Genomic DNA, 288,358 nt, shown 5'->3' with positions numbered 1-288,358 from the left:
AGCAGGGTTACGTTTTTGCACGTCGTGCACAATAACCCTAAAGGCACCAGGGTGGCGGTGCCACCGGCTTTATATATATATATATATATATATATATATATATATATATATATATATATATATATAAATAAATAAATATAGCTGCGAGCAGCGATGAAGGGCCAAAGCCGGTGGTACCGTCACCCCGGTGCCTTTAGGTAACTAAAGGCACCGGGGTTGCGGTGCCACCGGCTTGGGCCCGTAATCGCTGCTCGCAGCTATATTTTATTATTCTTCTTATTATTTTTTTACTACCTTTTGGACACTTTTGGAGGCCTTAACATGCTCAAAAACTCCTGAAACTTTGCACACATGTCAGAACCCGCGGCCATCAGGGCCGGGCTGAAGATGGTACCCGGGCGTGGCAGGGGGGCTCGACAGCGCCCCCTGGAACGGGGTCCGAAAACATGGTCCATAAATCAAACACGCTTGCATGTAATAATATGAAACTCGGTACACATGTAGATCTCCTCGTTTCATATATACTTCACACTCTTACTTTTTACCCCAGCCCAACAGGAAGTCGGCTATTTAGGGTTGTTGGTAAAACACACGCAATGGAATGTGAAATACTCCTCCTAGAGAATTCAAACAAACGGCACGAAACTCGGTCAGCATGAAGTCAAGACATTGAGGATGAAAGTTTGCGAGGGGATTTTTGATATCTCGAACGGTTTGGCCGTGGCGAGGAAACAAAATTATGGCGAGAAACGTGAAACAGGAAGTGTGTCATAACTACTGCATACATTAACTGATCTTGATGAAACTTCAACAGTGTGTTCGTTGTAAGAGGCCGATCACATGGATGTGACTATTGTGAGTCAAAATTATAGCGCCACCAACTGGCAGCAGGAAGTGTGTCACTTCCTAAATGCTTTGAAATCACCCTCTTATTTTTACCCGATTTGCTTCAAACTTTATGTGTATAATGTAAACACACGCCAGATGTAGACCTGTGAAAGGATTATTGATATCTTAGATACTGTTGCCGTGGCAACACATCAAACTTTAATATTCTTGTTTGATGCTTTTGAGACTCTTAGCATGCTTGAAATTGCATGAAACTCGACAGACACAGGTATGCATATGGTTCAGATCAAGCCGGACAACTTTCTAATTAACTGTCATTAGCTCAGACCAAGAGGAAGTCAGATATTTTGGTTTGAATGTGGATGTTTCTGAGAATTTTCTCTCCCTCTCCCTCTGACAGAGAGAATGCACCCTGCCATTCGTGTGTGTCTGTGTGGGGAGGGGGGGAGGGGCTCTTTTAGTTTAAACACAAAATTATACATAGGGCCATACTGCCCTCTTGTGTCCAAAATTATATTTATATATACATTATACATATATTTGGTATGTGACTGAGGACCGAGAGCTTTTAAATACGGGACATTGATAATGGCCACGTGCAGAGCGCTCGAGGGAATTCCTATGGAAGTTCTGCTCGCTCATCGCCGTGGACGCGCACCGTTATGAATGCCCGTGCAGCCGTTAGTTTCATTTTAAAATTAGCGCCTTTTCTGGGGCCGATTGCTTGAATTGTGAGTTCAATAGCCTATTATTCTTCATGGAAACCACAACAACAAAAGAGTATAAAAGTTTGGTGTGAACGCAGCATAATGAACAAGCTGCGATCTCAAGATTGCAATGCTGGAGTGTGTGTGTGTGTGTGTGCGTGTGAGAGAGAGGCGCGGGCGAACTGTGTGTGTGTGTGTGTGTCTGTGTGGGGAGGGGCTCTTCGATTGATAGTTATTATACAAAATTATACATAGGGCCATACTGCCCTCTTGTGTCCAAAATGATATTTATACATATATTTGGCAAGCATGTGACTGAGGACCGAGAGCTTTTAAATACGGACGTCCACACGGACATTGATAAGGGTTGCGCTTGCAGAGCGCTTGAGGGAATTCCTATGGAAGTAGGAATGAACTAAAAAACGTTCGCTCTGTTCTGCTCGCTCGTCGCCATGGACGCGCACCATTATGAATGCCAGTGCAGCCGCATACTTTTTAGTGTCACTTTAAAATTAGTGCAATAACGGGGCCGATTGCTTGAATTGTGAGTTCAATAGTCTATTATTTTTCACGGAAAACACAACAACAAAAGAGTACAATGATAGATTCGCTTAAATAGGGGCTTTTACATAAAATAGCCTATTCCGTCATCATCTTTTCAGTCAGCTCTTCACTCTCGTGATTAATGAAATTTGACTCCTGTTGCTGATATTTGCTGCAACTTTCGTTCCGCTCACAATTTAGTAAGCAAACACGCTTCAAATGTGTTTTTATTTTATTTTTGTGTATATATATATATATATATATATATATATATATATATAAACCCATTTTATTCCTTTTTTTCAATTTAAGAATTATTTTTAAGTTTAAAAACAGCCAGAATGGTTGTTTAGTCAAAAATAATAATAATCCAAATCATATATAGTGCTATACTGCCCTCTTGTGTTCAAAATCAGGTAGGCCTATTGAATTTATATATATTTATATATTAGGGATGTTACTATGGGAATATTTTCCCACCGGTTAATCAACGTGTGATTGTGTAAACCAATTGTGTAAACCTCCCGCTGGGGGGGGGGGTTTAAAAACACTAACTTGAAAGCGAAAGTATAATATGGACGTCCGCACGGACATTGAAATGGTGGCGCTCGAATGAATTCCTATGGAAGTAGAAATTAACTAAACGTTCGCTCTGTTCTGCTCGCTCGTCGCCATGGACGCGCACCATTATGAATCCCAGTGCAGCCGCATACTTTTTAGTGTCACTAAAATTAGTGCAATTTCGGGGGCCGATTGCTTGAATTGTGAGTTCAATAGTCTATTATTTTTCACGGAAAACACAACAATAAAAGAGTACAATGACAGATTCGCTTAAATAGGCGTTTTTACATAAAATAGCCTATTCCTTCATCATCTTTTCAGTCAGCTCTTCACTCTCGTGATTAATGAAATTTGACTCCTGTTGCTGATATTTGCTGCAACTTTCGTTCAGCTCACAATTTAGTAAGCAAACACGTTTCAAATGTGTTTTTATTTTATTTTTGTGTATGTGTGTGTGTATATGTATGTATATATATAAATATAGCTTATGTTTCAAATGTGAGTTAATTAACAATCGTTGGAAAGAATGATACTTTTAAACACAACACTAAACCGTCATTAGGTGTCGCCAGGCGACCGTCTTAATGAGCGAGTCATTGATTCATTCGTTTGAACGACTGAGTCATTCATGAATGAGATAGATGTTTATGGATTGATTGGTCATTGAATCTTTGAGTCAACCGATTCGTTCAAAATGCTGAATCATTCAGTAATGAGAACGCGTTGCTGTGAGATGCTCGATGGTTCTGCTGTGATCTTTGTTTAACTATTTTCGCTGCTGAAACAGAAAAAAAGTCAATATTGCATCTAAAATGTAAGTGATTTGACTTGTGTGTGTGTGTGTGTGTGATTGTGTGTGTGATTGTGTCTGTTACAGTGATAAGAGTTTAACCCTTGTTAAACTTTAGGCCTTGTCTTTTTGGATATATATCTTTTTATATTAAAAAATAGTCATACAACCCATATATTTTAAATGTATTGTTTGCTTTAAATTACATTAAGATTGTATGTTTGGTAATTGAACCTGAATGAATTTTAAATGAATGTGCTATATTTCAGATCATATATTTGTTTTCCTTAAAATTTGAACTAACACTAACTTTATTCTCATCTGGATGATAGATTATTTATTTCTGTATAAAATAAAAACACATTTGATTTTTCTTTTTTAATCAATGTAGAATGTGTAACTGAAAAAATAAACAGATTAGGGCTCTGTTTGATGACAAGAAATGAAAACCAATGCGATATGATGAATGTCTAAAAGATGGCTCCCACAGACTGTTTTTAAATAGGATTGTTTGATATTTTTTGCTTTTAAACTGTGTGTGTGTGTGTGTGTGTGTGTGTGTGTGTGTGTGTAAGAGATTTTGGTTGGGTGACAGTTGTAGTTTACAGTTTGACAAGAGTTTATAGTTTGACAAAAGCACAATGTTGTGTTTTATTGCGAGTGTACACAAATATAAGTAAACACTTTGCAGTTTGAATAATGTCCTGTATGAACAAAAGGACGGAGTATGTCTTTATGTCTACATTGTTCAATTACGCCACACACACACACACACACACACACAAACACTATTTTTCTAATCAGATCAGGCAAGTAATATTCTGTCTTGTCTCTTAAAAAAACAATATATATATATTTATGTATATATATATATATATGTGTGTGTGTGTGTGTGTGTGTGTGTATATATATAAATATAGCTGCGAGCAGCGATGAAAGGGCCAAAGCCGGCGGCACCGCCACCCCGGTTATAGCGCCACCAACTGGCAGCAGGAAGTCTGTCACTTTCAAAAAGCTTTGAAATCACCTGATTGCTTCAAACTTCACTACTATGATGTAAACACACGGCAGATGTAGACCTGGATGTAGACCTGACCTTTCAGAAGGTTGCTCTCGCATACTTTGCAAAAGTGTGCATTGAGGGCACATGTCAACCACAGAGCACTGATACAAGCTCTACAGCACACTTCTTTTCGACAGTCAAAGCAGGGTTACGTTTTTGCACGTCGTGCACAATAACCCTAAAGGCACCAGGGTGGCGGTGCCACCGGCTTTATATATATATATATATATATATATATAAATAAATATAGCTGCGAGCAGCGATGAAGGGCCAAAGCCGGTGGTACCGCCACCCCGGTGCCTTTAGGTAACTAAAGGCACCGGGGTTGCGGTGCCACCGGCTTGGGCCCGTAATCGCTGCTCGCAGCTATATTTTATTATTCTTCTTATTATTTTTTTACTACCTTTTGGACACTTTTGGAGGCCTTAACATGCTCAAAAACTCCTGAAACTTTGCACACATGTCAGAACCCGCGGCCATCAGGGCCGGGCTGAAGATGGTACCCGGGCGTGGCAGGGGGGCTCGACAGCGCCCCCTGGAACGGGGTCCGAAAACATGGTCCATAAATCAAACACGCTTGCATGTAATAATATGAAACTCGGTACACATGTAGATCTCCTCGTTTCATATATACTTCACACTCTTACTTTTTACCCCAGCCCAACAGGAAGTCGGCTATTTAGGGTTGTTGGTAAAACACACGCAATGGAATGTGAAATACTCCTCCTAGAGAATTCAAACAAACGGCACGAAACTCGGTCAGCATGAAGTCAAGACACTGAGGATGAAAGTTTGCGAGGGGATTTTTGATATCTCGAACGGTTTGGCCGTGGCGAGGAAACAAAATTATGGCGAGAAACGTGAAACAGGAAGTGTGTCATAACTACTGCATACATTAACTGATCTTGATGAAACTTCAACAGTGTGTTCGTTGTAAGAGCCCGATCACATGGATGTGACTATTGTGAGTCAAAGTTATAGCGCCACCAACTGGCAGCAGGAAGTGTGTCACTTCCTAAATGCTTTGAAATCACCCTCTTATTTTTACCCGATTTGCTTCAAACTTTATGTGTATAATGTAAACACACGGCAGATGTAGACCTGTGAAAGGATTATTGATATCTTAGATACTGTTGCCGTGGCAACACATCAAACTTTAATATTCTTGTTTGATGCTTTTGAGACACTTAGCATGCTTGAAATTGCATGAAACTCGACAGACACAGGTATGCATATGGTTCAGATCAAGCCGGACAACTTTCTAATTAACTGTCATTAGCTCAGACCAAGAGGAAGTTAGATATTTTGGTTTGAATGTGGATGTTTCTGAGAATTTTCTCTCCCTCTCCCTCTGACAGAGAGAATGCACCCTGCCATTCGTGTGTGTCTGTGTCTGTGTCTGTGTGGGGAGGGGGGGAGGGGCTCTTTTAGTTTAAACACAAAATTATACATAGGGCCATACTGCCCTCTTGTGTCCAAAATTATATTTATATATACATTATACATATATTTGGTATGTGACTGAGGACCGAGAGCTTTTAAATACGGGACATTGATAATGGCCACGTGCAGAGCGCTCGAGGGAATTCCTATGGAATGAACTAAAAAACGTTCGCTCAGCTCTGCTCGCTCGTCGCCATGGACGCGCACCATTATGAATGCCAGTGCAGCCGCATACTTTTTAGTGTCACTTTAAAATTAGTGCAATAACGGGGCCGATTGCTTGAATTGTGAGTTCAATAGTCTATTATTTTTCACGGAAAACACAACAACAAAAGAGTACAATGATAGATTCGCTTAAATAGGGGCTTTTACATAAAATAGCCTATTCCGTCATCATCTTTTCAGTCAGCTCTTCACTCTCGTGATTAATGAAATTTGACTCCTGTTGCTGATATTTGCTGCAACTTTCGTTCCGCTCACAATTTAGTAAGCAAACACGCTTCAAATGTGTTTTTATTTTATTTTTGTGTATATATATGTGTGTGTATATATATGTGTGTATATATATATATATATATATATATATAGCTTATGTTTCAAATATGAGTTAATTAACAATCGTTGGAAAGAATGATACTTTTAATATCACTAAACCGTCATTAGGTGTCGCCAGGCGACCGTCTTAATGAGCGAGTCATTGATTCATTCGTTCAAACGATTCGTTCGAACGGCTGAGTCATTCATGAATGAGACAGATTATGGATTGGTCGTTGAATCTTTGAGTCAACCGATTCGTTCAAAATGCTGAATCATTCAGTAATGAGAACGCGTTGCTGTGAGATGCTCGATGGTTCTGCTGTGATCTTTGTTTAACTATTTTCGCTGCTGAAACAGAAAAAAAAGTCAATATTGCATCTAAAATGTAAGTGATTTGACGTGTGTGTGTGTGTGTGTGTGTGTGTGTGTGTGTGTGTGTGTGTGATTGTGTCTGTTACAGTGATTGTTTAACCCTTGTTAAAGTTTAGGCCTTGTCTTTTTGGATATATATCTTTTTATATAAAAAAAAATAGCATACAACCCATATATTTTAAATGTATTGTTTGCTTTAAATTACATTGAGATTTGTATGTTTGGTAATTGAACCTGAATGAATTTTAAATGAATGTGCTATATTTCAGATCATATATTTGTTTTCCTTAAAATTTGAACTAACACTAACTTTATTCTCATCTGAATGATAGATTATTTATTTATGTATAAAATAAAAACACATTTGATTTTTCTTTTTTAATCAATGTAGAATGTGTAACTGAAAAAATAAACAGATTAGGGCTCTGATCGAGGACAATAAATGAAAACCAATGCAATATGATGAATGTCCAAAAGATTTTTTTTGCTTTTAAACTATGTGTGTGTGTGTGTGTGTGTGTGTGTGTGTGTGTGTGTGTGTGTGTGTGTGTGTGTGTGTGTGTGTGTGTGTGTGTGTGTGTGTGTGTGTGTGTGTGTGTAAGAGATTTCGGTTGGGTGACAGTTGTAGTTTACAGTTTGACAAAAGCACAATGTTGTGTTTTATTGTGATTGTACACAAATATAAGTAAACACTTTGCAGTTTGAATAATGTCCTGTATGAACAAAAGGACGGGGTATGTTTTTATGTCTACATTGTTCAATCACGCCTCACACACACACACACACACCAACTATTTTTCTAATCAGATCAGGCAAGTAATATTCTGTCTTGGCACACTTCATATAACTTTCAAACTTGTGTACTTATTTCATGTGTGCATTAAGTCCATGAGACCGTAGGGTGTCTCATTTTTCATTTTAGGTTTCAGAAGGTTGCTCACGCATACTTTGTGGTTGATATGTGCCCTCAATGTACACTTTTGCAGAGCCCACACCAATGCAAGCTCTACAGTACACATCTTCTCAAAGGTCAAAGCGGAGTTACGATATTGCCCGTCATGCACAGTAACCCTAAGGGCCAAAGCCGGCGGCACCGCCACTCCGGTGCCTTTAGGTAACTAAAGGCACCGGGGTTGCGGTGCCACCGGCTTGGGCCCGTAATCGCTGCTCGCAGCTATATTTTATATTGGTTTTATTATTACCATATGTTACTTGTATTTATATTGTTTAAAGATTTAAGTTAATATTGTGTCCAGTTTGGCCCTGTAAATAAAAGGGTATTATTTTTTGATAAAGTGTGTGCGGTTTCGTTTTCTTAAGTACCGTTTCAAGAACCGTTTAAGCACCGGAACCGTTTAAAAAATACCGAGTAGGTACTGGTATTGGATAAAACCCAACCGATACCCAACCCTAGTGCTCGCACAACTGCTCCCGAGACTGAGCTAGTATCAGCTAGTATTCATTAAGAGTTTTGGAGTATGCGAAGAATGCCTATTTTATCGTGATGTGGAATTACGCTTCACCCGTTGGACTACTGCTTTTATGATGTGGAATTACGTTTCACCTGTTTGATTACTGCTTTTATCGCTGACTGTTCTTCGCTGGAATCGCCTCTTCTGCTGTCCCTCCCAGGATTTGCACCACTCTGAGGTCTCGGCTGGTGTGGACTTCTCCAACACTGCTCACCAACTGTCGAACCTTAAGGGTAACTGTTATCTGGAGAATGACACACACGCTCTCTGCAATCATGTTGGAATACTGAGACCGACGCGCTATATACATCGCTCTTCAATGCGCAGTTTTTCCTTCTCATCATCCACTGTTACATCCACTGTTACTTATCCCACATTTCTGCGCAAATCTCAAACGCTGTTGTGTAGGCCTAGGGGGATTAATTTCAACAACTTGTCGGTTATTAAGCGCGAGGTGGCTCCTCTGGTTTCATCTGCTCCTCGTTTGTTGAATTCGGCGCTTTTCAACGCACGATCTGTCAATAACAAGGCTGTGATATTACCTGACATTATTACACAAAGGAAATTGGATCTTGTGTGTCTAACGGAAACCTGGCACAAAGAGTCCGATTGTTTTCTTTTTAATGAACTTACTCCTGCTAGAAATGGTTTATTTAATCTCCTGCGTTCCTCTGGCAGAGGTGGGGGTATTATTGTGCTATATGGTCACCAACTCAACATGAGTCCTGTGGATATTCCACAGTTTAACTTATTTGAATGTCTTGTTTTGTGTGTATCTGCCCCCACCTCCACTGCCATAGCTACAGTCTACAGGCCTCCTAAGAAAAATAAATACTTTTTATCTGAATTTGCAGATATGTTGTCCTTGCTATGCCTCAAATTTGAGAGAACTTTAATTTTGGGGGACTTTAACATCCATATGGACATAAAAGATTCAACAACAACAAAAGAGTTTTTATCTTTATTGGAGTGCTTCGATTTGAACCAGCTCGTGGACTGTCCTACACATAATAAAGGCCATACTCTTGACTTGTTGATTTTAAACGGCTCATTTGTGTCCCAGTGTACATCTCTGACTTAGGGCTGTCTGATTATGTGTCTATTCTTTGTAATATGGAACTGCCTGACATAAACACTACCTCTTCTATCGCAAACTATCGCAAATGGAGATCGATTGAACCCTCTGATTTCTCTGATTTTATTGGTTCTTCCTTGAGCATTTTTTCTCCATCTGATGCATTGGAGGATAAAGTTCTCATGTTAAATTCTGTTCTCTCGTCTGGCCTGGACTTATTTGCACCTTTGAAATCACGGCTGGTTTCCTTCAGTCGTTCTTCTCCCTGGTATAATGAGAATCTGCGTGCTATGAAGGCGTTGTGTCGTACAATGGAGCGTAGGATGGAGCGTATGCGTAGCATACAATGGAGACAATGTATGCGTAGCATACAATGGAGCGTATGTCAGGCTTGACTGTCTTTCACCTGGCCTGGAAGGAACAATTACTTGAATATAGGACCCAAATTGCATCAGCAAGGTCTGCTTATTTTGCACAGATAATTGACAACAATCAGAATAACCCAAGACAATTGTTTAATTCTATTAACAAACTACTCAAATGTAACAGGTATTCAACTGTTCCAGCTTCAACTCACCTCTGTAATAAGTTTCTTGATTTTTTCAGCTCCAAGATTGATAACATTTGTAAATGTATTATCTCTCCTCTTCCTTCATCTCTTCCTCCCTCAATCACTTCTGAATTTTCCGGTATCCTTCTCTCAAATTTTTCCACATTGGACTCTCATTCTCTTTGTAATGAGGTTTTGAAAATGAAAGCTGCCACTTCCATAGTTGATCCTGTACCAACTTGTCTGTTCCAATCATGTTTTGCCATTTTATGTCCTGCTGTACTGAGTATTATAAATGATTCTCTATGCACTGGTGTGGTGCCGGCAACATTTAAAATTGCTGGTTTAACCCAACCCTGTGTACCAAAAAAAAAAAGACACAAACGTTGACAACCTAAATAATTTCTGTCCCATTTCTAATCTTCCTTTTCTCGCAAAAATTTTAGAGCGAATTGTTGCTACTCAATTGCACTCCCATCTAGCTGCAAACAATCTTTATGAGCCCCTTCAATCGGGATTCCGTAAATTCCACAGCACTGAAAGTATAAAGTAAGTAAATTTTATTTATAAAGCACATTTAAACATAGCAGAGCTATCCAAATTGCTGAACATAGTAATGAATAAAAAATAAATAAATAACACAAAAACATAAAACAAACAAAACAAACAATTAAAACATGATATTCAGTATCAAAACGCCAGGGAAAAGAGATATGTTTTCAATTTTGATTTAAAAATGTAAATGGAAGGTGCAAGGCGGATGTCCAGAGGCAATTGATTTCATAGGCGGGGGGCGGCAACTGAAAAAGCTCTATCTCCCTTAGTTTTTAAACGAGAGCGGGGGATGGATAATAGAGCCTTGTCTGCAGATCTTAATCTGGAAGGAGGCAAAGGAGTAAGAAGATCTGTTAGGTAAACTGGAGCTTGATCGTTAAGAGCTTTAAAAACAAACAACAAGATTTTAAACTGAATTCTAAAATGAATCGGGAGCCAATGAAGGGACACCAAAATAGGGGTGACGTGATCAAATTTCTTTGTCCCGGTCAGCAGCCTTGCAGCTGCATTTTGTACCAACTGGATGCGACCAAGTGATGACTGAGGGAGACCCAGATACAAGGAATTACAATAGTCTAAGCGTGAGGTAATAAAAGCATGAATAACCTTCTCCAAGTCTTGTGCTGACAGAAACGATTTAATGTTTGAAATAATCCGCAATTGATAAAAACTATTCCTAACAACAGAATTAATTTGTTTAGTTAAGGCCAATTCTGAGTCCATGATAACGCCAAGGTTCCTAACCTGGGAGGAAACAGAGGGAAAATGATTGCTTAGCTCCCCTATAGTACTACCCCTCAATTTCGGGGAACCAAAAACAATTATTTTCGTTTTGTCCTTGGAGAAAGTTGAGCGTTAACCATTTCTTAAGGTCACTCATGACTTGTTAATCGCTTCTGATTCTGGCTGTCTTTCTATTTTGATTCTTCTTGATCTTAGTGCCGCTTTCGACACTGTTGATCATAATATTTTACTTACTCGGTTAGAATCTGTCATTGGTATTTCTGATACTGCACTAAGCTGGTTTAATTTGTTTTTCTGATAGAAAGCAGTTTGTCGCTATGGGTGGTTGCAGGTCTGATATTGGTGTAGTGTAATTTGGTGTTCCTCAAGGTTCAATCTTGGGCCCTATACTTTTTAACATTTACGTTTATCCTCTTGGTGAACTTTTAAGATCACTTGGTCTCAGTTTTCACTTTTATGCAGATGACACCCTGGTTTATATACATTCAAAACCTGATGTTAATGTGGCCGTGTCCTATCTTTCTCTATGTATTTCCAACCCGATCTCACGACCAATTTGTCCGAATTTGACGAGTGATTAAAAGATGGCTAATTCGTAACAATTCGTACGACCTCACTCGTACGAATTAGTACGATTTTTGCTAAAACGTACATATTTGACGAGTTGCCCAATTCGTATGAATTCGTACGAATGACCTACCCCTGACCCCGCCCCTAAACCTACCCATCACGTGGGTTTAGACAAATCGTACAAATTCGTACGAATGAGGTCGTACGAATTGTTACGAATTAGCCATCTTTTAATCACTCTTCAAATTCGGACGAATTGGTCGTGAGATAGCGTTGGTATTTCTGAGATAAAAAAAATGGATGTCTAGAAATTTTCTATGTCTAAACAGTGACAAGTACGGGATTTAGAAGCCAGTCTTCATATCGGCTCTATTGCGCAGTTCGCCAGTAGGACTGCAATCTCTGTGTGCATGACAGGGGCCCGTTCGCTTAGTGAAGTGAACACCCCTGTACCTGGGCGGGTGCCGGAGGAACTGAATCGCAGAGCCGAGTCTGATGGTACGGAGGACTGGGAAGCGCTTTCCAGGCTTCCGCAAACTGAGCCAGGGGGACCACAGACGTACCCAGGGCAGCGAGGTGGAAGACAGGGACCCGGCTCGGAAGGCCCGGAGGCGGCCCGAAGCAGGGTCTGAGTGTGTGGTGCAACACTTTCCTGTCTCTACAGGTCGGCAGGGGGTGCGTAAGAAAGCGTAATCGGGTCCTTGAACCACACCTGGCTGCCGGCTGGTGATACAAGAGGGGGCTGAGAGTGGAAAGGATTCACAGGGTCGCACAACGCCAGTCTGGCACTCTTGGGACCCAGGAACAGAGGAATTTTCTCTTTCTTGTGGGTGCCGCTGGATTCCGGGGAGTGGTGCGCTCACCATCTCCCAAAGACCTCGTTCCTCCATCCCTGGGTGGCTAAGACGGGGTGGGTGGCCTGCCTGCGGCCGGCTCCACGCTGAGGCCTGGGTGAAGGCTTCTGCTGTGGCCTAGCGGGAGCTGGACACCCTCTGCGACGAGCAGGCGGAGGATCTGCCAACGGCAGACTGGCGGAGGCAGCAGCGGGCTTGCCATGGCATGCATGGAGGAAGCAGCTTGCACACAGGCTCTGTAAGCCTTGCCCGTGAAAATGGACGAGAACTTACAGGCCTTTGAGGGGAGACGTAGATCACCCTTCCAAGAGGTAGCGGTTGCTGGACACAACTGCATTGCGACGGACCACTCCACTGGAGGGATAGCCACGTAGCCCTTAGCCGTTCCTCCATCAAGGGTAGTCAGGGGGGAGGAGGTACTCAGCCGGTTTTCGGGTAGAAAAAGGTGCTGTCCACGACCTTGTAACCTCCTCTTGCACTTTGGGAAAGAAGGGTACTGGGGCGGCACGCTGAGGACCAGCACGGCCCGCCCCGAGATACCAAACATCCAACCGAGACGGTTCGGGACACGGTGGAGGGTTCCACGCGAGCCTGACCGTCTCGGCAGCCCGTTTCAGCATAGCTGACATTTGGGGACTCCACCTTCACGGATGAAGGCGAGTCTTGATCTCAACGCTGAGATAGTCATGTTCCCGCAGTGAGAACATGAACCATCCACAAAAGCTGCTTCAGCGTGCTGAATGCCCAAGCACGTGATGCAGCGATTGTGATCGTCAGTTGGGGACAGGGAACGACCGCATCCAGAAACGCACAGGTGGAATGGCATCTTGAAAAAGACGCAGACACACCCGTGTTGCTCTTTCAGGAAATATACTCTCACCAGTGCCAGAGAACACAGGGGAATGACCGTGGCGACACTGACAGGAGATGGTGCAGCCTGTAACAGTGAAGCACTCACTTCTTTGCCCTCTAACCAACTGTCAGAACAAACACACACAAAGAATACTGTTAAAACAGCAGTTGAGAGCTCAGAAGCTCGCGATCACCGCTGTACTCGCGCTGTAGAAACCACCAGCACCAGGAGAGACTTCCAGAAGAAACACAGACACACTCGCTCATTGAGTTTAAATCAACACTCTTCAGAGACATTGACATGAAGACCGATCGGCTCCGAAGCGAAAGACAAATGGTGCGTCCGCTTCCGTATTTATACCTGCGCTGCGGGGCGGAGCGCGAGACACGACCACAAAACAGCCTTGAAGTGTCAGTAGAGACTGTGTCAACTAGACTATCCCATGCGAAGGCCTCATCGACACGACAAAAAATTTTTTTAACGACAAAGTTTTTTTCCTCTGTGCAGATGAAAACGTTATCAAAATGATTCCTGTTCACACGGATCCGCAGAAACGACTAAAAGCGCTGTATTATGCATGCCGGAAAATTACAGTAATTGGCAATGTTACTTTGTAAAGAAAGAATACTTGCCCTCGCACATACGCATGCCTATAGTGCGCACTTAATAGTTTTCACAGATTCACGTTTTTCAAGTTTACACAGAGATGATAACGGTATCGCTTTCAAAAACTTGCACTTGAAACCTACTTCAAAGTTTGTGGTCTCAGGCCACCAAAATGCCAGAACGCATTAAAAGTTTTCTGTTTTCAGTTGAAAACAGTGTCATGTAAGTGGCCCCTAACTCAAATAACTAACTATCTTCAAAAAGCCTCCCATGCAGATATCTCAAGGGCATTGTCAGGCCTTTCTCTCTAGACTGTAAGAAGCAGTATGCTCAGCCCTCCGCCCTTTAGAGCTGAGTATAGTAGCTAGTATATCCATCTAGGATAAAAGAATTCAAGTCATAAGGTCGAATGTCGTTGGCCACTTACTGAGGCCTCCATTCCCTTGGGTTTAGTAGAGAACATAAAACCTGTCTTTTAAAATATACAAGATAATAGGCCTCGACCCTGATACATTTCTCAGGGTCATGCTGATAGAACTCCCCTTTATAGGGTCATTATTTATTGTACATTGCTACTCGTATGTTTTTACCCTTCACCACCCAGGCTCAGGTAGAGACAGATTAGTTACTCTCTCCTATTTGGGATGGTTGAGTATGCTCCCTTAGAATAAAAGCACTGCGCAGGCTCCCATGGAGCCTCCCTTCTCCACAAGTTGAGGCAAATAATGTCAGAGAATGTTTATGAAACAGCCAGGTTGTTGGCAAGACTAGGTCAGTAAATTAGTCCAAGACAGCCTCCCTGCTGGCATGTGGGGTTGACTTCATGTCCCCCTCAGAAAGTGACTGGACTGGACTCCTTTTTTGGACCCCCTGGCCATATTCCCTTAAAGGAACCCATTCCATGGAAGTTGTTAGTTCCAAGCCTTTGAGCGGCCTCTGACAGCCTGTATGTGACCCAAATGGGGGAGTGTTTGGCATTTCAATGAAACTGAAATTTTTTACGTTTTTGTCACAGCCATAATTTTCATGCACTACATGGTGGCGTGGGTATATCATTCCCCAAAAGCGCCATCGACGCAGTGCAAGTTCCCTTTCTAAAGGAAACGTCTCAGGTTACAACTGAGAACAGGGAACGAGACACTGCGTCTTTTGCCATGCTTTGGGGATACCTGCTAAACAGTCCCTTCAGACGATAAGTGGATGACATGTTCTCTAGGTGCCCCTTATACCCTTCTGGGTAGCACTAGTAGTGACGTCATAGGCTGTCGGCAGTCCAAACGATTGCTGTGTTTGGATAAGCGTTTCAGACACTGGTTCATGTGGAGGCGTTCCCCAAAAGCATCATCGACACAGTGTCTCGTTCCCTGTTCTCAGGGAACATAGGTTACAGGGGGCAACCAGTCTTGAGCTACAGGGTAATATGGTTGCTGGCATAGATTTTTGATAGATTATAGATTTTATTTAAGAGATAGAATTTGTTTTGGGGTTAAAAAAAGGCCTTTGCTTTTTCACAAAAAATAACAGGATAAGAGTTTGGAACAACATGAGGGTGAGTAAATAATGATAGAATTTGTTTTTGGTAACTATTCCTTTAATTTTCCATATTTGAGACTCTAATGATACAAGAAAGGAAATGAAAACAGAGGCTGACTTGTTCCACATGCACAATTTTTTTTAAACAACCATGGAGAGGGCTGTCATGCACCTAATTTTCTATTCTTTGAAAGCATTTATTTAAAGGGATCGTGTCATACTTTTTTTTAAATCCCACCAAGATCCACATACACTGAACAAAATTATAAACACAACACTTTTGTTTTTCTAAGATCTAAGACTTTTTCTTTGTACACAAAAGGCCTATTTCTCTCAAATGTTGTTCACAAATCTGTCTAAATCTGTGTTAGTGAGCACTTCTCCTTTGCATAATCCATCCACCTCACAGGTGTGGCATATCAAGATGCTGATTAGACAGCATGATTATTGCACAGGTGTGCCTTAGGCTGGCCACAATAAAAGGCCACTCTAAAATGTGCAGTTTTATCACACAGCACAATGCCACAGATGTCGCAAGTTTTGAGGGAGTTTTGGCATGCTGACTGCAGGAATGTCCACCAGAGCCGTTGGCCGTGAATTGAATGTTAATTTCTCTACCATAAGCCGTCTCCAAAGGTGTTTCAGAGAATTTGGCAGTACATCTGACCGGCCTCACAACCGCAGACCACGTGTAACCACACCAGCCCAGGACCTCCACATCCAGCATCTTCACCTCCAAGATCGTCTGAGACCAGCCTCCCGGACAGCTAAACAATTTCTGCACAAACTGACAGAAATCGTCTCAGGGAAGCTCATCTGCATGCTCGTCGTCCTCATCAGGGTCTCGACCTGACTGCAGTTCGTCGTCGTAACCAACTTGAGTGGGCAAATGCTCACATTCGATGGCGTCCGGTAGCCTGGCTAACGTCAGACCCAAGTCTCATTGAGACTTGGGTCTGGGAACCACATGTTCATTTTCTCGTATTTGAGGCGTGGTTTACGAATGCCCAGAGCCGTTTATTGGGTGCTAAGAATGTCTATCAAATGGCTCATAGCGAATCGTTTCAATTATACCAGATGACGTATGCAGAGCGACAGAAATTAGACGAGGAAGAAGACGATGGCCGATGGGTCAGAGATATATGTGTACACGATGGCGTGTATCTAACGGCCGTTTCACACAGCATGCGTGAGCGGCGCGTATTTTTTTCGGCGTGCATGTTAATCAATGAGTGCATTCACACCGGGAGCAGGAGCAGCGCGTGAGCAGCGGTGAAGCGGGGGTTTCGGCGTCGAATCTGTTTTTGCTGCACTTCTCCACGCTCAACTAAAGTGAAAGCACACTTTTGATGGACAAAAATAAATATGATTTCACACAAAAAGTGCCCAAAATGCACAGAATAAGCATGTCTAGTGAGTTTTAACAAGAACTTGAGTAGGCAAATAAAAGAAAATAAAGACTCTAAAATATTTATAGAAGATTTAGGCTACCCGGTAAAAACTAGTTTTTAATTATTCAGTTTGGGTGAAAGTTGTGTATTATATATATATAAAAAACTAAATTAAACTAGCCAGAAAATATTATATATAAACGTTCTTTTAGTTTATGTAACACACAGACAGCTACAGGCTAGCACAACCCAAACCAAACCAGAGTGTGTGGTTTATTTGTGTGTTATGTTTTTTCTCCGCGGAGTTGCAGTCTTGTAAACATATCGAAAGTATCACTGAAACTAATAGATTGGAGCCATTTTCTGGGTTGTTTTGTGGTTTAACATTCAAAGGGATAGTTCACTTTGAAATTAATTTTTGGTATGTTTTAGCTTACCTCAAGGGCATCCAAGATGTAGGTGTCTTTGTTTCCACAGTATTTTCAATTTTGATATTTTTAGGTCAAACCGTTCTTGTCTGTCAGTCATATAATGCAGGTCTATGGTAACTTCCTCAAAGAGCATACACAGAGAAGTCCAAATTAAACATGATTTAATGACTCATAAATGTAAGTACACATTGATGGCCTAAGACATGAAACGAGCGGTTTGTGTGAGAAAACGAACAGTATTTATATTGTTTTTACCTCTTGTAAACACAGCCACGACCAGGGCTGCGTTCAGCGCCGACAAAACGTTGCAGAACGTTTTTAAACAGAAACGGTGATGCGTTGACCACACTGTTCTGATGACGCAAGAGTTGCAACTACGGCAGCTGAGAAGGCTTTTTGTGTTCTTTGTGAAGAATTTTCGGAGCCTGATGAAGTCGGTATAAATATGTTTAATACTACAAAATATGCCCGATGTTACAGTTACTGCACTTGCCGCCCAGAACACAAGAGAACATCCCAATCGAGTGAAGGGATTTGTGGAAACTGAAATGGAAGCACATCTTAAAGACTAAAACACATCTATTTAGCCTCACATACTGACTTTATTTGTTGTTCATACTGGTTTATTTAGGAAAAGCACTTTACATGCATTGTTTATTTCTATACCAAATGTCACACACTTGCAATGAAGCTAAAAATATAAACAACTACATCATTATGTTGATATCCTATATTTTTACAATAATACTTACGACAAACGTGTCTTATCCTCAGTTGTTGCGTATCCAACACATTTGTAAATTACTTCCATTGTGCGAGTTCTCTTTAATACCGCATGCTTTATATACATGTTGCTGCTGATTGGACTGCAGTTCTGACACGCCCACCAAACAAGAGAAAACGCATCTCAAACCCCGTTGCACACCGGTGCACGCCGTTTCCAGGAAACATGACGTTCAACCCGGAAACCGTAGCAAAACGTTGCGCACCGTTGTGATCTTGAACGTGCCCCAAGTGATCTGAGGTCGCGGGCGCTTCGGTCTTTTCCGGAAAGCGCCGGAAGTGATCTCTCGCGCGTATACGTCACTCATTATTTACACAGAACAGAGATTGTAGGTAAGACGGCTTATTAAAAGGGTACTAATTTGCGCTTATCCGGGATGTTTAAACCGCCGTAAAAGAAAACAATAAAAATAAAAAAATAAAAATTGTATGAGTGACGTACACGCGCGAGAGATCACTTCCGGTGCTTTCCGGCGCTTGCCGGAAAAGACCGAAGCGCCCATGCCCTTTGAACACTTGGACGTGGCTGTGTTTACAAGAGGTAAAAACGATATAATACTTTTCGTTTTCTCACACAAACCGCTCGTTTCGTGTCTTAGGCAATCAATGTGTACTTAAATTTACGAGTCATTAAATCATCCTCTGGGGTACTTCGGGACAAAAATGTCCCGAAGCGTTTTTTTAAAAAAAATGTTAAAAATTGTAGCTTCATCGGAATGGTCCGAAACTTGGTGACTTTTTTGGTACTTGGTATATGAACACCCCAAAAAATTGGGGACAGGATTTGAAAAGTCTAAGTGGTCATAAAAAAAATAGTCACACTCAGGACCTTCGGGTCAAAAATGACCCCCATAGGAAATGAATGGGAAATTGGCAAAAATTTGAAAATACAGAGTTTTTTTGTGCATACAATCTACAAAACAGCCAGGATGCAGAAAAAAAGCATACAACAGTGAAGGGGTGAATCTCTTAAAACAATGGGTGACAAAATGTTTTCCATTTGTTCTCTTTATAATGCAATGTTCAGGTTTGACTGTATTATAAAGTAAAACTGCCACTTCAAATTACCATTTAAACCAACCAAATTTTTTTAAAAAAAAATTTAATTTAAAAAAATGACTTAAATAGTCTTTGAGAATCTGTTATTATATATTCAAATCAACAACCTGAAAAAAATTAAACAATATGTGAAAAAATCATTAGAGTGTTTCTACCATAGGTTTCTACAGAGAGCTGTAAATCCACTAGTGGTAAAAATGTGCTATTGCGTGATAAAAATGCTCAGTGTGTCCACCAGATGGCTCCGATCTCATTTCAAAAATTGCTTTCATGAGGCCTAGACTTGACTCTAAAATGAAATACAGCTTTAATAAAAATAAAAAAATGTAATTATATATATATATATAAATTTTCTATTATATTCAATGGGAAAAAATGGGTCTTAATTATTGCATAAATATTAATTATAAATCATAAAATTATCTCAAAACACCAAAAAAGAAAAGAAAAAATATTATTGAACAAAAATATATTTCATTGATTTTACTCAAATGAAATGTATCTTAATGCCGCCCTCCGGGTCATTTTTGACCCGAAGGTCCTGAGTGTGAGTCTAAAATGAAGTACCCCAGAGGGTTAATTTGGACTTCTCTGTGCATGCTCTTTGAGGAAGTTACCATAGACCTGCATTATATGACTGACAGACAAGAACGGTTTGACCTAAAAATATCAAAATTGAAAATACTGTGGACACAAAGACACCTACATCTTGGATGCCCTTGAGGTAAGCTAAAACATATCAAAAATTAATTTCAAAGTGAACTATCCCTTTAACTTATGCGAATGTTGTACACCTCACCATTACAAACTTTCAAGACTATCAATGTTATAAAATGACCAACTTCTAAAAACAAATGAATAGTTGTCTTTGTAAAGAATTGCTCGCTTATAAGCGATATATATTATGTAGCTTTGGAGCCGCTGCTGTGACACTGTACAAACGCTTCCAGTGTGAATACTCTCGCGCGTCTGCAGCTGCAGTGATGATGTTACGCTGACGCGCTGCTCAAGTGCCGTTCATGCTTGCGGTGTGAAACCTATGTGTGAAACGGCCGTAAGGCTGCATCGAAAGGTAACTTCGCGTCTGCTGCCATGTTGGATCCATAGGTATAAACAAACTGCTTCGGTGTGTCGCATAGACGTCGTCATCGTCTTGCTGCTCCCTCCCCGTTCTGTGATTGGTTCCCTAAATGAGGCGAAAATTTGGTCCATGGTATCCAGACTACCTAGCAGGTGAATAAAATCGCGCTGCGCCAAGGTAGTATGGGGAAACCCAGGCTAGGCGTCCGGCACTTTGGAGAGGTGTTCTCTTCACAGATGAATCCCGGTTTTCACTGTACAGGGCAGATGGCAGACAGCATGTATGGCGTTGTGTGGGTGAGCGGTTTGCTGATGTCAACGTTGTGAATCGAGTGGCCCATGGTGGCGGTGGGGTTATGGAATGGGCAGGTGTATGTTATGGACAACTAAGACAGGTGCATTTTAATGATGGCATTTTGAATGCACAGATTCAATTCAATTCAATACTTTATTGCCATACAACTCGGTGCAAGTTGTTAGGGATTTGCTTCAGTGTGCTCGTTCAACAAAAAACATAAATCAACTGTACACAAACAATATCCCAGAGATACCATGACGAGATCCTGAGGCCCATTGTTGTGCCATTCATCCATGACCATCACCTCATGTTGGTCTGAACACAATTCCTGGAAGCTGAAAACATCCCAGTTCATGGCCAGCATACTTACCGGACATGTCACCCATTGAGCTTGTTTGGGATGCTCTAGATCGGCGTATACGACAGCGCGTTCTAGTTCCTGCCAATATCCAGCAACTTCGCACAGCCATTGAAGAGGAGTGGACCAACATTCCACAGGCCACAATCAACAACCTGATCAACTCAATGTCAATGTTTGAAACAATCTCTATTTTATGCAGTGCTATATAAATAAACATGATTGTTAACTTTAAAAAAAAAAGGATTTTATTTTATTTCTGTACCTTTTTTGTATTAACAAGACATAGCTGCTTATACAAAGTAAGAGACCAATGACATATATATACACACAAATACAAATATTAAAGTACAAATAAAGGGTAGGAAAAAACTACTATATCAATACATCTATATATTTTGCTGTGTAAAATCATACCACTATACAAAAATTGCTTTTAAAACAAAGCAAATATGGCTGTGATAACTTCTTTCCAGTCTTGCAGTCTCTCATGTTTACTTTATTTGTTCATAGGGACAGTGCACATTAATAAACACAAAGCATCTTATATTAATACACACACACACAAAAGAGAAAAAAATAAATCAAATTCACATAAAAAAATAAATAAAATAAAAAACAAGTACATGATTCCAAGAGGAAATCAGTCTAAACATATATTGTGCTACATAAGAGGTAAGAAAAATAGCGACAGGAGAAAGCAAATAACTAAGAGCAATTATTACAAGGAAGCTAAAATCAGAATATTAAGATAATGTTGATAGTGCTGAGTAGTAGCCTAAGTAACCATTTTTTTTTATGAAACTTAAAGGGATACTCCACCAGTTTTTATTATTAAACTATGTTATTCCCTTAACTAAGACGAGTTGATACATACCTCTCTCGTCTCAGTGCGTGCACTATATCGCTCTGTATTGCCGCAAAACTATGTTAGCACTTAGCTTAGCCCATGCATTAAATATGGGCCAAGCAGAGAAGCGACCAAACACTTCCACGTTTTCCCTATGTAAACACAGTTACTCGAGTAGTGTAACTTGACCTGGGCTGGTGACACAAAATAAACCGTTGCGCTTTTCTAAGCGTTTAAAATTGATGACTATATTGTATGGCGGAATACCATAACAATTGCTTTTGAGCACTTCGACTTGGCGCAATAATATCTTCACTCGTGAAAAGTCCTCTTACCGGCTCCCGCTTCCTCTCCCCCTCCCTCTGACATTTCCGTCAATACAACGTGACATGCGCCGGTAGTAGTAGTTCGAGCGGAGTTGACGAAGTAACAGGTTGTTGGAAGCTAGTTTGTGTACAATAATGGTTAAAGCGTGCATCGTAAAGGGTTGTGAAAATAAGGAGAATGTACATAGTGCTGTCATTTTTCACCGAATTCCAACACACCACATACAGCGGAGAGCTTGGTTAGCTGCTTTGAACAAGAATCCCAAAACACCATTGATGACTCTGAAGAAGTGGCGTGTTTGCTCCGAACATTTCACAAAGAAGGACTATACCTGCACAGGAACACGCCTAAAGGATGAGGCTACACCAACAATATTCAGATCACTTACAGAAAGCCCGTGGTCTTTCGCCAGCTCCGGTCTGTTCTGGATCATATCTTTCTTGCCTCTCACGGTCCACAAGAGCTAATTCCTCCTCCGTGTACTCGGGTTCAAACAGATATGGCTCTGGGTCTTCTAAAAGAAGTCATAATCATCTACAAAGTCGGCCATTGCAAATGATCTGCAGTTTGCTAATAGCACAGGTAGTAAAAGTCACGTTGGTAGTATTGACGGAAATGTCAGCAGCTGGATGCTATTGGAGGGAGGGGGAGAGGAAGCGGGAGCCGGTAATCTTTTCACGAGTGAAGATATTATTGCGCCAAGTCGAAGTGCTCAAAAGCACTTGTTATGGTATTCCGCCATACAATATAGTCATCAATTTTAAACGCTTAGAAAAGCGCAACGGTTTATTTTGTGTCACCAGCCCAGGTCAAGTTACACTACTCGAGTAACTGTGTTTACATAGGGAAAACGTGGAAGTGTTTGGTCGCTTCTCTGCTTGGCCCATATTTAATGCATGGGCTAAGCTAAGTGCTAACATAGTTTTGCGGCAATACAGAGGGATATAGTGCACGCACTGAGACGAGAGAGGTATGTATCAACTCGTCTTAGTTAAGGGAATAACATAGTTTAATAAGAAAAACTGGTGGAGTATCCCTTTAAAAGAACCCTATGTATCCAGTCTTCTAATTATCGATGGGATGGAGTTCCATTCCCTTGTGGCTTTGAATGAAAACACAGACTGGCTAAATTTACTTTTTCTGAGAGGAATAATGCAGTTCCCTCTTTCTCCACCCCTTGTGGACAGATCTGCAGTTGTTCTAACGTTAACATACAGTTTTAACGGGGAAGACAAGCTATGTATAGTCTTAAACATAAGACAAACATCTACATATTTGATCAGGTTATCCCAACTTAGCAAATTGTATTTTTTTTGTATCGAGCAATGATGAAAATTAACTGATTTTTTATCAAGAATTTTTAGTGATTGTTTCACTAGTTCGCCTGCCCGTTCAGCCTTAAAGGTTAGTAAACTAACTTGGCTTGCTGGCCTTGGAGGAGGCTCGAATGTTTAGGCTCCTCCCGAACCTACGTTTTGAACTTCATTTATACAGAGACTCAATGGTTTTAGAGTAGTTTTACTCTCTTGAGACCAGGTTGTTAGACAATAAGTGATATGAGAGATAATCATGGAATGTACATACAACACAGCGGCCTCTGTTGACATATAATCTCATAAATCTCAAATTTGACAGACTAAATTTGACCCGGTTACAGACATTTTTAACTTGAGCCTTAAAATAAAGTCTGGAATCAATCACAACTCCAAGGTACTTCAGATATTCAGACACGCTTGTAGCCTTTCCACTGATACAACCACATCTGGTACTAGACTTGAACTATTTGTTTTGGTTAAAAAAAAACATGCACACTGTTTTAGAAATATTTAACTGTAAACAGCATTGTTCTAGCCCAGCTGTGACATCTGAACTCGGACATACTGTGTGCGTCCGGCCAAATATGATTTTATCCACCTCAAAGTCTCTGGAGAAAAATTAAAACCTAATAATTTAGACATAAGAATTCTGTGGTTTACAGTGTCAAAAGCCTTCGTGAGGTCAAGAAACAGTGCCTCAACAACCCCACCTTTGTCTAAGAGAGACTTAACTTTTTCGGTGAAATAACAATTTGCCATCTCAGTTGAACAGTTTGCTCTGAAGCCAAATTGCATTGGATGCATAGCAAATTAACTAGTATTTAGATAGTCTGCCATAATTTGCACGGCCAACAATTTCTCAGCAACCTTTGAGACTATAGGTAAAATACTAATAGGTGCCTCCACTTTTAGATTAATTTTGGTGATAGGATTAACTAGTGATAGACTATATGTCAGGGTTCACAGAGGAAACAGACTGGATGGTAAGTTATTGTCGTTTATTTGTGCAGAGGAATACTCAGACGGAGATAACAGGTGAGGATCAAATGATATGGAGACAGAACAGGCTTAGCTGAAATGGTAATGTCCTTTTCTCTCTTGCAGGTGGTATAGAAGCAGTCACACTGGAGATGGATGAGACGGAAGGATCGGGAATCTGGTAAGTAGCAGGTGAGTGGAAGGAGAGTCTGTGAGTCATGTAACGACGAGACCAGACAAGTGACTGCAGTGAAGGTGAGTGCTTTATAGTGCATGTGGGTGATTAGACACAGGTGACGGTGATCAGTAATCAGGTGATTGTGAACGGGGAGTGTCCGACTGGGTGATTGGGAATGAGTGGGCGGTGATGGCGATCGTGACGTGGATGGAATCCTGACACTATAATAGTGACTCAATGAGCTATTTAAGCATTGCTACAAGTACATCCATACCAAATATATCCTTTTGCTCTGGATGGTTTAAGATGTAATTGTTCTTAAAATGTCTAATTCAGTGACTGCCTTTAAAGTAAAGGCTTGTTCCACTGTATTAACTAGACAAACCTCTGTGTACTCAGGTGAAAAAAACATTGTGCAGTTGTGACTACAGAATCAATACAATAACGATTAGGTGCTTCAGCCACTTCAGCTGGATTATTAGTCAGCTTCCCATTTCCTATCAATTCAAGTGATTTCCTATCTTTTTTTTAATCTCCTTTTAATTTATTCAACTGGTTCCATATTATTTTGGAATTAACTCTTACCTGTTTAATTATCCCTATGCCTTAGCTTTTCTGAATGTCTTTAACCACCTTGTTCCGCCGAGTTCAGACTGCACGATTTTAGCCCCGATTTTGGCTCGCCGACAGGTTTTGAGAAATCGCCGACAAATGCCCGAAATCACAGGCAAATCGGTGCTCGTTCACGCGAGTGACAATCACGCAGTGTGAATGAGCAAAGACACGATCTGAGAAAATCGCCGACGAGTCGCCGATGCCCGTGAGATATTTGGCATGCTAAATATCTGGACCTGTCGGCGATTCACAATCCTGCTGTGTGAATGTGTTCTGACTGAAAACTACATCGGCGATGACCGACAGCCAATGAGAGAGCAAGATACAGGACAGCAGGCTGTTCGGGGAGGAGTTATAGACCAGAATATCAGTATTTTAATAGATAGGCTTATATTTACAATTATATCAAACAGAAACAAAGCACAAACATTTGCATGACCAGCAGCAACAGCAGGACATTTGCAAAATTATTTATTTACCCCCAACTCTCTTTGCAAAACACAGTCCTTGCTCCCCTCCTGCATAAACTGTTTATAATTTTTTTCTTTCATTTTCGCTACAAATCAGTGCACAGACAATTTGTAGGCTATCATTTTTAATAACAAATTCAGTGTCGCGCGAGAACTCCGGTCTCACGCACGCGTGATCTTCCGTTATTTCCTATCACTTCTCGCGTTTGTTTGGTTGTGAAACGTAGTTTGCGGACCAGGCAGAAGTTGTCGGCGATTCTTTCTTTTGTAAAGTCATGCAGTGTGAAACCTCCTGTCGCCGATCCATCGTGCAGTGTGAACAGAGCAGCAACTGAATGTTACCCCAGATAGTCATGCAGTGTGAAAACAACAGTGACCCGATTATTTTGAAAATCGTGCAGTCTGAACTCGGCATAACATAACAAAATGTTGGCTATCATGACTTAACTTTGATGTATTAGTTTTTAAAGCAAGATCCTGTTCTTTCATCAGTTTTAAAATATCTGAATTTATCCAGGGGACAGTATGTTTTTTATTTTGATGACTAAATTTGCAACTAAAATCTTTAATAGTGTGCTCTAATATTTTGGAGAATTTGAAGTCTTCCTCCTGATCTTTTCCTATCAATACATCGCCCCATTTAATATGATGAACCGCACTTCTGAAGTCATCTAGTTTGTTTTGGGATGCCATATTTCATTAATCAATCACACTGTTTTATTAATTGTTTCAAATTTTCATAAAAATTAATATTTGAAGAGGGAGGACTATAAATTACAATTAATACAAAGGACATTTGTGGTGATAGAATAAGATTCAGACCAATACATTCCAAATCCATACAATTTGACCAAGCGATTTCATTAGACTGGATACCAGTTTTCACATAGATCATAACTCCACCCCTCTTAGAACCAACTCTATCTTTCTTATACAGTTTAAAAGCAGGTACTTCTAATGCTGCTGACGGGGAGTTTACATGAAGCCATGTCTCAGATAAACAAAGAATATCTAAATTAGAGTCCAGTAAAAAAATATGAATTTGATCACTTTTTGATATAAAACTCTATGTTCAAATGACCACCTAAGAGACCCTTTGGCTTAACTTTAGGGTACCAAATTGTTCTGGATTGATTTCCTGTCCGAAAGATCCCCCATGTTGACTGGCTCTGAACTCTCTGGTGTGGCGGCTTGAGTTCCCTGTCGAGTTGAGGTTGGATTTCGGGCTTCGGGTCATGTCACGAGCTCAAGCCCTCCACCAAGGACAGCAAGTATGTTATTTCCTATCCAATACAAAGATTATATGAACATGTCAACTCATAAATGTTTTTACAGCGGAATTGAATTATTGTTTGCATCACTGATTCTGTTATTTTCCTGTTTATTGTCATGAAGCTGCTTTGAAACAATCTGTATTGTATAAAGCGCTATATAAATAAAGTTGACTAGACGACAAGAACATTAAAATTAATTTCGTTCACTACACAAATTAGAAAATCTCACTACGAAAAATAACAGAATTGAAGATATGGTAATAATCCTACTCTGTCTGTTACACTTCCTCACACCTGAAATCACTGATCGAGTGAATCTCCTGAACTTCTCCAATCTACAAGAAGATCATTTCTAATCCATTTATGTTGTAACATCTGCTCTAACGTCAGCCGTTTAGTTGGATCCTTTGTTAGGCACTGGCTAATCAGATCACTGCATTCTGTACAAATTTTAATAAGTAGAGAGGTGGTTAGTCATGACAATGTGACTTAGCATCTAAACATAATGTAAGGAAAAATGTTCTTTATCTTTACTTTAAAGGTGAAGTATGTAGTTTCTGCGACAAAAAGAGAGCATATTTTCACGCAACTCTTACTGGTTCAAAAAAATCTTACATACAGTACTTCACCTTTAACTGTTTCTGTACAGAGCCTTTGCTTTATGTGTGTGTTTATCAAAGATATCAATATTATTCTCTCACCTTTGGATAAATTGGAGTTCTCAAATGTAACTTTGGCTTGTGTAATTTTCATTCTATTGCCAAAAGGAGAACATGCGTTCACCATCTCATATAACAACACTCCTAGAGTCCAGACATTTGTAGGGATGGCGTGGAATCTCGGTCCCGTGTAGACTTCAGGTGGGCAGTAATCCAGTAATCCTGTAAGCAGGACATTTGCGCATTGTTGAGCTTATTTAAAGTGTCAAATAATCAGTAAGTCACTACATTCAGGTTTCCACACTCCCAAAATGCTCACCACGGTATATTCTGCTCTCGTAGCCGTCACTACTAAGTAGCTGACCGCAGCCAAAGTCTATCAGCTTGAGCTCTAACGTGTTTTTCTTCAACAGGAAGTTGTCCGCATGAACGTCATTATGAAAAACGCCACGCTCGATGCAGTGTTTTACCGCCAGCACAGCCTGTCTCATGATGACCCGTGCCGTTGGTTCATCCAGTTTAGGGTTACGAATGATGAAGTCCAGCAAGCTCTCGCAAGGTTCGGGGTACTCCATAACGAGAGTGAATTTTCGAGGGTGTTCAAACCACTCGTACAGCTGAATGACGTAGGGGCTTCTGGGTTCTTGCCTCATCAGCAGCAGCAGCGCCACTTCTGTAACCAGAGGTTCGGGATGCCCAGGCTAGAGAAAAGTAGCAGACAGAAGGTTAGCTGGGTACAAATCTGAAGAAAATATCATTGCTAAATGTACTTTTCTTTTATCTCTGTAGATTCAGAGCCTTTGTAGCTCAAAGTTATTTGGTGCTTCTAGGCTTATTTATCTATAACATGTACAGCTAATGCTTCCAACAGGTGTATTAACTACAGTTATCAGCACTTAAACAACTAAATACACATTCAGGTTTTGGCCAACTTACAATATCAAGATAATGATTGTTGTCAATCTTGCTCATCTGCTTGATAGCAACCTGCAAAAAAACAAACAACATTAAAAATAACAGTATTCAGACACCTGACCTTGCACTAGGAATTAAACCATCTGTAAATTGTTTTTAAATATGTTTTGATGCATGCAAGAGCAAAATGTTTGTGCAGTTCGGTAATATTTACCTTTTTGCCATCAAATTTCCGTGTTCCCTCGTACACCCTGCCAAATCCTCCGGATCCAATCATCTCTCCTATGTTGAAGAGAGACTCAAAGGACTCTGAAAAACAAACAGAAATATTATGATAAATATATGAGCTTGCTAGATCCTTTGAATAAATAATATATGGTTACACTTTATTTTAAGGTGATGTACTTGCATTGTACTTCCTCAAATAAGTAATATTAATTAACTACATGTACTTACTAGCCTATAGCATTACTGTTAGGGTTAGAGTTTGGTTTAGGGTTAGTTTTGTAATTATGCATCATTTACAGTTATTACTATAGTAAGTAGATGTAGTAAAGTGTAACTACGTCACCTTTAAATGAAGTGTTTCCGGTAGCACTTTATTTTACAGTCCTGTTTCCCATGTACATACGATGTACATTATATTACAGTAATTACAATAACTAGGTACTAACCCTGAACCTTCACCTAAACCTAACCTTAACCCCTGTAGTTACCTTATACTGTATTATATTAATATGGGGAAAATAATATTCATATTCTCGGAAAACAAGCCTTAAGATATTTTTAGTGGAAAACAAGACGATAATACTGTTTAAAATAATGTTCAAGAAATAATGACTGTGGATTTACCATTATTTGTCTTGACGGCTGAGTGATCTGGATCAGGCTCTGGGTCCAGATCTGCTGGAGGGACGAAAGGCTCCACAACATCCACAGCACTACAGTGACAACAGCAGCCGAAATGATGTTTCAGAGCCTTCCACACGCTCATGAGGAAACTACAAATTCCTTTCCTCTTCCTACATTTTTCTGAAATGAAGAAAAACAGTTGAAAAGACATCTATTAGAAACATCTCTGACCTCAAATTAAACAATGACAAAATGACACTTACATTTTACTGTTCGATTCTTATCTTTAATGTTACAAATCAAAATAATGCAAATATATTATACGACGGCCCTGTTTCTGCTTAATGCCTGCATAAATGTCCCAAAGTCTTATTTCACAATATTAAGTATTAACATCCAGTTTTTTTCAATGTTTCAAAAATGTTTTTTCTTGGTTATACAAATGTTAAGGGAACATTCTGTTTTATAATTTTGCAAACATTTTGGGAACTTGTGAATGCTCTGAAAAATATGTTAGACGAACGTCCAACTAAAATATTTTGGATAAAATTTCAGCTAAATATTGCTGAGCAACGGCAAATATGACCAGACCTTAACCTGTTAAAAACTTGAAGCAGTCTTACGCACAAAATAGCAAAATCTCTGTCAGTACACTTTACACCCCCCAGCCTTATTTCAAACTCACCTGTTGAGCTCTTGTTCGCAGGAGAAGCCTCCAAGGCACCCTGAGCTGTTAGGTCAGTCGAGGTCACTGTTGGCTCCACAGGAACTTGACCTGGCAGAGAAGGGCACATCATCTCTTGGAGGCTGTCCTGTTCATGTGGGCTGTCCGATCCATCGCCACTCCTCCACTCAACGATGTACGTCCCTCTGCTGCTAAGGCTCGACTCTCCACATGACCGCCATCATCTGGGCTCTGCTGGCTCCTGCTCTGCCACTTCCTCTTCCTGTGAGCCTGACCTGTGAACACAGAAACAGAAAACTCAGAAGACAGAGGAGCTAAATCATCAGAACTGAGACTCCAAACCTCCAGACCAGCCGTCTGAGTGGAAGCAGCTCTCCTGGATCTGGAGCGGCCTGAGGCTGGAATATTTCAGACATCACATAGTTATGTTTTAATAATGATCAATGTCAGTGATCAATTACAAATTATTACTATAGTTACTCAAATTGAAAGGTTTATTATTTCACATGCAAAGAATCAAATACATGTGATAACTTAGCTAGCTGGGGAAATTGGCGGATCAAATGGGTTACATCGTAGGCTACAAGTTTCTGCACATTAATTTAGTCTAGGTTAGCTGCTAGTCTAACCATAACCCTAACCCATAAGACTGCCTTATGTTACCATAACATAGCTACCATAAACAAATGAATAACTAGAGCACTCACCTTCTCTTTCACCCATGTGAGCCATCAACGTCCTCCTCCAACCTGCAATAGAAACAATACAAAATACGATAAAAAATAATAATAATACAACCCTTATCAGAAATACTCCCAAAATTAATAAAATAAAATAAAAATAATAAAAAATACAACATTAAATACAAAATTAAATAAAACCACAAACTCCTTCTAAAATCAAATAATAACAATTAGATAAAAGTGTCCTCAGAAATAATATATGAGTATGAAAAAAAGAAAGGATATATCCTCCGATCTACTAATCTAGGATAAAAGTTTTCTCTCAGGAATCATCCGAATAGCTTTCAAAATTGCAAGATCTGCACAGAAAATACTCGGCAAAAGTCTCTGAAATCGCCTCGTCTCAACCAACAGATCGCAATCGGTTTGCGTGATAAATATATTTGAAGTCAGAATTCAAAAAACGCGTGAAGCGTCGCTATAGCAACTAAAATTCGAATAATCAATTAATCTACGTATACTTGCAAAACACCCCGATGTACATGCGAAAATATCACAAAACAAATAAAAGTATCAGGACATAAATACAAAAGATGAAGTATTTGCATGCTGATGTTGACTGACTTTTAAAAGCCAGACGCGCTCTTCTGAAAGGCTGTTGTGTGTGTGTGAGAGAGTCGTAACGTTATTTAAATATAAGCCTAGAGATTGTGCTTTCCGCATCCCGTGTGCGACGTGTGCGACTGCCTTATTATGTCGAAGTGGTATTAATAGTATGGAAGCTTGTTTTCCCCACGAAATAAAATAAAAATAAAATAAAATAAAAACAGGTTACCTGCCTGTCAATCATTTCAGGGCAGTCAAATTAATATACGAAACAGGAAGCAGAGAGCGGAATAGGTGTTATGAAATTCTTATCTGTCAATTTATGTAAACATAGCCAAATGTCCTAAAGGGAACAAGAATACAAAAAAAGAGCAAGACATCGGTAAAGCTTTTTCCTCGCTGAAGGGAGCTATCAGCGCTTGAAAACTGATGCTCGCTTTGCTTGTATAGCGTTGTCACAAAGATGTCAAATTCGGTGGCTAAATCTGGCAAAAGTTCTAAAACAGTGCTTACCTTTGCCTGTGATTCTCACTGGCCACGTAGCCTACAAACTGCAGTTGAAGGGATAGTTCGCCCTAAAATGAACATCAAGTCATCATTTACCTGGTGTTGTTTTAATGCTGTAGACCTCAAAAAGAAAAAAACAAGGCATGCTTGTCCATATAATGGCAGTGAATCAACCAGCATCAAGCTGTGGTGGCTGTACCAATCAGACACAATTATCCATTATATTTAATAAATAGTCCAACAAACCCACCCAAGGTTCCACTCCAAGAGCATTGTTTCCCCTGGACAATAAATCTGCTCCCCTGTTTAGTTTACCCGGAAGATGAGTTGCCCTGATGGATGAAAGCCGTGTGTCGCACCACACAATCAGCTATTGTCACAGTCTTCGTCTGCACCTGTCTGTCTTAGTCATCTTCACTACACTTCCCAGAATCCTCCTTCTTCTTCTTCTTCTTCTTCTGATTAATGGCAGATCATATCTTTACGATATATACCGCCACCTACTGGACTACTACACAGGAGTGTGTAAAAAGGACGTTGGCAAATGATACATCAAATCATAATAAAAAAAAAAAAAAAAAATAAAAAAAAAAAAAAAAAACCCCACTAAATTCTTCTACTTAAACCAGTATCATTAAGATATATAATTAAATATTTGCTTCTTTGTCCCTGCATTCCTTGTTCCTGTAAAATATTATGAATATCATTTTCTGCATCAGCGTCTTTCCATTTCTGTCTGAATTTGTCAAATTTCTTACATTTAAATAAAACATGGGTGACATCCTCCAATACTTTACATTCAGAGCATATGCCATTACTTTTACCTATTAAGGATAAAGTGGAATTAAGGCCTGTGTGACCCAACCTCAATCTGGTTATCATACCTTCTTCATGCCTATTTAGACCCAATGAGGTGATTCTTTTCCCTCCAACACAGTTCTGGTTCCTATGATAATGCCTGGCATTCTTCTCTAACTCCCATTCATCTTGCCACTTTAGTGTAATCTGTGATTTAATTAAAGCTTTAGCATCTCCTTTACCCAATGGAATGTGAATTTGTACTTGGTCTAATTCCAGAGCTTTTTTAGCTAACTTATCAGCAATTTCATTGCCATCAATTCCATAATGTCCTGGAATCCAACAGAACTGTACCACTAACCCAAGGCTTATAATATTTAAAAGAATATGCTTTACTTCTAATACTAAATCTTCACGTATTGCATTATCTGTTATAAAACTTTGTAATACTGCCATAGAGTCAGTACATATAACAGATCTCAGAGGTTTAGTCTCTTCAACCCACCTAAGGGCAGTAATTATTGCAGTCATCTCTATTGAATATACTGATAAATGGTCACTCACTCTATACCCATATCTTTTTCCAAATTCTGGAATGTAAATTCCAATACCACAATGACCCTTGGATTCTTTAGAGCCATCTGTAAATATTTCCAAATATCCATAATATGAAGTTTTTAAATAACTTAAGCAGGCTTCAGTAAAACTTTGCTTAGTGTGATGCTCACCTTTTCCCGCTAATAACTTAATATTTACCTCTGGTACAGGAAGCAGCCATGTAGGAACACAACTTAACGCTAATGCTGGGCCATACTTCAACTCTTTTAATCCATAATGGTTTACTAAATTGCCAATATTCCAACCAAACCCACTGGACTTTTTACAATATTCCCAACAATCACTAAGTACTGACAGAGCTGGGTTGTTGAAACTTCCTTTTAACCTTACCCAATAAGTTAGTGATAATTTCTCATACCTTAAATTAATAGGGGTTTCCTTAGATTCAACTAACAAAGCACTTGTATGAGTTGTTTTAAAAGCACCAAGGGCAATCCTCAAAGCCTTAAATTGCATTCTTTCAATTTTCTTGAGGGATGTCTTACAAGCTGAGCTATACATTATACAGCCATAATCAATATTTGATCTTATCAATGCTTTATATATGTTCATCAGAGACAGCCTGTCAGCTCCCCAATTATGCCCAGTGACCATTCTCATAAGGTTAATTACCTTTTTACACTTTGTTTCAACATATTTTATGTGAAATTTCCATGTAAGTTTGGCATCCAACCATATTCCTAGGTACTTATATTTTTCACTTCTTTCAAGTTGCTGATTATAAAGCATAATTTTATAAGTTTCAGGGACTTTTTTCCTAGTAAAATAAACAACCTGTGACTTTGAGATAGAAAATTTAAAACCCCAATCAACTCCCCACTGTTCAAGTACATGAATGTCCTTTTGAATCTTATCATTAACGTATGAAATGTTACGTCCTCTTCTCCAAATGACAGCATCATCTGCATATAATAGACCTTCGTTACTATCTCCCAGTTTTTCATATATGTCATTAATCATTATATTGATAGACCCCTTCAATGTTTGTAAACATTGGAATCCTAGGTTGGGTGCGCGCGCAGCATGGGGTCAGAAAAATGGCGCGGCTAATAGACCGGCATATTGTGTCGAGTTATGCACTGTCTTTACCACCACAGGAACGGGAACAGTACCATAACAAACTTGTTTTAGTTAATGGCGATTGTCTGCCTGATCCCGAGCTCATAACAGAATGGGTAGACAACGTCAGCAAGTGGCCAGATATTCACTGGCCCGCAATATACAGCTATCTGGTGGACAAGCCGAGTGTTTACACACGCGAAAAACTCAAAGCCTACAAATCGCTAGACGCGTATAATTACGTAGTCTGTGGGCATGTTCAGCCGGTTTTATATAGCGATATAGGCGATGACTTTTGTGTGTTAAAAGCGGAGGTTTTACCGAGCCAGCGCCAAGGGAAAAAGACCTCTATGTACAAAGCCTGGGTCGTGATCAACAAGCGGGAAGGCTACATCCATACTGCAAATTGCACCTGCATGGCAGGGTAACGTTAAGTATTTATCATATTGGAGACGAAGGCACTGTAGACTGATTGACTTGATGGTTATATTTCCCTAGAAAACTGTCACGACTAGGCTACTAATCACTTACCCTGCATCCGTCACCTTTCCTCTAGGGTCATTCTTGCTAAACTAAACGTATGTCTGTCATTTCACCAATTATCGCGGAGATGCGTGGAAATCGCGTCAGTGCGTTATGTCAAGAAAAAAAAAAAAAAAACTCGGATATGTCATTAGGACACAACACACGGTTAGAACAAGCATGAGTAGTGTATAGTAGCCTGTGTTAAAAAAAATTCATAGTAGGCATGTTAGTATTTAGTCTGTAGCTATGTCTTATCTGCAGTATGTCTAGTATGTCACCTGCAGACCCATTTGCTGAGAGCAAGTGTTCATTTCAAGACCCACTCATAACATGAAGGATAATGGTTTGACATGAAAATTATATTTAATTTAATTTAATTTCAGGCTTGGGTCATGCTGCAGTCATGCAGCTGCAATTTTATTTAAAATCGAAATCTGTGTTAGGATGGGATGGACAGAGAAACCAGCAGTCACTTCTGGAGAGTGCAAGTGGAAAGACTTAAGCAGGAAAGAAGTCGAACCAGCCCCATTAAAGAAAATCAGCTTCCACAAGCCAAAGAGGACAGGCAGGCTAGACAGGCAGCTTCCAGAAACGGTCAGGAGTAGGTCTAGTGCCATCGCCAGAGCCACAGGCATGTAATAGATGAGAGCATAAAGTTCATTTTGTTTATTTTCGTTACTCCTCCCAAGTTTTTTGACATTGTAATGTCACATTAGGATCAAGTTTGTTCTACAGCCATTTTACACTGTAATGGATAAATTAATGCCATGCTGTATAGTGTTATGGTAGTTCTATGTGACTATGTGTAAGGGATATAGTAGAGCGATTGTTAAAGCGAATACAACCCCGACAGGCTGATCAGGAGGGACGCGAAGCAGAGAGGTCTTGAATCAGCCCTAAGGGTTTGTATTCGCTAACAACCGCCTCACTACATTATCCCGCTTATTACATGGCTACCTACCAAATAAATCAAATAAATCAATAATTTTACACAAAATATTGCTTTAAAAAGTAGTTTATTATTTTTTATTATTTCATGGCAACGGTGTGTTATACTTAGCAGCGGTCTGTTATCAAGAAATAACAGACCGCATTCTACATTACAATTCAACCAAGCCATGTAATAAGTGATATAATTGTCTAGTTCTCCTTCCACAGTGTTGACAGATGATGACATCAAAGAGTTGCAGATTATAGCCCCTGATGCTGCAGTACTGACAAGTCTAGAAAATAGTGATACAGACACTGCATCCGATACTGATACAGAGGAACACTCAAACTTACCTGAGCCCTTGACTGCTTTATTTGATGGAACACTCAGGGAACTCTCACCACAAGAATTGCAGGTTAAAAGTGAGGACACATTTCACAGACTGAAGAATAAACTACAACCTCATCAGTGTGAAAGGCTGGAATTTGTCACACGACAACAGTCAAGCTCAAAAGATTGGCAAACCTACAGGGCTGGTCGAATTACAAGTACTAGGTTTTATCGTGTGGCTACAGCTGACAATATCAGCAACACCTACCTGAGTGAGATAATGCAGTACAACCACACACAGCTAAATGTCCCATCTGTTCTCTGGGGTAAGTCCATGGAAGAAACGGCAAGACAAGCCTACACGTCCCTTATGGTCGAAAACCATCAAGACTTTAGTGTAAGTTCCTGTGGTCTAGTGGTGCGACCTTCAGAGCCACACCTCGGATCATCACCAGATGGCATGGTAAGATGTACCTGTTGTGGCAAAGGTTTGGTAGAAATTAAGTGTCCTTACAAATACCGTGATGGTCTTCAGGGAAGCACAGAGGACAGGCAGTTTTGCCTGGACAAGTCTTTCAATTTGAAGAATTCACACCCATACTACTATCAAACCCAACTACATATGTTTGTAAGTGACGTAAGCTACTGTGATTTTGTGGTGTGGACGAGAAACGAGGTTATAGTGGAACGCATCCTCAAAAACACAGAGTTTCTGCAGGAGAATTTGTCAAAGGCTCAACATGCCTTCATTTCAACTGTGTTGCCTGAGATCCTAACAAGAAGACATGACCCTTCCTTGCGGGAACAATCAGTCTGCAAAATCTGTGAAAGGCCGGATTTTGGGAAAATGATCAACTGTGCCAGATGTAATTGCCACTTCCATTACAGCTGTGCACAGATCAAAAGGAAGTCAGCAACTTGGTCATGTAAAGAATGTCAAGACAACTGACTGTTTTCTTTGTCAATGCCAGAAGCCAAGTGTTGACTAGTGAACTACCATTTCACTTATGTGTTGTGTATATTGTTGTCTGTATACAGATGCACTTGTTATTGTTTGTTTGTATGCAGATGCACATCAATTTAAGACATTTACAATTCCATTTCATTATCCAGTACCTTAAATAAAACAAGTGACAGCAAATTATTATATGTATATGATTTTCTTTATTGGAACATGTCCAGAAACAATGTTACATATTTTGACAAAATATAAAAAACTATAAATTAGTTTATGACTCTTTTAGAATCGCCTCTGAGCGCTTCAGAGAGGCTGTCTATGGGCATACACAAACATGTCCTTAAAACAACCCTTAACGTTCGTTTTCAAAACTGCTTTGATGTTCCAAAACAAGTAGCGTAGCGAAATACAGTTTGTCAAGTTTTATTTGTTTTATTTGGTATTTTGTAAAATCGCATGATTTCTGTTGCTAAATACCGGAATTATCCTTTAATCATTAAATATTTAAAAATTAATTACTTATTTGGGAACCACACTTTTACAGAGGTTTGTTAGAGCACCGCACACGGTCACTACATCGTCGAGCATATCAACCTGAGACACAGGAATAACAGTTTGTAAAATTTTGAAGTTTTTCCACCGACCAATGACTCGTTCAACATGAATCCTAACCCGAGACAGTTGTCTGGATGTGTCTACTTCTAGTGCTGACAGTTGCTTTTTACCTTTAGTAAAATGAGGGATACGAAGAGTGGCACCGCAAGCTGCAAGCTCATCCCGTATTAAAAATCCCCTATCAGCTAAAACCTCATCCATAGGCTCCAACAGTTCCAGGAAACCTGACTCCTTGGTGATCTGTTTATCAGAAACCCGCCCACCCCACCCTGGAGACAAAAACGAAATTGCCCCAGCAGGTGTGATGGCAATCAAATATTTTAATGTATTATTGTGTTTGTAATTAGACCAGGTCTGGGCCCTTGCAGTCAAATTACTAGGTCGAGCTATAAAAATTTCTGTACAGTCTATTATGCAGCGGCATTTTTTAAAGTGTCGTTTAAATGGTTTGGGCATATTTTTAAGTATAGCTTCCTTATTTGGCCATTTAATTAATGGCTTAAGAACAACAGACATTACAGAGATCCAACTCCGATAAATATTTGATACAGTGCTTGTTGTTACATGAAATCTATATGCCAGGTCAGTGTTACTGAGGCCCATCCTTAATTTCATCAAGACCATCAATAATTGGTCCTCTAGAGGAAGGGCTTGGTGACTTATCTCAATACTGCAATCTAACTTTTTTAGGAGCCATTCAAAGATTACAGAGGTCAGTCCAGTGAAAAACAGTAATTGCCCAATGCTACTCTTAACATTGCTGTATGAAAATTTGGAATTCTGTAACTCATGTCTTAGTTCTTCATTCTCACTGCGTAATTTAAAACAGTCCTGCTGCAGGTTGATGTAGTCTTCCTGCAGTTGATGATGTCTAAAGCAAAGATCATCATGTTCCTTTCTCGACACTGGGCGGTCCCCTTCAGTTTCCTCCTCATCTTGAACAGAAAACAAAAAGGCATACAGAAGTTCAGTGAAAAATTATGACAATTTTGGAGGGTGTAGCTTGTGCTATCACAGGGCTGGTGCATTAGACTGCATTAGTTTATGCTTTACGTTTAAGAGATTATTCATACCACTGCAATGATCAATGGTACAGTCTTGTTCCATTTCAGCCATGGAAGAAGCCGGCTGCATGTCAGGGCGTTCATCTCTCTTCCTTTTCCTTTGATACCTAAAGGAAAACAAAAGGAACAATTAGTGCTGTGTGAAACCATTTAAAGACCCGCCCTCGCTCGTCCTGTCAATCATAGTCCGCGCGGATCTGCGCGGTCATTGTTGATATGCTGGAGCACTATCTATGAGCAGAATGGCGTCTAAGCGATTGTGGTGTTCTGTTCTACTAAAGTGAGTGTAACGTTTTATTAATCTTTATATTAATATTTATATTAATCTTTGCAAATCGCTAGCGGCACGCTTCACGATGAATGCGTCGGTTTACACTCAGGGTACATTACAGCATGTTTTCTATGTACAACGTTCTCAATATAATTCATATAATATAATTCATAATATAATTCATAATCCCACGTTTATAATGAACAACGCGTGGTTATTGTGTTATTGTGTTACAAACGGTGTATGCGCAGAACAGAGAGGCGGAGTGAGCAAAGCTCATTATCATTTAAAGTCATATGCACTGAAACGGCGTGCTGAAAACAGAGCTGTTTTTGACCAGGTAAAATAAGTGTTTTCTTACAATACTAATGAGAATTTTTAATTAAAGTATATTACAAAGTTTTAATTTAGACCCTAAAGAATCATATTAGCTTGTACAAAAATGGCATTATATGACCCCTTTAATCATTGAGTTAAACTAGGCCTGCACAATATTGCTGTGATATTGAAATGTTATCAAAGAATTCACATGAAATTAATGAATTTACATGAACAAGGAATTAGAATGCTGTAATTGTAATATTTTTAATCAGATATTATAGAAATACTTGTTTTTTATTCGTACCTTTCCATTTTTGTCTTAGGTGTCTGGCTTTGTTTTGTGTACACAAACAAGGAGGGCACAAAGTCAGGACTACTGGAGTCAAGTGAAGCCTCTCCTACAAAAAAGAATTACACACATTGATTACAACGTTAGCTATCTACTGTTGAAAGCGCTAATGTACAGCTAGTATGCTGGGTCTGTAGGGGTTAATTGTGACACAGGTCACAATTAATGCCAGATATCAAATTTCACCTAATTATTAAATCAGCCTACAGTTTACATAAAACATTTGTTTACTTACCATGGCTAGAGTTAAGACGTGGTAAGTAAAATGTTGTTGTCACAATGTTGGCGCTAGCCTGCGGCTAACTAGCTAGCTAACGTTACCAGCAGCTGGCTAGCGGAATATGACATTTAAAAAACTATTATCCTGCATAGCTTAATGTTATAGGCTAGGGTACAGAAAATTGTTCATGCAATCTTTCGAGTTTAATCTAATAGAAAGGGATGATTTTACCTGATATGAAGTGAGCGCTACAAACACGAGCCTCTTTGATCATCGCGTTGTCCCAGTCTGCCCGTTTAATGGCTTGCAGCCACAGATGTCGTCTATTTTTTTGAAAAGGATGAGATCCTCCAGGAATCCTGAAAAATTTGACTCCACAACTCGTGCGATTTGCACAGTCCACGACGCAACAAGTAGGCATGTTGGCGAGAAATTCTCTGGTTATTGTGGTTAAAACAGTCTATGGTTACAACGGTTACAACTCGATGGAATGAACTTTCTGACCCCGACATGCGCACTGCGCACAGCGAATTTTTCTGTGACGTCAACCGTGAAGGGGTCTATAGGACTGATAACACTCCCCTGAGGAATTCCATTTTCAACAATAAACTCATCAGACACTGCATCTCCCACTTTGACCCTAATTGAACGTTTAGAAAGAAAATCAAGTATATAATTATACATTTTCCCATTAATTCCCAATTTTCCTAATTTAATCAACAAACCTTCTCTCCACATAGTATCATAGGCTTTCTCAATATCCAGAAAAACTGCCGCCATTACTTCTTTCATTATTAAAGTCTTTTCAATTTCATTGCATACTTTAACCAGAGCATCAGTTGTTGACTTACCCCTCCTAAATCCAGTTTGATACCCTTTAATTGGATTTATGTATTCTAGAAAATAATTTAAACGTCCAACTATAATTTTTTCCATTAATTTTCCAAAATGTGAAGTGAGTGCAATAGGCCTATAGTTTCCTGGATCACTTGAATCTTTACCTGGTTTAGGAAATGGAAGAATTCTTGCCACTTTCCACATGCTTGGTAATTTACCTTCATTCCATACTTTGTTAAACAACTTAAGAACTTTCTCCAATATATTATCAGGTAGTTTTCTAAACATAGCATAACACAGGTTGTCCGTCCCTGGTGCAGAGTATGCAGAATTACTCAATGCCCTTTTAAGTTCTGACATATTAATTTCAGCATCCATAATAGACATATTTGACTCTTTGGTATTTAAGATATTCCTATTTGTTTCCAATACCTCTTCTTTCCTTTTCATATACCGCTCCTCCAGGTGGCTACCCTTGTGTATGTCTGCAAAAGCTCTAGCAAGCATATTGGCTTTTTCCAAATCTGAGATTGCATGGGTCCCATCTTTAATTAAAACAGCAACCTGAGGAGGCTTAAATTTGCCTATCATCTTCTTAATCATCATCCATACTTTATTTAACGTGGTCTCTCTTCCTATTGTTGAGCAAAACTGTCTCTATGAATCTCTCTTAGCCTCTTTAATAACCTTCCTGGCTAATGCCTTCTTCCTTTGGTAGTTAATAAGATTGTCCATTGTTAATGTTCTACGCAAGTTCTTAAACGCTCTATTCCTGTCCTTGATAGCCTCTGAACACTTATCATTCCACCATGGAACATTGATTTGCTTCTTTTGATTTTGACTAACAGGAACGCTTTGGCTGGCAGCAACCAATATAAAAGAACTGACAATACTATTCATTTCATCAACTGTCTGATCATTATTAATTAATATACTTTCCCCATTCCCACAGCTTTCTACAAATTTCTCCCAATCTGCTTTTTTAAAATTCCATCTTTGGGGCACATAACTCTGTTCAATCATAAATTCAATATCAACTGCACATGTAATTGGGAAGTGATCACTACCCATGCTTGTGCTTTGATCTATTTCCCATTCACATCTACTGGCAATTTTCCTATCAACTATAGTTAAATCTATACAAGAAGTTTCATTTTTATAAACATTAATTCTAGTACCATAACCATTATTTAAACACACTAACATTCTATCATTCATCATTTCTTCCACTGCCTCACCATTCAAATTTGTCTGTTTACTGCCCCATAAACTGTTGTGAGCATTGAAGTCCCCACACCAAATCTCTCTGTGACTTCTCTTAACAATACTTTTCAATAACTCACTATTTAATGCTTTACATGGATTATAATAGTTAATGATAGTAAAATTACCACTACCTTTGTTAAATATTTCAGTTACCACACATTCGTGGGCCTTGGAATTAATAGACCTATACGGTATTCCTAATTTAATAAATGTCATACACCCTCCTCCTCTGCCTTTTTCTCTATCACATCTAATACCATTATATCCTTTCAATACAAAATCAAGGTGTGGTTTTAACCATGTTTCTTGAATGCATATGACCTCAGGTTTTTCTTTCAAATTGTGTATATATCTCTTAAATTCTTGACCATTTGTTATTAGACTTCTGGCATTCCATTGAAGAATGAAAAATACCATAAGGCTTTTAATCACTATTTTGACCCTCATATTTACAATTCAGTATCTCTTGAATTTTACTAGCTTGTGAGCTAAATCCTAAAAAGTCATTTGCAATATCCACAATTGATTTTACCGTATTACTTCCCTGATGAGGTTCAGTTGCTTTACTGATCACTGCGCAAATGAAGGCAAGGAAGTCATTTTTCTTGACCAACATTATTTCTTCTGACATTTTCTTTTTGAATTCACAGTATTCTGACTGTTGAGAGTTACATTTAGGCCTACTGACCTGTTGGACTCTCTCATTATGATGGCTCCTGTGGTTTACTCTGCTTATTGGGTTGCTAGCATTTGTTTCCCGAGCTTGCCCAGAATCCTCCTCGTCTCCACACCTGTATTCACTCCCTCACTTACCAGCCTGTCCCTCGTTATCATCATCAGTGTCACCTGTTTTCACCTTGTTATGTCTGATTCATGCTTGTATTTAGGTTGCTTCTGTTCAGTCTGTCCTTGTCGGTCGTTGAACATGTTACGTGTTTATGTTACGTGTTAATGTGAGAGTTACCTTTTGCCTGTCAACCTGCCTGTACCTGTTTGTTGTTTTGGGAGATCTTAGTAATGTTGTAATGGTTGCTGTGTCTGTTTTTCCAGTCTGAGTTTCTTTTGTTTGTTTGTTTAATAAATGTGCTTGCAATTGGATTCACTCTAGGTTCATTCTTCCCGCAACGTTACAGAAGAACTCACCCTTAAAAAACTGAAGATGACCGAGCAGGAGAGAGGACTTCCATTTGCGGGGACCCGGTTGGCCATATTTCGCGGGACCCGTGGAGGCCGCAGTAGAGGAGGTGGTCGTGTGGAAGCCCGACACCACTCTACATTCTGGCCTCTTTTCAATCCTGGGTTGATTATGTTCAGTCCAGGGCTCCATCCGCCACCGTGCCCGTCTAGCCCAGAGCCCTCGCCGCTGGTCCGACCCAGCCCAGATCTTCATGTCACGCCTGCAGAGCCAGTCTTCGAGCCAGAGCCCGCTGATCCTGCGCCAGAGCCCGCTGATCCTGCGCCAGAGCCCGCTGATCCTGCGCCAGAGCCCGCTGATCCTGCGCCAGAGCCCGCTGATCCTGCGCCAGAGCCCGCTGATCCTGCGCCAGAGCCCGCTGATCCTGCGCCAGAGCCCGCTGATCCTGCGCCAGAGCCCGCTGATCCTGCGCCAGAGCCCGCTGATCCTGCGCCAGAGCCCGCTGATCCTGCGCCAGAGCCCGCTGATCCTGCGCCAGAGCCCGCTGATCCTGCGCCAGAGCCCGCTGATCCTGCGCCAGAGCCCGCTGATCCTGCGCCAGAGCCCGCTGATCCTGCGCCAGAGCCCGCTGATCCTGCGCCAGAGCCCGCTGATCCTGCGCCAGAGCCCGCTGATCCTGCGCCAGAGCCCGCTGATCCTGCGCCAGAGCCCGCTGATCCTGCGCCAGAGCCCGCTGATCCTGCGCCAGAGCCCGCTGATCCTGCGCCAGAGCCCGCTGATCCTGCGCCAGAGCCCGCTGATCCTGCGCCAGAGCCCGCTGATCCTGCGCCAGAGCCCGCTGATCCTGCGCCAGAGCCCGCTGATCCTGCGCCAGAGCCCGCTGATCCTGCGCCAGAGCCCGCTGATCCTGCGCCAGAGCCCGCTGATCCTGCGCCAGAGCCCGCTGATCCTGCGCCAGAGCCCGCTGATCCTGCGCCAGAGCCCGCTGATCCTGCGCCAGAGCCCGCTGATCCTGCGCCAGAGCCCGCTGATCCTGCGCCAGAGCCCGCTGATCCTGCGCCAGAGCCCGCTGATCCTGCGCCAGAGCCCTCTTCACAGCTGGTCCTGCCCAGCTCAAAGCCTTCACTGCTGGTCCTGCCCAGCTCAAAGCCTTCACTGCTGGTCCTGCCCAGCTCAAAGCCTTCTTCACCACTGGTCCCATCCAGCACAGAGCCCGTCGCCTGCCCGCCAGAGCCTGAGACCGTCCAGCCAGAGCTTCACATCCTCCACGGTCCTGCGCCAGAGACCGTCCAGCCAGAGACCGTCCAGCCAGAGACCGTCCAGCCAGAGACCGTCCAGCCAGAGACCGTCCAGCCAGAGACCGTCCAGCCAGAGACCGTCCAGCCAGAGACCGTCCAGCCAGCTCTGGAGGACGCAGTGCTCCTTGTGGGATCCATGGCTGTTTTGTGTGTGTGGGCAGCACACACATGCATTACAGCCCATGAACCCAGCCCTGAGCTTCCTTCGCCGCTGGTTCCGTCCAGCCCTGAGCTTCCTTCGCCGCTGGTCCCGTCCAGCCCTGAGCTTCCTTCGCCGCTGGTCCCGTCCAGCCCTGAGCTTCCTTCGCCGCTGGTTCCGTCCAGCCCTGAGCTTCCTTCGCCGCTGGTTCCGTCCAGCCCTGAGCTTCCTTCGCCGCTGGTCCCGTCCAGCCCTGAGCTTCCTTCGCCGCTGGTCCCGTCCAGCCCTGAGCTTCCTTCGCCGCTGGTCCCGTCCAGCCCTGAGCTTCCTTCGCCGCTGGTCCCGTCCAGCCCAGAGACCCCTTCGCCGCTGGTTCCGTCCAGCCCAGAGACCCCTTCACCGCTGGTTCCGTCCAGCCCAGAGACCCCTTCACCGCTGGTTCCGTCCAGCCCAGAGACCCCTTCACCGCTGGTTCCGTCCAGCCCAGAGACCCCTTCACCGCTGGTTCCGTCCAGCCCAGAGACCCCTTCACCGCTGGTTCCGTCCAGCCCAGAGACTAGTAATGACTCTGTCACTCTCCCCATTAAATTTTTGGGGGGGGGCCATAGGGCTCCGCCATGGCCGCCCGAAGGGCCTCCATCGCCATGGCCACCCGAAGGGTCCGCACCGCCATGGCCACCCGAAGGGTCCGCACCGCCATGGCCGCCCGAAGGGCCTCCATCGCCATGGCCGCCCGAAGGGTCCGCACCGCCATGGCCGCCCGAAGGGTCCGCACCGCCATGGCCGCCCGAAGGGTCCGCACCGCCATGGCCGCCCGAAGGGTCCGCACCGCCATGGCCGCCCGAAGGGTCCGCACCGCCATGGCCGCCCGAAGGGTCCGCACCGCCATGGCCGCCCGAAGGGTCCGCACCGCCATGGCCGCCCGAAGGGTCCGCACCGCCATGGCCGCCCGAAGGGTCCGCACCGCCATGGCCGCCCGAAGGATCCGCACCGCCATGGCCGCCCGAAGGGTCTCCACCGCCCTGGCCACGCCCATGTCCTGCTCCGCCCTGGCCACGTCCTGCTCCGCCCTGGCCGCCTGCACGTCCTGCCCCGCCCTGGCCGCCTGCACTTCCTGATCCGCCCTGGAGGCTTCCCGTCCCAGTTTGGCCACGCCCTGGCCAGCCTTCAGGGCGCCCGCCCCCCCACCCCATTGATGTTCTACGGCGCGAGGTCGCGCCTTGTTGAAGGGGGGCGTTCTGTCACAGTCTTCGTCTGCACCTGTCTGTCTTAGTCATCTTCACTACACTTCCCAGAATCCTCCTCGTCTCCACACCTGTATTCACTCCCTCACTTACCAGCCTGTCCCTCGTTATCATCATCAGTGTCACCTGTTTTCACCTTGTTATGTCTGATTCATGCTTGTATTTAGGTTGCTTCTGTTCAGTCTGTCCTTGTCGGTCGTGAACATGTTACGTGTTTATGTTACGTGTTAATGTGAGAGTTACCTTTTGCCTGTCAACCTGCCTGTACCTGTTTGTTGTTTTGGGAGATCTTAGTAATGTTGTAATGGTTGCTGTGTCCGTTTTTCCAGTCTGAGTTTCTTTTGTTTGTTTGTTTAATAAATGTGCTTGCAATTGGATTCACTCTAGGTTCATTCTTCCCGCAACGTTACAGCTATTTTGTTCACTGATGCAATTGAAGGGAGCATGTACCTCCCTGCCGGTTGATGTAAGCATGCACTGTAGAATTGTCTGTTTTCACTAAAACATGCTGTCAACTATATTTTGCTGCAGCATTTTAAACATGTCTGCAATGACACTTCAGAGCTCGCGTCTATGGAAATACTAGTGAATAAAAACAAGTGTTTCTCATACAAAGCTACTCCAGAAGTCTTGGAATATACAGCATGTGTCATGAACATATGGACTACTTATGTGACACGTATGCCTTTTTGGAGCTTTACAGACATGGTGACTATATGAAAAGATATTGTATGGAAAAGAGCTGCGTAACGATTCTTCAAAATTGCCCTCCCAAAATTGTGTTCCACTGTAAAAATAGTGGTATATGACTTTGGAGTAAATAATGATGATATAATTTATTTTTGGGTAACTGTTCCAATAAGCTTATAGATGGACCTAAATCTTAACAATAGCTTCTTTAACCTAAATAACCAGTGGGGGTGTTATGCACCAAAAGGTGACGCTCCTTCTCTTCAGTTTACCCGACTCATTTCCTATAGGGTTCAGGTCTGGGACTGGCATGGCCAATGCAGATGCTTGGTTTTGTGCTCAGTGACCGATTTTTGTTTTGATTTTGATGTTGTTTTTGGATCACTGTTCTGTTGGAAGATCCAAAGATACCAAAAGGATAAACTATGCAGATTTATTTTTTAAAGCCATCTTTGATCATATTTACCAAGGGGGCAAATAATTCTGACCAGCACTGTACATATATATGGGGCGATTAGGAGGTCATAATGGACAGAGGTCAATAGGCTAATTTTAGGGGTTACACATCCCTACTCTTTTTCAGCAGGACATCCTGGGATTTTTAATGACCACAGAGAGTCAGGATCCAAACGTCTCATCCGAAGGACTGTGCTTTTTACAGTTTAGTGTCCCCATCACTATACTGGGCGAGTGGGTGTTAAGACCCACACAGACCACAGGGTGAGCACCCCCTACTGGCCTCACTAACACCTCCTCCAGCAGCAATCTATAGTTTTTCCCAGGAGGTGTCCCATCCAGGTACTGGCCAGGCTCAACCCTGCTTAGCTTCAGGGGGCAACCAGTCTTGGGCTACAGGGTGATTTGGTTGCTGGCAATACAGATTTTTGATAGATGATAGGCTTTATTTAAGTGATAGAATTTGTTTTTGGGTAACTGGGGTCACTTGGGGTCAATTTTCAAGATTTGAGACCTGAATCTTTCTATAATACAAGAAAGGAAATAAAAACAGAGGCTGACTCTTTCCACATGAAAACATTTTTTTTTCAACAACCAACAGGGGTCATGAACCTAATTTTTCTATTCTTTGAAAGCATTTATTGTGTCACACTTTTTATAATCCAACTAAGATCGATTTATAATGTTTGTCAAGATTTTTATTGAGCTGAATGATGGCATCACTGATTTCCGCAGAGCTGCTGCTTTACAGCTGAATGGAACTTTACTACTGAACTGAATCAACTATGAACTGACTCCAGCCGAATAACGGCACTACTGTCAGAACTGAATCTTAGAGAATTGAATTGTGTTTGCATTATTGATGCTTATCTTCCAGTTTATTACCGTAAAGCTACTTTGAAACAATCTGTATTGTATGAAGCGCTATAAAAATAAAGATGATTATATTAACTTGTAAAAATAAAATTTGCTTTTATTTTATTTCTGTACCTTTTTTTATTAACAAGACATAGCTGCTTTACAAAGTAAGAGACCAATGACATATATTACATGTATAAACACACGAAAAAAACTATTTTGATAAACAAAATATATTGATGTACAGATATAGAAATGTAAAATCATACTACTATACACATGCTTTTAAAACAAAGCAATGAGCAATTATTACAAAGAAGCTAATCAGAATAACTTAGTAAAATTTTTTTTTTTTTGTATCAAGCAATGATGAAAATTAACAGATTTTTTATCAAGAATTTTTAGTGATTGTTTATATACAGAGACTCCAATGGTTGCAGAGTAAGTTTACTCTCTTGTGACCAGGTTGTTATAGACATTAAGTGATATGAGAGATAATCAATGTCACCAGAAAGTAGTAAATCATTCACTAACTTTACAAGTGCACTTTCAGTACTATGAAGTGGGGGTGAAAACCAGATTGAAACGGATCACAGAGATTATTTTCAACTAGAAAAGACAGCTGGGAGGCAAGTAGGCTACTTTCCAGTAGGCTAATTAAGCAAAGAAGGGTAGCCTACATTTGAAATAGGACGATAATTAGATAGAACTGAGAGATCAAGGTTGGGTTTCTTGAGAACAGGGGTAACTTTTAAGTGCCAGAGGCAATGAAGCAGAGATGCTGAAGTGAGAAATAGGAGATGACAGAATGGCAAAGTTTCAGGAGAAGTAGGAGCAGGGTCAAGTCGAATCAGTGCAAGAGTCTATATATATATATATATATATATATATATATATATATATATATAGATATATATATATATATATAGATACAGTATATAGGCTATATATATATATATATATATATATATATATAGTATAATTTATAGGCTATATATAATTCATGTTTTGTTTTAGAGTTTAATATATTCTGTATTAATTTATATAGGCCTAGTAATAAGTGCATGGGGTGCATAAAAATTGTAAACAATAAGATTAATTAAATTTCGCTTAATTAAAGTTTACATTTCACTTGTTTGCAATGGATTTTTTTTTTTAAACAATCTACTGTCCCCTGCTGGTCTCCTGTCCTTGTTAAATAGTGAACATGACGTGATTGCGCATAACTAACATAAGTTTAAGAACATACAAATACAAAACAACTGAAACACGGTCTTTAACCAAGGTAACATAAAGTTCAACTTTACGTTAGCCAGAAATATGTTCACAAGGCAGGCAACGCTGGTTGACCACATTAATCCTTAAATATTCGCAGATTTTTTTTCTTTTAAAAACAACATTGCTGTAACTACATACACATACTACATTCACATGTCGGTGTATTATATAGATTTTATAAATCAATGCATTTATTGACTACAAATTACCAAAAATCACGGTTATGTCTCTCTAACTGTATCTATTTTGAATATCCGCCGAAGCACTTCCTGGAACTACTAGCTGAAGTCTACGCGAATCACGTGACGATCGGTCAAGCATTTTGAACTTCCGTTGTGGCAAATCTCTCTCTCTCAGGCTCTGCTGGGTACAAGGGATACAAGGTGGTACTAAAAAACTACCAGGTGCTAGGTACTGTACACAGAGTAACCCCTTCAAAAAGTGAGCCGCAACATGCCGTGGAAAAGCGCCTGTCGTTGAGATGATGAAATAGTTTTGTCGTCGAAAGAACGCTTGCCCGCTAAGCTCGCTTGTGCTGATGCAAGAAGACATGCTATTGCAATAACCGTGCGAACGATATTTCACAGGACGAACATCGTTGATATTTAATCCAATCATCATGTCAGAAGACGAGGTACTGTGGTGGTCTATTTATATTTGGGTAATATTCACAGTTGAGTGGAAATAAACAATGTTGTGGGGTACTTTGGTGGTACTTCTTATATTTTGGTAATATTCACAGTTGAGGGGAAATATTCAATGTTGTGACTTTGGAATAGATTTAAGTGCAGTTATATAGTGTTGACTATAACGTGCTATAGGCTGTATTTTTTATTATTTTTTATTATTGTATCATTATTATTTCTAGTTGTATAAAATGCAAAAACTAATAAAGAACACTCAACATCGCTTGAGTAGTAAAAACGGGTGAGTATTATTTATTTCAGCACAGTGAGGCATGCTTTAGCAAATGATTCTGGTGCCTTATGTGTTCTCAGATTTTATTCGACCCCACTACATCAAAGAAGAAAAAGAAGAAGAAGAAGCCCTTCATGCTCGACGAAGATGGAGATGGCCTTGGAGAGGAAGCCCAACAGGTTGAACAGAGAGAAGTTGAGCCTGAAGCAGGAGAGGAGCGAGAAATGGACCCTGAAGATGATGACGTCAAGATAAATGGTGAGAGAGATGATGCAAGTTTGATAATTAGTTGTCATTTTATTCTCATAAACCATTAAGTGTTTTGCTTTTTGGCAATGGATTTAGTCATGTTTCTCAACAAATGTTTTTAAACCAGAACCCTGAAAAGTTCATTGCATGTGTGAAGGAGTTTGTCTATAATGTGCCATTTGAGATTGGACCTTTATGACACTGTTCTACAACTATCTTTACAGAGCCTTCGGATGATTTAGATGATCTGAACTTCTCAAATAAGAAAAAGAAGAAAAAGAAACCAAAGAAGGTGTTTGAAAATGACATTGAAGAAGGCATGAAGGTTAGCAGTTGTTTATAAGGACGTCAGGGAATTGTTTACTGATTCATTCTGTTGCAATACACATGAAATGAGTTTACTCTGACCAGTAGCTTACATAGCTGGATAATTAAATGGGACCCTCTTTCAACTGCCTATAAGTACTATGTACTAACACTTAAATGATTTGTCCATTCACATCATAAAAAAAAAATGTATGTGTCCTTGTAATCTTTAATCAAAAACATTTTTTTTGCTTTCTCTTGGATATGCAATGGGGAAGAAAAGACAATTGTGACTTCAATAACAGAGTGTGCTGCATATCTAATTTTATTATTTTTCAAAATCGGACCCACTTCATATTAAGCTTCTTTAACTACTGTGTACTAACGTTTAAAATTAATAATTTGATAGAATGCTCTTATTAGGGATTTTCACACCTGAAATGGTTAACCATGGGTCATTCTAAACCCTGGGTAAATGGAATCCTGGGTTATCATTTCTCATAATTTGCCTAGGGTTAACAGTTAATCTTTATAATAAGTAAGGAATAATTGACGACGGGCCGTTGAATTATTAGAAAGATAAAGCACACCCAAGGTGGTAATGTGGCCACAACGCGAACTCGCGAAGAAGTTAAGTGCAGTGTGAAAAGCCCTATTGTGTGCTTTTTTAACTAGTTTATTGAAACAAGCTGTCCAAAAGAACCAGTTTGTGGAAAAAGAATTGGACTTATCACCAATGTGTTATCCATTAAGTATATTTTATTGTATTTGATAGTTCTTCTAACGGCTGTTGACTCTTTTCATTTTATTGGTGACCAGGAGCTGAGGATTGAGGGAGACCAGCAGGAAATAATTGAGGAAGATGATCCGGACTTGATCCTTCCAGGTAAAAAAATAAAAGAAAGCAAAGAAAGTAGAATTTGTTGAGGAGAGAGACACAGTGGGAAAAGATGGTATGAACACACTTCATTTAATTAGAATGTGCTGCATAATTAATATAATAAAAAAAAATTGAATAATAAAAGTTAGAAGTTACAGAAAAATACTGTGTATAACAGTTGGCATGGACTGAAATCTACAAGGACATTTTACTCTAAATTCACATCAACCTCAAAACTGGCTTTAAAGGGGTCATATAATGGTACATGCACATTTTCAAGTTGACTGTACTAAAATGTGTGTTGGCAGTGCCTGTGAAAATGAAAATGGCATTATATGACCCCTTTAACAGATTTTTAACAACATCTCAGCTCAGTTACATTTAACTTTAACTTTTTAGCATGAGTCAACTTATTTTCTACATATGTTTTGTTACATATGTCAGCAAAAAAAAATCAGATCCAGTTTGTGTTACTTAGATTTATAATGTCAGGTTTAAGTTTCTTAAGTTTGAAGTACAGTGCAACTCACTCTTTATAGGAATTAGTCAAGCTACTCTTTCTAGGCTACAAGTGCTACAAAATGCAGCTGCTAGGCTCCTGACTGGTGTCAAGAAACATGAACATATAATACCTAATAATTCCATTACACTGGTTGTCGGTCTGCTACAGAATTGATTTTAAAGGTCTTTTAATGGTCTACAAATCTCTAAATGGCATGGCAACATCTTATCTTACTGATCTCTTGTCGGAACATTGCTCGGGGAGGTCTCTGAGATCCTCAAACCAAGGGCAAAAGGTTCCAAGGACAAAATTAATAGAGGTGACTGGGCATTTGTAGTAGCAGCGCCACAACTGTGGACCAGTCTGCATGTTACTATTAGAAACGCTACAACAGTAGATCATTTTAAATCAAAACTTAAATCTTATTTGTTTTCCATAGATTTTAATCAATGATGTACAGTGACTATTTTGTCTGGTTATATTTTGTTGTGTGTCAATCTCTATTGAGTTCTATATAATGCTATGTACAGCACATTGGTCAGCAATTGTTGTTTTAAATTATACTGTATAAATTAAGTGACATTGACATTAATATCAGGAAAAAGATAATTTGTTTTTTTTTCCCTCTTAAGGGTTTTAATGCACCACATGATGTACTGTTTCAAATGATGAATCTTCTAATCTCTTTTAAATATTTGAATGTCTGAATTCTTCACTTATATTTTACTACAGTCATCGAGGATGATAAAAGCACAGAAGGCATCACATTCAGTTCACAATCAGGCCCAGCATGGGCAGGTTCGAAGAGAGATTACACTTATGATGAGGTATGAAGTTGAATCATATGATGAGTACTTTCTTCTTCTATATCATACATCACTCTGCCCAGTTTTTGTGACATAGTTTTCCTTTAATTTATTACATTATTTACTTGTCTGCGTCTTTACAGTTGTTGAGCCGGGTGTTTAACATCATGAGGGAGAAAAACCCTGATATGGTTGCAGGAGAGAAGAGGAAGTTTGTAATGAAGCCGCCTCAGGTGGTCCGAGTTGGGACAAAGAAAACATCTTTTGTAAACTTCACTGACATCTGCAAACTGTGAGTGCAAACACTTAGCATGTCTGCTGAGTCTGGGTTCTAGAGAAAACTAGGAATGCTTATGGTCTTGTAAAACAACAACAACAACCTTTGACTGAATGTATTTTCTAGGAAATAGTACAATGGATGATATACTGTATGGGTCAGTCACACATTACGCTATTTTGTGCTACCTTTTAATGTATTCAAAAATACATTACAAATACAGCTGTACAAAAAAAAATCATACTAACTAACAATGACTTGAATACAAACGTGTTTTATTTTATTTCTTGAAGCATGTTTTAATTTCTGAAGATTCAATTTAAAGGGACTTGTCAGGGTGAGACAACTGTCCTAATATCATAATAAAATAAATCCGCATTAAAAGGATGAAATTAATAATTGAAAAATATTTGTCTGCCAAATTAAGATCAAGTGCACTAAAATGCAAAAAAACAAACAAACTTAAAGTATAAGAAAAGAAAAACATACTTGTAAAACCCTCATGACTGTAAGGTCAATTTTAAAATTTTCAAGACAAGGAAAAAACTGATTGTTAAATGACAATTGATGTTTCTATATTAATAAATAACTGAAATATATTACATATACATTAAAATGTAAAAATAATTCACTTAATCCGTATAATTCACAAAAATACTTTTTATATTGAAAAATATATTTAAAGTATTCTTGAAAAAGTTGTGTACACACATGTTTTCAGAGTGAGGATAAGGGAAAAGTTTGTGAGTTCATGGAACCAACATGGTGCAAACAGTACCTTTTCTTTAATTTGGATCTTTTTTAACATTGACCAATATGTAAATAAAATATAATCAAACCAGTGATTCCAGTGATAGGTTATTGGCCAAAATTTGTCTATTAAACCATTGCATGTTTACTTTTTCATATTCAGGTTGCATCGACAGCCCAAACATCTTTTGGCATTCCTGTTAGCCGAGTTAGGAACATGGTGAGTTTTGAACTGCATTTCCATAATTGTCGGATGAGAAAAAGTGATTTTTCCTGTAACTAAAGAGATGTCTTCTTATATCTAGTGGCTCCATAGATGGAAATAACCAGCTTGTAATCAAAGGACGCTTTCAACAGAAACAAATAGAGAATGTCTTGAGAAGATATATAAGTAAGTCAAATATTTTGAATGTATGAATACAATGGAGTAGTTTTTGTTTTGTTTTGTTATGAAAAATAGCAGCCTACACATAGAAACTATAGCTACAACATGTCACAGTTGTAAATTAAATCTTAAAAACTATTCCCTTAACAGATTATCTATTAATATTTCTATAAACAAGTTAGTCAAAATATACCACAATAAATACAATAGAACGTGATAAATTCTAGTAACGGTGGTCATGACTAGTTCAAAAAGCTTTCTAATTGATTTTGGTGCAAGATGGTTTTCTCTTTTAATCAGCCTTTTTAGTTTATGTGGCTGTTTTAGATGTACTTGCTTGTTTTGGTTATTGGTTTATACCCCATACTAGAGTCCTGCGCAGGACTGTTTTCTTCATCCCGCTCCCGTCCGCCGAATTTCTGACCATTACCGCCCGCTCCCGCGACGTATGTGTTACACTCCCGCCCGCTCCCGCAATATGCATGTCCACTCCCGCCCGCTCCCGCAAAACTCTGAGAATTTATTCCCGCGCAATAATAGAGATGCATTGACTTTGTGTCTTCTCCCGTCCCGCAGGAAAAAACACGTATTTGTATTGCTGTTATTAAAGAGATTAATGGGGTTGTTTGTTTTGTTTCCCTGGCCTGCATGTATTCGGACGCACTGATCAGGAAGATGAATAGTAGTCCAAATGTCAGACTTGCCTTGCTTAGGTTTTGTGCTGTAAATACCTCGTTTGAGGTTCTTTTCCACATCATTGACATCTCCATCATGTCGCTAGGCTATCTCCCGATCCCACAGTTGTTTTTTTTTAACCGCCCATTCCCGCCCGCAGCAAAGTTAAAACCGCCCGCTCCGGCGAGATTTGCGTTGGGTCCCACGGGACCTGGCGGGACTCAATCCCAATGCAGCCCTCTACCCCATACCCCAATGACCAAAAACCCCACCCAAAAAAAAACTACGCCACTGTATGAATATGTAGCTGGTGTTCCAATACTACATGCTAATATACAGGGGTTGAGCAATGAAACTGAAACACCTGGTTTTAGACCACAATAATTTATTAGTAAAATAAATTAGAATTATTTATTATTAGTGTAGGGCCTCCTTTTGCATTCAATAGAGCATCAATTAGTTTTGGGAATGATTGATACAAGACCTGCACAGTGGCCGGAGGGATTTTGAGCCATTTTTCTTCCAGAACAGTGGCCACTAGGTCACTATGTGATGCTGGTGGAGGAAAACGTTTACTAACTTGCTCCTCCTAATTACCCTAAAGTGGGGTCTTTTCACGCAAAATTTACGCTGCAGCGCATCTGATATAGATATGCCATTTCACATGGCTGTGAGCGTGATATTGCACATATATTTCAAGTATTTGACGCAGCTTTTTTTTTTAAACCTTTTTTTAGAAATTGAAAGATAATAAAGATATTGTTTGATAAGTGAGATCTCTAATTGTACTCCTTGGAAACCAAAAAAGTAGTGCTTGAAGTCCTGGAATTTCCTTTTACAGTATTCTTTACGAACCCTGTACTTTGATGTGTGTATTGGTGCATTATGCTGATACATGGCATCCCCTTCAGGATACATTTGATCCATTAGGTGCACATGGTCCTCCAGAATGGTTCAGTAGTCCTTGTCAGTGATGCATCAAGCACAGTAGGGAATAGGGGTGGCACGGTTCACAAAACCCACGATTCGGTTTGTATCACGGTTTTAGGGTCACGGTTTTCGGTTCTGTACGGTTCTTTTTTTTTTTTTTTTTTTATCTTTAACACTCCAGAAATGTACTTCAGCATATGATATATAGCTTAATTATCCACAATTTAGGATATACAGTATTAAAAAAAATGTTATATCATGCACAAACTGAATTTGACTTGACTTTAAGCACATTATTGGGACCATCTCCGAGGAAAGCTAGGTGATATTTTGATACAGCAAGAGAGAAGATATTTATGACATGCTTTTCGTTTATTTGGCAAAAAAAGGAGAATGTGTATCACTTTCTCTACAGGAACTTATGTGCATTTTTAGCACACAAAGATTGAAATTAACTTGCATTTATCAAACTGCCAACTGCCAAGAGAGGAACTCTTAAAACTCTGTCTTTTAAATAAGTCAAAATACATGAAACATAATTTACTATAATTAGGCTATAGCAATAGCAAAGGCCATAATCATAAAGTGAAACATAAGTTCAACCTCAACACAAAAACAGTATCAACAATGCTTTTATTCCCTGAGAGTGAGGATAAATTTTTTTCAATCCAAAATGTTCCCACACACCGGACTTATACGACGCTGGCGCATCCTCGTTAGCCTTCCTTATCTCTCCCACTTGCCATTTCTACGCGTGACGTGACCTGACACTCCATACTCCACCTTTACTGGCTTGTTCAACTTGAAGAGCGATCGGTTTATGACATCAAAGTACCGCGAGAGTGATTGAAAAGCATACGGAGCCGTCGCTCTCGCGGTACTTTGATGTTATTCACCGATCGCTCTGTGCAGCGCCGGTTCAAGTCGAACAAGCCTCATATGTATGTCCACACACGTCTTATTTTGTGCGAAAAGGAAACACACGTCTGAGGTCACATACGGGCACGAGGCTACATTGCGCATGCATCGAACCGTGAGACGCACACACGCATCGAACCGTGAGACGCACACACGCATCGAACCGTGAGACGCACACACGCATCGAACCGTGAGACGCACACACGCTCCGAACCGAGACAAGCGAACCGAACGGTTCGGGTGTTTTTTCATGTACCGTGCCACCCCTGGTAGGGAATGCAGCTCAAACCACCACTTATCCACCTCCCTGCTTCACTCTTGGCACATAACAGTTTGGGTGTTAAGCACTGATCTATATAGACAACTGGTTTGCTCATGATGTCATAAAAAGTGACGCCACCGCGCCGCCATATTGATATTCCCTAGTAAGCTCATGCCTTCTATTGTGTTAAAAGGAAATTATATGATTTTACTGAGAATACATTGACTAACGAGACACCGGTTTAATATCTGAAGTATCTTTATATCAACGCAAACGTCCTAAGCATTTAAATGGTTATTTGTTTAAAGTCTGGAAGTTCCCCTACTTATTAAAAGGTTTCGTTCATATTCATTACAGTAGTGAACATCAGTTCGGCGGGCGGACGAGACACTTCAGCATGTATTACAAATGTCAAAGTGCGCATTCTGAAATCGGAATAAAGATGTATGCCTTGTAATCTGAAATCGCCTTGTACTGTTGCGTTTATGTATTTAAATTGTGTAATTAATAGTTTTTTTCAATTAATAGTTTATTCAATAACAAACAGCCTACATAACACTTTACTCATATGGAAACTAATTCTAGTAAAAACGCCATAGATTGTGCTGTCTTTAAGAGTCTGAAATAGATGTTGCTCATTCAGGAAATAAAATACATCAACTTATTCAGACAAATAACGCGGACTGCTTTATTTCCGAGATGGTGCATGGTCATTATACAGATCAGTGGTGTTAAGCCTCTTTGGGGCTTCTCCACACCGTAACTCCCTCGGATGTGGGAAAGACAGTGAAGGACATGTTTCACATTGTCCACAGCCCAAGATTTGCACTGTTGGCACCAATGAAACCGACATTTGGCAAAGACATGAGTGACCAAAGGTTTGGCTATAGCCGTCCGAGCATGAAAATTGAATCTGTGGCGATCCCGATGAACAGTTTTGGTGGAAACAGGAGATTCGAGGTGCGCATTTAATTCTGCATGGTGGTATATCAACATTATCCTGGATACCATGGCTCTTGATACACCACAAAGGCTTGCTGTCCTGGTCACAGATCAGCCAGCGAGACACGCACCAACAATTTGTTCTCTTTTGAACTCTAATGTCTCCCATTATGTTGTGTGGATTGCAATATTTTATTTACAGCAGTGCAATTGCTCTGCTAATTCAACCTTTTACTCTTTGTCTTACTAGTGGAATGTAAAATCTAAAAAAAGATTGACCACCTATATATGCACATATATAGACATGAACTTCTTATACTATATTGATCAGTATTTCATAGGGATGCAAATTATCGATTAATTCATTAATCATTAGTTGATCAACCTTATCGATCGATTAACGATTAACTGATAAGCGGCTATTTTCCTGAGAATGTAAATTTCTCACGGTATCAATTTAACATAAAAAGCAAAATATTGCTTATATACTGAATAAAAATCCTGCGCGCTCCCTGTTGTACTGTCGGCAGTATTGTATTGTATGTGCCGTGCGACTCGAACACCCCTTTTACTGTCTATACGAACACCCCATGTATGCGGGTAATTTCTGTTTGATGCTAATTTTTATCTTATTTTGTTTATTAAGTAAACGATGTGGACGGTGGAACGTGTGACCGACAGTTAGATTAGTTTCCCGGGAAAAATAACAAACCGGGAGGGGTCCGGGAGATAGGGCTAAAAAACGGGAGAAACCCGGGAAAAACGGGAGTGTTGACAGGTATGAGCTAAGTTATTGTTAGAATACAGCTGGATTTTCGAGGTTAGCAGCTGTATAGTTGGTAGTCAGTATCGATGCACTCCACTCCGTTTTGACCGCCTCATGTTTGGTTTCTTTTTTGCCGCCTCAAGTTTGTGTCGGCTCTCTCGCGTGAAAATCTCGTGTCACGTTCGCAATGTTCAATTAGCCGACAATTAATTTAATTTAATCGAGAAAATTTTTGTCGTCAATTAATCTATAATCGATTAACCGTTTGCATCCCTTTCAGTTTTATTGTTCAAACCCTGTATGTACTGTGCCATTACCTCTCATCAAACACCCCTACATACAATTTAATTTGACAATGTTCAGATAAACCGAATATCACTTCTTAAACATTTTAAAAGCAGTTAATGTATGCTGTAATCATTAGCACTTTATCGATTTAACTGTCCATGCAAGTGAAACATCTTTCTGTCATTTGCTAGTGAGTAACATCTTTCCCTATGATTTATGCTTTGGAATCTTGGTTAAATAAAGTATAATTGTGCAGCCATAGTTTCATGTAAATTTCAATGTGACCTCCTTTTCAAATGTAGTATTTTGTCGTATGATAGTGTTTAGATCATTCCACTACTCTTTTGGTTTAGATGTGAAGAACTCTGCATTGTTTTCTGCTAATACGTTTAGTTTTCCTAATAGATTTTTGACAGCATTTTCTCTTTTCTCTTTTTCACAGAGGAATATGTGACTTGTCATACCTGCCGCTCACCGGATACAATTCTGCAGAAGGATACACGTCTCTACTTCCTGCAGTGTGAAACCTGTCACTCACGTTGCTCTGTAGCCAGCATCAAGACTGGATTCCAGGCTGTCACTGGCAAAAGAGCCCAGCTTCGAGCCAAAGCCAACTAATACAAGCACCCTATTCTGGCCTCTTCCGGAAATGTTATGATGTTTTTTTTAACCGCATTCAGCATATCTGAAAACCAGAGCCTATTTCTGTATAGTGAATTTTTCCTCTCAGAGCAGTATTTTTTCAAAGAAAAATACAAGAATATTATTGAATGGAAACCAGAAATAGGCGCATATCCTTTCTCGCTTTTGAAAAATGAGCCATAGCCTTTTATATCGAACTTTGTTTTATCAAAGGAAACCTGATTCTCCAAATTTCAACTTGTGTTTTTATGGGACAGTCATTTCACAAGAATGCAGGAATGTTCAGACTGGATTCAAGCAAGTGTTTTGTGATCCAGGCATCCAGCAAAAGTGTGACTTCGAAAAGAAAAACACAGTTCCTAATTAATTACACAGACAAATACATATTATGCTGTTTTCTTTAGTAGAACACTGGACAGCAAATGTTTGGGCATGTTTCGCAGTGCTTAGATGGAAATAAAGGCTTTTTGTTTGCATATTTTACTCTTCTTCTTTTTTTTAACATGAAAATCGAAGAAGAAAAAATTCACTTGTTTCTTGCTTAACATTGATGCATTCATCAATTATTATATGTGCAACACCACATTATAGAATTGCTGCAGCCAGTTTCTCTGTCCAAACAAGGCATTCCCTCTTTAAATCTGGATCTAAATCAGCTAGTATCGCCATCTGCAGAGATGGTCAGAATGGGCCACAACCGAGATTCAACTCTGGCTGATAGAAAATAAAAAAGAGTTGCCTGTTTGTAGTTCATGTGTTTCATATTAAAAGATTTAAAATAGAATTAAAGTTTTTATTGAAGTCAAGAACAGTGATTGTGGGTAAAATCTGATATGCTGGGGAGAAACCCAATCTTGCTTTCAAAGAAGATTACGTTTTTTTCCTCGCATACTACATTTATGTTACAGAAGCACACTTAGACAAGGAGGATGAAAGTAAACAGGAGGTTTATTAGACAACAATGACCAGTGATAAAGCAAACAGGTAAGTTAGTAGTTCAATGGATAATCTGGAGAGCGGGAATCAGGCGGTGAATGGAATGTCTTTTCTTACAGGACTGTAGGATGGTGGATGGTTGAATGGATGATGGGCTGGATGCACTCACCTCGCTGAACAACAGGAAAAGCAGATGGTAACGGAGACACGGAGGACTGAGAAGACACTGTAGAGGGATCACAGGAGAAATACTGAAGGAAACGCTGGAGACAGTTCGCTGGAATAGCTTGACAATCGCTGGAGGATACAAGGTAGGTGTCCACTTCGTTCAGGAACGAGACCGGACAATGAGCTGGGGCGAGGTGTGTGCTTTTATTGCTGAGGGGATGAGGTGCAGGTGTGTGTGATTAGTATTCAGGAGAGGGAGTGCGTTGTGATTGGCTGGTGTAGGAGCCTGGCAGATCTGCTGGTGTAGGAGCCCTTGCAGGTAGGGTACCTTTTGATCAGGTTGGTAGGAGGGAGCTACCGATTGACGAAGGTCGGCTGTCATCCTGCACTGCTTGCTGCAGCTGGTGGTGTGCTGCGTCCCAGACCCTCTCACTCTTTCGAAACCAGTAGTCGACAGACTCCCGAACAAGGAAACAATGGTGGCTGATTACCGAGTACACAGTGGAAGGGAGTGAGTCCAGTAGTGGGCTGGCGGAGAGAATTCTGCGCATACTCTGCCCAGCCTAGGAACTGGTTCCAAGAATTTTGGTGGCCATGGCAGAAGGTTTGTAGGAAACAGCCAATCTCCTGGATCTTTCTCTCTGTCTGCCCGTTCGAATGGGGGTGGTATCCGGAGGACAGGCTTACGGTCACACCTAGGAGGGAAAAGAAGGCTTTCCATACCTTGGAGATGAACTGGGGTCCACGGTCAGAAACGATGTCTTCTGGGATTCCGTAATATCTGAAGATATGATTGAAGAGGAGTTTTGCTGTTTCCATCTCTGTGGGAAGTCCTTTGAGGGGGAGAAGATGACAAGATTTGGAGAGTCGGTCAATGATTACCAATATGCATGTCACCATCTGAAGGCGGGAGGTCCGTCATGAGACCAATGAGAAGGGTGGAATTTCCAAGCGGGAAAATCTTTGGATCTTAGTTTCAAGCATGCTCATTTGCATGTGCAGCTGGATTGGTTGCTGATGAAAAAACGATGAAAGATTCTTGTAATACTAATATGTTGCGCAGCTATCGACATATCATATACATGATCATTTCGATCTTCAAAGTACCAATTTATAGAGACCAAACATGGTATAGGTGAGGTTACATTGACTGATTAGTTCGATCATAAAATACACAGTATATAAAAAAAAAAAGAATTAAAAGACACTACACAAGACAGTAAATCATTCACACAATGTTCTGGGATGCATGTTCATTTATAGATCAGTTCGTCTATAAATTAATGCAGGGAAGTCTGTTTTAAGGTCTGTTTTTGTCTTTCCTATGGCTCTGTCTTGTCCACATGACCACATTTTTAACAGCAATAAAACCATCTTATCTGATGGTAGTCATGGTTCTTGCCCTAGTTGGGGAGATGGGACCATAGATCCCAGAGTGAGTTTTAAAGTTTATTTGTTAAATATAATAAATAATTGTATCTGATTTGTCTCAGTCATTAAGCGAGAGGGTACTATTGAGGGTACTATATTGGCCCCTGGCGAGAGGGTACTATATTGGCCCCTGGGTAGCCAGTGCCCGGAGATAAGTGGACTGGAGGTGTGTGTTGTGCTCTGGTGACATACTGACGTCCAGGTGGGTAGCCCGGCAGAGCGGCGGTGGAGGCATTGGAGGAGGTGGCTGTGTTAGATGACCATTGAATGGGACTCACGATCAGTTTCTTTGGCAGGATGGGCTCAGATTCTTTGCTGACTTCTTCAGGAGTATGCAGGCAGGAAAGAGCATCAGCTTTTAAATCGAGTAAAAAATAAAGCCCAATGTGCTTGGCGGGGGTTAAGTCTCTTAACTTTCAAATATTCTAGGTTTTTGTGATCGGTTAGTACAGTGAAAGGATGTTGTGCACCCTCCAGCCAATGCCTCCACTCTTTTAGGGCTAGCTCGATGGCAAGGAGTTCCCGGTTGCTGGCGTCATAGTTCATCTCTGCCGGGCTGAGTTTTTTGGGAAAGAAGGTGCATGGATGGAGTTTGGCTGGGGTCCCCTGCTGCTGAGACAACACCGCACCTACCCCGGTAGTGGATGCATCCACCTACACGATGAATGGTTTCTCTGGATCTGGGTGGATGAGGAGCGGTCATTGGTGAATGTCTCTTTGAGTAGGTAAAGGCTTTGTGGCAGATGGTGACCAGGACAGAGACTTGGGCTTGTTTTTCAACAGACTGGTGAGAGGGCTAGTGATGGAGCTATAACTATGTCTGTAGAAGTTGGCGAAGCCGAGGAAACGTTGGAGTTCCTTGATGGTAGTTGGTGTGGGTCAGTTCTTGATGGCCTCCACCTTCTGGATACCCTGGTCACTGATGTTGTAACCAAGGAACTGCACTGAGGGTTGATGGAAGGAGCAGTTCTCTGCTTTGAGGAATAGGTGGAACTCAGGTTCCACCTATGGCTATAGGAACACCATAGGTGGAAAAACTGAATTTTTTTCAGAAAATTATAAATGGTGAAAAAACAGTAAACAAAATCAGATGTATAGATTATTGTAGGGCTTGACTTAAGGATTCAGAGGAAAATGGGATTGATTCCAGTCAAACCATCCCACCAAGTTTGGAGTCTCTATGAATTATGGTCTCAGACGTCCAAACACTTTTAGGGCAGAAAAAGAATATTTGGCAAAACAGTAAAAAACAATAGGGTTCCAGCACCATTATAATTGCATCTCTAAAACAATACAGGCCAATACATAAACCATTAAATTCTTTATTGAGACAGGTTACTTATACATACATATTCTCTTATACTTGTCTCTAAAGTGCTCCAAAAAATAAATAATCCATCAAAACATTCCACAAAGATTGTAATAGAGAGTGTTGGAAAAATACCAGTACCAAACTAGAGAGATTAAATGACTTTGAGCAGTGTCTCTTTTGACTGCACGTTATGTATTGGAGATGAATTAATTTCAGTTTATTAGTAAAGAATGCAGGAGAGGCTATGTAACTGGAATGGAAAAGATCCAAAGTCTTTGAAAGATCAAAATTGTAACAACTTTAGAAGATCTAAAGCAAAATCTCAAAGAGATTTCTGGTGTATGAAGAGTCCAGGTCGTGTATTAGATTAAGATAAAAGTAATATAAAAATGCCCTGGAGCTTTGCATAGCCTTGTCTGCATAACACTGTATCAGTGATAATATAGCAAAATATAAATGATTTCATATTAACTTTCATAGGAATCATTATTCATGTCTCTGCAATTAATTACATATCCAGAATTTCTCCAACTGATCTAGTTAGTCTGGCAAAATGTAAAGTGCTGTAACGCAGAGTCTTTTTCTAGCACACATTTATACAGTATATTTGTCTTACGAAGTGTTCAAACAAGCCTGAATTAACTTGACAAAAATCTTTGGGTGACAATTTTTCCTTACAAATACAAGTGTATATTACAATTTAAACATAATACAAATTACATGCTGCTTTCCCCTGAGTGGCCATCTAATAGTGGTGCAGGGCTGACATATTTTTTAGGACAACCTGGAAGTTAGCATCATCTTCAAAAACCCAATATGATTTGTCCATTGAATTATTGCAGAAAATAAGGTCTGTGACAAACAAAAGCTTATGATTCTTACACGTTGTGTTCATCATGATAATATTCACGAATGAACACAACTGAATGAATTTTGAAGCGTAAATACAACCGGCAGAAGTCAAAAGCAAAACGTAGGCAGCAGAACTACACCACGGTCGCATGACTTCAACATCACCATAAGCTTCTGACAACTTTGGTCTTTGGTTAAAAACATTTTCCCTGAAAGTTCGAGTTATAATAGTTTGTAAGAGCCGATTATAAACGCAATAAGGCTGTGGAAGTGGACTAGTGAGTAGATGAGTTTACCTCTTCGGCTGATGACGTTTAATGTCCCTGACAACCTCTGTAGTCCCATTTAGCCACTTGTTAGCAACCGCCTTTTACAAGACAAGTAAAAGCTTAAAAGAGAAATCACAAGATGATATTACTGATATATTTTATATCGTAGAATAAAAGGGGTTTTAGATCTTGAGTTTGTGTTCACCACAGACCTTAATTCAAGCATTTAACCAAAACAATTGACTTTAACCAGTGCTACAATGCTAACTCGTTTCCAGGTTTTGGCCTACAAAAATACACCATCCCAGCAATACTCTATAGAGGATAAAGAGGATTCAGGAGTATCCCCTGTCTCTGGAGGGTATTGTAAACTATGATGATCCTCTCTTATTCACAGTCTATAATATTACAGTATCCACTGCAAAACAGTGGTTTTACTGATACTGTCCATAACCACGTCTCTCTTGGCCTTCTTTCTGAGGAAGCTGACTCGGGTCCTCCACAAAGGGACTCGCTGTAGATGAAGAGAAGATGCAGATAGTGAACACCTCTGATGCAGCTTCAACAAAACTAAGTGCAGAACAAAACTAAAGGTATAAAAATCTCATAATCTATTACAAATTATTTATGTAATATCACAGGGTTTTAAAGTATGTAGCACCGCACCTGACACGCAGGTAAAAAAAACAAGATATCGTGGCCATGAATTCAGAACTCTCGTTTTAGGTCAATTCCCCCATTTTAATTGAGTTAAATTGTTACATTGCCATGAATTAGTACAATCTTGGCATGATTTACACAAATTAATAAAACAAGGCAACAAATTAAAATGTCGTCGAAATGAATTCTTAATCCACGACCACAATATCATATCTATATTTTCTTCCTGCGCGGGGCTCCAAATGAAAGGAATAGTTTGTGCATGAATAAAAATATCTTAGCTGTTTTTGCAAAACAATTAATGTGTTTTAGATATACTTTGTGTACCTCAAAAAAAGAACAATCACAGATATTTGGAACAACATGACAAAATTTGTATTGTTGTGTTAATAATTCCTAAAATGAATCAACTCTCTGAATCACCCAGACCTACACTTTTGAAAATAAAGGTTTGAAAAGGAGTTTTTCAAAGCGATACAATAGAAGAACCATTTCGAGAACCCCATGAACTTTTTTTTATTTAAGTCCCCCTATTATGCTATTTTAAAAGTTAATTTTGTTTTAGAGGTCTCCTACAATAGGTTTACATGGATCCAAAAACTTCTGGATGCATGTAAAAGATTCAGTCTCTCTTCTTTTCTTACAGCGTGTGTCGGAAACGAAACGCCTACCATATCTGAATTTCAGCTCCGGAGGCTTGCTCAACACTTGATACACAGTGATACGAACAATGGTGTCGGTTTGTACTTATCAATTGAAATTTAAACGCGTTTTCCTTAAAAAAAAAAAACTCATGCCTTAAAATAGCTTGAATAGCTTGGTTCTAGGAATATGCAAATTAGCCCCATCTCCACTCACTCACACCAGCTAAGAGATCCACTCGTTGACGATCATCACACGTTGATGTGATTGGTTTACAAGTTAGTTTGTGACAGCGCTTTTGAGACTGTCTTTAGTTCACTACAATTTTAAGGAGAAAATACTCAGCAATGCTGTTGACTTGTGAATGTGCACATGGTTTGTCTGAAAGCATATTAAAAACACCACATAGACATATAAACAACATTAAAAGCTTGATTTTTACCACAGGGGGGCTTTAGAAAACAAATTAAAAGAACAATTTATTTTCTTAGTGAGAAGAATATTTCAATAATCTAAATAACTTTTACTACTGTAAAGAACCTTTTGTGCAATGGAAATATTCCATGGATGTTAAAGGTTCATCATGAAGCCATCAATGTAAATAAGAAGCCTTTAATTTTTAAGAGTGTATTGTGTAACTCACGATTCTGAAACTGCTGTGCTGTATATCTAGTAAGAAGTATCCCAAAGCCCTCGATTAGTGCAAGCAGAATTCCCCCCATCATTGCAGAGCCCACCATGGCTAGTGGACCACCTGAAATACAAACATTGCAAACACATTTTCAATGATCCAGAGGTAATTGCAAGATTAAAGATTTATGCAGCATGTATGCTAATACAGAACAGTCCAGATTATCATAAGATTATTTCCAGTTGGTCATTATACCTCAAATGTCAAAGACTGGAATACACTACACAACTTTAGCTCAGATGTTTTGCCTGATTTGCAGTATGGACGAGTCAACACTAGCTGCCTAAATTTAGAGCCATGCCTGCAGACTTTGGGCAGTCGGAGTTGACAGGTTTTGTGTAGAAATCGTGCAGTGCTCGATTGGCACAGATTTTTTAGCTTCAGACTCTGATTCCATCCAGTCTGAGGATATCAAACATATTTGATATTTTGTGCTGATTTTAGAACACATAGGGCTAGGTTTACTAAACAGGGCAAATAAGCGCGAGAGCGCAATTCCAAAAAAGCGCTGATGGGAGTGGAATTAAATTAAAGAGCACAGATGTAGCTGGATCATTTCCATAATGATCAATGCAATCTACCAAGAGCAGCGCAATTTAGCATCTGGTTTAAGATAATAAATAATAGCAAAAATACCAGTAAATTGACTACCGCAAACCGTAGTAAATCACCTTGCATAATTCATTTGAATACTCTCCACCCATAAATTTGGCGTTTGAAAGGGAAACTCCTACAAATGCATATGAAATAAGGTCAGCCGCAAAAATAACCCTGTCCATGTCTTTCAGTGCTAATTTTTCACTCCGTGTCTTTAGTAAATCCAGATAGTTTTTTAACACCAAAAGAGGGTTTGCGCTGGCGCAAGCTGTTGGTAAATCTGGCCCCTATGGACTACTTGCACAACTACGTCCGCGTTCTACTTAGTACATATCGGGAGTTTCCATTCCGCGAACCTACATACATGAGAATGCAGATTATCACTACGTTTTATGGTTGCCAATTGCTTAAAACAATAAATGATGATCTCTGTATTAATTATCTTGAGCCTGCAGAATGTTCCTATAAATATATATTCTGAATAATACATTGGCTAAATATATTTATCCACTAACCTGCAGCAGTCCAGTGCTCGTCTTCTCATTAACAGCGTTTTTCTCGTACTGATATTTCATACCTATTGAGTTTACATTTTTAAATGAATTTGACTTAATAAAAAGGATTGCTTGTGTGGGTTGGTGTTTTATTCCAGTCTTTTAAAATAGTTGAATGAATGAATGCTCAGTAGGTGCCTGTAACTATGCTATTTAATTAATCTTTAACAGTAACGCCACAGCGTAGAGGAGAATGACAGTCAACTACTTTGAATATTAATTAGGAAAAGATTGATTTTGAAAAAGGACACAGAATGATTCGAATATTTAATCCAAATAAATAAATGTTTGTTGTTCATACTCATGTTATTCATCTGTTCTCACACACTTCAGCATCACGGTCACTAGTTTAGACGAACACTGACAACCCTGTGGTGAAACAATGGCGTATGTTTAACAGCCGCTGCTTTCTCAGATCGGCTTGGGTTGGATTAATAATTATGTTCCGATGAGTTTGGAAAATTCTGCACACAGTAAACATCAGAATTATCCCTTCTCCTGTCTATAAAAATTTCCAAATTTTTAAATCGTATTGCGGATACTCATTTTAGGCGGCGTTTGTTCAAAGCAATGACCACAGTACATTGAAAGCAAACATACCCGGAAATAAGTGAGATGCAGGGCTGGACTGGCCATCGGGCATACCGGGCATTTTCCCGGTGGGCCGATACATATCGTACTTTAATTATTTTTTTATTTTTTTGTCTGAACGGCCCATAAAACTCGTACATCGGCGGCCCATTGCGTTTAGTTTTGTTTAATTGGCGGCTCTGGGATCTTTGTGCCGGTGTAATGCATTGGACAAAAAAGTCAGCGTAGGTATTTTTTTTTTTCTCACAGACCGGCGCATGATAAAACGCGTAGATCAGCGGCCCATTGGTTATTTTCTTGATTGACACTGGGCTGGTCCAATCACATCTTTAAATAGCGAGTGAGCGAGCAGTGTCAGTGTGTATCTGTCAAAATAGTCAGAGCGATGGAGAAGAAACGCAAGGAATATGCAGTGAAATAGCGTGAAAAAAAGAGAAACTTCAAAGGCCCTTCAAGTGGCTGATGAGGATAGTAAGGAGGATAAGGAGAGAAATAAGTGAGTGTAGAGAACTGTGGTAAGCAGAACTAGGCTACTTTCAGAACACTTAGGCTATGTTGGAACCCACTACCCAGTTACGCATTATTTCCACATCTGCATATTTGATGATTACGCATTTTATTAGAATTGTAATGAGACGAGTTTGTAAACCATGTTTTTCGCCAAAATAAAAGCTTGATGCCGTTTCCGTCAAAATAAAAGATCAGTTGTTTATCTCTTTCAAGTATAGAAATTAGTACGAAACTAATTATGAAAGTTGCTTTTATTTTTCAGTGCATTTGTTTTACAACATATGGCTATTACTGCCATAGGATTAATATTATAACTAGTGTAATGTATACAGACACTATATCACAACTAAAAGAGTTTTGAGTTTTTCTTTGTTCAATTTGCACACTGAATATGGGATGGAGCTCTTTATTTTGAACTCTCAAAGTGTACCAGATTGATGAATTTAACATTAAAAAGCACAAAATTTTCTTACGGGGGAGCATGCCCCCGAACACCCCTAGGGGGACAGAGGTGCACTCACCACAGATTTCACTAAATCTTGATTCAGTTATTACATGGCATTACTGGTTTTAATAGGAGTTGGTATACATATTCAAGGGCGTGCAAAGTTCGGTTGTCTTTATAATCATATGTAGTGGGCCGGTCTGGGCCAAAATGCCCGGGCCGATTTTTTGTTCCAGTCCAGCCCTGGTGAGATGTACTATTTTCAAACGGAAGTGTGTCACGAAGCTCAGTGTAAGTGGTCCATTGTTTTCATTTGTCATGCATTTCCTAGCAACGAGGCGCATGTTTCAGTGTGAGTTTGTTGTTTATGGAATGACTTGAAAGTCTGGTAGTGTGTGATTCCCAGGCTTTCCTTTGTAACCATTTGACAAGTATATGACGCCTGATGTTTTAAAATCTCTTCAGTTTTTAAAGGTTGTGTAGTGTATTCCAGCAGTCACATTATTATTGTATTGTGCAGTCAGGCCGAAATTTTGTGGGGCAAAAAAGGTCAATCATCTATTACTAGCATAGCAATTGTATGAAGCACTGCTCACACAGAAGTCACTTCAAAGCATGCAGCTTTCTGTTGGTCAACGTGGCGAAATCACATAATGCAAAATCTGTGAGGCAAAATATTTCACCCTGATACGAAATTCCCAATCGCACGGATTCCCATTGAAATGACTGGATTTTGACTGAAATTTTGCTGAACAATGGTAAATGTGAACACAGCATTAATGTCTAATACTATGGAAGAATACTGATAATAGAATAATAACCACTATGCTAATCTTACTGCGTGCAGCCAGTATAGCTCCAGTCATGGCTCCACTAGTGATGGAGTTCCAAGGGTCTTCCTTACCCCGTAAACGCACAAGACCACAGTCTATGGTGGAAAAGAGTCCACCCCACACAGCAAAACTACCTGCAAGAGACACAGAACCCATGCCACAATTTATAGTGATTAATGAATCACTGATATGTATACAGTACAAAATGCTAAAACTAGTCATACACAACAGTTTTATACCACACAAGATCAGACCAAGAAACAATACAAAACATTATTGTGCAACATCACCTCCAATTTGTGGTGCTCTTACTCTCACAGCATTTGCGCTCCCTCTTAGCCTGTGTCGAACACCCTAAAGTAACAGAGGATGTTTATTAGTAGTAAATGTATCGTATTGTGTATTAGTGATAGTAATGGCTGAGCTCAGTTGTTTTATTTGTGTCAGTGAAGCATACCACAGGTGCGTTCCGAAAGCCTTTAACTGACTGGAACACCCCCCCTCCAATTGCCCCCATGGTAAATGCACCTCCACAGTCATCAACTATCCTCCATGGACTTAAAAAAAAGATTAGATAATAGAGCTGTTATTAAGTTAATATATCACTGCATCATATGTGATGCATTAATTTTTTTACCAACACACAAAACATTGCTGAAAACCCTGTTGTACAAAACCTTCTTCATGCCTTCTGCCCTCTAATTGATAGTGAATAATTTTTTTGTAAGTAAAAGGCCTTTTAATATTACTCTAAAAATGTCCCCCCTTCAGATCTTTTTGTTGTAACATTTCTCAAAAAATTAAACATAAGAATATTGTTCTTTTCTATTGTTATTATTATTAATATTTCAAGATAAACATTTCCTGGCCTGAAGCAACTTAGGTTTACTTGATTATCCATATGTTATTGTTTTACAAAAATCATAATGTGTCTATCAAATATGATACAATAGGTGCTCAAACATCATTGTATTGAATTGCATTTTATGTTTTGCCCACCACAATTAAAAAACTAAAAAATAAGCACTTAAACATCATCTTCTAAGACATATTATTGAGAGATATAGAGTGATAACTGTTTTTTTTATGTAATTATAATTTATGTAAGTAGTCTGTTATATTGTTATAAAGATCTCATTGATTACATATTTATGCTCTGCTTGAGCCTCTGAATGTAACTGAGGTGTATATTTTCTCCTAGACTATGAGCAAGTTCTCACATAACATACTATGAGCCATAAAAGACTGATGTATCAAATATGATACACAAAATAAAAACACACAGGCAAAATTTTATTTTATATTTACCTAACAATTCGATAAACTGCTCCATTTAAAACTATAGATTTTCATATGATTTTCTATTATTTCATGTATTTTCAGGGATGATTTTTATTATAAACAAATAGTTAGTCTACTATTATTTCATATGGCTTTACAAGGATAAATCGTTTTATTATGTCAACGAACAAATAGTTAAATCTGTCAGTGAAGGAAAAAAGCGAGTATATTGTGCCTCTTTAGTGCTGAGATGATATCCCACATGATAGCATTTAACACACGGTGTAAAGTGTCAACAATGTGTCTGAATGTCAGCTTAGAAAACCGATGCACGACACGAAAACTATTGAGAATATAAACTGCTTCAAATAACAGCTGAAGTGCGGACCCGTCAGAAGTGAAGTCAGGATGTACTTTACCAGGGTTCACGGGCATATTCCTCCATGATAAACAGCTGACGTCAGAGCGGTTACGCAGTTTGTCCGTGACAGAAGGACAGTGTAGAACTCTTTTTTACAGTCTGTAGAACCAATGAAATAGGGCCTGATGTATAAACATTGCTTACGCACAAAAAAATGCATTGAAATCTGCGTACGCAATTTTCCACGCAAATATCGAGATTTATAAAAAATAAAATTATTGTAAAATATATGCGCACCGCGTCCGCACTAGACCCTGCATACGCATTCTTGGAGAGAGCAATGAAGTAAACATAATGATTTAAACTGTTTTATTATAGCCTACAATAAATATTACACTCATTATCGGAGTTCATCTCTCAAATTACATAAAGTGATTATCCAGAAGTTAAAAAAAATATTTTTTCCCCCACGTGGATTAGAATTTATGCATATGAAAATCATGCCGATTAAGATATGTATTATAGTAAACTAGGCGTTGTAAACTCTATATGGGCTTTTATTTCACAACTCAGGATGAAATCTAATCTACGTAAGTTTTATACATGAGGAAGTAGAGTTGTTTTATTTTACCCTACTGGACATATTTGTCCACTAAAAGTATGCGAGGACTTGAGTCTGACACTGTCAATTGGATAAATAAATATGCCGATGCATATTGACTGAATCGATTCGCAAAATCATAATCTCTACAAACACGTTTCATAATAGGCCTATTTAAAAACAAAGCACAACACATAAGTGCAAACAGCTTAATGTTCTTGGCCAATAAAAATAGGTAGGTAAATGATCAATTAACAATTTGACAGATTCCTGTCTGAAAATATTTTTAGAGTACATGCATTGATAGTCGCTTAGCGATGACGTTGTGAACGTACAAATAGGCCGACAGATGGCAATGTTTATTTGTTTTACCCATAGGCTATCTTTTTAAATATCACCCTACATTTTAACTGACAAAATAAAGGACTTAGATATACACGTTATCGATACAAATGTTTTTTATATAAATACCGCATAGCTTTAAAGCATTTTTTCTTTATTTGGTGCCTCACCAGCTTAGTGCAAGTCATTCAGGGGCAAAATAAACTGGTAGCTGCAGTTGTCAATCTTATCCGAGCGAGGGCGAGGGTGTGCGACCCGTGTTGCGACTTGTCAAGAAAGTTTTGGTCGCCCTTGGAGCGCATATAATGTCGGGGAGATCCTGTTCTTCAGCTGTCAGTTGAATTCAAGATCATTTGCGTGAAATCATGCTGTGCGTTCTGACCAGAACTGCGGTGAGTGCTGGTTAATCAGTGTACAATACATTAGTTAACAAACGCATTGATTTTAACTGTTAACAGTTAATTGTACGCCTGCCAAGTGTTATGATTATGAACCAATAGCCGTAACGCCCATGCAGTTTTGATGTGCTGCGCGTTTGTTTTTATCCATCGCTTATATTGTCTTGTCTTGGTCTGAAACATTGTAGCTGCATTTGTTGTGCGTCATTTTGTTGTTACGAGTAGCCTATCTAAAAACACGACGAGTGAATTATGACATGTTGTGATGACCCACATAATTAGAGGACAAATCAGCAACAAAATGTCAAGAGTTGTCAAGAAAAACGGATGCCACTGCATGCACTTTGACAACGGGACATCGCCGATCATATAATGAAATACTCTGTGTAAACAAGGTTAGGCTACATGTTTATAAACAGTGGGGTGAAAGGTCGTCGTGTAAAAGCACAGTTTTCAATACCACAACAGAATTTGCCAATGAATAACCTACATTTTCATTTTATTTAATTTAATTTTGTATAACCTTTTAGGGGGATTTTATATATAAACACACACACACACACACACACACAGTGAATTTATAAGATACTTAAATTGAATAAATGAATTGCACAATAACTCGTTTGAGCACATATGACGCCTAACCTGCAGAATATTAAAATAATAACTAGTTTATTACTATTTAAGGGCTGTGCACAGACATTTGGGCAGGTGCTCAAGCGGAAAAATAAAGGGCACCCCTCTTAGTCATAATTAGCCTACTATAACAATTTACACTATAGTACAGACTGTAGAACATCTTTAAATTATATTTATTTAAACAAATAAATATGTCCATTGTTGTCATTATGTTAATAGTAAATGAGCAAAATCAAAGTGGTGCATGACAGAAAATACTATTATTTATTATACTATTATTTATTAGTATTATTTACTATTATTATTTATTATTAGAGTTATTTGATTTGATTATTACACTATTATTATTTATATGCATACTGCAATTACAGTTGCATGTTATGAAATTAGTGTTTCAATGTAACATTTTGAATATAGAAAAATGAAATCATACTTTTCGATATATGATACTTATATGTAACTGAAACCGCCAGTAGGTGGCAGAAGGTCTAAGTATAAGGTAATAATAAGTGAGTCAAAGAGTCATTCTTTCATTGATTCGTTCAAACAGGCTGATTCATTTTCAATTCATTAACAAAAAAACATTCTGTATGTTGCAGGCGCAACTGTTCTGTTTAGTTTGTGAAAAAGAACAAAAACCATTCAAAATGGAGAATACGGTGTTTAAAACGTATTTAAATTATAATACTTATTGTTTATTGAACTGTATTAAAATGAATTTGCAATCGTGCTGATATTTGAGAAAATAGCACTTTTGTTTGTGTGATATTGCTTAAATATATCATAATATAAAAATATAAAAGACAAAAGACTGTTGTTATACTATTTGCTTGAAATAAATAAAACAGTATACATATTATATTTTAATTCATTTGGGGGTATTTTCATTTTCGATCCGGCACAACGCTTTTTTACACCAACGCCATACTCGCTTGTTGTTAAAGGGTTAGTTCTCCCAAAAAATTCACCCTCAAGCCATCCTAGGTGTATATGACTTTTGTGTTTAATCCAAACACAATCGGAGATATATTAAACAATATCCTGGCTCTTCCCAGCTTTATAATGGTATTGAATGGTAAAAAAATGTGAAGCCCAAAAAAGCGCATCCATGCATCATAAAAGTAATCCATACAGCTCCAGGGGGTTAATAAAGGCCTTCTGAAGCAAAGCCATGCGTTTTTGTAACTTTATAAACTATAATCACTGGTTTCCGCTAACGACGACGTCGAGTTCTGGCCGAATGGGACCTCCAAGGCCTAAAATTAACACTCACCAAGCGCCAGGGTAAAAATCGGCGTTGGCTGGTGTATGAAACAGTGTCAGTCGCCAGTTGGCCAGTCAATTTTGTGACAACATGAACATGAACAAATGTGAACGATACTCTGTACAGTTGACAGTTCAGTGCTTCATCATCACGAAATTTTCAGCCTTTCCAATGTATATTCAAGCGCTGGAACACGCAAAAAGGAATGTGTTACTCGTGCGCTGTGGGAAGTTTAACATCCGAAGCGCATGACCTGAAAGCCACGCGTCTCCTAGACAGCACGTAAAGTTGAGCTCTTTCATGCCTTCCTGTGCTTCAGTGGGCAAATTTACTCAAAATCATGTCAAAAAACGCTTGTCTCGGTGAGTATTCTAGTGTATGTATTCGGTTATGTCTTAAGTGAACACAAACACAAAACGCATGATTGTTCATGCATTCAGTCTTAAAGTGACAGGTTCCTAACAAATCTGCTGCTATCTGTGTTTTTAATGTTAACCAAACAACAAAGGACAAAGAAGAAAAAAAACACTCACTACTCTTGAACTTTAAAAAGGATATAAAGACTATGTATTGTTATTTATTTGATTAGCCTACTTTATTAAATTTCGCTACCTGAAAACTATTAGACCTGCCTGAAGAGTACTGTTTATTTCACTCGTATGTATTGTATTGTATTTATTTGTGCTTTTGCTTTTAATTTGATTGTTTGTTCTTATTTTTTTACTGACTGTTTGTTTAATTGTCTTTAAAAATATAGGCTATTAAATGTATAGATAAGCTAGTTTTAGCTGTGGTATCAAATTGGAATAGAGGAATGTGAATTTTCACTGCTTTCTAAAATTTTGGTGTCATACATTTTTGTTAGAAAATATTATACTATAATGTTATTAAGCTCTACATTTATTTATTTTTTGTAAAAATAGAAAAAGTGTATTCATTTTTTAGTCGCACTTCTACAGAGTACAAGTATTATGTTGCATGTCTTATTAAAACAATTCAATGTTCATAATCATCTGTATTTTTAGGCAAGGACGGCGCTGGTGAAGCCCTGCCGACTACCGACTCCAGTGCCGGTTGTTCAAATTTCTGACCGGTCGCTGGTCCATCAGGAGAGTCTGCCGAAGCTGCCCGTTCCGCCGCTGAAGCAGACATGCACGCGGTATATAGCATCGCTCGAGCCGTTGATCTGCGAAGAGGAGATGGCACACACGCAGCAGCTCATGAAGGAGTTCCTCCAGCCCGGTGGCGTAGGAGAGAGACTGCAGAAGAGCCTCGAGCGCCGGGCACGCAAAACCGAAAACTGGGTGTGCTGGTGTGCCGTAATTCATTCTAACTGTATAATCACATCGTTTTTTAATAATTTGCTAGCTATAATAATTTACTTTTAGCACTTTACTAAATACTTTTGATTTTTTTTTCAATACCACACATAAAATATTCTTACTTCCTGATAGATATTATTGAAACAAGTCTGTTGAGAAATCACACACTACTAAAAATCTGTATTATCTGTAAACAGCAAAAGAAAAAATGAGGCAATCAGAAAATGTAGAGGCAGCTCTCTGCCTGTTATGTTTGTTGACATGTCTTTGACATGTTTTTGGAATGAAAACTTCTGGTAAAAACAGGATCCGAAAGAGTACAATAACCACTGACAAAGTTAACTTTTTTAAGTACACAGTACTTTTATTTTGCGTGTGTAATGAACTGTCAAATATTTCAATTATTCCCTCTGTATGATCCAGCTCTCTGACTGGTGGATGCAGTCAGCCTACCTGGACTCTCGAATGCCTGTGGCGATGTACACAAGCCCAGGGGTCGTTTTACCCAAAATGCACTTCCAAGACCGCCAGGGACAAATGAGGTGGGTGACGAGACACATACTTTTATGTGGGCAATGAGACACAACTGAGCAAATTTAATTATTGAAAACTAATGTGTATTTGAAATATATAACACATTTTAAATACACTACTATTAAAAAGTTTGGGGTCAGTAAGATTAAAAAAAATAATAATAATAATAATACTTTTATTCAGCCAGGATTGACTGATCAAAAGTGATAGTAAATAATTTTACATCACCGTTTCCACAAAAATATTAAGCAGCTCAACAGTTAGTCTCGCGTAGCCAGACCTTCAGACTGACGGCTGAAGGTCTGGAATTCATAGCAGCTTTCTTTGGCCAAGGCCCGCCCATAAGGCCGTTTGACCGACATGTAAAACAACCAATTACAGTTCGTTTCGTTCAGCGTCACGTTTCGGTGCGTGGAAATGTCCCCACAACAACAGACCGGCGTGCAACAAGTCAGTCAGCATAGAAAATAAAAGAAGGAGAAGAAAACTTCAAGAGTCTATGCCGTGAACCTCGCATACTTTTGAGAATCCTACGTTTAGCTGATCTTGATAAATGCTCATTGTCACTCATGTAAACACAACAGTTTTTCTTCCGCAATCACACGTCTGCGCTTTGTTTCCCGGCGGACCGAAAATAAACGCGACACTCGCGCCTCCCGGAAATCCGATAAAATTTAACCAATCAGATGACGACTTCGACATTCCTGAAGTGTTTCCAGTTAAGTGTACCATATGCATCAGACGTTTAGCCAACGTTCCGTGGGCGTGACGTCTGAGGCTGAGACTACACAACAGTTTTCAACATTGATAATAATGAGCACCACATTAGCATATTAGAATGATTACTGAAGGATCATGAGTACTCTGACTGGAGTAATGGCTGCTGAAAATGCAGCTTTGTCATCACAGGAATAAATTACATTTTAAAATATATTCAGATAGAAAACAGTTATTTTAAATTTTAATAATATTTCACAATATCATTCTTTTTACTGTATTTTTGTCAAATAAAAGCAGCCTTGGCGAGCGTGAGAGACTACATTTTCGTCTTCAAAGACATTCTAAATTGTACCGACCCCAAACTTTTGAACTGCAGTGTATATTTATTATTAATTAGTTGACATTTTAATCCAAATTGACTAATACAGTAGCAACCTTCACAAGGACCGTCCGACTTGATCAGCATGGGATTATTGCTCAAGAGCACAATGATGATAGTTCATGATAGTTCCAGATTCAAACCCTCATCAGCCCAGAGCATGTTTGTGGATATATTCTTGAAAAGCAGAGAGAATTGGGTTGATTTTGGAGAGGTCTTTAGTTTTGGGGTTTTAAGTTTCACATCGACCTTTACACAGAGTTCTAGCTTTGCTTGGCTATTTTTGGCATATGTGCTACTCCTGGCATTGGACTGTTTTTTCAAAGGGATGTGCACTTTAGATTCGGCCGTGTTCCACTTTTAGATTTGCCCTCATATCTTTGCAATCAACACCTATAGTGACATTTCATATAAAGGCATATACCTTTAAAGTATGTTTAGTGTGTAGTATCTTAAATAAAACCATCATGAGAAATAAACATTACATGTGGTGTTTGTATGTTTACTTAACCGTGTTGTCCTCTGCTAGATGATATCCATAGTCTGCTCTTTATCTATAGTCTATATCTATATAGACTATATCTATATATATATATATATATAGCTCTTTTTTTCAGCTTTGTTTTTTTTTAAGCTGACAGTCACATGTTATATAAAATGTCTCTTTGAGAAATCAATCTTTTTGACCTGTGTGCCTGTTTTTCCAAAAGTGTCATATGTTTTCACCTGTTCAGATTTAGCAATTCCAGCATTCTCTTTTATAGATTTGCTGCTAAACTCATTGCTGGTGTTTTGGATTTCAAAAGTATGATTGATAGGTGAGTTTTTTTTTAAATTATTTTCTGAAGCAATTGGAAAATGTCCAAATGTATTAGTTTGTTTTAATCTACATTCTTTACTGCGTCATAGTGAAACATTGCCTGTGGAATATCTGGGTGGCAAGCCTTTGTGCATGGACCAGTATTACCAGGTGCTGTCTTCATGTCGGATCCCTGGACCCAAGAGGGACACTGTGGTGAACCACGCAACTGGAAAGAACCCTCCTACGCACATCACAGTGGTTCACAACTTTCAGGTGCTTTGCCACACTTTCAGGCTTATTTCAAAAAACATTAAAGAGGACCTGTTTTGCTTTTGTACATTTTCAACTTTTTTTTATTTGTAATGTTGCTGTTTGATCATAAAAAATGTCTGCAAAGTTACAAAGCAAAAAGTTAACTCCAAAGGGAGTTATTCTTTATATCACCAAGCACTGTTTCTGAACTCTCTGAAACACCTCGATTGTAGTCTTGAGTTTTCTTCTGGAAATGCACATACCGCAATATTCCTCATTTAAATAATTCCCGCCCAAGGCATATGTAAAATAAAGGGGGTAAGGCCTGGTTGAGTTGCGTTAGTAGTGTGTTGTCGTCATGTCCAAGAGACACTGTTTTTTCCACCCTGGATCTAACACGGTTAATGTAAGGGCCGTTCCAAAACACTCTCAAAACGGTTTACCAATCAAAACACACTGACCACTCAGAGCACATTGCACTTTTTGTAGGTGTAAATGTGTAAAAATAATGTGATTGTGATTAAACAATAATGACGCCCCTCCCACAGTTGTTGATTGACAGCAGCGTTTCAACACAGACCCGCCCTGAGCGAGCTCTCATCATAGTCCATCATTGTTGCTTTGTTGTTGCACTGGAGCAGAATGGCGTCTAAGCGATTGTGTTGTTCTGTTCTTGGGTGCAATAACAAACACAGAAATCATTTTGATGTTCCTAAATTTGAACCGCTGAAGACGCAGTGGCTGAGTTTTGTTTACGATGGGAATATTCCCCACGATCAACGTCAATGCTTTCATGTTTGCGCGAATAATTTATCGTAGACTTCTTTATAAACGAGGGTCAGTATAAACTGGTTTTGCTAAGAAGCTGCTACTGAAAAAATAATCGGTACCAACTATTTATGTTCCCTCTGCACCTCCAGAAGAAGGGAGTGTAAAGTTGTATTAACCTTTATATTAATCTTTGCAAATCGCGGGAACAAGTTTTTCATGACCATTAGTTGTAACGTCAATCTGTCAATGAACTAACGTATACATCAGTAAACACAGCGTTCGTATCTCACTGCTCTACCCAGCCAGTGCATACAAAGATAGATCAAAGTGACATTACGTTAACCAACCATTCAGAAAGGTCCTGTTCGAGCCTTGTCGAACTTCTTTGCGGCCGTCTTCTTGTTCCGGGTGCGACTCCGGTTCAAACTGATACGATTGCACAGATGTGTCCTCAAGAGACTCCAAGACACTGCCATTCTTTCTCCAAAATATATACCCTCAACTGTCGTCTAAACGCCCGCAGAATAGAGGGGCGGGGTTTATTATTTAAAGGCATATGCACTGAAACGGCGTGCTGAAAACAGAGCTGATTTTGACCAGGTAAAATTAGTGTTTTCTTAAAATACTAATGAGAATTTTTAATACAAGTATATTACAAAGTTTTCATTTAGACCCTAAACATTCATATTAACTTGTACAAAAATGGCATTATATGACCCCTTTAAAGTATTCTTAATCTTCTTAAACAAGCCTTAATTTTTCACTGCACGCTTGCTCTCATATGTCACAGCTTGTTGCAAAATAAAGATGAACGCAGGATCTAAACTCAAGCAGTATCGTGTTTATTTAACATCCAACTCAGGGAACATGAAACCAGAACAGAACAACTCAACATAATGCGATGAGAACTGACAAAGAACTGAAGGAAACACAGGGTTTAAATACACCGAACAAACCAATCAACCAAATGGGCAACAGGTGTAAATTATAATCAGACAAATGAATAACCAAGAAAAATAGTACAGGAAACTGAACAAAACCCATGCAAAACCCACCCATACATACAAAGAACACAAACACAGATTATCCCTTACAGTATCCCTCTAGATCAAGGAGGCTCTTGCTCCTCATTATCTATACGAAAAAGTCCAACAGAGGCAGGTGGGAGACAGCTTAGGTGGAGGGATGCAGAGTCCCAGAGTATGTGGGACAGGGGCCAAGGCGGAAACAAAGACAGGAGGAGACAGAGGGAAACCCCTAGCAGGAGGGCCAGGATGCAGGCCCACGGCGGAGTCAAGGGAGGGAGGAGCCATGGTAGAGGCTTAGCAGCAGAAACCAGGGAGCCGACGGACCAAGATGGAGCTGGCCAGGAGCCCTGGAGGAACCGGGAGACACCAAATGTCCTGGAGGGCAGGGTGGAACCACAGTGACAAGCAACTGAGGAGGAGCCAGGACTGAGGCAAAGGCGGAGTGACCGAGGATCAAGGCAGAGCTGGAGGGAAGGAGGAGCCCAACGGAGCCGAAGGGCTGGACAGACCGAGGTGGAGTGAGTCACAAGTCGACACTCCAGGACTTGACTGTTGAACACAAAGCCCAAGGCAAATCCAGGCGGGGAAACGAAGCCAGCATGGGCGGAGCTGAAGGACTGAGATGAGACGGTGCAGGTAGGACTGATGGAGTGGGCAGTGCAGGCAAGGGTTTCAGAGACAGTTCTCTGGATAGATACAGGACAAACATATAGGAACGACCCTCCTGGTCGACTCGGAACAGGCAAACATTTTTCTCTTGGCTGACTTGAAACAAGCAGAGGAGGTGGGACTGGGAGGCAGGGTGGTAACACAGACTCGATATTAGGTGACGAAACAGGTTCAGTGCAGGGTGACAAAATGGGCAGGATATACTCACTCTCCCACAGTAGAGGACCTCACCTCATCCCCTCGAACTCCATCAAAATTCCGTCAGGTACTGACGGCTCACCCATCTGATCCTTGGACGATCCTTGGCTCAGTTTCTTTCCTCACTGGCAGTGGTATCGTTGTGGGCTCTGGCTCCACGTCTGCGGTGGGCTCAGGCGCATCTGTCACCGGGGTTAGTGGCTGCGACTGGCACACTCTTTTCCTCCTCGCTCTCGCAGATGGTGAAGGTGGAACCGTGGTGGAGGAGTACCCATTCCACATACTCCATAAAGGTCCCTAGAGGTCCGTCTCCATTCAAGAGCACTCTTGTCTCAGTGTTCAAGCTGGATCAGAAAATCACACACAGGCAGTTGTCATCATAGTGGGCAAGGTGGTAAAGGTCCAAAAATGCCTGTCTGTGCCTCTCTAGGGACTGGTTACCCTGCAAGGAGGAGGAGGATACGCAGCTATTTATCTGCTGCTGGATCCCTAAAGGTCAGTTCTTCTGTCACAGCTATCAGACCTATGACCAGATTCGTCTCCATACTGGCATGTTGAATCCAATCTTCAATAACCAAGGAAACTAACACCGGAAACTGAACTAAACGTGCAAAACCTACCCATGCATACAAAGTACACAGAAACACAGACTATCCCTTATATCATAGACATGTGACACGGGCCAGCAAAATATGCCTGGGGTGTTTTGACGTAAACATTAGAAAAAATACTGAAAACATATGAGAGTGTTGCAGAAACCCATGTTTTTTTATTTATATAATTTTAATATTGATATTTTTTAAAGGAACTGATACCAAATTATTAGTTTGTGAGTAATGATATATTGATACTGCAGTATAAATGCGCTTACTGACAGACTGGGAAGAGAGACTTTGTAAAAGGGCATAAATCATACTGACCCCAAACATTTGAATAGCAGTGTTCAGTATTTTTTTTCTGAGTTTTTTTTTGGACAAAATAATCGTTTTTCAAATGGTTTCTACATATTTGAGCTTTGGGTTTGAAGCTTTGGCATTTGCCAGTGACATTAAAGTCGATTTTGTTTGCAGGTGATATCCAGTGAGACAAAATGAATAAAGATAAATATATTTTCTTTCCATTTCTCTCTCTATCTCACATACTGTCTGTTTCTCTGTATTCCCCAGTTCTTTGTTCTGGATGTGTACAACAGTGATGGTTCACCACTGACTGTAGATCAGATCTATGTTCAGCTGGAAAAGATCTGGAACACTTCCCTTCAGACCAATAAAGAGCCAGTTGGCATTCTGACTTCCAACCACCGTAACACCTGGGGCAAGGCCTACAACAACCTGATCAAGGGTGAGTTGAATGGAAAATAACATTTGATAGAGCCTTTTTATGTCAATGGGAACAGACTAGGCAAAAGACTCATATTTCTTGCAGATTGTTTTATACAAAAACTTATTTAGTTATCAAAAAAAGATCTCGGTAAGATATCACTGTTAATAATCAAGTTTCATATTTAAAATTCATACCATTATTTAAAATTCAAATAATCCTATTTATTAATACATATATAAATAGTCTTAACATGCTATTTATTCTAAATAAATTTTAAAGTATTTTTTTTCTCAAATTTGCATAATTTACACAACTCAAATTCCAAACAGCATTGTGCCATTCTGAATAGCCAGTGAACCCTGCTTCACCCTGCTCACATTAATTATTCAGTAGTGGGCATTATGTTGGTTGGTGTACATTTATTTCTCCTCTGCATTCCTGTGTGCCACTCATATTTACACTGTTCCAGACAAGACAAATAAGGATTCAGTGCGGGCAATCCAGAAGAGCATCTTCACAGTGTGTCTTGATGCTCCAAAGCCAAGCGTGTCAGATGAGATGTACCATAACAAGGTGGCTGCTCAAATGCTCCATGGCGGAGGCAGTCGCTGGAACAGTGGAAACCGCTGGTTTGACAAAACGCTGCAGGTTACTATCTGTCCACAAAGCTCAAAGAGTAGATATGAATCCAGATGTATTGAGATATTCTTCTTTACCTGCACTCTCTTCTGTTTCCCACAGTTCATAATTGGGGAGGACGGATCATGTGGACTCACCTATGAACATGCTGCAGCTGAGGGACCTCCCATTGTTTTCCTCGTGGACCATGTTGTTGACTATATGTAAGGATATGACATCATATAATTCTCCATTAGATTTTTAAAAGGAATTTTTCAACAAGAAATATACACTACTGTTCAAAAGTTTGGGGTTGGTACGATTTTTTTTATGAAAGAAGTCTCTTCTGCTCACCAAGGCTGCCTTTATTTGATCAAAAATAATAGTAATATTGCAAAATATTTTTACAATTTAAAATAACTGTTTTCATTTCATTTCATTTATTTATATAGCACAAATAAACACAACAAAAGTTGACCACTGTGCTGTACATAGTTGAAGAAAAAATATAAAAACACAACATTAATACAGAACTAAACAAACAATAAAACAATACGTTTGCATTCTTTATGTCAGGGTTAAGAGTGAAATGCGCAGTTAAAAAGATATGACTGCAATTTGGACTTGAATTCATACATAGATGTGGCAGATCTCACAGATAAGGGAAGACTATTCCATAGCCTAGGACCAGCCACAGAGAAAGCACGGTCACCTCGCAACTTCAGTCTGGATTTTGGGTGTACAAGTGTGATGCTGTCTGAAGAGCGCAAGCATCTTGTAGAGTGTTTCACGTTAACAAGGTCTAACAGATAAGACGGAGCCTGACCAGTCAGTGCCTTAAAAACAAATATTAAAATTTTATATTCTACTCTATAGTGCACTGGCAACCAGTTAAGAGAGATTAATATCGGGCTGATATGTTCTCGTCTACGCGCACCAGTTAAAAATCTGGCAGCGGCGTTTTGGACCATCTGAAGCCGCAGCATAGATGTTTGAGGTAAACCAACATATAGTGAGTTACAATAGTCCAAACGAGATAAAACAAATGCATGAGTTACAGTTTTAAGATTGTTAAAAGATAAAAAAGGTTTAACTTTGGATAAAAGTTTAAGGTGGAAAAAACAGGACTTGACCACAGAATTAATATGTTTGTCAAACTTGAGGGATGCATCAAGAATAACTCCTAGATTTCTCACAGTAGGTTTGACATAGTCATTAAAACAGTCATAATTATTTTTGGGATTTATCTTTCCCACGGAGGACCCGAAGACAATTACTTCAGTCTTAGACTCATTTAAATGTAGAAAATTCAAAGGCAGCCAGACTCGAACATCATTTAAACAATCACGCAAGGTTTCTAAGCCTTGCTTGTCATTTTGTTTCAAGGGTAAGTAAATTTGGGTGTCGTCTGCATAAAAGTGAAAAGACACTCCATGTTTCTTAAAAATTGAGCCCAAAGGCAGCATATACAATGAAAACAATATGGGGGCGAAAATAGACCCCTGGGGGACACCACACGTGACTCGTGCTACAGATGATACAGCCTCTCCGATACCCACGGAGAATGTTCTATCTTTCAAATACGATCGGAACCAACTAAGAGCAGTACCTCGAAGCCCCACGCATTTTTCTAGACGCGATAGCAGAATGTCATGATCAACCGTGTCGAAAGCCGCGCTCAAGTCCAATAGCACCAAAATTGCCGAGTTCCCAGAGTCAACAAATAACAAAATATCGTTTAAAACTCTTATGAGTGCTGACTCTGTGCTGTGCTGTTTCCTGAACCCCGATTGGAATTTTTCTAAAGTACTGTTAGTTTCCAAAAATCTCTGCAGTTGTACAGATACATCATTTTCTAAGATTTTGGCAATAAAATCAAAATCATCCCTAAACAATAAAATCAATTTTCTATTTGAATATATTTTCAAATGTAATTCATTCCTGTGATGCAAAGCTGAATTTTCAGCATCATTACTCCAGTCTTCAGTGTCACAAGATTCTTCAGAAATCATTCTTCTATTATGCTGATTTGCTGCTCAAGAAATATTTCTTATTACTATCAATGTTGAAAACAGTTGTGCTGCTTCATATTTTTCTGGAAACTATGATACATTTTTTTTGGAATACTTAGAAAATTTAAATGAACAGTATTTATTTAAAATAGATATCTTTTGTAACATTATTGACCACAACCGTTGAAATGGTATGTAAATGTATTACCAACAGATATGCACTGATACTGATAAGCCGGTAATTATTTTCACAGATCACAGATAAATGAGTAATATTAAAATTTCACTCTGCTCTACATCACAACATTATAACAGTATTAAAATGGATGTTCATTTGAGATTTGCTAAAGATTGCATTTAACAGTGTTGTTAACATTGTAATTAAAGATTAACTTTAACTAAGCATTATATGATGGCAGTGGTAATCTATAAACAAGGAAATGTTTATGCACAATCAAATATCGGCCAGTACCAATAAATAAAAAATTCTCTAATATTGGCCTCTAACCAATATAGTATTGTTGCATCCCTAAACATAAGGCAGCGAATAGGTTTGATCGTGTTGAGTTGTTGCTTTTTTTTGTGAAAAAGTATTGGTGTTTAAAAAGTTTATAGATGATATGTTATGCAACATGTATGTAACAGGAGGAGAAATGAGATGGTACGAACTCCCATGATTCCACTACCTATGCCACTAAAGCTTCGATTCAACATCACGCCAGAAATCAAGAAGGACATTGACAAAGCCAAACAGAACATGAACATGTGAGGACATTTCCAACTGATATAATGGGCATTGAATCAGTACCTGTAATAAATGAATATTCATGTACTTCCTTCATCCTCTTATATCCCATGTATAGAATGGTGCATGAACTGGACGTTCGAGTGCTAAACTTCTCACACTATGGAAGAAAATTCCCGAGGTCTCATAAATTGAGTCCTGATGCATTCATCCAAATGGCTCTGCAGTTAGCATACTACAGGTAAGTTTGAAACCCTAGTGCTGAATATTTGTTCTCTGACCAACGGTCTCTAAAAATCCCTGAAAACCTGTAGTCCTTCAGATAGTATTTTGTTTTTACATCCCAATGGCTTCTCTCACTTCATTTCCTAGGTTGCATGCATGCCATTTATGCCACATTTCCTCTTGTCAGCATCTTTAAAGGTCAAGTATGTAATTTTTTTATGTTCAAATCCTTTCTTCTATAAGTCAGTCATTTGTAGGGTTGCGTTTAAGTTTAAGTCCTTTTTAATTTTCCCCGCTAACTTCCCTCTGTCTCATTCACTCGGATGTCATTGCTTACATTGCACGAGTGCCTACTACTGGCGGAACCCTTGGAATGGGGTTAAATGGAACGCCCTAAGCCCTTGATCACTTTTGAAGCACTGTGAGTTGCGGTTGGGATGTTATGATCATGTTGCTTTGTGGTCTACGGAGCTGCCTGAAGTGTACATATGAGAAGACTCACTTCCTCTGAGAAAATCGAGGGGTCGAGGGTCTGTCCAAATAAACATCCCTCGTCCACTTGACAAAGATGAACGCAGCTTCTGGCTCAAACAGTGGCGTGAATGTAGGGTGGGACTAACTGTATAGGTATCTCGATAGCCAAAGGGGGTGTGGAAACAACATTTTTGCAATTCTGTTTAGTGCCACTAGTGGCATATAAATTACATACTTTACCTTTAAAACATGCAATGCATTCTGGAAGTGGAGAGTTGCAGAAATTGACCAAAGGAGATACGACATGCAATTTCCATGTGATTGGAAACTGGTTTTCTCCCAACTTTTGCATGCTTTCATACAATAATTAATTGCATGTGGATAAATTAAAGTGTGGCAGGGTCTTTTTGTGTTTTTGTGTTCTTCAATACTCAAAGGCCTGGTTTCTAACACAGGGTGTTAGATTAACCCAGGATTAGGCATTAGTTCAATTAGGGTATTTAAGTAGCTTTTATAAACATGCCTTAGAAAAAACATTACTGGTGAGCATCTTGAGACAAAACAATGGCACCGACATATTTTAAGATATGTCAATGCAAGTTGCTTTCAGTTAAAACAGCTCAAACATGTATTTTAGTTTGAGACTAGGCTTGAGCCTTGTCTGTGAAACCTTGGAAAAAGTGCTAACTGACAATTAATCCTAGGTGTTCTTGGAAATCATTTTTTATGTACTCACATAACCACGCCACCCCACTGATGATTGATCTTGTTCCTGTGTTAGGATGTATCAGATGTGCTGTCCGACTTACGAGAGCGCCTCCTTACGCATGTTTAAACTGGGCAGAACGGAAGCCATTCGATCCACCACCACAGAATCGCTCCAGTTCACACAAGCCATGGATGACCCGTCAAAAAACGTAAGAGTTTACATTTTAGTATCATTCTCGTTTGTCACTCTCGATTAAGTTAATTTTCCATGTTATTATTGTTTCATTTTCACATTTGCAGAATGGTGAGAAAGCAGCACTGCTCGAAAAGGCAACCAAAGTCCACAGAGAGCACACACACATGGTGAGCGTCATATGATCTTTAAATATTTAAACATGTTTGTCATGTTATCAAGAATTCTCAATAAATATGATCTAAATTAATAAAAAAATTGTATTGATGCTGTTACAATTTTGCCTCTTGCACGAGTTCAAACTTACATACAATTAGAGGGGGTAAAGTTTAATGCGTATTTGGCGTGCTGTCCGGGGGGAGGACTCCCCCCGGACCCCCAAGTAAGTAGTTAGGACTAGAAGTGTGGAGAAGGGGCAGTGGGGGGGTACTGCTAAACTCTCAATGGATTGAGGTGAGACTGCTGAGTCTATATACACCTCATATCATTGATTGTTGAGTGCTCTCCACCCGTGTTAATTATCTGAACGTGCTCCTCCCGAACTTTGTTAATAAAACATCACTTTTGCCTCCTCCTGATCTCAGTTTTTGTTTCCTTTGTAATCAGGCCATCCATGGGCAGGCTATAGAGAGGCACATCCTGGGTTTAAAGATGGTGGCCATTGAGGATCTGACGTCTTTGCCTGAGATCTTCATGGACACATCATTCGCTGTGTCTTCACATTTTAATCTCTTTACGAGTCAGGTTTGTGGCTGCTTAATAACAATCTGTACTCACAGAGTTTTTGCTATTTATGGGAATTAGACTGGAATTTTTTCACTCTTATGCCATCTCATATTGGACTTTCTTTCGACTTTTTGAATAACATCTTAAATCTTTAAATAAAATGAAAATCAGATGTTAAGTTCAAAAACCATAAATCCACAAAGTCCACTCACAATGATAGTCAGATGAGACTCTGGTTGGTTTATTTCACGTTACGCCCAAAACACACCCATTACTCATTAAGAGAATAGGGACAACCCTTTTAGACCATTTTTTCCTGTCATTAAGCTAGCAAAAGTGGATTTGGAAGTGCAATTGCACCCTGCGCTTTAGACCATGCGCTTAGATCGTTAAAATAGGGCCCTTAGACTTCTATATGTAAATGACCTCTGTTATTATTAGTTTACCTCTTTGCATGTGAAATAAGAGCAATGATGTCTTATGTCTTGTGGGTTTACATAGCTGGCCTGCTTTACATTGTGTCAGGTTCACAAAACAACCCTGAATGTGTCTCTCAAACGTGTAACACCATGTCGTAACCAGACGCATAGCCAGGGCAGTTGATAGCGGGACGAAAGGTACTGACTATTGTCCAACTTTTTAAATAAAATGAAAATGAGGTGTCAGGTTAAAAAAATGTCAAAGACATCATAAAAGAACCATACACCCACAAAGTCCACTACTTACAACAATAGTCAGGGTTTCTTCCCCCCCCCAAAAAAATTCCATCCTCTCACCTTATATTTCACCAGGCTTGTTTTTTGTTTATTTTTGCTGCTGTACCTTTAAGACTTCTATATGCAAATGACCTCTGTTATAATTAGTTAACCTCTTTGCATGTGAAATGAGTAGCAATGATTTCTTATGTCTTGTGGGTTTGCATAGCTGGCCTGCTTTACATTGTGTCAGGTTCACAAAACAATCCTGAATGTCCTAACGATACGCGTCACCAGGGCCGTCGATAGTGGGGCAAAAGGTACTGACTATTGTAGGGGCAACGGGATTTTAAGGGGGCCCCGGATTCCCCAGCTATGGCCATAATGAGCTAAAAATCAGTTATCTGGCCATAAGATTCCAGCGACAAGCAATATGTCTGTCCACACCAGACATGTCACGACTACGAGACGTGAAAAAATCAATCAAAATCACAGCCGAAACAATGCATTTGTAGCATTATTTTCCCGTTATCACTGTAAAGCAGCTTTGAAACAATCAGTATTGTAAAAAGAGATAAATAAAAGTGACTTGACTTAACTTACAATTCCCAAATTTAGATACAAAGATTTCCATTACACGAGAGTAGATGTTAAAACTTCATGCTGATTTGTACTCGACTTTCGCCAAGATAAGCACAAACTAAGACGTAGCTTTACAGTAACCCATGCTTCTCCATCCATTTACGCTTCCTTCCATATGGTGATGTGAATCTCCTTCTGTCCGGCGTTAACGGCTGCTGTGTACTTGGCGCGTCAGCACACACAACGGCTGCAAATACAGTGTGGTCTCCCTAGTGGACCAGCATGACAACCGTCTGGATTGAGCCGAGTAGGGGACATCTCTAGGGTCTTCAAGTGGGCACCTTCCGTCCTCAGTGTTTCGTCGACTAGCCCACGACACCTCAAGAGGGCTCGATAGTGACTCTGGCGTCCCAGAGTCACCCCCCTCCGTCCCCCACTCAACTCAGCCCAGCTTACTGACCTTTACATCCCTCCTGCTGCTGAGGTTGCTCCTTCCTCGTAGTTCACATGTGACCTAACCACAATCTAACAATCTCTCCGCAACCCAACCATACGCGCCAACCCGTTTGACTAAGGCTGTCGAGCCCCTCTGTCTTCGTTAAAGTAGGTTCAGTGGCAACGGTTCCGTATGGCATACTACCTACCGCAAAACACAATATCTGCCCAAACACCAACCCTCATTCACGCAATATACACAGGAACGTAATAACTGTAATTACTATGCAAACTATACAAATAAACCAACAGACTCTTCGAGTTTTTCAAGAATTCTACGAAACCGTAGCGTGGTGGCCTGTACACAGCCAGCTAGAATATTTCCGTCTCAACCACAGCCAGTTGCTGCTCCTCTCTGCTGCTTCAGATAAGTTCTTTACTTTGCGACGCAACTCTTGGCCACTGAATCCGACGTCTCTGAGGAACCGGGTTGTAGAGTGTGCCACAAATCCTCGACAACCCACTTCCACTGGATAAACCTGGACTCTCCATCCTCGCTGTTCTGCTTCAGTGGCCAGATGAGCATACCGCAGTTTCTTCCTCTCATATGCCTCATCTACAGCATCCTCCCATGGCACTGTTAACTCTATCAGTTGAACAATGCGTGCTGATCCAGACCACAAAACAATATCTGGTCGGAGGTTAGTGGTGGCAATCTCAGGTGGAAAAATAAGCCGTTGATCAAGATCAGCCAGCAGCCAGCACCACCAGTCCCTAGCAGCTTCCAGTTGTCCTGGGCGAGAATTGGTGTTAACACCTTTTCTTGGTGGTTGCTCGCCTGGGCGGAGGAATATCGCCTTCTGTGTGTAATGTTTTGCTAGAACAGGTGCCAACTTATTGGTCGTGTTACGCTTGCCTTCCAATGCTAAAGCCAAACATCGCAGTACTTGGTCATGGCGCCAAGTAAACCGACCTTGGCTAAGAGCCACCTTATCCTGTTAAAATGTGCCTTAATTTATACATAGAAATACATAGTAGCTTCTTCTGGTCTATCTATCTTATTTTCTTGCTAAATACTCAATAGGCATTGATAATAAGGGTGGTCATGGTGGTTATGGTTTTGTAAAATATCTACATGGTTAAACTTTTTTTGTTTCAAAGAGCTGACAGACCTTATGTCCCATTTAAAGCCCCTCTGAGACTCTAAGTAACAGGGTTTCACTGTCATGTAATACCTTGCAAATAATTCTGCCATGTTGGTGCCCTTTGATATAGTTTACACTTAACAGATATAAATCTAACAGGGTTGCAGTAATGCTTCCCTGAGGACACTTCTGTGCTGTGAAGAAATATCTTTCAGCTCTAGTCAAAGAAAGGATTGGTTTAAAACTGTGTTTACAACTGTATTGGAACTAGGGGTGTCGAAATATACCGGTAATGATGATAACTGTGATATTTCAAAAATAAAATAATGATATAATGCAATACTACAAAAATTTAATTATTGTAAATAATTCAGCGGCAATAGCTAGATGGCAGTAATTTGGTTGACACTCCTAGTAGGTTGTGGAGGTATTTCACCTTAACGCTAGTTGACACCCGTCATGAAATGGAAAAAGGAAGACAATAAGGCAGTGGCTGAATACAAATATGCTTACTTTCCTACTATGTAGTAGGCAAAAATACCCGGATGACTTAATACTTCCGGCGAGATTCTTAAGTGTGCAACCAGTGGGACACTTTACTATACCATGAAGCCATGGGAGAGCCAGAGTCGTGGATGAAATGACGCCACTGATGAGAAACGAGATACTCTATACCCACAGACAAAAAAGTTAGATGTGACAGCCCTAATTAGTACTTGCTCTTCATAACACTTCATTTGTGGTGTTATGGGAACTATATCTGAAATTTACCTAATCGATCTCTAGGGACAGTTCACCTAAAATAGAAATTCTGTCATTTACTCACCTGTATGACTTCCTTTCATTTGCAGAACATTTGGAAAATTGTTTCAGTGTATTTATTTGTCAGTACAATAAAACTCAATGGAAACCAATGTTGTTTCAAAACAAAAGAACATTATTCAAAATATCTTAGACAGAACACGTTTTTCCATTCCACTGTGCTACTTTTCCATTGTTTTTCAATGTAAATACACGCTAGACGGACGTCTTTAACCGGTGCGCTTGCGTCTTTTGCAGAGTCTCGCACATGACGCGGCATTCTAAAAATGTGTGTTTGGTTAAATTCAATGTGTTTACAGGGTTTTAGGTTAAAAAAAGTCATTATTTCACACATACTGTACATTATTGTTGCTCCTCTATGCCCCGCCTTTCTGAAACACGTCGATTTTTACAAAGCTCATCGTTCTGAAAAGCGCGGTGTTCTCTGATTGGCCAGCGATCCAGTGCATTGTGATTGGCCCAAAAACCTTCAGCGTGTGACGGAAATGTCACGCCCCTTACCATATTTGGAACATCAGCTCCAAAAGCAATAATGACAGGTGATAATGTCGGTACTACCTTATCAATTCGAGCCCGAATCTGAACCGGAAAATGCAGGTGACCAAGCTGATCGAATCAACTTTGCCAGCGCAACTGGACCAGATCTTATCAGATTGGTAAGGTTTTATTTCATTAGGGACATACACTCACCTAAAGGATTATTAGGAACACCATACTAATACGGTACTGTGTTTGACCCCCTTTCGCCTTCAGAACTGCCTTAATTCTACGTGGCATTTATTCAACAAGGTGCTGAAAGCATTCTTTAGAAATGTTGGCCCATATTGATAGGATAGCATCTTGCAGTTGATGGAGATTTGTGGGATGCACATCCAGGGCACGAAGCTCCCGTTCCACCACATCCCAAAGATGCTCTATTGGGTTGAGATCTGGTGACTGTGGGGTCCATTTTAGTACAGTGAACTCATTGTCATGTTCAAGAAACCAATTTGAAATGATTCGAGCTTTGTGACATGGTGGATTATCCTGCTGGAATCAGAGGATGGGTACATGGTGGCCATAAAGGGATGGACATGGTCAGAAACAATGCTCAGGTAGGCCGTGGCATTTAAACGATGCCCAATTGGCACTAAGGGGCCTAAAGTGTGCCAAGAAAACATCCCCCACACCATATAATGTTTTCATCCCCCACACCACCACCACCAGCCTGCACAGTGGTAACAAGGCTTGATGGATCCATGTTCTCATTCTGATTACGCCAAATTCTGACTCTACCATCTGAATGTCTCAACAGAAATTGAGACTCATCAGACCAGGCAACATTTTTCCAGTCTTCAACTGTCCAATTTTGGGTGAGCTCTTGCAAATTGTAGCCCCTTTTTCCTATTTGTAGGGGAGATGAGTGGTACCCGGTGGGGTCTTCTGCTGTTGTAGCCCATCCGCCTCAAGGTTGTGTGTGTTGTGGCTTCACAAATGCTTGCTGCATACCTCAGTTGTAACGAGTGGTTATTTCAGTCAAAGTTGCTCTTCTATCAGCTTGAATCAGTCGGCCCATTCTCCTCTGACCTCTAGCATCAACGAGGCATTTTCGCCCACAGGACTGCCGCATACTGGATGTTTTTCCCTTTTCACACCATTCTTTGTAAACCCTAGAAATGGTTGTGCGTGAAAATCCCAGTAACTGAGCAGATTGTGAAATACTCAGACCGGCCCGTCTAGCACCAACAACCATGCCACGCTCAAAATTGCTTAAATCACCTTTCTTTCCCATTCTGACATTCAGTTTGGAGTTCAGGAGATTGTCTTGACCAGGACCACACCCCTAAATGCATTGAAGCAACTACCATGTGATTGGTTGATTAGATAATTGCATTAATGAGAAATTGAACAGGTGTTCCTAATAATCCTTTAGGTGAGTGTAATTACTGATTATAATGACTTCTACTGTCTTTTTACGTATCGCGCCGCGCTACCAGTGTGAGAACACAATGTAAACATAAAACTATGTCTGCATTTGTGATCGTAGAAACGACAAACAAGCGTTACTCTATACTGCTCAAAACTCGCGTTTGAATAGTCTGTGAGTCAGAAGCACCAGAATGTACATGCAAAGATGGAATTGCCCCACTTTTTAGAATCAGCCTTTGTGCAAAGCCGGCCTTGAAATCTCTGGAAACAGTCCTCCTGAAAAATGCGCAGCACACAGTCGAATATTTTAGTTGTACTGTTCTGGAAAAGTGTTGTAAATAAAGCTTAAGCACTGTTTTCTAATTGTGTCCTCTTTTGGAAGGCCAAACAAAGTAGTTTGGCTTTCGCAAGGAATTTACACAGCGTCTCCTGCGCAACAATAATACAGCGAGAATAAAAGTTACGCCTTCTTTATTTTTTGGTGTACTGTCCCTTTAAGAGCTTGAATGTTTGGTAAATCTATCTTATTGTGAAATGTAGCATTTTCATGTAAGCTGTGGTTGTATTATTTTCAGGTTGGATCAAAGACTGACTGTGTTATGTGTTTTGGACCCATGGTTCCTGATGGTTACGGTGTCTGCTACAACCCCATGGATGACCATATCAACTTTGCAGTGACGGCCTTCAATAGCTGTGAAGAAACCAATGCTACTAAACTGTCCAAGTTTCTAGAGGATGCTCTTCTGGACATGAAGACTCTTCTGGAGCAGGTGTCTAAGGCCTAGTGAGTGACGACACTTCTTTAATGGCAAAAGAAACTCTCACAGAAGCCCTGAAACCTTTTCAGACTGCAGGCTTTTCCCACTTTCAGTGTCATGAAATTGGCATGTATTATTGGCTCATATTATTTGCTCATATTGATATTCCATATGAGTGTGACGTGTGTGAATTACTATTTTTTTTTTTTGCATTATACAAAAACTATAAGTAACTAAGAAATCCATTATTAGGTTGATTCCATTCAATATGTAAGCATTGTGACTATGTGGTGCTTTTAAAACTTTGATCTGTTTGTTTGAACAAAGCAACATCGACTCAATGGCTAATGGAAATCGGGAAACCTGTTTCAAAACAGTCGTTATTTTTGCAGTATATTTTAATGATGCTAATGGCACAGAAATTACACACTTCACTATTCAGGGTGACTACCAAGTGACTATGGATTAAGAGGCTGCTACAAACTCAAACAGGGACAGAGACACGTTCATTCTGGTTTTACAGTTTCAATTGTAACAACTATATGTTTGGGAATGCTGTTGATGTTGTCCAGTCCATATCATGTAAAGCCCAAAGTATACTTCAGTTTTGTTTGTCTTTTTGCGTACGCTAGTATATGTGTACAGTGTGCATGAAATAAATTTCATCATTATATTACAATCAAAACACTTACTACAAAAAGGTTATATATAGATTAGATACAGATATTTTATGTTTGCATGTCATGTGGCCATTAATCAAAATCAGGGAACCGTGAAAAAACGTGAATGTTTTGTTAAATTATTGAGATGTTTACTTCAAATCTCAGGGGGTATTTCAAGTAAATATTTTAGGTCTAAGGGGTTCGGCTGATAAAAAAAGTTTGGGAAGCTCCGAAATGGACTATACTTTGAATGACTATGTGTTTGTCTGTACACATATGCTAAGTGTAGGCATAAAAAACTAAATATACCTTGGGCTTTAAGGAGGTTCATGCTAGTTTCACAATTGCTAAGTACGACTGTTATTCTTTACCAAAACTCTCATAGCCACAGCCTGTTCTAAATCAAAATATCAGAAAATACATTTTATGATTGTTATTTATTTCTTTGTGCTGTTAGATTAGGAGTAGATTTGGCACACGTTATTGTCAGCAGATTAACTCATGTTCATTACAATAAATATACAGAAGCACTTATATATAAACAGTAAATTGTATTATTTTTGTTTTTAAATGATATGACAAAACAAGACAGAATACTTCAGATTATATCTTTGAGAACACGTTAATAAATCCTCCTGTTCTGATTCTGGTGTGCTAAACTGGCTAAATTATGGTTGTTAAATGTTCCAAGGCTCTTTATGGACTAGAAACACTCTTACAAACTACACTGGTTCTTCTTCAGAAGGGTCAATGTACGAATACTCGGCCCTGAACATTCCCTTGATTTGCTGATACTCCCCGTGGAATTCCACTTCAGCCCTGCTTCCCGAGGAGCTCCACAGGAAGAGCCGTGTCCCTCTGAATATGGTCGTCTTTAAGGCATCCACATCACGAATCTGGATAAGCAAAAGAAAACAATAACACAGAACATCAGAGAATCACAACATAAACACGTTTGTGCTCAACTCACTGGACGTCACATCCGCAATGTCTACCAATCTTAGTGCTTGCAGAACTACTTATTTTTACTAAATGCCGGCTCAGTATCTATCTTAGTAAATGACCCACAAAACACAGTGCACCATTAGCTGTCTTTACTCTTTCATCTCAAATGTTTGCTTATAATGTGCTTTTTGAACACAAACTGCTGAGTTACACTTTATTCCAACCCGTTTAGACTGATTACATCTCTTCCTTTGTCCGACAGATGATTATGCTTATACATTACTGCTCAAAAGTTTGGGGTCTGAAAGATAATCTTTTTTATGTTTTTGTTATGTTCATCAAGGCTGCATTTATTTGATCAAAAATATTGTGTAAACCGTAATATTGTGAAATATTATTGCTATTTAATATTTTCTATTTTATCATATTTTTTTAAATGTAATTTATTCCTTTGATGGCAAAGCTGAATTTTCAGCAGCCATTACTCCAGTTTTCACTACAATACAACTTTATACAATACAGATTGTTTCAAAGCAGCTTTACAGTGATACAATGCCACGTGATTCTTCAGAAATCATTCTAATATGCTGATTTGGTGCTCAAGAAACATTTTTTTTATTATTATCAATGTTGAAAACAGTTGTGCTGCTTAATATTTGTGTGGAAACCTTTTTTTTTTTTTTTTTTCAGGATTCCATGATAAAAAAAAAAAGTTCAAAAGAACACCATTTATTTGAAATAGAAATCTTTTGTAACATTATAAATGTCTTTACTGTCACTTTTGACCAATTTAATGCATAAGTATTCATCTTAAAAATCTTACTGACCCCAAACTTTTGAACAATAGTGTATGTTTATATAAAAGATGGACACACGCAGTCACTTACCAGTATGTATGTTGAGTTTGTATCTGTATTGTTGAGCACAGAAAGTGCTCTGATCTGAATCCTCAATGCTGGAGGAGCATCAATGAACACGCGACAGCTCTGAGTGTTAGAGGGTGAGATGGCTGGACTCTTGATCGGATTCTCAATGAGCCCGGACGGAGAGAACAGCTGAACGTCACACTCTTGGAGGAAGATATGTACTGTCTTTCAGATTCGCTCTGTGCACGAGAAAAATGCTAACTTCCGGCTTGAGGGTGGAAATTGAGGTACCCCTCGCTGCAGACTGTAGCGCGGTGACATCACGTATACACGTCACGTATGTACGTCACGTATGTGTTACCACGCATGCGCAAAGTAGACGCATGTGCGCACGCGCAAATTATACGCATTTGCGCACGCGCAGTTCATTACAATCACTTCCGGCGATGGATTCGATGGCAGTAAGTCAATAAGGATTATTTATGCTGTTTTAACAATTGTTCTTTTGTGTTAACGGCTTTTAATTGTAAGAGATTCCATAGAGCGCATCAGAAATGTTTTAGATTTTACAAAAAATGTTATGTTTTATGATCTCATATTATCAAAATGACTTCAGCGAGTTTCAGCGAGTCTTAAAATGATATGTATAAGTCTTAATTCGCCTTTAAACAAATTAAGGTTTGAAAGATGTCTTCAAATAGAGCAGAAAGACTTATGTAAGTAATGTAGTTGATTGTTCCATCCATTGCAAAAGAAATGTTGTTCCTCAGTATCAGATCGTACTGTAAAAGTTACATTCGTGAATGTAGTACACTTACAGTACGTAAGTTATGTTAAATACATTTGTGGTGAAATTAATTAAAGTAATGAAGTTGAACATTGTATTTTGCTCAAATAAGATTCATTGTTATTCTCCTTAGTTGTTTTTATCATTTAGACAGCATAACTTTTTTTTTTTAAGTAGTTTATGTTAAAGTCTCTTAGGTACTTAGGTACTTTACAGACAAAGCCAATAACTTTGTTTAAAAAAATTATATATATATATATATATATATATATATATATATATATATATATATATATATATTCCTTGTATGACGACTCTGTACTGTATTAATGCCTTTCTTCAAAATGATTCATATTGTTTGTTCTGTATTTTATCTAAATTAGGTGTTGTGAACTGGAGTACATTTTCCAGCAATACAAGCAAGAGTTCCGGGTGCCCTACTCGTTAACTCTGTGCTTGCACTGCAATATACAAGGACTGCCCACCTGGGGCTGGGTGTGTGGGTGATGGCAGAAGGGGAGTCCTGCGTTGATTTTATTCTGATAAGGAGGTTGAGGGCTATGCTCAGTTGATTGTTTTTTCAATGATGGAGGGGAATTTCAAGCTGAGTAGTGTGTCTGTCTGTCTCTCTCTCTCTCTCTGTGTGTGTGTGTGTGTGTGTGTGTGTGTGTGTGTGTACAGATGTATGTGATTATCTGTATTTGTACATATTTCTTTTACACAATTATCTTTGTTTTGAAATAAAAGTTATGACTGTTATGAGTTTTTTTTTTGAGTTGGCATGCATAATATCGGATACAGAGATTGACAATGTGCTGTTTAACTTCAAACTACTTTATTGGAATAAATGTTTTATGATAGCCTATATAATGCACAAAAATAAACAATTATTAACTATTAAAGGGGAATCATTAAAATAAGAAATATATAAGGTGCCATCAGTGTTTACAGTAATTTTGTAATTTACAAAGTGAAGTGCAATAAAAGACAGAATGAATCTAAGGCTGCTGGTGTCCTTTTATAAATCCACCATTGAGAGCATTCTTTCATATTGCATCTCTGTGTGGTTTGCTGGGTGTTCTACTGCCAACAAAAAGGCTCTGCAGAGAATCATCAAGACTGCAGAAAACATTATAGGATGCCCTTTACCATCTTTGTCAGACATTGCACTTCGTCGCACTCTCTCAAGAGCCAAAAACATCATCAAGGACAATACTCATCCAGGTCACCTTTTGTTTCAACTGTTGCCTTCTGGTAGGCGTTATAGGTCTATACAATCCAGCACCACCAGATTCAAAAATAGCTTCTTTCCAAATGCACTGTTTTAATTCAACTTTATACTGATTTTATACTGTTTTTATGTTTGTTTTATTTATATATATTATTTTATGTACTGTAAGGATTATTTAAATGTATTTATTGTATACACCAGTGGAGAGTGTTACCAATTTCGTTGTATTGTAAAGTACAATGACAATAAAGGCATTCAATTCAATAGAATGTAAAAATAAACTTTAAATAAAATACTACACATTACACAATAATACATTCTAAAATTTCTCATAAGTTTACCTTAAATCAGGCATAGTTAAAACTATGGATGTGTGTTTTACTTCTTTTTGCTGCTTTCATTATTACTTTAGAGTTTTTTAATACATTAACATTTTTGTTAAATATTATGTCAAATTGACGCGGGACGTCAAAACACGTGACGTAACCGCGTAACGCGCATGCGCTGTCGCCGCGATATGGCGCATGCGTGGTAACACATACGTGACGTACGTACGTGACGTATTGTATATACGTGACGTCACCGCGCTACAGTCTGCAGCGAGGAGTACTTGTGGAAATTGGGTACTTCGTTTCCGGTTGCCGTCTTGTTTACATCAGTGGACCGGCGTTAAGTTAGTTTAATCGTTCGCAATGGACCTAAAACATAAAAAAAACCGATTCACTTTTCAAAGGGCAGTCGGTGGTAATACCATAATTCCTCAAATAAAAGCTGGGGCCTTTATTTACCTAAACTGCAGAAGGTAACAGGCTTTTATTAGAGGCAGGCGCTTTATTTAAAAAAAATCTAAATCAAATTTCCGTCTGGGTTCCATGCTCCTCAAGACAATTTCGTTTTCATTAAAGTTGTTGAAAAGACCGTTACACTAGCAGCACTAAATTATATGTGTGTTACATCTATTGTCTACTACCATCTATTGGCTGTACGTTACGATGAACTTGAATGCATATTAGGGGATGTTTACACCTGGCCACTTCATGTGTTTTCTCAGATCGGAAAGCTCTCTGATTTATCAAAACAATTCTACTTAAATCTGCTCACAAATGCGTTTTCGCAAAACGGATATAAATCTTCAATTCCCACGCTATATGCGGATTTAATGGAGTGGACGTCACCGAAAGCAACAGCTATGAGCTGCATTTGATAGATCAGCTCATTTCTAAATCAAAAGACCGCAATAAGCGAGAGCGGCAACAAGCCTGGTAAGATCATTTCGTTTCTTTACTTTTAATGATGAGGAGAATTGTCTGCGACTTACTTTCACTTTAATTTGCAATAGTTTGCACGTTGGCTTTATGGATAGATGCTCGGCTGCCGTGATGCGTGTTGCAGTAGCGTTGTCACATCTTGCTATAACATTACATAGCCTATAACACGCTCTCACACTTATTTTTTAGCGTTTTTGGGAGGAGTAAAATTTAGATACGTGGTTTCAACAATCAGATGCATTTGATTTACACTTGTGCAGTTTCGTCTGGAATCTCGTCTCAGATCTCCTCCTGAAGAAGTGGTTTAAGCGATCGGATTTAAATTGTCTCGAATGTGCTTCGGATGGCATTTATACATGGTCTTTTCACGATCAGATCACAGAACACGCATGAAGTGGACAGGTGTAACATCTCTTCAATGAAAGTCATTTAGGAGATTATCCACACTAATTTTCCCCCGGCCTTTATTTGTCCGCGTTGATCACGCACCCGGCCATTATCAGAGGCCCGGCGTTTATTTGAATACCGGTTTTTATTTGAGGAATTACGGTAACCAGGCGCTGCTGCATTGTTAAAAGTAAACAATGTTTAACATTACTTCTACGTCGTCCATCAGGCTACCGGAAACTAGACACCCCCTATCGGTTTCGCAGCCGGAAGTAGCATATGCTAACGTGCACATAGTCTATTATTTCAGTTTGGCTTAATCTACACAATCTACATTTTTTATTGTTCACCCAGTAATGAAAATTCTGTCATCATTTACTCACCATGTCTTGTCAGTCACATATTAACTAACTATTTACTATGACTTTTGCCTCAATAAACTCCTAATTACTGCTTATTAATAGTAAGGTAGTTGTTAAGTTCAGGTATTGGGTAGGATTAAGGAATGTATAATATGGTATTGCAGAATAAGGTGCTTTATTTCATATGTGCTTTATAAGTACTAATAAACAGCCAATATCCTAGTAATATGCATGCTAATAAGCAACTAGTTAATAGTAAGAAATGGACCCTAAACTAAAGTGTTACCGTCTTGTCAAACTCACAAGACTTTATTCTGTAGAACAACTTTTGTTGAATGCAAAAGAGCAGCTTGGACATTCTGCTAGATACACAACCGATCGAAAGTATCATCTGTGGATCTTGGTCCACCACGGATCTCCTCTGCCAATGGATCTGTCTCAGGGTGGAAAAGACTGACCTCCTGTGTGATGGATCCACCTCTGAGGTCAGTGCAAGCAGTGACCAGGTCAAGTCCGGTGGTCCCCAAGTCTACCAATTCCTAGTCTGGTGGTCCCAGAGGTCCACGATGCTTCCGTTAATGGCCACTGCTATTCTGTGTATGTGGGCCACACACACTTCCCCAGAGGCGGCGGCACCTGCTACAGCTCCTCCCGAGGTGGCAGCGTCCGCTTTAGAATGCTCTATGTTCCCTGTCACAGCCATGGAGGCCATCCATGAACTTCATATGCTTCATATCACGGTAACGGAGGCTGTCTCTGCACACTCTGTCTCAGACACGGAGGCCATCCCTGCCCGCTCTGTCGTGGCTATGAAGGCCATTCAGGTCTCTGCTCCACCATGGCCTCCTGACTTCCCAGAGTCTTCTGCTCTGCTGTGGTGCCTTGTGGTCAACTCCTCTGCCGGCTCTGTCTTGGTGGTTCCCATCTCTACTGGCTCCACCATGGCTTCCTGATCCCCCATGGACTCGTTCACTACTCCACGTTACATGGTCTCGTCCACTGCTCCACAGCCCAGCCAAGCCCACCACTGCTCCTCGGTCCAGGCCAACTTATATGATGGATATATGATGTTCATGTTTTTTATTTTGAAGTTCTCATAGGCTGCGTCCGAAAGCTGAAAAATGCTCCAAGGTAGGAAGACATCAAGGCACGTCCGAATCCAAAGTTAGCTTCACTTCCTGTCTCCTGAGATACCTTCATCTGATCAATTTTTGAAGGCAGGATAGATGTATCCTTTGCTGTCTTTGATATCCCACAATCCTGAACTTTGCATTCTGTGCCAGTTGAGCTAAGAAATAAAGATGGCGTCTGAAAGTTGGGTTTGGTGGTCAGTTTGTGTAAATGTACGTTTTTGACCAACGTTTTCCACTTTTGATGTCCTTTCTAGCAAAAACATTACTATTGTAGTAATTAAATACTCGCTTAGTTTTCACCAAAGCTCTCTATTTTGCTGTAGATCATTACACTGTTACACTGCCTCAGAAGTCAGAAGTTTCGTGAGGTACCTTAGTGCGCAAATACTGCCTGCAAAGTCATTGCCTGATAAGGCAACAAGTCAGCTGCCTAAGTTTTCGGGTGCAGCCATAGTGATGTTTCCTGTCATGTCATGTGATTCCCTTGCCCCTCATATGTCATCTTGTCATGTGCTTCCTTTGCTTCATGTGTTTTTCTGATTGGTTCATTGTTTGATGGCTTTCAGGTGTGTTGTATGTCATTAGTCCTTGTGTGTATATATAGCCCCCATGTTTCCATTGTGCCTTATCTAGCTTTGTCTTTGTAACCCGCTGTTGGTGAGTTTTGTCAAGTTCTGTTCATGTCAAGTTTAAGGCCCCTGTTTTTGTCATGTTTTAGTTGTTTATTTTTGTATCACGTTTATCATTTTTCAATAAAACTGCACTTGGGTTGGTATCTACTCACCTTCAGTGGACCCCTGATACAGCTGAATAGAAAGTCCATAAGAACAGCATTTATTTGTAACTCCTTATAAGTGCCAGAGTCATTTTTGTTATGACATGAGAGTAAATGATGACAGATTTTTTGGATGTACTTTTTACAATAACATCTATATTTCATTTGATGAATATATTAACATAATTAATTAACATAATTAATCAAATATGCTGTGTTTGTAATAACTCACCTCCATGAGGGCTTTTTTTGTTCTTTAAACTCTGATAAAATAGTACCACTCCGTTGCCAGGGGTCAGGCGGCTCTGACGCACCAAAAGAACATTTGATCGTGATTTCAGTGTTTTACCAGTTGTCCTCTCGCAGAGGCGCATCAGGATGAGTCTATCATACAGGGCGATATTCTCCCCTGAAAATATACACAAAAATACACACAATTCACCATACTAGTACTGCATCAGATTCCCATGTCTGTACGCAATTTAAGCTCAGTACTTACTTTGCCGGCAGTTAAGAGTGCTAGATACTATTTTGATTTGAATAACCTCATCAAGAGGTCGGCCAATAGCAAATATACACCTCGTCTGAGTGACATTGCGTAGATCAATAGTTCCTGAGTCTTGAAGGAGAAGTTGCCCACAGAAACCTGAAACCAGAATAGATGATTTATTCCTCACAGCTTTTTTTTAATCTTTCCCTTAGTCTATTCATATAACAATCCACAAAATTAAAGAGCCAAACAGGAAATATATAAATATAAATAGTCTTAATATACATTGATAAATCCTGAATATAAAATTATAATTCTGAATATATAAATGTAAACATGTATTTGTACATATTTGTCTGAATTTACTGTAAACAGTTATAGGTCCCAATATATATAAATGTATATGCAATTACAACTAACCCTAAACCAACCCTTAACCGTATAGTAAGTACATGTAGTTCATTAGTATTACTCAGTACTTATTTGTGTAATTACACTGACAATGTTGCCTTAAAATTAAATGTAACCAATTCAAATATTACAGACTTTAATAATTTCAAGAAAAAAAAATAACAAAGAATTGTACAATATGCCCCTTTAGACACTGAAATTGTTATCAAGACTGACAGTTTTATTTGGAGCTATAGACACTTGCCACCTAACTGGTCTGTGGTGGTTCTGTTGGCATGCTCATGGCGCTTTCCATCAAGTCCACCGTAGGTACAATGGCTGAAAAACTCTTCTTCATCTTCTTAATTCTGACATCTGGACCTATTGTGGTTCTCGTATGCACTTTTGGAGTTCCCCACATCCCATCTCCTCTCTGGTGCTCTGATTGGATGTGAGTGCCTTTGGGCTCTGGTGTGAAGGTATGGGCTGAAGAACAGTCAGGGCTATAGCAGGCCTGGATGGTGATGGGTTTTGGCAAGTGGAGGCAAAGAAAGGGACTAACAGGAAGAGGACTGGATGGGCCCATACAGGACACAGCCCGAGACTGGATCCCATAACCACACGAGACAGAACACTACATTAAAGAGCAGAAGGAAAATGAGGGATGGAGGAGCATTGACTTTATGTTTACAAGATTATTCTATAATATCCAAACTCTACATCCATAAAATGGGACTTTGGCAGTGCATTGTTAGGGCCCTATCATACATCCGGAGCAATGCAGCGCCAGGCACGACGCAAGTGTTTTTTGCTAGTTTCAGCCCGACGCAGTTATCATTTTCACGTGCTGTGCCGCGTTGTTTAAATAGCAAATGCATTTGTGCGCCCAAGGGCTGCTAGTCTGAAAACGAGGTGTGTTCGGGCGCATTGTTGGCGCGTTCCTCTATTTTGTGGCAACTTTTTTGTTATTTAAAGAGCACGTTAATATGCACCTATAGGCGGGTCCACAACGCGCGTACCTTGTCCCGTAAATAGCTTTAACTTTGCGCACAAGCAGATCCGTTTCCTCGCTAGAGAAGCGTTCAGTTTTTTCGCTTGCAAATTCGGCCATGTAAATAGCAAATCCGCCATGGCGCAAAGCGCAACTGGCTTTTAAAGGGAATGGGAGATGAGATTCTGATTGGTTTATTGCACGTTACCCCCAAAACACACCCATTACTCATTAAGTGAATAGGGACAACCCTTTTAGACCATGCACCGGGCGCCCCGACCATTTTTCCTGTTGTTAAACTAGCAAAAGTGGATTCGGACACAACCTAAGTGCACTTGCGCCGTGCGCTTTAGACTATGCGCTTAGATCGTTAAAATAGAGCCCTTAGAATATGTAGTTTGGATGATAGATGTGTTGGCACATTACCTCACTCCACTTGTGCACATCCCAGTGGAAAGAACAGACTTGAGTGAAGCATGGTGCAGTGACAGGAGGCTTGTTTCCTGACACACACCGCTCCTCCTCCACGATCCTCTCTACACCCCTCTCATACTGAACACACTGCACACTCCTCACAGCTACGCCCATCCCGCAAGACACCGAACATTCGCTCTGCTGTCCCACCTGCCACCTACAGAATTATTTCATGAATTAATCCTAATAATATAATAAGAAATCAACTGGTTTTGCTTCAATAATATAGGCATTGAGCAATAAGTGGTGACCCAACCACAGATATTATTAACTAAAACAAAAACCATAAAAAAACTTTTTCATTACTTGAAATAAAAATACACTTTAACTGAAATAAAATAAAATATAAAAAGGCAAACTAAATGAAATGAGAAATGTTGCCTTGCAAATCAGTAAAACTAAATAAACAAACAAATTTTTATATTTTCTGTTTTTCTTAGTCTTGGATGTTCATCTTAGTCTTGGATGTAATAAAAACTATATAGACATATTTTTTTAGAAAAATAAAAGTGTCATAAATGAACAAAAAAGGACTGCATATGCTTTTGGTTCTCAAACATGGGGCCGGGGGCCTCAGCACACTAAAATTATTTTAAATAAAACAAATGCAGCTAAAACAGCCAACAATCAAGATAGAAACTGACTTATTTCTTATTTTAATTTGAAAATCTTATTTAAACCTAGAAAAGTCATGGAAATTCTTAAAATCGTAAGAAATCTCAGTAGTGATTTTTTTTTATTTATTTTTTTTATGTGAAGCTCTAAAATATTTTGTGTATTTTTTGTAAATTATTTAGATAATTCACTGCTAATAAAAATTTACTAATAATTTACCATTTGCGGGTAAAATAAAATAAAAACACCTGATCACAAAAGACTGGAAAGTCATGGAAACTCATAGTACGGTGGCCGAGACAGCTCAACGCGCTGCAACTGAAGCAAACACATGCAAATAGAGAAAAACGCGTGCAAATAGAAAAAAACGCATGCAAATAGAAAAAAAACACATGCAAATAGAAAAACACGCGTGCAAATAGAAAAAAAAACACCTGCAAATTTAAAAAAAACATCTTCATCAGTTTCACAACACACATGTGCTCCAAATAAGGAAACGCGCTGCAAAAGTTCACAACACAACCAAATACAGAAAACGCGCTGCAAATAACACAGACCACAACGGAAATGTTTCCAGGGGAACCAAATAAGTGACGAACCCGGCTGAGACGTGCTTATTGCTCGTGAGCTTCCCTATGCCATACTCCCTTCGAAGGGCAGATTGCAAAGCCCTTTTGGAGTGAGCAAGGCTCTAGTGTGCTGTTAGGCAGCCGTGTGGAACGCACTTGATGAAGGGAGCAACTAAAGACAACGTAATTTCCTCATTATTTTCACCTGGGATGTTCCCATGACAACGCAGCACGGCGTCCATCAGCTGGTCTTACCACAGAAATATAATGCTGTTAACATAACGGATGCAAATACATTTTTATTTTTAGTTTACAAAAAAAGCTTTTGAAATATGCGTTATATATCTGTGTCTCAACTTTAAAATTTTGGACCCTACATTACCTAACATTTCTTATGAAACTTTTCTTTATGAAAATGTAATAACATGAAACAATTTGTACAGTGTAACTGATCTATAGATAAATATCTTTCCTTCATGATTTTCTTCTTTATCTTTTTTATTTATTTATTTTAGTTTCCAGCTCATTGTTCTTTTCTCATTTGTATTCTGATGACATTGAACATATTGTTAATACATTTTGTACATTGTATACAAGTTGTATGTCATAAAAAAATGTAATCTCTGTATGTTTTGCACAAACAAACAAATAAATAAACAAATAAATAAAGTATAATTTTAAGCTGTAAGCACCAGCACGCATAGATTTATGGATATCTATGCCAGCACGTCCCAGCCGGGTTCGTCACTGGAAACATTTCCGTTGTGCTCTGTGTTATTTGCAGCGCGTTTCTGTATTTGGTGGTGTTGTGAGTATTTGGAGCACACCTGTGTTGTGAAACTGATGAAGATGTTTTCTTAATTTGCGGGTGTTTTTTTTTATTTGCACGCGTTTTTTTCTATTTGCATGCGTTTTATTTTATTTGCATGTGTTTTTTTCTATTTGCACGCGTTGTCTTCTATTTGCATGCGTTTTCTTCAGTTGCAGCGCGTTGAGCTCTCTCGGCCACCGTATCATAGCTTATAAAGAGTGAAAAAAATTTATTTCATTTTATTATTGCCACTCCTAGTTTGTGCGGCACAACAATGTTCAAAACTGTACATTGTTACAATTTACAGCCCCCGTTAGGTTTTTTCTGTATTTTTACTGTTCATTTTATGTGAATTACATTGTATTTCTACATTGTCTAAATTTCAATGATGACATTCTCGTTCAAATATCCCCCCCTCAGATTTTTTTTGTCTGGAAATAACAATGACTAGTTGTAATGTGTATAAACAAGAAGTCAGAACTGTCTGTCTCTTAATATGTTCAGTAGATATGAGGTGTGCACAGTCTGTGGTGGTTTACCTGGCTGGACAGATTTCAGTATTACACTCCACTACCTCTGAAGGTCTGGGCACAGACTGACAAGAAGACTCTCCCACCACCAAATCCCTGTTTCCGACTCCTCCCTCCACCCTCTGGGAACAGTACAGGACTCTCTTCGCTAAACCACCTCCACAAGACACACTGCACGGTCCCTGTATGTAGCGCCAACTGATAGAGAAAGACTGTGCTCATCATGTGTGAATGTATAAAAGAAAGTCTAGAAACCAAAAGTAGAGTTTAAGCAATGCTTACACATTAGGACATTTTGATGGGCTACAGGGTTGGGTGTACAGCTCTGGTTTACTGGTGCGATCACAAAGGAACTCTGGGACTTCTAGACGGGATTGGTGATCCACACAGGAGAACCAAACCTGCTGAGATCCTGCGTAAATAAGTAAGCATGCACAATTATGCACACACAATCACAAATGAGTTTTGTCCTAATTTCAGCATGTGCATTCAGTTGTCTCCTTTACCGTTGCCACAGGTTTTGGAGCACTGGCCAATCACAGGACTCCAAACATAAACTGGAACCATTGTGGAACGGGGCATTACACGGGAATCTGTACGGGTCAGCTCAGTCTTGAAGACATTTCAGAACAGAGCACATATCACGTTCAATATACACAGGTTGGTAAGATTTTTGTTTTGTTTGTTAAAGTCTCTTATGCTCATCAAATCCATAAATATTTAATAAAAAATACAGTAAAAACAGTAATATTGTGAAATATTATTACAATTTAAAATAACTGTTTTCTGTTTTAATATATTTTAAAATGTAATTTATTCAATGTATGATGGCAAATCATTTTCAGAATCATTACTCCAGTCTTCAGTGTCACATGATCCTTCTGAAATCATTCTAATATGCTGATTTGTTGCTCAAGAAACATTTCTTATTATTATCACTGTTGAAAACATTTTTGTGAAAACGTTGATATGTTTTTTTTCCCAAGAATTTTGGATGAATGGAAAAGTTCAAAAGAACAGCATTTATTTGGAATATAAATCTTTTGTGACATAAATGTCTAGTAGTTTAGTAGTGGTAATATGATATAATATTCTATCAATATTTGTATACATTTTATTTACTAGATATACATTGTTATACAAAACTTAGTTCTAATCTGATTGGCTGAGTGGCGTTTCAGGTGATATTTAGAGTAACAGAGAGATGCTTCATTGTTTGGAATGTAACTTGTTTGGATGCGGAGCAGATTTGTGTCATTTTGCCAGGAGATAAGACTGCATGTTTTTTTTGTTTTTTTTTAAAGCCGAATTATTCTGAGCAGCATCTCTCTCACCAGAGAGTGGATGTAGAAAACCTGAAATGTACTGTAGTAGACTGACTACAGAACACCTTGAGCAAATTGCTGCTGCTCCACTCACAGCTGTTCCAGTCCATGGGCCCTATTTTAACGATCTGAAACGCAAGTGTCAAAGCGTAAAGCGCAAGTAACTTTGTGGGCGGGTCTTGGGCGCTGTTGCTATTTTCCCGGCGGGATAAATGCCTCTTGCGCCCGGCGCAAATCTAAAAGGGGTTGGTCTGAAGTAGCTTCATTATTCATAGGTGTGGTTTGGGCGTAACGTGAAATAAACCAATCAGAGCGTCATCTCGCATTCCCTTTAAGAGCAGGCGCGCTTGTTCTAAAGCGGATTCCTATTATAACGGCGGATTTGCCAGGCGCGCGCCAGGAGCGGTTCACAGCCGAGGAGAGCAACGTTCTCGTCAGGGCAGTAAAACACAGAGAAGTGACATTGGGGATGGAGAAACCCACCCAAATTAACTTCTGTTAAACAGGCGTATGATAATTTGAGTAAATGTAAGCTACATGCTTTTATAATAAATTGTCTATCTATCTATCTATCTATCTATCTATCTATCTATCTATCTATCTATCTATCTATCTATCTATCTATCTATCTATCTATCTATCTATCTATCTATCTATCTATCTATCGTAATAATGTATGATTTGCAAAAATGAAAACTGCTGCTTAGATGAGAGAATCAAAGTGTATGCGCGTTGTGCACATGCTACATTGATTATGGTCAAGCATGCGCCCTTAAAATAGCATAATGAACAACGCGCAACGCGCCACTGACTTTAGACTAGTTTTTTTCTGGTCAGTGGCGCAATTGTTTTATAGAACAGCAAAATAGCATGAGGGAAAGTTTGCGCCGGAACACGCCTCCTCTTTGCGCTGAACCGCCCCGGGGAGCGCAAGTGTATTTCTTAGTTAACCGACGTGTGTCTGTGGAGGGAAAAGTCCGCTTTGCGCGGGTGCAAAATAGGAATGATACATGCGTCAGTGTACAAAGTCATTTGCGCCGAGTGCAAGATAGGGCCCCATGTGTTGCTTGGTGACATGCAAAGCTTAATGCTTTGACTTCTTTTAAAACAATGTTTCTTGGCAAAGAAAAATATACAAACTAATTGGCCATTTGTTTTACACATAAGTTACTTGATATTGACTCGTTAATCGCTTAGGATATTGATAATATTAACTTAACTAAATAAATAACTGCAATATCACTTGCAATCGTGCCGATATTCGGTACAGCAGTACTTGCTTGTGTAATACTGCTTAATTATAACTTGATGTCAAACAATACAAGCTGACGCTGAATTTATTTTGTAACACAATACCTCTTTTTGGCTATCCCAGCCGACAGGACAAACGTCCACCACACAGGGAACGTGTTCTGGGGGTTTGGGTTCAGAACACAAATTTTGGTCAACCTCAGAATCAGATCCATGATGGGAGCGGACACACAACACCGTTCTCTGGGCCTCCCCGGGTCCACACACAGCCGAGCACTCACCAGGCTCAGACACCTGCCATCTACAACACACACACATACATATGAATATACACACGAACTGCCAAGAATGGCTCAATACAGACTCCAAACTATTGTAAACAGTTGTCATTACATCACATCACATGTAAAGGTGAACATTAAATCTAAATTGTCCCAATACCAGCGTTATTTTAGTATTATTGGTATTATGGATATTTCAATACAATTTTGATTAAGTTTTGGTTTTTAGTTTTAGTTTATTTAGTTTCAGTTATTTTAGGTCTTCAACTTAAACTCCTTTGGCAACTAGTTGCAATAAAATAAGTTTAGGTTTTTTATTTTATTTCAGTTAATGTTTATTTTATTTCAAATAATGAAAGTGTTTTTATATGGTTTAGTTTTAGCCAACTATAATAACTTTACCCAATACTGTCTTAATACATTTTCTTGTCTCATATTGAAGGATTTCTCTGTGGATTACAGTTCAATTTTTGTAATCTCTGTAATCTGACTTGCTCTAAACTCTAATTTGCTAATTCATTTCAGTCTTACACACTTTGGCACATTACCTGGCAGGACAGATTTGGGAGTTGCAGGTTTCAGTTGTTGGTGGTTTAGAGTCAAGAGTACAGTCAGGGTCAGGCAGCTCCACTTTCACCGTACCCTGTTTCTGAAAACACGTCACAGAGCGCACTCGCTCTCCCACTCCACAGGGGGCGCTGCAGGGTCCAAACTCACCTGACTCCCAGCTACAACAGATACACAAATTAAACTCCTGTATTCAAAGACCCTGCCCAAAATTACACTTTCAGCCCTTGCGTTTGTCCTTCAAGTTCACACTTTAATGTTATAAATGTAATTTAAAATGAAATGTTGATTGTTGGGAATACTGTAGTTTCTGCAACATTGCAGCCTTCTCATAGACTGGATTGTTCTGGGCAATAACACACAATCCTATGTACCTTTTGAAAAATAAATGTGGGTTTTCACAGGCATGGCCAAACAAAAGCCGCATCCCAAAATTCAGAGGCCTCATCCTTTGAAGGCCACATTCGAAAGCTGATTGCATTACAGCAGTGCGACAAAGGCTGTCAAAAGGCAATTTGAAGGCTCCTTCAAATCTGGCTTCGAAATGCGTCCATCGTTTTCCAGGCAATGAAGGATACAACAGATGGATCCTTCGCGGCCTAGCCTATGCCAGACTTCATTGCGTGCAGGTGACGACAGGATTAAAAAAGAGAGAAATTGTCGGATTACACTTTTAAATATTATTGAGTATGTAGAATATACACTCACCTAAAGGATTATTAGGAACACCATACTAATACTGTGTTTGACCCCCTTTCGCCTTCAGAACTGCTTTCAGAACTGCCTTAATTCTACGTGGCATTGATTCAACAAGGTGCTGAAAGCATTCTTTAGAAATGTTGGCCCATATTGATAGGATAGCATCTTGCAGTTGATGGAGATTTGTGGGATGCACATCCAGGGCACGAAGCTCCCGTTCCACCACATCCCAAAGATGCTCTATTGGGTTGAGATCTGGTGACTGTGGGGGCCATTTTAGTACAGTGAACTCATTGTCATGTTCAAGAAACCAATTTGAAATGATTCGAGCTTTGTGACATGGTGCATTATCCTGCTGGAAGTAGCCATCAGAGGATGGGTACATGATGGCCATAAAGGGATGGACATGGTCAGAAACAATGCTCAGGTAGGCCGTGGCATTTAAACGATGCCCAATTGGCACTAAGGGGCCTAAAGTGTGCCAAGAAAAAATCCCCCACACAATTACACCACCACCACCAGCCTGCACAGTGGTAACAAGGCATGATGAATCCATGTTCTCATTCTGTTTACGCCAAATTCTGACTCTACCATCTGAATGTCTCAACAGAAATCGAGACTCATCAGACCAGGCAACATTTTTCCAGTCTCCAACTGTCCAATTTTGGTGAGCTCTTGCAAATTGTAGCCTCTTTTTCCCATTTGTAGTGGAGATGAGTGGTACCCGGTGGGGTCTTCTGCTGTTGTAGCCCATCCGCCTCAAGGTTGTGCGTGTTGTGGCTTCACAAATGCTTTGCTGCATACCTCGGTTGTAACGAGTGGTTATTTCAGTCAAAGTTGCTCTTCTATGCAGCTTGAATCAGTCGGCCCATTCTCCTCTGACCTCTAGGATCAATAAGGCATTTTCGCCCACAGGACTGCCACATACTGGATGTTTTTCCCTTTTCACACCATTCTTTGTAAACCCTAGAAATGGTTGTGCGTGAAAATCCCAGTAACTGAGCAGATTGTGAAATACTCAGACCGGCCCGTCTGGCACCAACAACCATGCCACGCTCAAAATTGCTTAAATCACCTTTCTTTCCCATTCTGACATTCAGTTTGGAGTTCAGGAGATTGTCTTGACCAGTACCACACCCCTAAATGCATTGAAGCAACTGCCATGTGATTGGTTGATTAGATAATTGCATTAATGAGAAATTGAACAGGTGTTCCTAATAATCCTTTAGGTGAGTGTTTATAATAGTATTGAATTTCAATACTGTAAAAAAAAAAGTTGCTGCCTTAAAATGTTAAGTACAATCAACTTAAAATTACATTAAACTGACTTAAAAATGAGTTAAATATTGTATAACTTATATAAAAAAGTTGAAAATTACTTTTTGATCATATAATTTTTTACCTGAATATCTAATAATACCAATGTTAAAACAAAAATAAAACTTTACAGCAAATGTTGACATATCTTACTAAGATGCGGTTTTATATAGTTTCTCCCGGTTACTCTTTCTCCTGGTTTCACAGACAAGGCTTAAGCCTAGTCCCTAAAATGAGTGTTTGAGCCGTTTTAACTGAAAGCAACTTGCACTGACATATCTTAGCCATGTCAGTGCTATTGTTTTGTCTCAAGATGCACACCAGTAATGTTTATTTTTCAGTAAGGCACGTTTATAAAAGTGTTATAAAATTGTTCTCATTGAACTAAGGCCTAATCCTGGCTTAATCTAAGCCCTGTCTGTGAAACAGGCCTTTATTATGTACAGAAATGGACCACAGTGAACATATTTAGACAGGTTGTGAACCCTGTTTTGTTTTCAGACAGTTGCATATAACTTTCAATAAAGTCCAGTATAAACGTTACTGACGCTCATCAACGACAGATGTCACAGTTGCTAGGCAACAAGAGAAATCCTCTGTAGGATAGACCGTCCCATTTAACAACGCTCGGTCTGACCTTTGCGGCCTCTGCGGCCTTCGAAGGATGCAGCCTCTGAATTGGGACACAGCTGAAGTCTACATCAAGTGGTTCATGTTCAGAGTGGTTTCCTTTTTGTTTTTTGTCAAGATAAATGAAAACAATTCTTTGAAATTTGTATGAAATTTCCTGGTATGTTTGAATGGCCACTTGTTCCTTTGAGGCAAAACTATGAACCTGAAAACTGAAAAGCACCTGGGTGGGCAGTTTGGCAGAAAGCAGGGCTGCAGCAGATCTGGTGTTTGAGGGGATGAACAGAGCTTATCTTCCAGGTGCTCGAATGTGACCACATCTACACAGTGCTGACTGATTTTCTGGATGCCTACAAAAGAAAGATCAATGAGTTCAAATAGAAATTACATTTATAAATGGTTTATACATATACTTGGCATAAATAAAGTTTTATTAAAACAATATATGGTTCATTACATATGTATTTATATATCACCTTTATGTACTGTAAATGTAAATATCCAATCCAATTTCCAAATTATCCATATTTATTGTCGAAATTTTATGTATATATACTTTTCTTTTATGCATTTTATGTAACATATAATGTATGTATATAGAGAGAGAGATAGAGAAAGAGAAAGAGAAAGAGAGAATTTATCTAAAAAAAACTGTATTTCTATAAGATCATTAATAATAATACAAATTATAGTTATTTAGGGGAAAAGATGCCAAAAAACTTGTGTATGACTCATTAAAAGAAATTTCACAGAACAGTTCATTCAAATAGTTGTACAAAAGTATTTTTACTGTGTTTCTGCAAAAAAATATATTTTTATTGTGTATCTGCATCTTCTGTGTTTGTGAGCACAAATCAGTGCAGAATCTAAACAAAGTTGTATCAAGGATAGCCCACAGCCCTAGTTATAATTTGTTTAGTTGAGATGTATGAAGTTAACAAAACTGGTTACATGTAATATGTTTGTGTGCCCAGAATGTAACTACTCATGTGTTTCCAGTCAGTAACTTTGACGTTGAGTTGATGAGTTGATGTACTCGACTAAGGGTCGCACTTAGGAGCCCCAAACAACTCTGATATTTTGCGAAAAGGCCAATGAGAATTGGCGAGTGGAATTTTCATACGCCACTCCCCCGAACATATGGGTATAAAAGGAGATGCCGTGCATGAGTTGAGTGGGTGTCAATGAAGACAGATGCTCATTCCATTCATCTCAACTTGCTGGTGTTACGGTCTCTCCGCCCCACGCACAGATAAGTGTAATGAGAGCTCCCCTGGGCACTTCAGCAATTAAAGCTGCCGTCGGCAACATTTTTTTGATCATATTCAGTGAAATCGACACTATAATCTGACAGAACAACATAAATAAAGTGGTTTTAGAAAAAAACCCGAGCTTCTAACTCCACCTGGAGCGTGTTATTTGTTTTGCAAAAATCCACAGCTCCCGGTTCATCATGTCCAATCAGCGCAGGGGGGTGTGAGATCTGACTGTCAATCACAGATCGGGCACACGCCACCCCTCGCGCACGTTACAATCACATGCACACGCCTGAAGTTCGCGGAAGTTCGCGCAGTAACGAAGAGTGATGGCGGAAAATCAAGTACGCTCATTTAGAGTATAAATGACGTTAGCAATTGCAATCTATCGGTAGATTAGCCAGGACAGCATACCTCCAAATACTCCATGGTGTTGATGGATGCTGATGAGACGGGCGCGTTCCAGGGCTCTCAAGTTTTGAAGACAGGTAAGAGTTAGTGATGGCCGGTTCGTGAACGAATCGTTCTTTTGAACCGGTTCTTTTTAGTGAACCGGTCGAACCAGTACACTAAATCGGACTGAATCGTTCGAAACAGTTCGCGTCTTGCGTCAGTGCTGATACACAAGTTACTAAAGTTACTCACTTTCAGACATGCCTGACAGTCCCTCTGACTCGAAATAAACCAATATCCCGGAGTATATTTCACTCCAGTAAATCCAACAGTTGTTTTTGAGAGAAGTGATGAGCACGAGCAGCTGATACTGCGCATGCGCGTACTACCGAACGCACATGTACAGCGGTTATCGGATCACCAGTACAGAACCGAGAACTGTTTCTTTCGGACAAGTTCGACATAATTAGAACAACTGATCGATGAGCTGAGCATGCGTGCAATTTTTTTCTGAGGGACGAAATGTACGTTTCTTAAGTATTTATTTAGTTGAACATCAGTAAGTGTAATAAAAAAAACATGTTGGAAACATGTTTATCACATAATTACTGTATTATCACTGTATTATTTTAAAGTTTGGAAACACAATGAATGGATTGTAAAACTGTCAAACTAAACATTTATTAAAATAATATTTTCAGGAACAGCTCATTTCATTTCTAAGTAAGTTGATATAAATGTTTGATGTAAACTCTTGCCAAAGTTGTAATGGTGCACACTGCACAGTACTGCTTAGTAAATGTTTATAATGTGTTAAAACATAACGTATTAAACATATTGGAGAAGAAAGACATGCATCGATTTTTTTAGTTTTGTCGACTGTATATTCAGGTTTCAGCAGTTCTCAGCTCAGCACACAGGCCTATGCTACGGTTCTCGAGTCAAGAACTGGTTGTTGCAGTTCTTGAATCACCAGTACAGAACCGAGAACTGTTTCTTTCGGACACGTTCGATACGGAGAACCGATGAGCTGGAGATACTGAGCATGCGTGATAGCACCGTCTCTAAACAGAACTTTCTTTCGGCCAACTGATGATGTGCTGATGAGCACGCAGCACGGGTGAACCGAGGACTTAAATGAGGGGCCGAATTCGGCGAAATGTAAGTTTATTACAAATAAAATGATGAAGACCACTTATGCACTTTATATATTTAAGACATGTTAAACATCTGCGTTTGCACATCGCCTGTAGGCTACAGGGTTCGTTTGCAAAATGTAAATGTAAGAAACTTATCCAAGAGGATTATGACGATGAGTACTATTATTTAAGTGAAGTTATGATTATAAACGCCTTTAATTTAAAGTATTTTTATCCGCCGGGATGATATAATTGACGTCATTACACGAGGACGTAAAAGAACTGGTGAACCAGTTTTTTGAACCGGTTCATTGAAACGAACTGTCCGAAAGAACCGGTTCGCGGAAAAGAACCGAACTTCCCATCACTAGTAAGAGTGACACCCAGCCGACGGGGGGTTGGATACATTTTTGTCATTGGTTGTTGCGTTAAATCTTACCCAGATACAATGGTGCTATTTTCTGATTGGCTATTGTGTAGCTCGACGAACAGCACCAGAGGAAACACGCTTGATTCATGCCGGTTCCACAGTGAGAGCGGCGCGGCCAGAGTTTTGGGCGCTGCGGCATATTAAATATATTACAAATAGTTTTTCAGCGTGAGAAATACAATGTGTGGCGGGAGAGCGTGACAAAAGACCGAAATGAGTGACTGTCACGCTCAATGCGTGACACTTGAGAGTCCTGGCGTTCACTGAAAATCTGGTGCACACGCACTGACGAGCATGAACTGGGTGGGAGGGTATCCGTTGATAGTGGGGGAGGGGCATGAGAGTTGTAAACATTCAAAATTTTCCTAAATCCACTCAATCTGCCAGACTTGCCGACTGGAGCTTTAAAAGAGCAAGCTTTCCTCTAAAAGACCAAAGCACTGGTGAAGGGCATCTTTTTAAAGGGTCATGAAACCCCAAAACATATTTTTTGAGATGTGAACAGATATGTACAGGCTGCACATCACTGAAAACACTAAAAGTGCTCGTAAATTTTACCAACAAGTGGAAATTGGTTATTCTGGGGGTTTTCAGAGAAATTTCATTCTTCCGGGTTGAAAAGCAAAGTCAAAGCAACTTCACGGAATCTGAGGTAGAAGCATGCTTTCGGAGTGTGTGATTGGCTGCCTGCACAATTCTACATCAGCAGTTTCTGAGTGCTTCTCTGCATTTATGCAGGTCTGTGTTTTAATTGGCTGTCCCTTTCTGCTATGCACAAGGCTGTGTCGGCAAGGCTTATGGCTTCCGATGCTGAGGACTCTGCTGAACTCCCACCTTCGGGTGTGGCCGCTGCGAACATCGGGCTAGAGTGCCAAGCACTACATGAGGGTAGCTCTGTCTCTCTGGTGCCAGAGCTTGGATGCGTGGTTAGCACTCCCCAACCTGTTACGCAGGCTCATCAAGATAGTCAGATTTGGCTATGCAATTCAGTTCACCAGGTGCCCGCCAAGGTTCAGCTGCGTCCTTTTTACTTCGGTGGCAGGCAAAGACGCCCCTGTTCTGCGTGCAGAGATTGCAGTCCTCTTGGCAAAGGATGCAATAGAGCCTGTCCCTCCAGCCAAGGTGAAGAAAGGGTTTTGCAGCTCTTATTTTATCGTAAGAAAGGAGGCGGGTTACCACCAATCTTAGATCTTCGAGTTTTGAATTGGGCCCTGCACAAGCTCCTGTTCAAGATGTTAACACAGAAATGCATTTTGACATGCTTTAGCCCTTAAGATCCTGTTGGTTGTGCCATATCGGTTCATACTTGGTTCTCAGTGCTCACGGTCCTCACGACAGCTCCTTCCTGGTGAATTCCCCTGAGGAAGGACCTTCGGGACACAATTTGCCACCAGCGCTCAGACGTCTGGAACCTCCACGTCTGGCCACTGGACGGGACACGGAAGACTAGCGTCACTATCATCATTTAGGCCAGAGCTCCATCTATGAGGCGGCTCTATGCCTTGAAGTGGCGTCTGTTCGCGAACTGGTGTTCTTCCTTAGGTGAAGACCCACATAGATGCATAGTCGGGGTGGTACTTTCCTTCCTGTATGTGGCCTCCATAGCGGCACATCACGATGCAGTGGACAGAAACATGACCTAATCTTCAGGTTTCTCAGAGGCGCCAGGAGGTTAAACCCTCCAATGCTGTGCCTTATTCCCTCTTGGGACTTCTCTGTAGTCTTGCTGGGCCAACAGAGAGCTCCCTATGAGCCCCTGGAGTCAGTTGAGTTGAGTACCCTCTCTTTGAAGACGGCCCTCCTGACTGCACTCACTTTCATCAAAAGGGTTGGGGACCTGCAGGCGTTCTCTGTTAGCGAAACATGTCTAGAGTTCGGTCTGGCATAATCTCACGTGATCCTGAGATCCCGACTAACTATGTGTCCAAAGTTCCTACTGCCCCGTTTAGGGATACAAGTGGTGAACTTGATGTAAAAGGCCCAGGGCGTGCCGTGCCCCCTAGGAGTGCAAGCACACTCCACCAGGAGTGTTGAATTCTCCTGGACTTTAGCGAATGGAGCCTCTCTAATAGACATCTGTAGAGAAGCGGGCTGGGCGACACCCAATATCTATGCAAGATTTTACATTCTTTGGGATTCTTTGGGGTTGAGCCAGTTTCGTCCCGTGTGTTTGCTTAGCCACCAGTCACTGTGTTTGTAGAGCTCCTCCCTTATCAGGTAGGACCTACCGAGACTTTTTCCCATGTGTGGCACTTCCCGGTCGGAAAGTCCATGTGATGTATTCTCCACATGTTAACCTCCCTTCGCGCAGGATGTGATCTCCGTAGTATTCTTTTTTCCAAATAGTAAAAAGAGTGCTTTCCCCAGCGCTATAATCTCTGGTCTGCACAGCTGTAAGTTAAAAAAAAAACAAGAAGAAAAGAGAAAAGTTCAAGAAATGGCTGAAGTGAACGGACCTCGTGGTACGGGGGATGATGTTGCTTATGTAGGGCGATGGGAAGGTTAGGATGTTGTGAGTGCACTTGTTTCCTGGCACGCAGTAGTTTGCCAACATCTGCACCTCCATAAACCTCGTAACACGGTTCAGCTGGTTGTGACTTTTTCCCTTGGGACCCCTAGTGTCAGTACATCAACACAACATTGAAGTGACTGACAGATAAGGAACGTCTTGGTTACAGTTGTAACCTTCGTTCCCTGATGGAGGGAACGAGACGTTGTGTCCCTCCTGCCACAACGCTAAACTATCCGCTGAAATGACCAGGACACTGTCTCGGCTCCTCAGCACAAACTTGAATGAGTGGATGCACGCCATCTCAGGTGAGTGGCATAAGCAAATTCCACTCGCCAATTTTCATTGGCCTTTTCTCAAAGTATCAGAGGTGTTTGGGGCTCCCAAGTGCGACTCCTAGTGTCGGACATCCACACAACGTTTCGTTCCCTCTATCAGAGAATGGATGTTACAACAGTAACCAAGACGTTACCTGTACCGCAGGTTACTGAGCAGGTAGATATGACAGTGGACCATCTGCCCTGAACAGCTCTCTCCACTGAAACAGCATCAAATGAGTAGAACTGGTATGTGATGTTTGGACTGGTGAGGTCTCCATACTCTTGCCCATATTTCCGAAACACCTAAAAAATGTGCAAATCGTTACAAGTAAAAATGAATACTGAACATTGACATTCATAAAGTCATAAACGATGAACGTGCAGAAACAAAGAAAGATGATAATTCAGATGCTGCACACCTGTATGTGGATCTTGTCTGTGACTGGTCCAGAAATAGTGAGCTCTTCAGTTTGAGGTTGGTGGTCAGGTGCGAGGTAGAGGTTATAGATTATGGGGCTCTTCTCCAGAGGTGAGGGATATGTGATGCTTAGCCCTGGGCTTCCATCTCCAGACACCACATATTTATCATTTAATAACACCGCTGCGGGAAGGAGGGACATTTCTTTCATATAGTCTTTGAACTGTATTGATTATTTGGTTGGACATTATACTGTATTATAGGCATCAGTGTGTCTATCAATGTATCAAATGCAAGAAAAGACAATACTTACAGATAGATACATTAAAAATTGGCATTTTTTTAAAAGACATTTATTAAGCATTTGTTAATCTAAATAAATAAATCAACATTCAACAAGAAAACATTATATTTAACAAAAAGTGACAATAAAGATGTAATATTAGAAAATATTTCTGTTTCACATAAATGCTGTCCTTTCTTATTCATCAAAGAATCCTGAACAAAAATGTTTCAACGAATATATTAAGCATTTGTTTTCGACGTTGATAATAAATGTTTCTTGAGCACCAAATCAGCATATTAGAATAATTTCTAAAGGAACATGTGACACTGAGTAAATTGTAATATTTGTAATAATGTTTCAAAATATTACTGTTTTACCGTATTTTTAAAAACATAAATGCATATATCTGATGTTGGTGAACATCAGATATATTTTTTAAAAATGCAAAAAAAAAACAACAACAACAATTCCAAACCTTTGAATGGGAGTGTATATGAAGTCAATCCCCTTTTCTAACTTGGAATAGCCTTGGCTAATGCTTGTAACAAGAGTGTTCAAGGATTTAGTGCTAATTAGTTCTATAAATTCTAAACTATTTAATCATGAAATATCCAGCTAAATTTCATTCTCTCAGATACTCACATTCCATCATACAATACAATTTCAACACCAAACTGTGTAAATGTAGGTGTACACACAGAGTGTGCACATATTTCTTGACATGTAGCCCCTACGATAACATGAAGGAATTCCCCAGAATATTCTCAACCAATCGCACACAGGAACTTGGATATAGACTCGGCCAATCAATGACTTGAAGGCGGGTGCACGGGTCAATGAGAGGAGGGCGGATCGAGAAGAAAAAAGTGAAACAACGGGGAGGATGGCGGTGTCCGAAGAGGTCCCATGCTGACGGAGATTTCGGTATGATAATTCAGTAAATAACAGTTTAGCTCTTAGTTATTGCGTGTGCTACATGTTTTGATCTGAGCTACGGAACAGTTACGGTTTGAGTGGCGTGTGTAAGGGCGGAAGACTCCACGTCATCTGTACTGAAGATTCGTCCGTCGTCATATCAACAAGTATAGTTCGCATAGTGCGAGGCAAACGTTCTCGCTAGGTAGTGCAAAGTGTTGATTATTTAGATATTCTAGCTCGTCGCCAACGTTGGAAACTGGTCTCGCAAGGGAAGGAAGACAACCAGCCAGTTCACTGCTACTGCTACAGACGTGTATGTGGCTTATCTCTCCTGCTCTCCCTCCATCGCTCACGCCATTGTTACACGGTGCGGTTGATGAGTATTGGCTACCCTGCCACACATGACTCCACCATTGTCACGTGATAGCAACGCCCTCATGATGGACATGTTCTGTTAATTGGTGTACGGTCGGCACATACGTAACGTGGACAATCCGAACCAAAAGTAACATTGAACTGAGGTTGGTCATGGAGTGTTGTTAAGTGTATGGTACGAAACTGTTTCTGAGTTTACCATTGTCCTGAAAATTACTGTTGTGTGAATTACATTCACAAGTATATACTGCTGTTATTTGCATATGAGGTTTATCTGCAGTGTATTTAGATAGCCTACATGCTGATGTTTGTTAAGTATAGGCTAAAACTTTCAAAGTGTTGTTGAGCCACTCTGGTGAAGTGGGTGTTAATACAAGGGTTTAAACATTTTATGATGGTTACAGGTTGATAGGGAAACAATTCCTATACATTTTACATTTGATTTATAAAAACATATATTTCTTTTATTTATTTATTTTCTTTGTAACTATTTTACTCAGTATTAGAATACTCTTACTTAGAATAATAAATAACCACTCATTTCTCAACTTTTATACTATTGCTTTTACTGTGAAGTGTTTCCATCTTCCCTGAAGTAGGGGTGTCTCATCCTCGGTCTGTAAAGTATAGTAGATAGGGGGAATACCAGTTACTTCACACACACTGACAGTTAGGCTACTGATATTCTGCACTTTAGGTCTCCACCGTGACATGTCCAAATCCTAAAGCCTAAGCTATTGTGCTTTACTGAGCAGGCAGAGTAGCCACGAGATTAATAGGCCTGGGGGTTAGGGACTTAGATCCTCTGATTTCCAGCCATTCAGGGAAGAGTGATTTACCCCAACTAAGCGGACGTAGGTCCCGTCCGCTACATATTGGCCGTTATTGGAACAGGATCAACTTTTTGTAGCTTTATAGTTTATGCTCCATGGCTGAGATGGAAGAGTTAAGGAAGCAATTTAAGGATCTCCAGGAAACAGTTACAGCTCAGACAGCTAGGCTGGGGGAACAAGCGGCACTTCTTGATCAGGCCAGACAAGATCAGAGGGAGGCTCTGTTGATGGCTAAGACTGTAATCGAACAGCAGGCCAAGTCCTCCGCGTCTTTGTATATTCCAAGAGAGAGAAAATGTTCCGATTTCACCGGTAGCCCAGCCCAAGGTGAACCATGCGTTGAGGAGTGGATAGCATCCATGAAGTCTAGTTTCAAGATAGCCAGGGTTCCAGAAGAAGATAAAATCGTTTTGCTCAGGCAGCACCTCAAGGGTGAGGCAAAACTGACAGTTAAGTTTCTGTTAAGTGAAGAAAATACTGATATCGCAAAAGTCTTTGAAGTTCTGGAGAAAACATATGGCGACAAGGTCCCTGTTGGTGCTCGCCTTAGAGAGTTTTATGACAGGAAACAAGGCCCAGGGGAAAAGATACGTGCCTACGCTTATGATCTTCAGGAGAAACTGCGTAAGCTGAAACAGCGAGACCCGGAGCGAGTTCAAGATCCAGACAAAATGCTGAAAGAACAATTTGTACTTGGGCTAAGAGATGACTTCTTACGGCGTGAAACGAAGAGACAGGAGAAAGCGCAACCAACGCTGTCCTTCTTTGACCTGATGCAAGCTGCCATCACGTGGTCGGAAGAAGAAGAAGAGGCCCCTACAGCTGCCAGAGTACCAGTGCGAGGAGCAGTTAATGCAGCAGCTGCTGAAGGAGCCTCTTCTCCACTGACCCTGACATCACTATACGAAGCTATCCAAAACCTTGCTGCCCGCCAGGAGGAACTGTACAAAGCAGTTCATGGAAGGGAGCAGGCTGCAACGCCCACTAGACCTGCTAGACCACCTCTAAGAGACGACGAAGGGCGACTCATTTGCTATTCCTGCAATAAACCTGGTCATACGAGCCGCACGTGTCGGCAGAGTAAACCGGCCGAGCATAGAGCAAGGATGGCAGCCGTTGCTACAACAGAGAGTCAAGCCGAAAATGACACACAAAGCCCTAGTGGTTTGGTTTCAGCTGGCATTAAAGCTGTCACCCAGACCAGCGAGAGGGACTCAGCAACTTCTAGTGGTGCATTTGGGGAGTGCTTCACAATTGATGTTCGGATAGATGGTGTAAAGACCAGCTGCCTATTAGACACTGGTTCCGAGGTCACTACCATTCCAGAGAGTTATTTCAGGGAACATTTCCAGGGGACCGAGTGCTGTCTGTCACCAGCTAAATGGGTTCGTCTAACAGCGGCTAATGGCCTTGAAATTCCAGTGGTCGGGTGTCTGGAGGCGGATATTGAGTGTGTGGGCAGGCTGTTGAAGGGTCGCTGTGTTTTTGTGCTGAAGGACAGTTGCAGCGGCAAGAAGGAAAGGGGAAAACCGCCCGGCATTCTGGGAATGAACGTAATCGGAGAGCTCAAGGGCTTCCTGACGGATTTCAAGGGTTTTAAGAAGCTGGACCGAGGTACTCCACAGCCAGGCCATGCCAGCCTACGCCGTATACTGGCCACCATGGAAGAGGAAGAACGGTGTGTGTTCTGGCCCAGGCTGCTGAGGGGAAGGTCCCAGTGCGCATACTCAACTCAAGTGAGAAGACCATCACATTGTTCCCAAGATGCAGAGTGGCAGAGTTGAGTAAACCCGATGTGATCGTACCAAGGGAAGTAGTGTCCGTAGAAGAGGTGAATGGAGAAGTGTACGTGAGGAAGGTCAGCCGTGGAGAGGTCGAGTCAGTAGAGGGGGATGGACCACTGTCTGTTCCGGTACACGCAAATCTAGAGGGTCTGACGCCACCTTGGGTGCAAAAGCTGGACAATCTTCTCAAGAAACACCGGGATGTGTTCTCAGAACATAAAAGCGATTTTGGGTACACCACCACGGTGACTCACCGTATTCAGACTCGAGATGCAAGGCTGATTAAGCAAAGGCACCGGCGTATACCTCCACACATATTTCAAGAGTTTAAGAAACACGTGCAGGACTTGGTCGCACAGGGGGTACTCGAAGAAAGCTGCAGCCCGTGGGCCTCCCCTGCAGTAATTGTCATTAAGCCAGACCAATCTGTACGGTTCTGTTGCGATTACCGTAAGCTAAACAGTGTCACGTTGAAGGACGCCTACCCGCTTCCGAGGGTTGAGGAGTCTTTGGAGGCCCTTGGAAAGGCGAAGCTCTTCTCGTCGCTAGATTTGACAGCAGGCTATTTTCAGGTGGCTGTTCATGAAGACGATCAGGAGAAAACGGCTGTTACCACCCCGTTTGGCCTATATCAGTGGACTAGAATGCCGTTTGGTCTTTGCAATGCCCCTGCCTCATTTCAGAGGCTAATGGAGGTAGTCCTAGGCGATCTGGCTTTTGACGTGTTACTGATATACCTGGATGATGTACTGGTCTTTTCCAGCAATTTTGATAGCCACTGTGAGAAACTAGACGTAGTATTCACTCGTCTGAAGGAACATGGGCTCAAGCTTAAACCGAGCAAGTGTTTCCTGCTAAAGTCAGAATTCAAATTCTTGGGCCATATTGTTTCTGCGGAGGGTGTCCACGTGGACATGGAAAAGGTCAAAGCACTCCGTGACTGGCCGGTGCCCAGGAGTACAAAAGATGTGCGGCAAGTGGTGGGGTTTATGTCATATTAAAGGCGTTTCGTCCCGAACTTCGCCCAGTTAGCAAAGCCTTTACATTCTCTAATGGGAAAGGGCAAGAAAGAGAGTGGAGGCCAGTCTGTTCCCTTTGTGTGGGGTAGAGAATGTCAAGAGGCCTTTGATAAGCTAAGGGAGCACCTTATGTCATCTCCGGTACTTGCGTACCCTGACTTTTCACTTCCGTTCACCCTTACCACCGATGGGAGCCTTCTTGGGTTGGGGGCAGTGCTCAGCCAGCGGCAAGAAGGAGTGGAGCGCGTGGTCGCCTTTGCTAGTCGAGGCCTCCAGGGTTCTGAGCGGAATGACAAAAACTACAGTGCATTTAAGCTCGAGTTACTAGCCCTTAAATGGGGAATAACAGAAAAATTCCGGGATTTCTTAATGTACTCTAGATTTGTGGTGGTGACCGATCATAATCCTCTGCGCTATCTCGAAACAGCTAACCTCGGGGCGGTGGAGCAGAGGTGGGTCGCCCAGTTAGCGGAATATGATTTTGAAGTGCATTATAAGCCGGGGAGGGAGAACACAAATGCGGACGTGCTGTCTCGGCTCCCTCGAGCACAGGAGCCTGAGGTCAGCGACACTGATAAAGACTTTTTGGTCATTCAGGCTGAGGAAGTGCATGCCTCTCTATGGCCTGGACAGAAGACAAATGCAAGAAAGCCTAGTGTGCAGGTGGCGTCACAAGCCGCTGTTACAGCGAAGGTTACTGGATATAGCTGGGAGGATCTTCAGCAACTTCAGGCAGAGGATCCTGTCGTGGGCCCTATAGCAAGGGCAACGAAATGTAACGCATGGCCCAATAAGAACCAGTTACGGGAAATGGCTCCAGGAAAAAAAAAACTGGCATCACAACGGGATCGACTGAGCATCCGTCATGGTGTCCTATTTCGTAGCATTCATGACCCCAGAGATGGTGAGGAGGTACACCAGTTGGTATTACCAGAGGCTCTGCGGAAACATGTGTTCAGTATGGAACATGAGCATGGGGGTCATTTTAGTCAGAAGGGTACACTTGCACGTATGACGCACAGTTTTTACTGGCCCTCAATGAGCAGAGACGCACATGAGTGGGTGAAGCAGTGTAAGCGCTGTGCACTTGCCAAAGACGTATTTCCAGCTATCCGAGCCCCATTGACATGCACTAATGTGACCACACCTCTGGAGGTACTGGCCATGGATTACACCCATATCACCCTCAGGGCAACGCTCAATGCGAGCGATTCAATAGAACGATGCATGATATGCTCCGAACTTTGACGCCAGAGAGGAAACGAAATTGGAAGGAGTATCTTCCTGAGCTTGTAATGGCTTATAACAATCATGTTCACTCCTCAACGGGATACTCCCCGTTGTATCTCCTCTTCGGGCGAGATGCACGACTGCCTCAGGACATTCTGGGGGGAAGAGACTTGGAGCCCAGTGACATTGACAACCTCGATGATTGGGTCCTCGACCACCACGAGAGGCTGAAAGTGGCAGCAGAGGCTGCTGGGGACGCAAACGGCTCTATGATCGAAAGTCACGCGCTGCACTTGTCAGATCGGGGGATCGAGTACTGCTAAGGAATCATCGACCAAGGGGAAGGAACAAGATCCAAGACAAGTGGGAGCCAGAGCCATATTTAGTTGTTAATCAGAATCACCCCGACTTACCTGTCTTCACAGTCAGGCCTGAAACTGGGGGGCCGTCAAAAGTAGTGCACCGAAATCAGATGAAGCATTGCACCTTTCAGACACCTAGTAGAGAAGCAGTTGCTCCCAGGCACAAGAGAGCTGCATCTGGTTCAGACACTGACTCTGTAGGGTTAGTTTGCATTCCTCGTACCCTTCACAATGCACCAGCACCTGGCGAGAGTATGGGGGCTAGTCAAGGGGAGCTGCGGGATGTTGAGCCAGAGGCAGTCTTGTGTGGTAGCCTGGGGGAGGTATCCGATCATGAAAGTGGGGGAGCCTCTGATGCTAGCTCTGGGGAGGGGTCTGTTATGGGGAGTTTAGTTGAGGATGCAGATAACTCAGAGTCAGATAATGAGTCTGTAATAGTGAGACGCCCACAGAGGAATACTAGGGGTCAGTTACCTGTTAGATATCGGGAGGGGTATGTTCTGAAGTGAGCTTCTTTTCCTTTGTTATGTGATTTTGTTTTACACTAACAAAAGTCTAAAAGAGATGAATGCATGGGTACTTCTGTTCTGGATGTATTGATTTTACATTGTATAAAAAAAAAAAAGAACATGCACTGTGGTTTAGTGAGGGACTCAAACAGTGAAGTCTATGATGTGGCAGGGTTTGGAAGGGGGGAATGTAGGTGTACACACAGAGTGTGCTCATATTTCTTGACATGTAGCCCCTACGATAACATGAAGGAATTCCCCAGAATATTCTCAACCAATCGCACACAGGAACTTGGATATAGACTCGGCCAATCAATGACTTGAAGGCGGGTGCACGGGTCAATGAGAGGAGGGCGGGTCGAGAAGAAAAAAGTGAAACAACGGGGAGGATGGCGGTGTCCGAAGAGGTCCCATGCTGACGGAGATTTCGGTATGATAATTCAGTAAATAACAGTTTAGCTCTTAGTTATTGCGTGTGCTACATGTTTTGATCTGAGCTACGGAACAGTTACGGTTTGAGTGGCGTGTGTAAGGGCGGAAGACTCCACGTCATCTGTACTGAAGATTCGTCCGTCGTCATATCAACAAGTATAGTTCGCATAGTGCGAGGCAAACGTTCTCGCTAGGTAGTGCAAAGTGTTGATTATTTAGATATTCTAGCTCGTCGCCAACGTTGGAAACTGGTCTCGCAAGGGAAGGAAGACAACCAGCCAGTTCACTGCTACTGCTACAGACGTGTATGTGGCTTATCTCTCCTGCTCTCCCTCCATCGCTCACGCCATTGTTACACGGTGCGGTTGATGAGTATTGGCTACCCTGCCACACATGACTCCACCATTGTCACGTGATAGCAACGCCCTCATGATGGACATGTTCTGTTAATTGGTGTACGGTCGGCACATACGTAACGTGGACAATCCGAACCAAAAGTAACATTGAACTGAGGTTGGTCATGGAGTGTTGTTAAGTGTATGGTACGAAACTGTTTCTGAGTTTACCATTGTCCTGAAAATTACTGTTGTGTGAATTACATTCACAAGTATATACTGCTGTTATTTGCATATGAGGTTTATCTGCAGTGTATTTAGATAGCCTACATGCTGATGTTTGTTAAGTATAGGCTAAAACTTTCAAAGTGTTGTTGAGCCACTCTGGTGAAGTGGGTGTTAATACAAGGGTTTAAACATTTTATGATGGTTACAGGTTGATAGGGAAACAATTCCTATACATTTTACATTTGATTTATAAAAACATATATTTCTTTTATTTATTTATTTTCTTTGTAACTATTTTACTCAGTATTAGAATACTCTTACTTAGAATAATAAATAACCACTCATTTCTCAACTTTTATACTATTGCTTTTACTGTGAAGTGTTTCCATCTTCCCTGAAGTAGGGGTGTCTCATCCTCGGTCTGTAAAGTATAGTAGATAGGGGGAATACCAGTTACTTCACACACACTGACAGTTAGGCTACTGATATTCTGCACTTTAGGTCTCCACCGTGACATGTCCAAATCCTAAAGCCTAAGCTATTGTGCTTTACTGAGCAGGCAGAGTAGCCACGAGATTAATAGGCCTGGGGGTTAGGGACTTAGATCCTCTGATTTCCAGCCATTCAGGGAAGAGTGATTTACCCCAACTAAGCGGACGTAGGTCCCGTCCGCTACATATTGGCCGTTATTGGAACAGGATCAACTTTTTGTAGCTTTATAGTTTATGCTCCATGGCTGAGATGGAAGAGTTAAGGAAGCAATTTAAGGATCTCCAGGAAACAGTTACAGCTCAGACAGCTAGGCTGGGGGAACAAGCGGCACTTCTTGATCAGGCCAGACAAGATCAGAGGGAGGCTCTGTTGATGGCTAAGACTGTAATCGAACAGCAGGCCAAGTCCTCCGCGTCTTTGTATATTCCAAGAGAGAGAAAATGTTCCGATTTCACCGGTAGCCCAGCCCAAGGTGAACCATGCGTTGAGGAGTGGATAGCATCCATGAAGTCTAGTTTCAAGATAGCCAGGGTTCCAGAAGAAGATAAAATCGTTTTGCTCAGGCAGCACCTCAAGGGTGAGGCAAAACTGACAGTTAAGTTTCTGTTAAGTGAAGAAAATACTGATATCGCAAAAGTCTTTGAAGTTCTGGAGAAAACATATGGCGACAAGGTCCCTGTTGGTGCTCGCCTTAGAGAGTTTTATGACAGGAAACAAGGCCCAGGGGAAAAGATACGTGCCTACGCTTATGATCTTCAGGAGAAACTGCGTAAGCTGAAACAGCGAGACCCGGAGCGAGTTCAAGATCCAGACAAAATGCTGAAAGAACAATTTGTACTTGGGCTAAGAGATGACTTCTTACGGCGTGAAACGAAGAGACAGGAGAAAGCGCAACCAACGCTGTCCTTCTTTGACCTGATGCAAGCTGCCATCACGTGGTCGGAAGAAGAAGAAGAGGCCCCTACAGCTGCCAGAGTACCAGTGCGAGGAGCAGTTAATGCAGCAGCTGCTGAAGGAGCCTCTTCTCCACTGACCCTGACATCACTATACGAAGCTATCCAAAACCTTGCTGCCCGCCAGGAGGAACTGTACAAAGCAGTTCATGGAAGGGAGCAGGCTGCAACGCCCACTAGACCTGCTAGACCACCTCTAAGAGACGACGAAGGGCGACTCATTTGCTATTCCTGCAATAAACCTGGTCATACGAGCCGCACGTGTCGGCAGAGTAAACCGGCCGAGCATAGAGCAAGGATGGCAGCCGTTGCTACAACAGAGAGTCAAGCCGAAAATGACACACAAAGCCCTAGTGGTTTGGTTTCAGCTGGCATTAAAGCTGTCACCCAGACCAGCGAGAGGGACTCAGCAACTTCTAGTGGTGCATTTGGGGAGTGCTTCACAATTGATGTTCGGATAGATGGTGTAAAGACCAGCTGCCTATTAGACACTGGTTCCGAGGTCACTACCATTCCAGAGAGTTATTTCAGGGAACATTTCCAGGGGACCGAGTGCTGTCTGTCACCAGCTAAATGGGTTCGTCTAACAGCGGCTAATGGCCTTGAAATTCCAGTGGTCGGGTGTCTGGAGGCGGATATTGAGTGTGTGGGCAGGCTGTTGAAGGGTCGCTGTGTTTTTGTGCTGAAGGACAGTTGCAGCGGCAAGAAGGAAAGGGGAAAACCGCCCGGCATTCTGGGAATGAACGTAATCGGAGAGCTCAAGGGCTTCCTGACGGATTTCAAGGGTTTTAAGAAGCTGGACCGAGGTACTCCACAGCCAGGCCATGCCAGCCTACGCCGTATACTGGCCACCATGGAAGAGGAAGAACGGTGTGTGTTCTGGCCCAGGCTGCTGAGGGGAAGGTCCCAGTGCGCATACTCAACTCAAGTGAGAAGACCATCACATTGTTCCCAAGATGCAGAGTGGCAGAGTTGAGTAAACCCGATGTGATCGTACCAAGGGAAGTAGTGTCCGTAGAAGAGGTGAATGGAGAAGTGTACGTGAGGAAGGTCAGCCGTGGAGAGGTCGAGTCAGTAGAGGGGGATGGACCACTGTCTGTTCCGGTACACGCAAATCTAGAGGGTCTGACGCCACCTTGGGTGCAAAAGCTGGACAATCTTCTCAAGAAACACCGGGATGTGTTCTCAGAACATAAAAGCGATTTTGGGTACACCACCACGGTGACTCACCGTATTCAGACTCGAGATGCAAGGCTGATTAAGCAAAGGCACCGGCGTATACCTCCACACATATTTCAAGAGTTTAAGAAACACGTGCAGGACTTGGTCGCACAGGGGGTACTCGAAGAAAGCTGCAGCCCGTGGGCCTCCCCTGCAGTAATTGTCATTAAGCCAGACCAATCTGTACGGTTCTGTTGCGATTACCGTAAGCTAAACAGTGTCACGTTGAAGGACGCCTACCCGCTTCCGAGGGTTGAGGAGTCTTTGGAGGCCCTTGGAAAGGCGAAGCTCTTCTCGTCGCTAGATTTGACAGCAGGCTATTTTCAGGTGGCTGTTCATGAAGACGATCAGGAGAAAACGGCTGTTACCACCCCGTTTGGCCTATATCAGTGGACTAGAATGCCGTTTGGTCTTTGCAATGCCCCTGCCTCATTTCAGAGGCTAATGGAGGTAGTCCTAGGCGATCTGGCTTTTGACGTGTTACTGATATACCTGGATGATGTACTGGTCTTTTCCAGCAATTTTGATAGCCACTGTGAGAAACTAGACGTAGTATTCACTCGTCTGAAGGAACATGGGCTCAAGCTTAAACCGAGCAAGTGTTTCCTGCTAAAGTCAGAATTCAAATTCTTGGGCCATATTGTTTCTGCGGAGGGTGTCCACGTGGACATGGAAAAGGTCAAAGCACTCCGTGACTGGCCGGTGCCCAGGAGTACAAAAGATGTGCGGCAAGTGGTGGGGTTTATGTCATATTAAAGGCGTTTCGTCCCGAACTTCGCCCAGTTAGCAAAGCCTTTACATTCTCTAATGGGAAAGGGCAAGAAAGAGAGTGGAGGCCAGTCTGTTCCCTTTGTGTGGGGTAGAGAATGTCAAGAGGCCTTTGATAAGCTAAGGGAGCACCTTATGTCATCTCCGGTACTTGCGTACCCTGACTTTTCACTTCCGTTCACCCTTACCACCGATGGGAGCCTTCTTGGGTTGGGGGCAGTGCTCAGCCAGCGGCAAGAAGGAGTGGAGCGCGTGGTCGCCTTTGCTAGTCGAGGCCTCCAGGGTTCTGAGCGGAATGACAAAAACTACAGTGCATTTAAGCTCGAGTTACTAGCCCTTAAATGGGGAATAACAGAAAAATTCCGGGATTTCTTAATGTACTCTAGATTTGTGGTGGTGACCGATCATAATCCTCTGCGCTATCTAGAAACAGCTAACCTCGGGGCGGTGGAGCAGAGGTGGGTCGCCCAGTTAGCGGAATATGATTTTGAAGTGCATTATAAGCCGGGGAGGGAGAACACAAATGCGGACGTGCTGTCTCGGCTCCCTCGAGCACAGGAGCCTGAGGTCAGCGACACTGATAAAGACTTTTTGGTCATTCAGGCTGAGGAAGTGCATGCCTCTCTATGGCCTGGACAGAAGACAAATGCAAGAAAGCCTAGTGTGCAGGTGGCGTCACAAGCCGCTGTTACAGCGAAGGTTACTGGATATAGCTGGGAGGATCTTCAGCAACTTCAGGCAGAGGATCCTGTCGTGGGCCCTATAGCAAGGGCAACGAAATGTAACGCATGGCCCAATAAGAACCAGTTACGGGAAATGGCTCCAGGAAAAAAAAAACTGGCATCACAACGGGATCGACTGAGCATCCGTCATGGTGTCCTATTTCGTAGCATTCATGACCCCAGAGATGGTGAGGAGGTACACCAGTTGGTATTACCAGAGGCTCTGCGGAAACATGTGTTCAGTATGGAACATGAGCATGGGGGTCATTTTAGTCAGAAGGGTACACTTGCACGTATGACGCACAGTTTTTACTGGCCCTCAATGAGCAGAGACGCACATGAGTGGGTGAAGCAGTGTAAGCGCTGTGCACTTGCCAAAGACGTATTTCCAGCTATCCGAGCCCCATTGACATGCACTAATGTGACCACACCTCTGGAGGTACTGGCCATGGATTACACCCATATCACCCTCAGGGCAACGCTCAATGCGAGCGATTCAATAGAACGATGCATGATATGCTCCGAACTTTGACGCCAGAGAGGAAACGAAATTGGAAGGAGTATCTTCCTGAGCTTGTAATGGCTTATAACAATCATGTTCACTCCTCAACGGGATACTCCCCGTTGTATCTCCTCTTCGGGCGAGATGCACGACTGCCTCAGGACATTCTGGGGGGAAGAGACTTGGAGCCCAGTGACATTGACAACCTCGATGATTGGGTCCTCGACCACCACGAGAGGCTGAAAGTGGCAGCAGAGGCTGCTGGGGACGCAAACGGCTCTATGATCGAAAGTCACGCGCTGCACTTGTCAGATCGGGGGATCGAGTACTGCTAAGGAATCATCGACCAAGGGGAAGGAACAAGATCCAAGACAAGTGGGAGCCAGAGCCATATTTAGTTGTTAATCAGAATCACCCCGACTTACCTGTCTTCACAGTCAGGCCTGAAACTGGGGGGCCGTCAAAAGTAGTGCACCGAAATCAGATGAAGCATTGCACCTTTCAGACACCTAGTAGAGAAGCAGTTGCTCCCAGGCACAAGAGAGCTGCATCTGGTTCAGACACTGACTCTGTAGGGTTAGTTTGCATTCCTCGTACCCTTCACAATGCACCAGCACCTGGCGAGAGTATGGGGGCTAGTCAAGGGGAGCTGCGGGATGTTGAGCCAGAGGCAGTCTTGTGTGGTAGCCTGGGGGAGGTATCCGATCATGAAAGTGGGGGAGCCTCTGATGCTAGCTCTGGGGAGGGGTCTGTTATGGGGAGTTTAGTTGAGGATGCAGATAACTCAGAGTCAGATAATGAGTCTGTAATAGTGAGACGCCCACAGAGGAATACTAGGGGTCAGTTACCTGTTAGATATCGGGAGGGGTATGTTCTGAAGTGAGCTTCTTTTCCTTTGTTATGTGATTTTGTTTTACACTAACAAAAGTCTAAAAGAGATGAATGCATGGGTACTTCTGTTCTGGATGTATTGATTTTACATTGTATAAAAAAAAAAAAGAACATGCACTGTGGTTTAGTGAGGGACTCAAACAGTGAAGTCTATGATGTGGCAGGGTTTGGAAGGGGGGAATGTAGGTGTACACACAGAGTGTGCTCATATTTCTTGACATGTAGCCCCTACGATAACATGAAGGAATTCCCCAGAATATTCTCAACCAATCGCACACAGGAACTTGGATATAGACTCGGCCAATCAATGACTTGAAGGCGGGTGCACGGGTCAATGAGAGGAGGGCGGGTCGAGAAAAATAAGTGAAACAACGGGGAGGATGGCGGCGTCCGAAGAGGTCCCATGCTGACGGAGATTTCGGTATGATAATTCAGTAAATAACAGTTTAGCTCTTAGTTATTGCGTGTGCTACATGTTTTGATCTGAGCTACGGAACAGTTACGGTTTGAGTGGCGTGTGTAAGGGCGGAAGACTCCACGTCATCTGTACTGAAGATTTGTCCGTCGTCATATCAACAAGTATAGTTCGCATAGTGCGAGGCAAACGTTCTCGCTAGGTAGTGCAAAGTGTTGATTATTTAGATATTCTAGCTCGTCGCCAACGTTGGAAACTGGTCTCGCAAGGGAAGGAAGACAACCAGCCAGTTCACTGCTACTGCTACAGACGTGTATGTGGCTTATCTCTCCTGCTCTCCCTCCATCGCTCACGCCATTGTTACACGGTGCGGTTGATGAGTATTGGCTACCCTGCCACACATGACTCCACCATTGTCACGTGATAGCAACGCCCTCGTGATGGACATGTTCTGTTAATTGGTGTACGGTCGGCACATACGTAACGTGGACAATCCGAACCAAAAGGAACATTGAACTGAGGTTGGTCATGGAGTGTTGTTAAGTGTATGGTACGAAACTGTTTCTGAGTTTACCATTGTCCTGAAAATTACTGTTGTGTGAATTACATTCACAAGTATATACTGCTGTTATTTGCATATGAGGTTTATCTGCAGTGTATTTAGATAGCCTACATGCTGATGTTTGTTAAGTAGGCTAAAACTTTCAAAGTGTTGTTGAGCCACTCTGGTGAAGTGGGTGTTAATACAAGGGTTTAAACATTTTATGATGGTTACAGGTTGATAGGGAAACCATTCCTATACATTTTACATTTGATTTATAAATATATATATATATATATATTTTTTTTGTAACTATTTTACTCAGTATTAGAATACTCTTACTTAGAATAATAAATAACCACTCATTTCTCAACTTTTATACTATTGCTTTTACTGTGAAGTGTTTCCATCTTCCCTGAAGTAGGGGTGTCTCATCCTCGGTCTGTAAAGTATAGTAGATAGGGGGAATACCAGTTACTTCACACACACTGACAGTTAGGCTACTGATATTCTGCACTTTAGGTCTCCACCGTGACATGTCCAAATCCTAAAGCCTAAGCTATTGTGCTTTACTGAGCAGGCAGAGTAGCCACGAGATTAATAGGCCTGGGGGTTAGGGACTTAGATCCTCTGATTTCCAGCCATTCAGGGAAGAGTAATTAACCCCTACTAAGCGGACGTAGGTCCCGTCCGCTACATAAACAACAGTGTTTAGCCCTTCTTACAGGATTCACAACTGTATTCTGCTGTTGTGTAAACGTAGCTATACTCACCAAGGTGTGTAAAAACGGGCTTTGTGTTAATCACATGAACCTGAGAGGTGTTCATAGGAAGGGTGAGGAAAGTGACATACTCTTGAAAAGACAACAGACAAAAAGAGGTTATTGTGCATATGGGTAAGCAAATAACTGGACAAATTATGGATATTTCTGAAAATGACCCCTACCTACCTCCAGCCTCTCCACCTGAATAGCTGTTTGAGATTAACTGGCAGGTGGAGCCATTGCCCCCACACACCCCACACACATCCTCCAACTTCCCAGAATGCATAACTCCATCACAGCCAAACAGCTAACCAGGGAAGTAAACCATATGAAGAAATTATACTTGTTAAATATGCATTCACTGTCCAATTTGAAAGTCAAAGTGGACAGAAACATATTTCAGTTTTAAAATATGTAAACTTTGTTTACGTTATATGTGTGGCATTACCTGGCACTTTCCACCCAAACAGGCAGAAATGGAACCACGTGATACAGTGTTACCAGCTTCACACCGTGTCCCATCAATGAACTGAGACCCACGACTCACCATGAAGTCCTGCTCACGTGAGCGACACATCAGTTTACACTGAGCATCACCTGGAAGGGAGAGAAAGACATTAGAACAGAGAAAACAACAAAGGACAAATTCAACTGGAAGACCTTTACTAGGTTGACCTGAGGTGTAGCTGACGGCAGGGATCCAGGTGTAGACTGAGCTGGAGTCTGTAGACACTGAAAGAGGCTGCTGGTCTGTGGCTGAGCATTGCTGAGACATGAATTCCAGCTGAGTCGACTCACAGGGCTGTAACAAACAACGGCAAGCCAGGTATATCACCATGAATTTACTTGGTTTAATTTGTAACGTCATTTAAAGTTACGTCTTCAACTTTCTTGCACTAAAACAGTAGTAACATTTATCTTACAGTTTACATGAAAACTTTTCACCCTCTATCGGACCATTAAACAGGCTGTTTTTGCTACTGTACCTGTAACACTTATTAATGCAAATGGCCTCTGTTATTAAAGTTGTCATGAAATCAAAATTGACCCTATTTACTTTGTTAGCGCACATTACTAGTATTGTGGTGAACAATTAATCTGTTAATCTGAAAGTTAACACACATAAAAAAATTGTTTTTTGTGGTAATCTTTAATCAAAATCTGAAAATGTGCTTCTGCTCTGGAATGGCGTTCTTTCTCTGATGAAGTCAGTTTGATGGCTTGGGTTGAATATCCTTAGCCACGACAGATGGAGAGTAGTGTAGTTACAAATTTATTAAATGTTTAAATAGGTTCCAATACAATAGTATTTGAACTGTACAGTGTTTTTCCATTTTGAGGCATAGATGATGAGATTTAAAGAGCAATCCTGCTTGCTGACATTAACCTTTTGTCACTTCTCAAAGTACAGCTGGGCCTTTGTCTCTATGATAATGTTAAGGTTTGAGTGATCTAATCAGGTTGATTGGATCACCATCTATACATGACACTGTTATGTTGATGAGATCAGGAAATCTCTGCAAACGAGCCGACTCATTTACACGCCCCCTTTATGTAATTGATCCCACCCAGTTGAAATCTAAACTACAATGTAAGATTCCCTTAGTTTAGACTTGACGATGATTGCAGCTATCGACAGCTTGTGTTCTCAATAAAGAATCCTGCTGAAGATATCACCAAGTCTCCTGGTCTTCGCTTCTGAGTTTCCTACTCTTTAGAAGAAAAAAATTCACAACAGGAGCTAAGCTAAAATAAAAGCCCACTCTCTATTCAATATTCCGTTTTACTTGGAAATACGTCACAACACTGAAGTAAAGTCAATTGCAACTTCCGGTTCACAGGGACTTTAAGGTGCAGTCACACTACACTTTGTTTCATTTCCATTTGTCCACACTTACGCTACTTTCTTCTAGGTCAGGGTTCCCCAAACTGGGGTTTGTTAACCCTGGAGAGAACCACAGGAATAGGGCTGCAACGATTAGTCGACGTTGTCGACAACGTCGACAATAAATATTTGTCGACAAATATCTTTGTTGTCGAGTAGTCGTTTGATCTCACGTGTCTTAATGTAAGGGCCTGCAATATCGCGATTTGACCGCTACGGCGCTGTAGCGCTAGAGTGTAGTGCAGCCCTTACAAATGCTATTGCGGTAGGAGAAAACACAGTATGACAGTGCAAACGAATCCGAACTAGCAAGGTTTAGGTTTGGGAAAGTTTCACAAAACTTCAAATCAAGAATGCTGTCGTGTGCAATACATGCAAGGCGGAACTTGCTTTTCACGGGAGCACAACATGCATGCTGGAGTGCAAGAGGAAATATCCCGGCAAAAGAGGAGCCGGTGAGAAGTGAGTGTTCTCCAGCTGGAGCTTAACGTTACTAACCAGCGGTAAATCTCTCTTTATAAGAGAATGCAATACTACTAATAATAGTAATAATATTATCAATAGTAATATAATTACAGTAATGTGATGACTTATTTTGCATAGAATAAAGCTTGATCGAGCTTAGGAGTCAGGGCTGTTTTTATTATTGTAACACTATTAGTATATTAGGTATTATTATAGTCTTATCACTTGCCTGTATTTTGTTCAATAATCATGAAGACTTACAAAACGAGATGTTATATCCTTCCTATGATATAGGAAGAATATCATGGCAGTTACTTTATCATACTATAAATTAAAAGGTGAATGAGAACGTCTCTGTCAGCTCAATTGTCATGTAAAAAAAGATTGTAATTTTATAATTATAATAATTGTTTGCAGATTAATATTTTACCATTCTTTGTGTCCTGAAGTAAATGTCCCTTTTTCTGTTTCAGTTCTAAGAAAAGCAGTGGGCCTATTAAACAATGCTTAGAGAGCATTTGTGTGTGATTTGAGTTGGACCGAAATCTGAAAACTTAAAGAGAATGACCTGTTTAGTTGGCTCAAAGTTCATTAAAACAACTATTTCAAAAGCTGAAGTGATTTTATTTTTTTATATTATAGTTAGAATATGTATAACTCAATGTTTTAACTAATTGGAAAAGCTGAATAATCGTTCCAAACTTACTGATTAGTCTGCGAAATAATCGATGATTAGTCGATTAATCGTTCTAATAATCGTTAGATTAATCGATTATCAAAATAATCGTTTGTTGCAGCCCTAATATGCTAAAGCTATATGTAGCAGGCATAGCTGCCTAGTTTAATTTTAGTAACAACCTGAGTACTAACTGAATGGTAATCACCTAATTAGATCCAGGTGCGCTATAGGTGCGTGAGTGTGTATAAGGAAGGTTTCTGTGTTGTTGGGAAGCGTGTAGGCTGCTGCAAACTTTGACACCGTCTTTCCGAGCTGTTCCCGTATGGGGATCCTTGAGCTGAGCCGCACATCATTTGGTATGCATCCCGGGCTGTGTTTATCAATCGTGGCTTGACGTTGGGAGGGCTGATTTGCTAATAATCAGTTGAAGAGGCCAAGAGCTGGTAATGTCGGCATGATTACAGCGAGCCGATTGGGACCGTGACCTGGCTTCCCCTTCCTTTTTGGTCTTTGTCTTCGTTGTCTTGAGCACTTCTGTTGCGCGTTGCCGCGACGTTCCGTCTTGCCTCGCCTCATTTGCGCCTGCTTGACTAGCCCACATCAAGTGAACTTGACGCCAGGAGATTGTGAGACTCGAGTATTACTCCGTGTGGCCATTGGCCACCTCCGCACTGTTTAAACTGAAAGGCCGTTTGTGGGGTTCGTATGGTATAGTTAGATTGTTGTGTGAATGAACTCATAAGATGATGCGAGTTGTTTGAGTGCGTTCGTTTATTGTGTGTGTGTGTGTGTGTGTGTGTGTGTTCTCGTGAGAAATAAGTATTGATGTTTGCGTGATCTTATGGAGTGAGTCGTTTGTGTGTGTATATTGTTCATTAGGGATGTAACGATTCACTCATCTCACGATGCGATACGATTCACGATACTGGTTTCACGATACGATTTTCTCACGATTTTTTTAACAAATGAGATTTAAGACAAAAGTGTCCCTTTTATTATTTCTCAGACAAAATGCTGCACATTTCTTTTTAATTTAGAATATATTTGTCAAATAATAAAACTACATTAAAAAAATTCCCTTCAAGGTTGTTTCAACTCAGTCTTTCTGTCTGTTTGGTCAAGAGGCTGGACACTGGTACCTTCGCACACTATGTAAAAGACTGTGTAAAATTAGTAGTACCAGATTGACAGGGGTTTTACATTGTAATAAAGGCAAGATTCTAATTTTGTTATAATTTGTATCATTACACTAGTAAGAGTAAAAAAAAAACACATTTAGAGAAAGAGATAGTAAAATAAATACAACACCTGGTTGCCACGGAAACACTGATGCACCTTGTGATCTCCGTGGCTCTCGCAATTGTAGTATTAATGACTTTTACATGAAAACGGAGGTGACTGGTGTTACTCACGGTGGTGATTATTATTAGTCTACGGAAAGTCAAAATGCCGCCACACCTCCGATTTGAATGAGTCAACGTCAACATCTACGCTTGCCGTCGCCAAAGCCATGTCTACTGTTTGACGGCACGTGCACACCAGTCTATGGCACACACTGGTGCGGCGCGAGCGGAGCAAACCGAGCGTTTTCAGTTCATTCCTATGGAAGTTGAGCTTGGCTCACACAAGATCAAGTTCCATGAATGAAGTGAAAACACTCGCTAGCTTCACGCCAGTGTGTGCTCGCTGCTATTGTGCTATTGTAAAGCGAGGTTCACAACTTCACAGTAGGCTATAGTAAACGCGCCCTGCGGTTTAAAACGTGTATCGCGATTCGTTTAACATTTCAACCGACTTGAATCGTCACACATTTTTATCGATTTTCAACCGGTTGCGAGTGAATCGTTACATCCCTATTGTTCATGGATCAGGTGTAATGTGATTTTGTATCTGATATTTTTTTGCTTTTGTATTTTGAAACAAATTCAAATTGTATTTTGTACAAACGGATATTGAGACAGAGCCTGCAGCACCATGGAGAGCTCCCACTCAGGAACAGTTCTCCTGATGACTGGCAAAGAGCGACGGGCACCGTTCATAAATCTGCAGATTAGAGGGTGCTGCCCGACTGTAGAGCCCTCAAAGCCCACATGAAAGTCAGAAATTGCCCATTACACCACCCTTCAAACACTTGCCACTTACAACCATATAAGGACCGTGTAGAAACGGCCCTGGCATTCTGTATAGTACCAATCACACGTGGCGAAAGCCCCAGTGTGCTTAGGTTCGTCCTCTCACGGGCCAGGCCCAGAGAGCCACCCTGTCCGGGTGTGAGTGATAAATCCCCCCATTCGCTTGGGACAATAGGTCTGTACGGAGGGGGAGGCGCCACGGCTGGGCATATAACAGAAGGATTATCTCCGCCAGCCATGGTGCTTTGGGCCACCTGGGTGCTATCAGAATGAGAGACAGGCCCTGCTCTCTCACCCTGGCCAGTGTGGGAATTATCAGGCCTAGGGGAAGAAAAGCATACGGCAGCACTTCGGGCCATGGGTGGGCCAGTGCATCTACCCCGAGGGGAGCGTCCACGTCCTTTAGCGAGAAGAATGGGTGGAACGGAATGGAATGGAACCGACCGGTTCATCGACGAATGGGAGGTTTCCCGCGAAGATGTCATCTTCGGGGAATGCAGGATTGGGCTGGTCAGTCCAGTTGAGGGACGTTGCCGCCCGGGAAGCCCCTGATATCGCATCGTCGTCACCGTGTCCCCCATCCGAGTCAGAAAGGCCGAGCTCAACGCTTTGTGTCGCGGCAACTTTCAGACGGCGCCGTAGGAGTTTCTTCGGCAGCATAAGGCAATGGCTGCAATTCTCCGGGTTCTCCAAAGCCTCTTCTGTGTGCTCGAGGCCCAAGCAGACCAAGCTGAATGGGTGAAAGTCTTTCGCCGCGATCAGCGCACCACACGTGGCCGGGCAGGCCCGTGAAAGGCTGTTTCTGGGAGAAGCGGCAGATTTGGAAAGCGACATACCGCGAAAAATGAAATCTGTGGCGGGCCGCCGTGGAAAAGGGGAGTAGGTGAAAAAATAAGAAGAGCGTGGGCGGCTCAGGATACAAACACAGCTAAACTGGCTGAATAAACGACTGTCACGTCTGGCGGAGGCTAATCTAGCGATATGTCCTCCTGAAGACACACAACTGAGCAGCCTAAAATCCAACCGAGGTGTATTCGTGCAGAGATCGCGAGAAGCGAATGTCAACTGGAGAACAGCAGCGCTTGCAGGCATTATATGCCCTCAGGTAATGGGGTGGGGCCTTATATAGTATATATAGTACTATACAGTTTTCTCTGTCGTTTGTTGTGAATGTAATGGTTGCTGTTGGTCCTGTTTCTCTTGCGCTCTGTGTTCTTTGTTGCCGTTCTGTTTCTTTCATTAAACTTCTGCAAATAAATCCACGTCTCTGCCTGCCTTCTCTCGTCCCGCATGTTACATAAATTGTTCATTTGTTCAGTCTTAATTCATGTCAGCATATTCATATCTAATATTAATTTATACAAAAAGTAAAAAAATGTATTAGCGTATGGAGAAATAATTTACATAATTATTCTAATAAATGACACCTATAGATGCTTACAGTTCCATCATTTCGAAGTAAAAGTTAAAAAATGTTTTGGTTAAATGCCTGAAATAAAGTCTGTAGTTAACACAAGCTCAAGATATTTTCATGTTTTATTCTATGACATAAAATACATCATTAATACTCTGCTCGTGCTTTTATAGGCTATAACAAATGTCAAAATGGGACTACAGAGGTTTTCAGGAAAATCACGGCAAGCAAGAAAACTCATCTATTCATTAGTACGCTTTCATACCGTCATTGTGTTGACAATCAGACTCTTGCAAGAGTTATTGGAAGATTAGTGATGTGCATTGAATTCATGCAAAAGTGGCTTAGTTCGTTTATAGCTTAACTTTAGTTTTTTACTTCTGCCAATTGTATTTAGGCTTCAAAGTAATCTACATATTAATCAAATGACCATTGTTGTTGTGTTAATTTGTGAAGATTATCTTGATGAACAAAATGTGCAAGAATTAAAAACTTTTGTTCACACTTATTTTCTACAACAATCCAAAAGCCAAATGAAGAAATCCTATTTTTTTTCTTCGAGGGAACCAGGGTGATGCTAACTTCCAGGTTGGCATACAACATTTTGTCATCCTTGCAGTGGTCCATTGCACTAACTAATGTAAACAACTTCAACATTAATGTAAAGTGTTAGAAAATCATTGAAAAATTAAGTAAAATAATAGAGGAAACCTGTTTAACAATGCTCATACATCTACACGGAAAGAATAAATGCTATTTAGCAAAGAATAAAACAAAAGGAAAGACAGAAATGCTGGCCAGCGCACAGATATCACTGCAGCCTCATGGCAATGTATAGATGTAACCCTTAATTTGACTAACATGACCTACAGAGGCCCAAAGTAAACAGTAGCTATTACCTGCCGATTACAAAGTTCAGCTTCTAAGTCCTGTCCTTTACAGAGGGAACCACCAAAGGCTGGCCTGAAACACAGAAACATCACTCTGAATACATATATCAGTCTGGGATCTAATATAAACCACAGCAAAAACTCATGCATAAATAAATGCACATTCATAATACTGTCATGTTGGATACTGCATACTAGCCTACTACACACCAAATTTAGTTTTTTTTTTTAGTTTTGTTTAGTTCCTTTATTGTCCAAAAGTTTATAGTTGGTGTTTGTATTGGTGTGGTATCTGAGTAGTTGTTATTGCACTATATGCTCTTATTTCTAACACCAGCTGTCCCTGTCATATTCTCACTCTCGCACCTGGGGTTATTGCACTGCCTCCTGCGGTAAGTGATTCCTCCTCCGCATGTTCGTGAGCAGGGAGAGAATTCAGACCATGAAGACCATGAGCCGTGAACCATCATGGAGGAACCCAAAGTAGGAGACACACACCGACCCTTAAAACACCACTAAAGCCACACAGAAAGAGAACAGTAACACAGATCTGTTTTTTCTCGTGTTGTATAAAATGTTTAAAAAGGTAAATTTAGGTGTTCTAAGAATGTTATCGAAATCCATTTTTAAATCTACATGTAATATATTAATAGAGTATGGACACAATGGTATTTTTTTTAGTAATCTCAAACATATTCCATAAAATATGAAAAAATGCAAGGATATATAAAGATGTATGCATATTCATTCAATGTAAATAAGTGTTGGTCGTAGCAGTGTGTCACCTGACTAGGCCCACACTCTGTCCCGTCCAGGAGCGGAACAAGGAGACGTGTACATGAGCTACGGTCACGAGGGTTGATATGGCAGGACAGAACACGGCAGTTTGCCTTGAAGACACCAGAGAGAAAACAAAACATCACCGCAATTAACCTCAGTGGAATGTCCCAGTGAGATATGTATTGACAAAGTAAAAATTGTAATCAAAATGTGATACAAATCCCTTATAAAGGTTTTAAAGATTTTTTTTAATTTAAAGTCTCTTATGCTCATCAAATCTGAATTTATTTGATCAAAAAACAGTAAATGCAGTAATATTGTGAAACATTATTACAATTTAAAATAACTGTTTTCTATTTTATTATATTTTAAAATGCAATGTATTTTCTTAATGACAAAGCTGAATTTTCAGCATCGCTACCCCAGTCTTCAGTGTCACATGATCCTTCAGAAATCATTCTAATTTGCTGATTGGGTGCTCAAGAAATATTTCTTATTATTATTAATGTTGAAAATAGTTGTGCCGCTTTTAGTTTTTAGTTTAAACGTTTATTTATTTTTTTCAAGATTATTTGAAAAAAATATATTTTTTGAATTTTTTTTATTTTTTAGAAAAAGTGGAAAATTATGTTCATGGGTGTGATGTAACCAAAGCCTACTGGGTATTTAAAAAAATAGCTGAGCTCTAATATTACACCCAAACTGTATCAATAGGAAAAATGTCAACACAAAACAGAGACCTGCGTTGGTCAAGCGTTTTCAGGTCATTAAAGTGCTGGCATGGCAGTCAGCTCTTTGATGATTTACACTGATAAATGTCTTATGATGGTCATTTTTACTCACCATATCATCATTAGTGAAAGAACAAGCAGTAGCTGAGCTGCCGAACGCTATACGGCACTGATCGTCCACTCCATAGAAAAGACCAGGCCTCCAGTCCTGCACTGAACCACCCAGTACCGGCACATCCTTAACACACTCAGCCTTACCAGCACTACACAGCAGACAATAAACACACATTCATGTTATAAACAATGTCCTTATGATGAAGAATATTACAGATGACTTAAAAAACACTTTAATGATACCAAGGGCATGTTAGCCATGATAACTGGAAAAGGAGTTCAGAGTGCATGAACATTTTTTTTTGGTAGGATTTTTTAATGTTTTTGAAATAATTATTTTATGCTCACCAAACCTGCATTTATTTGATAAAAAATACAGTAAATACATTAACATTTTGAAATATTATTACAATTTAAAATAACTTTTCTATTTTAATATACAGTATTAGTTAAAATGTTGCATACAGTGATGACAAAACTGAATATTCTGCATTTTCTTCCGTCACATGATCCTTCAGAAATCATTGTAATATTCTGATTTGCTGCTCAAGAAATATTTCTTATTATTATCAATGTTGAAAACAGTTGTGCTGCTTTATATGTTTTTGGAAACTGTGATACATTTTTTGATTAATATAGAAAGTTCAAAGGGAAAAACAATTTTGTAAGAATGCAAAAGTCCTTACTGTCGCATCCTTGCTGAATAAAAGTATTATTTTTTAACTAAATAATTATTTCTGACCTGAAACCTTTGATGGGTTAATATAAAATAAAGATGAAAAACAGCACTCTCTAGTTGCATCTCATAAATATTTATTTACCATGTCCACACAGACGCGTTTCGGCCTAAGCCATCATCAGTGAGTTAATATAAAATACAATAAATAAACTAAAAAAAAAATAAATAAAAAAAATGAACCCGAACTTAATTGATTCTCACAATACATGTAACAAACGTCATATTTCACCCCAAAATAAAAAGCAAAAAAATTTTTTTAAAGAAATTATTTTTTTTTTTAAATAATTTTTAGATTCACTAATATATACAGAAGGTTTCAAACATCTGAGACATTATAAAAATCTGATCAGGAAATAAACCAAGATTTTAGGACAACAACAAACATTCTGAAATGAATGTCCAATTTATTTATTTTTTATAAATGGTTAAGTTGATAATATAATTTGTAAAGAAACCAATTGCATTAAATTAGATTGCAGCATTTTTAATAGTGGTCTTTTGTAGGCTGCTGTACATGGTTGTGATGCAGAAAGTGAGTGACACCTGAAGAAGTTGTGGAACTGAGCCCTGCTGCACTGGGACCAGGTCAGATCGACACTGTTATAACCTCCGTCAGATGCCATCATGAAGCCACTAGAGCTGCATGTGTTGTCTATTCCATCATGATTTATGCCAAAACTGAAAAGACAATAAGCAAGACTTGGTTTACAATAATTCAGACCATACATTTCAGCATAGCAGCATAACTCATCTGAGTTTTATTGGAAATAAACTTTCTCAAGCTTACCTGTGGCCAATCTCATGAGCGATGGTGATGCCGAGATCAAAGCCTGTATCCTCTGTAATCACACAATTCCACTGAGTGGAACAAACTCCTCCCAGCTGAGTAACACCTCTCACAAGCTTATTCCCATTGGGTAACACCAGATCAAACCTTAATGATGTCAAAAATAGTTACTAACATGCAAGTATGCAGAAACACTTGATATTCTTGAGATCAAGATATCTAACAGCTTGCTCCAAAAATGAGTTGAATTTAAGAGTTTTAGGCATTACTTTAAAACATACACAAGGAACGTTCCATACTGTCAGCACAATATTAGTCCAAATTGCACAATAAAGAGGAATGACTGTTCTTTAGTTAATAATGCTCTCTATGGTTTTTGACCACACCTGGTAATGTATAACAGCAGATCTGCATGTAAAGGGTCAGAGTCAGCATCAGGGTTGACCTTCTGACCCCACTCGCACACACTTTTTAGAGAAGAGGTGATGTTTTCAGAGATCTGGATGTCTGGCTGTGGATTAGAATAAACTGTATTATCCATGTGGATTAATATAATGGCTGTTGTGTACAGCATTAGGTCAACCAGACATTGTTACCTTTGGCTCTGTGAGAATGACCATACGGACAAGGTGAACTCTTATATTGGCACCGAGACTAACATCTCTCAGAAGCTCTGAGGCCTGCAAGTATTTGCAACAGAAAGTATTTAATATGCACTAATTCTATTCCATATCTTGTATATGTCAAATTTATTGTACATAAGCATATATTCACTTACAGTGTTGGGAAGGTCACTTTGGAAATGTAATAGGTTACAGATTACCCAAAATGTAATAAGTAGTTTTAATTACTTTATTAAAGTAATGTAACAGATTAAATTTGATAACTTTTTGATTACTTTTCTAATTTCCAGCACTGGAACGCATTTTTATCTCGCCATGGTGGAAAACTAAAGCTTTCAGCGGCAATGTGGATAGATGTAATTGACAGACGTGGTGCGCTGGAAATTCAAGCAAGACAGCCAATCAAAAGCATCAGATTAGCAAATGATATAAAAATGTAACTGATTAGTTACATTTATTTTTGTAATTAAATTACGTAACTCTGTTACATGTAACTAGTTACTCCCCAACACTGTTCACATACAATGTCTTGAAAACATAGATTAAACACACACATACGATGTTGAGGTTGGTTAGGATGTATCTCTCAGTGTCTTGCCTATGAACATCATAAACATCTGGACCCACCACCACTGCTAGCTCCAGATGTGTGACCTCTGACCCAAGAGGTGTCCTCCGTAACCTGAACTGACCTTAGATAGAAGCAGAAATTTGCAAAATTGCATACTTTCTTAGTAGGCGACAAACAGCATGTGCCAAAAAAGTATGTCTAAATTCACAGGACTCATAAAAGAGTAGGCAAAAAGTACCCGAATGACCTACTTCTTTGGCTGAGATTCTGAAGTGTGCATATGTTGGACACTTTACTATCTAATGAGGCCACAGAAGAGGATTTGTGAATGGCAGTGAAGCAATTCAACTAACACTGGTCGGTCACATGATAATAACAACATTATTTCATACTACACACTGTTGTGAAGTAATTACTTATTCAAAATAAGTACCTACTCAAGAGAGTGTGCAATTTTGGACACAGCCCATGACTTGTTTAATTCCTGAATGAATCAATGTTTCAAACAAATCGTTTGATTCAATGAATCGATGGTATCTACACTAATGTTAGTCTTTCTGTATTCCGAGGTTTACTGTAATCAGCCGTATCCGGGCCGTATCCAGATCAGATTGTGGACCTGCGCCTAGACATGAACACAACGCATGATGTAGTCAGCCGGATCCGGGCCGTATCCAGATCAGATGGAGGGCCTGCGCCTAGACATGAACACAACGCATGATGTAGTCAGCCGGATCCGGGCAGATCAGATGGTGGACCTGCGCCTAGACACGACCACAACGCATGATGTAGTCAGCCGGATCCGGGCCATATCCAGATCAGATGGAGGACCTGCGCCTAGACATGACCACAACGCATCCCTGAAGTGTCAGCAGAGATTGTCTCAGCTAGACTCTCCCCTGAAGGCCTCATCGACATGACAGCCATCGGCACTGATCCATACCGGCGTGACTCCGATCTTCAACCAGATGGAACTGGATAATATTCTGATTGTTACAAACCAATCTGACTTCTGACCTATAATGCTGCCTGAATCATAATCATACACTGTTCGTTCGTTGGCAAGAGGAGAACTGGCCCCCCGACTGAACCTGAGTTATCCCAGGTTTTTTTCTCCATTCTGCCACCTGATGGAGTTTTGGTTCCTTGCCACTGTCACCTTTTTCGCCTTCGGCCTTTGGCTTGCTTAGTTGGGGACATTTAATTTTAATATTCAACAATATTATTGATCTGCCTGCATTGACACCATTATATGAACTGAACTGAGCTGGACGATGACATCACGGTTTTCTCCATATATAAATTAACTAAATTAATAACTTTTTTACTACAAAAATGAACCATCACTGAATTTACTCAAGCTGGACTGTGATTTTCGCTATTTTCTTCTAGAAACTTTGTTGCATTATTTTCCTGTTATCTCTGTAAAGCCGCTTTGAAACAATCTAAAAGGCGCTATATAAATAAAGGTGACTTGACTGAAGACAGTCATTTGTCTCCACCTACTGGCGTAATGATGTTTGTTTAATACATTTATTACATATAATATATCTCTATATTAAAGCTGATTTTTTTTAAAAACTGTAAAAAAAAAAAAAGAAGAAGAAAAAAACCGTGGCACTCATGGTGTATGACATTGAAAAAGATGAAAAGTGAAGTAGTGCCCTGCATGTGAATGACCCCTCGAACATATGGACAAGCTCAATTGCAAAATGTATTGCTGTGGACTGCAGGCCAGTGATAGGCTTATGTTCAGTGATAAACTGTGTATATATAACCACCAGTATATTGTTCACTCACTCTTGGGCTGTTTAAGATGTGTCCTCACTGGTAATGTGTGGGTTAATAGCAGGTGAGGTACACCAGATGGTAAATCCATAGTAAGATCCTTCAGATGGTCTATGTGTTTTTGAAGCACTGGGCGAATACACAGCCTCCTCTCCCCTGACTGAATCAGACCTTGCTGAAGACAAAATTAGACTAAAATTAGTATACTACAGTATATCTAGCCACAAATACTGTATATGGGACAAACATAGAGCATAAAAAAACAACTTACTAATTTGCCATGGCAGACAGGGAGAAGAGTTCTTGTATGTGCTGGTCTCAGTAACTTCAGCTGCTCGCAGCACATGTCCTCCCTCTTCTTCACCACACTGACCGTTGAGTTGATCACCATCTCCAGACTTGTGGGACAGGACACTGGTCGTTCATCTCTGTGCTGGCCCAACTCAAATCTCTCTCCTTCGGTCTGAAACGAGCACCTCCACAGCCCTCTGAAAGACTCATTCCTCGAGCAATTCACCCACACCAGCTCAAAGTGAGGCACTAAAGAGAACGAACTACTAATGTCAGGGCATGTACATGTTTAGTCTAGTTTATGTTTATGTACATGTTTACAGTCTTTTAAAACCTCTGTATGAACCTAATAATCTATCTGTAAACTTTTTAGCTCCTTATTCGTGATCACTATTTCTCAATATCTGAATCAGACTCACCTGATTTAGTGGAAATAGTATCAAAATAATAAAATAAATCTTGAGGTTTCAGTGACTCTAAAAAATCCTGGGAGGAAAAACAAACAAAACACAATTCGATTTTGAACAGACAATACCATAAAAAAGCTAATTATATTGCACATAAGTACTAAGGATGGCAACAAGCAAAGCTCAGATCATTTAAAAATGTTAAAATATATATACTGTATATTTACACAACACTGTTCAAAAGTTTGGGGTCAGTAAGATTGTAATTGCAAACAATTCAAATAAATGAATACTTACATTCAGCACGGATGCCTTGTATGACCAAATAAATGCAGTCTTGGTGACCATGAGAGATTTTTTTCAGAAACTTTAAAAAATATTACTAATCCCAAACTTTTGAATGGAAGTGCCCCTTCTTCATGTTACTCTATTATATATTTGTATTGTTTTCTTATTATGTTAATGTCAACAGCAAGTGAACTTCTTTGTGCATTTGGACTTGGAAATTTGTAAACATCCAAAAATAGATCATAAATATGCCTTTTTCCAAGCTAAAAGTGGACTTACCTTCTGCAAAGTGCATTGTGAAATCTGTAGAGCTGTTGTTTTTAACAAGCCAGAAACTACAAAGAACCAGATCAGCGTTCCCATGTTTGACCACATCTTGAAGCACAGGACTAAACATATGCAGCTGAACCAGCCAGGACTATTAGTGATCAGTAGCACTGTAATTCTGACTGACAAAAAAACGTTTGAAGTTGGTTGAAAGCGTCCTGTACATTGACCAATGTCTCACACTCTGCTTGTTTAGAAAGATTAAACAAGAAAGGTTATTGATCAGCATGGAGAAGCCCCACTAAAACACTGAGTTGATGAATGACAGACATTATTTGTTGACACACCATGATCTGTGTAGAAGGTAACAAGCTGTTAGGTGGTTGACTCACTGTTGATGCCTTTTTTATTGTGACATTGCTAGAAAACTGGAAGAGAATTCTCATGTATGAATAAATTTCAAATCACAGTAGCCTACAGGAACATGATGTTAAACTATTCAAGGAGGGGGACACTGTATTATATAAATGCTTCAGCAAAAACCAATAGCCAATTTATGAAATTAGCTACTCAGTAATTTTATCTTATTCAGGAGCTCTGTTTAAACTTTCTGAGACAATGATTTTCAGTGTTGTCAAACATATAATTTTAATAATTAGAAATCTAGCCTTAGTTTGAGGCATACTTAGTCATGAATGTTATAAATTACATTATTAAAATAAATAATTGAACAAAATTTCTGATTTGATGCATCCTCTTAAGTTAACTCTTAATAGGCCCTACTCATCAAATCTTATAATGATAAATGCCTATTTATGGTCCAAAAAGTAGGCTATGCGACCACATTGAAAATCTGGAATAATGGGAAGTCCGATTCATTTCTGCGAATCAGTTACTTCGAACAGTTTAATGAACCTGTTCAAAAATGATTCAGTGATTCTATTACGCCATGCATAATGCCGACAATAATAAAGGCTATCAACATTTTATTGATGTAGGCCTATTGTATTTCATTGATGTATTAATGTTTCCTCCCCAATTAATAGCGTGTGTGTCGTCAAACACAGCTGGAAATAAACAGAAAGTGACAGGTTTTGACATTTTAAAACTTGAAAACATTATGTGGTAAAACTATTATTTTTTCCAACTAAACTTAAAACACTCAAATTATTTTTCTGACCATATAATTTTTTATAAAATATTACATTAGAAAAGTGCATAGAATAACGATCTAAAAATGTGGTCCCTACTATCAACTTTACATTTATTTACATTTATCCACATAGCCAACCGCCATTCTATGCGGAACGGCTCAGGACTTTTATTTTAGTAATATCGTCTGGGCTTTTATATTGAAAAACAGCTTTGTTTCTCGTTGCGAGCTTCACGCTGCTGTTTGTAGGGAAGCGCGTGCGGTCGGTGGGCAGGTAAAAACACAGCGTTTGAGGGAGCGGAGAGGGTATGTCTGTGATGCCAAAATAGCGAAAGCAAACCATTACCGTCGACTTGTAAAAAGAGCTTATGTTTTTTATCGGGCCAGTGACTAAGTGTTTACATTACTTGATTTTGCCTCATTATTAGTGGCAGATGAGCTGAAGTTTGTTGTCGGTTGGTCGTAGCATTAGCAGCAGCAGCGGCGCGGCGTGGTGCAGCACAAACAGTTACAGTTAGCAGAGCCTGTTGTGTTAGCATCTGCTTGTTTTTAAAATCCCGTCTATTCTAACCTTAGCCAACCCGACTGTAAACATGACGTAATTGTGGGTTTTAATTGAGCTGAACATAACTTAAATAATTTGAGACCTCGATCGAGTTCGTGTGTCTGTTGCTAAGGGCCATTTTACGGTTGGTTGTGCGATCTGTGTTGTTTTAGTCCGTCGTGAAGGTTGATATAACGTTACAAGATGATCGCGACGATTTTAAACCGTTAACGCTATTATTTTAGTCGGCCGTTAGCTGCTAGCTGAAATGTTTTCGTTCTAATCTTATCAATCCCCCTAACGTTATTACGTTAACTGTTACCTAGACTGCGTTTTTGGCCGAACTGCGCGTTCGGTTTGCCGAAGTGTGCGATCTAAGTAAGTTAACGTTAGGTTTTGAAATTCAGTCCTTGTTAAAGAGATAAACCAACAAAAAAATATTTATTACCGTTATACTGTTTCAAACATTTATGACTGACTTTTAGTTTTAGGTGAACTGTCCCTTTCAGATTGATGTGCTGTTTATATGTTGCGGGCGTGTTTTATTTTTTCAGGAGTGGGGTTTTGGTGGGCGTGTAAGTGGACACCAGTCCGGACTATGTTTGCATGGCTATATTTAAGTGCTGGACAGATAGGGGGGTGATAGTCTTACATGGGAAGCACAGAGCTGAGAGTTAAACTAGCCACAGGCCCGCTGCACCTGTCACTAAACTTTTCTTACACAAACATCTTGGGGAATTTTTTTTTTATAGTCTTGTGTGTGTTGTAATCTGTCTCCGTTTCCTCCTCTCCTCCAGAATTTTCTATTTTGTACATACATTATTTTGTATATACTGTTTATGATGACTTCAGTGGTCACTGATGCTGCCAGGGGCAATCGGGACAGAGCCCTACAACAAACCACACACACCTCACAGCCACAGAAACAGATACAGGTGAGCATCACACACACTCCATCAGTGAGGTGTGACATATGAACAGGCCTGAGTACCTACCTATGACTGTGTGTTTTGATTATGGATGTCATTTATCTCTAGGCCACAGCGGAACAGATCCGACTCGCCCAGGTGATTTACGACAAAAACGATGCAGATTTTGAGGGCAAAGTCCAGCAGGTGAGCAACATCAGAAGTAATTTTTTTTTTTTTTTTGTTAACGGTTCTTGTTTATTCTTTCAACACTGCTAAAATACACTGATATTTCCTACACAGTTGGAATCTGCAGCTCTATGGTAAAGAATCTGGGCTGCCTGCGACTAAAGATATTTCAAGGCGACTAATCTCACGTTATATTAATTTAATTACTTAAATGTGTACTTGAGGGAATACTAAACCATAATGAGCTTTTAATATACGTATATAGATGTAACATATAGCCTATTCCGGGCTCATGCACTCATGCTCGCCTTTCTTCACCTTTGTCGCTTTTGGCTTGCTTAGTTCGGGACATTTAATTTTATATTTAACAATATTATTACAAAATATTTTTCCTGTTATCTCTGTAAAGGTGCTTTGAAACAATCTGTATTGTAAAAAGCACTATATAAATAAAGGTGACTTGACCTAAAGCTTGCTGCAAAGCACCGGCAAAAGTAATGATTGAGTGTGTCGGACAAAATAGCTAGGAGACATTTTAATTATTTATTAATAATCTAGTGTTTTCTGAGGGGGCTTTCACACTGGAAGTTTAGTTCGAAACGGGGCACGGTTAACATGAGAAATTGGTAATGTGAAAGCTGTCATGTTGACCCCGGTGCGCATCCGAGGTACCAAACCCGAGTCTACATGAAGAAGGTGGTCTGGGTTCGGTTGCACTCAAACAGACACGATTCGTGTGAATGTGAAATACACATGGCTTCGAATGCACTTAAAAGGAAGCCTGTGTTTAGATGATTGAGTTTAAAAACAGATTTAAGGGATTATTGTGTTGAGGATTTACCTTGGGATAGGAGCGAGAGTGAGCCTGCAGTGGATTCGCGCATAGTGAGTGCAATCAGGGTGGCAAATGAATGGCAACTGTCTCCTCAAAAGAGTGTTTGCAAGCAGCTGAAAGCGTCCTTCATGCGACACATACAGTAAACCCAAGAGTAGTTTACTCAGCTGTGCATAATAGCACCAAATTAATAAAGAACACAATATATGTGTGAAAGCCCCCACAGTCAGTGTCAGCTGCAAAGATGTTGACTATGCTGACTCACCATCTCCACAGTATAGTGGATGCGCCTTTAGAGAGAAATGCACCTTCACCTTTTTTGATTTGGTTTAAGTAGACATTTCAAGCTTTCTATAGATATATTTCTCATGTCTGTATGGTGAGTAGCCTATACACTGAGTTTCGGATCATTTTTGTGACGCTCTCCAGTTCACAGAGAACGAGACGGCAGAAAACGCACCATTAGTTTTCTTTACTTTACAAAAGCACAACTTTTGGTTATTGTGAGTTACACAAATACAAATAGACCCTTTACACTTTGAGGACCACAAGGACCTGCCGTTAACAATCTCACAGTGACTTTGCCACTTCCTGTGGAGTTTTTTTTCCCGACTAACCGACTAATACAATTTTGGTCTACTAAGCCTCTTCTCGTCAACTAACGTTTAGTCGACAGCCCTAAAATAAATCATCACATTATTAGTGCCATATGATTTCATGAAATGAAAGACACACACCCCACATGAACTTCATCTCCAGAGCTGCTCTGGCAGTTCACTGAAATTTAATAGTAATAAAAGTAATAAGTTCATTAACTTAAAGCTACTAAAAAATAGCCATGAATCAATCTGGTTCCGCATGCATTTTCAGCAAACATTGAACATAATATCTGATTGATGTGAATCTTATTAGATGTGGTATCAAAATAGACCTTATTCGCAAACACCGGAAGTAGCTAACCGCGGCCATATTGTTGACATGACATCTGTCCTGCTGCCCCTAACCGCGCACAGATTTGAGTTGAGGGGAGCAGTAGCCTGGCTTCATCTCGTCGGTATCAAGAGAAGATAATGCTATTATTTGATGTGGGTCCACACCAATCAAGCTTAAGTAAAGATCCGTCCTTATTGACACTTTGCCAGCCGTAACTTATCCGGATATTTATAACGATCTCGTTCATACAGTATCCGTATACAAACTACAATGCACCTCAACACAAGGCAACATAATGAATGACACTCGTCTCATTCGTGGAGGTGGAAAAACAAGTTCTTTGTGACATGCAAGATTTGTTGTATTAAAATGTAAATGCAAAAGAAAAGGTATGAGAGTCGGTTGTTTTTGTCAATTTTAAGTTTTCATTTAAAATGTTTGCGATTTTAATATAAGTACATGGTTACATATTTGACCAATTGCTTGAGCAACTTAATATATAGAAGTAATGCATGGAATAATTGGCTTACGTTGTTGAAATAGCGAGTATGTGTTAAAATAAAAATAGTGAGTACCGGGGTGTTTGTGGTAACGTTACAGCCGCGGATCAGTTAGCTACGCACTGCAAACGCAGCATATAGCACTAAAGCACTGTAGCGCGTCCTGCTTCTGTCCCGTATACGCACTGCACACGCATTCCACACAGATTATGTGTGAAACCTGTGGTAAAAGGATGGGAACAGACTTTTCTGTGGTGAGTTGGCTGAAAGTTTAGCTTATCCTAGCTAGCCTCTCCTGCGCTGGCTCAACTCTGTCTCCTTCCCTTCACGCTTTCTGACAGTCGATAACTTATCGAAATCATAAAAACTAACCCCGGGGTTCTTATTGCTGTTGTTAGAACAGACGTGTATTACACAACACACCATCACGCTGTTTAAAAAAAAAATACAGTGATAATACCATGGATAATACCGACGCTGCCTCGTTTGTCAATTGACAGACTGACAGTTGCCGTGATTTCTATGTCAACAATATGGCCGCCGCAAACATTGATGACGCAGATCGAATAACATCTATTGGATTCAAATTGAATTGTGAAATTTCACTGGTATCAGAAGTTCATAAATGAGTGTCATAACCTTATTTATTACAATACAAGGTTACATGGGTCAAAAACAATAATGATTTTTTTTATTACTTTTATGTGTGGAGCCAATTAAAATTACTCATTAAATCGAATTGAGAATTGAATCTAGTAGTTGAGATCTTGTGAATCCGAATCTGTAATCCTATAGCCCTAATCGGTATAATTCCTGGCTCAGAGATAAACATCCAGAGTTTTATTGTAATGAATGGTAGGCTACTTGAATAAAAATGAATTCCTTAGGCCGTGTGTCCACCAAAGCGTTTTTTCATGCGCCTGGCGTATGTTTTCAATGGGAGCACCGCGTTTTTAAAACGCCATAGTGTAACGAGCCGCTGAACGTTTTTTTCACGCTGAAGCGCTGAGCACCCGGCGTTTTTTACTGGTCGCCGAGAAATGAAAAATGTTCAACTTTGGGTAAAACACAGCGCTCATCACTGTCACTTTTTACCCAGCCGTCCAATCACAGTGGAGGAGGGGCGGGGCTAATACCACACCGACCAACTGTCACAACATTCTTTCTGTACAACGACATCAACCAGCAGAGCAAACCGAACAAAATGGATGAAAAATTATTTTTTAGTATGAAACAAATTATCTGCGAAATCAGTTACAAGTAAACTGTGCTGCGGATATTCTGTCATAGCAACGAAACGTCTCAACGGAAAAAACGCTGTGCTGCCAAAACGCTCTCATGCGCCCACAGCTAGGTGTTTTCAGCTGGCTAAAAACGCTTTGGTGGACACACGGCCTTATGCTTGATGTTCTTGATTCACATCCTTAGTTCCCTTAATAGTTTGTGTATTTAGTTTTATCTACAAGAGTTTGATTGCATTTGGTTGTTTGTGTCCTAGCTCATGGAGGTTACAGGCAAAAATCAGGATGAGTGTATGGTGGCCCTTCACGACTGCAATGGAGACGTCAACAGGGCTATCAACTTCCTCCTGGAGGAGGTCACTGTCAAGGTGCACTCTTGACACAGTTCATCCCGTTTTACTCATTTCTGATTCACTGTATTTTGTAAAAGTATTAATCATACCAGAAAAACTAGACTGAATCGAAATAATGTAATGGATTTTTTCCAACTTTACTAGCCTGCCAATACAAGTGATTTAAGCTGCAACAGATCTAAAGATCAACAGATCAAACAGATATGAGGATAATAAATTCATGTAGTGATTATGTTTTGAAATATTTGCACGCTGTGCTAATTTGATTGCACAGGACTCATGGGAGACAGTTGGCAAGAAGAAAAGTGTTGGAAAAGAAGGGACTGCACCAGAGAGCAGAGAGAAAAGAGGAGAAAGGGAAAGCAGAGGCCGCGCGGGTCCAAACAGACGTGGCCGAGGGGCCAGCCGCAACCAGGAAGGTGTGTTTCTGTGCGATTAGTGTGTACATGTATACATGCATGTATAGGTTTGTTTTTTTTGCCTGAGGCGGAGTATCTAATGGCTTGCATAATAATGATGTTTTGGTGATTTAGAAATCAGCTTTATGAGCATTTCTTGTTCTTGGCTCTTTTAAGGGCGGTTGGAAGAGAACGGGTTTGATTCGGCTCCAGGAGAGAGAGGAGGAGATCGTGGGCGCAGAGGAAGAGGGAGAGGTCAGAGCATTATACTCACTCCAAGACATTACTGCTCATTAACACTTAATGTCTGAAGTGGTTTTTAAGTTGATTAGCTGCAAAAAAGTATCACTCAAATATAATTTGAGTACACTACTCTTCAAAAGTTTGGGGTCAGTAAGACAGTTTAGTTCTGCTCATAAGTTTACATACTGCTTGAAGAATATGCAAGATGTTAATATTATCAAAATTGTGATAATAATTTCATTTTTAGAACTGTCCTGAGGAAACGCCTTCACATAACTGATGTTGACATTATTTTGTGCCCAAGACAAAATAATAACTGAATTTACACTAGGGATTCAACGATACCATTTTTTTCAGAATCGATCTGATACCAAAAATTTAGAGTATCTTCCGATCCGATACCAGCTTTTTTTTATTATTTTTTTATCTAGTAGAATTCGTATAACTCTGTGTGTTGACTCTTTTGTGTGTTGAACGCAATCTATTTAATACAGACAACTTCATTATAAACAAAAACAACAAATCAAAAAAATATATGATCATAATCTATGACAAATGCTATTATAAACTAGATTAGTGGATAATTCAGCAGTAAAATTTAGTCTAGAAAAATCACGAGTGCACAATAATTGTATCAAATCTGAACATTTAGTGAAAAAAACATTTAGTGGGGAACAAATAAGAGACAATAAGTGTAACAGCTACAAATGCTGCAAAACGTCTTATGATGTGAAATGACTTTTAGCGTCGCCTGTATACTGAACGTCAGCATGTTTAGAAAAACAAAAAACAGAAGTTTAATTGGTAAAGATCTAAATCTGGTAAAACGTTACACATTGCTCTTTGTATTGCTGTAAAATACATTCATGAAAAACAAGATAACAAAAATCAAAAAGATTAATTATTTTATATATATATATATATATATATAGCCTAGGCTACTATGAAATATTATTATACAGTATCAATAGTTTGAGCCTTTTCTTTTAACAGTTTTAAATTTCAGTTACTGTGCGCGTGAAGAACAATTATAGTGCTCTGACTTAGGGCTGGGCGATATGGCCCAAAAAAATTATCACGATATTTTTTTGTATATCAGTCGATATCGATAATTATCACGATAAATGTCAAATCTTTATTTCTTTCAAGTTTAAAGGCAGATTTTTGCTCCTAAGTGAAAGTTGTATAAACCAGAGCATTAATTGTGGTTTTAACTCTTTATTGCCAGAACATATCATGACAAACACTTGCCAAACAGGTGAACATTTCACAAATCTGAGGTAGAACATTCAAACATTTGTCATTTTTCCTTAACAAAATAAATATCTGAATAGAAAAATATTTCTTCAGCACAGTTTGCAGTGCAGGCTGCAATATTCAAATTACATGTTTTGTCTCGAAATGCATATTTGACAGTGAGTTGACAGTAAATCTGCATCCTAACTCAAGCTAATACTACTCTGTTCAATTTATGTTCATTAACAAAAACAGTAACATATGTTTCAAAAAAAACAAAATTAACGACCACATTTTTATTTGGTAAAATGTAATATTCTGACTGTTTGAGTTTTATTAAAATGAACCATTGGTTATCCAGTATCATGCATTTAGATCATGATAACCACAGATAAAACCAGGCATAGCCTAACTTATAGCACCTCACTATCATGGCAAAATGTAACTTTATGGTTTCTATGGTATTTGTATGACAAAAGTAGCCTAAATACATTATTAAATACTGTAATTATATTCCATTAGTCATTTAAAACATTGTCTACATTAATGATATAATACAATTCAGTATGTATATCCCACATTTGTTTCATGGTGCAGTTAATATTACTAGGCTAACCTTACAGTAAATCCATGGTAAATGGATTCAGTATCAGTTCATATTCTGACTGTATCACAGTGTTTCTCCTGTTCGTCAGCGCGGTTTCATCTGCCTTTAAACTGGTTTAAATCACTGAGACGTTTGTGTTCTTCGCTGAATTCAAGCGCTTCTCACTGGATCTCGTGAGCGAGGCCGATCAGAGTAAACGCGTCTGCTCTCGTGAGCTCGCGCTGCCGTTTGGACTTTGAGCCGAGCGGATAAACAGTCCGTGAGGCGCGCGGTTCAAATGAGTTTCGTTCCGCTTTTGGCGCATAAACATTATCGAACATTTATCGACCTCTTGATATCGTTTTATCGAGAAAAATTATATCGCGATAATTATCGTTATCGTTTTATCGCCCAGCCCTACTCTGACTCTACTTTAGTGTTGTGATCTAACAGACACCCGGTAGAAAGTAACATGATTAAGTTACAGTAATAAAGTCCAGCAAGATAGTTGTTTTATGCAAAACCATAGACCTTTATCCACAGATCAAGTATAATAATAGTAACATTGAATCATCTTGGAGAGAGTTTCATCGTGTTGACTGTCGTAACCGAACGCGACTCACTGTTAAATGCTGAATGGAGAATGATTGACAGCCGCAGCGGAGGGAAAAGTTTACGTGATCTTGAATTTAATGACTTAAATATTAATTTCTATCTCACATTATACTATATAATGGCTTCAGAACACTTATAATATAGTGCACGGAAACTTTATGGCGCTTTATAAGGTTTTTGTGCCTTTTGTGGGGCTTAACAAAAACACAGAATAGTATACGCACAATATCGGATTTGGATCAGCCTCGTCTGACCGATACCTGATCCGGCAAAAATGGCAGTAGCCTATCGGAGCCGATACTGAGTATCGGATCGGTGCATCCCTAATTTACACGCAAACCGGTTCAAAAGTTTACATACCCATGAATCTCAATACTGCACGTTACCTGGATGATTAACAAGTTTTTTATGTTTTGTGATAGTAGTTCTTGTTTGTCCTGAGGACTGTTCTTCAGAAAATTCCTCCAGGTTCCTCATTCTTTGGTGGGTTTTTTTTGTTTTTTTTTTTACATTGTTAGCATTTCTGCATATTCTGCATAAACTAGGCTTGCTGCAATACTTGTGTTACCGGTGTTCAGCCGCAACACCGGTTACATCACTTGCCCACCGCGGTACCGCCCCCACCATAATTTATTTATAGTAATAATTTTTTTTTTAGTTCAGTTAGAGATCAGACACAATTTAAAACTGAATGTGTCTGCTCAATGCACCGTGAGCCGAACGAGAGTCGCAGCACAGATCAGAAGGAGTCCGATTTCATTAATCACTAGAGGCACTAGCTGACTGACAAGACGATGGCAGAAGATTTGGATTCAAAGCAAAATGTAAAAGTGCCTATTTGGCAATATTTTGGATTTAAACCTAATGCTAATACGGAACTTGCAAAGGATTAGTTGTGTTTTACTAGTTGTTGTTTTTCATTGAGAATAATAATGAACCCACCATTCAAGTAATTGCCACCCCGAATTGGCGCTAATTTAAGAGAAAGTAAAATCCGCACAGGCATTCATAACGGTGCATGTTAGGGGTGTGCCAAAAAATCGATTCACAGAAGAATCTAGATTCTCATTTGCAACGATTCAGAATCGATCTGAAATGTCCAAGAATCGATTTAATAAATAAAATCAGCTGGCTGTTCGCCTCCATTTTTGTAACTATACGGGACGTCCGGACGCAGCCGGTTTTTGAACGTGAGCGCAAATCAGATGAAGCAAATATGGATGCTTTTATAGAGCTTCTGATGCTTCTAAATATGATGCTTCTACATTCATTCTGCCGTGGCGGGCCGCCACACCTAAAATAATCCCGCCACGGCTGCAGCTTCTCAGTGAGGTCCGATATTAATGTGCATACTATTGTGTTATTGTTAAGCTAAAGGCATAAAAAACATTGTAAAGCACCATAAAGTGTTCGCACTATATTCCAAGACTTCTAAAGTCATTCAATAGCATAATGTGAGGTAAAAATGAATATTTAAGTCGTTAGTTAAAGTTAATGGAAACTCATCTCTCCTCAGTCATTCTCCATTCAGCATTCACACAGCGCGTCGCGTTATAGCGTTCTCTAAATCATAATCCTTTCTCCCGGGTGTCTGTTAGATTACAGCACTGGAGAGCGCTATGAATTGTTCTTCATCCGCACTGTAACTGAAATTTAAAACTGTTAAAAGAAAATGCTCAATAAACTGTTGCAAATATATAATACATTAAGCATAGATAGACAGATATAATCTCTTCGCTTTGTGCTTTGAACTTTTCAATCCGGAGCGCTGCGCGCTGTGACTTCGCGTTGCTTCAAGTGCATCATTCTGCGCACGGGATGCGCATAATCGCTTTGCCGCTCTTATTCGAGCCTTTCATGTTATAATGTTATAATACTTAAGGGAGGTTTAAACACCTGGGATAAGGGGGCGTGGCCAATGGCAATCACTCATGTGGGCCTGCCACCACAGCTGGAAAAAAATCCTAGAGGAAACACTGGTCTCCGTTTGTCATTCTGTATAGCAAAGCAGATGAGAGTAGATCATGATCAGAAACCCGATTAGAAATCATTATGGATAAAATCGAATCGTTTTAAATCGAAAATCTTTTTGAATCGAAAATCGTTTTTGAATCGAATCGTGGCCTCAAGAATCGGAATCGAATTGAATCGTGAGATGGTAAAAGATTCCCACCCCTAGTGCATGTCCACTGGCGTTTAGCAGGAGAGCGATCGTTTTACTTAATTCGAGCTCCACTTCCATAAGAATTAATTGAAAACGCTCGCTCTGCTCAGCACCGTTATGAATACCTGTGCGGCCGTGCACATTTTGCTTTTGAATTAGAGATTTCCCCCCACCCAGTGACTGTGGAAAAATCAATGCAAAAATCAAAATCACCTTAAATTTGTGTACACGACGCCTCCCAATTCATTTAAGATGGTCAGTTTCCAGTGTTTGAATATCATTTTTATTAGCCATCTAGAGGTGTAGAATGTGCCAGGCGCATTGAATAGTTGCTTTGTTTGTTCTCATCCTAAACCCTAGATCAGTGGTCACCAACCTTTTCAAGCCTAATATCACATCCCAAGTCCAAATGTAAACCAAGATCTACCACTTGCAGAAAATTATGAAAAAACAAGGCCACAATGTAGTTCTACTTTGACATTCTTTGTTGCCTGTTAGTCACTAGCAAAATATTTATTTAACTATACAAATTATATAACTATACAAACTGTCAACTATAATTCAACATTTTCAACAGTAATATAACATTAAGTATATATCCACAGGCTTATTACTCATATATAAACACAATAATCAGTCCAATAACAGGCCTAAGCCAATAATGTACTGTTTCATTTTCCCTTTTAAAACATAGGCTATTTCAAATCAAAATGGTAAGTGCAACTAGCATACAAAATATTATGACAACAGTCATCCTTCAATTCTTCAAAAATATTTTCACACAAATTACAGACCTACTACTATTCATTACCTCAATAATCAATCAATTACAGGCCTAAAACAGTCATGTACAGCACTTCTCTTTCCCTTTTCCAACAACATAAAACACAGATCTCCTTTTAACAATAGCCAATAAAGGGTTTTTCCTGGCTCAAAATGAGGCGGAGGTGGTAAAATCATAACACTAGGGGGGTCCGGGGGCATGCCCAGCCCCCCCCCCCCCCCCCCCCCCCCCCCCCGTGAGAAAAATGTTTACATTTTAAAGATAAATTCATTAATCTGGTGCACTTTGAGTCACTCGAATCTGTTGTTAAAAATAAAAAATAATCCACCCGCCAACCACCCATATTCTTTGATTTAGATATCTGCATCTGATCATCGCATTACAATTATTCAATTAAGCATGATAATATGGTAACATATCACACTGAAGTAGGCTGATTTAAAATTAACATTTATTTAAATTAAAAGTTCTTCTTTTGGCAAAATTACATTTCCTTTATAGCCTAAACAGAGGCTTTAGCCTACTCCCTTTAAACTTAAATTGTCAATGTTTCATTTTTGAAAACACTCTTATCGGAATATTTTTTTGTACCTTTATAAAGGGCATTTTCCCCCTAATTTTATTTAATGTACTGGTATGCTCTAAATTTCATTTCAAATTCTTACATTTTATCAATACATTCAATTAAAATAATAAGACAAGGCTGTTACCAATCAAATTAAATAATTTACATTGAAAAATTATAACTATTAAATGAGATTATGAGATTGTTTTGAATATTTTTTGAATATACAAATAAGGAATGTTGAAAAGAATGATACTTTGAAACTAAACCGCCAGAAGCGGCAGGCGGTCGTCTTAATGAGCGAGTCATTGAGTCATTCATTCAAACGATTCGTTCAAACGGCTGATTGATTCAGAATGAGGCGGTTTAATAATGGGTAACGTTAATTGAATCTTTGACTCGAGCGATTATTCAAAACGCTGAATCATTCAGTAATGAATAATGGATGAGTGTTGCTGTGAGATGCGCTGGTTCTGTTGTTTGGAACTATTTTCGCTGCTGAAACAGAACAAAAACAGTAATTGCGTCTAAAAATGTAAGTAACTTAATTTTAACTATTTGTTTATTGAACTGTTATGAAATCAATATCTTGGTTTCAATCGTGCTTGCATTCAGGAAAACAGCACTCTGGTCGTGTGTAGTCTATAACGTTATATTGTTTCTTAACTATAAATTTGACGTAGGCGGCCGCCTCATAATTGTCTATGCAGGAAAACCCCTGAAGATTTCAAACTAGCAATAGCCTACTCCCTCACCATTGTGCCATCGTTTCGTTAGCTTGCGTATTGTTAGCTTGAAGAGCTTGATGTGAGCGTAGTGTGAAGTGGCTGAGCTGGTTAAAGCGTAAAGCCTTGTTTATACTCGACGCGTCCGCATGAACCAAAAATGACGTCATTGTAACGGCGCGCGCGCCTCTGCATCCCCTAGACACCATTTACTACACACAGTAGGCTCACACATGGTGCATTTTTAATTAATAAATAATAATGAATACAAATATTGGTGTTTTTTTCTCTGATTTTGAAAACTCTTCGCGATCGACTTAAAATGCTTCCAAGATCGACTTGTCGATCGCGATCGACGGGTTGGTGACTCCTGCCCTAGATAGTCACACCAGAGAACCTATTATAAAACAACCTTTTATATGTAATTGTCTAGAGTGTAACACTTATTATCATGTGTTTGATATTTGGACAGAACATGTCTACGGTATGCATTCTGGTATCTTTGACTGGGCAGGATGAGGCCTGTTCCTCTGTTGCTATTTGTGTCACTGAGCAACGTTTGTAGGGCACTTCATGTGACGAATGCGTTGTTTAAAGCAGCTGCAATTCGAGAGGGGAAGATAAGGGAGGGAGCAAGAAAAATACTGGAAAGAGTCATTAGAAGGGACTGTTATGTCTCTTAAATGACTTAATTTTATTTGCAAAGTGGTTAGCCAATCATATCTGAATGTTTGAATGTAGAAGTCTTTGAGGTACAGGGGGAAAAAAAGATTTATAAATGTACCAAAGACAACCAATCACACTTGCATTGAAAGACACAAGGGCAAGTAAATGACAACATTGTCAATCTGGTTTTATTTCTTTTATTACATTTTTACTTTATTTTCACTTGTTCTAATTAGTATTCATACTGATGTGTCATGTCAGGTGTAGGAGGCAGAGGAAGAGGCAGAGGAGCTGGAATGAGCAGGTTCTCTCAGGGAATGGGGTGAGTGTTTTTTCAAAACCAAAACAAAAAATAACACCTGTGCCCATTCTTGGTCGTTCTCACTCTCCCCCCTTCGTTTGCTTGTCTTTGATTAGTAGGACGTTTAACCCTGCTGACTGCACCGGCTCTGCTGAGGCAGGGGATCCTGGAAGTGAGACTACTGAAGGAGCAGGTGAGTGCAGTTTAATGATCTGGATTCTGGACACTGTTTCTTTAATAGAGCGGAAGTTGGTTCTCTAAAGCTTTTCACTTAATCATATCTGAAGCCATTTTCAGAAAAGCATTGACGTCAGTTGAGACTGTTTTTAGTGCTATTGATTTCATACCGCATGCTCTGTATTGATTGAAATTCAGAATGCTGATCTCATATCCGATTTATGTAGTGCAAATCATCAAACCAAAAAGCTAAATTTGTGTAAATGAACAAGCAATAAAACAGGGTTTCTGAGATTTATATAGTTTAACACTGTAAAAAAAAAAAATTCTCTAAACTCTGCTGTCCTGTCAGGAGCCTGGAAGGACAGTCTGGAAGATTGGGCAGCCGAAGACTGGAATGAAGATGTGAGTGACCACGTGTTAAAATGAAACTGGAAAACTTGAATCGTAATGTCAATGTGTAATGCTCACTTCTCCATTTATCAGCTATCTGAGACCAAAGTGTTCACTGCTTCCTATGCTCTTGGCTCCAAGAACCCCATGCAGCCTGGACAGGGGTGAGTGCTTCCTGTGCTTCAGCACTTTCCAGCACAGAGCAAAGATGTATGGAGGCCTAGGAGTGCCATTTAAAAAAAAATATATATATATATATATATCGTTGAAATAAATTAAACATTTTTAGCTTAAAAAGAATCCCTCTTCAAATTGACAAATGCTCATTTAATTTGTCTAAAGGAACACTAACTGGCCCTCTAGCGGCGAGAGATTATCCTACTACTCACAAAACATTCACTACTAGGCTTAAGAGATATAACCAGTTTAGATGGGAAAAGATCTCAAGCTGACTAGCTGAAGACATTACTGTAGCTTTACCTGTTAATAGATGTTACTTCCTTAAAAATAAATTCCAGCACAGCTCTAACAACCCATAATTACACTATTTTATTACACAAAAACCATCCCGCTAGGCCTAAAATATAAACACTTATAATAGTCACTATAGTCAATCAGGGCTAGACAAAAACATGTTTTGGAAGAATTGATGTATTGACTCAATTTAATTTTGAACAAAAAATGTTACATAGTGTACTAAAGCTATAGTATACTTCAGAAAGTATTCTGAAGCTTTCTGATTTTATCAAAATATCTTCATTTGTGTTCTGAAGATGTACGAAGGTCTAACGGGTTTGGAATGACATTAGGGTGCGTAATTAATTACAGAATTTTCATTTTTGAGGGAACTATCACTTAAAAAAAGTCATTGGCCAGGTCACACATGGGAGCAGTTAATTGAGTAGCGTTATAAAGAAAATGCAAATTGATAAAGAAAAGCTATATGTAAGTTTTAAAGAGCATATTTAAAAATGAGCAGCTTATTACATTTAACAGCACATCTGAATTATAATTTAACAATTTATTTGTCAGTTTGAAAAGTGATTTATATACATTTTGAAGTAGTATATTGATATCGATGGACCCCCTCGAAATCGAGATGATTCATCTCAAGGGGTTAATCCTAATATCTAACATATAGTACTTTTATTTTTTAAGTAGCACTCCTAGGATTACAATGGAATTACTTCTTAGTCTGTCAGTCACATTTGTCATTACCTATACAACTTGTTTGTTGGCTCGGTATCATTTTATATAAATTTCATTTGAAGAGTCTCTGACCAAAGATGCTGACTATTTGTTTTGCCTTGACCACTAAATCACTACATGATAAAGAGTCTGACTTGTCTACTGCTTAAACGTTTCTGTATAATGTTCAGCAAGCAGTTAAGAGCAGCAAGTTTAGACCTTTATCTCTATACCTGTGTGCTCTAAAATATTTGGCAAGCATTCAGGTATGATTTCCCCTCCCAGTCTCTTGAATTTACGACTTATGTTTTGCAATTGAAGTAAAAAAAAGCACAGATCTTTACAACTAGGCAAGCGTGACAGTTGAGCAGGCATATATAAGTGTAGTCCCCTAAAATATCCTTTTTTCCTGTGTTGTGGAAGCATCAGAACCGAAAAAGCCCCGCATCTGTAATGTTTTGCATCACAGAGTAATGGCCTTTTTTGTAGTTGTCTGAATGTTTGTCTGCTCATCAGGATGGATCTCGGCTCTCTGTTGCCTAAGGTGGCTGACGGCGACTCCGAGCTGGTCGGATTGGAGCCGTCATCCCTTGATACTCTCACTCAGAGCCTGGTGTTCACCAACTCCCAGCAGTACTCCACCCGAGCGCACACACACAGCTACGCTTCTGCTGCTGCTGGCACTTATGCACATGCTGCATCGGTGAGAACACAGGCACACATACAGCAATTGACTCTGCACCTTTACCACAGATTTATAGGATTATTCTGGGTATTTTAGTAATTATTCACAAGATACACTACAATTCAAAAGTGTGGGCTTGGTCAAAAAAAAAATCATGATAACTGATATGGTGCCAAATTATATAGTGTCCACTATTACATAGCATTTTCTTTACAAATTTTGTAATAAGAAATGTCTAAAAGGACCAGAGCTTTGGTACAAAGACGAAACTTAAAAGTCCCAAACTTAGTAAAACAAAGTATATTGAATGACATTCTTTGGCTTTGGTATCAAAATTGGTATTGATAACTGAAATTTTACTGACATTGGTTTTGACTGAAATAGAAAGGCCTGACCAGGGACTGGGGTTGCAAATTAGCCTATTGGCTAGAAACCTTTTATGCAACACATCTACACATATTGTTATGGCTTTGACTGATAATTATGTATGTAATAATGTGCGCTGCATTGTCCCTGACAAATAAACTAATAATAAAATAACTAATAAATTTCGGTATCATTTCAACACTTTCTTTTTTCCCTTCTAGACCATGCTGGGATCCAGGCTTCCCCACAGTGATGTGCAGAAAACTGAGCCAATCAGCACACCCCGAATCGCCCCTCTGTCCAATCAGATTTCAGGGGCCCTGAGCAATGGCACTGCATCTGTTGAATCCACTGCTCCGATGCCTATTGAATCCACCACCATTCCCTTGAATGAACCCAAGGAGACCCCTGTTACAGCAGCTCACCGTGAGTATTGCGCATACTGTCTATACTATGTAATTGCTGATTACATGATGTACACATGCAACTGAATCCCATTGACCATTGCAGTCGATATAGTTTTGTAGTTTTACACATCATTAACAAGCTCTCTAATATTTATGAACACATTCTCTATGAAGGTTTGAAAAAGCAAAACAAAGACTGACCACATCTTTTGTCTTTAGTGGACCTAAAGGCCCAACCCGACCCATCTCCCATCCTCAGTCATCTGACCCAGCATCAAAATGCAGCACTCCAGTCGGACCTGCCGGCTCAGGCCCGAGACCCTATCCCACTTCCCCCGTATGATGAGCCTTCTCCAACACTGAAACCCTTCTGTGAGCCTGTCGTTATCACGGCAGAGCCGCCACAACCCAGAAACTTTAGACCACAAAGACGGAGAGTGCCCCCTCCATCTAAGGTAACAAAAGAAAACCCGTAGTATTGTGTGTGCCTTGTAACATTAATGTTAACATTAGCAATTCAATTTGGCAGCCATTAAATAAATAAAAAAATTAGCCATTGAAGTAAAATTTTTTTTTTACCTCATTCATATAGTTTAATGGCTTTTCATGTTGTTGCCAGATCCCCTCTTCGGCAGTAGAGATGCCAGGCTCTGCTGACGTGTCTGGGCTGAACGTGCAGTTTGGCGCGCTCGATTTTGGATCCGAATCTACTGTGGAGAATCTCGACCAATCAGAAAGTAGCTATCAGGAACCTGCGGCTGCTCCTCAGACGCAGTGCAGCTTGTACTCTAAGCCCACCACCATCAGGTCTGTCTGACCACCTGTGTGACACTTCCTTATTAGCATGGTTACAAGATCTTAAAGTGTGATTTTTCACCCAAAAATGAAAACTGTCATCTCACCCTCATTTTGTTCCAGGCTGCAACTACACTAAACCGTATGCATTTGAAAAGTGTTTACGTTTAAAAAAAATATTCGCCACGCTACTTTAAGCATTTTCCACACTGAAATGTCTGAAAATGTCCCTGTACTGCATATTTGTAACTTGTAAGAAGCTTTGACATGCGTTTTTTTTTTCCATCAGGCATTAATTTACTTTCCGCCTACATTTTGAGGAATTTTAAGTGGATGGGACAATAATACAAGACACAAGCACATCCACAACGAAGTTTCGTTTAAAGTAACTTTGCCCAACACTGGTTATTGGCTTTCAAATATAAAGAATTGTCGGCTTTCGGTATCGACCAAAATTTATATCTGTGCAGCCCTAGTTTCCACATTCAACACTACAATGCGTAAATGGCTTTTTCAAATATATCCACTTGGAGAGCGTCTTCAAATAGGACAAAAACAGCGTCTCAGTGTGGATAGTAGGCCAAAACGTAGAGAAAAAGATGCATTTTCAAATATATCTGGGTTAGTGTAGACGTAGCCCCAAACATGTAAAACTTGTTAGTTCATCTTTGAAGCAAACTTTTTTTCAAATATTTTAGTGAAACCTGAGCGATTTCTGTCCCATTCGACCAGTACTTTTCAAGATGTTTGGCTTTAGCATTGGAAGGCAAGCGTAACACGACCAATCAGTTGTTCTAGCAAAACATTACACAGAAGACGATATTCCTCCGCCCAGGCGAGCAACCACCAAGAAAAGGTGTTAAAACGAAGACAGTGGGGCTCGACAGCCTTAGTCAAACGGGTTGGCGCGTATGGTTGGGTTGTGCATAGATTGTGGTTAGGTCACATGTGAACTACGAGGAAGGAGCGACCTCAGCAGCAGGAGGGATGTAAAGGTCAGTAAGCTGGGCTGAGTTGAGTGGGGGAAGGAGGGGGGTGACTCTGGGACGCCAGAGTCACTATCGAGCCCTCTTGAGATGTCGTGGGCTAGTCGACAAAACACTGAGGACGGAAGGTGCCCACTTGAAGACCCTAGAGATGTCCCCTACTCGGCTCAATCCAGACGGTTGTCATGCTGGTCCACTAGGGAGGCCACACTGTAGTTGCAGCTGTTGTGTGTGCTGACGCGCCAAGTACACTGCAGCCGTCAACGCCGGACAGAAGGAGATTCACATCACCATGTGTAAATGGATGGAGAAGCATAGGTTACTGTAAAGCTACGTCTTAAGCCTAGTTCACACTACAGGATTATAAGCCCGATTTGCAAATCGTTGAGCTCGCCGACAGGTCAGGGTGTTATCGCGTGCAAATCGCGGGGGATTAGCGGACGATGAACGCTGGACAATCTGTTAGTATGAAAGAGCCAACAACGCATCAAAGACGCTCGCTGACGCCTCGCAGACGCGTCGCCGAGCCCAGAAAAATATCTAGCATGCTAGATATCCAGAGCTGTCGCCCGACTCAACCTCAGTGATGTCATGAGCTACAGCCAATCAGAGCAAGGCATGGGTTGCTCCGATCAGAGCAAGGCATGGGTCTTCGTCTTCTTCGCCGGGTATTGGCGCACGTGCTGTTTCGCGTCATTTCCGGTTCGTTTTATCGCGTGATTTTTTTGTGACAAAACGTGGTTTGTAGACAAGATAGAATCGTTGGGTGACAGAGTTGTTGTCAACTCGTGTAGTGCGTTACCTCCTGTTGCGGATCAATCACGTTGTGTCGTGTGGTGTGAACAGCTCAACAACTTGAACACTCCTGATTTCACAGAGCAAGTCATGTAGTGTGAACCGGACAGTTCAGCCCGACGTTTTAAAATCATGTAGTGTGAACTAGGCTTTAGTTTGTGCTTATCTTGGCGAAAGCAGAGTACAAATCAGCATGAAGTTTTAACATCTACTCTTGTGTAATGGAAATCAAGATGGTACAAAAAGTTTATAAATCCACATGAATCAAGCAGTTTAATCAGTCTTCTGATTAGGGGTGGTAATCTCTTGGCACCTCACGATTCGATTACGATTCAGTGGGCTGCGATGCTAAAACGATTATCGATGCATCTTTTTTTTTTTTGCGTGACGACTTGGTATTTTTAAAGCAAAGAATTTATAATGACCCATAAAGAATTTACTTCCAATGTATTTTATTAATAAAACAAATAGAAGTGATTTGGTAAGTCAACTGTAAGGTTACATTTGCCTGCATATGTCCCAACATTGCAAAGAACCAACAGGAAAATGTTTCACAATGTTTCTATCCAACATCCTCCTGTTATGTGCAATGAGCAATAAAATCCTTCAGAAAAAAACGAAAAAAAAAAACATTTTGCTTTAGCAAAAACACAAACGGCCTTCATACAAAAATATAGAATGATGTACCAGCAGCTCTCATACAAAAATAATGCTTGTGGACTTACGCATATTCTGAATAATTAGTAACATACAAAGCTGCTCTTATACACACATAAATAATAAAGACTCTAATGCTTTCACACCAAACGCGAATAGAGCATCTGGCGCAAGTGATTTCCATGTTAAATCAATGTAAAGACGCGTTTACGCGCGTCTGGAGGTCCTGTGGCGCGAATGAGGCGTTAAGCACGGCGCGGTGGACACTAATTCGCGCGAATGACTTGAATTGAGCGTCTGCTGCGATACGCGCAAGTGATTTTATTTGGTGCTTTTTGTGCATTCACGCGTTTGACGCCTGAGTAAAAAATCCGAACGTTGGTGTCAGTTCAGTCATGACAAATAAGTCATATATTGAAATTGTTAACGTGTTTCTACTGCACACTTCCGACACATGTAACCCGACCTAACACTATTTCTTTATGTACATAATTATGAAGGAAATATTAAACATGAACACATTTGTGTTTAGTTGCAGAATAGCCTATACAATAAACATATACAATAACTATAAATAATTATTTATTGAATAAATTAATTGAACCATCTTTTAAATCATTAACTGCTTCTAAATGCATGCTATTAACCAAATTGTTGAAACATTTGCAGTTAGCCTACTGTATGAATAAAAACAATACTGTAACAACATAAATGCCTAAGTGCATCAGTACAAGGCGATTTCAGGTTACAAGGCATAAATCTATATTACGATTTCAGAATGCGCACTTTGACATTTGTAATACATGCTGAAGTGTCTCGTGCATCAGTACAAATGCCTAAGTGCATCAGTACAAGGCGATTTCAGGTTACAAGGCATAAATCTATATTACGATTTCAGAATGCGCACTTTGACATTTGTAATACATGCTGAAGTGTCTCGTCCGCCCGCCGAACTGATGTTCACTACTGTAATGAATATGAACGAAACATTTTAATAAGCAGGAGAACTTCCCGACTTTAAACAAATAACCATTTACATGCTTAGGATGTTTGCGAATGTACAGGGAGATTTCAGATATAAAAACGGTCTCGTTTGTCAATGTATTCTCAGTAAAATCATATAATTTCCTATTAATTCAATAGAACGTGCGAGTTTTCTAGGGAATGCCAGTATGGTGGCATGGTGGCTTCACTTTTTATGATGTCATGAGCGAACCAGTTCTCTATATAGATCAGTGATTTAAACCCAGAACATTCCACAAACAAGTAACTTAAAAGCAGTTCTAATCAAGTGATCTTTTTTTTTCTCTTTTTCCTTTTAGTGAGTCTCTAGGTGGCTTGCCTCCAGCAGTAATGGAGTCCAGTTACCCATCTGCCTCTCTGGGTTTACCGAGCACTACTGCTCCTTCTGTTTTGGCTCCCTCCTCAGCCAACAGAGTGGAGTCATCCGCCACCACCCCTCTCAGTGTATGACCAAAACGCTTTTTATCTTTTCACTTTTAAGGCACATGGTTTATGCAATGTGACCGTACTTTTAATTAGATGGCTTGCACTGAACTATCCAGAATCCAGAGCTGGATTGATTATATACAGGGTTCTTATAATCTTTTATAGATATTTTATCTTTTTTTTTTTATTTTTTTATCAAATTTCTTATCTAGTCATCAAAAACATCTGTAAAATGTTTTTATACATAAAGTCATGGAGTTTCATTGGTCAAACCAATTGAATCCACATGTTGAGTCCCAGTTTATATGCAGAATGGAATATAAGTTTAGAAAATTGCATCATACAAATTAAACAAACCAAATTCTGGTATCAAACAAATTCACCCAAACGAAGAAAAATCTATTAAATGCACTTAAAAAATCAATCAAAAAAATTGATTACAAATCTGTATGATTTTTTTTTTTGTTTTTTTTGTGAAAGGTAAAAAAATAATTTATGAAATAAATAGTTTTTCATACAGTGAAAGTCAATAGGAACCAATGTTGTTTGCTTGCCAACATGTATCAAAATATTTTATGTTCTGCTGAAAGAAGTCATATAGGTTCGTAACATGAGGGTGGAGCTTAATTCTCTTTTCACTATCCTGTTTAATACTTTTTGCCACACTTCACTTATAGTATGATTAACCTTTTATTTGTAATTTATTAATGGTAATACCTTTGTTTTTCTCTTGTATTGCATACAAACAGTGAAATGTTAGTTTAGCGTATAGCTGAATCTGTTTATCTGTTTCCCCGCAGAATGGATTCAGTGAAATGAGGACGTCTAGTGCACAGGAAGGTAATTGACTTCTGTATTAGATTTTCCATTTTTACCTGTTCTTTCTTTGCCATGTGAATTTGTAGCATTAGCCACAATTTACATTTTTGTCCTGATATATCTACAGCTGCTCCGTCCAGCACCCCTCAGCCCATATCCACAGCCCTGCACACTGAGAACGGTTTGTCATCTTCCTCCTCTTCAACCGCACCGCCTGCCCTCAGCACAGCTCTTTCATCACTTAGCAGGTACTATCGCATCATTAGAATTTCAGCTCTATTAAATATTCATGAGAGGAAATCAGTCTCCTTATGGTCTCGTGGTTGCTTGTTCTCTCAGTCACGTGAGCAGCGTTAACTCTCTCGGATCTTCTGCGCCCACCAGCTCTTCTCTGAGCGTAAGTTTCTTTTGTGACTCCTCCCATTTCCACTTTGAGTTTCCTCACTTTATTTCCCTCTTTACCTGAGCTTCTCTCCCTTATTTGTCCTGATTTCAGCAATGTGCTTCTTTTGTGATATTTGAGGGGCCTTATGTTGTGGATGTTTTGGATACATTTTAAATGAATTGAAATGTTTCCTTCAGAACCAGATGGGCGCTGATGTGAATGTGCACCTGAACACATACCCTGGCTCTGTGCCCAGCGCGTCGGTCAACATGAATGGCCTGAGCGTAGGAACCCAGAACCTCATGGCTAACGGCCCACCCGCTCCCTCTGCTGTCCGTTCTGCTCCGCTGCAGAACACCATCACACCCTCCAACACCTCTGGTCAGTCACACAAAAACATTCACTGCATATGATCAGAGTTGGCAGAACTTTTATGGTTGATTGCTGTTGACAATTTATTTTTTTATTATTTAAAAAAGTAAACGTATAAACTAAAATTTATCAGTTTTTCACGTCAGTTTGTAAATCGTGTGTGTGGTTGGTGTAATATTAAAAATGTATGTTTTAACTGAATCTTGTTTTCCACCATATTTTCAATATGATCAGGTAAGGCGCCTCCTAACCTGGCTCAAGGGATACCGCCGCTGCTGGCCAGTCAGTATATCATGGGTCCTGGTGGCCTCCTTCCTGCTTACCCGGTTAGTGTATAGCTGATCTGCTTTCAGATGGAAGCAAATATATATATATATACAATTATGTTTATCTTTGTTAAAGTGAAGTGTTCAAGTGTTCTTGCCTGAATCACATTGATGGCTCTGATCTGTGTCTGATCTTGCTGTACTTTCTCATCCCTAAAGCCGATCTATGGATATGAAGATCTACAGATGATGCAGTCCCGTCTGCCCATGGTAACAATTTCATAGTCCACTGTTTCTGTCACAACACTTGACTCAATGCTCCGTTTTCATCTATTAAAAGAAGTTTGCCCCAAAATAAACTGTGCTAAGTAGGACTGCACTATTTGGGGAATATTTTCCTTTAATGGTCCAGGTTTGCTGTGCTTGTTTGTTGAGCTGCACAATTTGGCTAAAAATGTATTATACATCAATGACACATACTTGTACTTTATTTTTATTATGATTATTATTTGTAGTAGTTGTAGTATAAAATTAAGGTTCTTTCACTTTTGTATTCGAAATCGCCCATACTCTGTTATGCCTGCAAATAATAGGCCTTCAGGGAGCCCCTATCTATAATGCGGGGTATTGAAATTCCTTTTGAATGCACACTTGCTTTTCACTTTAACTTTCAAATTTGCGATCACTCGTACTTTGTGTACAGGGTGAGGCAGGACTGACCGCACATTTTACAAGAGAAGAGATTTATCAGTGACACTCAGGATCAGTTAATAGTTGTAGAACATGTTGTCCAACTGAACTAAATGGTTTTATACCTATAAAAAAGCAAAACGACAGTGCCAAGTAATGTAATTGTGTACAGCAGCAAGCCTACTCATGACCCCTTTTTATTTATATGATAAAATGATGGCTATTTTTAGATGACACGTCCTTTTTTAAGATTTTTATTTCTCAGGGATGAATTAAATGAGTTTTTCGGTCTCTTCTCGATGCAGGATTATTATGGCATGACTTTCCCTGGTACAGCGCTAGCTGGCAGAGATGGAGGATTAGCAAGCAATCCCTACTCGGGTAAGCAGACATCGTTGTTATTTTATGCTAGTGCAGATAGGACTATGAGTTGTTTCATTCCAATACTTGGTCAGTCTAAAACACTTTTCTGTCTTGCTCGTACAGGTGAACCCACCAAATTTGGCCGCAGTGACTCAAACTCCCCAGCCCCTGCCAACAGTCTCTCATCTGTGCCACCCTCACAGTCTCAACAGAGTGCTGTTCCCCCTCAAAATCAAGGACCGCAGAACCCAGGTCAACCCCAGCAGGGACAGACCCAGGCCTTCCTCAACCCCCCTCTGCCTCCAGGTTACGGCTACACAAGCCTGCCCTACTACCCCGGGATGCCGGGAGTGCCCAGTGCCTTCCAGTACGGCCCCACTGTCTTCATGCCCCAAGCATCCACAAAGCAACACAACATGGGCCCGTCCAGCCAGTACCAGCACCAGGCTGGATACAGCCAGCACGCATATGGCCCAAGTAAGTGTTAGTCATTTTAGCCCTGCAAAGCCTGGCACGTGAAAGAAAAATCTCATTTTTGTAATTGAACGGTTTATTGAACCTCGTGACTAAATGTAAAAGAATATTTAAAAGTTAGTGATTTTTGTTGAGTATAATACTTGATACATCAGGTTTTTATGGCTGATGCGGTAAATATATAAATAAAAAAATAAATAAAAATATATATATATGCGCTGTGAGTTTCTGATTTAACTCAGTCTCTGCATGTGCTGTTTGTTTGGGTTTCTAATAAAGTGCATATATTATTATTTATATGTATTATTTGACCCTCATTGTTATATATGCATTTTAAGTCATTTTAAAGGCTATTGTTCACTTAAAGGGTTAGTTCACCCAAAAATAAAATTGTCATTAATGACTCACCCTCATGTCGTTCCAAGCCCGTAAGACCTCCGTTTATCTTCGGAACACAGTTTAAGATATTTTAGATTTAGTCCGAGAGCTTTCTGTCCCTCCATTGATTGAAAATGTATACACGGTATACTGTCCTTGTCCAGAAAGGAAATAAAGACATCATCAAAGTAGTCCATGTGACAGTGGGTTAGTTAGAATTTTTTGAAGCATCGAAAATACATTTTGGTCCAAAAATAACAAAATCTACGACTTTATTCAGCATTGTATTGTCTTCCGGTTCTGTTGTCAATCCGCGTTCAGTGACGCTGCTGACGTAAGACGCTGCTGACGAGTAATCTGGAGCGCCCGAGCTTCATTTACAGTCTGAGGGCGACGCACGCTGTAAACAAAACAATCGTCGCAAACATGTCTAAGGATTTCGACACAGAGGAAGACTTGCATTTTTTTGCCCAGCCATATTTATTTGAACCCGAATACACAGACACACCAGAACACGTCAGCAGCGTCTTACATCATCAGCGTCACTGCGGACTCGTGAACGCAGATTGACAACAGAACCGGAAGAGAATACAATGCTGAATAAAGTCAAAGTTTTTGTTATTTTTGGACAAATGTATTTTCGATGCTTCAAAACATTCTAACTAACCCACTGATGTCACATGGACTACTTTGATGATGTCTTTATTTCCTTTCTGGACAAGGACAGTATACCGTGTATACATTTTCAATGGAGGGACAGAAAACTCGGAATAAATCTAAAATATCTTAAACTGTGTTCCGAAGATGACGGAGGTCTTACGGGCTTGGAACGACATGAGGGTCATTAATGACATAATTTTAATTTTTGGGTGATCTAACCCTTTAAAATTAAACGATAATCACCAAAATTAACGTTAGTGACAGCCCTATAAGAATATGGAATTCATACTGGAGGGGAAAACCCTTAATTTTTATTCAGAGGCCCCAAACTGGGCATAAGTGTGCAATTTGGTGCAGTTGCTGATATTTAGTTGACTTAAGTAAGCTAGCTTACTTTTTGACCATATCAACTTATTCTGATTACCATATAGTAGACTACTTGCATAAAATGCATATAAATATCAGTTATCTATATCTTCGGATAATGTCTTGGCAAGATATTTAAATGATCAAAGCTCTGTAGTTTTTATTATGGGGGCAAAATATATAAAATGCAATGATGATGAACAAACATTTCTCAAAAGTACCAATTTTGATGATTTTTATAAAAAAGAAAAAAGCATGTTAAAATGTATGTATAATAAAGTAAATTTGCTTCAGTCCGGGAGGGCCTTTAAGGGTCATAATGTTAATGTTTGGCTAGAAAATGCACTTGTTTTGAAATCTCTTTATTTTCTCCTAAGCTTTTGATGAGTTGTCCCAGGCTCATGCTGGAGATTATGGGAAAGGAGGATATGGAGGAAGCTCCCAGGCTAAAGGAGTCAGCAACAGCGTGGGAAAAGGTAGATCTTACTCTCACAATATTGGTTTGTTTTATGGCTGCAACTAACCGTTATTTTGACAATCAATAATGCTTATTTATTTTAATTGGAAGAGAAAATTAAAAATTACTATTAAATTAAGTGCATTTTAATTCATAATTTACAAAATGATTCCACATCATGCCCAATGTTATTCTCCAAACAATGTGGGTTAGACTAATCGGTTGCCAAATTTCCGTTTAAACTTTATTAAAATTAGTCATTGCGCACATCCCTTAGTCACTACTGTGAGGGTCGGTTTGATGCCATAATATACTTCTGTAAATAACAAAAATTACCATACTTTTATTTATCATACTTGTGTGTTATGGATCCATATAAATATTATAAATTTCACTTAATCTAATTTCAAATTAAACTGAAAGATAAATGTATGTTGCGATGTTTAATATGAAAATAAACGTAATGTGCCAATGTCTTATCTTATTTAACCCGTTATCATTATAGTTGACTTGTTAACTGTCGCCACCCTGGACTGGAATTTTGGAACCCCTCATGTAGGCTTTGTGCAATTAAATGCAGATTAAACGTCATCATGCTTATCTACTTGCTAGTCTGGCTTTACAGCCTTTTTGTGTTTGTATCGCACTTTTGTCGACGGAACCTGAGTGATAATAACTTCCATGTTGGCTTAGAAAAAAATCACTGCAGCACTATAAATCTTACTAAACAGACTGTAACAACTATACATTGCTTGCAGATGTATTGAATAAAGTCATATATGATGTTTTCATTCACATATTTAAAACCTTTTCTTAGCACCTGGACTCTCTGGATCTGCGAGTTCAGACCTCACTGGAACAGTGTACGGCAAGACTCAGGTGAGGTTCACATTTCTGCTTGGGAAAACACCTGAATAAAAAAAACATTTGCTTTGACATACTGGTGTTAGGCTTCTTGCACCAAAACAGTCATTTTAGTTTTTAATGACCATTTTCCACCCTCTCAGTGTCTCTTCGTATCCACCTTATTTTTCAATGTGGGAATAAGCCATTTCCTGTGAAAAGTACAAGACTTCTAATTCAGTAGCTGCTAACAGTGCAGTAAATGGTAAAACTAGTGCTACAAATCAGTGTCTCTGTGATTTTTAAAATGAATTAAAATATAACAAATAGCAGTTTGCAACATTAAGCAGCGTAATGGGCTGTTTTTGTGCAACCATTCGCCAGCAGCCATATCACCCTGCAGCCCAAGACTGGTTGCCCACTGAAGCTAAGCAGGGTTGAGCCTGGTTAGTACCTGGATGGGAGACCTCCTGAGAAAACCAGGTTGCTGCTGGAAGAGGTGTTAGTGAGGCCAGCAGGGGGCGCTCACCCCTTGGTCTGTGTGGGTCCTAACACCCCAGTATAGTGATGGGGACACTATAATGTCAAAGAGCACCGTCCTTCGGATGAGACGTTAAACCGAGGTCCTGACTCTCTGTGGTCATTAAAAATCCCAGGATGTCCTTCGAAAAAGAGTAGGGCTGTAACCCCGGCATCCTGGCCAAATTTGCCCCTTGGCCTCTGTCCATCATGGCCTCCTAATCATCCCCATATACTGATTGGCTTCATCACTATGTCTCCTCTCCACCAGTAAGCTGGAGTGTGGTGGGCGTTCTGGCGCAATATGGCTGCCGTCGCATCATCCAGGTGCATGCTGCACATTGGTGGTGGTTGAGGAGATATGTGAAGCGCTTTGAGGTCCCAGAAAAAGCGCTATATAAATGTAACAAATTATTATAACTTGACACTGACACTGGAGGCCTCGCACATTCAAGGTAAAAATGTCGCAGCCGCTCTCACGCTAAAAATAAGATGGATTAAACGGTTTTGTTAATGCTTTATCTTTAAGACTTCTGTCTGTGAATGACCTTGCTTATCATTGGCTGACTGCTTATCATTGGCTGACTACTTCACATGTGAGGTTTATAACACATGGTGTTTCACAAAACCAAGACATGTTGTTGTTGAATCACAGTTGATTCATCCTTACTTGCGTGAGATGTCTGATGCGCCAGCTGTTAATGGTTGCCTGTGTTGCATAGCATGTTCATTACATTGGGGTGGAACAATGCTTGCTGCTCCTTTTAACAGGAAAAACAAACAAACGAAGCACAAATGATTGAATATATTGGATTTCAGTTTGGGTGGTCACGGTCAGCAAGTAATTTTATTAAATCATTGGAGACACTCATATTTGTTGCGGCATTACGATCACATTGAAAGTTCATCACTACTAGGACATGCATTGCGATAGCCATTTCCAGAAGTCACAGACAGTGAAACGACAGCTTATGGCTAACTCTGGTTTACAAACATTTGGAAAAACCAGAGTCCCCTGCCCTTTTTAAAATAAATACTTATATGGTACCTATAACTTTTTTTTAATTTTACTATTTAAAACCAGGCAGAATTGACGTTGTCAAATGTGTAAACTGCCTTAATTTAACGCCCTTTAACCCTCTGGGGACCAGAGTGTTTTTGGGGCCCTTGGGATGTTTTGACATGCACTGACATTTGTGCTTTTTTCAGTTATTTATAAACATGTTAATGGCAAAGGTGTAAATTCACTCTATATAGCACAAACTTGGCTACCATGAGATCTGAGCAACATGTATGTACATGTTTGTATTTTTAATAGAATAATGTTTATGCGTGGTTATTGAAAAAAATAAAAATGAAAGTTGCTGAAATAAGACCACAAAACACATATTGATTATTTCTTCACAAGACTTTTGAAAATTGTATCACATAGCCTAGAATATTTGCTCCAAAACTATGTGAGAATCATCCTGACTACTCATTCAGATAAGTCAATAAAGTCTTTTACATTTTTAATGACGTGTTTTGTTTGAGAAAGCTTTATGCAGGAGGCTTGATCTCTCATTAATATGTATGGCATTCCACACCTGAGAAAGACAAAGACCCTCCCCATAATGGCCCTATTAGGTGCTATCAGGCCATATCATTACAGGAGCCTTGCACAAAGAATGAGGAGATTTAAAAAAGAATGGCTTTTAGATTGTTTGGATATTATAAGGAAAATACAGGGTGCATACGTCTGGACACTTCTATCACACACCCTTCACCATATAGACATGGTTTTATTTCAGTTCAAAGTTAGAGTTGGAAACATCTTGAAAAGAAAATTGTCTTTCTCCATAAATGTCTTAGTTTGATCATACATATTTCAAAGTTGAGGATTCATTATTTTGATATAGCTTGAACAAACACTATAACATCTTAGTTGATTAGTTTATTGACAAAACATACTATATATTTAACATATGAGCAGAAACTCCTAAAAAAGCTTATTTGATGTCTATTTTAGAGTAAAAACTTTATCCAAAACGAGTCAACGAAATGTTGTCTGTTATTTAGTCTGTAACAGTGCGTATCTGTGCGTTCATTCATTCATTCACACACACACACACAAACTGTGTGACACAAACATGATTCACATTTAACAGTATGCTATTTTTCCGTTTACAGACACTACGTTATTCTATATCGCGATTAGAACAAAGCACTTGCAAAAAACACTTACTTCTCAGCTGAATCTGTTCATCCTCGAAGTGAAAATAACCCAGTGGTAAATGTCCCAGGATTGTTCCACATATAGCCGCGCAAGACGACAGTAGATTAATCTGACTAAAAAATAATGTGTGTTTTCAGAGTTTATGGGCGTTAACGCGTCTCAATGTGTTGCTTCACATATTTGCGTTTGAATAGCGCGTGCTCTCCGTAGGCGTGTCACATTACCACAGATAATCAGCTGAGAGAACGATAATGAGATGGGCTGACACGTCTCTCTTTTTATATAGATGACATAAACGGAGAATAATAATTTTAGTTTTGAATCGGATCATTTAAAAGTACAAACTCAAATGATTTAAAAGATATATTGCTTATGGCTGGGTGAATAGTATTAGCTGAGTTGTGTTGAAGATTAGAGACGTGCTCCAGAAAAAAAGTTCACGGTGACCGAGAGGCAGAACGCACACCCTGTTTATTTTCTTTATTTTACAAAAGCACAATATTTTATTTCGATTGTATGTGGGCACATAAAAAAGTAGACATTTAACAGATTATTTTCTCATATTTCTTAACTCTATATGAACAGAAATGATGGTAGTACTTTAAGTCTATTTTTCTGCTATGTGAAAAAAAACGAGCAAAACGCGCCGGCGCGTTTCTGGTCCCCAGAGGGTTAAAAACCCAAACGGTAGGGGGCGCTATGACATCTTCTGAAAGAGTGCTGAATCACCTGATCAAAATATGTGCAAGGAAGATGCAGAAACAAGCGATGGCATACGTAAACAGATGCATATGTAAAATAATGCAATCATCAACATTAAACCGCATATAAATCAAAACTGCCAAATGTTACTGAATGAAATGTCGACTCAGGACGAGCTACAGGACTTTGCAAGCTTTGGGGGGCCCATGAAAATGGTGAAAATAATCAAAAATGCTGGTGGAAGCTGGCAACTTAAAAAAAAAAAAAGGCCGGGGAGTTTTAATATTTCACGTGAATAACATTTTAACGTGTTATTCATTTATTTTTTAAACTTTTTTAAAAATGAATAACTAATGAGTCCTTTCAAAGCCATTCATCTCTTTTCTCTGACCCCTCTAGACATTTGACAAGCAGGGTTTCCCTACAGCGGCCGGCCCTGCCTTCAGCCTGCCCTCGGCTCTGGGAGGAACCGGCCCGTTGAACCCCGCAGGTGCCCCTGGATATGCCCCCGCACCCTTCCTTCATATACTGCCCCATCAGCAGCCCCCCTCACAGTTACTGCACCACCACATGGCTCAAGACACACAGGTACATCACATCTAAACATGCTCCCAAAAAACTCTGAGGTGGAAATGTAAATGATGTTTTTAAGGTTTTATCTCAGGTGTGTCTCAACCCCCTAAGATATGAAGTAATAGTCCAAATTGTTTTTGTTATGGAATCTTTTATTGACCCATTTTTTGATGTTGATACACCAGGCTTTTATGGTTCATATAGTATGATATAGTGAGAATATTATGCTCATACTCAGGGAAAGCACCTCAGTTTTATTCAGAGGCCCAAACTGAGCAAAAATATGCAATCTGGTGCAGTTGCTGGTATTTATGTGGCCAAAAAGTGAGATGAAATTCTTCTATCAGTATAAGAGTATTTGTTTACTTTATAAAAATCATTTAATTTGTCAACGTTTGAATTGCCATAGTGTATGAAATGTGCTATATAAATAAACTTGCCTTGCCTAAAGATTTCACAGCAAAAAAACACGTGTGCCACTTCCTGAAGAGGGACGTTTTTCCAATTTACTGGCTAAAAAGTATAAACTGTCAATCAGAAGAGAGAGGGCATGTTAGAAGATTCTGTAAAAGTTTTTCCAGTAAAGTTTTGAGCGTCTGGATCATTTAGAGGCCTTAGAAATGTGCATATCAAATATGATTTCAAGTGGTAATGTTATTGTTTTTTGGTCTTTTTTTCTGTCTTCTGCAGGGGCAACGCAGTCAGTCCAACAGCATGCAGAAGAGTCAGGGCAAGTCCAACTACAGCAGCTCTCCTTACTGGGCCAACTGAGTGCTCCGTTTATACTGTTACTGATCTAAACGCCCAAATCTGTGTCCGCACTGTCCTGACTCTAACATGAAATGCACACACACACACACTGTATCAGTTCTCCCCCATCCCCCTCCTCCAAAGTTCTCCTCTGCTTTTTTTCCCATTTTTGTTTTTTCCTTCTCTGAATTAGGTTTTTCCATGTAAGATATTTATGTAAGTATTTATATATACTGTAAATGTTAAGAAGCCGAACATGAGATGTGGTCGCTCCATTTTATTTTTTTGAAGGACTTTTGTTTGTTTACTTTTTAAAAACTGCAGAGATGTAGCAAAAAATTAAAAGGAAAAGCATTGAGGAAAACTTGGAGACATTGCGATGAGAACTAGAGCACTGATGACGGAGGAGGGTGAACTGTGGGGGTTTCATCCATTCAGACATCTTGAGGGGCTTCGCAAACCACTCGAGTCCTTTCCCTTAGGGATTGTTCTCCCGTACAATGGTTCGGAAATTCATTTGTCGCCTGACAAAGGAAAAACAGCCCATAAATTTTATATTTTACTCTTGTTGCCCTCTGAATAAAGATTCTGAGCTATTCACCTGTCTTGAGTCTTTTTTTATTGATCTTGGATGCATCTTTAAATCTTTTATGTTGTTGTTTTACTAAAAGATTAGAATTGGTTAATTTGAACTATTAAACAGTTGAAAAGACTAACATGAAATGCTGCTTGATTGCAAGTTTGAACTAGCCTGATTTTCTCAATATTGGCTTGATACTTTTTTAATTACATATATTAAAATAATTTGAGTCAATTCTTCAGTAACAAATGTCACTTTTTTAGTCTTATAGTTAAATCTTTAGTCATTGGACACATGAAAATTATTTCATGTTGTTTTTAATGTCATTTTGAATAATATATGTATGTACTGTGTATATATGTATAGTCATCTGATAAATGACTACCACTGTTTTAAAAAGGTATACATTTATTATTGTTTTCTAACTACAGAATCTAGTATTTTCTGTGGGTAAAGTGAAGTCACCTTTATTTATATAGCGCTTTATATGATACAGATTTTTTTCAAAGCAGCTTTACGGTGATAAACAGGAAAATGATGCAAACAGAGTTCAAGAAAAGCAGCTCTAAAGACGATAGTAAACTCATTATTCAGCTGAAATCAGTTAAGTTTTGATTCAGTTCGGTTCAATAACTGGTTCAATAAAGTCCATCAATTATGGAATAAGTTCAATTCAACTATAAAGCAGCTCTGGAGAAAACAGTGATGTCATCCAGTTCAGTTCTCATACAATAGTGTCAGTGCAGCCAAATCAATAATATTGCAGAATATTAAGTGTCCCCAATTTAGCAAGCCAAAATACAGCCGTGGCAAGGAACCCAAACTATCAGGTGGCATAAATTGAGAAAAAGAAGGGGGGAAAAAAACTTGGGAGAAACTAGGCTCAGTCAGAGGAGCCAGTTCTCCTGTGACCAGACGAAAGAACAAGGTATGGTTTAATTCCAGGCCGCATCACATGTCAGATTGTGAATTGATTCAGAATATTTCATCCAGTTCCTTCTACTTGAAGATCGCGATTCATTACGCCATCAAAATTTCCTTACGAAATTTCTGCAACCTGTGGAGTTTATTTTATTTTTACCCCAATTTGTTTTATTTATTGTTTGCTAAAACATTGTAAACAGGTGATGGTAGAAAAGAAAAATATATTCATGACAAAAGAATAAATAAAAAAAGTATTAGGGTATTTGAGGCCTACAATAACTATTCATTGTAATTTCGCACATAGCCTATACATATACGCGATTTGTTAAACGATAAAATACCCATCAAGGTTAAAGTGAATTAGTACATCTCACGAACATTGCCTAAATAGATTGAGGGCAAAGGCTCTACAGACTTGCAGTAGCTTAGGTGCTTTATCTCGTCTAAGCTGGTTCTGTAAACAACACTGATGCTGCATTGCATCTGCGCTGGAGACCATTTGCTATATATATATATATATATATATATATATATATATATATATATATATATATATATATATATATATATATATATATATATATATATATATATATACAGTTGTCAACATTTGAAGTGGATCAAAACCTTTCATCAGTTATGAACTACATGAATTTTGAACAATACCCGTTCTTGTCTTTAGGACAACTTTGATGAACTTTTTTGATCCACTTCAAATGTTGACTAGGCTACTGTATTTGTTTAGTCCCTCAGCGCTTAGCGTGTGGTTAGGAACACTAGAGGGCGCCAGCATCAGTGTTAGTGTTGTGATGATGTAAACTGTAGCCATACACAGTATGGTTCACTTGTATCATTAGTGCAAGATACAAATATGTATATATATTTGTAACACCTAACACTGTATATTTGTAAAACCTCTGTAAGGATACTATTGCTATGGGTTGTACTGTATTGGTTGTGCTATATTAAGAGTATAGTATGGCTAAAGGCTGTTATGCACAATGAGCTGCGGACTTACTACATTCACAATCAATTCTCAAATGCCTTATTGCTTACTGCAAAATATAAATATTAAGGACACAAATAATCATTTAAATATTTTAATGTATTATGTGGCACCCTTTCAATAGAAGATACAGTCCCTGGTGCAACAGAACGTTATAAAGAATAATAATAATAATTTACAGTGATGTCATGGCATTTTATTGTGGAATATATCATGACTGGAAAGTATTGACCAATGAGAAACCAGGATTGGAACTATTCTGTAGCATCCTCCATTTAATTTTGCATTAATATTCAAATTAGGTCATTATTTTTTCAAGGTGATTTGTATTGTAAAATAAAATGTGTATGTATATATATATATTAGTGCTGTCAAATCGATTTTTTGTTTATATAATATAGGCTATGTGTATAAAAGTTAGTATAAAGGTTTGTGTTTATATAATATACTGTATGTGTATATATTATTAAATTTGATATACACTCACCAGCCACTTTATTAGGTACCCCATGCTAGTAACGGGTTGGACCCCCTTTTGCCTTCAGAACTGCCTCAATTCTTCGTGGCATAGATTCAACAAGGTGCTGGAAGCATTCCTCAGGGAGTTTGGTCCATATTGACATGATGGCATCACACAGTTGCCGCAGATTTGTCGGCTGCACATCCATGATGCGAATCTCCCGTTCCACCACATCCCAAAGATGCTCTATTGGGTTGAGATCTGGTGACTGTGGAGGCCATTTTAGTACAGTGAACTCATTGTCATGTTCAAGAAACCAATTTGAAATGATTAGAGCTTTGTGACATGGTGGAAGTAGCCATCAGAGGATGGGTACATGGTGGCCATAAAGGGATGGACATGGTCAGAAACAATGCTCAGGTAGGCCGTGGCATTTAAACGATGCCCAATTGGCACTAAGGGGCCTAAAGTGTGCCAGGAAAACATCCCCCACACCATTACACCACCACCACCAGCCTGCACAGTGGTAACAAGGCATGATGGTTCCATGTTCTCATTCTGTTTACGCCAAATTCTCACTCTAACATCTGAATGTCTCAACAGAAATCGAGACTCATCAGACCAGGCAACATTTTTCCAGTCTTCAACTGTTCAATTTTGGTGAGCTCTTGCAAATTGTAGCCTCTTTTTCCTATTTGTAGTGGAGATGAGTGGTACCCGGTGGAGTCTTCTGCTGTTGTAGCCCATCCGCCTCAAGGTTGTGCGTGTTGTGGCTTCACAAATGCTTTGCTGCATACCTCGGTTGTAACGAGTGGTTATTTCAGTCACTGTTGCCCTTCTATCAGCTCGAACCAGTCTGGCCATTCTCCTCTGACCTCTGGCATCAACAAGGCATTTCCGCCCACAGAACTGCCGCTCACTGGATGTTTTTTCACTGGACCATTCTCTGTAAACCCTAGAGATGGTTGTGCGTGAATATCCCAGTAGATTAGCAGTTTCTGAAATACTCAGACCAGCCCTTCTGGCACCAACAATCATGCCACGTTCAAAGTCACTCAAATCACCTTTCTTCCCCATACTGATGCTCGGTTTGAACTGCAGGAGATTGTCTTGACCATGTCTACATGCCTAAATGCACTGAGTTGCCGCCATGTGATTGGCTGCTTAGAAATTAAGTGTTAACGAGCAGTTGGACAGGTGTACCTAATAAAGTGGCCGGTGAGTGTATAATATATATTTGTGTACACACACACACACACACACACACACACACACACACACACACACACACACACACACATATACAGTATGCATTTATAGCATTAACTGAGCTTCTTCCTTAAAACATTTTACCTTAATAAAGATACTTTTAATAAGAAACTGCCATTATAAGAATAAAATAAATTTAAATTTATTTTTTCAAATATAATAAATATATATAATATCTTTCTTTTGTGAAATGCATACAAAAAAATATATTTTGAAATTCATTGGGATCTAAACAACATTGACTGTCTTTTTATGTTAAAAAAATTAGACATTTTTCTAAATATTTGTGTTCCACAGAAGAAAGAACGACATGTTCGGAACGACACGCGAGCGAGTAAATGAAGACAGAATTGTAATCCTTTTAAATGTTGTATTATGGAGCAGTGAATTGTTGTTCTTCATCATATCACACTGCTCCTGTGACCCTCAGATGATGATGCGGTCTTCATGGCTCACGCTTTTGTGTATTTTCATCCACTTCAACATATTTAGTGCCGGCCTGCAGGGTTAATTACTCTGATGCAGTGAGGCTTTGCATTAATTGATGCAGTGTTTGCATTCATTCATTTACTTTGCTGTAGCATAAGAGTGTCTGTCAGCTGAATAGCTGGCTGGCTCAGAATAATGTAGTCTCTGTGTGTGTGTGTGTGTGTGTGTGTGTGTGTGTGTGTGTGTGTGTGTGTGTGTGTGTGTGTGTGTGTGTGTGTGTGTGTGTGTGTGTGTGTGTGTGTGCATATAGAGGGAAAATGTTTCTAAGAATGAAGTTGTGTGTCATCTATGCTCTGATTTGCTGAGAATAACAATGATCTCCTGCCAGTGGGACCAGTGAGGGGCTCCCACATTGCCATCAGGGCCACAGAGCTCTTTTTGTGTTGCTGCTGTGTGTTTTCTGGCTGTCCCTCTCCCATATGCAGGTCAATGGGCCCAGCCTGTGTGATGTTTGACTACTGTCTCTTTCATTTCCATCAGCGTTTAGAACATAAAATCCTCCCTGCAAAAATTCCATTTAGAGAAGCCATCAAGTAATATTGACTGCATCAACCGGTCAAATCATTTTACATGCTGCTGACCCACTTCTCTTATTGCATTTGGTGAGCAAGTGCACAAATGAATAAATGGGTTTTATGCATTAGCTACAGAACTCCTTGTTAGGTGGACCGAGGAGTTACACCGGCAGTGTAAAAATTATAATATGACATTAAAGGGGGCTTATATAATTAAACAATCATTTTTGGCAGTACATTTCGGTTGAGGATTTTCTCACTCATGTTGGACAATAAAGGATATTCACCCGTAATTAAAACTCTGTCCTTGTTTACTCAGCTTCTTGTTCAAAACTGTATGACATACTTATAAAACTTACCAAACTGAATACATAATTCTAAGACCCCCCTTTTTTGTTTTGACCTCTTCTCTCTTCTGCCGAACATAAAATAATATATTTTTCCAAATAACTTTTGTGTTCCAAAGAATAAAGAAAGTCATACTGATTTGGAAGGACAAGTAAATGAAGTCATCCATTCAAATATCTTAAGGGGGTGAACAATTTGTTTAAAGTCCCCCTGTAGTCAACAATTGTATTCCTTAAAACTCACTTTGATCACCAAAATTACAAATTGAAAAGTTTTGTCTGAATGCCTTAAAATAGCTTCAATGTAGGTTCTATGAATATGCAAATTAGCCCCGCCTCCACTCACTCACACCAGGTCAGAGATCCACTAGTTGATGATCTGACGTGATTGGTTACATGGTAGTTTGTGATGTCAGAAACACCAGTGATTTCAAACCGCTTTTTTTGAGACCGTCTTTGGTTCACTGCAGTTTTAAGGAGAAAATACTCAGCAATGGTGTTGACTTATGAATTTGCACATGGTTTGTCAAAAGCATATTAAAAAACATATAGACAACATTAAAAGCTTGATTTTCACCATAGGGGGACTTTTAATCTTAAATAAATCAAAAGGTTACCTAGTCACGTGAAGCGTCAGTTTGCGAGCGTAGCACACGACTTTTAAAATCGGAACAGATTTTAAAACATGGTTTATACTTGTCTGACTTGACATGGAGAAAAACTGATCAGTATAGCCTACATGATTTTCTACGAAATCAGTCAACTCCAAGTCAGTTAACCAACCAACCCCAACTCAGTTAACCAACCAACCCCAACTCAGTTAACCAACCAACCAACCAAACCAAAAACTGCAGACTATCTTAGACTTTTGGGAGCTAACTCAACTCGCCAGACTAGGCCTATATCGGGGCAAGTCGTGTAGTGTATTCCAGCCTTTGTAATTTAACTTTGTAGGCCTACTGAAATGTTGATTAGCCTACTTATTTGTAAAAAATAAATAAAATTAACAGGCCTAAATACAAAAAAAAAAAATACATAGCACTAACCCCCAACTTTTGTTTTGAACGCCTTGTGGGTTCAAGCATTAGGGGGCGGGGGGGTCAGACCCCCCAAACCCCCAAAATGCGCACCCTGGGATAATAATTATCCAGTGATTTCCGCACATTACGTTTGTTTACTCAGCTCTGAAGAGGTGATAAATAAATGCTTAATTGCAGCAGAAGGAATGCACGCTGGTAACTGTTCTCAGAGAAAGACACTTGAAGGGGGGCGACTCGGGCTCGCAGGGTAATGGCTGTCAAGCGGAATTTGCGCCCCCCGGTAGAGAAGCGACGCGCTGAATGGGGTTGCCCGCTACTTCCGTGAGCTGGGTACTTGATTCCTCTCTAAAATCTCCGCATGTTCCCCCTTTTCTCCTCCTCCCTCGGTGCTTTAAATTGCAATCCTGCTCTCGCGCTCAATGGCGTGTTCATGGGGTGTTTTCGTCTCCCTTTCATCTCGTTTATAAGGACCGTGAGATATTCTTGTCCCTCGTCTGTTGTAGGATTTGACAGCGGCTCCATTCACGGAGAAATTGGCCTTAATTAGTGCAATTATGCTGATTCGCACTTGTACTGCAAACGGAACAGAGCGCGGCGGGATAACCAAAACAAAGATCAATCAATCATGACGTGAATGAGAACGACGCGTAACGCTCGCCACATAATGATGCCATCAAAAGTATGTCTGGTGACGAGCGGATGCGACTGTGAGAGGAATAATTATAAGCAGCCCACCACCTTAGATCTGTAAGTCACACGTTTATGGACAGAATGTTATGGACTCGAGGTAAACAACAAGGCAAACAATGTGTTTACTCAAGAGCAAGTTGAATGTACAGAAAAACAACTTTTGACTGATGGATGATGGCGCATGCTTTCTCATATCTGACCAATAAATCAAAAATAAACATTATCACACTCAATATGACTGGGCAGTGATTCAGCTGTAGGCAGCCATGCTGATATTTTGTGAATGTTGCTATAATTTTTTTTTTTTAAAAAGTTAAGTGCCAGCTAGTAGGCTATTTAATATTTCGGACCAAAATCTTGGCCAGTTGGTATAGGCCTTTTCTCCGCAAAGGAAAATAGTCCCAAAATAAGCCAAAGCAAAAAGCGTTGCATTGCATGTCACTAATGGCGAACGAACTGGAACAGGCCCATTTCACACCAAGAACGCTGACTGACGAAAACGTTCTTAGCATATTATAATCGCACTTCGGCTAGTATCTGCAGCCATAAATGCACAAGCTAATGTCAGGTGGATTCTGATTGGCTGTCAATGAATTTATTGTTCATCTGCTGAAAAAAAAAGTCCTGAAAGTAATTCCAACAAAATTGTTCATTTGTGCCGTTATCGTTATTGTTGTCTTCATTCTTATAAAATTTGAACAATTATTAAAACGTTATAGGCCTACATTGGTTATCATCTTTGGTAGAGTGATAACTATACCCAGATAGCACAAGTCTATTTGATGTTATATTTACATCTGGAAGACGTATTTTTAAGAGTGTTTGCTCATCTGCAAGACGTCTATAGGACGTTTCCTGTCAGATGTCAAATAGACGTTTAGAAGATGTCTTTAAGATGTAATGATTTAGAATGCATGTTAAACTGACATCTTCTAAACGTCTATTTGACATCTGACAGGAAACGTCCTATAGACGTCTTGCAGATGAGCAAACACTCTTAAAAATACGTCTTCCAGATGTAAATATAACATCAAATAGACTTGTGCTATCTGGGTAATGATTACTATTCATATCAATGGATGATTCTATGGAAGCTTGTTTCCGCCACAAGAAAAAAGTCAGAATTTCGAGTTTATTTCTCACAATTGCGAGTTTACATATAAAGTCGCAATAGCGAGTTATAAAGTCAGAATTGCGAGATATAAACTTGCAATTGCGAGAAATAAACTCGAAATTCTGACTTTTTTCCTCAGAATAGCATATTTAGGCCTATATCGCACAATTCTGACTTTATAACTCGCAAATAAAGTCAGAATGCTATTCTGTATTTTGTAAACTCGCAATTCTGAGAAACAGTCATTTTTTTCCCCTTAGAATTGTACTTTATAACTTGCAATTGCGAGTTTTGTCTCACAATTCTGAGAAAAGATTTCAGAATTGCAAGATACAAACTCGCAATTACGTGTTATAAAGTCAGAATTGCGAGATATAAACTCGTAATTGCATGTTAAAGTAAAAAATGCGTGATATAAAGTCGCAATTGCAAGACAAAAAATCTGAATTGCGAGTTTATATCTCACAAATCTAACTTTATAACACGCAATTGCGAGTTTATATCTTGCAATTCTGACTTTATAACACGCAATTGCGAGTTTAGGCCTTTATCTTGCAATTCTGACTTTATGTCTTGCAATTCTGAGAAATAAAGTCAGAATTGCGAGATGTAAACTCGCAATTGTGAGATAAAAAGCCGCAATTATCTTTTGTCATTTTAAATGCTCAAGCTCTTTAAAGCAGGATAGATTCTGATTGGCTGTCAATGTTTTTATTGTTCATTAGTTGGAAAAAATCGTCCTGTTTCCAACTATATCGTTCCTCTGTCGTTATCGTTATCCGTGGTGGGGACTTCCCTATTCTCACAGTCTCAGATTGTAGAATGATGATTATTAAACATATATAGTTAGGCTAGTTATCATCTTTACTAAGAAGGATAACTATAATTATTACTATATTGACATCCAACAGACGATAATATTCTGTTTATTTTAGCATACTGCAGATTTGTCTTTTGCCATTTTAAATGCTTGAGCTCTTTAAAGTGATTCCAACGTTATTGTTCCTGGTTATTGTTAGTTGTGGTGTGGATTTCCCGATTGTCATAGAATTAGAGTGATTATCAAAACTAGTCATTATCGACATTATCTAGACTATATTACAGACATTATTGTCCTTGGTAAAAATGGGCCTTAAAAATGAAGTGTAAACAAAAGCATCAAATAATTCTGTAATCATTCCGTGTTTTCCTACTCCGGGTTTTAACTTAGAGTATAAACTATATAACTGCATATTAGTAAGATATAAGTCAACATTTGAACCGCTTTAAATCGCTTAAAGACTTAAATGTCTTAAACTTAAAACTGACATCTTAAAGACGTCTCTCAGATGTTTGTACACAGCAGATGCTTTCCAGATAACGTGCTCTTTAACAGACATCTTGCAGATATCTTGCAAATCCGGCCTCAAAATGCGTCCATCGTTTCCTGTTAAATAAAGGATATACAACAGATGGATATACAACAGATGAATCTTTCGCAGCCTTGCCTATCATTGCGTCACTAGTGACGACAGGATTTTTTTTTTTTGAGAAATTGCTGAATTACACTTTTAAACGCAAGTATTGGGCTAAATGTGAAAAAAACAAACAAACTTTAAAGCGGTTCGAATTGGGCCTTTGAATTGGGAAACAGGCCAATTTTGGTTGGAAGGCGATTTCTATTCTATGTCTATTTAACGCCTGACAGGAAACGTCCTTGAGACATATTGCAGATGAGCAAACACTCTAAAAAATAGGCTACGTCTTGCAGATGTGAACATGCACATCAATTAGACATCTCTGAGATTTAAGTGCTATCAGGGTTTGTCGTGCCTCGGTGACGCAATTGGCCTTCAAATGTGCCCATCGAAGGATGCAGCCTCTGAATTGGGACGCAGAATTTGTGAATCAATAGTGACAGTCAACTCAGTGCTGTTATATTAAATTTAAGCACCCCAGTCCATGGCCAATCAAATTTGAAGACTGGAACAAACTAATAAATGTAATACTTGTCATAAAACTACATTTCTGGCCATAACTATACAGAAAAACCAAAACAGTATAATTTGTAATCATCTGGGAATAAATGTCACAACGCAACCGGATCTGGGTTGATGGAACACGGTGTGTCTTTAAGACCCTGCGGAGCCCCGGTAATAACCCCACACGGCTCGTTGTCCGTACTCTCCCGACTCTCTCTGTAGTTATTTGAGGGAGGCGCTAGAACCATATCTCCACTTTACAAAAAAAGGCAGAAGTAACGGCACTGTCTAGAGAGAACAAATCAAGCCAAAGCTGTGCAAACAGACTCTTGTCTCTCTCTCTCTCCGTGGCGTCGGAGTGTGTGCGGCCGATGCGCTGCAGGCTGAAGCGTTCGGAGGCTTGAATCCAGTTTAAATCCTGCGCTCACCCTCTGTTGAGTATATGTGGAGCTCAAGCGACACTTCTATGAGAATCCCCACTGAACGGCGAGACGAAGTTTGGTTGTTTTCCTGAACCGGGGGTGCTGGGGAGAGTCGAGGCGAGAGAGAGAGGGCGAAAGATGGTTTTGAACAGCCTCCCGTGCGTCCTGGTTTCGCTGTGCTTGGTTTTTTTCTCGTCTTCTCCGTGCAAAGCTCGGATTTACACCAACCACTGGGCTGTTCGGATAGCCGGCGGACCTGAGCAAGCAGAGCATATCGCCAATAAATATGGGTATAGAAACCTGGGCCAGGTACGTGTGTCCTGCACAAAGATGTTTTGAAGCATCTCACGTGTGTTATTTGACCGCATTTGCTGTCCAATGCTGTTTCCCATCAGTTCAAGTGTCTTATCGCTTTGATTGAAGTTCAAACGTCAAGGCTGGAAGCCTTTACACAAGTTTCACAGAGTTTTACATGTTGTGTTGTGATAGTTGAGAAAGCTGAATTTATGTTTTATAGATTTTAATCTTCATGGATGTGCATGGAGACTAATTTTTAGCCCAACAATAATACCCAGTTCTCAGAGTAAAATCCAGTGAACAAACAGGTCTCTACTGACTGACTCCCAATAACAACAGGTGTTTTTGAAACTTTACTGCTTGGATCTACTATCTTGTATCTGTCTACTATTTAAAAAATCATTTTTAGGTGTACTTCTGCATTTTAAAACAATAAGTTAGGAACTCAAGCCATGCATGACATGCAGCTTCAGCAGGATTCATGACATGTAACATTGACTGTAACATGCTCAAAATGTTACAAAGGCTAAAAGTGTTACACCTTTAACGTTTCAAATGTCTTAATAGTGAAATACGTGGTAGCTAAATTTATACATTATGCAGCTGTTTACAGGCAGGTCTGGTTTTTAATTTGTCAAGCCAAGTTTAGTTGAAGTCAAGAACTGCATTATGTGGCATAAAATGCCTTGGCCTCAATCCAGCTTCATCTTCTTTCCGGGAAGCAAGAAAAAGTCTTCATAACAATTTAGTTTAATAATATGTTTTGTTATCCAGTTAGTACTTTGATGGTAAAAAATAAATGGCTGGTGCATTTAAATAAATAATAGGTTAATGCAAGTTTATGGTGGCGTCTTAAACTTTGCTCTTTACTGCAACAAGCCCGTATGCCAGATCTCGGATCTGCCATGTATCTAGAGATTTCACAGCAACCGCGTTCAATCTCTGATTTCACAATGTGCTATCTTATCGTTCATCAGTGCTTGTTGTTGTGCCAGCTAAGAGTTCCTTCCTCAACTGGTTGTCACATCCAAAGTAACTACTTATGAAACTACTTAAACACTCCTGAACTTTGCAACTCATCAGACTCATCATGCCCTCCTGTGGGAATCTGCTATAGGATCCTGGAATGTGAGATTGCCTTAGGAGCCAGTTGTAGCCTATGTGTTTGTGAAATAAAAGAAAGATGCTATTTATGAACTCAGAAGTTTTCCCTACATCAAGTTAATTTTAAAGCAATTGCTTTATAAGCCCGTTTGACTGACTGTAAACTGGCAAGGCTTATCATTGGAATCAAGACTCATTGTTTTTTTTATGGCAGACTTATGTATCCCTATAGAGTACAGTAGTCTGTGGAGAATGTGTCATGGTTGCCTGGTGTTTTTGCACTTGTCAAATGAATCTGTTCAGTGGAAAGTGATACAGCCTCTTGAGTAACCAATCTTCCAGTCAATGACATTCTAAATATTTAATGACATAAGCCAGTTTCAACATGTCTGTGGTGAATATTGCTGTAGCTCTTGCCTTTTATTCATACCGATATTGTTACATATTAGATGTACCTGCCCCGATTTGCTCTTTTTAGTTACTAAGTAGCAGCGTGTTTGGGTTCTTGCTTCGCAACCTGATATTTTCTGATGTGGTGGTATATTGTAGTTAATATGTCATGCTTCTTTATTTGCTATGGACTAAATGGCAGTTTTGTGTTGTCCCTGTAGATTGGTGATCTGAAGGACTACTACCATTTTTTCCACAGCCGGACGATAAAAAGGTCGACGCTTTTCAGCAGAGGCTCACACAGCTTCATCTCCATGGAGCCAAAGGTCAGACTGTCACTATGACAACCCCACACCTGTGTGTTCTATGGTCTATATGGACTCCTGATCTTGCTCATCTATGACTAGAACTCAGTGTATTCCAAACAACTGTTGCTCAACAATGCAAAGCGACTAAATGGTTCCGTTCCGCTCATAAACAACGCTTAGTGTATTCGTCAGTAATCTTAAAAAGGAGAGTTGGTTTAACACATTGCAAACCTCACTGTTGTTTTGTATTGTGTTTTATCCAAAAATGTACATTCTGTAATCTGTTTTTGAACACAGTGTTGTTCAAAACACATTTTATTGTCTTTCTTTTGTGGAACAGAAAAGGAGATACCTAGCCATTTGTTCATGCAGCTCTTTTCCATACAGTGAAAGTGAATTGTGACCAGGGGTTCAAGAATGGACCAATCTCCAAAAATTGCAAAAAGACAAAAAAAATTCTGCCTTGTAGATTTCAAATCTCATTCACATTTGTGTATTCATTGAAATATGGTGTGTCAAGAGAAGACATGTCTCTTCAGGTTTGACATCACTGATTTAAAAAAAACAAACATTTGTGACCCTGGACCACAAAACCAGTCACATGGGTCAATTTAAAAAAAAAATCTGGAATCTTGAGGGTGCAAAAAAAGCGAAATATTGAGAAAATCGCCTTCAAAGTTTTCGCGATTGTGCTGCATTCACTCACACAAATAAATGTTTTATATATTTACGGTAGGAAATTTACAAAATATCTTCATGGAACATGATCTTTACTTAATATCCGAATTATTTTTGGCAGAAAAGAAAAATGGATCATTTTGACCCATACAATGTATTGTTGGCTATTGCCACAAATATACCTGTGCTTCTTGTGACTGGTTTTGTGATCCAGGGTCACATTTTTGTCTCATACCTGTTTGCAATAAGTTTATTTTTTTTATTCAGCAGAGGTGAGAAAAATCGTACAAGGTTTGAAAAGATATAAAAGTTGAGAAAATATTCGTTTTTGAAAAACAAAAAATGGTCATATTTCAAAAGAAGGTCAAATTTCACCTCGATATCGAAAGGAACAATTAAGATATGCTTTTAATGCTTGAAGAATGTTGGTACTTTACATTATTAAGAATTTTTGCTTTGTGACATTTTCTTCATAAGTAAGCCTATTTGCCTAAAAAATTCTCATTACTTTAATGGCAAAAAATCAACAACACTGTTACTATATAGGATGTTTCTCATTATTGTATTCCAGTGTCTTTCATTGAATCAGAAGACTGTTACAGAGAGGGGATGTTGTGAAAAGAAGTTGGTGTTTGTCAGTTCCTAAAGGATTTCTTCCCATTCTTTCTCAGGTGGAATGGGTGCAACAGCAGGTCGTGAAGAGGAGAATAAAGCGAGATTATAAACCCTCATATCCTGGTCCTGTACAATCCAGTATGGTCCAGTCCAACTCGATTTACTTCAATGATGCTAAATGGAGCAGTATGTGGTACATAGTGAGTATTCTCAACATGTTGTAAATAGTTCTTGTGAATTGGTAAGGTTGAAAAAGACTGGCGAGATCTTGATCATTGTCATGGTTTGTATCATTTCCCAGTCTACTGCAAAAAATTGTGGCACTATAGAGCTGTTCAAGTCAAGTGCTTAACCAAGGTCTTACAGTGAATGATTCATCAAGCATATCTCATTCTAAAAGGAAAAATGTTGTTATTCATTAAAATGTATGTACTTTTTTTTTTTTGCCTTAGAAACAACTTTTCTTTTCTGCTGATGTAAGAAAAGGCACAGGGACAGGGGATTTTATTCTGTGCAATTTATTTGTGAAGTTTATTTCACAATACGATTCCTTCTAATAGCAGCAAGGTAAAACTCTTTGAGTACGAAACTTTGGGATGAAGACTATTATATTATGATATTATTGTCCAGTCAAAGCATAGACTAACTTAAAATCCTGACGGGCTAAATTCAAGTCACGTCCTATGTTATTTGCTGCTGAATATTCTGTTGAAGTCCGCAATACTGCCCATTACAGAATTCAAATGTGTTGCGAATGCTTTCATTAAAGACAATGTTGTGTTTAGGTAAGTGCCAAACCAAGCCAATCTTCGGTTGCTGAAGACGTCTTTTAGCTAAATCGTAATGGCAGGTATTAAACCTTTGGTGTTTTTAACTAAAACTAATTTGTCAGTTTGAACGTTCAAAGGATACGATGCCTGTCACACCAGATTAGCCGAGTTTCTACATGTGAAAACCACCCAGAGAGATACATTGAACTTTTCAGTGTAAGCTCTGACATAACTTCTAGCTGAGACAATTTCTGTGAGGTAATTGTATAAACAGGCTCTTGTTTTAAAGGGATAGTTCACCCAAAAAAGACTTTCGTTCTTTTTTGGAACACAAATGAAGATCTTTTTGATGAAATCTGAGAGCTTTCTGTCCCTCTGTTGACAGCTACGCAACTATCATTTTGGCTTCAAAAAAGTTCATAAAGAGATTGTAAAACTAGTCCAAATTAATTGAGTGGTTTAGTCCAACATTTTTCAATCGATCGCTTTATATGATGAACAGATTGAATTTAGGCTTGTATTCACATATAAACATTCATCAACTCACACATCAGTTGTGGTAAATGGAAGCTTAAGCATGTTTGCTTATCGTGCGAGAACCAAAAAGGTTCATTCTCGTGTTACGCAGCATGTTTGAGCTTCCTCAAGAACCAATGAGGTTCATTCTCGTGTTACGCAGCACGTTTGAGCTTCAGCAAGAACCAATGAGGTTCATTCTCGTGTTACGCAGCACGTTTGAGCTTCAGCAAGAACCAATGAGGTTCATTCTCGTGTTACGCAGCACGTTTGAGTTTATGCAAGAACCAATGAGGTTCATTCTCGTGTTACACAGCACGTTTGAGCTTCCTCAAGAACCAATGAGGTTCATTCTCGTGTTACGCAGCACGTTTGAGCTTTAGCAAGAACCAATGAGGTTCATTCTCGTGTTATGCAGCAGGTTTGAGTTTCAGCAAGAACCAATGAGGTTCATTCTCGTGTTACGCAGCACGTTTGAGCTTCCTCAAGAACCAATGAGGTTCATTCTCGTGTTACACATCACGTTTGAGCTTCCTCAAGAACCAATGAGGTTCATTCTCGTGTTACGCAGCACGTTTGAGCTTTAGCAAGAACCAATGAGGTTCATTCTCGTGTTACGCAGCACGTTTGAGTTTATGCAAGAACCAAAGAGGTTCATTCTCGTGTTACGCAGCACGTTTGAGTTTATGCAAGAACCAATGAGGTTCATTCTCGTGTTACACAGCACGTTTGAGCTTCCTCAAGAACCAATGAGGTTCATTCTCGTGTTACGCAGCACGTTTGAGCTTTAGCAAGAACCAATGAGGTTCATTCTCGTGTTACGCAGCACGTTTGAGTTTATGCAAGAACCAAAGAGGTTCATTCTCGTGTTACACAGCACGTTTGAGTTTATGCAAGAACCAAAGAGGTTCATTCTCGTGTTACGCAGCACGTTTGAGTTTATGCAAGAACCAAAGAGGTTCATTCTCGTGTTACGCAGCACGTTTGAGTTTATGCAAGAACCAATGAGGTTCATTCTCGTGTTACACAGCACGTTTGAGCTTCCTCAAGAACCAATGAGGTTCATTCTCGTGTTACGCAGCACGTTTGAGCTTTAGCAAGAACCAATGAGGTTCATTCTCGTGTTATGCAGCAGGTTTGAGCTTCAGCAAGAACCAATGAGGTTCATTCTCGTGTTACGCAGCACGTTTGAGTTTATGCAAGAACCAAAGAGGTTCATTCTCGTGTTACGCAGCACGTTTGAGTTTATGCAAGAACCAATGAGGTTCATTCTCGTGTTACACAGCACGTTTGAGCTTCCTCAAGAACCAATGAGGTTCATTCTCGTGTTATGCAGCAGGTTTGAGCTTCAGCAAGAACCAATGAGGTTCATTCTCGTGTTACGCAGCACGTTTGAGCTTCCTCAAGAACCAATGAGGTTCATTCTCGTGTTACACATCACGTTTGAGCTTCCTCAAGAACCAATGAGGTTCATTCTCGTGTTACGCAGCACGTTTGAGTTTATGCAAGAACCAATGAGGTTCATTCTCGTGTTACACAGCACGTTTGAGCTTCCTCAAGAACCAATGAGGTTCATTCTCGTGTTACGCAGCACGTTTGAGCTTTAGCAAGAACCAATGAGGTTCATTCTCGTGTTATACAGCAGGTTTGAGCTTCAGCAAGAACCAATGAGGTTCATTCTCGTGTTACGCAGCACGTTTGAGCTTCCTCAAGAACCAATGAGGTTCATTCTCGTGTTACACATCACGTTTGAGCTTCCTCAAGAACCAATGAGGTTCATTCTCGTGTTACGCAGCACGTTTGAGCTTTAGCAAGAACCAATGAGGTTCATTCTCGTGTTATGCAGCAGGTTTGAGCTTCAGCAAGAACCAATGAGGTTCATTCTCGTGTTACGCAGCACGTTTGAGTTTATGCAAGAACCAATGAGGTTCATTCTCGTGTTACACAGCACGTTTGAGCTTCCTCAAGAACCAATGAGGTTCATTCTCGTGTTACGCAGCACGTTTGAGCTTTAGCAAGAACCAATGAGGTTCATTCTCGTGTTACGCAGCACGTTTGAGTTTATGCAAGAACCAAAGAGGTTCATTCTCGTGTTACACAGCACGTTTGAGTTTATGCAAGAACCAAAGAGGTTCATTCTCGTGTTACGCAGCACGTTTGAGTTTATGCAAGAACCAAAGAGGTTCATTCTCGTGTTACGCAGCACGTTTGAGTTTATGCAAGAACCAATGAGGTTCATTCTCGTGTTACACAGCACGTTTGAGCTTCCTCAAGAACCAATGAGGTTCATTCTCGTGTTACGCAGCACGTTTGAGCTTTAGCAAGAACCAATGAGGTTCATTCTCGTGTTATGCAGCAGGTTTGAGCTTCAGCAAGAACCAATGAGGTTCATTCTCGTGTTACGCAGCACGTTTGAGTTTATGCAAGAACCAAAGAGGTTCATTCTCGTGTTACGCAGCACGTTTGAGTTTATGCAAGAACCAATGAGGTTCATTCTCGTGTTACACAGCACGTTTGAGCTTCCTCAAGAACCAATGAGGTTCATTCTCGTGTTACGCAGCACGTTTGAGCTTTAGCAAGAACCAATGAGGTTCATTCTCGTGTTATGCAGCAGGTTTGAGCTTCAGCAAGAACCAATGAGGTTCATTCTCGTGTTACGCAGCACGTTTGAGCTTCCTCAAGAACCAATGAGGTTCATTCTCGTGTTACACATCACGTTTGAGCTTCCTCAAGAACCAATGAGGTTCATTCTCGTGTTACGCAGCACGTTTGAGTTTATGCAAGAACCAATGAGGTTCATTCTCGTGTTACACAGCACGTTTGAGCTTCCTCAAGAACCAATGAGGTTCATTCTCGTGTTACGCAGCACGTTTGAGCTTTAGCAAGAACCAATGAGGTTCATTCTCGTGTTATACAGCAGGTTTGAGCTTCAGCAAGAACCAATGAGGTTCATTCTCGTGTTACGCAGCACGTTTGAGCTTCCTCAAGAACCAATGAGGTTCATTCTCGTGTTACACATCACGTTTGAGCTTCCTCAAGAACCAATGAGGTTCATTCTCGTGTTACGCAGCACGTTTGAGCTTTAGCAAGAACCAATGAGGTTCATTCTCGTGTTATGCAGCAGGTTTGAGCTTCAGCAAGAACCAATGAGGTTCATTCTCGTGTTACGCAGCACGTTTGAGTTTATGCAAGAACCAATGAGGTTCATTCTCGTGTTACACAGCACGTTTGAGCTTCCTCAAGAACCAATGAGGTTCATTCTCGTGTTACGCAGCACGTTTGAGCTTTAGCAAGAACCAATGAGGTTCATTCTCGTGTTATGCAGCAGGTTTGAGCTTCAGCAAGAACCAATGAGGTTCATTCTCGTGTTACGCAGCACGTTTGAGCTTCCTCAAGAACCAATGAGGTTCATTCTCGTGTTACACATCACGTTTGAGCTTCCTCAAGAACCAATGAGGTTCATTCTCGTGTTACGCAGCACGTTTGAGCTTTAGCAAGAACCAATGAGGTTCATTCTCGTGTTACGCAGCACGTTTGAGTTTATGCAAGAACCAAAGAGGTTCATTCTCGTGTTACACATCACGTTTGAGCTTCCTCAAGAACCAATGAGGTTCATTCTCGTGTTACGCAGCACGTTTGAGCTTTAGCAAGAACCAATGAGGTTCATTCTCGTGTTATACAGCAGGTTTGAGCTTCCTCAAGAACCAATGAGGTTCATTCTCGTGTTACACATCACGTTTGAGCTTCCTCAAGAACCAATGAGGTTCATTCTCGTGTTACGCAGCACGTTTGAGTTTATGCAAGAACCAATGAGGTTCATTCTCGTGTTACACAGCACGTTTGAGCTTCCTCAAGAACCAATGAGGTTCATTCTCGTGTTACGCAGCACGTTTGAGCTTCCTCAAGAACCAATGAGGTTCATTCTCGTGTTATGCAGCAGGTTTGAGCTTCAGCAAGAACCAATGAGGTTCATTCTCGTGTTACGCAGCACGTTTGAGCTTCCTCAAGAACCAATGAGGTTCATTCTCGTGTTACACATCACGTTTGAGCTTCCTCAAGAACCAATGAGGTTCATTCTCGTGTTACGCAGCACGTTTGAGCTTTAGCAAGAACCAATGAGGTTCATTCTCGTGTTATACAGCAGGTTTGAGCTTCCTCAAGAACCAATGAGGTTCATTCTCGTGTTACACATCACGTTTGAGCTTCCTCAAGAACCAATGAGGTTCATTCTCGTGTTACGCAGCACGTTTGAGTTTATGCAAGAACCAATGAGGTTCATTCTCGTGTTACACAGCACGTTTGAGCTTCCTCAAGAACCAATGAGGTTCATTCTCGTGTTACGCAGCACGTTTGAGCTTACTCAAGAACCAATGAGGTTCATTCTCGTGTTATGCAGCAGGTTTGAGCTTCAGCAAGAACCAATGAGGTTCATTCTCGTGTTACGCAGCACGTTTGAGCTTCCTCAAGAACCAATGAGGTTCATTCTCGTGTTACACATCACGTTTGAGCTTCCTCAAGAACCAATGAGGTTCATTCTCGTGTTACGCAGCACGTTTGAGCTTTAGCAAGAACCAATGAGGTTCATTCTCGTGTTATGCAGCAGGTTTGAGCTTCAGCAAGAACCAATGAGGTTCATTCTCGTGTTACACATCACGTTTTTAAGCTTCCTCAAGAACCAATGAGGTTCATTCTCGTGTTACGCAGCACGTTTGAGCTTCAGCAAGAACCAATGAGGTTCATTCTCGAGTCTTATGCAGCATGTTTGAGCTTCAGCAAGAACCAATGAGGTTCATTCTCGTGTTATGCAGCACGTTTGAGCTTCAGCAAGAACCAATGAGGTTCATTCTCGTGTTACGCAGCACGTTTGAGCTTTAGCAAGAACCAATGAGGTTCATTCTCGTGTTATGCAGCAGGTTTGAGCCTCCCCAAGAACCAATGAGGTTCATTCTCGTGTTACGCAGCCCGTTTGAGCTTCCTCAAGAACCAATGAGGTTAATTCTCGTGTTATGCAGCACGTTTGAGCTTCCGCAAGAACCAATGAGGTTCATTCTCGAGTCTTATGCAGCATGTTTGAGCTTCAGCAAGAACCAATGAGGTTCATTCTCGTGTTACGCAGCACGTTTGAGTTTATGCAAGAACCAATGAGGTTCATTCTCGTGTTACGCAGCACGTTTGAGCTTCCGCAAGAACCAATGAGGTTCATTCTCGTGTTACACAGCACGTTTGAGTTTATGCAAGAACCAATGAGGTTCATTCTCGTGTTACACAGCACGTTTGAGTTTATGCAAGAACCAATGAGGTTCATTCTCGTGTTACACAGCACGTTTGAGCTTCCGCAAGAATCAATGAGTTTCATTCACATGAGGGTGTGAGTAATTAATGACAGAATTTTTGGGTGAACTAACCCTTTAATAGCTGTCATGTTCCTCACCTCATGAGAGTCAATGGTTTGCACATAAAGAATGTGAAGAAATCCTTGCTTTTTGCATGATAAACAGCCATTCAGATTTACCAGAATGTACAAAAGGTTGCACTTTGGCTGCTACTGAAACCTTGATGCGTAGCACACATTGCATCTGTTGTCATCACTTTCTGTCTACGATCGTATTTATAGCTTAGACCGAAACGGCGAGAGTGAACTAAGCGTTTGTTCACTAATGGGTTTTTATACAGCTCTGTCAATGGTTAATATGGCTCAGATAACATTAATACTTTGACCTGAATGCATCCATTTGGCTCGGGTTTCTCTTGTTGACCCGCAAGTTGTACTTTGGGAGCAAATAAACTTGACTTTCCAGGATGGGGTCTAATTCCAACTCTAGGCACAATGAAAGTGTACATTTGGTTCCATGTGACACATGTAATTACAGTGTCTGAGATACGCAAGGAAAAGATGCAGTAATTTACAAAGATATGTTTTAAAAATAATGTTTGCTTTTTACCACATGCTTGGGATCTTTTCCAAAAATAGCCAGGATTTTATTCCGGCTGTGACATTGTATTTAGCATGCATGCATGCTTCAGACACATTGAGCTGTAGAAATCGTGGGAGACGTGGGTTTGAATCCACCCTGTGCTTTAAAAAAAATCTATAATAATATTGAATAGCCTCATACTTAATTTACATTTGCAAACGCAAGCACTAAATGAAGGCAATCCTCCAAAAACACTTTCCATACTCTAGTTCAAAAAGTTTGAGGTTTTTTATCTTTATAATAAATGATCTTATGCTTACCAAGGCTGCATTTATTTGATCAAAAATACTTATCTATTTGAGTATGAATAAAATATGTGACTATTAGAATAGAATGACTATTTTAAAATGTAATTTATTCCTGTGATGGCAAAGCTGAATTTTCAGCATCATTACTCCAGTTTTCAGTGTCAGATGATCCTTCAGAAATCATTCTAATATGCTGATTTGGTGCTCAACAAACATTTTCTTATTATTATCAATATCGTAAACCGTTGTGCTGCTTTTTTTTTTGTGTGGAAACCGACCGTAATGCATTTTTTGTCAGGATGCTTTCAAAAGAACAGCATTTATTTCAAATAGAAATCTTTTGTAACATTATAAATGTCTTTACTGTTACCTTTGATGCATCCTTGCTGAATAAAAGTATTAATTTCTTTAAAAAAAATCTTACTGACCCCAAACATTAGTGTAAGCATACACTATGTAACTCCTCACCTAATTAAAAGTTTCACGTCCTCATTTATCTGTGTCTATGCAGCACTGCAATGATAACATCCATAACTGTCAGTCTGACATGAATATCGTGGGCGCATGGAAGAGAGGCTACACGGGCAAGGATGTGGTGGTTACCATTCTGGATGATGGCATCGAGAGGAACCACCCAGATCTCATACAGAACTATGTAAGTGTATCTCTGTGTATGTTCGGCTGTTCTGAATGGAATTCTTGCATATTGCATACTCTGCATACTGGATTGTGGTTGCTATTTTTTCCTAATAGTAACAGTTGGAAGTGGAAATAGAGCATATTAAAACATTCTAAATTGTTGTCACATGACCTCATTTAATTCAGCCAGTTAGAATATAATCTTGGAAATTAAAATAGTTTTGCTTGTAGGGATTGTGAATAGCATTTTTAAGTCAATTTTGAAAATATGTTCTGCGTGAACGCCTCGGTTACGGTTTTGACGTAAACAATCCATTTTAATTCCATAGAGAGATTTTTATTGATACTTCTCCATATTAAAAAAAAAGTACTTTTTTATTTTATTTTTATTTTACTTAATGTTTCTCTCGGCTCATCTGAACTCTTGGATTTTTTCCCATTGAGGAAAACAAAAGCACACAAGCTGAGTCTGTTTCTATAAAGGTCATTCACATGTAAAAGTCCAAAAATGATGTATTTTGTTGTTCAGTTTTAGCATGTTTTGTGTGTCCTAACTGGTGCATGAACATAATGGATGGACAAATCCACATTTGGATATGTTCTCATGTGTCTTTTATTTGCTTTTGATCTGTTTGTAGGATAATGAGGCCAGTTATGACGTGAACGGTAATGACATGGATCCCATGCCCCGATATGATGCCAGTAATGAGAACAAGTAAGAGTGAAGTTCATTACACATGCACACGCTCAATACTTTGAGCATTTCAGGTCATTAAATCCCTGGAAAGGCTTTGTTTGTACAGTCCTCTCTGTGGTGTGTGCGAATGTGGGTATTTGGCTTTTGATCTGTGCGCTAGTAAGAGTGTTTGGCAAGTTTGTTTGGTGAATGTGGGTTTTTGGAGTTTGCTTTTTGTGTGTCTAAGGGTTTCATAGGTGTATGAGTAAATATGGCGCTTGGCTTGTGTGTGCAAGTAAGTGTATTTGGCATGTTTGTTTGGTGAAAAGTGATTTTTGTAATTAGCCTTCTTTGAGAGATTATGTGCGTGAGTGGAAATGTTGGCTCAAGATCAGTGTGTATCTTGAGGTGTTTGGTGAATGTTGATATTTGGTTTCTTGCATGTATATATGGGTGTGTTTGGTGAGTGGGTGGAGACCCCCATGTGTTTTTGTGGCTGCCACTCACTCTACCAGTGTGTGTGAGCCTGTGCCAGATGGCTCTATAGCTTTTTTGGACCGTACAGACAGAAAGCTTGGCCTGGGCTCTAGTCCTCTGTGGTGTTGCTGTTTCTGCTTGGAGCTCCAGAGCACTGAACAACGACGAAACTCGCTCCTTATACCATAGTACGATGCATTATTAAAGAACTCAACTTGCTAGTCATGACTGTTTCCCATAACCATACTGTCGCAAATTACTGGAGTAATAACTTCTTTTATAACTTATACTTCTTTGTTGATCTGTTTGAGTTTATAAAAGCTACTTAAATGTGCTAATTGAATTAAGGCCTAGTCCTGGCTTAATCTAAGCCCTATCTGTGGAACCAGGCCAATAAGATGCAAATGAAATGTTTATTAGAAATGGAAGATATAAATTGTACTAAATGTCAGCTTGCTTATTTCGCTCCAGATAAGGATCACATGTCATAAAAACAAGAAACTATGCTCCTAACCACAGGTCAAAAGCTGTCGTTCCAACCACACAACATTGCGATGCTCTTTGCGAATATTCATTGGAACTATAGTTTCGGGAAACACCAACTCTTTGAACCATGTTGATAATGACGGAACTTGCGACCATAAGTAGGCTAACGATGCTTTTTGGAAACGTACCCCTAGGTAGTTCAACCACAAATGACAATCATTTACTCACTCATTCCTAATTTTATGCTGTTCCTTCTTTCTGGGAACACAAAGAAGAACATTTGAAGAATGTTCACAAAGCTCTTTTCCGTAGAATAAGCTGCCTGCCTTTTTTGTGTAAAAAGACAAAAAAGCATCATAATAATTTCTATAATTAATGTTTATGACGCCTGCACTATATTTCAAAGTGTATTTCTAAGAACATGCCTGGGTCATATTTCACTGTTAATTCAAAAGAAAAATTATGTTTTGTGCAGTGTTATTTAAGTATTATTTATTTATAGCTATATTATACAGGGTTCCCAATGGGTCCTTGAAATCCTTGAAAGTTTGTGAATCTGGAAAAAAAGTTAAAAAATTCAAGGCCCTGGAAAGTTTTTGAAAATAAACACATAGATAGAGGTCCTTGAAAGTGCTTGAAATTATTTTGTGCAAGATGTTTTCTGAAAAAAATTCCATATTATTCCCTTCGGTCCGCTAATGTGTTATTTCGCCAACACTTCGTGACCTATGCATACTAGCTTGCTTGATTTACGTTAGTTACGCGCATTTACACGTTATGTTAAGCGTTTCCCGCGTGAGGTACTTTGTGTTGTACGTTGCCATAACATTCACGTGCGGTTATAGGATGTACCGAATATTCTTCAGTTTTATGCAAAACAGAAATACGACAAATAGAATATCAGATCACTGTCATATGGCCAAATATAAATGCAAAAATAAAAGCTTTTTTGCGTAGTTGTTTGACACATGAAAACAATGTATCTTACAAGATAACATGATGTAACCTTGCTCTCACTTGTCCCCACATTAAGTCCTTGAATGTGAGGGTATTGGACCTGGAAAAGTCCTTGACTTTTTCATTTTTTTTTTTTTTCATTTTAAGGTTAGATTCATTTAGTTTTGTGCTTTTGTCATTTTAATTCGTTTGTTTTTAATATTAATATATTTTTAATATACAATTTTCTTTTTCCACTTTTAGTTTGTTCAATTTTAGTTTCGTTTTTTTATTCCAATTAATAATTTTAGTGCTTCAACTTAAAATTATTTCAGCTATTTGTCAATATTAGTTTTTCATCTAACATTTCAGCTTTTGAGTTCAGTTTTTTAAATTTTTTTAGCTAACCATAATAATAATTTTATGTGAATAAAGGACCATTTTTTTGGACCATTTTCATTAACAAACGGCACATATCCCACCCACCAATTCACGTTACAGTAATGCAAAAATCACATTGTTATTTCTGTAATACAAAAACAGGTTTTTATGTAAATGGTAAAATATTTATCCCCAAGTCCACCCTCAAGTCTCTATGTCCCTAAGTCTATAGGATCAAGCCCCCCCTTTATTATAGTCTTAAGAAAGCGATATCACACCTGAGGTAGGATTCATGTCCGTAACTCAAATAGTGTGTAGTGTGGGACGAGTTATGTGCTGAAATGTAAAACTTATTCCTAAGTATGTGCAATAGAGTGACTCTTGACTATATCAGACACCACTGAATGCTGTATTACAGAAATGCTCCTCAATCCCCCATCTGGAGGTCTCTGCATGTGAGTGCACGTATGCATGAGCGTTTAGCACAACTATTCCTCTTCTTAATTTACACTTTTAGAAGCCCCATTAGAAGTATTTCCGTGGCCCGAGGAGGAGAGGAGTGTTTGAAGCCGTCACTGCTGTCAGGAGGAAGTGTGTGTTGGAGAGGTTTAGGTCTGCATGTATAGACACGCTGTATAGAATACCATCCACCTCCTGTAGCAGCTTCTTCTGTCTCCGTGAGGATTCCAGCGCAGAAAGTTCAAAAGTTCTCACCCAGACAGGAAGTATAGACAACATAACTATTTGGCAGTTCACTCCTTTGAATGAGGCATATTCTACTTTCATAGCACAAAATTTTTCCCTTAAAGTCTGTTCATAGTTAATAAACAAAATGTAGTTTTATGTAACCTCTTGGCATGAATTAAACATGCTGTTTTTGCTACTGTAGCTTTAAAGAGTTACATATGCAACTGAACTCTTTATGATTGGTTAACGTCTGTGTACTGCACATTTACACTGCCCAGATCATTCAAAAAAAGTTTTTATAATATTTCCCCCTTATTTATTGAATAAACAATGGAATAATAAATAACAATAATATTAGTGGTAGTAGTAGTAATTAACAATAATAATAATAAGAGGTAATAGGGTTTGTATCTAATAAAAGCTTTAAAAATATATATTTTAATTAATAAAAAATGGCTTATTGAATAATAATAATTTAATATAAGATCATTAAAAATATATATTTTTAATACAATTTCTAATTTCTTATTGAATAATCAATTAACAAATTGATTATTAATGATTTAATAAATAAGGTAATAATAATATAAACAACAACAATAATTATAATAAATATTATTATTCATTAAGCTAGAGCCTTTGAGAGCTTCCTTGCTCAAAGAAGAAATAAAATGAGGGTCTCGTTTTTGTTGCTGAATAATGGTTGTGACCATTTTCAAAAGAGCGTAGAAACAATATTTTTCCTTTATGCCCCCCTCTCCCTTCATACAAAACAAATATATATACTGCTCATATTTAATTTTTGGTTTATTCAGTTCCCCTGTTGTTTGGCGTCAATACTACACAAGCTGTTGATCTTTTATGCGCTGGAATGTTTTGTGTTGGTTCCTCCGCTGATAGTTTGTGTAATGTGAGTCTTTATTTCCCTGCGGTGGGTTTTGACCGTGAGCTTCACCGCTGGAGGTCGTTCTGACTGACGCTGGACTTTTGAGCTCCAAACTGAGCGGCTGCATTGTAAATAGTGCAAGACAAGTTTATATATCTCACAGATGAACGTGGGCTTTGCACTAGACTTTCAGTGGAACTGCAGTTTATTGACCCAGTCTGACATTTAAGCTGTATGTCAAATGTGCAGCACTAGTGGAGTTTCCCGTGTGTGTGACAGTGTATTTTCTATATGCTTTATGGGTTTATGTATTATATATAATGCGGTTAGCAGTTTTTTGTTCATTTTTGGTTTTGTAGGAAACGTTTCAGTGTCTTGTGCGGTTCTGTAAATGCTGGAATGTTCTGTTCAGGTGTGGTGTGTGTGTGTTTCTGGTTTTCTCATTGACATGAATTCTGCTAGCAGACTTAGTGTCACGTAGCAGGGTTTTGACAATTTGGCGTTTCACTCTTTTTATTAATTATTTTATCTTTAATATTAAAGATAAGAACGTATTAGAGATAAGAAACTTTATTTCCAGATAGAGTTGATATAATAGCATTCAAGTAATAAATTGAATAAACAAATGTAATCAAACAATAAATAGACACTCACTGCATGAATTAAATATATTTTGATTCTTATTAAAGCTACTCAAGTTATTCTGTCAAGAGCAGTGAGTGATTTTCTCCTGGTCTTTTGTTGTTTGGCTAACATTAATGGCACAAGCGGCAGCAGGTATTTGAGGCTGCTGTTACTTTAAGACCGTGTTCTCTAATCTAATAAAGGGCCTGTTTACACCTTGTCACTTTATGCTTTTACTCTGATCGATGGCTCACTTATTGTGAAAAGACCAGGTCTAAATACGCTCCGAAATGCTTTTGGAGGTTGTTTGAGACGCATTCCACATATATGTAACTTTTAGCCTCCCAAAATGGTAAAAATAAATAAATGCGTGACCGTTTTATAGGCTGTTTAACATGTTAAAATATAGCCAGATATGACAGTGCTACTGCAACACGCATTGCCACAGATATGGCCTGCTGTAGTTGGCATAAATGGTGTCTCTTTTTGGCAGCTTTATTTTTCAGGTCAACTATTGTCTTGGCAAAACAATGGCCTTGTTCCATCGACATATTGCATAATTACTATCAGGAAAAAACTCTCCCATATACATATTTGATTGGATTGTAATATTTAAATTTAAATGTATTTTTAAGGAACAACTTTGATTTTCAGCATGAAAACAGCTAAAGATGCTGGCATGGCATTAAACAAAAAAACAAACAAACAAACAAACAAATAATCTACGTATTTTCCTGTGAATTTTGGGATATTGAATAATGTGCATTAAAATAATTTGTTTGATCGAGGTGGATGCAGTTTTTAATAAGAAGATAAGGATGTAGTGATACTATAGAAACATTTATAGAATAAATTCTTTGTGCGTAAAAAAAAGTCATATGAATGAATAATTCGCTCCGATGATTTACTAATAATCTCTAGCAAACATAAAAAGGTGCTTTGTCTGCGCGCTCTAATAAATCCCTCTAAATTTCAAACGTTTAATTACAAATAATAATAAAAGAGTCACAGCTTTAGTAGTGGCTAAAACGCTGCTTGTTCAAAACTGTTTGAGAGAGATTTATTTTTTCTGTAAGTGAAATTCTCTGAAACATAGCTAGTTTAAATAATCTTGTTAAGCAAGGTAGTTAAAGTTAGTTAAACTGTTGACATTTATAGCTGGATACCTGGCTCCCCTGAGTATTGAGGCTTTTAAAGTAATGCAAGGATACACATTATGTATTGTTGACTCTATGGATGGAAACATAAAGTTGGGACGGAATGTATTGAAGTTTTTTTTTTTTGCCAATAGCCTTTAGTTTACATTACAGTCATAAACCATGATTTGCTACTTCCTATTGCAAGTCGCAGGCAGTTGGTATTTATAATTTAGAGGGAGAGGAAGTTTCATTCTAGAGAACATTTTATTCAACATACATTGCTCATCCCTGCGAATTACATTTTTGTTTTGTATGTTATACTGTATGCTGATTTTGTAAGTGTCCAGTAGTATGCTAGTGTATAGATGGTCTAAAATCCATAAAACTCCAATTTTGACGTCATTGTGTTTTTTGATGTCTTTATACACTACCATTCAAAAGTTAGGGATATGTTTTTCTTTATAAATATAGAAATTATTTATTTTATTCAGCAAGGAAGCATTAAATTGATCAAAAGTGACAGAGACATTTATAATGTTACAAAAGATTTTTGTTTCAAATAAATGCTGTTCTTTTGATCTTTCTAGTCATAAAAGAATCCCACAAAAAAATATGAACTGTTCTCAATATTGATGATGATCAGAAATGTTTCTTGAGCAGCAAATCAGCATATCAGAATGATTTCTGAAGGATCATGTGACTGAAGACTGGAGCAATGCTGAAAATTCAGCTGAAAACCCATCACATGAGTAAATTTACATTTTCAAATATTTTAAAATAGAAAACGATTACTTTAAATTGTAAAAATATTTCACAAAATTACTGTTGTATTGTATTTTTGATACCATTTTTGCAGCCTTAATGAGCATAAGAGACGACTTTTCAAAAACATTAGAAATCTTACCGACCCCCACACTTTAAACAATAGTGTAGACTTGAAGAGAAGTGGTCATTCTTTGGGGATTTTATTACAGATTATTTCCTATTAAATGTCACATATGACCTACATCAGAATTAGATAATCATTGGAATAGTTTTAGTCGGGAGTCATTGGATTGGCATTGGGATCAAGCACTCAGACCACCTGGGAGTTCCTCTGGCCTTTTGACCTATTGACCTTGTAAATGTTTATGGTTGCGAGGATGGTTTATCCCTGGTCTCATCCCAGAATCTGGTGCTGCTGTGGATCTTTACAATCTTTGTTTCTTTTTCTTTTCTTTTTTAAAATTGCTTAGATTGGAGACTGTGGTTACCATGGTAGCGTGAGTTTTTCTATGCAGCTGTTCACTGCTGGAGGTTCCATAGCCGAATCTCTCTCTGTCTCTCTCGCTCTCTCTCTCCATCTGTCTGTCTTTGTCTTTAGTGGACGTTTTAGTGCATTTTTTTGCTGATGATTTGTGTTAGATTTATGTGGGTTTAGTTTGGGTCAGGAATGTATCCACGTTGCGTCTGAAGCAGAGGAACCGCTCAAATGTTTTCCTTCAATATCTCAAATATTTAGCCACTGTGTTTTAGCTTTGCTGGCTGTGGAAACACATGTTTAGTTTCAGCCCAGCTGTTTCAGTCTCTCTCTTCGTTTTCCTGTCCACTTTTGCGTTCCTTCTGTAGCGAGTGTGTGTAATAGGTCAGCAACAGTGCCTGTGCTTGCGTAAGGGTCTCCAGTTTTAGTTATTTTGCAGTTAGTGAATGTGTGTATGAGTGTGATACTAACACTAACATCTTATGTGTTCTGTTCAGGCATGGCACGAGGTGCGCTGGTGAAGTAGCCGCGTCCGCCAACAACTCCCACTGCACGGTGGGCATTGCTTACAACGCCAAGATTGGGGGTGAGTGTAGCTGATGTCTGATGTAGACCCACTACTTTATCTGGGAATTTTGCCTTTTTTCGTTCTCGCACAAAAACGTCACCAAAACTATGAAATAACACAAAATCAGTATGTGAATAGTTAGGGGTTAAACGGATCATAGTTGATCTGTCATCCGTACGGACCAGGCCCCACGGTTCGGCACGCATGTGATTCGCGGATTAATTGCAAAGTTTAACTATCATAGAGTGAAAGTTTGTCATGTTTTGTCTTGCCAGTTTAAACATTTAAGTGATTTTTATCATTCTAGCGCAAGAAGAGGCGAAACTGAACTCGATTCGGTACTCACAGCCGCACACACAGAGAGGCACGTTTCAGATAGCTCGCGAACACAGAATTGATTCCTCTTTCACATCTCCTGGCGCTTGAACGGACACGTACACAAAAAATGGTCAAAATGCCCAAGTATTCTCATAAATGCAGTCGTTAATGTGTTTGTCATTAATAATGCGATTAAGGTGTTTACATGTTTAATGTGAATATGGTTCTACGATTAGGAGCTTAATCGCATTAGTTTGATCGAGGTAAAGTTTAATTGCAATATTGCCAAAATCCCATTATGTAAACGCACTGATTGAGTAAGAAATCAGATGTGTATCATTATATTGAATCTTGCATTAGGTCTTAAAATGACAGAAGCTTATAAATACCTGCTGCTGTCTGTAATTAATAATAACTTTATTTTCTATAGAAGGGAGATTCTCAAAGCGCGCTATAAGGTAAATATACAAGGAAAATCAACAATAGTATATTGGTGTATTAAAACAACAAGAAATCAACAATGTTACCACAATCAACAATAAGCTAACTTAAAAAAATATGTTTTCAAATATGTTTTCAAAATCTTAAAGCTGCCGTCGGCAACATTTTTTTGATCATATTCAGTGAAATCGACACTATAATCCGACAGAGCAGCATAAATAAAGTGGTTTTAGAAAAAACCCGAGCTTCTAACTCCACCTGGAGCGTGTTATTTGTTTTGCAAAAATCCACAGCTCCCGGATCATCATGTCCAATCAGCGCAGGGGGGTGTGAGATCTGACTGTCAATCACAGATCGGGCACACGCCACCCCTCGCGCACGTTACAATCACATGCACACGCCTGAAGTTCGCGCGGTAACGAAGAGTGGTGGCGGATGTATCTCGCTTTCAAAACACTAACAAATCAAGTAAGCTCATTTAGAGTATAAATGACGTTAGCAATTGCAATCTATCGGTAGATTAGCCAGGGCAGCATACCTCCAAATACTCCATGGTGTTGATGGATGCTGATGAGACGGGCGCGTTCACAGAAAATCTGGTGCACACGCACTCGAGCACGAACTCGGTGGGAGGGTATCCGTTAATAGTGGGGGAGGGGCATGAGAGTTGTAAACATTAAAAATTTTGCCTAAGTTCACTCAATCTCCCAGACTTGCCGACTGCAGCTTTAAGAGACTTTGCTTCCCGACTTTCAACTGGAAGTTGGTTCCACAACCTGGGAGCAGCTATAGAAAAAGATCTGTCACCCATGGAACATAACTGTGTTTGATCGACAACCAAAAGACCATGCTAAGAAGAGAGAAGACTTTGATTAGGAATATATGGTTTGTTAAAAGCTGAGATAAATACTCTGTAGCCAGTCTGTTAAGTGCTTTGTGTGTGAGCATAAGAACTTTAAAATCAATTGGTAGCCAGTGCAATGAGGGTCAAATATCAACAAAGGATCAAAGATCACACCTAGATTCATAGATTTTTCCTGAAAGTCAAGTACAGAACCATCAATGATAAGAGGTGTTTGGCCAGCCTAGTGGAGCTGATGAGAAGAACCAATAAACATGACCAAATTTTTATCACTATTAAAACTTATTAGCCTAAATTTACCACTAACATTATTAGCCATCGATGATTTTTGTCTCAGAAATATGACAATGAGACAATGAGACTCACGTTGTTCATGTTTACAATGAATAGATCTGTGTGTCATTGCATAAAAGTGATACTTAATACCTAGAGTTCATAAAAGTTGGCCAAGCGGGAATAAATAAATGCTAAAAAGGAAGGGTCCTAAAATTGAGCCCTGAGGGATGCCAGTAGAAACTGGTCCAAAAATCAGACCTGTATTCCACTAAAACAACAAACTGTCTGCATCTGTTCAAATAAGATCTAAACCAGTTTAAAACAGTGCCAAAACTACCAAAAACTGTTTCAAGGCGATGAAGTATGATCCACAGTGTCAAATGCAGCACTAATGTCAAAGAGAATAAGAATAAGATCCAGCATCAGAGGCCAAAAGTAAGTCAATAGTCATTTTAACCAGGGGTGTTCAGTGCTATGATATTTTCGAAGAACAGATTGAAACTGCTCAAAAAGATTACTAACAGAAAGGTGATTATGCAACTGTAAAGCAACTACATGTTCTAAAGTTTTTGCCTGAAAGGGAAGATTTGCTATTTAAATTATCTAAATCTCAGTTTCCCATAATATTTATTTGTTTTTTTGCTGATCCGAACCCTGAGTTTTGTGGTTCGTTGACCGTACACAATGACCAATGATATATTTAACATACATGTATTACATAAATGTATGTTAAATTACGTTTATATATCAATACATTTTGATATATTAAATGACAATGGAGTATCAATCTAGAATATTAATAATATTTGGTTTGTTGAAGTCAACTAAATTAATTTTGGCCCTTTTTAATTTTTTAAAAGTTGGATCTTTAAATCAATTTTACAGCTCCGCCACTGAGGTCATGCACATTTAATCGGACAACTTTTAACATTTAAGACATGTCCATTTAAAAATATTACAGCTTTTATAAACTCACTACTGTTAAAAAGTTTGGGGTTTTTAAGATTTGTTTTAGTTAATTTTATACACAATGTGCTCACTATTTGATCAGATCTACAGGAAAAACAATTATCTTCTTATTATCAGTGTTAATTCATATTTTATGATCCATTTTTTCATGCTTCTTTAATAAATGGAAAGTTCACAATAACTGTAACTTCTGAGCAATTTAATGCATCATTGCTTAGAAAAAGTATTAATGATCTTCAGTGTTTTGTATAAGGTTAACTTTCGGCTTGTCCTGCAGGTGTCCGCATGTTGGACGGAGATGTGACCGACATGGTAGAGGCCAAATCACTGAGTCTACATCCTCAACACATAGATATTTACAGTGCCAGCTGGGGTCCAGATGATGATGGCAAAACCGTGGATGGGCCCGCTTCCCTCGCCAGACAGGCCTTTGAAAACGGCATTAGACTGGTAAAAACAATCACGGCATATACATAAAGTTCACTTAAAGTTCATTTGAAAAGTGTGTTGTGTTTTTCCTGCAAGTAAAAGTGTCTTTTTCCATATGGTGTGGAGTTCATAAATCAGGAAGTGTACTTTTCAGGTCATCAGTCACGTCTCTTCAGCAGTCTGGCCCACCTAGGGTGTTTTTCTTTCCTTGTCACACCCTACCACCTGCTACGGCAGTGAACTTTAGGACGTGATTTTAGTTTATCTTCCCCGAGTCATGAGTCACAGTCAGTAATTGGCATGTATCCTGTGCCAAAGGTGTGTTTAGAGTGGTTTAGGCATGTTTCAGGTGTGCGAGACAATACTGGTGTCAATAATACTGGTCTCAGACTGGGCTGGGGGTTATTAATGCCTGAAGATTATATCGTCCTGATCCCATTATCTGAATTCAATGAACATTTCAAATTAATTTTTTAGTAGTATAACCAATATTGTTGTTGTTAACTAAAATTAAAAGTATTAAATATAGTTTTAATTTAAATGAAAAAATATATATATATATAACATATAAATATAAATATTTGATTAAAAACTTAATAAAAAAAAAACTAATTTAAATTCATGCTAATTAATATTATGACAAAAGCACATCACACAATTACTAAAACTTAGTAATATTAAAATAAAAGCATGAAAGCTGAATATTAATAATAAAAGCTCATTTGAAATAATAATAACATTGAATATATACTTTTTTTTGTGAAATTTAATCCCCAAAGCCTTACTTATGGTTTTTGCTCACAGGGCAGGAAGGGACGGGGCTCGATCTTTGTTTGGGCATCAGGAAATGGTGGTCGGAGTCGAGATCACTGTTCATGTGATGGCTACACCAACAGCATCTACACGATATCCATCAGCAGCACGGCTGAGAGCGGCCGCAAGCCCTGGTATCTGGAAGAGTGTTCCTCAACCCTCACCACCACCTACAGTAGTGGAGAGAATTACGACCGTAAAATCGTAAGTTCCCTAAATAATGCATAAAACTGCAACTAGATCTTATGCACTGAGTAGACCTGCTTTTTAGAAAACAGGCCTGTTGCTGGATTAGCTTTAAAGTCACCATGTTTCTAGAATTGAACAGCATCCTAACCAGGGAGAATTATGTTGTGAAGACAAAATGATGCGTTTTAGTCGAGACCGCTCAAGGATTCTTAATCAAAAGAATTAACAATGCATATTTATTTTCACTGGCTTCTTTGTTCTTATTTGCTAATAAGAACATGCCTAATGCATTTTCATGTATTTCTTTGGGCATGCGTTTGATCTGCTTTGTTGGTCACCGTGTCATGAGACAATCCTGGTGTTAACTGCTGTGGTTTACACAGCCCGCACACACTTTTACACACTCCTCTGAGAGTTACAGACCGACAGTTCTTCCTTGTCTCTCAGCTTGTCTCAGAGTTACGTGTGAAATTCCACATTGACTTTCAAACTCCTTTCCCAATACGTGTTTACTTTCTGAGGCCCAGTGTTACAGACATTAGCACTTCTCTTTGTTGTCTTGTGCAGGTTTCAGGTCACTTTAATTCACAGAATCTCAGTTTTCTCAACTTCATCCATTTACTATAATATGCTCGTGTGTAATCGGTCACTTTTCACATTTTCACAGATGGCCCTTTAAACCCACCCTAGTCTAATTCATATCGTAAATCTTCTTAAGTCTTCTGATTTGATCTATCTTAAACAAAATAAATAGATAAAAACTCCCCAGTTACTGCCCAATTAGACAGGAAGGCATGTCTCAAAGTGATGGTAATTTACTGCTAAGTGTAGCACAATGGCACATTTATAGCACATTTCATTGTCAGTAAGTGCTGCAATATGTTGAAGTGCATTTAACAAATAAAAATTAACCTAAAAAAAAAATCCTGCCAAAGTTTAAGTGCATTATGTGTCATTGAAGGAGCGGATTTGTTGGAAATGCAAGTGATGTAAAAATTTACTGGCTCATTGAAGGTAACTAAAACTAAACCCAAATAACAATGCAAAAAACAATGCAACAACTAGAACTCAGCAAAGCGGTCTATTGCATACTTGAAGTGTTTACCGTGTTGCTTATTGTAACAGGAGCAGTCAAGTATTGTTACTTTACGTCATAAAGTGTACATGTTAACTTTTATTCACAACTTAAACACATGGTAACATAATACTCAAGAATAATTATGATGTTTTTTGTCTCTCCTGTTAGATCACGACAGATCTGAGGCAGCGCTGCACAGACAGTCACACTGGAACATCAGCATCAGCTCCGATGGCAGCAGGGATCATTGCTCTTGCTCTGGAAGCAAAGTAAGCCGCTAACTCCTCACCGAAACCTGTTGTATGCTCTCATTTCTCTAACAGCTGTTTAGTTTGAAAGGGTCTGATAGTCTCTCCAGGCCACGTCAGTAGAATTAGCATCTTAACCACTGTATACTAGGTTAAAGGGCTTCTATTGCTCTCCTCGTTTGTAAGTCGCTTTGGACAAAAGCGTCTGCTAAATGATTAAATGTAAATGTAGTCACAAAGGGGTCATACTATGCACTCCAGTTACCCTTTTCCAGTTATCCAGTTTCAACCTTTCAGTGACCTTCTGAATTTAACACTGTTTTATGTTTTTGCTACTGTATTAAGTATCTACAGACATTTGTATCTAATTGTATGTAAATGATCTATGTTATCACCAACCACTTTACATGTAATATGAGAGGAAGCTGTTGAATAGCTTATATATCAACATGGGTGGTCGTATGAATATGAGCTCAATAATTGATGCATAGAAATGTAGTTAACCTATAAGGTTAATGGCAAGAAAGTTTGCCAGAAAAGCATACATTCATTTTTGGTTTGGGGTGAAATGGTTTTGGATGGCCGATATCATTGACCGAAACAGGGATGGTTAATTAGTGCTTCTGACATGTTTTGAATATGTTAGTTGGTGCATTTAAGTCGTCCTGAGAAGTTAATATTTACGAGTTGGGAAATTGTAATAATTATGATGTCAATTTAAAAAAACATACATTTACAATTATACACTGAACAAAATTATAAACGCAACACTTATGTTTTTGCCCCCATTTTTCATGAGCTGAACTCAAATATCTAAGACTTTTTCTATGTACACAAAAGGCCATGTCGGTGAGTATGCTGGCCATGCAAGAACTAGGATGTTTTCAGCTTCCAGGAATTGTGTACAGATCCTTGCAACATGAGGCCGTGCATTATTATGCTGCAACATGAGGTGATGGTTGTGGATGAATGGCACAACAATGGGCCTCAGGATCTTGTCACGGTATCTCTGTGCATTTAAAATGCCATCAATAAAATGCCCCTGTATTCATTGTCCATAACATACGTCTGCCCATACCATAACCCCACCGCCACCATGGGCCACTCGATCCACAGCATTGACATCAGCAAACCGCTCACCCACACAACGCCATACACACTGTCTGCCATCTGCCCTGTACAGTGAAAACCGGGATTCATCTGTGAAGAGAACACCTCTCCAAAGTGCCAGACGCCATCGAATGTGAGCATTTGCCCACTCAAGTTGGTTACGACGACGAACTGCAGTCAGGTCGAGACCCCGATGAGGACGATGAGCATGCAGATGAGCTTCCCTGAGACGGTTTCTGACAGTTTGTGCAGAAATGGTTTGGTTATGCAAACCGATTGTTGCAGCAGCTGTCTGGGTGGCTGGTCTCAGACGATCTCGGAGGTGAAGATGCTGGATGTGGAGGTCCTGGGCTGGTGTGGTTACACGTGGTCTGCATTTGTGAAGCCGGTTGGATGTACTGCCAAATTCTCTGAAACACCTTTGGAGACGGCTTATGGTAGAGAAATGAACATTCAAATCACGGGCAACAGCTCTGATGGACATTCCTGCAGTCAGCATGCCAAAACTCCCTCAAAACTTGCGACATCTGTGGCATTGTGCTGTGTGATAAAACTGCACATTTTAGAGTGGCCTTTTATTGTGGCCAGCCTAATCTTGATATGCCACACTTGTGAGGTGGATGGATTATCTCGGCAAAGGAGAAGTGCTCACTAACACAGATTTAGACAGATTTGTGAACAATATTTGAGAGAAATAGACATTTTGTGTACATAGAAAAAGTCTTAGATATTTGAGTTCAGCTCATGAAAAATGGGGGCAAAAACAAAAGTGTTGCGTTTATAGTTTTGTTCAGTGTATATACTTACATATACATGTATGTTACACTTTACATGTACAGTCATAACAGCAAATTATACATAATTGCAAGCAACTAAACTTAAACCAAACCCTATTCCTAACCCTAACCCTAAAGTAAGTACATGTTAATTAATATTACTCCGTACTTAATTGTATAATTACACTGCAACAAGGGCACCTTAAAGTAAAGTTCAATAAAATAATTTCATGCATTTCAACAAATTTACCGTCAACTACAGATGCTGCATCCATTGCGTCCACCATGTTTTCTGATTGATTTGCCCCAAACTCAGAAATCCAGAGTTTGCCACTCATAATTATGAGATTTGTGGTGGCTTTTAACTTTTCAACTCTTTGACATTACTTACTGTACATGCAACAAGTGTCTATTCTGTGCACAAAAGGTAAACATATCAGCCATTACAATAAAAAGTTAAATTACCCAGTTTATAAAGTTATTTACTCAAACTTTATTATTATATATATTTTTTTCTTCCAGTTTTCAGCTAAATGAAAACTTGAACTTTGTTGTTTCATTGTTTTGGCATTTTGCAAATTAATTACGGTTAATCGTTAGTGTTCATGGCTGCGATGTCAGTACTATGACACATGGCTATATCACCAGTTTTTGCTGCTTAATTTCCGTAACGGTTCTGGTGGACTGGTGAGAGAGCTTTGTATTGTCAATGATAGAGTATGTTTCTGTAGATCATCAATCCCCAATTTAAAAAAGAGCAAGGAGCATCCTGGCCACTTTAAAATGGTGTGATTCTGAATGCCGTGTAGCGTAAGTTTCCGTAAGTTTCAACTGTGTCTAATATCACACAGGAAATTGAGGAAAACCTCGACATATGGCTGCCATGTGACTGTATATTCCTAGCACAATGGAGTTAGAATGTTTTAATAATTTGGGGGGATATTCAGGGACACATGGCATTTATCTCTCTTTGGTTTGATGTTTGATCTCACTGTGTATGTTGAATTATGGGAGGGAAGGCTTCAACCAGACAGCCAGCCATTGAACTTTCAAACTACAGCTGAAAATTGTGGCCAGTGCAAGTGCGATTCTTTGGATTATAATAGAATGGTTTGAGCTTTTTAGATTTAAAGGTGTTTTCACACTATCACTTTTGGTATTCTCCCCGGTTCGCTTGACATCAGAGTTTGGTTCTTTTGGATGACGTGAACTCTGTTTTCCGACTCAGGTGCGCACCCGAATCCGCTATAAAAAAGTGTTCTGGGGAATGGTTCATGTGAACTTGGGTACAGTTTGCTTCTGATATGAAAGCAATCACCCTAAATAGTGGAAGTGAACCGCTATTGATGAACGTTCACTTTTCATCAGATAGACAGAAGTAGCCATTACCTACAACATTGGTACAAGGCTGCAGCTTGATGACGCAAGCGCACCGTGGCTCGGACCCAAATAATATAATGTGAACAGAGACAAGCGGGGGAAGGGAAGAGAGGGAGAGCAATCGAACACTGGTTCTGACCAAGCAATGAAACCAAGTGTGTAAGCACCTTAAAAAAATCTAGTTTGGAGATATTCTTTAGTAATGCTTTTAATCACGTAGATGTAACTGTCCATCATGTCTGATTTTTGACTCTTTGTTGCAGTCCTTTTCTTACGTGGCGAGATGTGCAACACATTATAGTGAAGACGTCTCGTGCTGGCCATCTCAGCGCTCCTGATTGGAAAACCAATGCAGCTGGTTATAATGGTAACAGGCTTTTCATTTCTTTAAGCGGGCCTGTCTTGTTTTAACTACTAGATAGGTAGTGACACTTCTGAGTATGATCAGTCTTGTAGGTTTTCCAGACTGTGCTGAACAATACATTTTCCCCTTTAAAACAGCAATCTGCATCATGATTGGTGGTAATTTTGGTTTTCACAACAACTCTAAATCTGTGTACATATTGTTATTTTTTTTGTTGAACAGTTAAGTTGTACATATTCTTACAGTCAGTCACCTTTATGGCTTTGGGCTAATGGATGCGGAGGCCATGGTGAAAGAGGCAGAACGCTGGAAACCGGTTCCCCCACAGCACATCTGTGTGGAAAATGCTGACAAACAAATCAGGTATATTCAACAGCTCTTTAACTTGAGGCATTAGGCCTCATTGATAATGTTATAGAAGTAGGGTTGCAAAGGGGCGGAAAATTTCCGGTAAATTTCCAAGGGAAGTTAAGCTGGGGAATTTTGGAAATATATTCCATATTATAAACTTTCCATGGGAATAATGGGAATTAATGGGAATTTAGGGGAACTAACTGGGAATTCATTGTAATGTAATCGATCATTGTATCATATCCAAGCATAAATATAAACAGAAGTCATAAGAAAACATCCATGCAAAATGTTTTCAACAGATAATTCAACAGATTTATTTGTAAGTAGAACAGAACAAGTTTGGCTGTGGTGAATCACGTGCCAAGCATGATGCGTCACCATGGAAACCATGGGGGGGGGGGGGGGGACGTCGCGATGTCGGCTAAACATCGTGATGTCTGTCAGCCATCACGATGGACGATAATATCATCCATCGGCCCAACCCTAGGAAGAATACTAATGCAATGGCATGAACAGATACATAAATAGTAAGGCTAGCTAAACAACTGGAATGATCTTGAAAACATATTGCAGGAGGCAGAGAAAAACAGCCACATGAGGTAGCTAGCATCTACCTTATGTAGTAAATAAAGTTATGCTAGCTTATTTAGCATCTAACTTATCAGCATTGCTACTAGATGAATACATTTGTATGTGATATTTGCAATTTTAACATTTAATAAATATATTTCCCCATAATATCATCAAAACTTACTTCACTTTGTTTAGTCCACAGGCTCAAATGTGTGCCTTCAATAGTCTTGTGCTTTGGGCTTCTGTACATGTGATGGAGGCATGCACAGTGCCAGTAGGGGGTGTGGTCTCAATAGCCATGCAGTAAGCAGTGTTCTATGTGCATGTGATTGAGGAATGGCATGGATATTAAAGTGTATTTGAATGGCATCTGTTTTTTTTTAGTCAAGATTATGCTAAAATTAACAGCAGCCATATCACCCTGTAGCCCAAGACTGGTTGCCCACTGAAGCTAAGCAGGGCTGAGCCTGGTTAGTACCTGGATGGGAGACCTTCTGAGAAAACCAGGTTGCTGCTGGAAGAGGTGTTAGTGAGGTCAGCAGGGGGCGCTCACCCTGTGGTCTGTGTGGGTCCTAACGCCCCAGTATAGTGGCGGGGACACTATACTATCAAAGAGCACCGTCCTTCGGATAAGACGTTAAACCGAGGTCCTGACTCTCTGTGGTCATTAAAAATCCCAGGATGTCTTTCGAAAGAGTAGGGGTGTAACCCCGGCATCCTGGCCAAATTTGCCCAGTGGCCTCTGTCCATCATGGCCTCCTAATCATCCCCATATATATATATACACTGATTGGCTTCATCACTCTGTCTCCTCTCCACCAGTAAGCTGGTGTGTGGTGGGCATTCTGGCGCACTGGCTGCCGTCGCATCATCCAAGTGGATGCTGCACATTGGTGGTGGTTGAGGAGATTCCCCCTTCCATGTGAAGCGCTTTGAGTGCCTAGAAAAGCGCTATATAAATGTAATGAATTATTATTATTATTATTATTAAAATATACTTTCCCCTATAAAGTCCCCTATGAAGAGCCAACCCTCAACTTTGAAAATTCCCACTTTATTCCCGTTTATTCCCATAAATTCCTGTTAATTCCCTTAAATTCCCATTAATTTCCATGGAAAGTTTCCATCTTTGAAAATTCCCAGAATTTTGCAACCCTATATACAAGTAATAATAAACGCTCAAATAAATAAAACAATTTCCTTCTTGTAGAACCATCCGTCCAGAGCATGTTGTTCGTTCCGTGTACAAGGCAACAGGCTGCACGGATAATGCAAACCATCATGTTATTTATCTGGAGCATGTGGTTGTACGTATAACAATTACTCATCCGCGGCGAGGAGACCTGTCAATCAACCTAACCTCACCATCAGGGACAAAGTCACAGCTGCTTGCCAACAGGTACAGTACAGACTATGTTCAAATATTGAGTACATGGGTACATTGATCAAGAATGACTGCACATTGTGAATTTCAGTGGAAGTGATCCAAGTTTCCACTAGGGGTTGAATGACTTCAGATTTTTTAAAAGTCGATATTTATGTGATTAAAGTCGAGTCGACTAGTCGCTGATGACGTCATTAATAAACATATAATCCTGAACCTCGAGCTGCGACTCGAACGTGGGTTGCCTTGTGCACAGTTATGGAATATGCTCCTACATAACAGCTTATTTTTATCAGTTCTTTTATCTTTGGGTCATTATAATTCTCTCAGATTAATGCTTGTTCTAAATCAGATACAAATAAAGTAGCAAAGTAAAGATTACATTTGTATGAATTTATATGAGAGAGAGTGGTTGCGTATGAATTAATTCTTCCTGGCAGCGTCTCTACTAATAGTGAAGCAGTGGGTTTTAGTTACTAAGAAATACATGATAGAAATTTTCAGTTTCTAAGCTTTTTTGATTGATAAATCACAATTAACTGTCTGCATGTGTGTGCGTAACAATGCAGCAGCACATTAGTTTAGAGTGGCGATTAACTTGCGTGTACAATAAGCTGTTTAATACGTGCATTTACCTGATAAATTTTGAGCATTCAGATGGTATAATCAAATATATCTTGAAAAGCGCTCTCAGAGTATATATTAATTTGTCATCAGGCCATGATCAGCGACTAGTCGACGTTAAGCTTAAAGTGTCATGGCAGAGTGCATTTTGTGCTGTGATGTAGCATCTATTTATTGTTATTGCAGACTGTTTGATCACTCAATGGAGGGCTTTAAGAACTGGGAATTCATGACAACTCACTGCTGGGGCGAGAAAGCTACTGGAGACTGGGTACTAGAGATCTATGACTCTCCTTCCCAACTCAGGAGCCAGAAGGCACCAGGTAGTTTCTCGATACAAAACACACTACCTGTTACTTGAGCCATTCTTTCACCTTTGAAAACAACATTTGGTCTTACACAGCGAGGATACAATAGATAAAAAAAATGTAATCACGATTAATCACACCTTTTTTGTGCGATTAATCACTTACTTATTGTGAAATTAGACATGCTTGATTTATCTTGTTTAACATGTTTTTTTTTTTGTTATCATTTCGCTATATCCAGCGAAGTAAACTATCAGATTGAAGGGTGATTCTCACAAAACTGTAGTTTCCGTAGTGTTGCATGATATTGAAGAAAAATGCAATATGCGTTAACACGTTAAATAATGCGATATGCAATACGATAATGCTTTGTGTAAAATAAATGTACATTATATTTAAATATATTTAAAAACTAAAAATTATATAACCAACATGAATGTTTCACATTCTTTTTGTAAGAAAGCATCCCTACAACTGAACAGTAGTTTTTTACAAGTGTCATTTTAATGTTAGGTTTATTTAACCGCAGAGATTGAATAATCAAATGTAAAAATAAAACACACTGCTTAGTCTTTACTGTATGAATTAAATATACACTGATTCTTATTAAAGCTACAAAAGTTATTCCGTCAAGAGCAGTGAGCAATTTTCTCTTTGTCTATTGTTGTTTGATTGACATTACGCACACAGACGGAAGCAGGATTATTAGGCTGCTGTCACTTAAGGGCTGCACGGATCCAATATATTGTTACATGCGCCACTTCGTAAACTTTTAAAGTATTAAAATCATTCAGTTATCGAATGCGATATTGCGATATTTTGATAATTTCGATATATTGTGCCGCCCTAATTTTCCTCAAATTTTTTCAAGGTAAATGTAGGTGTATTTTCAAAAAAAAGGACACTTGAAGTATCCAAAAGGACACCTAATAGCCAAATGATACAAGGAGTCTATATAATTAATACAGTTATGCACACCAAAGCACACAGAGAAAAAAATTTAATTTTACAAAATAAATCTTTTCAGTGTACAGTATGTATACAGTGCAACAGTAAAGAGCTTGTTTACATTTTAGACATGCCAAGTTGTGATACTGAACAGGACCACATGGAGATGCCAAAAAACAACTAAACCAACCGCCTTGACCTGACTGCATTTTATGCCTTCAGTACACTGATCCATTCAGAATTACTAAACACAGCAACATTACACATGACAGATAAAAACATTATCCTGAATGTATGTGGAAAACAACGTGACTGTACTGAAATTGTCGGTGCTTAAATACAATGCAATCAGTGTGTCGAAAGCGCACATATGGTTTGTTTGCACATCAATATAACAGACTCGCGTGTGCTTACATACGTGTGCTAGTCATTGCAATCATCTATACCTTCATTATAATTCACATCCATCAAAACTTTACTTGCGAGACGCTGCTTTGCTTTATTCAGCCGAGAAACGTAGTTTCCATATCATCTGGACATACAGCGATGGGAAGTTTAGCAGTGATTGATCGCAAACAGATAAGCGAATTGGGTTAAAGGGTTAGAATAAAAATTTCCGCCTACCAGGGTTACAGGTGATTGTGCCATTGATGCTCCCAGCTCCCAAGATAATCTAATTGTGTGACATAAATTACGTTATTTGCGCAATTTCGCGTGTTTCAGTAATTGATTTGCCTTAAATAATTTGAACGCGTTAAGGATTTTGAATTAATCACGCTTTAATCATGAATTACTCATGCGTTAACGCGTTAAAATTGACAGCCCTAATATATATATGATTGTTGTTGACTTATGTGCCCTCCAGAAGCGTGCGTTCTGCAAGTGAACGGCGCCTTGTGGTGCCATCTCAAAGAGGCACAAAATCTCTTTCACGGACCTTTACCTTGACTGTTCCAAGCTGATGGAATGACCTGCCTAACTCAACCCAAGCTGCTGAGTCTTTAGCTATTTTCAAGAAACGGCTAAAGATGCCCTTTGATCCATTAGACTAACCATTAATACTAACCCATTAATACTAACCTTACTATTTAATTCTATTTTATTTATTTATTAAAAAAATGTTTTGGGATAAAAGCGTATGCTAAATGATATACTGTGCGTGTGTGTGTATATATATATATATATATATATATATATACACACACACTATATTGCCAAAAGTATTGGGACACCCCTCCAAATCATTGAATTCAGGTGTTCCAATAACTTCCATGGCCGCGTTGTTGTATAAAATCAAGCACCTAGGCATGCAGACTGGTTCTACAAACATTTGTGAAAGAATGGGTCGCTCTCCGGAGCTCAGTGAATTCAAGCGTGGGAACGTGATAAGTTGCCACCTGTGCAATAAGTCCATTCGTGAAATTTCCTCACTACTAAATATTCCATGGTCAACTGTTAGTGGTATTATAACAAAGTGGAAGCAATTGGGAACAACAGCAACTCAGCCACGAAGTGGTAGGCCACGTAAAATCACAGAGCAGGGTCAGCGCATGCTTGCTTACTTTCTGCAAAGTAAATATCTACAGACCTCCAAACTTCGTGTGGCCTTCAGATTATCAAGACCAGTGCGTAGAGAGCTTCATGGAATGGGTTTTCATGGTCGAGCAGCTGCATTCAAGCCTTACATCACCAAGTGCAATGCAAAGTGTAATGCAAAGTGTTGGATTCAGTGGTGTAAAGCACGCCACCACTGGACTCTAGGGCAGTGGAGACGCGTTCTCTGGAGTGACGAATCACGCTTCTCTGTCTGGCATTCTGATGGACGAGTCTGGGTTTGGCGGTTGCCAGGAGAACGGTACTTGCCTGACTGCATTGTGCCAAGTGTAAAGTTTGGTGGAGGGGGGGTTATGGTGTGGGGTTGTTTTTCAGGGGTTGGGCTTGGCCCCTTAGTTCCAGTTAAAGGAACTCTTAACGCTTCAGCATACAATACATTTTCCTGTTCCAAAATGACTGTGCACCAGTGCACAAAGCAAGGTCCAGAAAGATATAGCTGAGCAAGTTTGGTGTGGAGGAACTTGACTGGCCTGCACAGAGTCCTGACCTCAACCTGATAGAACACCTTTGGGATGAATTAGAGCGGAGACTGTGAGGCAGGGCTTCTCGTCCAAAATCAGTGCCTGACCTCACAAATGCGCTTCTATAAGAATGGTCAAATTCCCATAAACACACTCCTAAACCTTGTGGAAAGCCTTTCCAGTAGAGTTGAAGCTGTTGTAGCTGCAAAGGGTGGGACAACTTCATATTAAACTCTACGGATTAAGAATGGGATGTCATTCAAATTCATGTGCATGTAAAGGCAGACGTCCCAAAACTTTTGCCAATATAGTGTGTGTATATATATGTATGAGTCTATATATATATATATATATATATATATATATATATATAATGCAAATTTCAGTAGTGAGAACTGAGACATAAAAGTTAATTAAGTTAAAGGATTAGTTCACTTTAAAATTAAAATTACCATATAATTTACTCACTCTGAAGCCATCCTACGTGTATATGACTTTCTTCTTTCAGACAAATACAATCGGTGTTATATTAAAAAATGTCCTGGCTCTTCCCAGCTTGATAATGGCAGTGGATTGCAACCAACAGATTGAAGCTCAAAAAAGTGCATCCATCCATCATAAACTAACTCCAAACGGCTCCGGTGGGTTAATAAAGGCCTTCTGAAGCAAAGCGATGGACATTTATTAATATAACTCCGATTGTATTCGTCTGAAAGAAGAATGTCATATACACCTAGTATGGCTTGAGGGTGAGTAAATTATATGGTAATTTTCATTTTAAAGTGAACAACTACTTTTAATTCATGTTTGTAATGCATTGGCCTATAGATGTAATGTTTAACGAAAGTTATATTACAGTTATTCTTACCATAGCCACATTTTATTATAACAGATTTAGTGCAAATTTGTTATAAATTGCCTATAGCTTACAACTCTCCAGTATTTCTTTAAAAAAAAAAAAAAAGCTATGAATGTATATTATCACAGGGATCTCTCTCTCTCTCTCTCTCTCTCTCTCTCTCTCTCTCTCTCTCTCTATATATATATATATATATACACACACACACACACAGATGATAGATGTTAATTTAATGATAATATTAATGATAGATGATAGCTTAACTTCATTGCACATGGACTGTAATTTGTTCCAGGCAAGCTGAAAGAGTGGTCTCTGGTACTTTATGGTACCTCCGTGCATCCGTACTCATTCCGCAGTGACAAGCCTCGCTCAGTGGCGGAGACACAGTCTGATGACGAGTACAGTGAGGAGTATGTGGGTAAGTGCTTTTTTCTAATTTTATTGTGCATCACTGAGTATCTGTGGAAGTTCTCAGAGCTCAGCTCATCAGTTTGTGTTTTCTTACATAAGGCTCCTGCCACCCTGAGTGTGGGGACAATGGCTGTGAAGGGCCAGGCCCTCAGCAGTGCATCACCTGCCTCCACTACTTCCTCAAGTTCAAGAACAACACCAGGTATATTGCTTTTCACAACATTATTACACCTTAAAAACTATACTTGATTGGTGTGTTGCTTTTCTGTTTGTTTGCTTTTGTCATTTAAACTAATTTTTACAAACAGTGTTGCTTGGGTCAGTGAAATGACGTCCATAGTTTTTTTTCCCCGGATACATTATATATAGAAACAAATGATAAAAATGCTTCTCGTGTGGTCTAACCAACGTGCAAACAAATGTGATCTTTTTATGACATGGAAAGATTAGTTTTGGTTGAACCTTATATTTATGAATTAATAATTCATGGTATTTGTAAAAAAAAAAAAAAAAAAAAAAAAAAAAAAACGTTTTAATTTAAAATGTTATTTTGAAAAAAGTAATATATTTACTTAACATTTATTTACATGATCAAGATGTATTAAGACCTATTTAGAGTGAAAATATAATTTGTTTTTAAACCACTACTATTCAAAAGTTGAGGGTCAGTATGATAAAGAAATTAATACTTTTTTTCAGCAAGGGTGTATTAAATTGATCAAAAGTTACGACTTTTTAAATGCTCCAGAAGATATATTCAAATAAATGCTGTTCTTTTGAAATTTCTATTAATATAAGAATCCTGATTTATTTTATTTCATATAGTTTCCACAAAAATATTAAGCTGCACAACTGTTATTAGGATTGATAATTATGTTTCTTGAGCACCAAATCAGCATATTAGAATGATTTCTGAATCAAGTAATGCTGAAGACTGGAGTAATAGATGCTGAAACTCTGGAATAAATTACATTTTAAACTATATTAAAACAGAAAACAGTTGAAATTATAATAATATTTTACAATATTACTGTTTTTGCTGTATATTTCATCAAATAAATGCAGCCTTGGTGAGCATACGAGAATCTTACCGACCTCAAACTTTTGAACGCTAGTGTATGAAACGGACATGAGTACACATTTCTATACACATTTCAGATATTAAGCACATTTCTAAGAACTTTGCACGTGTGTTTTGAACTAGATTTTCCCTTTTCTCTTGTTAAAATTATAAAATTATATGTATAAAATTATTATTTAAAACTGAAGTAAGTTTGGTGTGAAATATAAGACCACAATGTGAAGCATATGTAACTAAAGAATTGGGAGTTTTTAACATGTTTTCTGAAAGGTTGTTTTTCTGAAAAATATTCCTTTTATTAGTGAAAATGATTTAACTTTGAGTCAAAAGATTAATTAACTCCTATAAAAACACCAAATCACATGCTGACAACAGCTGTGCGGCTGCGTCTATCTACGTGTGTGCACGTGTCCTGATTACATTTATAGATATTGTTTTCTCTGGCATCCCAAGTCACACAAGCCGTGCTCACACCACGTCTGGAGCTGATGGCTTTCTCAGACCCTGACTTTTGCCTTTGTTTCCTGGTGAAAGTCTTTCCTCATGACTGCCAGATGTTGATTTTTCTGTTCTCATGTGGCTCTTCCTGTCTGTGTCTGTCTTTCTCTTTCCACCTCCGCCTTGTGTGTCTCTCAGGACGTGTGTTCCCGAGTGTCCGTCTGGGTTTTTCCGGGACGATAAGAAGCGCTGTAAGAAGTGCTCTCCGCTGTGCGAGTCTTGTGTCGGCAGTCGCAGCGATCAGTGTTCCACCTGTCGCCCGGGTCTGTACCTGGTGGAGGGAGCCAACAACTGCATCAGCTCCTGTCTCGACGGCTTCTACCTGGACCTTGGCAAGTCCATTCACGCGCCATCTCACTCCAGAAAACACACTGTACATGCTGATTGGCTGAAGATGAATTGTTGAATTGAGACCGTATGTGACTGTTCTCCCGCAGACTCCACCATGTGCCGGAAATGCAGCGACAACTGCAAGAAATGCACCTCGGCGAACATCTGCACAGAATGCCAAATTGGTCTCAGGTAGTTCCCCACATTCAGCCTGTTGCAAATACAATATTCCACCTCCTAGGGATTTCTTTTTTTTTTTACTAAGATTTGGACTGAAATATAGTCGGAATCTTGGACTCCCATATTTTCCTAGTTCTACGTTGAGAGCTGTAAGGCCACGCTGGCTAGACACTAAATTATCACTGGAAACATCCTGTTACACGTTGTCAAGCTCTTGAGTTCAGATGTATGTTGAAATACTGTCTCTAGTGAGCGATTTTTACTTGGGCTTTTCCTACTCCACTCTGGCGTTAGATAAAGAGAGAGAGAGAGAGAGAGAGAGAGAGAGAGAGAGAGATATGTGGAAAATGGAGAGAGAAAAGAAAAACGGGTCATGGCAGAATATCTGGCGTAATACGCAGCAGCTGTTCTGTGAATTGTTTTGAAGTGTTCTGTGAATATACGTAAAGGTTTTTCACCCACTCATTTGGACTTTAATCCGTCGTTGTTGATCTATTCAGACTTGTTTAGACTATAGTACGTATGAAACAGGATTGCAGAGCTAGAGCGCAGATGAGATACATTTTTCTGGCCTCAGTTTAAGGTTGCAATTACAGTCTTTGTAATTATTCATATGGCTAGTCATTCATTTTTTTTGCAGTCTACTAAAATCACACACACACACACACACACACACACACACACACACACACACACACACACACACACACACACACACACACACACACACACACACACACACACACACACACACACACACACACACACACACACACTCACACATATACAGTGGTGCTCAGAATTAATGGCACCCCTGGTAAATATGATCAAAAATGCCTGTAAAAAATTAATCTGCATTGTTTATCCTTTTGATCTTTCATTCAAAAAATTTGCAAAAATCTAACCTTTCATTGAAGTAAAATAATTGAATGTGGGGGGGAAATCACATTATGAAATAAATGTTTTTCTCCAAAACACGTTGGCCACAATTATTGGTACCCCTAGAATTTTTTTACGAGTAAAATATCTGAAGTATATTCCCATTAATATTTACCTTTTTTTAGCATACCAGGAGGACTAGGAACATGAAATTGTCGAGCTTTGACTTGTTTCACAGGAGTTTAAATATGAGGAAACACAAAGGCCAAATTCCCTTAATCGTCCATCACGATGAGTAGAACCAAAGAATATAATTCTGATGTGCCTCAAAAGATTGTTGAGCATTACAAAATAGAAAGTGGCTGTAAGAAAATAGCTAAAGAATAGAAAATCCCCATTTTGACCATCAGGGCAAAAATTAAGAAGTTTCAATTCAACTAAAGATGTTACGAATCTGCCAGGAAGAGGACGTGTGTCTATATTGTCTTAATGGACGGTGAGGATGAAAGTTTGAGTGGCCAAAGACTCTTCAAGGATCACAGATGGAGAATAGCAGAGATTAGTTGAGTCTTGGGGCTCAGAAAGCCTAAAAAAATATATATCAAGCAACCCCTACATTACCACATGTTGTTTGGGAGGGTTTCAAGAAAAATCCTCCTCGCTCATCCAAAAACAAACTCCAGTATATTCAGTTGTCAGACATGACTGGAACTTCAAAAGGGACTGGATTCTATGGTCAGATGAAACAAAAAAAAAAGGGCTTTTTGGCAGCAAACCCACCAGATGTGTTTGGTGAAAACGGATAAAAAGTACCCCATGCATACTGTTAAATATACTACTGGATCTTATATGTTGTGGGCCTATTTTTTTGCCGGAGGTCCTGGACATCTTGTTCAGATACATGGTATTATGGATTCTAGGCTAGCAAATACCAACAGATAAAAAATCCAAACCTGACGGCCTCTGCTAGAATTCTTATAATGGGGTGTGTTTGGATCTTCCATCAGGACAACGGTCCAAAACAAACATCAAAATCAATACAAAAATGGGTCACTGAGCACAAAATTAAGCTTCTGCCATGACCGTCCCAGTCCCCAGACCTGAACCCTATAGAAAATGAGTCTGGTAAACTGAAGAGAAGAAGCACCAACATGAACTTGAAGGATCTGGAGAGATTCTGTATGGTGGAATGGTCTCTGATCTCTTGTCAGGTGTTCTCCAAACTCATCAGGCATTATATAAGAAAACTCAGAGCTGTTATATTGGAAAAAGGAGGTTGCAAAAAGCATTTAATAAAAGGGGGAAAATAATTGTTCCCAACGTGTTTTGGGGAAAAGCATTTATTTCATAATGTGATTCACCCCCCACTTTCAATTCTTTTACTTCAATGAAAGGTTAGGTTTTTGCAACGTATATAAAAAAAAAAAAATATATATATATATATATATATATATATATTTAGAAATACTAGTACTAATCGGTGTCCAAGTGAATACTAATGCTAGAAAGAATAAATGTAAAGAATAAAACCTTTGTTCTATAATGCTAACCATTTTGAGAGATATTTCCTCACATATTACAGGTGTTGTTTTAGCAACATAATTTATAATTAAAATGTTAAAACTTGGGTTGTCAATTGAGTGTGTTCATTAAATGTGATTAATTAAAAAACATTATAAATGATTCAAAATGTTACCCACACAGAAATTCCATAAGTGATTTTATTTTAAATAATTCAATAAAAGTATTATAAATAATTAAAGAAATTCCAGACATTTTAGTAGCTTAATGTTCTTTAGGGTTTATTTACATAAATGTATGTGCATGACTTCTCTAGTCATTTGTGATTAACAGTTATGTTGTTGTTTTTTACTCACAAATGGCAATTTCTATCCAATAAAATATTTTAGAGTTTGTTTTCCTGGTCTAGAAATATTACATAATATTAATTTTCATGAATATTATATTTAGTTTATATATCATTATTTTGATTTTTTTTTTTATTGTTTATATATATATATATTATTATTCGTATATTATTATTATTATATTGATTTTATTTGTACATTTACTATCCTTCTCCCCTGATATGCTCTGGCGCCCCCTATGGAGGTTTGCTCCCTCAATAAATTTTTTACAGTGACGTGAAGTGTAAGAAATAAATTTGTGGCTCAGCCTCAGCGTTGAACCCTTTTTGAGTAATTCTCTCTTTCGACAGCCTACAGGCGAATAAGTGCCAACTAAGCTGTGAACCTGGGACCTATTATAATGGGCACCGACGGGCATGTGAAAAGTGCCACACGACTTGTGCCACCTGTGCAGGTAAACATTGTACATTTATTTAAAGGACTTTATTTTCCATTTAGGTTTACAATAGAATTTGATTACAACCTTTCACTTAAATGTAATTTATAAAATATTACTTTACAGTAGTCTTTGTTTTCCATAAACTGTGGAAGAGAACTCTGATTGGCTATTACATTTTTTTGTAATGCATATATGCCCCTATTGGTCAGCAATTTTTAATCCAAAAATGGCGAGAGGTTATATTCATTGTGATGCACAGTATGTAATTTTGAAGTTCTAGTCTTAACAAGACTGTGCCATCTGAGACCATTACGTCTGTGCTGTTAAATCCAGTGTTCAGAAACGGCAGCTAATTACTAAGGCTTTGCAGAACAACCAGTGCTTAGCTTCTGAATATAGTTCATCCAGCACAATTACTGCTGTTAGCTCTGATTCTGCACCAGATTTTAAAAAAGGTGCATATATATATATATATATGTGTGTGTGTGTGTACACTTATGATGCTCATCACGTTTCAAATTATCTTTAAGTAATGAACATCGTCTTGATGGACCTTTAGAGTCATCAGACCAGACAAATCATAAAAATGACAGTCATAATTATTATACAAAAAGTCAAAATTATGAGATCAATTAAAATTGACATTCATAAATGAGATAAAAGGTGAGATTAAAAAAACAAGATTATAAGAATTTTCATAAGTTAAAATGTATATAAATTGGAATCAAGTGATTTTAAAAAGTCATAATTCTGACATTTTGACTTTTTATCTCACAATTCTTACTTAGGTTCTAATAATTTCATAATTGAGTTTTCATGTCAGTTTTGGCTTTTTATTTATTGGTATGTCATTTTTACTAAAATCGAAATTATGACAAAAACTCATAATTATGACATATGTCAGTTAGGGTTATCACGGTACCAAAATCTCATTACTTGGTACCAGTAACATCCAGTAACACCAGTTCGCTGTACCAATTTCGGTATCAAAAACTGCAGAATTAAGTACTTTAAAAAATGTTGTCCAGTTTTGTCTCATCGATTTGTTAACACTATCAATCATCGCAGTTTCCGATTCAATCTCATATTTAAATACGATTCTCAATCCAGAAACTTTGCAGTGTACTTGGCAGCATGAAAAACTAAACTTGTATTCAGATTGTGAATGAGTAATAAACAGAACACAAGAGAAGAGCCTCCCTTTATGATCACTAAGGCTGTCGTTTTCTAAAGCGCAAGCTAAATGAATTCTGCACTCTCGTGAAAGCTTTATTTTATAATAACGGGAGTTATCTCAATTGTACACTGAAAATCGTATGTAGATTGCATTTACACTAAAATGCTTAAAGTAACAACAGGTAACTTTTCAGCCTTCATAATATACTTCCAAGTCTCTTGTGATGGTACATCGACTTACAATAGGTTGAATGACACGTCTGCCATAGCCTGACGGGGTCTGTAGCGTTTTTAATCGTACTTTTAAACTTCGGGTTTCGGGTAGTAACCGGCGAACAAAGAGAACTACAAAATTCGACTGCTTTACGGCATATACGTCACTTCCACCACCACCCCCACTTCCTTAAAATCGGACTTGCGAGCCAAATGTTATAGTCATGGCCGAAGCAGCACAGAAAAACAAGAAAGCAAAGGTTTTATCGGAGCAAAGCAAAAAGAGAAAAAGAGAAAGTGATCGCGTTAAAGGCAGAACGAGGATCGACATTGCAGAGCTGCCAACTCTCACGCATTGGCCGTGAGACACCCGCATTCACACGCTCACACGCCACACCCCCGGTTTCTCACGCTAAATTGTCAACCCGGTCGGTCAAATGCCTGAAAGATGAGTTTATCTATAGATCTCTACCTGTTGAGCCACTCGTGATCGACAAGTTATACCGCAAATTAGTTCAAATCTCCCGGAATCTAGAGCGAGCGCGCACGCGAGACAGAGACTGTGCTCCAACGCGCGCGGACGGCAGAGAGAGAAAGCGAGCGAGAGACCTTGCGTGTGCAGGGAGCATCGAACCCCCCCATCGAAAAAAGAATGCCTCTCTCTAACCTCTCTAATTCGCTAGAGTAGTAGCGAATTATCAATCTGGTAGCTAGTAAACGATATTCTAGTTTTTGATGGTTAGCTATCGCTAGTATTCTCGTTCTGATTTGAACTTTGCAATCGATGAAATGCAAATAGCAAATGTTTGACCTAAAAAGTGTAGTCTACTCAACATGTACAAAGAAAGGAGGAAGATTATTAATAAAATCATATTTTAGGATACCTAACATGTCTGTGATATTTGTTTATTTGTCTTGCCTCAAGCTATAATGCAAATCGATTTGAAAATTTGCAGATTCATTTATGGTAGCTTGATATTATAATATTGACGATATATGGTTATTATCAACCACTCAAACATTGCATTGAAGTATCATATAGATTCAGTAAAACGGTAACCAATAGACTAGGCTACTATAATGACGCTGGCTTGTAAACGCGATCATTTGTCGTTATAAAAAAAATAAAACACATGAAATTATATTCATATGACATGCTGAAATATATGCCACTGTACCTGGGATGAAGACATTTCACACACGCGAGAACACCTGCATGTGACCTCCTCCTACAGTGTTCAGGGCTATCATGGTTGTCAACAAATGCACGTGCATGTAGGATGACAGTTTACGACACTAGTAGAGGACAATACTGTTTCCCAACTGTAGGGGGAGCCCGAGAGCAAAAAACTACCTGTTGTTACTTTAACGCTTGTAAAAACACACTGTAAATAGAAACCTTTGACTCTCAGGCCCTGTTTACGCCTGGTATTAAGATGCATTTTGGTCGATCGGATCACAAGTGGACCACACTAAATGCGGGTGTAAACGGGGTGTAAACGTTTTAAGCTTGTCCACTTTCGACCACTTCCAGAGGTAGTCAAAAACCTATTCAACCAGATTGCTTTCGTAGTGTAAACGCCACAAAAGACACCTTCTCTCCACCTACTAACTTAATGCGTAAACATTAAGGGAAGCGCGCTAGCCAGACAGGATTTAAACTTTGTCGGCTGAAGACCCAAGTTTGGTTTGAAGACGAAGAACGTGCCAAGCACAATGTTCTCTCACCATTCCTGATTTCTAACACGCAATTTACATAATTATGTAGATTGCACGAGTTTATTTTGTCCACGCCTCTAAGTCAGTGAATTAATTCTTTCTGAGATTAGCTTCCATCCCTAATGATATGTGAAGTCACAAGTTATTTGTGTTTTTTTTGTAACTAATACACTATGGCCGATGGCCTTCTGAGCATTCTCAGAAGAAACCCTTTCAGGAAGGAGGTTCTAAGTGTGTACATTCCAAAGTGTATTCCACATTATTTGCGGTCTGCTTTTTGGGGAACATGATGTTATGCCATCCATGTTCTCAGGAACTGGCATGGAAGCGTGTAATGAGTGCGCTCCGGGCTATTATTTCGAGGAGTGGCGTTGCGTCTCCAGCTGCAGCGTGGGATATTACTTGGCGGAACAAACGACAGACAACGGAGACGTCCAAAAGTCCTGTCAAAAGTCAGTACTTCACTGCTGAATGTGACATCTGAGAAAGTGTTTCCATTGAAGGCGGTAATGATGCGTTTGACACGTGGCGGATGTGTGATTGTGCCTCCAGGTGTGATCCTACATGCTACGCCTGCGCAGGCCCGGGGGAGAGGAACTGCAGCACCTGCGTCAACGGATATAACCTGGAAAATGGTGTGTGTGTCGTCAGCACCATCTGCAAAGATGGTGAGTACCGTAGATTCATCCGTGTTAGCTTTCGGCTAGCCTCTTCATTTTGTGTTTTCTTTCCTCTGAATCTTTTGTACAACAAAATATTTTAGTTTTTGCATGGGGATTAATCATGGTTTGTTGATTTTTGTCTTTCTGATATTGCCTTTTTGGAAAAACATGTCCAGAACACATTTCACCCCAAAATAAATATAAAATTCTATTTTGCAAACACTTTTTTGAGGGGGATTTCTGGATTTGGATTTCCAGATTTAAGCACATTCTTATTACTGTGCGTGTGGATGTTTTACAGAACGTCAGAATGTTGAAATTCTGAGTACAGAAGTTATGCTGACCAACATTACTAAATATTACATAAAATAACTTTTTTTGTATTTGAGTATATTTTTAAATTTAGTTTACTCTTGTGAAATAATCACAAAATGTTCAGCATTATTACTCCAGTCTTCAGTGTCACAAGATTCTTCAGAAATCATTCTAATATGCTGATTTGCTGCTCAAGAAACATTTCTTATTATTATCAATATTGAAAATAGTTGTGATGTATTGTGATTTTTTTCAGGATTCTTTAATGAATAGAACATTCAAAAGAACAGCATATATTTAAAAGATCCATTTTTAATGTAAAAGTGTTTCCTTGCTGAATGCATTAAGTATTCATTTCTTTAAAAAAAATGTAGTGACCCCAAACCTTTGAAAAGTACTGTTATTTCCCATGATTCTCAATATTGATTCTCATTTTTGTAATGGGTTTTTAAATTTATATTTGCAGTATAACAAATATGATCCATAAATACTTTACATTAAGAAAATGTATTCATATAAATTACTTAATTATAGATTTAAAATAGTTATAAGGCTAATTTAATGCAAAATATAATTTTTAACATAATTTCTTCTGATTTTGAGGTGAAATATGTCTGGTTTCTCGAGATGTGCCCAATATTTCAGGCCAATTTGTTCTCAAATTTTTCTTGATGGGTAACAATTTACAATAAGGTTTCATTAGTTTACTACTTAAGTCAATAATTTTATCCCTTAAAAGTAAACTCATCTTTGATCACCAAAATGACATATTTAGGCGTTTTTTCCTTGGAAAAAAAATGTCTTCATGCCTTAAAATAGCTTGAATGTAACTCTACTCCCATGCCTCATTTAGTATACGCGTTTCTATAAATATGAAAATGAGCCCCGCCTCCACTCACTCACACCAGCTCAGAGATCCACTCGTTGACGATCACACGTTGACGTGATTGGTTACAAGGTAGTTTGTGACGTCAAAAAAATACTCAGCAATGCTGACTTATGAATTTGCACATGGTTTGTCTTAAAGCATATTAAAAACACAACATTAAAAACTTTTTTCACCACAACAGGACTTTAACATGAACTAATAATGAACAATACTTAATATTTCATTTACTAATACATTATGGAAATCAGAATTTGTTTTTGTTAACATTAGTTAATGCACTGTGAACTAACATGATCAAACAATAAACAGCTGTATTGTTATTAACTAACATGAACAAAGATGATAATAATACTGTAACAAATGTATTGCTCATTGTCAGTTCGTGTTAGTTAATATATTAGCTGATGTTAACAAATGAGACCTTATTGTAAAGTGTTACCTCTGATGACCCAAGTGCATTTTGGGAACCTTGAGTTCAACATGGGCTTCATTTTTACAGTGGAGCATAATGTGTGCTTTTTCTAGCAAAGGAAAATAAAGTTACTCTGTCAACCTGTGACACTGTAAAAAAAAAAATTAAATCACTTTCTAAATGTTTGTTCTCCTTTTCTTCCCGATGATCTTTCCTTCAAATCTTTTCATCCTGGATTCCAATCACACCCGGATATCCTCCGTCCGTCGAACAATCAACTGGATAAAAAAAAAAAACCCAACAAAACAACATTTGCCTGTCATCTATCACCTTGCTATGATCTGCATCGCTTCCTCTCCGCTGCCCGACCGCGCGCTGTGTTTCTGCTCCTCTCTCCTCTTCCTGCTCTCTGGAAAGCAAATGAAGAATCGTGGGCTGAGGGAAGTTTCTGTGTGCTAGTGAAAAAGAACAATCTGTGCCAGAGGAAGGTTCTGCAGCAGCTGTGCTGTAGAACATGTTCTCTAAAGGGCTGAAGGAACTTTTCCGGCCCCACTTGCCGCTCACGTTCCGCTAATTTATATTCCGGTCGGGAACCTCGAATATGGGACTACATTGTGAGGTTTCTCGATGCCAGAACTACAACAAACCTACCTTTATCTCTGTGTGTCTGTCTGTGTGTGTGTGTGTGTGTGCGTGCGCGCGTGCGTATCGACAGAAGCTGTCAGGGTGGTGCGACTGGGATCAGTAATAAACAGCAAATCATACATGTCGGTATTTTGTGACCAAAGCATGGATGCCAAAATTTTTGTACCTTTTTCTTCCCTTTGGGTCCAGAGAAGAATTTGGAGCGACATGCTGAGCGTTGAAGAGGCGGTTCTTTATTTTTCCGCTAGTTTCACGCATTATGACAGCAGTGATCAAAGCCAGTTTGTGCATATTCTGAATAAAGCACACTCAGAGAACCTCTACAAGTTTCAACAAGACCTCTGTGAGCAAAGGAACGACATAAACCATAGCGCAGGTTCATCCCCTGATCTTCACGGCTGCAGTAAAATCATTACAAGATACAATAAGAAGTACTTTCCTGAAGGGATGAGTATTGTACTAACACTAATGACCCGTTTAGCTGATGAATGCCGTCATGTCAGGTGGTCTCACTGTTCAGAAATTCTTCACCTCAGGCTCAGATCTCTTACCTGTTTGTGTGTGTGTGATTGCGTGTGTGTTTGTGTGTTTCATTATCGTTTCACAAGTGGAAAAATAGGTTTCGGGAAACCTAAGCGTAACCACAACCGGTGTTAGTGTAGCCATGAAGAAACATTGACTGGGCTGAAGTACAGGTTTTAGTCGTGGTAGCTGAAATGAGGTTTGAAACACTTTTAATTAATTTTACCTTACCAGGCCATTCGTGATATGCCTTTAAAAAATGAAATAAATCCCTATACATGCATTTTTTTTTGTATCTTGCCATTTCATGAAACAGCTCCACAATATTAATCCTAAATAATTCATGTGAAATGAATAGTGTGTCCGGGTAGATCAGGGTCAGCTATTTATATTTTATTGATTTATCATGCAAATGTAAAGTTAAACCGCTCCATTTTAATCAACTTTGAAATGGCCACCTAAAATAGTTCATTATTCTATGTCTTTATGGGAGAATAAGTCTTTTATTCACATAACTGGTGCTATTGACATAATGGAGTTCCTAGAGAGAGCTTTTTGGATTCACATTTGTGTCTTGGATTCGTTACGTCCAACAAATATTTGTGAATTCAAATAGATTTTTAGTTTAGATGTTTATTTTTTATCATACTGGCCATTTTTACTGTATGCCATTGCAGTATCCTGGGGAAAAGAAAAGAAAAATACTTGAGGGGAGTGTATTACATTTTAATAAAGGTCAGAAACGAGGTGAAATGTTTAGTTATACTAATAGTACTACACAACACAAATTAGACTTCTACATTCATTAAGGACATGTTCGACCAATCCACTTTTGCTCAATGTTAAGGGGATTTCTGTCTTTTATTTATGAATGCTGTGGTTTAAAAGATGACGTAGCCTTTTATTTATGAAAAAGATTTATAAATGGTCATAGTTCAAATGAGTTGTGTTTTGTGGATGGCGTTGCAGCCACTTAATGCTAATTGAGTATTCATGACGCAAAAAAAGTTGTAGTATGATGTACGTTTTTTTTGCAAACTCAATACATGCAACGTTACATAACTAATGTTATATAGAGAATCAGTCTATGTTCAAATGTGTTGCATTTACTCTGTTCTGGCAACGTTTTTTCTTAATGTATATATGTATTTTTATCTCTATTAACCTTAAAATATATTTTGCACCCACGTTCAATTGAAATAAGGGGGGAAAACGGATGAGTTTTCTAAAATTATTTTATAATTCTGTTTTTAGCCGGCTGCCATGAACAGTTAGTCTAGATGAAGATGTGTTTGTAGTCAGGGCCAAGAAAAGAAAATGTTTTATCATGTAGAGAAGACTGGACGAAACAAATGGTTTACTGATCTTTTTATTAATGAACTTTAAAATAAAAACAAGACTCAGAGAGATTAAATGAGACTACTTTTGTTTGCTCATTCAAATGACATACTAGCTCAAATTACTGGTGTTCTTTGATCATTTTTGACCGTCAAATTTTACTTAATCGGAATGGTACGAAACTTTGTAAAAAGGAAAAAAATCATGGACATGATTCGAAAAGGTTAAATGGTCCTGAAAAAAAAAAAAGTCACACTTGTAACCCTCGCGGTCAAAAATGACCACATTGGAAATGAAATTCATCTAGTGGAAACATTTGGTACTGCGCCCAACAAAATCTCACTGGTAATTTTTTTTAAGATATCAACCGCAAATTTGGAACACAACTAGTTTCGATTTATTGCTTTGATTTTCTTGCAGTTTTAGAGTAATATTTTGAAGCATGTTTTTCAAATAAAAATTGAAAATAGTATTTTTGTGCATTTTCCTAACAATAAACGTAAACTTCTACAACTTTGTTCACTTTTACTTTCCTCACTTAAGAAATAATCTGCCAAGTGTCTTCTTTAAAAAGAGACCAATTTTAAGTATGTGCTCCGAAGCATTCAAGACTAATGACAGTTTAGTTGGAAATTTCATTTTAAGGTCTATGTTCAGGTCTACTTCATAAATATATAATTTAGTACAATAAAATCCCATAAAAATAATAAATATAAAAATGATAAAACTAAAATAAAGTACATTCATTTCATTGAAAAACATTTTTTGACCACCACGCAAGGATCACCAGAGGGATAATCCGAATGAAAATTTTCATTTGGCCGTAAATGGGCGAAAACAAACCCATAGACTTGCATAGAAGTGACCCGAGCCATATATAGAGTCCAGAATGTCATTGAGACTTTTGAATTGGATCCATAAACAACTACCGTAGTGTTTTGGTGTTGAGTTTTACGCTGACAAGCACCGCTCACATTTGTCATCAGAAAAATCTAGTGTTGTTGAACCACTTGCTTACTTTGACTTCAAGAAATATTGTTTGGAGTTAAATTCTTGTGGTGAAGTGGTGTGAGAATGATTCGACTTCTCCTTGTTTCCTCACAAAAGGCTCTTTTTTTTTTAAGAGAACAATTCGGCATTTGACAGAGAGAAATTGAACTCAAATGTGCACTGGTCACAATGACTTTAACAGAGACAATATATGCGCAGCCCCTTGTTTTGACCTGTGCCCGTTTCCTTTAGAAGGAACATTTTTGAAATATTTGCAGCTCCCACTCAGCCATTGTCACTTGTGAATAAAAATGATATAACCATTACTATTAACACTTTAGCTGTTTCAAATGTTAGAATCCTATGTCGAATATCAAAGTAATTCTTAAGCTTTTTAATATAAGCCGTTTGAGTGAGAAAACTCCTTTAACTCGGGGACGACATTGGCTTTGGACCGATGTTTCTTTAAGTCCAGTGATTGACAACTCCATTACGGTCATGTAGGGTCGTGAGCGTTTGCATCAGGATCGTCAGATTTGAATGAATAGAGTGTATCAGAGCGTAAGCTGAGGTCATCTGGAGGGTCAGTCGGCCATAGATGTCCCGCTCTCTCTAAAGGAAATCTCACTGATACATTGCTCGGCCTGGGGGTTAAAGGTTAACTCAATGTCTTTAGCTTTCTTCACAGTCCCATTACATCACTTTAGGATAGTTTTGTATCCATTCTGGCTCCTTGAGAGTTATAAAGTTGCTTTTGTAAGATTAATCTGTTGCCTTTATGACTTGACTTCGAGTTACTGTCATCTTTATTAATATAATCTTTTCTTGGATTTCTGAAAAAGATTTGTTTTGTTTATGCTAACAAAGATATTGGGTTTAGTTCAAGTGATTCGACGGTGTATGTGCAAGATCTTTTTACGTGGTCATTAATTGCAACTCACAAAATCCCCTTTTTCTAAATATTCCGATTTCAGTTGATCTTTTCTAAGGCCGGCTCATTGTACGTGTGCATCCTGCATGAGCTTTCTTTCTTCTCTTGAGAGTGTTCTGATTTATGAATCCTGCATATGCATGGCCTTTTGAATTGTCTGAAATCAGAATTGTCAGCTGGTCAATCCTTCAGCCAGAAGTCTTTTTCATTAATTAAAACTAAAGCCCAGAACAGGTAAGCACTTGGTTTTTCTCTCTTTTTGTATAGATGCAAGTATGCTTATTTGTCTTTTGGTTTTGTTTGAATTTTTGTTTTATTGATTTGGTTTTGTTTGTTTTCGTCATTTGGTTTTGTTCATTTATCCTCTGTTTTGGTTTATTTGGTTTTGGTTGCTTCTTTTATTTATCACTTGGTTTTGTTTGCTTGTTTTGTTTATTTTTTATTTGATTTTGTTTATTTGTCATTTGCTTTAGTTTTTTGTTTGCTTATTTGTATTTTTCTGTTTTTTATTTATCATTTGGTTTGTTGTTTCTTTTTGTTTGTTTGTTTTTCATTAGATTTTTTTTAAATTTGTTTTCTTATTTATCATTTGGGTTTTTGCTTGCTTATTTGATTTTGTTTTTCGTTTTGTTTATTTGTATTTTTCTGTTTTATTTTATATATATTTTGGTTTTTGTTTGTTTTATTTTTCATTTAATTTTGTTTGTTTATTTTTCTTTTTTTCCTGTTTTTCTGTTTTTATCGTATTGTGCCTTCCGGAAAAAAATACCAAGTTATTTGTGATGCTACATAAATATTATAATATTAGTATATAACAATCATCATTTAAATTTGGATTATTCACCAGCAAAGGATGGTGCAACTGCTAAATAAAAGTCCCACTAGATAAAGTAGGATGTTCTAGTTAGCTCATGTCATTATATAATGGATCTATATGTAGTTTATGTGTTGTCTGTATTTTATTTTCAGGGGAATATTTAAGCGAACATAGTAAATGTAAACTGTGTGACTCAACCTGCTACAAGTGCACTGGACCTGAGAGTGAAGACTGCATCAGCTGCTTGTCCACTCGGTGAGGCGTGAACATGTCACTTGTTTCTTACAGCACCGCAGTATATCCAAATACAGCTGTAGTGAGACAGAATGTGCAGTGTGTGGGGAAAAGATTTCACTTTTGTATTCTTTGGCAGGTTGTTTGATAATGGGCAGTGTGTGCTCGGCTGTGATTCTGGGAAGCACGAGAGGGATGGACAGTGTCATCTTTGCCACCACACATGCCTGGAATGTTCAGACGAGGGGCCTGATAAATGTACTCGCTGTGGCAAAGGTAAACTGAGTCATAGCCACCTCTCTTAGCAGAGAAAAATACAGGCTCTCAACATTGTTTCTATTCTGTTTCTGTTTTCACACAGATAAGTTCGGAGTGGAGCGGTACCTCTTTAAAGAGGAGTGTCGTGAAAGCTGTCCAGGGGGTTATTTCCATTCTCCAAAGGGAACTTGTGATCCCTGCCCTCCAAATTGCACCGTGTGTACGTCCACAGGCCACTGTCTCCACTGTGCCCCCTCCTACTACCCCAAAGACGGGACGTGTGCCAGACTGCTGTGTGGATTGGGTCAGTTGCATCATAACTTTTCTAGAATGTTCCCATTGGCTTGCCTGACTTTTTCCATTGTTTCTTTTTTTTTGTGATTATTAAGGTTCTTGTTACTTCATTTTGGTATGTGAGGGAGTTTATTATTCAAATATTATTACAATTCTTCAGAAAATCAAATTATCGGATGAGCTGTAGGCCCAGTGAAAAAGTCCCCACAATGTTTTAGCTTTTTTTGCCAGTATTTTTCACTACAAAGTTCCCAACATTTCTTATTTTAATTTTTATTAATGCAAAAAACGGTCTCATTCTCCTTACTGTAATGTGAAAAATAATAATAAGTAAATTGCTACAATACACTACTGTTAATTTTTTTTATATATATATTTTAAAATGTAATTGGTAACACTCTAATAACTTTGATTAATAAATCATTAAAAAAACATTATACAATGCTTAACGGAGTTAATATATATTCAAATTGCAAGAAATATGAGATAATGTTTACTAATGATGAACTTATTAAACATTACATAATGATTAATTAGTACATTAAAATGCTTACAAATGTTATTAAACTTTCAATTCATATGATCATGAACTTCTTGTAAATCTACAAATGTTATTAAACTTTCAATTCATATGATCATGAACTTCTTGTAAATCTACAAATGTCATTAAACTTTCAATTCATATGATCATGAACTTCTTGTAAATCTACATATGTCATTAAACGTCAGTTTTTGTCTGCTGATTTTTGTCTTATTTTTGTGGAAACTGATACATTTTTCAGGATTTTTTTGATGAATAGAAAGTTAAACCAACAGCATTTATTTCAAATAGAAATATTTTGTTGCATTATAAATGTCTGTCACTTTTGACCAATTTAATGCACCCTTGCTAAACAAAAGTATTGAATACTTTTTAAGAATATAATCTTACCTCATGCTTTTGAACAGTAATGTAAAAAATTGCAGTAATTGTATATTGTAATAGTCAAATAAACAGTAATGAGAATCTATTAAGAGTCATCATTAAAAATAATAATTATAATAATATAATAATTAAATTTATAATAATAATTATAGATTAGATAATAGATTAAATAATACTAATTATAGAAAGCGAGGGGGGTACTTAATGGTCATGAAAGTAAGGTCACAAAATCAAAATGGCTCTAAAAATGTACTTTTTTTAATCTTTAGATGTTGCAGTACATTGGCCCTCATTTATCATTCTTGCGTAGAAACGGGCGTATATGTTGGCGTAAGATTATGCTTACACTCCTCTCACCGCCTGATTTATGAAGCTGTGCGTACCTTTGAAATCCAGGTGTACGCAATACCTGCCCTTGATAAATCCCGCGGCTGAAAACGATCGTCATTAGAATAACACGCCCCTATATATTCAAGTCTCCGCTTCCCCCACGCCCTCATTTTACGCCATGGACACACGGAAGACGGCACAGAAGAGAAACTTCTCCGACGTGGAGCCGAAATGACCTATCACAATGCATTATTTTACAGCACGTCTTTTGAAACAATTAGCATTCAATTTCTAATCATGTCACATGTATTGGGGTGTACAATAGTGATGATGATGATGTGATGTGGAGTACCATTCATTCACATAAATAATTGCATGACAATTTGTAATATTCTTATTATTATTATGATTTGTATTATTAATGACGCTTATTGTTATTTAGAAGAAGAACGTCGTTATTATTATTTGTATTATTATTATTATTTAAAAGAAGAAGAATGTATTTTTTATTATTTTGTCTGTCTGAATTATTTTTTGGTCATTGAAAGCCTTTCATTACTGAAACGTCAGGGTAAAGCGCACAGGCTCGCAACTGAAGGAATACATATGGCTACAAATCAAATGCTTTGGTAAAGTCACACAAATTAAACATTGAAGTCCATGTTGCACAAAAATAAACACTGAAGTTTATAATTACTATGTTGTTGTTGTTTTTTTACAGTGGGTCATAATATATCATATCTTTTAGTTTGTCAGTGCATTTTGTGGTGTTTTCTGCGCATTTCTGCACTAACTCAAAACGTGCGTACATGTACACCACCTCCTGAGCTGGCGTAGGATTTGAGCGTGCCGTACACCAACGTCCATATTGATAAATCTCAAAGTCTCCGTGGTTTTGGGTGTATGCCAGGTGTACGCTGGAAATTTGGTGTACGCACTTTTGATAAATGAGGGCCAATGTGACCAGGACATGTGTTTGTTTGATTCTCCCCACTAGACAGAAGGTTTTCTCTCTCATTTGGTGTGCTGTGCTAGATCACTTTAGCCTACATGTATCTGTAAATCGAACTCGCTGGATGTTGTTTGGCTTCTCACGACACCCACTGCTGTTTATCTAATCTTCTTCACAAATTTGCTATCACGGTCAAAGATGTGCCGAGCATGAGGGAAGAGCTTGTCTGCAGAAGTCAGACTGAAATAGCAGCACAAATGAGAGAGTGGGGGAACAGAAATTCTTATCATTAGTGGCAGACATGTATAAACGGGTTCTGCGCTATCGCCTCCAGGGCTACCACACACACAGTCTCGTCTGCTTTTTCCTGTCTTTTCAAACTCAAACACACTCTTTAAATCTCTATTTATACATAATACAGACACATGATCTAGTTTTATGTACATCTGTAACATGCATTTTTCTTTTTCCATGTTCTCAAGATTGCTTCTGTATATGAAAGTGCTGACTTGTGGTGTTATGCTTGTATAGGTGAAGAAGCCGATCCAGATCATGAAGACTGTGTGACCTGTGAAGAGGGCTGTCAGCATTGCCTCACTGGTCAGTATTTCATTATTTGGATGGAAGTGTGAACAAGGTTTGCTCTTAAAAAATGAAATGCATCACATCTTCAGCAAAAGAACAGGACCTCTTTAGTCAGCATTAAGTATTTAGTATTTAGTATAAGCTTTAGTATTTTACACATTATTTTTTGCACTATTATGCACTATTTCTTCATTCTTATTTTATTAACCCTATAAAGTTTAATATATCATATTTGATATGCAAAATTCTAAGGCCTCTAAATTATCAACATGATCAAAACTGTTGTTATCTACTACATGCCTTCTGTCGTCTGATTGATAGATTTATTTAATAAATGGCGTTTTAGTATAATTGTAAAAACATCTCCCTTCAGGTTATACCACGTCTTTTTTGCTATGAAATCTTTAATGATTTTTATAAGCTCAACATAATACATTTTTATATTGTTAGTAATAATTGTTAGTAATATTCAATTACTTTTTTTTTTTGTTGTTGTTGAAAAGTCATGTTAAAATGTGTATATCAAATATAAAACATCAGGATTATGAGGAACAAATCTCTCACGATCTCTCAATCATCATTGTATTGCATTACATATATTTTGCCCCCACAATAAAAATCACAGAGCTTTGATCATAAACTAAACTAAGACATATTATTGGAGATATAAAGCGACTACTGATATTTATATGCATTTTATGCAAGTAGTCTGTTATACTGCTATAAAGATCTCATTCATTTATATTTCAAGCTGTCAGAATGCCACCTTACTTTTTGGTCATATAAATATCAGCAACTGCACCAAATTGCGTTTTCGGCCTCTGAATATAATTTTAGCTTTTTCCTCCTCGAGCATGAGCTACATATTCTCACTATATCATACTATATGAGCCATAAAAGCCTGATGTGTCGAATACGATACTCAACAAAAATACAAAATGCATATTTATTTTTATATATATATATATGACTTTTTTTTTCTAAATTAGAAAATACTACAAAATAAAGTATTTTCACTAGGGGTCTCAGACTTTTGGACCCCTTTTGCTGTAGTTGCACCAGTCACTTAGGTGTGTGTGTAGTGCACAGATGATAGGGGTTGTGCCTGTCTCACAGCTTCCCGTATCTCTTTTCATCTGTTGTAGTTGTTAAACTTATGAGTTTGTCTGGTCTGTGTCTCCATATGCCTCCTGCATAGTCTACTCTTCAAGGCAGCATTTTTTTTTTTTTGGCATCGTAACTCAAAAATGCTGTCTAGGTTTGTCTGCTCACCAGGTTGTGAGACATAGCAAGTCCGTGTGTCAGAAGATCAAGGTGGTAAAAACACAGATAAGCGTCTAACATCAGATCAGCCCGCAGCTTTTCGGCTCATTTAAATGAGATAAAACGATAAGGTAGGAGAGATACATATTTATTTCCACAAAAAAAAAAGATGTTGAATACCGCCTGACACTAGAAACACAAAAACCTCACACTGGGAGTAGTTTAGTAAAATACCATTCATTGTCGAGCCACGATCTGTCCCCCTCTGCTGGTCAATGTACTATTTCAAGAATAATCTTTTTTTTTGGAACTGAGAAGCACTAAAAGAGATGTTTGAAGCTTGAAACAGTAAATAATCGCTCATACCATCACTTAAAGGGGTCATATAATGGCATTTTTGTACAAGCTAGTATGATTCTTTAGGGTCTAAATTAAAAGTTTGTAATATACTTTAATTAAAAATTCTCATTAGTATTGTAAGAAAACACTTATTTTACTTGGTCAAAAACAGCTCTGTTTTCAGCACGCTGTTTCAGTGCATATGACTTTAAATGATAATGAGCTTTGCTCACCCCGCCTCTCTGTTCTGTGTGTACACAGTTTGTAACACAATAACACAATAACCATAACGCGTTGTTCAGTATAAACGTGAGATTATGAATTATATTGAGAACATCATACATAGAAAACATGCCGTAATGTACCCTAAGTGTAAACCTTAGACGCATTCATTGTGAAGCGTGCAGCTAGCGATTTGCAAAGATTAATATAAATATTAATATAAAGTTTAATAAAACGTTACACTCACTTCAGTTCTTCTGAAGGTTCAGCAGGAACACGAATAGCTGGTACCGATCCTTTTTTCATGAGCAGCTTCTTAGCAAAACCAGCTTTATACTGATCCTCCTTTATAAAGCAGTCTGGTGAGAAATGATTCGCGCAAACATGAACGCATTGACGTTGCTCGTGGGAAATATTCCCTTCGAAAACAAACTCAGCCACTGCGTCTTCAGCGGTTCGGATTTAGGAACATTAAAATGACTGCTGTGTTCGTTATTGCACCCAAGAACAGAACACCACAATCGCTTAGACGCCATTCTGCTCATAGACAGTGCTCCAGCATATCAACAATGACCGCGCCGGTCCGCGCAGACTATGATTGACAGCTCGCTCACGAGCGAGGGCGGGTCTGTGTTGAAACGATGCTGTCAATCAACAATCGTGGGAGGGGCTTCCGAGCGTGTGACGTCACAAAATCGAACGGCTCAATTTGAGGCAGGGGAAAACATATAAGGAGTTTAAAACAAAAACACTGGATGGATTTTTATCATTTTATGATGGTTGTGTAGAGGCACTGCCAACACACATTTCAGTACAATCAACTTGTAAAAGTGCATGTACCATTATATGACCTCTTTAATTTATTTTTTCTGCAGCAGCTCAGTTAGATAAACTATGTTTTGGCGCACCTCCTAAACAGTTTTATTGCTCATCTTACCCACCTTTACCCACACTTTGATAAAAAGTCAAACCAAGGAAAGTAGTTGTTCTGTATAAATGATTAAGACAATGAACATGTCACAGTATCACGTTCTTGCATCGTGAATTGAATTGTGTTCAAATTGCATTTCCATTCAAAGCTCCTAAATCACCTTGTCATTTCAGTAATCGCTGTCTTTGAGATATATTCCCGTTTCCGTGAAGAGTGCATTAACAGTATGACTTTTCCCTCAGTGGATCCAGAGCATTGCATGTCTTGTTTACCGGACTATTACCAGTAAGTTCGCCTCTTACTTTTTGACTTCTTGAGTGTTTAATTGGTGTGCTAATATTTTAGAGGGTCAGAGATTGTGTATTTCTGCAGGTTGAGATCGAGCTGTCACAAAACCTGCCCCGAGAGGACGTTTGAGAACAAGGAAGGGGAGTCGAGGAAGTGCGCTCGATGTGATGATCACTGTCTGACCTGTGATGCCTCTGAATGTTTCCTGTGTGAGGAAGGCTTCTTCCTGTCAGGTTAGATGAGGCCTAACATTTATTTTTATTTTTTTACATGCCAATCTGTATTGGTGTTCAGGTTTCATGTCTGTACTGTATGTGAGCGACATGCGTTTGAAAGAGAACTTACCAGTCATGGCATTTTCTCTGCTGTCCTTTAAGTGATAGTTCACCCAGAAATGAAAATATATTTTTATTTTCAATTTAATTTAGGTTAGTTTTCACTCTGTTATTGTTAGTTTTAGTCTAGCCCCCCCAAACCTCCAGTTTTCGAATTTATTTAATTTAGGGGTTTTTTCCCCCCCCCATTTTTTTTTTTTTTTGGTATTTAGAGTTTTCAAAGGTTCCATCAAATTAAAAACAAGTTTCATTTTTTTCAGTTACTTTGTTTTTGTTTTCTTCTTGTTTTCTTTTCCTTTCTCACTTTTTGTTATTTTGTTTTGTTGTGTATCCTTTCTGTTAGTTTTTTTATATATATATATTTTTTCAACTTTCAGTTTGTTTGTTTTTGGCTGCCAAAGTTAATCAGCAAGCAGGTATCGTTTAAAAATGTTTAACTGCATTAAAGGGTTAGTGCACCCAAAAATGAAAATTCTGTCAGTAATTACTCACCCTCATGTTGTTCCAACCCCGCAAGACTTTCGTTCATCTTCGGAACACAAATTAAGATATTTTTGAATAAATCCGAGAGCTGTCTCACTCCTCCATAGGCTTCTATTGTAATTGAAACTTGCCGGCCCAGAAAGTAAATAAAAACATTGTTAAAATAGTCCGAGTGACTACAGTGGCTCAACCATTAGTTTATCAAGCGACGAGAATACTTTTTGTGTGCAAAAAAACCCCAAAATAACGACTTTATTCAACTATTCGTTTTCTTCTATATGGGCCTCAGAGTGAGTTCATGTAGTGTAACAGCGCAAGCGCTATGTCAGAACGTAGGCTCACTATTGGCCGACGCTGGTCATGATTGTGATTCTGGCCAATAGTGAGCCTACGTTCTGACGTAGCGCTGCGCTGTTACATGAACTCACTCGGAGGCCTTCCCATTTGAAACGTGAAAACTTCTCACGCTTCCCATTTGTTTCCAATGTGGTGAATTTTGACTTTGAAAAGTACAAGTGTGACTGCTTTTTTCAGGACAATTTAACCTTTTCGAATCATATCCATGTTGTTGTTTTTTGTGAGTGTGTGTGTGTTCACATAGCAAGTTTCGTACCATTCTGATGAAGTAAAAAATTCTAAAAGGACAAAATGTAAAAACAATTGTCAAAAATGTTCAAACAGCACTAGAGGGTTAAGCCTTCATCTGCCCAAATACTTTTGTGTTTACTGAAATTCTGTCTACCTGCAGATGGCACGTGCGTAGAAAGATGTAAGGAGGGTTTCTATGGTGACAAGAAACAGGAGTGCGAGCCGTGTCACCACATGTGTCGGACGTGTGGTGGTCCGGAATATGACGACTGTGATTCCTGTGAAGATGACATGTTTCTGGAGAAGGGTCAATGCATCAACAAGAGCCAGATCAAGTGTTCTGACAGAACCTTCCCAAACAGTATGAAAACAGTATATTCAAAAAAATTATTTAAAGTATTCATTATTTAAATAAAAGTAAACATATATTATATTATAGTAATTTTAATTGAATTATAAATCTTTTAAAATAAGCATGAGTCTTTATTATGTGTTTTAATTTATTTTGTGTGTGTGTGTGTGTGTGTGTGTGCAGGTCAGGGTGACTGTGAGCAATGTGATTCCTCCTGTAGGACGTGTTCAGGGCACGACAAAGAGCAATGTGATTCCTGTGAGAAAGGTGAGCGAAACAAGATTGTGCAATAAAATCTTCTTCTCCTGGTGCTCTTTGGATAAGAGAGAATTTATTCCATATAAAAAAAAAAAAACATTTAAAGCCAAGGCATTCAGGTTTAAGAATCCACTGAGAGTTCATTTATAATATGATAAATTTGTGTTATGTGACATGATCACCTGATTTCTAAATGTCACAATATATTTAAATAGAACATAATAGAGTTTGGCCAAAATAGACAATACATTCAAGAAACAATCAAGTCAATTAGAAAAAAAAATCTAATTCTCCATTTAAAGTGATATTTCACCCCAAAATTAAAATGTCAAGAACCAATGAGGTTCATTCTCGTGTTACGCAGCACGTTTGAGCTTCCGCAAGAACCAATGAGGTTCATTCTCACGTGTCAAGTAGGTTCGGTTGAGCTTCTGTTTATGTTCGCTGATCAATGTTTAAATGTGAATAAAAGCCTAAGGGACCATTCGGAATTTATGGAAAGGGCCACCGGAGGAAAATAGGGGAGGGTCATGTCTTTTTATTCATTGTTGAGGGGAGGGTCATCCAACTTTTTTTAGTCTATAGGGGAGGGTCACCTAACGTTTGTATTTATCAAAACAGCTAAATTTCAAAGTGCCTTGTTTGGTGCATATTTCTTTCCATGTAGCTACAGCTCTCTCGCTCTCGGCCCCCCATCGCTATCAGATTGGTCTGACCCAACAAAAATCCAGTTTGGCGCTGTCTGACAGTGCGCGCGCGCTTCAGTAGGCTACGCGCTCAGAAAAAAGTGCATTAGAACAGAACGCCAATGAAATGTTTACCCGGCAAAGCTTTAAAGCACGAGCAAATAATGAACTTTTGGGATTGCGAATAAGTGCAGTGTCCTGTGAGTGCTAGTCTACCGCTGCATTAACATGTGATGTGAATGTACGTCGAGTTTTACAGTAATGGGACTGAGGCGCCAGAACTGCAGCTAATGTGCGCTGTAGCACGATACTATTTTAGTTTCCATTCTTATTGTGTTTCCACAACAATGTTAGTGAGCAAATCTACTGAAATTGCCACAAAAACAGTGGAGTGTGATGTGTTGGACATAGGGCTACCACATTTTTAAATTACTATTCGTATTATTTGAAGTTAACATAATAATACGTAGACATACACCAAAAAAACTTGTTGAGGATAAATTCTTTAAAATTGGGCAATTCCAGCGTTGTGGACGTGACATTTGCAGTCAAAACTTGAAATATAAATTCTCAGAAAATGCATTTAATACTGAAACGTCTGTTTATATATTCATACTCCCTTAAGGCGGGCTTACATGGTGCGATTTTTTGCTGTTTTACAAGCTCGCAGATGATTTTTTTCACTCGGGAGAAATCGCGTGGAAATCGGTTGTGCTCGCATGTTGCGGCTCGTGTGTGCTAGGAAGATACGAGCCGAGCCGAACCTCTCGACCTCACGATAATTTTTAAACATGTCTAAAAATTTCGGGAGCTGTAGGCTTGAATTCGTGAGGTGTGTGCGCTGTGCAGTTGAATGACCCGATTTGTCGATCTATCTGAATTTGACCAATCAGGAGCTGAAGAAATCCACAAAAGAAAGACGTAATAAGCGCATTTAGTTTCATATTTATTATGTTTTTTTTCATCTATGTTTATTATGAAAAGTATAGCCTATAGCCTACCCAATATATCGGGAGACATGGCCAGACATGATTTTGACCACTTCATTAAGTGTTGTTTTGTAGAAAGCCTTTCTTTAAAGTGAATTTCGTTTTGTATAAATTGTATCTTAATTTTAATCAATTTTTCATCAACCAAACCTGGATTTAATTAATAAAAAGCAAATATAGCTGGATTTACAAATGCACATCTTGATTGTTGCATGCAGCACACATTATGTCGAAATAAGACATAACCACAACAAACATCGAATTGTCCTGGTTTGAGACTGTTAATAACACAAAATATTATTTTTATTTTTTTCGTGTTCGCATTTATGAGGGATTTTTTTTTTTACTGACGTGACAGTTCTCCGTTACGGACATGACCGCTCTGAAAGTGACTTTAAAACTTTTACAGATAGGCCTAAATATATAGAAAGCTTGACATGTCTACTTTTTAACAGAATAATTTAAAACGAAAGAAAACAGACAGACTCTGCTTCTGTAATCCGTAAATGTGCATTTCTCTCTGGCGCGTTCACTACTGCGAAGATCGCGAGTCAGCATAATCACCTTTATATTTGCAGCCACACTGACAAAGACTTGTTTATTAATAAACAATTAAAATGTCCCCTTGAAATTATTCATAATCATTACTTTTGCCGGTTCTTTGTGGCAGCTTTAAGATACTGTATTGGCAGCGCCACCCTTACATTTTACATGAACGCATCACCATGGCATCAGCACCGAAAACATGATTTTTTAAAAATTATTTTTATTTTTTTCAAATCAAAAATCGTGATACGAACCGAATTGTAGGTTTGGTCTATCGTTACAGCCGCAAGATGAGAAAGCAGGAGTTTAGTCGTTTATCGTGGAATGGCTATCTGAACATCTTTGCCAAAACCAGTACACAAGTAGGCTAATTAATAAATTATCGGGGAGGGTCATGCCTTTTTTCACAAGGATTTTGGAGGGTCATAGAAAAAAATGTTGCTGGTGAAGGGAGGGTCAAGTCTTTTTTGACTACAGATCTCAAAACTCCTCCGGTGGCCCCTTAAATAAATAACGAACAGTCCCTAAATTAAATCTGTTCATCAAATAAAGCGATCAAGTCTCTTCAGAAAATTTCGACTAAACCGCTCAATTCATATGGATAAGTTTTACGATCTCTTTATAGACTTTATGAAGCGACAAATTGTGTAGCTGAAGATTAATTAGTGTTACGGGTTTGGAACGACATGAGGGTGAATCAATTATGACAATTTTTTTTTTGGGGGGGGGGGGTGAACTAACCCTTTAAACTTCAATAGCTCCTCCAGTGTACATATTTATCAGTATTTATCAGAAAAACATTATGGATATACTAGTAATCTATAAGTCATCTACATGGGCGTTTGTCTGTCTCTACAGGCATGTTTCTTACCAACAGCCAGATGTGCGTGTCCGTTTGTCCACTTGAGACTCATGGGAACCAGACGAGTGGGCGCTGTGAAGATTGTTCAGCAGGCTGTTTGACGTGTCAGGACGCCCATAAGTGTTTGAAATGCAAAGATGGTCCACTCTATCTGCAGGACGGAAAATGTGTCCCTGAATGTAAAAGGTAAAAAACGTTCTTTCAAAACTCATAAAATGCTACATATTCACACACATGGTCTCATGCACAAACAGTTTACACTTTTCTGTTGTGACTAGTATGCAAGTACATTGCAAATCATAGTAATCCTAAAGTAGTATTTTTTTTTTTTTTTTTTTTTTTAGTTCTTTCAACCTCTTTAGTTGTAGAGAAAACAGTTTTATTTTATTCAGTTGTTGAGAGAATTTTTTTTTTATTTTTTATTTTTATTTTTTTTTAACCTTGTTAATTGTAAAGAAACTAACGTTGGTAACACTTTATTTTACGGTGTCCGTGATACAGAGTAATTACTTAATTAATTACTTAGTAGTAGACGTTGTAATAACATGTAACAAAATGTAATTAACATGTAACTAAGTTATGGAACAGCCTGTACTTACAGATTCACATGTAATAGGCAGCTACTGTTACACATATGTAACAGGCCGAGTCGGTTACATACGTGTTATCAACTTGGTACAATGTAATTATATAAGAAAGCTCTTTGTACTACTCAATGTAACAAGTACTTAAATATGTTACTAAGGTGTGAAAAAAGCCTGCAGTTACAAGTGGTCATTTTGTACCTTCTGTGGGCTGTTACACGTATGTAAATTAAAATAAAGTGTATCAAGGTTGTACTTTAGTCCACTTCATGTGTATCTACATACCATATCCATCTGAATTAACCCACTAGTTCACAGCTTAAATACATGCAGTAGCTTCTTAATTACATTAAATTTACAGAATATTACACAGGTACAAGCTACGTAAAATAAAGTGTATCAAGATTGTACTTAAAGTGTACTTCATGTGTATCTACAAACCTTATCCATATGTACTTTAGTTTGAAATAACTCACTAGTTCACAGCTTAAATACATGCGGTAGCTTCCTAATTGCATTGCAATTACATAATATTACACAGGGATAACCTACGTAAAATAAAGTGTATCAAGATTGTACTTATGCACATGAAGTACACTTAAGTACAATCTTGATAAGCAGAGTGTGCACCCGCCTATAGGCGCATAGCCTTTTACTAATGTGCCCTTTTAATAACAAAAATAAATAAATACTGCATCATTTACTTTAGACCAGGTTTGTGTTGGTCAATGGCGCAGTCTATTTAAGTTTCCTCAAAATAGCAATGCGCCAACAATGTGCCTAAACACACCTCGTTTTCAGACCAGCACGCACATGGGCGCACAAATTGGCGCAAATGCACTTGCTATTTAAACAACGTGGCGCAGCACATGAAAATGATAACTTGTCAGGCTGAAACAAGCAAAAAACACTTACGTCGCGTCAGGCACTGCATTGCACCTGGTTTATGATAGGGCCCTGAAAGTAGTGTATTTAGCTAATAGTACAGACAAATGGTTTTGCGAATCAAGACTCAATTTTATTGTCTAGTACTATAATACCTGTGCAGTTTCTTACTTCATATTCAAAGGTATGTACATTACCATACGTTCCCATTACCTGGGAAATATGTGAACTGGAACACAGCCACACATTAACATACTTTTTCAATCACTGGTCATATAATATCTGTGGCTTCCTCACAGAGGTTACCCAGAGGCAGAAGTTTGTCACAGCTGTGCTGCGGGATGTGCTTCATGTCACGGGGAAGCCAGTTATTGTCTGAGCTGTGAGGAAGACCACCTGCGTCTCAAACACACCTGTGTGCGTCACTGCCCCTCCAGGCACTTCGTAAAGGATGGAGTATGTGAGCTCTGTCTGAACAGTTGTGCCGAGTGTGACCAAACGGGCAAATGCACTGGTGAGGTTCTCAACATTATTCACCACAGATTGATATTTTTTTATTTTATAATAATAACCTCTAAACTGTAGCGTGTACTGTTGCCCAAGGTGAGTAATTTCCTACACAGCTACACTACTGGTCAACAGTTTGGAATAATTAAGATTTTCTTTTCTTTCAATTTTAAATTGTAATGATATTTCATAATGTTACTGTTTTACTGTATTATTGACTAAATAAATGCAGCCGTGTTGAGCATAAGAGACTATATATTCTAGACGTTTGTTTTTCTTCTCTTTTTAGTTGTCGAGCAATGAAGTTTGCCACTACCTCTCTCAAACTTCTTTATCTTTCTCCTGCTTTTCAGAGTGTGTACAGTACTACTTCCTACATGAGGATCAGTGTATTGTTGACTGTCCTAAGGGGTACTTTACAGATGTAGAGCGGAAGCAGTGTATGTCTTGTCACAGTGATTGTTCAACATGTGACGGACCTGATGAAGATGACTGCACATCCTGCAAGGCCGGGTTTGTGACGACTTATGTACGTTACAACGGAAAGTGCCTGTTCCGCTGCCCATCAGGAACATACCTGGAAGGAGCAGAGTGTCGAGGTATAATACTTATTCTCCTTTATTTATGGGTTTATTGCCTCAAATTGACAAGATCGTGTTGGACAGGAAGGCGATGCATGTGCCATGCTGCGAAACCAGTTTTGAAATGGTTTTATAAGGTATAAGGTCTAAAAGAAATTGTTATATTTTGACTCTTTCTTTATCAACTTGTGATCAGTTGATCTTGTGTGTGTGTGTGTGTGTGTGTGTGTGTGTAAGAAGGGAACATTGAGAAATATTGTGAGTGTATGAAATTATGTGATGCAATAATATATGCAATTTAATGTTGAGTGAGTTGAGTGAGTTGAGTGAGTTGAGTGAGTTGAGTGAGTTGAGTGAGTTGAGTGAGTTGAGTGAGTTGAGTGAGTTGAGTGAGTTGAGTGAGTTGAGTGAGTTGAGTGAGTTGAGTGAGTTGAGTGAGTTGAGTGAGTTGAGTGAGTTGAGTGAGTTGAGTGAGGTGAGTTGAGTGAGTTGAGTGAGTGAGGTGAGTTGAGTGAGTTGAGTGAGTTGAGTGAGTTGAGTGAGTTGAGTGAGTTGAGTGAGGTGAGTTGAGTGAGGTGAGTTGAGTGAGGTGAGTTGAGTGAGTTGAGTGAGGTGAGTTGAGTGAGGTGAGTTGAGTGAGGTGAGTTGAGTGAGGTGAGTTGAGTGAGGTGAGTGAGGTGAGTTGAGTGAGGTGAGTTGAGTGAGGTGAGTTGAGTGAGTTGAGTGAGGTGAGTTGAGTGAGGTGAGTTGAGTGAGGTGAGTTGAGTGAGGTGAGTTGAGTGAGGTGAGTTGAGTGAGGTGAGTTGAGTGAGGTGAGTTGAGTGAGGTGAGTTGAGTAAGGTGAGGTGAGGTGAGTGAGGTGAGTTGAGTGAGGTGAGTTGAGTGAGGTGAGTTGAGTGAGGTGAGTTGAGTGAGGTGAGTTGAGTGAGGTGAGTTGAGTGAGGTGAGTTGAGTGAGGTGAGTGAGGTGAGTTGAGTGAGGTGAGTTGAGTGAGGTGAGTTGAGTGAGGTGAGTTGAGTGAGTTGAGTGAGTTGAGTGAGGTGAGTTGAGTGAGGTGAGTTGAGTGAGGTGAGTTGAGTGAGGTGAGGTGAGTGAGGTGAGTTGAGTGAGGTGAGTTGAGTGAGGTGAGTTGAGTGAGGTGAGTTGAGTGAGGTGAGGTGAGTTGAGTGAGTTGAGTGAGGTGAGTTGAGTGAGGTGAGTTGAGTGAGGTGAGTTGAGTGAGGTGAGTTGAGTGAGGTGAGTTGAGTGAGGTGAGTTGAGTGAGGTGAGTTGAGTGAGGTGAGTTGAGTGAGGTGAGGTGAGGTGAGTGAGGTGAGTTGAGTGAGGTGAGTTGAGTGAGGTGAGTTGAGTGAGGTGAGTTGAGTGAGGTGAGTTGAGTGAGGTGAGTTGAGTGAGGTGAGTTGAGTGAGGTGAGTGAGGTGAGTTGAGTGAGGTGAGTTGAGTGAGGTGAGTTGAGTGAGGTGAGTTGAGTGAGTTGAGTGAGTTGAGTGAGGTGAGTTGAGTGAGGTGAGTTGAGTGAGGTGAGGTGAGTGAGGTGAGTTGAGTGAGGTGAGTTGAGTGAGGTGAGTTGAGTGAGGTGAGTTGAGTGAGGTGAGTTGAGTGAGGTGAGTTGAGTGAGGTGAGGTGAGTTGAGTGAGGTGAGTTGAGTGAGGTGAGTTGAGTGAGGTGAGTTGAGTGAGTTGAGTGAGTTGAGTGAGTTGAGTGAGTTGAGTGAGTTGAGTGAGTTGAGTGAGGTGAACAGCTCATGCTATCATGATAGTCATACCATGTCTGTTTGCTGACATCAAACATGTCTGTTTTTTAGAATGTGACAAGTTCTGCCTGACGTGCTCAGGTCCTCACCCGTCCTCGTGCCTCACCTGCAGAGCGAACATGAGGATAGATGTTAACGGGCACTGTGAGTTCTTCAGCGACTGCTCTCTGAGCACATTCATGGGTGAGGACGGGCAGTGCCAGTCGTGCCACAAGAGCTGTCTCCGCTGTTCGGGCGCAAGCAAAGAGCAGTGCCTCAGCTGCAACCCCAATACCTTCCTGCTCAGTAAGAACTCACTTAAACACCAGATTTCATTTTCCAGTGTGGAAACATACTTACTTCTCTAAAATAATTATCACACTATTAATGTTAAAATCTAAGTAACAAAAACTAAACTGAAATCTGAAATGAGTTTTAATAAAAATCTTAAGATAAATAAGCTTTACAAATGCTGTCACTTACAAAATACAAGATGTCTGAAGAGCTGCACTGAGTAATAATTATAAAAATGCAAAGTTTACCATTATACATGCTCAATGTAATATGTTGTACACATTATTTTGGTCATTTGTCAGATCAAACGTGTGTGTCCTCGTGTCCCGGTGGATACTATGCAGATGAGGACAAGCAAGAGTGCGTTCAGTGCCACGTGAACTGTGCGTCATGCCGTGGACATCACAGTAATGACTGTGTAACCTGTAAACCAGGCCTGCTTCTGCTCGGACACAGCTGCTTCACCTCCTGTCCTCCAAGGTATGATATAAATAATTCTTTATTAAGAAAAAAAAAAAAAAATTTGAAGGTCTCCTAAAATAGATTTACATGCATCCAAGTTCAAAAAACACTTTCTTATAATATACATTGTGCATCACCTCATTTCTTAAAGAGTCTGAAAACTCCTTTCAGTGAGACTGCTCTGCTCTGATTGGTCAGATGGTCCAGTGTGTTGTGATTGGTCTACTGCTTACATTTACATTTACATTTATTCATTTAGCTGACGCTTTTATCCAAAGCGACTTACAATTGCTATATATGTCAGAGGTTGCACGCCTCTGGAGCAACTAGGGGTTAAGTGTCTTGCTCAGGGACACATTGGTGTCTCACAGTGGATTCGAACCCGGGTCTCTCACACCAAAGGCATGTGTCTTATCCACTGCACCATCACCACCCCTTACAGCGTGTGCTTACAGCGTGTGTCGGAAATTAAAAGCCTATTACCATATCTGAATTTTAGCTCCGAAGGCTGCCACAGCGCTTGATACACAGTGATAAGAACAGTAACTATGTAGCTGGTTTTTACATATTAATTCCATCGTGAGCCCTCATCGTTTTGAAATGCATGCAAAGTGGATTCCCAGCGCAGAAAACAGCTTCTTCTAGACATTTCAACAACACGAACCAAACTCTTCCAGGCCTCAAGGTACAGCTACTGTGTTTGAGGGCGGGTCAAAGTAGACGTTGTTCACGGGCAGCCAATGAAGAGCATGGGCTGGCATTATGCAAATTTGTTACATTGTTATATAGGCATGTAAAAGGGAGTGAGACTGCAATTGCTAATGACTCATTTCAGCAGTTCAGAATAGATTCTTTATTTTAGGAAACACTGACTTTATTTGTTTTGTACTTTGAACTTTAAAACTTTGCAGACCTTTTACATTGACAGACAGCTATATTACACACCGCATGAAAGGTATTATTCAAAAAAGCATAATAGGGGCACTTTAAAATTAAATCACATTCAGTGCAATTTGTGTGCTTTAACTCTTCGCTCCTAGGGGGAAGCACATATGGGCATCATGTCTTGCTTTTTTTACTGAGCTTAAATAACATTTATATATATATATGTTATTACAATAATAATAACATTTTTATATATTTATATATATGATATAGCAGAAGAAAAGCACTAATGCAATTTGTTTGCATTTGTATTGCAATGAAATTCAGACATTTTTAAATGTGATTTAAGCATCCAAATACTCCAAACACCGGCTAATAGCATCTTTATGTTCTATATTGTTTTTCTACTAAAATGTGTCAGTTAAAACGTTTAGATCACAACAACGGGTCACGTAAATTACATACTTTCCTCTGTGTTTAGAACATTGGGGATTCAAAAGCAACAATTGGGGTGTTCCAGAATCTGCCGTCATTACAATCCTGCACTCATGTCATTGTGCGCTTGAGTAAAGCAGTCTTGGGAGGACTGTCTCTCTAATTAGTATGCTGTATGTCACTTTGGATGAAAAGCTCCAGCTAAATGACAAGCTACTGACATTCCTTCCAATTCCTTCCTTCCTAAATGAGCCATTAGGAGTTGAAGTACTAGGCATTCATAATGTTACAAAAGATTTTTATTTCAAGTAAATGCTGTTATTTTGAGCTTTCTATTCATTAAATAATCATGAAAATATATATTAGTTTCCACGATGTTAAGCAGCAACTGTTTGTAACAATGATAATAATATCTGTGTGTGTGTGTGTGTGTGTGTGTGTGTGTGTGTATATATATATACATATACACATATACACATATATACATATAAATATATACATATATACATATATAGATATACATACAGTTGTTCTCGAAATTATTTAACCCCTATTGCAAATTAGTTTCTTGGCAAAATATACAGACTTTCAGTTGTTTGCAATGAACAAATCATACAAAAGTAATTAAACAGCTCAACACAACAAATGTTTCAAGTGGTTTCCCCAAATTCAACTGAAAATGCAACTTTTAATGACTTCTGCAGTCGCAAAATTATTCAACTCCTTCATGGCAATGTTCTTTAGTACTTACTAGAACACCCTTTTGCTGTCATGACCTGCTTCAACCGAGATGTATAACCAGACACCAGCTACTGGCAGCGTTTCTGAGAGATCTTAGCCCGTTCCTCATGAGCAATGGCCTCCAGTTCAGTAATATTCTTGGGTTTGCGTGCTGCAACCACCATCAAATCCCACCAGAGATTTTCTATGGGGTTCGAGTCAGGTGACTGATGGCCACTGTAGAATCTTCCAGGACTTCTTCTGCAACCAAGCCGGAATTTAAGGTCTGCTTGGGATCATTGTCTATTTGGAAGGTCCAATGACGCCCAAGCTTCAGCTTCATCGACGGCATGACGTTTTCTCCTAGGATTTCCTGATATACAAAATGAATCCATCTTGCCTTCCACACGCTATAGGTTTCCAGTTCCAGAGGATGCAAAGCAGCGGCAGAGCATCAACGAGCCGCCACCACCATGCTTAACTGCAGACGAGTGTTCTTTTCAGCAAGAGCCGACTTTTCTTGTGCTTTTGGGTCAGTAGTGGTGTACGTCTTGGAGTTCTGGCATGGAAACTGCATTCGTTTAGTACGCACCTTACTGTGCAAGCTGAAGCATCAGTGCCTGTTGCCACCAAGTCTTGCTGCAGGTCTTCAGTCACTCAAGGGTTTTTCTGAACCTGTCTTCTCAGAAATGTGGTTGCAGCCGTTTATAGCTTCTTTTTTCTGCCCAGTCCAGGTAGTGTAACCACTGTTCGTTTAACTTTGAACTTGCGAACTATGCTTCCAACGGTGTCTCTATGAACATTTAGTGCCTTCACTATCTTTTTGTATCATGTTCCTTGTTTGTGAAGGGCGAAAATATATTCTCTTAACTTGTTGGACCATTATTTTGAGCCATATTTCTTACATGCTGGCAAACGTGACACTCAACAAACCTACCCAGTTCAGGTATTATGGCTCAAGCACACCTGGTGCAACTAATGAAGCCCTTGATTAGAGACAACACCTGTTTTGCAGATTTGTGCTGTTGTAAAGGATTTTATTCAGGGGGTTGAATCATTTTGAGACTGCAGAGGTCATTAAAAGAGGTTGCACAATTTAGATTACAACTGTGTATATGTGTATTTATACGCTTAAGGCCTGTTCACACCGGGACGAATTTCGCGCGCGATATTCGCCGACGTTTAACGCCTCGTGACTAAACAAAGGGCGCCAATGTGAGTGTGCACACCGACGTGATAAACGGCACGCGTAAAAGCGTATTTTTTTTTAAACGCCTCAGGTTCGTTTTTTCAGTTTGACGCGCCGCGTCAAAAACTATCCGACCAATGAGATTGGCGCTTTTGCTCACGTGTCTGGAGCTTCTGAAATTACAGTAAAACACAACTTGGGGGCGCTCAAACACAAAACGGTCTTGCCGAGCACACATACGTAACGGCGAAGAAGATAAACGCCAAGTAGCGTCTACTGTGCCGGGAAGAAATAAGACGAGGAAGATGCAAGGCAAGATGAATGTAGAGTTGCTGGTCTCGTTGGTGTCGGAACATAAAGAACTATATGACAAACGCGACAGCGACTACAAAAATCTTGATAAAAGAGAACTGTTATGGAGTGGTATTGCAGAGCAAATGGGCGCCATCTAATGTCAGGGAATGAATTTGCATGTTCACTCGGCTCATCGTCAGCCAAAATCGCATGGGTGTGAACACAAAAAACGCGTTGAAAAACGCTGCCGAATAACGCGCGCCGATATTCGTCCCGGTGTGTACGAGCCTTTACAGGCCCCCAAAATTTGAAATGTAAATAACAAAATGACAATAGCATTAGCATAAATAAACAGTTACTTCACCCACAATAGACCTTATTCACAGCAGTTCCATCTTTAATTTTTAAAAGGAATGAAAGCGAGGTTGTGAGGGATAGTCATACATATCTTCAGTGGCTTGTACTGCTATTTAGTGTGTTTTTGGATTGTTCTGCTGACGAAACACTGCAAAAAAGTAGAGAAAAAACGAAAAATTAGGACTTTTATACAGGTTTTACAGTGGATGCCATTGAAAACACCGTAAGTCTATCCCTGACCCTGACAGCCTCGCTTTCACACCTGTCATGGCGCTACTCTGGAAAAGCTCTATTCCTCTATTCCTCACCATCATGAGATATTTTAAAGTCTTCCAAATGAAGAAAGTGGGTTTGGAACAACAGGGGGTGAATAAATGACAGCAGCATGTTCAATTTTCAACTACTTAAACTTTATAATAGAGAGTAGATTGTTGAAAGGCCATAAATGGGCACAGTGGATCCTCTGAGGGGTTTTCCATGTGTCATAAGACTCACATTAACAGTGCTGTTGTCACTATCACTGCTCAACAGAGCATGTAATCCTGTTCTAACTGAAACAAATATTTTACTATTTCAGTTTGTCCAATTTTTCTAAATGGCAACATACTGCATCCATTTTGTACAGCAAAACTGCCAGAGAGGTTTTCTACTCCACTTTCTGGAGGATTTTAATAGATGCTGCTTGAACAGGTTGAATTGGTATAATCTGGGTCATATGTCTCATTTTTGTCCTCCAATGATATTTGTACTGTTATCAGTAGCTAATCGTTTTTATTTACAAGATGGTGACATTATCCTATTCTAATGTGCGTTGATGGGAAAAGAGAGAAACTGCAGAATGATACATGAAACATGAAGGTTTCAAAAGTAGCTATATAGGCAAAGGAGAAATCTATAGTTTAGGATTCATTATATAGAAACATTTGCCACAATTGATCAGAATCAGTTATTTTTAAATGCCGTGTAATAATGATGCTAACCGACTTGCTTTTGATGCAACTACAAATTTAAACGTTTTGTGATTTTTATTAATTCCCAAAAAAAAAAAAAAACATTATTCTATAACCCATATATGTATTTCCCCTGCAGTTTCTTTGTAAATGCCACTGGCAGAGCATGTCAAGCGTGCGACCACACATGTGAGGAATGCCTAGGAAGCAGCGGTTTCTGTCTCAGTTGTAGAGAAGGATACTTTTTGTTGAGAAAGTCCGGACAGTGTCTGCATACTTGCCCATCGAAATATTTCCTTCACTCTATGGACAGAGAGTGCAAAAGATGCCACTCCACCTGTAAAACATGCAAGGGTAAGACTCATCACATGACCTCGACCCTCTACTGACACATGTACCATTGTTTGTCGCAGTGTTGTTCTTATTTTCATCATTCATCAGTTGCAATAAAGCGAGTACATATCAAACGATCTGTAACAGACAAAGCAATAATAACACATGGTAAAAACATTGTTACTCACACTCAAACTTTTATTTCAGTCTCTCTGGAAAAGCCTGCGTCGAACTGTGTCTTGTTTATAAACGAATCTGCATTAAAATGAAGCGAACTACCGAACAATGCCTTACTGACGCGATCTGGAACATTGTTCAAATATAAAGTTCATCCTTGTTTTCTTAATGTTGGGATCGCAAGAAAGGCCATTCAAAGATTGCATATAAAAATTGAGAGTGAAGATATGATTTGTATACCGCAACATGATTGAACTAGTCTGTGGTGTCAGCAGGCTCTGGGGCGATCTCCTGTACATCATGTTATGACGGTTATAAAATGTTTGGAGGAATCTGCTCGTCTACATGTCTAACCGGAGACTATCCCATTCCTGTGGTAAATGTTTTTAAAATACATTTTTAACAAATCAGTCATGTACTAATCGGACTAGACTGTGTGTATACAGTCAATGTGGCACCAACACCTTTCGAAATGTAATTTTCTCTTTGTTTGTTTATCTTTTATTCACTTCTTAGTCATTCAAACGTACACTAAATGGTTAATAGTTAAGTGTGTGGACACACCCCTTTCTTATTAATGGATTTGGCCAGATACTTTATTCTAAACCAATCTTCTTTCTAACATTCTTTGTGTTTTGCACAGAGTAACACATGTGGAACATGTGACCCATCCTGCACTGAATGTAAAGGCCCGGGACCCTACAACTGCACCTGGTGCCCTGTTCTTCAGCGCCTCTCGGAGGATGGGAGGTGTCTTCCCTGCTGTGGAGAGAAAACATTCATGGATTCCTCAAGAATCCACTCGGAATGCTGCCAGTGCCATGAACTGAATGGTACTAGCTCGAAATTAATTCATTATTGATTATATGCTTCATAGTGATTTAGTTTTTACTGACATATTTAACTTAATATATATATATATATATATATATATATATTATTAACTTCTAAACTGAAATATTTAACATATTTAATCCTGAATTACATGTTATTTTTGTTTATTTTTATATTTCGATTTAGCTAGAATCTTTGTCAGTTTTAGCACTTCAACTTTAGCTTATTTCATTTAGTTGACAAGGCAACATTCTACTTTATATTTTATTTCAATTCATATTTTAATTGTTTTAGTTAACAATAAGAACACTGATATTTAAACTGCTTTACAGTTAAGATAATGATTTTATATTAATATTTACTGAATAACCGATGAAACTGACAACAAAAATATAAACTCACACTTCTGCTCATAAACCCCGACACAACTTAATAGACTTCTATTGTAAGTGCAGGGTTTTTAAATTGAAATGTAATGAAAACATACCATCAGTGTTGGGTAAGTTACTTTAAAAAAGTAATTAATAATTACTATTTTAACAGTGTTATTAGATTATTGCATTACTAATTACTTTCTAAATCCCATACCAACCTCGACCAGATCAATACAAGGATAGAAATGAAACTGACTCTTTCAAATAAAGAATAATATAAAATTGCATAAATTATTCTTGAACTGAATAAAGTATTCAAAGGGAGAAGGCTACATTAAAAACATACATTTTAACATTAGACATTCAATTTTGATGTTAAATCCACTATTGATTTATTAAGAATTGTTTGTCTACACAGTATTTTAATCAGAAGTAACTAATAAAATTACAGAAATTTGTTACTTATTAATGGATTACACCCAACACTGCATGCCATCAATATCAATCTGTAAGATTCACATAATAACGCCTTGAGCTTTTAATGTGAAGCCATTGTATTCGAGGAACCATTGAATACTCCTGCAGTCCTAAATGTGACCTTTAGCTTTTCTCTTTTCTCAGATGAATGCATTGTCGCGCTGAACTACAACCTTTTCACCAACGATCCAGAGACTTTGGGTCATCCTGGCCTTGTTGTTTTCACTTTCATATTTGTGTTGGTAAGCTTGTGGCTTGTCATTTTTCTCTTCCTGCATTTTCGGCCGAGGTTCACCATGAAGCCCATCGTCAAATCAAATGGCTATGCCAAAATCTCAGACGGCCCGTTCACCTCTGCAACCCTCAAAGACAGCATAAAGGCGGAGTACTGCGATAAAAACGAAGGCCAGGAGGATGAAGAGGAGGTGGACGAGGATATTGTTTACATGGGGAGGGACGGGATAGTGTATCGGAAGTTTAAATACAGCATGTTGGAGGGGGAAGAGGAAGAGGAGGAGGAGGTGGAGCTGGAATATGATGATGAGATGTATATTATCACATAAAACATAAATAGTGTGCTTACTTTCTTTGAAATGTGCATAACAATACTTTATTTATTAATATTTTGACATGCAGAAACCCACTAAATTTCATCAATCAACCATTTAAGAAATTGTTTACCCAAATATCACAATTTTGTCATCATTTATTCACCATGATGTTGTTCTAAAAACACTTGTGACCATTTCTTCTGTTCTGTGAAACACAAAAGAAGAAATTTGGTAGACTGTACAAGCTCTTCCTAGCTAACAGGGAACGTTCTCAGAACTTTGGCAAGGTTCTCTCAAAGTTCAGAACAAATGTTCTTCTAATGATGTTAATAAAACGTTCGGTCAGAGTTATCTGGTCTTTTTCAATGGTGACTTTCATGAATTTTCAGTATATTTCGACTTGGATTAATGGATTTTTTAAATACTTTGTTCACTTATGTTAATAACGTTTTTTTTTTTTTTGCACCAAAGAATAAAATATATATATATATATATATCAGTAAACATCCACTGGTATGATCGGCTAACGTCACTGCAGTATCAATGCCCACTCACTATTGCACGCGAGTAAGTGTTTTGAAAACTTTATCCATATAAAACTGTAATTTAGAGACAAAGCATTATTATTATGCTATTTTCAATATAGCTTCCATCAGATCCAATAGAGTTGATTGGTTCATCTGCCAACAAAAGTTTGTTTGATACAGTATCTCTCCATTACACTGTGCCTCGTTCACAAAACAACCTGGAGTCAAATTCTCCGAACAAACATAATCCTCAGACTTGATCCATGATGCCATTAAAAATAAACCATCCACTTGTTCCTGATGCTGTTATCCTTCTGAAGTGGTTTAAACAGGACACGTCAAAGCAAACTTTCCTTTACTCTTCCATTTATTTGTCCATTTGTCTTCATGTCGGCAGACGCGAGCGCATGGAGTATGTCACAAAGGGAACGGGCATCTGAATACTGTTTTCATCCAGTATAGACAGTGTCAGTGATTTATAATTGGTTCAATTTGCTTTTGACTCAACACTCACATCTGGTCTAGGCAAGTGTGAGCCATTTAGTTCTATGGTACCATGATGTCTTGCTCTGGAGGAAGTCATATGCAAATGTATTTGCCCGTGTGACGTCACAAATCCCACAATATCCAAACAAGCCATTTTTGGAGCTTGATTAAATAAATGATTTGTTTATAATGAGGTATGAAAGTTGCAGGATGTTTTATAGTAAAAAAGGCCAAGATTACATCAAAAGCTCAAAGCAAATTTGATTTCTCATGTCATGACCCCTTGAAATATGCAGTGAAAAATGAATTCTGAAGGCTTGAAATGGAGCACATGTCATGAATCATATGGACTACTGTTTGTATGCTTTTATGGGGCTTTTTTTTCTTCTCTTGACAGTCCCCGGTCCCCATCTACTCTTATGGAAGAAAGCCGCTTGGATGGTGCAAATACAAATATAAGTTATATTAAATATCCTGTGGTGGTGTCATCAGTATATGCTCAAGTCATGCATGTTGCTTTATGATTGTAATTAAAACCTGTGAATGATTTATAGTGTAATGATGGCAGTCCTTTTCAAACAATAGCTGATTATTCAGCCGGTTATCTACACATGGTGAATTGGGCAATATGGCTCGTTGTTGTGGTTTATGTCAGATAAGTTTGATTACTTGATTAAATTAACATTGCTGATAATATCAGTGCAGTTATATGTAGAACTGATCTTCAGACCAGTTGCAAGCCAGAAAGTTGTTATATATTTCACATTCATTTTATGAATTTAGCACAGTAAACCATAAACTAACCTTTCAAACCCTTGAAATGAGTGTACATTACCATTCAAAAGTTGGCTTCAGTATAGGATTAGACTTTTTCTTTTAAAAAAAAATCGTACTTTTGAACTCAAGTGTAGCCTACATGTGACCAAGGATTAACCAGCAAGTAATCCATTAGATCAAATCCAGCTACACTTTTTGATTACATGGGAAACCCTTACAGAAATGTCAGCTGATATTATTGGCATTGTGTGCAATGAACTAAATAAAATTAGCCAGTTCACTTAGCCTTGAGAATAAAAAGCTGAACAAATACTTAACTACAGTAAGGGAAATGATACCAGAAATTAAATTGAGTCTAATCACATGATTCTGTTTGTGAAAGTAAAGCTAACCAGATGAGGAAGGCTGACAAGATCATTTAAGAATAGATGTTACTATTACCACAGAACTAGAAATGATTCATTTCTGGTTCACATTTCCCATCTCTATTATTTATGTGACATCATGAAAGAGTTACATGTGCTTTCACAATTACAGACAGCAGTAAAACACCACATAAGGCATTTTTGTTTAATGCTTACAAGTAGGTGTCAACATTGAAGGAATGCTTGGTTGTGCACTGTATGATAGTATGTTACATATCTAAGGCACTGCCCTGACCAAAAAAACACACACACACACAAAAAAAAAACATGCACAGTACAGAACATTTAAAGAAGCAGCAGTTTAACATATAAAGGTCCTGTCTAGATGAGTGTCTAAAAATATTTGTGAAGATCACAGCATTAACATAAAGTATCGCTTTTCCGTGCCTATATTAAGATGTGGTCACATATACCACTGTTTAGCGAATTTTCACAGGCGAAATCTAGTCATTTTAATAGGAATCCACGTGATCTGAATTTCGCGCGAGGACGGAAAATTTCCTCAGATTTCGCAACGGGTTCAAGTCGGTCAGGTGGATTCCCTTGCTTTGACCAACAGAAAGCTGATTGGTTTGTAAGTTGTGTGAGCTCAGAGCTGTGCTTCATACATTGCTACACCATTGACAATTAACCTTTTTTTGCCCACGAAATTTTACTAATGTGACCACACCTTTACAGAGGATTGCTGCAACATTTCAAGCATGCATTATACAGGAAAACAACATGGAGAAACGGGTAAATCAAAAAGACATCTATAAACCTTATGATCTAACTTGACTCTTACTGTTTGTTGAGTGTCTTTACAAATGTAAAACTCCATTAAATGTTCAACCAAATGAAAAGAAAAAAGGCAGCCGTTATTTTATGTGAAGGTTTAGTACTATAGTGCATATATACATAGTCAAAACATATGTACAGCATTTCTGTACACACCAATATTTAAGACCACTGGAATAATTTCAGTACTTATGCACATCCAGATAGTGTCTTCATTCACTGTTTGTTCTGTCTGTACACTCAAAGTACAACAACCTAGGCTTTAACTCTTTATCTCAACCTTGGACTTCCACCTCTACTCACGGTTCTCTGAGAACCATAAAAAACATTAATTTCACCTCAAAGAGGAGGACCGCCGATTTTGACTATTGTTAAAGCATTTTATTGATGTAAAGAGTCTTTCTTAAACAATAATGAAATTAAACTGAAGGTGGAGGCAAAATGATCACACTAAAGAGGACTATATTTTGACTCTCCCTGACTCACATTGCGTGAGGTCTGTGGTAAACATGGAATTCTGGGAAGGGCTCTGTGACGTTTAACCTGTGAACTGCATTGATAATACCTCAGTCATTCTAGTAACTGAAATCCTTCTTTTATCTATATATACACAGAAACCAAAGCTGATGAACTATATGAACATACATACACATATAGTGCCTACATTTGACCAAAGCATCACTTGGGGACAGACATCTTTTTACATAAATAACAAATTGCATATGGAATAAACAGGCTTTAAATACAGGTGATCATGAAAGTGAGTGTTACAGTCGATGGCCGTTCAAGATCTGATTGGCTGTTGTTGATACTGACGTCTTGAAGAAGTTATCCTCTTTCAGTTTCAAGTGCTCAGGCAGGTCCAGCTTTGTCTTCGCCTCTTCAATGTCACCATGAATCGCTGCTATCAACTCATCTGTGAGGAAGACACAGCAGTGAGTTCATTTAACCGTGTGAACAAGTTTGTTTGGGTGGGTGAACAGGGTGTTGTGGCGTCAAAGAGATCATGTGATGTGGGAGTGATTTCAAGAGAGCAGCTCAGTATGTCTTACCAAGCGATGTGAATCCTCTCTCAGGGCGAATGTAGCCAACCATTGCCACACTCAATATCTGACCGTAGAAATCTTCCTTAAACGTGTGGATCACATGCGTTTCCTGTCACACAGAGCGAGAAATAAATGATATTTGATATCGGACTCTTGTATAATGTACTAATTATTTACGTCACTATTAACATTTAATGAATGCAAAGATATCAACCCTCTAGAAAGGTTGATATGGAAATACCATAGACTTCTTTGTGTTTTTGTAGTAAGGGTTCCAGCCGATGCTCATCACCATCTTGTGAATGTCTCCGTTATCCACACGAGCCCATCCGTAGTAGATGCCGGTGCTGATGTCAGCGGGGAGATTGTCCACAACCGACTCTGGGAAGTTAGCTAAGATCGGAATGGAAAGAAAACATTTTATTAGGATGTGCGTTTACAAAATATATGCAAAATATGCATATACACACACAAGTATTTAAGTAGTTTAAGGGCAGAGACTGTTTTGATTATGTCATTTGAGCCACAAGTCTCTGATTGGGAAATTTAATTTGATGAATCATGGGTAATGTTGTTTTTCCATCAGGAATCCCGCTGTTAATGATAATTTAGAAAATGGTTGAAATAATGTAAACTGATGGCTTCGACATAACATCGATTAACCTCAGAGATCACAGTAGAAGTCTGTAAAGGTTTAAAAGGTATGATAAAAAATAAATTAACAAAAATCAATGTCCATTTTGAGAAAATGAATGGTTTTTTTTTTACTTCCGAACCTGACTGTTGCCTATTATGCAAAAACAATTGACTGTTCAATGTGGTGGCTCATAATCAAGCATTTTCCAGATTCACGTTATAGATGAATTTGGGCAGAACTTTATCTGAAAGATTACATTCATTACAAGTATTTATTGGCATCGATTTTTACAACTGAACTGAATATCTAAGTTAATTGTAGCGGTTTAATTCCGCGTGACATATCAAATGTAAGTTAACTCATAAAGCGCAGACATTATCAAATGATTATAACATTATAATGCTAGTTTAAAATGCTACTTTACGAATTTTTTTCACCCAAAAATTATTTAACTCGTATTGTCATTTTAAGCCGAATGTTTGGCATTGACGTCACTAAGTTACCGTACACTTTTATTGCATCTTTTCCCATTCAACAAAAGTAACACTCACTTCTATGTCTCACGGAAGAAAGTCAGACAGGTGAGAAACAATATAAGAGTGAGGAAATTATGTCCGAAGTTGTATTATTTGGATGAAATGTTTCTTTAAGTGTTATTCTCACCTGTTGGGATGCCCAGGTCTTTGCTTCCCCGTCCGAATCCGTGGACAACCTCCCCCCGGCAAAAATAAGGCAAACTCCTCATGTCAACGCGTTTAAAGTGATTCAGAGATCCAGACAGGTGTCCGCTTTGGTGAGGACAGTGACCCTTCTTCTAGACTCTTCTCTCTTATCTAATGCCCGTTTTTTTATACAGGAAATATCAGTTTTAAAATGAAGAGCCTTGATGTCTCAGTCCCAGCTGTTGTGAATCTTGAGACTAAATGAAGAAGTGAATGAAGAATATCCTCTTAGATATCACAGGTCTGGTAATTGCTCCTTACATTATGTGACCGGTCGGCCAACTGTGAGTGTCGCACGTCATACTAGCAGGGTTTTTTTCACCAACGACCTTGCTACGTATTTCCTTTAGGATTAATTCAAAATAAAAGTCCTGCAATTTTAATAGGACAAATACCTTTTCCCAATAGTTTTTTGTGTACAAATAAATATTTCAGTTCGTACGACTTTAATTAAGTGACTAGACAAAAATAATAATAATTTGTAGATATTTTTGTCCGTTCATAAATGATGGCAGGAATAATAATGTAGGCTACACATTGTCAAACTAACCAACCTTAGAGACCTTCCCAACTCGTACTGCCTGTCATCATGACAAAATCTGTACAAAAGGTCAGATATCTTATGATTATTCGAGATCATTGCATTAGTCATATATATATATATATATATATATATATATATATATATATATATATATATATATATATATATATATATATATAATTAGATTTAATTACCTCACCGTATAAATAGCTTCAGTATGAATTTTAATTATGAATTAATTTCATGTGAACGTTAATATACATTTATTATTTACTGTTATATATATATATATATATATATATATATATATATATATATATATATATATATATATATATATATATATATATATATATATATATATATATATATATTACAAATTACTATATATACAATTTCTCAGTAAATTGCTACTATTCGTTTGCATAAATTGAGTTTCCTATAGCCATGCGTGTAAATTAGTTTACTTTAATCCAACACATATGCTGCGGCCCAATTCGCATACTATCCGTCCTAAATAGTATTCGAAAATAGTACGTCCCAAATCGTAGTATGTTGAAATGAGTGTCCCAAAGAGACCCGGATGGTCTACTATATCCGGTCAGAATCCGAAGTGCAGATCGATGCGCACTCTAACTAGACGGTGGGCCGAGGGGGGATTTCGTGTTTTCAGACGATCTCTGGGGATGGATAACCCAGTTTTTTATATATAACCACTACACTTTTCAACAAAGCAAATAAAAATTGTTGCCACTCACATACTTTGCACATTACTATAATATCGGTAACTTTGTCCAGGTTATTTTCCCGGCGAATAGAGCAGGCGGCTACGTGTTGGGTCCGACATGCGTGACGTATTTGTTGCCTTCATCCAATAGCGTGCGTGGGAAAGTGTCGGTGTTGGTGACGCGTTTGTCAACACACGGGCGCGCTGATATGAAGTTGCTGTCTGACCTACAGTCTATGCTCTGTGCACATCTTTTCGAGAAGTGATTTTAGCCCAGGAAAGATTGAACTTGTTAACTAATTTTGCCCACTTATGCTACGTATTCAGTTTGACACAAAATGTGAATGTAGAGGTAACGTTATGCATTGTCACTGTTTTTATTTTATGTAACCATCTTTTGTCATACGATGTCCTGTCATACCGTTCTGATTTCACACATTTAATCCATGGTATTGCTTGGAAACACAACATCATGAAAACCATAGACATCTACAGCAGGATACAACGTTAAAATAGCCTAAATATAAAGTTATGAAACTTTACTTTGCCCTCAGCCAAAACGATTTGCCAAGGAACAAATTATAGATTAATGAGACCAAAGATTACCTGTTAGATATACACAAGTCGAATTATATATCATGTTTAACCACTAGACATCAGAGCCAGCGGCAAACGTCAGAAGCACTATAGCCGAGGTAAGGCTGTTCCAGGTGGGGTACATGAGCGCCTGGATCTCTCACTCCAAAAACGTCAGATAAAATTTTTAAATAGGCTCTATCTTTACGAATAAACCATAGATTTGAGCTTTAGACAACTACATTGTCGACTGAAAAACTATTAAAACTACATTTCGTGACACAATAACAGTAGTATTTTGAAATTTCTAATTATATAATGGCCAAATACAACCAGAAACAAATTTTCAGTCTTGCTTGTGAAAAGTAATTGCTCGAGACCTGTTTTCAATTGTGTGGCGATTTGTACAGCCCCAAGCAGCACACGAAACACATTTTTCTCAATTCCCGGTATGAAATCTATGGGAAAGTTGCCCTCCGCAATATGGCTGCACCGTTGACGTACGCTCCAGCGGGCAATTGGGCGTCTATGTATTGATTATGTCTATGATAAAAACGCACATTTCTCTTTTTCCCGCACATTTTTACTATGGATGAAATCGCAAAAACATGAAGTGCTGCATGCATATATGTGAGGGAAATAGACCCACCATTCCCTTCACAGACATAAGTTGGGAGAAATTTATTAAATCTGTGTTTCTGTGGAAAGACCTTGAATGCAGAGAAAGTATTATAGCAGAAGAGGCAGTACAGGCATACAAATTACAAAGCCAGGAACCTACAAACCAGTTAGTCAAAGCAGCTAACATTGGCTACCACAGGGGGTGCTACAGCCATTTCACAAATATCACGAAGATAGAACGAGCACAAAGGAGAAGAGAGAAGGCAGTATTAGTTGAAGAAACTGCAAATGAAGGTTGGTATTATATTGTACAGACAGGAGGTGCAGTAAAAGACATACAGTGCAGTATTATATTGTATAGACAGGTGGCGCAGTATATTACAGTGCAGTATTATATTGTATAGATAGGTGGCGCAGTATAAGACATTCAGTACAGTAGTATACATTTAAGAAAGTAGTATGTTTTACAGTAATATTAATTAAATATAAATGTGCAATGTATTAGCAGTAGCCTTATAAGAGTGTAATAGATATGGATTTCCAGTACGATCAAACACATACAGTTATGTGCAGTGTAATAGCAGTAACAGTATAATAGTACAAATAATATAAATATATTACTGTTAATACACTGTATATAATAAAAACATCCTGCAAAAATGTACCCTTCCAATTATGGCATTATTAACATCAACAAGGCCAGACACCTGAACGCTGTGAAACTGGTTTATTAACCATGTTAAGGGAACAGGTGAAACCAATATATGAAGGATGAGTTTTCCCCTGCCTAAAGTTTCAAACCATTTCTTAATTCAGTGATGTGGGGAAGGGTGCAGAACCTCAATCTATTGTTTTAGACTTTTTTTAGTGGTAGAGGCAGAGGATGGTGAGGCAACTCCAGTAAAAACACGGGCTCTGAGGTCTAATGCCCGTGATCTCTACACGATGGTAGGGGATTTCTACGGAGTGGACTGGATGACACTTCCGCCAGCTCCAGAGGCCATTCTGGAACTTGTGCACTGCTCATGTAAAAAAACAAATTGTGTTAAGGGTAGATGCACATGTAAACTGCATGAGCTGCCATGTACAAACCTCTGTCAGTGTGTAAACTGTGACAATAAGTCACTTGAAGATGACTAGGGCACATGTGGTTATGTAAATGCACATGTGGGGAGGGGTGTGTGTGTGTGTGTGTGTGTTGGCTACTCCAGCAGAAGTAAATCTGTACGATGTTTATGTACATTATAACTCTGCTCTGTTTGATAGCATATGTTCTTTGATAGTCTAATCTTATTTATATTACATGCCGTTCTTCTTGAGCTCTTAGCTCTCTGGTTATAATATTGGCTGCTTGCTGACCCTTTAATGTTATGTCAGATATAACTGATAATTAAATATGTTTTATATATCAAGAGGTTCATGTTTACCTTGAGTTTTTGGCGAACGTTTGCAAAACAGTCTGAGGTAATTATCCGGGGACATACAGTGGAGCTGTAGCCTATGTGAGTTGGACGAAGTGTTACCGTTAGAATTAAGTACTTAAAACTTTACACCAAATCAAATATGTAATCGCATGATGCTAGCTACTGCTAGTTAGCCAGCTGAAACTACCCTACTTAAAAAGACACTAACGAGACGCTTACATCCATTTTAATTCCAAAATCTAAACCAAGCTAATCTCATGCATACGATCGCAAGAGATTAGCTTGGTTTAGATTTTGGAATTAAAATGAAGGATGCATTAATCTACTAGTAATGTTGTAGTTTTGGTTCAGAGCTGTGACCTAACGTTAGACATGCTAGCTACTATGTCAGTTAGCCAGCTGAAACTACCCTACTTAAAACGACACTAACGAGACGCTTACATACGTTTGAACAACACAGTGTACAAAACAAACATTTGTCATAGATATCATATTCTAATTAAATGAATACTTACAATCACAAAAACAATGTCCTTGGCGATTGTCACTGTGCTGCCGCCGCAGATGCTGTTCGTGTCTGACAGCTGAATCATCCGCGTAACAACTGTTCTAAATAAGCTACATCTGATTGGTTAATAATAATCCTATGTCAGTATCTTGCCACGCTATTGGCTCGACTGATATAGTAGGCAACCGCGTTTGCCTGCATATTTACGGTCGTGCATTATGATTTCGGGGGAAAATGTGCAACAAATGGGAGTGGCAACACTTTTCATATCGTTGAGGATAAAACAACCGTCCCAACTTTACAAATTCAGGTTCTCCCTCCATGGGGATCATTCATTTCGAAAAGTAAAGCAGATACGGGGCCTCGGCCCACCGTCTAAACCATACATGGGCAATATACGGCCCGGGGGCCGGATCCGGCCCGCATAGTGCTTCAATCCGGCCCCCGCGATGCGATCGCAATTTGGATGAAACACACGCCGAAATAAACATGCGTGACACAAAACAATCTTTAACTTAGGTGGCAAATATGTTTTAGTAATTCTGTGAATTACACTGCGCAAACCAAAATTAATACTACCCACCGGATGAAGGGTTGTCTCCACATAACATAAAATATTCATTTTATTTTATTTTTCGTGTTCGCATTTATGAGGAAAAACAATGTTACGGACGTGTTCTCCGTTACGGACGTGAGCGCTCTGAAAGCGGCACTAAAAGATGCTTTAAAACTTTCACAAAGACATCAAACAGAAAGCACAAAACCTTTCTTTAAAGTGAATTTCGTTTTGTATTAATTGTATCTTAATTTTAATCAATGTTTCATCAACCAATTGCCTGTATTTATAGAGATAATCACGAAACATTAATAACGAGATAATCACGCCGGCGCGTGAACTGGAGCTCGTCTCATAAATGAACCGAAACTCAGCATATAAAGTAGCCTACTTGCCTCACATGTCTACTTTTAAACTGAACAATTCAAAACGAAAGAAAACAGACTACAGACTGCTCTCTGCTTATGTAATCCTTATGAAATGTGCATTTCTCTCTGGCGCGTTCACTAGGCTACTGAAGATCGCGAGTCAGCATCGCCAACTTCATCTTCGCCGACAATGACAAAGAAAACACTTATTTATTAATAAACAATTAAAATATCTCCTTGCTATATTTTACATATTCATAATCATTACTTTTGCTGGTTTTGCCAGTCATGTATTCTGCAACGAAATATGTTTTGAAAGTATCCTTCCCAACACTGGAAGTCTGTATGTTAATTAGGGATGGGCATTTTTCAAAAATATTGCATTCGAATATTTGGGCTCATAAAAATCGAATATTCGAATATTTGTTTATTTAAATGACATTTAACGAAAAAGATGCTTTTTTTTTTTTTTTTTTTTTTTTACGTTTTTGTCACCATTTCTTTTAGTTGAAAACATTAAACATTAGGCCTATGTGTAAACAAAAAATATAAAAAAACAAAAGCATTAACCCTCTGGGGACCAGAAACGCGCCCGCGCGTTTTGCCGTTTTTTTTTCACATAGCAGAAAAATAGACTTAAAATACTCTGTTGATTTTGATCGTACATATAAGTGTTATACATCAATCGATCCTGTTAATTGTCTATTATTTTTCTGTATACTCACAATAAAAACAAAGTTTTGTGCTTTTTGTCAAATAAAGAAAAATAAACATGATGCGAGTTTTGCCTTCTCTCTGTCAGTGCAGTCCATTCTGAAACACGTCCGAAAAATTAACTCTAACTCTGCAAATACTTGTCATACAGGCACGAGAGGTTTTTCTTTATGAAGCTTGAATTCTCTTCTTTTTAATGATGTAATTTATATAAAAAACAAATATTCTCAGTTTATGTAATCTGTATGAAAAGAGAGTGCTGTCAGATTTTTTTTCCCCAGCTCATTACACTTCATTACGCGTTAATCTGACACGCCCACGGAGGACGCGCGCTATTCAAACGCAAATGTCGAGGCAAGCCATGACAATGCCCACATCAGCCGTTCCACCGCGGCGGTAAAATGTGGGGTGTATTTGCTGCCTTTTACCGCCAAGAGGCGCTACAATCATAGACTCTGAAAAGTGTTTGTTTATTCTCTCTAATGCGTAATCTGCTGCCGCACCGCACTGATTCAGAGCGTTTGAAAGCTGGTAGCAGATGAATTCAACAAGTGAAACGTAGTTAAAATAATTCATAATCACAATACTGAAATTAGGCTACTGAAATGAAATTGAATAAATAATGAAAAAGTAAAACATTGCAATAAAAACAGTCACAGAGTTGCTAAAATTATGCCACTTATAAAGAATAAGAAGGAACCACTGTCGGGAAAAAATAGTAGACCGATTAGTATTTTATCTATTCTGAGTAAGATTACAGAAAGAATTGTTTATGAACAAATAAGTATGTATTTTAGCATAAATGATTTAAATTCTGTTTATCAGCATGCATACAGGAAGGAACATTCTACAACAACAGCTTTGGCTCAGATAACTGAGGATTGGATAAAAGATATTGAAAATAAAAAAATTGTTGGAACAGTATTGTTAGATCTGAGTGCTGCTTTTGATGTACTTGATCATGAAATTTTGTTGGAAAAGTTAATCTGTTATGGTTTTGAAACATCTGCTATTGAATGGATTAAAAGTTATCTTGCCAATAGGGAGTTTATTGTAACATTTAATGGGAGTAATTCTGATATACAGACTCTCGATTGTGGTGTGCCACAAGGGAGTTGCCTTGGGCCGCTTTTGTTTTCTATCTTTACGAATGATCTGCCTTTTGTTTTAGAGAATTCCACCATGGCCCTATATGCAGATGATTCTACAATTTACACGTCCGCGCAAACCCTTGTTGAACTTAACAAAGTTTTACAAGTAGAACTGAAACTAATTGAAAATTGGATTAGGGACAATAATATGGTGATTAATGCAGAGAAAAGTAAATGTATGGTGCTGGGATCCAAGTATTTGTTAAAAGATCCGCTTGTGTTGAGTCTGACTGTGGGGGGTATTGTGATAGAACAGGTTACGGAGGCAAAGCTACTCGGTGTGATTGTTGATAATTTGTTAAATTGGAATAGTCATATAAATCAAATATTATTGAAAATGGGCAGGAGTCTGGCAGTTGTTAAGCATTGTAGAAAATTTATTCCAAATCGAGTGATGAAAATATTAGTAGAATCCTTAGTTCTATCACATTTGGATTATTGTTCAATTATTTGGTCAAGTACAACTGAAATGAACTTAAGAAAATTGCAAGTTGCTCAAAATAAAGCAGCCCGGGTAGTTTTAAATTGCCCTTTTAGGACTAGTGTTAGAGACTTGAATACTAGGTTAGTTTGGTTAAGTGTAAAAAGTAGGATTAATTATTGTATTGTTAATTTTGTTAGAAAAATTATTGTTACAAAAATGCCAGAAGTATTATACAGCAGACTGTCTTTTTTTAGTGCTGTGCATCAATATTCCACTCGTCAGTCAACAGAGAGTCGCTTTTTGTTACCTTTGTGTCGAACTAACCTTATACAAAGGACGGTGCTGTATAGAGCAATGGTGGCATGGAATTCTCTTCCGCAGTTTTTGATTTTGGGAATGAATGCTATGAATTTTCGTAAAAGATTAAGACTTTATTTATTTACATTTGAATAATTGTTATTATTTATATGTGGTACTTTATTTAATTATTAACCCTATAGTAGTATTGCTGTAACTGTGTACTGTGATAATGCATATTGTAGAGCTGTCGTTTTTGTTGTTTTATTGTTTTTTCTTTTAGTACGTTGTTGTATGGTTATGTAAGAATGTGTACACTCCATTTTTGTCTATATAATGTACGGTTTTATGTTATACGAATATTTTTTTGTTGTGGTTGAAGTCTATAGACCCCAGGAAGAATAGCTACTGCTTTTGCAGTAGCTAATGGGGATCTTAATAAACTAAACTAAACTAAACTAAACAGACGTATAGACGATAGCTCAGTGGTTAACGCAACAACACGAGCTTCGAGGAGCTTCAATCGACTCGGATCGAATCTCAATGTAGCATACATGTTGTTAACCGATGTTGCCCTACAGCGTTTATGTTTAACCTTCTTGATGCTTAAATAGCTAACTGTTTATAACTGTTTACTTATTTAAAGTCAAGAGTTTTGTTTAATTATTATTACAACATAAATTTGCTACATTCCTGGAACCGCAGCCGCTGCACAAAGGACAAAAACTGATGAAGGAAGATTGTCAGCCGATTGCATCAGAAAATGAAAATGAAGAAGCACGTCTTTAGTCTGCTAAATTATTGTGTAATGTAAAAGAACACTAAAATTACTTAAGTTTGAAACCAAGTTCGAACATTTCAAGGTTTAAATAAAGTGTCGGGACAGTTTTTTTTATTTAAAACAGGGTTGCATCGGGTTTAGAGTTTATTTCTTTTGCGATGCAAAATAAGAAACACTAGGCTAATCTTATTCTTGCGACATTTTAAATTTGTATTGCCAAAGAAATGACAGCTATATTAAACAATTAAAACAGTAGGCCTACAAAACGAAAATTGTCCAAAGCAACATAATTAAATTAAAACATGCGTTTTTCTTTGCCTCTCTCGCGCTGAATCTCTTTTTAACAAGTTTATTTAGTCTCCCTCGCTCTCCATATGAAAGAGGAACATTAACACCTATGCCTATTGTCCTGCGCGCTCGATACAGCACTGAACTGTCCCTCCAACCCCCCACCGGCTATTGGAGTCTGAGGCTGATTTAACACAAAGAGAAGTCACAATTCACACTTAAATCGCTATTCTAGACAGTGTTGATAATGAAGGAATTAAATGATTTAAGTTACATGTAGCCTAGTGATATTTCTGTCATAAAAGCTTATTACTAAATATTTAATTATTTCAGTAATTGATGAAATAAAACTGGTTTGGGCCAGCTTTTTCCAAGCAAAACTAAATATAATCTGAAAAAACGCATGTTAATTTGTTTTCATGAACAAAATGTTCAACTCAATATTAAAGTCTACAGGGATCTTTGGATCCTTACAACCAGGCATGCAATTTGTGAATTAAGTTTTTTTTTTTTTTTTTTTTTTCAAATAAATATCGAACCACGGTGCTTCGTGGTAATGCTGCTAAATTAAATAACATGTATTGAATAATTATGAACTTAAATGAAACAATATCGCAACATTTCGACAAATGCATTATTTGATCTGTTTTTACATTTTAATTCAGGGCGATTTAGCCTGCTACATTTAATTAGAGCGAGATTTTCACCCTTGTCTTGTCATTTTCTCATTGGGAAGCGCTTACAGGCTACATGTTTGAGTACATCCTCTGTACCTCTCGTTTTCATATGGATTACATAATCAGATAACATTTATTAGCCAGAATATTTAGACATTTAAAGGCTTTAGACAGAGCCGATGTCTTATAGTGACTGAGCTGAAGTGGCTTTCGGTTCATTTTTGTGACGCGCAGTTCCCGGAGACAGAGACGACAGATAAACTGTTTTTGTCGTTAGCAAAAGTTCGAATAAAACCCGACTTTAGAAAAATGCATAGGGCCACTCGGCGTGGTCTGCCAAAACACTTAATTATAAACTTCAATATTTCATTCAAAATAATCTCAAAACGCTTTGTGAAATTTTGAAAAGCCGTGCATGCATTAAGGCCACTTGAACTAATGAACAACTGAAACGCTGGTTTTGATTTTATTGTTTGTCGTTGTTTAAACGTGCTTGTTGCATATCTCTATTTTATATTTGATATGGTCTATTGGTGAAGTAGCCTATAGCATTGATTAGCTGTGGAGGGAGGGGTGTGGGGATTCAAATAATTCAGCAGAAGCAGGGATGTTTAGACCAGAAGGAAATCCCCGTCCCTCCTGGCAAATCACACTTTACTTAAAACCATGTTTTTAAAAACTCTAGGTTGTAGGGAATCAAAATAATAATAATAATAGGCCT

General features: G+C 39.1%; 8 protein-coding genes and 1 pseudogene across 13 annotated transcripts; 5 read left to right on the top strand and 4 right to left on the bottom strand.

The window, feature by feature from the left end:
* Positions 1 to 37,730: 37,730 nt before the first annotated feature.
* Positions 37,731 to 40,488, bottom strand: LOC130081765 (uncharacterized). The gene is made up of 4 exons (XM_056246472.1): positions 40,283 to 40,488; positions 39,787 to 39,880; positions 38,900 to 38,997; positions 37,731 to 38,761 (listed from the first exon to the last, which is right to left on the bottom strand). The coding sequence occupies exons 1-4, from the start codon at positions 40,470 to 40,472 to the stop codon at positions 37,731 to 37,733; spliced, it is 1,413 nt and encodes a 470-aa protein (XP_056102447.1). The 5' UTR covers positions 40,473 to 40,488.
* A 9,329-nt stretch (positions 40,489 to 49,817) lies between these two features.
* On the top strand, positions 49,818 to 59,757 carry LOC130081965 (eukaryotic translation initiation factor 2 subunit 2-like). The gene is made up of 9 exons (XM_056246701.1): positions 49,818 to 49,886; positions 50,251 to 50,428; positions 50,644 to 50,744; positions 51,545 to 51,611; positions 52,840 to 52,934; positions 53,057 to 53,205; positions 54,104 to 54,160; positions 54,246 to 54,331; positions 59,549 to 59,757. The coding sequence occupies exons 1-9, from the start codon at positions 49,872 to 49,874 to the stop codon at positions 59,722 to 59,724; spliced, it is 924 nt and encodes a 307-aa protein (XP_056102676.1). The 5' UTR covers positions 49,818 to 49,871; the 3' UTR covers positions 59,725 to 59,757.
* Positions 59,758 to 64,969: 5,212 nt separating this feature from the next.
* Positions 64,970 to 72,022, bottom strand: timm17b (translocase of inner mitochondrial membrane 17 homolog B (yeast)). Its single transcript, XM_056246700.1, has 6 exons — positions 71,940 to 72,022; positions 70,697 to 70,796; positions 70,530 to 70,593; positions 70,245 to 70,373; positions 66,662 to 66,772; positions 64,970 to 65,230 (listed from the first exon to the last, which is right to left on the bottom strand). Exons 1-6 carry the CDS (start codon positions 71,963 to 71,965, stop codon positions 65,151 to 65,153), a joined length of 510 nt encoding a protein of 169 aa, XP_056102675.1. The 5' UTR covers positions 71,966 to 72,022; the 3' UTR covers positions 64,970 to 65,150.
* A 1,012-nt stretch (positions 72,023 to 73,034) lies between these two features.
* On the top strand, positions 73,035 to 95,312 carry zgc:154046 (Carnitine O-acetyltransferase-like). The gene is made up of 14 exons (XM_056246699.1): positions 73,035 to 73,216; positions 76,151 to 76,429; positions 76,871 to 76,989; positions 78,845 to 78,898; positions 78,990 to 79,155; positions 82,967 to 83,141; positions 83,593 to 83,771; positions 83,865 to 83,965; positions 86,399 to 86,518; positions 86,617 to 86,739; positions 87,979 to 88,114; positions 88,206 to 88,268; positions 88,705 to 88,842; positions 94,987 to 95,312. Exons 1-14 carry the CDS (start codon positions 73,190 to 73,192, stop codon positions 95,194 to 95,196), a joined length of 1,890 nt encoding a protein of 629 aa, XP_056102674.1. The 5' UTR covers positions 73,035 to 73,189; the 3' UTR covers positions 95,197 to 95,312.
* A 937-nt stretch (positions 95,313 to 96,249) lies between these two features.
* Positions 96,250 to 151,666, bottom strand: adamts13 (ADAM metallopeptidase with thrombospondin type 1 motif, 13). 2 transcript variants are annotated; one of them, XM_056246697.1, is made up of 31 exons: positions 151,434 to 151,665; positions 150,879 to 150,945; positions 150,440 to 150,708; positions 150,181 to 150,343; positions 148,368 to 148,501; positions 147,783 to 147,866; positions 147,573 to 147,697; positions 147,187 to 147,333; positions 146,943 to 147,077; positions 145,659 to 145,809; positions 144,821 to 144,925; positions 144,402 to 144,550; positions 144,045 to 144,108; positions 137,246 to 137,372; positions 137,019 to 137,167; positions 136,757 to 136,877; positions 136,580 to 136,660; positions 120,992 to 121,173; positions 120,725 to 120,875; positions 114,749 to 114,875; positions 111,861 to 112,040; positions 111,137 to 111,332; positions 108,962 to 109,067; positions 108,738 to 108,867; positions 108,465 to 108,653; positions 105,883 to 106,087; positions 104,739 to 105,099; positions 104,085 to 104,231; positions 103,818 to 103,994; positions 97,664 to 97,845; positions 96,250 to 96,727 (listed from the first exon to the last, which is right to left on the bottom strand). In XM_056246697.1, the coding sequence occupies exons 1-31, from the start codon at positions 151,527 to 151,529 to the stop codon at positions 96,554 to 96,556; spliced, it is 4,674 nt and encodes a 1,557-aa protein (XP_056102672.1). In that variant the 5' UTR covers positions 151,530 to 151,665; the 3' UTR covers positions 96,250 to 96,553. The 2 variants fall into 2 exon arrangements, with proteins under 2 accessions (XP_056102672.1, XP_056102673.1); XM_056246698.1 differs by lacking the exons at positions 108,465 to 108,653; positions 108,738 to 108,867; positions 108,962 to 109,067; positions 111,137 to 111,332 and having other exon boundaries at positions 151,434 to 151,666.
* Positions 151,667 to 152,765: 1,099 nt separating this feature from the next.
* ubap2b (ubiquitin associated protein 2b) lies at positions 152,766 to 185,688 on the top strand. Of its 3 annotated transcripts, none has more exons than XM_056246695.1 (27): positions 152,766 to 152,848; positions 153,916 to 154,053; positions 154,156 to 154,233; positions 157,982 to 158,092; positions 158,352 to 158,496; positions 158,653 to 158,730; positions 166,321 to 166,381; positions 166,477 to 166,553; positions 166,890 to 166,942; positions 167,024 to 167,094; positions 168,635 to 168,821; positions 169,391 to 169,595; positions 169,796 to 170,031; positions 170,196 to 170,383; positions 174,132 to 174,276; positions 175,059 to 175,098; positions 175,205 to 175,325; positions 175,417 to 175,474; positions 175,660 to 175,843; positions 176,069 to 176,160; positions 176,320 to 176,370; positions 177,096 to 177,171; positions 177,277 to 177,630; positions 179,409 to 179,507; positions 180,306 to 180,367; positions 184,167 to 184,355; positions 185,031 to 185,688. In XM_056246695.1, the coding sequence occupies exons 2-27, from the start codon at positions 153,958 to 153,960 to the stop codon at positions 185,109 to 185,111; spliced, it is 3,138 nt and encodes a 1,045-aa protein (XP_056102670.1). In that variant the 5' UTR covers positions 152,766 to 152,848; positions 153,916 to 153,957; the 3' UTR covers positions 185,112 to 185,688. The 3 variants fall into 3 exon arrangements, with proteins under 3 accessions (XP_056102670.1, XP_056102671.1, XP_056102669.1); XM_056246696.1 differs by having other exon boundaries at positions 152,786 to 152,880; positions 166,480 to 166,553; XM_056246694.1 differs by having other exon boundaries at positions 152,786 to 152,880.
* Positions 180,711 to 180,827, top strand: LOC130082176 (5S ribosomal RNA; annotated as a pseudogene).
* Positions 185,689 to 195,679: 9,991 nt separating the features above from the next.
* Positions 195,680 to 272,997, top strand: pcsk5b (proprotein convertase subtilisin/kexin type 5b). Of its 3 annotated transcripts, XM_056246691.1 has the most exons (37): positions 195,680 to 196,216; positions 197,920 to 198,024; positions 199,356 to 199,499; positions 207,320 to 207,463; positions 208,086 to 208,162; positions 215,477 to 215,565; positions 218,691 to 218,863; positions 219,647 to 219,859; positions 221,091 to 221,191; positions 224,700 to 224,803; positions 225,046 to 225,163; positions 226,938 to 227,126; positions 227,922 to 228,058; positions 232,221 to 232,346; positions 232,439 to 232,541; positions 234,057 to 234,250; positions 234,356 to 234,440; positions 237,526 to 237,629; positions 241,036 to 241,174; positions 241,275 to 241,390; positions 248,396 to 248,498; positions 248,617 to 248,753; positions 248,839 to 249,039; positions 251,768 to 251,836; positions 254,819 to 254,861; positions 254,949 to 255,097; positions 256,431 to 256,631; positions 256,806 to 256,889; positions 259,960 to 260,149; positions 261,732 to 261,946; positions 262,293 to 262,538; positions 264,325 to 264,558; positions 264,849 to 265,026; positions 269,978 to 270,192; positions 270,624 to 270,724; positions 270,992 to 271,181; positions 272,178 to 272,997. In XM_056246691.1, the coding sequence occupies exons 1-37, from the start codon at positions 196,046 to 196,048 to the stop codon at positions 272,594 to 272,596; spliced, it is 5,607 nt and encodes a 1,868-aa protein (XP_056102666.1). In that variant the 5' UTR covers positions 195,680 to 196,045; the 3' UTR covers positions 272,597 to 272,997. The 3 variants fall into 3 exon arrangements, with proteins under 3 accessions (XP_056102666.1, XP_056102668.1, XP_056102667.1); XM_056246693.1 differs by lacking the exons at positions 248,396 to 248,498; positions 248,617 to 248,753; positions 248,839 to 249,039; ... (12 more) ...; positions 270,992 to 271,181; positions 272,178 to 272,997 and adding an exon at positions 243,427 to 245,581 and having other exon boundaries at positions 195,696 to 196,216; XM_056246692.1 differs by lacking the exons at positions 248,396 to 248,498; positions 248,617 to 248,753; positions 248,839 to 249,039; ... (12 more) ...; positions 270,992 to 271,181; positions 272,178 to 272,997 and adding an exon at positions 243,418 to 245,581 and having other exon boundaries at positions 195,698 to 196,216.
* Positions 272,998 to 275,635: 2,638 nt separating this feature from the next.
* Positions 275,636 to 278,286, bottom strand: rfk (riboflavin kinase). The gene is made up of 4 exons (XM_056246690.1): positions 277,923 to 278,286; positions 276,864 to 277,015; positions 276,629 to 276,731; positions 275,636 to 276,492 (listed from the first exon to the last, which is right to left on the bottom strand). Exons 1-4 carry the CDS (start codon positions 278,002 to 278,004, stop codon positions 276,344 to 276,346), a joined length of 486 nt encoding a protein of 161 aa, XP_056102665.1. The 5' UTR covers positions 278,005 to 278,286; the 3' UTR covers positions 275,636 to 276,343.
* Between the last annotated feature and the right edge of the window lie 10,072 nt (positions 278,287 to 288,358).

This window comes from Rhinichthys klamathensis, unplaced genomic scaffold, assembly GCF_029890125.1.
Source record: "Rhinichthys klamathensis goyatoka isolate OS25496 unplaced genomic scaffold, OSU_Roscu_1.1 h1tg000040l_1, whole genome shotgun sequence".
NCBI classification, from domain to species: domain Eukaryota; kingdom Metazoa; phylum Chordata; class Actinopteri; order Cypriniformes; family Leuciscidae; genus Rhinichthys; species Rhinichthys klamathensis.
This window is presented reverse-complemented; position numbering and strand designations above follow the sequence as displayed.

What these genes read in the sequence shown, in the direction of transcription:
- ubap2b (XM_056246695.1), top strand. Translation starts at nt 153,958, where the DNA reads ATGATGACTTCAGTGGTCACTGATGCTGCCAGGGGCAATCGGGACAGA. An exon ending in TGGAGGAGGTCACTGTCAAG is followed by an intron (nt 158,093 to 158,351) that starts GTGCACTCTTGA and finishes TTGATTGCACAG; the next exon opens with GACTCATGGGAGACAGTTGG. An exon ending in CAGCAACAGCGTGGGAAAAG is followed by an intron (nt 179,508 to 180,305) that starts GTAGATCTTACT and finishes ACCTTTTCTTAG; the next exon opens with CACCTGGACTCTCTGGATCT.
- timm17b (XM_056246700.1), bottom strand. Translation starts at nt 71,965, where the DNA reads ATGGAGGAATATGCCCGTGAACCCTG. An exon ending in GCTTTCGGAACGCACCTGTG is followed by an intron (nt 70,594 to 70,696) that starts GTATGCTTCACT and finishes CTGTTACTTTAG; the next exon opens with GGTGTTCGACACAGGCTAAG. An exon ending in AGCACAGCAGTTTCAGAATC is followed by an intron (nt 65,231 to 66,661) that starts GTGAGTTACACA and finishes CTTCATCTACAG; the next exon opens with CGAGTCCCTTTGTGGAGGAC.
- zgc:154046 (XM_056246699.1), top strand. Translation starts at nt 73,190, where the DNA reads ATGCTGTGCGTTCTGACCAGAACTGCG. An exon ending in CACGCAAAACCGAAAACTGG is followed by an intron (nt 76,430 to 76,870) that starts GTGTGCTGGTGT and finishes TGTATGATCCAG; the next exon opens with CTCTCTGACTGGTGGATGCA. An exon ending in GACCATGTTGTTGACTATAT is followed by an intron (nt 83,966 to 86,398) that starts GTAAGGATATGA and finishes TGTATGTAACAG; the next exon opens with GAGGAGAAATGAGATGGTAC.
- LOC130081965 (XM_056246701.1), top strand. An exon ending in TGATGACGTCAAGATAAATG is followed by an intron (nt 50,429 to 50,643) that starts GTGAGAGAGATG and finishes CTATCTTTACAG; the next exon opens with AGCCTTCGGATGATTTAGAT. An exon ending in GAGATTACACTTATGATGAG is followed by an intron (nt 52,935 to 53,056) that starts GTATGAAGTTGA and finishes GCGTCTTTACAG; the next exon opens with TTGTTGAGCCGGGTGTTTAA.
- pcsk5b (XM_056246691.1), top strand. Translation starts at nt 196,046, where the DNA reads ATGGTTTTGAACAGCCTCCCGTGCGTCCTGGTTTCGCTGTGCTTGGTT. An exon ending in TTACAACGCCAAGATTGGGG is followed by an intron (nt 215,566 to 218,690) that starts GTGAGTGTAGCT and finishes CTTGTCCTGCAG; the next exon opens with GTGTCCGCATGTTGGACGGA. An exon ending in TGTTTACCGGACTATTACCA is followed by an intron (nt 254,862 to 254,948) that starts GTAAGTTCGCCT and finishes GTATTTCTGCAG; the next exon opens with GTTGAGATCGAGCTGTCACA.
- adamts13 (XM_056246697.1), bottom strand. Translation starts at nt 151,529, where the DNA reads ATGTGGTCAAACATGGGAACGCTGATCTGGTTCTTTGTAGTTTCTGGC. An exon ending in TACTATTTCCACTAAATCAG is followed by an intron (nt 150,709 to 150,878) that starts GTGAGTCTGATT and finishes CGTTCTCTTTAG; the next exon opens with TGCCTCACTTTGAGCTGGTG. An exon ending in CAGACAAGATCCACATACAG is followed by an intron (nt 120,876 to 120,991) that starts GTGTGCAGCATC and finishes CACATTTTTTAG; the next exon opens with GTGTTTCGGAAATATGGGCA.
- rfk (XM_056246690.1), bottom strand. Translation starts at nt 278,004, where the DNA reads ATGAGGAGTTTGCCTTATTTTTGCCGGGGGGAGGTTGTCCACGGATTC. An exon ending in AGACCTGGGCATCCCAACAG is followed by an intron (nt 277,016 to 277,922) that starts GTGAGAATAACA and finishes TTCCGATCTTAG; the next exon opens with CTAACTTCCCAGAGTCGGTT. An exon ending in AAAACACAAAGAAGTCTATG is followed by an intron (nt 276,732 to 276,863) that starts GTATTTCCATAT and finishes TCTGTGTGACAG; the next exon opens with GAAACGCATGTGATCCACAC.
- LOC130081765 (XM_056246472.1), bottom strand. Translation starts at nt 40,472, where the DNA reads ATGCCTACTTGTTGCGTCGTGGACTGTGCAAATCGCACGAGTTGTGGA. An exon ending in TAGCGCTCACTTCATATCAG is followed by an intron (nt 39,881 to 40,282) that starts GTAAAATCATCC and finishes TCTTTTTTGTAG; the next exon opens with GAGAGGCTTCACTTGACTCC. An exon ending in CCTAAGACAAAAATGGAAAG is followed by an intron (nt 38,998 to 39,786) that starts GTACGAATAAAA and finishes GTTTTCCTTTAG; the next exon opens with GTATCAAAGGAAAAGGAAGA.